This window comes from Vitis vinifera, chromosome 18, assembly GCF_030704535.1.
Source record: "Vitis vinifera cultivar Pinot Noir 40024 chromosome 18, ASM3070453v1".
In the NCBI taxonomy this organism is placed as follows: Eukaryota; Viridiplantae; Streptophyta; class Magnoliopsida; order Vitales; family Vitaceae; genus Vitis; species Vitis vinifera.
The window spans coordinates 32,985,443-33,224,590 of NC_081822.1; the positions used below are offsets into that span (position 1 = coordinate 32,985,443).

At 33.4% G+C, this 239,148-nt stretch overlaps 14 protein-coding genes, 2 long non-coding RNA genes and 1 pseudogene across 26 annotated transcripts; 10 read left to right on the top strand and 7 right to left on the bottom strand.

Moving 5' to 3' along the window:
• The first annotated feature begins 46,346 nt into the window (after window positions 1–46,346).
• LOC100251718 (disease resistance protein RPV1) lies at window positions 46,347–51,858 on the top strand. Of its 7 annotated transcripts, XM_059734362.1 has the most exons (8): window positions 46,452–46,665; window positions 46,847–46,983; window positions 47,065–47,196; window positions 47,384–47,904; window positions 48,143–49,229; window positions 49,387–49,710; window positions 49,795–50,679; window positions 50,859–51,655. In XM_059734362.1, the coding sequence occupies exons 4-8, from the start codon at window positions 47,435–47,437 to the stop codon at window positions 51,567–51,569; spliced, it is 3,477 nt and encodes a 1,158-aa protein (XP_059590345.1). In that variant the 5' UTR covers window positions 46,452–46,665; window positions 46,847–46,983; window positions 47,065–47,196; window positions 47,384–47,434; the 3' UTR covers window positions 51,570–51,655. The 7 variants fall into 7 exon arrangements, with proteins under 7 accessions (XP_010646555.1, XP_019073758.1, XP_059590345.1 ...); XM_010648253.3 differs by lacking the exon at window positions 46,452–46,665 and adding an exon at window positions 46,347–46,445 and having other exon boundaries at window positions 46,847–47,196; XM_019218213.2 differs by having other exon boundaries at window positions 46,446–46,532; window positions 46,847–47,196.
• A 4,749-nt stretch (window positions 51,859–56,607) lies between these two features.
• Window positions 56,608–57,159, bottom strand: LOC104878226 (probable pectate lyase 1). The gene is made up of 2 exons (XM_010648257.1): window positions 56,980–57,159; window positions 56,608–56,925 (listed from the first exon to the last, which is right to left on the bottom strand). Exons 1-2 carry the CDS (start codon window positions 57,157–57,159, stop codon window positions 56,608–56,610), a joined length of 498 nt encoding a protein of 165 aa, XP_010646559.1.
• Window positions 57,160–80,397: 23,238 nt separating this feature from the next.
• On the top strand, window positions 80,398–83,870 carry LOC100248210 (probable disease resistance protein At4g19530). 2 transcript variants are annotated; one of them, XM_059734365.1, is made up of 4 exons: window positions 80,398–81,397; window positions 81,554–81,877; window positions 81,964–82,852; window positions 83,032–83,870. In XM_059734365.1, the coding sequence occupies exons 3-4, from the start codon at window positions 82,583–82,585 to the stop codon at window positions 83,614–83,616; spliced, it is 855 nt and encodes a 284-aa protein (XP_059590348.1). In that variant the 5' UTR covers window positions 80,398–81,397; window positions 81,554–81,877; window positions 81,964–82,582; the 3' UTR covers window positions 83,617–83,870. Both variants share the same exon structure in this region; 1 of them encodes a protein (XP_059590348.1).
• Window positions 83,871–93,512: 9,642 nt separating this feature from the next.
• LOC109122057 (uncharacterized) lies at window positions 93,513–94,695 on the top strand. The gene is made up of 2 exons (XR_002029498.2): window positions 93,513–93,748; window positions 93,992–94,695. It is a non-coding gene; the product is annotated as an uncharacterized LOC109122057 (long non-coding RNA).
• A 3,967-nt stretch (window positions 94,696–98,662) lies between these two features.
• On the bottom strand, window positions 98,663–102,622 carry LOC132253169 (disease resistance-like protein DSC1). Its single transcript, XM_059734590.1, has 4 exons — window positions 102,524–102,622; window positions 102,043–102,357; window positions 101,083–101,934; window positions 98,663–99,193 (listed from the first exon to the last, which is right to left on the bottom strand). Exons 1-4 carry the CDS (start codon window positions 102,620–102,622, stop codon window positions 98,663–98,665), a joined length of 1,797 nt encoding a protein of 598 aa, XP_059590573.1.
• Window positions 102,623–106,105: 3,483 nt separating this feature from the next.
• Window positions 106,106–106,480, bottom strand: LOC104878225 (disease resistance protein RPV1-like). The gene has a single exon (XM_019218212.2). It carries the CDS (start codon window positions 106,478–106,480, stop codon window positions 106,106–106,108), a length of 375 nt encoding a protein of 124 aa, XP_019073757.2.
• An 18,786-nt stretch (window positions 106,481–125,266) lies between these two features.
• On the top strand, window positions 125,267–130,013 carry LOC100251637 (disease resistance protein RUN1-like; annotated as a pseudogene).
• A 136-nt stretch (window positions 130,014–130,149) lies between these two features.
• LOC109122058 (uncharacterized) lies at window positions 130,150–131,715 on the top strand. The gene is made up of 3 exons (XR_002029499.1): window positions 130,150–130,862; window positions 131,076–131,230; window positions 131,664–131,715. It is a non-coding gene; the product is annotated as an uncharacterized LOC109122058 (long non-coding RNA).
• A 3,643-nt stretch (window positions 131,716–135,358) lies between these two features.
• On the top strand, window positions 135,359–141,313 carry LOC100853815 (disease resistance protein RUN1). 3 transcript variants are annotated; one of them, XM_059734361.1, is made up of 7 exons: window positions 135,359–136,151; window positions 136,247–136,356; window positions 136,551–137,098; window positions 137,292–138,363; window positions 138,510–138,803; window positions 138,934–140,172; window positions 140,488–141,313. In XM_059734361.1, the coding sequence occupies exons 3-7, from the start codon at window positions 136,587–136,589 to the stop codon at window positions 141,223–141,225; spliced, it is 3,855 nt and encodes a 1,284-aa protein (XP_059590344.1). In that variant the 5' UTR covers window positions 135,359–136,151; window positions 136,247–136,356; window positions 136,551–136,586; the 3' UTR covers window positions 141,226–141,313. The 3 variants fall into 3 exon arrangements, with proteins under 3 accessions (XP_059590344.1, XP_019073762.1, XP_059590343.1); XM_019218217.1 differs by having other exon boundaries at window positions 135,359–136,356; XM_059734360.1 differs by having other exon boundaries at window positions 136,247–137,098.
• Window positions 141,314–144,018: 2,705 nt separating this feature from the next.
• Window positions 144,019–158,296, top strand: LOC109122056 (disease resistance protein RPV1-like). Of its 2 annotated transcripts, XM_019218210.2 has the most exons (6): window positions 144,019–144,629; window positions 152,066–153,182; window positions 153,332–153,658; window positions 153,748–155,919; window positions 156,756–156,897; window positions 158,090–158,296. In XM_019218210.2, exons 1-4 carry the CDS (start codon window positions 144,133–144,135, stop codon window positions 155,770–155,772), a joined length of 3,966 nt encoding a protein of 1,321 aa, XP_019073755.1. In that variant the 5' UTR covers window positions 144,019–144,132; the 3' UTR covers window positions 155,773–155,919; window positions 156,756–156,897; window positions 158,090–158,296. The 2 variants fall into 2 exon arrangements, with proteins under 2 accessions (XP_019073755.1, XP_019073754.1); XM_019218209.2 differs by having other exon boundaries at window positions 156,756–158,296.
• A 1,560-nt stretch (window positions 158,297–159,856) lies between these two features.
• Window positions 159,857–171,584, bottom strand: LOC100261855 (glucuronoxylan 4-O-methyltransferase 2). The gene is made up of 3 exons (XM_059735033.1): window positions 171,078–171,584; window positions 170,558–170,743; window positions 159,857–160,085 (listed from the first exon to the last, which is right to left on the bottom strand). Exons 1-3 carry the CDS (start codon window positions 171,582–171,584, stop codon window positions 159,858–159,860), a joined length of 921 nt encoding a protein of 306 aa, XP_059591016.1. The 3' UTR covers window position 159,857.
• An 8,082-nt stretch (window positions 171,585–179,666) lies between these two features.
• Window positions 179,667–181,764, bottom strand: LOC100255018 (glucuronoxylan 4-O-methyltransferase 3). The gene is made up of 2 exons (XM_002279729.4): window positions 180,924–181,764; window positions 179,667–180,593 (listed from the first exon to the last, which is right to left on the bottom strand). The coding sequence occupies exons 1-2, from the start codon at window positions 181,431–181,433 to the stop codon at window positions 180,201–180,203; spliced, it is 903 nt and encodes a 300-aa protein (XP_002279765.1). The 5' UTR covers window positions 181,434–181,764; the 3' UTR covers window positions 179,667–180,200.
• A 5,832-nt stretch (window positions 181,765–187,596) lies between these two features.
• On the top strand, window positions 187,597–188,430 carry LOC132253170 (protein FAR1-RELATED SEQUENCE 5-like). The gene has a single exon (XM_059734591.1). The coding sequence runs from the start codon at window positions 187,597–187,599 to the stop codon at window positions 188,428–188,430; it is 834 nt and encodes a 277-aa protein (XP_059590574.1).
• On the top strand, window positions 188,427–189,180 carry LOC104879678 (protein FAR-RED IMPAIRED RESPONSE 1-like). The gene is made up of 2 exons (XM_010653374.2): window positions 188,427–189,098; window positions 189,157–189,180. Exons 1-2 carry the CDS (start codon window positions 188,427–188,429, stop codon window positions 189,178–189,180), a joined length of 696 nt encoding a protein of 231 aa, XP_010651676.2.
• A 24,106-nt stretch (window positions 189,181–213,286) lies between these two features.
• On the bottom strand, window positions 213,287–214,120 carry LOC132253171 (protein FAR1-RELATED SEQUENCE 5-like). Its single transcript, XM_059734592.1, has one exon. The coding sequence runs from the start codon at window positions 214,118–214,120 to the stop codon at window positions 213,287–213,289; it is 834 nt and encodes a 277-aa protein (XP_059590575.1).
• A 2,762-nt stretch (window positions 214,121–216,882) lies between these two features.
• Window positions 216,883–222,414, top strand: LOC100267045 (uncharacterized). The gene is made up of 10 exons (XM_002277086.4): window positions 216,883–217,266; window positions 218,210–218,384; window positions 218,492–218,650; window positions 219,699–219,792; window positions 220,446–220,516; window positions 220,986–221,037; window positions 221,423–221,471; window positions 221,553–221,690; window positions 221,823–221,942; window positions 222,041–222,414. The coding sequence occupies exons 1-10, from the start codon at window positions 216,998–217,000 to the stop codon at window positions 222,180–222,182; spliced, it is 1,269 nt and encodes a 422-aa protein (XP_002277122.2). The 5' UTR covers window positions 216,883–216,997; the 3' UTR covers window positions 222,183–222,414.
• A 206-nt stretch (window positions 222,415–222,620) lies between these two features.
• LOC100244724 (uncharacterized) lies at window positions 222,621–229,347 on the bottom strand. Its single transcript, XM_002277063.5, has 10 exons — window positions 228,982–229,347; window positions 227,604–227,642; window positions 227,233–227,359; window positions 226,786–226,847; window positions 225,739–225,806; window positions 225,404–225,453; window positions 224,542–224,611; window positions 224,311–224,434; window positions 223,404–223,520; window positions 222,621–223,035 (listed from the first exon to the last, which is right to left on the bottom strand). Exons 1-10 carry the CDS (start codon window positions 229,285–229,287, stop codon window positions 222,937–222,939), a joined length of 1,062 nt encoding a protein of 353 aa, XP_002277099.1. The 5' UTR covers window positions 229,288–229,347; the 3' UTR covers window positions 222,621–222,936.
• Window positions 229,348–239,148: the final 9,801 nt, after the last annotated feature.

Consider the following 239,148-nt stretch of genomic DNA (forward strand, 5'->3'; position numbering starts at 1 on the left):
TCCCATAAGTCATTCAACTCATCTATCAATGGTTGTAAGTATATGTCAATGTCATTCCCAGGTGCAGTTGGACTAGGAATAAGTAGTGACAACATGAAGAATGTTTGTTTCATACACATCCAAGGTGGTAAGTTATATGGAATAAGAACTACAGGCCACATGCTGTATGAAATTGACATATTCCCAAAAGGATTGAACCCATCACTTGCTAAACCGAGCCTAACATTTCGAGGTTCTAGTGCAAATGAAGGGTGTACGTTATCGAAGTTTTTCCAAGCCAAAGAGTCCACTGGATGCCTCATCATCTCACCTTCCATGCGACCATCAACATGCCATTTCATGTGAGAAGCTGTCTTAGATGACATATATAACCTTTGAAGTCTTGGTTTTAAAGGAAAATAACGCAAGACCTTAGCAGGAATTTTCTTTTTCTTTGCTGAATTAGTGAACTCATCTGTAGAATGCTCATCACTTGATTTCCATCTAGAGACACCACAAACGACACACTCATTTGCATTTGCATACTCTTTTGAATACAACATGCAATCTGAGGGGCATGCATCAATCTTGATATAATGAAGGCCAAGGTCACGAAGTATTTTTTTTGCTTCATAATAGTTGCTTGGCAATGTCTCACCCTCAGGAAATGCATCCTTCAACAATTCAAGCAACATTGTAAAGGACTTATTGCTCCATCCATTAAGACACTTCATATGAAATAATCTTATGATAAAAAACAACTTTGTGAATTTTTTACACCTTGGATATAGTTCCTGCTCTGCTTCTCTTAACAAATTATAAAATTTGTTTGCATCCTCATTTGGTTTTTCAAACTCCTCATGCACATGTCGACTTCTTTCAGATTCCTCATTTGGCATTGGCATTCCAAATGCATCATTTAACATTTCTTGCATCTCATCATGCATATCAGACTCATTAGTGCTAGTATTTGTAGGTTCGCAAAACTCAAATTCCCCATGCATCAACCATCGCACATAATTTCTAGCTATCCCATTGTCCAACAAATGGTCATACATGATTTCTCGCTTCTGCATAAGACAATTATTGCAACGAATGCAAGGACATGGGAGCATTTCTTTTCCAAGTGCACTGCTAAAGGCAAAGTCTAAGAACTCCAAAACTCCTTTATAGTATTCACTACTTACTCTTGACTTCTGCATCCAACTCTTATCTATTGGCATTTTTCTCGTACTTCCGCAAATTAAACCCTTCAATCACATAACAATGAATCTTCATATCAACTTATAATGAATGTGATATGTTTTTTATCATCTCAAATTCTTATATTTGGTAGTGGTTCCTATCCCATTTAGAAATACATAATCCCTATGAATCAATCACTAACATGCTTAGTTTCATTTTGATAAAATTTCGGCAGCATTTCCCCATAGTTCTCCAAGTACACGAATTGGCTAAGGTATAAACATACCTTCTCCAAATATGCACCCAGAGAACAAGGGGAATCACTGTCAAAACTTATCAATATGCTAAAGCATAGGCGTGTGATTTCATAGATATTATGTATTTCCAAACTGTCCAAACGGACAATTCAAGCATCATTTGCAGACAATTCTACCAATCATATACAAAACACATAGGTTGAAAACTTGAATATGACCACAATAAATAATCATATCCACAATTCTACAACTTATCTGTTTTTAGTATATGATAAAAGAGACATTTGTCAAGCAAGGATACTTGAACGGGATTTCTAGGGATTTCTAAAATGAAAATGAGTAAATGATAAAATTAATGACAAATAATATTAGAAAAGAAATAGATAAAAACACACAATGAGACTAACACATTCGATAATTTATAGAAATGAATAACTAGTATTTCTATTGCATAAAATCAACGAGGGTTAGTTCACAGATAACAATAATAAAATATAAAATCATAGATAAGGTCTCACAATAGATGCAACTTTATACAAGTGCCAAGGATTAAAGATTGAGTGATAGGGTGGAAGATTATAAGGTTTATGAGATTCTTACATCAATTGGAATAAGATCTAGGAGATGTTTTTACTTTCATTATTGATAGATTTAGTAGTCTTGGGATCTAGAGAACATGCACCCTTGATCCTATTCCTAATACCATGGACAAGGTGTGAACAAGTTAAGGAAGAGTTTGAATTAGAAAAATATCAATCTAAGAAGATTAGGGTTGGCGTGTGTTGAAAGTACGAGCAACTTGTTGAAACTTGAACTTGTATATTATTATTATTATTATTATTTTATTTAAAATGTAAAAAATATGAAAAGGATAATAAAGGAATTTTAACCTTTTCTTTTTATAATTGTACTATGCTAATAAATTTATCATTCTTTTATAATTATTAAAATATTTTAGAATATTGAAACTTGAGGTTAGAGTTGTCATTTATATTAAACTAGTAACGAATAATATAATTGATAGTTTTGAGACATTTAACTTTAAAATTTTTATTCTATAATATGACTTATATTTTATTAATTTGAAATAAATATTTTATTTATCAAAAGTTCTATTATATACATTTTGTTTGATAACCCTTGAAAACTAACAAGTACTTATTGGAGCCCCTATTGCCTATTAGCTTAACACGGGTTGAAACTTCTCGATTCAACTTCATATTAGGCTTAGAATAGATTGGACCTTTTCGATTCGACCTTATATTAGGTTTAGAATAGGTTGGACATATGAATCAATAGATTTGACACAGATTAACCTTCAGACCCATTCAACCCATCCGAGTTATAACCATAGCTTAAAAAAAAAAAAAAAAAAAAAAAAAAAAAGAGGAATTGATTTGAGTGGCCTATTTTTCAAAAGCTTTTATTTTTTGTTGATGGGCATGGGCCCACCAAGATTTTCTAAACAAAAAGTTTATTTGCAACGTTCCACTTTAAGTTAATAAGTTAACATTGAAATTAAGATATATAATTTCTTCTCATATAGATGTAGTTACATTTAATATAATTTTATATATATCCAATTTTTCATTTCTTAAGAAAAATAATAGGACTATTTTGGAATATTTTTTAAAACAATTCTAAAAAAAAAATTAGAATAATTTAAAAAAAATAATATTTTAAATAAAAATTTATTTTTTATATTTATTAAAAATAACTTTTATCTATAATATTTTATCTTCAATATTCTAATATCTATAATATTAGAAACAAAGTTTTAAAAAATTTGTTTTTCTTAATTAAAAAAAGCGATTTAAGATACTTTTTCGATAAATCTAATGACAAAAGATAATTTGTACGTACCCCAAAAGCACTTCCCCGAGCTTAGGAGAAGATAAGGATAAGAAAAGAGGAGTAAGCATGTTATTATTGAAAGTGTTTTTTTAAAATAAATTTTTAGTATTATCTAAGAGTAAAACTAATGGTGATTAGAAAATAAAAAATAAAAAATAAAAAAGAAAGAAAGAAATAATCATAACAATGGATGCAATCAATTGAGAATCTAAGACAATTCATAATTCATACTTTTTACGGTTGTACTTAGGAGAAGAATCACAAGATTAACTATTGCAATATTATAACTCTAATATCAAGTTGCACTCCAAGAGAGAATTTAATATCAAGGCTTCTCATTTATAATTTCCCACAACATAACAAAATTCCCCTATTTTTACTGGAAGATAAATAAGGATTTCACATAATTCGACATTATCTCTAAAAAAATAAAAATAATGGCTAAAACAACGTAAATGATTAATTAAATCACAATATATGCAATATTATATTTGAAAAAGGAGATTAAGATTTTTTTAAAAAAAAATTATAGGCTTTATTTTAAATAATTGTCTTTTACAAAATTAAGATAAATAGTAATAATAATAAGAGATATTGATAAGTTTTTAAAAAAATTAACAAATAAGGATTAAAAAATAAAGAACTTGTTATAGTACAAACCTATCACATTTTAAGATACATATTGGAAATATAAATTATATTATATAATTATTATTTTCAATATGAAAAATATCTTAGTTACTATGATTTATCATAATAGGAAAGTGAAATATTATTGAAGGTAAAGATACCCGAAAAATCCTATCTCATTATCAACCCTATTCCCAATATTCTCCATCTATTCATTGTATTTTTAATTATTTCTTAAAATACCATAAAAAAATATTTTAGGCACTTTAAATTTATTTTTAAAATTTTATTTTGTTTCAGATATATATATATATATATATTATAATACGTTGATTCTTGGAATAAAAAAACACTAGTTTCAGCACAAAATTCTTCCAATGTGATTTTAAAAATTGAAGAACTTTTTTTCTTTTTGAAGAATAAAAACTGATTTTAACCCCCTTCCAAAATGAAAGCTAATGGTAGGCAATTGCAATAATCACACAAGTTCACAACATTCCTTAATTGATGCCCAGAAATTGCACTTTCAGATGAAAATTAGACTAGATTTTTAACCTCAATTCTGTTCTGGAAAAACAATTCCTCAACAAGAAACCCTATGTCACGCCCCAAGACCCACTCCAAGGGCGTGACGGTCATTTCACACCTCAAACCCGAAGGCTTAAAGTATAATCTGACCCAAACAGTCATATTGTAACTGGATGTTACCAATTACCAAATACCTGCTCAGAGTAGCGGAAACAAAATCTAAAATCCTCAAAATTCAATTTCCAAATAACTTCCAAATACCAAATGATCCAAAATAACATAACTAATAGTTAAACAAAAATCCAACATAAAATCCTAAGTCAAATCCTAATGATGACCATTCCTCAGCCTAGCCATCACTCCTCACCCGAACTAAGAGTACCTGAAAAAATTTCAACAATTGGGGATGAGCTCACAGCCCAATAAGGAATATTAATGCAGTTCATGGATCAAATATTTTCATTTCAAATAGGATATATCATTTTTTTTTTCTCATCAAATATCAGAGTTTCAAAAATACCAATATATTCAAAATTCAACCAACCAATTTCATATCAAATTCAAACACTTTCACATAAGATTCAATCAAATCCATTCAATTTTTCATTACTCTGGTTATCAAATATCAAATGCCCAGTTATGTGGGACTTTTCAAATGGGTGGCTAGCCTCAAATTGTTCCTGGTGGACGGAACCAAACACTACTAGTACTAGTAACCTCTAACCAAACCCCTAGAGGCTGGGGTCCAAATCAATTACATTCCCACCATGAAATGTAAAGGTCAACTATTATATCCCGTTGACAGGGCCGAATAGTCAACTATTATATCCCGTTGACAAGGGCCAAATAAACCAGAGTGATGTTTTTGTTCAAGTATTCAAATTTACACAACATAATATCTCCATATTTTGTGTCATAAATAAAACAAAATATTCCAACATAACATTTAGTGCAAAACAATTTGATCCAGCATGGTAACAAAATATCATTTTCTTTTCCACAATTCAAAATAACATATAAAATAATTTAATTTTATAAATATTGCATTAACTTCCCTTACCTCAAAAGAAGTCCTTGAAAGCTTGGGAGAAAAATAATTCTGAAAAAAATATAATCTACTCTTCACCTAATATAACATAAGAGAAACAATTATTACTATTTGTTTATAATTTAACTAATCTATTCCTTATTTAAATAAAACTAATAAATTCCCAATTTGTTTCTAATAACACATTACCAATTTAATTAAATTATAACTTTATTTCATTATAAAATTCTATATATATATATATATATATATATTGCTAAATCTCTTATTCTATTTATTACAAAAATACCATTATTACTATCATCTTATTTATTAATCTTTATTTTTTATTATCCAATTCAATAGCTACCTAACCATTACTCATTCTCGGGTACACACCAAAAAACAAGTTTTTTTTTTTTTTTTTTGCCTAATGATGATTCATTATATATATATATATATATATATATATATATATATATATATATATATATGAAAGCCTCCATAGCCCTCTGTCACGCCCCACTTACTTTTTTTTTCTTTTTTTCTTTTTTTCCTTCCTTCTTCCTTCCAGTGTGCACACGCGTCTCTTCTTTTCTTATTATTATTATTTTTTTTTTTATTAACTTTTTCTAATCTCTTCCACCACAAATAACAATATATTTATTTACTCTTTTTTTTTTTTTAAATTAACCCTAATCTAAAATCAAAACCTTCCAAGGAACCCTTTTTTTTTTTTTTTTTCATCTAATAAAACTTAAGATCTCCTAAATTCCAATACTAAAATCAAAATCTTAGATTTTCACTGTTTGATATTAAAACAAATAAAAAAATAATCTAACCCTAATCTAGATTTGGGGTTTTCCAAAAAATATATCTAATGTGTTTGAAATTAATCAATGAATCTAAAATATTAAACTAGGGGTTACAATCTTACCTATAGAGATCTGTTCTTCAACCCTGAAATCTGACTCCAACCTTACGTTCTCTGGAATTCTGCGAACAGGAACTCTATTCAGAAAAGAAGGGAAATAATAAAATTTCTAATTTATACCTAGGGTATTTATTCGTAAAATTACACTTTTACCCCTCTTCCACTTTATTAAATTAATTAATTAACTAATTAAATTATTAATAACAATTTCCTAAATTACCCTTAAAAGAAAATGCTTGGGCGTTACACCCTAGCTGAAGAAAAAAAAGCTCAATTTACCAACCATTTAACCGAACCCTCAAAGATAACGACAGAGCAGGAATTCCTCGAGAGGTAAGTGAAATACCTGGAGTTTCCTAACAGCAACGTCCTCGGAATTTCGCTATTTGAGTGTGTTTGGGGAAGTATTTGGGACCTTCTAATATAATTTGAGAATTTAAAAGAAAAAACAAACAAATAATTTGAGAGAACCCTTGAAACAGGAAACAACCTTTTCATGAATTGAAAATAGAAAAGATTAATAAAGTATAAATTTCATGGGAAGATGGCTCCAGTTCACGCTAAAACTGAACAAACACAAGTAATTTCTAGATCTAAAAAACTCGAAGACATAAAATAAGGAAATATCGAGATCTTACCCAAAAATCAAATCAAGGCAATAATCGATCCCCAAACTTCTGTAGCTTCAGTGAGTGATACTCAGTTGTAGAACCCTACCGGAGAAAGAAAAAAGGCCCCATTTGTTGATTGGGGGAAAGATGGGGAGAAGTTGTCTTGAAAGGCTTTAAAGGAAGGTGGTGTTTCCGCAGTCTGCTGGTATCATAACTCATCACCTTATGTGAGCTTTTTCATTTCTCTGTTGAAAACGTGCGAGTCCGAAGGCCCCATTTGACATCCGTTTCCTTTAAAAAAGGCATTTTGGAAAATAAATAATAATAATAATAAATCTCACATCTGATCTACTTATGATGCAAGGGTGACTTATCTTAAATTCTTGTTCAGTAGGATGTATATATATATATACATATAACTGTGATTATCGGAAAATACTAAGAAAAAAAAATATTTTAAAAAATAATTTTCTTATGTTTTGATTGTGCTATAAAAAATATTAAAAAAAATCAAATATAATTAAAACTACTTAAAAAATTATATATTTTAAAATTATTTAATATGAGTTAAAATAAATAAAAATAATTTATTGGATTTTAATCTATTTTTTATTTTAATTTTTTTCTTTATATCTTCACTCAGAATTTCTTGGAACCAAATATAAATGAAGAAACCTTTAAAAAAATAATAAAAAATAAAAAATTTACCCCTTGAGAATTTGAATTTTTAAAAAGTAAAAATTGTTTTTTATTAAATGTTATTGAAAAAAAATAAAACATTTACTCTTTATATTAATATTTTATGTTATTTTTATAGAAAATTTAGTCTTATTTAATTATTTATAGTGTTTATTATTATTTTTAATCACGAGAGATAATATGATATAATAAAATATTTTAAATTATAAATAATAGCTAATCAAACTTCTATAAACTACTCATATTTTATTTTAGGTTTTGATGATTATGACATTATTTCTATTTGGTTATTTTTGGAATATATAGTTTGAATATATGTATTATTAGAGATTAAAATTTTGTTGCTTCAAATAAAGTTTTATATATAATAGAAAATATATGCTAGAAAATTCAGCAACATCTCTTCATGCAATGAGAATTTTAATTAAAATATTAAAATAAAATAAAATAAAACTCAAGACCTTAATTGCGGCCAAGCAATGTCCACTCATAGATTAAGTAGCAGCCAAGGAAAAGTGGCATCAAAAGGAATTAAAAAAATTTCTCAAGATCTTAAATTGTGGCCAAGCATAAACTGTCCACATCAGAGATTAAAAACGACTTTTAATAAAGCTATATATATATATAATTTTTAATAATACAATTATTAAAAATATATATTATAAAATTAATTAATTTTATTTATTAAATTTAATTTATAAATAATATACTAAATTTAATATAAGATAAACATTATTTTTTAAATAACACTAGAAAATATAGATATCAAGAAAGGTAAATTTTATACAATAATTTGATTATTATAAATATATATTATAAAATTAATTAATTTTATTTACTAAATTTAATTTATAAATAATATACTAAATTTAATATAAGATAAATAATATTTATATATTATGTTTTTCTTTCACTTTGGAATTAAAAAAAAAAAACTATTATCAATTTTATATGAAAATTGAGTTTAAATTTTAAAGTTAAAAATATAAAAATAAAACATTAACTTTTGGCTAAATAACACTAGAAAATATAGATATCAAGAAAGAGTTGGAAATACAATAAAAGTCAATATTTTATTTTTAAAAGTTTTTTGTCTTATTTATATTTAATTTTTTTTTTAATTGTATTTAACTTTTAAAATTTCTCATTTTATTGTTGATGTTTTTATTCAATTTTATTAAAGGAAAGATGAATGTATTTATATAAAACACTATATAAAATCATTATTAATTAAAAATTTTAAAAATTAGTATTTATGACTTGAGCATCTTAATGAATTTTTTTCAAAATGATTTATATATAATATTATATAAGGAAAAATTAGTAATATATTGATTTATAAAATACTTTTATCAAATTAAAATAATAAATTAATTTTTTGATAATTTTATTTAATATTATCAAGTAAAATGATATTTTTTAAAAATGTATATATTTTAAAATATTTTTAAATAGATAAGGATAAAACTGATTTATAAGATTTTTTATTTTTTATTTTTTATTTTTTCAAATTAGTGAATCAAAATCCCCTTGTTTTTTTCGGATATAAATCATATTTAAAAAAGAATCACGTTCTTCAAAGTAATTAATGGGCACTGGAACCTAATCGCCACCATAATTAGAATTTGGCTTTCCACTGCCTCGTCATTCCCAAGATTCGCTTTCACATGATGGGAAAAAAAAAATCATTAAATCTATTTATTACAAAAATAATGCGAGTTGGGCGGCCACATGACATTGAAAAATGCGACAAAAAAGAACGTTGACCAACGTATCATATGGCAAAAACAAAGAAGTATATATAGATATATATTTTTAACTTTAAAAAAAATTTAAACTCAATTTTCATATAAAATTGATAATAGTTTTTTTTTTAATTCCAAAGTGAAAGAAAAAAATAATATATAAATATTATTTATCTTATATTAAATTTAGTATATTATTTATAAATTAAATTTAGTAAATAAAATTAATTAATTTTATAATATATATTTATAATAATCGAATTATTGTATAAATAGAATAAAGAATGAAAAAAAAAAATTTTAAGGTTTTTTTTTTTTTTAAGTGAGAATTTCTCACTTTTTTTTTGTTGTGAAAATCGTCTGTTGAAGAGACGATTTCTCACTTACAAATTTCTTCTCTCTCCTCGTTGGACAAAACTACATAGATTTGAAATTATTTTTTTTACCACGATAATTTAGGCATTATTTTTAAAAACTGTCATACTCTTATAAAAAATCTGGTAATTGATGAAGGGTCGGAGTTAAGGGCTATGCTACAATTTGCTTGAAGGGATTAAAGTTAGAGGGTAGAGGTGGCCGAAGTTTACCTAGATTGGAAAATGAAGCAAATAATAATAATAATAATAATAATATTTATTTTGGCATTGGGTCGTTCGGTTCACCAAAACATGGCAATTTTATTTAAAATTTAATGGGAAAGAAATGGGCCACGGGGGGATTCACTCAATAAACAATATTATCCTCTACATTTCCAATCAAAAAGTTAGGTCAAATGCAGCTAAGTAGAGATTAGGCCCCTCCTCCTCCCCCACCTTCTCAGACTAAGTTAATATTTTGGCTTTGGTTTTTTAAAGCTAAACTCATAGACTTGTGGAGTAAATGTCACTTGCATTTAAATTTTTTATCAAATAATATCAAATTGAACCATCATATTTTTAAATTAATATATATATTAAACTTTATTTTACTTTTCATTAAAGCATTAATCATAACAAGGAAATTAAATAATTTTAACTAAGGAAAAATTAATAAGAACTATTATTATTACTATTAATAATAATTTCTATGATATATCTATATATCTATATATATATATATGTATATATTATCTAAAAAATTATAATAGGTAACCCAAAAATGGTTTAAAATAAATAATAGACTTTGGTCACGATTGTGTGAACCCCGTGACCATAGGTTCAAAATATTTCTCTATGTATTTGGTCACGGTCAATGTGAAATTTGTGACTATAAGTTCCCATACAGTCACGGTTAATCAATAGCGTGACTAAAATTCACAAAAATATATATATAGTGACGGTTTCACAAAAAACCGTGACTAAAACATCATTTGTTACACTTTTGGTCACGAATGATAAAATTACCGTGACTACAAGTATTGGCGCCAAAATTTCCCTCCCTAAATTTACAAATAGTCACGGATTCAAATAAATCCGTCACTAAAATACCCTCTCATCAATTCTTTTGGTGACGGTTCATAAAATCTCCGTGACTAAACATGTTTTTTTTTTTCCACCATCCTTGATTAACACATATAGTCACAATTTTACTCTGGCCGTGACAAAATAATATCTTTGGTCACGAAATTTGTGGCCGTGACTTAAAATTCGTCATTAAAAACCTATTTTTTTGTAGTGTATATATATATATATATTATGGTAACTCCGTCTTAACATACTTTATTTCTAATTTGAGCTTTATGATTAAATCTCGATAATTAAGAATTCATTTGGCAAGAAGTGCTATTAATCAGAAAAGTGTTTTTGAAAAACAATAAAAAGTGTGTTTGCTAGCATTTTTATTTGAAATATTTTTAGTGAAAATGTTTTTAAGAAAATCACTTATTAAGTATTTCTCTAAGAAAACACTACAAATAATTTTTCAACATTGTAAATGATTTTTCAGATTTTTAAAAGTGTTTCTTAAAATTTGTTAAACGTCTAATTTTTTCTAAAGGGTAAAAAGTAACATGTTTGTTTTTCTTTACTTTTTAATATTTAATAAAAATAAAATATTAAAAAAAAACAAATAGCCTAATACTTAACACTATTAAGCATTAAAGTTCTATTCAAAATTAAGAAGAAAAAAAACACTACCTAAGTGTTTTACAAAATTTTGGAAACACTTTTAAAATTTTGAAAAATCACTTAGTGGTTTTTTTTAAAAAAAAAATCATTTTATATTTTTAAAAATACTTTGAAAGTATTTCTACTAAAAATACTGCAAATAAAAATACTATTATATACACTATAAATAAAAGTAAAGGAAAATATGACTTAGTTATCTTTAAGTGAAATTAAATATAATAAATATGATATGGAACGAAGAAATGGAATTTAGAATATGCAAAATGTTAAAATTATTTTTTAAGTAATGACAATTGTTCTTCAATTTCATATGAAAAAATAAGAGTGTCAAATTTTAGTACAAGACTCCAATACTAAATACTAAATAGAATACTATGTTTTTATTATTTAAAATTGGGCCTAAATATGTATTAAAAAAAAAAAAAATCAAACAAACATCATCTAGAGGTTCAATCCCCAACCAGCCCTGAGTTGCAGTAAAGTTAGAAATGGGACAGCTTGTGCTACCTATCCTATTCATTGGTCTTCACGGCATCTTTATAGAAATGCTTAAAAAATCTAGAAGAAAGAATAGATTAATCTTTATAATGTTAATTTTCATTTGACTAGTCTAAAACGCGTAAACCATTCCCTGCTCAGATCCGTTAAAAAATCTACAAGAAAGAATAGATTAATCTTTAAAAGTCCTTCTCTTTGACACCCCAATTTCTCCATTAGAGTTCACATTAATTACTTTTCTGCCTTCAAATTGGCTTAGGGGTTGGATCTGGATCTGTTAAACATCCACTTCTGCTTCCAAATTGCCTGCTGCTTCTTTTTCCTCTTCTTCTTCTTTAATGGCTGCCACTTCTTCAATGGCTGCAAAGACTGCTGCTGCTGCTGTTTCTTCTTTCACGGCTCCTTCTTCTTCTTCTTCTGATTGGAAGTATGGTGTGTTTCTGAGTTTTAGGGGGGAGGATACTCGCAATAATTTTACCGGCCATCTCTATAAGGCGTTGGACCAAAAGGGAATCGACACCTTTATGGACGATAAGAAGCTTAGAACAGGTGAAGAGATATCTCCCACACTTGTTACAGCAATCCGAAGATCAAGGTGCTCCATCATTGTTCTGTCAGAAAATTATGCATCCTCCAAGTGTTGTCTAGAAGAACTTGTGGAGATACTGGAGTGCAGAAGAACCAAAAACCAGAGGGTGGTGCCCATTTTCTATAACGTGGATCCATCACATGTTCGGTACCAAACTGGAAGTTTTGGAGAAGCCTTGTCTAAGCATGAAAAGAACTTGAAGATCAAGGAGAAGGTGCTGACGTGGAGGAAGGCTCTAACTCAAGTTGCTAACTTATCTGGTTTGCATTCCTTGAATAAGTAATTCTCTAAAACTAAACTATTTTTTCATTGATTGTTTTTATTATTCATTTGACGTTTTGATCATCCCGACCTTAAACAATCAGAAAAAGGGAAATTAAAAAAAAAAAAAAAAAAAGTAAAAAAAAGACAAAAGTAATTGCTGAAATAAGCTAGCTAGCTTTAAATAAAAGAAATATGTTGGATGGGTTTTTGCCTCTATCTAATCATTCAAATTCATGATGAAATCTGCCCATACCTTAATGGTCTTTTCCTTCCTCCTTTCTGCTTTTCATGATTGGAATGATGCCTAGGACCTAGTGGAAAATCGCAATGTGTCAAATTGTCTTTGGTTCGCCCAATATGTACAACTCTTGTTAAATGTATTAAAAAGAAAAAAGAAAAAAACATTAAGCCAAGTAGTAAGGTTTGGGCATCCCAAAAGAAGACAATAAATAAGAGTAAAATTAATAGAAAATATAATTTTAAGTTATATTAATGTTTGTAGAGCAACTTCTAGGAGGGATTTCCTAGATTCAAAGAGTTGTTTTCTGTTTGAACCTTATAGTCCATTTAATCAAATTATATCATATCATATCATGCTCAAGATAAATAAAAACTAGGTTTTAGATACAATATAGTTAAGTTGGTTATTTTATAACATTTACTCTCAACAAAGTACATTATTTATTTTTGTGTGAGAAATCTAATCAATTATATCTTAACCATCATAGCATACTTGATCGATCATGTTTTTTGTTTTCCTTCCAAAGTTGCAATAAATATGACTAAGTATCCACGTGTTTCCTCCGAAGTTGTCAAATTTACTACTTTTTAAACCATGTATGTGTTACCAAACTTACCATTATTCCTTTTCCAAATTCAAAATTGCAGGCCTGAGGCTCAACTTATTGAGGAAATTGTGGTAGACATTTCCAAAGATTTAAAATGTGTTCCTTCAAAAGATACCCAGTTTCTAGTAGGAGTGGATTCTTGCATAAGGGAACTAGAATCACTATTGTGTCTTGAGAGATGTTCTCATGGTAGGGATTTGGGGTATGGGTGGTCTAGGTAAGACTACCCTTGCTAGAGCTATTTATGAAAAAAATTCCGAAAAATTTCAAGGTTGTTGCTTTCTTGCCAATGTAGCAGATTTGAGAGTAAGAAAAGGTGAAGATCATTTAAAAAAGCGACTTCTTTCAAGCATATTGAAGGATAAAAATATTGATGTGACAACCACTTCGTTGAAGGCAAGATTACACTCCAAAAAGGTCCTTATTGTTCTTGATGATGTGAACCACCGATCAATATTAGAAATTTTAGCGAGAGAGCCTAATTGGTTTGGTCCACAAAGTAGAATCATTATAACAACTAGGGATAAACATTTGCTAGACACATATGGTGTGAAAGTTGTATATGAGGTCCAGAAATTATAAGATGAGAAAGCTATTGAGCTCTTCAACCATTATGCCTTCAGAAATGATTACCCTTCAGGAGATGTTATGGAGCTTATTGACCATGTCATTGCTTATGCTCAAGGCCTTCCATTGGCTCTTGAAGTTTTAGGTTCTTCTTTATGTAAGAAAAGCAAAGATGAATGGGTGTGTGCATTGAATAAACTCAAAAAAAAATCCCTAATAAGGAAATTCAGAAAGTGCTTCAAATAAGTTTTGATGAGTTAGATGATGACCAGAAAAATCTATTTCTAGATACTGCATTTTTTTTGGAGGGTTGGACTAAAGAATTTGCCATGGATATACTAAATAGTTGTGGCTATTTCCCCATTAGTGGAATAAGAACTCTCATTGACAAGTCACTCATAAGTATTATTGATGATGAAGAGCTATGTATGCATGATTTACTTATAGAAATGGGTAAGGAAATTGTTCGCCAAACTTTTCCTGACGAGCCTGGCAAACGCAGCAGATTATGCATGCAAGAAGATATCTGTTATGTATTAGAAAACCTTATGGTGAGGATCAAATATAGGAACTTATTTTTCATAAAAAAAAATTAAGCTTCAAAAATATCATTTTCATTTAACCATTTGTACATGTATATAGTTTTAATGAATGTTTTTTTTTTTTTCTTGCATGCTCTTGTGTAGGGAACCAAGAAAGTTGAAGTTATAGGCCTCAACTTGTCTGGCATAAAGGAAATACGATTTACCACTGCAGCCTTTGCCAAGATGACTAAACTTAGACTTCTTAGAATTGATGACACTCAAATGCAATGTGAAGTACACATTCCTCATGACTTTAAATTTCATTTTGATGAGCTGAGGTGTCTTGTTTGGTGCCATTATCCTCTGAAATTATTGTCATCTGATTTTGAGTGTAAGAATCTTGTGTGCCTCAGCATGCCTAATAGCCACCTTACTCAGCTATGGGAAGGAAATAAGGTATGGTTGATTTACTCTCTTTTTTTTAGGGGGTGGGGGAGAGGGAATAATATGTTATGTATATAATCAAGTGCAATTATTTATAATCACTTGTCTTTTGTTACAGGTTTTTGAAAACTTAAAATATATGGATCTTAGTCACTCTCAATACCTGACGGAAACTCCAGATTTCTCAAGGGTCACCAATCTTAAGATGTTGATTCTGGATGGTTGTACACAGTTGTGTAAAATTCACCCGTCCCTTGGAGATTTGGACAAACTCGCTCGCTTGAGTTTGAAAAACTGCATAAACCTTGAGCATTTTCCAAGCATCGGTCAGTTGGTATCCCTTGAAGATCTCATTCTCTCTGGTTGCTCAAAGCTAGAGAAGTTTCCGGATATCTTTCAGCACATGCCCTGCTTATGGAAGCTCTGTTTAGATGGAACTGCTACAACAGAACTCCCTTCCTCAATTGGTTATGCCACTGAGCTTGTTAGATTGGGTTTAAAAAATTGCAGAAAGCTCCGGAGTCTTCCAAGCAGCATTGGTAAATTGACACTTCTTGAGACCCTTTCTCTTTCTGGCTGCTCGGATCTTGGAAAATGTGAAGTGAACTCAGGGAACTTAGACGCATTGCCAAGGACTTTGGATCAACTTTGTAGTCTTTGGAGGCTTGAGCTGCAAAATTGCAGGAGCCTACGAGCATTGCCAGCGCTTCCATCAAGCTTGGAAATTATAAATGCAAGTAATTGCGAATCACTGGAAGACATCTCCCCTCAAGCAGTTTTCTCACAATTTAGAAGTTGTATGTTTGGAAATTGCTTGAAACTAACCAAGTTTCAAAGTAGGATGGAGCGTGATTTACAGAGTATGGCAGCCCCTGTTGACCACGAGATACAACCTTCCACTTTTGAGGAAGTAAGTTCTCTATGGCTCCAACTTGAATATATATATAAAAATAAATAAATAAACAAGAATGTTTGTTACTAGTTTTTCATATTTTCAAGAAAAATGTTTGTTTACTTTTGTGGTCATCCATATAAAAAGATAATGATAAAAGTGATGATAAATTTGAATGATCATCATGGTTACCAAAAACAGTAGGGTATATGGGATCTCTCTTAGAATCATCATGGTTTCTGTCGTGCAGCAAAACCCAGAAGTTCCTGTCCTATTCAGCACTGTTTTTCCTGGAAGTGGAATACCGGATTGGTTCGAGCATCGTAGCGAAGGGCATGAAATAAATATACAGGTATCTCAAAATTGGTATACTAGTAACTTTCTGGGTTTTGCTCTTTCTGCTGTTGTAGCGCCCGAGAAAGAGCCCCTTACAAGTGGTTGGAAAACCTACTGTGACTTGGGATGCGGTGCTCCTAATTCGAAATTGAAATCCAATGGCATATTTTCCTTCTCCATCGTTGATGATTCCACTGAACTTCTTGAACATATAACAATTGGGTCAGATCATTGGTGGCTGGCCTATGTACCATCATTTATCGGCTTCGCTCCTGAGAAATGGAGTTGCATTAAGTTTTCATTTCGTACAGACAGGGAGTCCTGCATTGTGAAGTGTTGCGGAGTTTGTCCTGTGTACACTAAAAGTAACAGTGATGACGAGTCTAAGAGTGATGGGGATTATTCCTACCGTGATGACGAGTCTAATAGTGATGGGGATTATTCCTACAGTGATGACGAGTATAAGAGTGATACGTATTATTCCTACAGTGATAACGAGTCTAATAGTGATGGGAATTATTCCTACAGTGATGACGAGTATAAGAGTGATACGTATTATTCCTAAGGTGATGAGGGGAAGACCTTGATGATCTCCATGAATGGAGATTAGAAGACAAAACAATCGGGAGAAGCCCCAAAGAAGCCCAAAGAAGAGGCAGTGTCCAGGAAAATGTGAATGATTCAGTGTTGCAGGAAGCCTTGATGACGCAGAACCCATAGGGATTGGATACTCTTGTACCAACGCACATGCCTGCGCCATGATCAGGAGAAGCCTTCATGAGGTCCTTGAAGATATGCAATGTTGAGTTGAATTGATTTTTCCTTTGTAATATGTTGAAGCTATCCTTGTAAAACATGGGCTAAGGCTAAATGGGCCGAGTCTTATTGTTTTAAATGGGTTTTAGGGTTAGGGTTTGTAAACTCTATAAATAGGTGGCTTGGGAAAACATATGGAAGTAAGAAGGTGCATGAGCCGTCTTTCAATAGTGAAATAGAATTGCTCGCTCTCTGCCCGTGGACGTAGATCACTTTGATCGAACCACGTAAATCTTATGTTTGTTCTTGTGTGATTGTTTTCTTCCATTATTCCGCGATTCTATTGTTTGCTTGCTTAACAAGTGGTATCAGAGCCCACAAACACCTGGGTTTAGATCTGCAGAAGGAAGATGTCTTCACAGAAATTCGAAGTTGAGAAGTTCAATGGGTCGAATGATTTCACCTTGTGGAAGCTGAAGATGAAGGCGCTTCTGGTTCAGCAGAAGTGTGCACAAGCAATAGAAGGGGAAGAAAAATTACCTGTAGGATTGACAGCAGCAGAGAATGAGGAAGTTGTGTCTAGGGCACATAGTGCGATTCTATTGAGTCTAGCAGATGAAGTTCTGAGGGAAGTAGCTGATGAAACTACTGCAGTTGGCTTGTGGAGGAAGCTTGAAAGCAAGTACCAGAAAAAGTCACTGACCAACAGGCTTTATCAGAAAAGGCGATTGCATACTTTGAAGATGTCAGAAGGTATGCAGGTAAGAGATCACCTTGACAACTTTAACAGAATTATTTTAGACTTGAATGGAGTTGGTGTTAAAGTTGAGGAAGAGGATCAAGCCATGATTTTGTTATGTTCTTTGCCTAGCTCTTATGAAAATTTTGTAGATACTATGATGTATGGTAGGGATAGTATCTCGATAAATGATGTTAAGGATGCTCTACAGTCTAAAGAATTGCAGAAATTAGTTTCTGGTTCTGGGGAAGGCAGTGTGGAGACTGGGTTAACTGTGAGTAGGGGCAGGAGCATGGAACGAAATGGTGGAGGACGTAGTAAGTCGCGTCCTAAATCGAAGGCTGCAATGAGATGCTTTCACTGTAAAGAGAAAGGGCACTTTAGAAAGAACTGTCCACAAAGGCAGAAGGGAATTGGTCAGGGGTCGAATGGAAATGCGCAGGTTGTAGTAGCTCAGAAAGATTCTGAAAAACAGGATAGTTCTGACGAGGGAGAAGGAGGAGATGTTTTAACTGTTAGTACATCTAGCTCTGCAGAATCATGGATCTTGGATACTGGTGCTTCGTATCACATGGCTTATTCACGAGATCTGTTCACTACTTTTAAAGAGTGGAACGGAAGTGTAAAGTTGGGAGATGATGGGGAGCTGGGTGTCAAAGGCAGTGGTTCTGTGCAGATTAAAATGTATGACGGGTTGGTTAGGACATTGAATGCTTGGTATGTTCCTGGACTGCGAAAGAATTTGATCTCTGTGGGTACACTGGATAAAAATGGGTACACATTCTCTGGGAGTGGTGGAGTTCTTAGGGTGTCAAAAGGAGCTCTTGTGGTGATGAAAGGCAGATTACAGCATGGGATTTACACATTGATGGGAAGTTCGGTGTTGGGAACGGCGGCTGTGTCAAGCTCCATGGCTATTGATTCTGTAGAGAAGAAAGATAATTGTACTGAGTTGTGGCATCGAAGATTGGGACACATGAGTGAGAAAGGGCTCTCTATCTTGAGTAAGCAAGGGCTATTAAGTGGTGTTGAGACCGAGAAGCTGAAATTCTGTGAAACTTGTGTTATGGGTAAACAGCGTAGGGTGAAGTTCAGTATGGGTAGTCACACTACTAATGGAGTTCTTGAGTATATTCACTCTGATTTATGGGGTCCTTCTCCGGTGGAGTCTCATAGTGGATGCAGGTACTATGTTACTTTTATTGATGACTTCTCTAGAAAGGTGTGGGTGTACTTTCTGAAAGCAAAGGATGAAGTGTTTGGGAAGTTCAAGGAGTGGAAGACTATGGTGGAGAAACGGACTGGAAAAGTAGTCAAGACACTCAGAACAGATAATGGGTTGGAATTCTGTAACAAGGATTTCGACGAGTTCTGCAGAAAAGAAGGTATAGTGAGGCACCGCACTGTACGACATACGCCACAGCAAAATGGAGTTGCAGAACGGATGAACCAAACACTTGTACAGCGTGCTAGATGCATGAGGATAGACGCTGGGTTGTCGAAAAAGTTCTGGGCTGAAGCAGTTAACACTGCTGCTTATCTGGTAAATAGATCGCCATCGATTGCAATTGATTTTAAGACTCCTCAAGAGGTATGGTCCGGTAAACCCTCTAATTATTCTGGCTTGAAAATATTTGGTTGTCCTGCATATGCTCATGTTAGTGATGGCAAGCTGGAGCCTAGGGCAATGAAATGCATATTTCTAGGGTATGCGACTGGGGTGAAAGGTTATCGTCTGTGGTGTACTGAAGATAGAACCCCAAAATTTATTATTAGCAGAGATGTGACCTTTGATGAATCTGCTATGTTTGGCCAGAGGAAGGAGTTTGGTGATCTTGCAGGTACTAGTAAAACTGATCTGGGTGCTAACCAGAAGGTGGAGTTTGAGGTCGATGCTCCAATGGAAAATGGTGTAGATGACACATCTGAAGAACAACCCGTGATCGACCAGAATGATTCACAGAGTATAGCAGCACTTAGACCAAGAAGGGAAATCCGGGGACCTATGAGGTATGTGGATTGTGTTAGTGCTAACATCACTAATCCTGTTGCTTTTGCTTTAGTAGTGGCTGAAGAGATAGGAAGGGAGGAACCAAGGTCGTATAAGGAGGCGATGGAAAGTAAAGACTCGAAAAAGTGGCTAAGTTCCATGGATGACGAGATGGCATCATTGAGAAAGAATCAAACTTGGGAGCTTGTGCCTTTGCCTGAAGGAGTGAAACCTGTTGATTGTAAATGGCTTTTCAAAATAAAGGATGGGATTTCAGAGGATGAACCACCTAAGTACAAATCAAGGCTTGTGGCGAAGGGTTTTTCACAAAAGGAGGGGATTGACTACAATGAAGTGTTCTCACCTGTTGTGAAGCATAAATCTATTCGGGTCCTCTTAGCGATGCTAAGAATCGAGTTGAAATTAACAAACTGAAACAGTTGTTGAGTAGTGAGTTTGAGATGAAAGATTTGGGTGCAGCTAAGAAAATCTTGGGGATGGAGATTTGGAGAGACAGAGATGCAGGCTTGTTGTATGTCTCACAGCAAAAATACATTGAGAAGTTAATGCAGGCTTTCCATATGGATCACTCTAAACCGGTGAGTACTCCATTGGCTCAACATTTTAAATTTGATCATAGTACATTGCCTAGCACTGATGAGGAGGTGGAGTACATGAAGAGTGTGCCTTACTCTAGTGTGGTTGGTAGTTTAATGTATGCTATGGTGTGCACTAGACCAGATCTTGCTTTTGCTGTTAGTGTTGTAAGCAGATTCATGAGTAATCCTGGTAAAGCTCACTGGGAAGCCGTCAAGTGGATTATGCGATATTTGAAGGGTTCAAGTAGTGTATGCTTGGTGTATGGGAATGGTGATGTATCTAGTGGATTGGTTGGGTTTACTGATTCTGATCATGGAGGAGATCTCATGAAGAGAAGATCATTGACCTGTTATATTTTCACTCTGTTTGGGTGTGCTATTAGCTGGAGAGCTTCTTTGCAGCCAACAGTTGCTTTGTCTACAACTGAAGCGGAATACATGTCCTTGACAGAAGGGGTGAAAGAAGGTATGTGGTTAAATGGTTTTCTTGGCAGCTTGGGTTTGAATTTGTCTAAGCCGGTTATCTATTGTGATAGTCAAAGTGCTTTGTGTTTGGCAAAGAATCCTGTTTATCATGAGAGGACAAAACATATTGATGTTAGGTTGAACTTTATTCGTGATGTGATCGAAGAAAAGTTATTCTCCATTGAGAAGGTTGCCACGGAAGTTAATCCTGCAGATATGTTGACTAAGCCAATTACTACTGAAAAGTTCAAGCATAGCTTGGACTTGGTGAATGTTTGCAAAGTTTGAGCTTGAGGCCCTTCGGGGCGTAGCAGATGAGTAGTTCTATATTCTGAATTGAAAGAAGAAAGAAAACTCAATTCAAGGTGGAGAATTGTTGAGTTGAATTGATTTTTCCTTTGTAATATGTTGAAGCTATCCTTGTAAAACATGGGCTAAGGCTAAATGGGCCGAGTCTTATTGTTTTAAATGGGTTTTAGGGTTAGGGTTTGTAAACTCTATAAATAGGTGGCTTGGGAAAACATATGGAAGTAAGAAGGTGCATGAGCCGTCTTTCAATAGTGAAATAGAATTGCTCGCTCTTTGCCCGTGGACGTAGATCACTTTGATCGAACCACGTAAATCTTATGTTTGTTCTTGTGTGATTGTTTTCTTCCATTATTCCGCGATTCTATTGTTTGCTTGCTTAACATGCAACAATCAGAATCACAAGAAATTGGATGCTTTCTTACTGACTCACGTCGTTGGGACCAAGAAAGCTTTGAGAGGCAGCCAAACCCCTCTTATAGGAACATATTATTTGTATAACACTTACTTTCAAAGTGAAAACGTGTCTTCCGGCAATTGGTGATATATTTGCCTTTCCTCCAATACCGGTGAGTGAGATTAAGCTCAAATTCCTTCATTTCTAATCCAAGGAGCAACCATTCATCATGGTTTCATCTTTAGTTTTATTTAAGAGAGTTTCTTAAAATGCTAAAAACAATATTTGAAGGCCAAATACAACTTTTACACATTTTAATTATCTTCATCTTGATTATTATTAACAAATAAATAACAAAATTAATTTTTAAATATTAAATTGTTGTTAAAAAAATAATGAGATTATGATATTAATTAAGAAATTTGAAAATGTATACATAGCACAATTTAATTGGTGATGTCTACTTAATATATTACAGCTGCCTATCGGACCCAAAAGAAAATTGCTGTAACAGGTGAAACTAGAAAAAATAAAAACCGTTATTGGCCCCATGATTTTTTTTAGTGTTGTCTTGATCTCACGGGGGTCAATTGCTTCGTCTACAAATTCAGAGCATCGGAGTAGAGAACAGAAATGTCTCGCTTCCGAGAGTTGAGGACTCAGATCTGATAAACACTTTATCTTCATCCCATCACATTATGAGATGAGGGGGCCTTTCAGATGAAGGTGATTGTAATGATGGTTTCAAGCATCTTTTTGACCCACAAATATTGGCTGTATCGGTTGTTAATTGAAGAAGTGTAATGATTCACAATTGTTTTGTGCCACCTAATCATTTTCAAATTCATATTGTGGGTAATTGCATTTATGTGTGTGTTTTTAAAATTTTAATTTTAATAATTTAAGATTCTTTAATTTGAATTTAGTGAATTTATTAACCACCCTTTATTATATATATAAGATTATATTTGATAGAGTTGGATTACATTTTAAAAAAAAAAAAAAAAACCATACTCATTTCAAATATAAAAATATTGGTTTTGACGGATATATTTATAATTTAATCAGGATATGAAGGAAAATATTAATAGGTATTTTGATATAAAATATGGATAACGTAAAAAATTAATAAAAAGTTATAAAATATTAAAAAAAACTCTAAAAATATATAATAAGTAATAATAAATATTTTGAAGTCATTTTTTTTAAGAAAAAATTGTTATATATAGAATTTGTTATATTTAATAATAATATCCTTTGTATCAATAAAAAAATATAAATTTTTTAAGAGTTTATTTATTATTAAATTGTATTATAAATTAATTTATAATAATAATATTATGATAATATGTCTAATTTTAAAATATATTTAATATTAAAATTATGATTCATTTTAATTCAAATGTATTCAATGATATAAAATGAATGATGATATATGTATATATATTTTTTAATATTTACTAAATTATAAATTATATAATAAAAAGTTAAATTATACTCGAATTATTGACTTAAAACTTAATATTTAATTATTACTTTAAATATTAAGATTGTTTGATAAAATTAACTTAAAATTTATTTTAAATCATCAAATTGACATATTTATTCTCATAAATTATAATTAGGGTAAAAGAGGTTAAGTAACAATGGAGGTCATGAAGCATCAAATGAAATTATGAAAGTAATTAGGACAAATGTGGATAAAAAGGTAAAATGAAGATGTGAACTTGAGAAGAAGTTAATTGTTTTTAATTATTATTTAAAATTATTTTTTACTTTAAGTCATACTATTAATTTATTTTACCAAATATACTTAATTTACTTAATAACTTAGATTAATTTATTAAGTTATTTTAAATTATTAAGTTGATTTATTAAATGTCCACTAAATCTTTTACTTTTATATTCAAATAAAATATATATCTAAAAATTAAATTTTAATACTAAAATACATAAGTCTATCAACTTTTATTTTTTAAAATATGATATTTTAACACCCTTAATTATTGATCATTAATTAATTTTTACATTAACACACCTTTATGTACTAAAAATGATTAAAAATAAATATTGAATAATTTTAACCTTAAAAAGGTACAATGACAATAGTACAATTATAATCAAACCTTAACACTATATGTGTGATTTAGTGTGAAATCAAGTACATATTGTATATCTATGACTCATATGACATCATTAGGGTGTCCTATGTTTTCTTTAATTAGAAAAATCATAATTTATGTTTTAACAAATATTTACAAGGAGAATGATAGGATGAACCCTAATGATTTTTTTTAAAAATAAAAATATTTATAATATGAAATATATCATAAGGATAATGAAATATCGAGATTTGAGGGGAGACAAAGTGGTATGAGAAAATAGTGGGGAAAAACAATAGCACATGTCTTTAAGTTCACTTCTAATGCTCCACAGTAGTTCCTTGGTCGCCCATTACTACTCATACCGCTTATCTTTTTTCTAAGCCACTTTAGGGACTTTGGTTGAGGGGTTTATCTGACTCCACATTATGACCTTGGCTGGCCTTCAAGTTTAGACTAGGCTTCACTTAGGTGCACATTACGTTAGACTTAGTTGGATCCACCTAGTCTCACCCTAGGCCCACTTAGGTACACCTAGCCCACTTAGGTCCACCTTGACCCACTTAGGTCCACCTTGACCCACTTAGATTCACCTAAGCTCACTTAGGTCCACTTTCACCCACTTAGACTCACCTAAGCTCATTTAGGCACATCTAGGCCCACTTTGGTTCACTAGGTCCAATTAGGCATCCTGGCCCACCTATGTTACCTTTTAGATAATTCCTATATAACTAGCATAGTTTGCATGATTTGTATTTCTTAACACTTGCATGAACTTGATTTCTTATTCATTTATCTATCTATTTGTTTAGTTATTTATTTATTATATTTGTTTAGCTATTTGTTTACTTTTATCTATTTATTTGTTTTTAGAAAATTGCATGTGATCAATTATCTTATCTCTTTTTATGATTATTATTATTATTATTATTATTAAATGTTTTAACTAATTATATGTACGTTAATAAATTTTTTAGTAAGTGATTTTGTATTTTTTTATTTTATTTGGTTATTTTCTTAAAGTGCTTTTAATATATTTTTTGGTAAGTTAAGTTTTTTTTAATATATATATATTTGTTTATGTCAATTTGATAAGTTATTATTATTATTATTATTATTACCTTTAAAAAGGTTTGTTAATGTTTTTTTATTTTTTATTTTTTTTTTTATTTTTGGAATTATGATGTATATAAAATAGAAAACCACTTTCCATAAAAGTTAAAATACCACTTTCCAATTAAAACATCACTTTCCGTTACAAAAGAAAGGAATTTTCTATATAAAAATCAAAATACAAGCCTCCAAAAGGAGAAAGATAAGAATAACACGTCGCCGTATCGAAGAGGGAGTCAACTTCAAGCCGTTAACTGAATTATAAGTTGTTAACGGTAGCTTCAGCAGGGGGTTTTCTTTTTAAGGTTTAACCCCACGTGTCTTCATCTCCAACCCATCATCCATGGAAACTCATCGAAGCCACACAATAACCAGCTCTTGATACTGATCATCACCGCCATTAGCATTCTCTGTAATTCATCGCGATCATGACGCACTGGCTGGATTTTGAAGGAGCATTCTGGGGGCTTTCGGACGTGAAGATTCAGCCTATTTTGAGATATTCAGAACAAGTTTTAAAGGGCGAGGAGGATTGAGCACAGAAAGTCTTTTGGATCAGAGAAACAACCCACTTTTTTTGTGTCCTCGGAAGTAACACTCCACATTTTTTTTAATCAAAGAAACATTCCAATTTTTTTATCTCTTTGGGGAGTAGCAGTCCATATTTTTTTTAAATCAAGAAAACAGCCAGATTTTGATCTCTTTGGGGACCACTTTTTTTAATCAAGGAAAATCAGCATGCACTACTAAGGATCATTAGCACGCAAACTGCCATCAACTCCATTGAAGAATCAATACATTCCATTGAAGAAATACACGCGGCCAAGTTGGAAAAATGCCCAAACATCCGCAAGGACACACCAAACACTTTCCAAACACTGGACACACCAAAAAAGGAATGGATCTCCACGCATTCTCTGAGGGAATCACACGTTACTAATGGGGGACTTTTCCACATTTTTAAAAAAGGAAAGACACAGTCCACTTTCCCTAATCCGAGATGCGGGCTGCATCTTTGAGAGAGTGTCCAATGTGAGTCACATGTATGCACTTTCCATATATCCACGTGCATTAAAAAAAGAAACAGAATATTCCATATAAATGTGGGTTGTCATATAAATAAGAAGAGAGAGATCCGAACAGAGAGGGATTTTTTCTTGGGGGCAGAGAAAGGGACATAGGGGTGGAGAGAATATATTTTTTTCTTTAGCAGAGAGATCCAGACAAAGAGAGATTTTTCAGAGGGGAAGGGACTTTTTCTTTTGGAGAGGATCAACACACAAAGGAGATTTTTTTAGAGATCCGGACACAAGGAAATTTTCTTTTGAGATGACGCGTGAAGAACTTTGAGGATCCGACACATAGCCATAAAAAAGAGGGGAGCAGCCCACAAAATCTCTACAAACAACAGTTTATAGGTAAGTGTACGTTTTCAAATTTATTTTTGATTTCGTTTTGATCCATCCTTTTAGTCTTGAGTGTTTTAATGATTTTAGTTCTTTGATTTAATTAATCCTATATAATAAATTTCTTGTTTTAATTTCAATTTAGTTTTTAATTTATTTTTCTTTTTTAGTTTGGATGTGTTTGTGGTTTTAATCCTTTAGTTTAATTTATCCCATTAGATAAAGTTCCCTTTTTTTAATTCCAATTCGATTTAGTTTTAATTTATCTTTATGTTTAGATTTATTTGTAGTTTTCTTTAATTTAATCATTTCTATTATAAAAGTCTTTATTTTTAATTTTGATTTAGTTCAATTTTAATATATCTTTTATGTTTAGATGTGTTTGTGATATTAATTCGTTAGTTTAAGTATTTCTATTAGAAAAGTTTTTGTTTTTAATTTTGATTTAGTTCACTTTTAATATACCTTTTATATTTAGTGTTTGTTGTTTTAATTCGTTAGTTTAATTGTTCATATTAGAAAAGTTCTTATTTTTAATTTCAATTTAGTTCAATTTTAATCTATCCTATATGTTTAGATGTGTTTGTGATTTTAATTCGTTAGTTTAATTATTCTTATTAGAAAAGCTCTTGTTCTTATTTTTTATTTAATTCAATTTTAATCTATCTTCTATGTTTAGTTTAATTAATCATGAAGACAAAGTTTGTATTTTAATTCTGAATTAGTTTAGTTTTAATCTATCTTTTAGTCTAAATGTGTTAGTGACTTTTATTCCTTAGTTTAAGTAATTTATAAAGTAAAGTTTATTTTTTTAAAATTCCGGATTAACTTAATTTTAGCTTATGATTTAATTTAAATGTGTTAGTGACTTTTATTCCTTAGTTTAAGTAATCTGTGAAGTAAAGTTTATTTTTTAAAATGAGTTTTGATTTTGTTTTGTCCCATCTTTTTAGTTGATGTATTTTTATAATCTTAGTTTAGTTTATTAGATTAATTAATTTTATTGATAAAATTTATGCTTCTGATCTTGTTTTAGTTTAATTGTAATTTATTTGTTTGGTTTGCATTTTTTTTATATAATCTTAGTTCATTAATTTAACCAATTCTACTGATAAAGTTCATGTTTTTAACATTGTTTTAGTTTTGTTTTAATTTATCTATTTAGTTTAGGTTTTTTTTTTTTCTTTTTAGAATTTTAGTTTATCAATTTGGTTGATCCATGTAATTAATCTCATGTCTTTTAAAATTGTTTATCCTTGTTTTGATTCATGTTATCTAGTTTAAGTGGCTTTAGAATTCTAGTTTATTAGTTTAATTGATCCTATGTGATTGAATTCATGTTTCCAAATATTAATCTTTTTTTGTTTACTTCATCTTTTGAGTACATGAGTTTTTAGGACTTGAGTCGTTTAAGTTGATTGGTTTCATGTCATTTTCATATTCTGAACTTGTTAATTTTATTTCTTGGTTGATCCACTTTTAGTTTGTATGTTTTTCAAAGCTTTAAATAACTTGTTTAATTGATCTTAAGTTGTATTATTTCTATCTTAAATATATAAATTTTTCATTCTTGGATTGATCATAATTTAGTTCATATGTTTCTCAAAAATTTTAGTTAATTAGCTTAATTGATCTTATGTTAATTTTTTATTATTCTTCTGTGTTCGACTCCCCATTTTTAATTCTTGATTAATATCTTCTAATTTTATTTGATCTAAAGTCATTTAGTTTATTGCTTTGATAGTTTTTTTTTTTTTTTTTATGAAGTTTAATTTTTAGAGGTCATTGGAAAATCATGAAGATTGGCATCTACCCTCACCTTTATTAGTCTTGTTGATTACTGAGAAAATTTTACTTTGTAATTTTGTTTTATTTTGGGTTACCTATATTTGATCTTTGCGAATTGTTTGTTTGTGAATAATGTCTTTCCCTTTAAAATAAAATACTTTTCTCAAAATGTTCCTTATAAAAACCTATTTTAAAAATTCATTTAGAGACCTTAGAATCAAAAACCCCATTTTCTTAAAATAATATTCAACCATTTTTTGATCGGTTTGCACTTTCTCGGTTTTTAATGAAAATTTTGGTTTTAAATCAGACACGAATCAAAGCTTGTGGTCCCACATAAATGGGATAATTCTGGGCTAAATTCGTGTATATCAATTGGGGAATTGGTGAAACCTTTACATAAAAAAAATAAATAAAAAATAAAATCTCTTTAAAAATTCTTTTTTTTACTACCACCTTTGCTACTTATTGAAATCAGGTTTATCTTTTTTTTAAGAATTCTATACAAGACGTGTGATGATTGGTAATTTAGTGTACTTCGATTATTTTTTGTTATATTAATTAGATGTGCATGTTAGGATTTTTTGCTCTATTATTTATTATCTAACCTCTCCCTGTCCTACGGAAGCATGCTATGAGTTATATATGCTATCCAGGTACGTTCCCTAATACCCACTTTCTTAATCCTATGAATATGATTGTCATTGCGTACTATACTCATACTTGTTATCCTGTTTGATTGTCTTGATATATATTTGATGCTTGTTTGATTATCTTTGAAAAAAACACATGTTGTGTGATGTATCTCTATACTAACTTTTATGTTTCATGGTAGCGCTTGAGAAGCCGTTCTGGTACGCACTTTGACTCTCTCCTATGATCAGTCTTTCTTGCTTGACATGTTATTTTTTTTTTTAAATCACCTAGTCTACTTAGGTATCTATAATTAATCAATTAATTGCCACATTTTCCTCAACTTAGTCAGTAGAGACCTTTATAGGGCTTAGAGGGGTGCTACCTTTTAGAGGTACCTTCCCAATAGGTAACCTGATCCCCGAACCTAGACTTGGGTTTTTCAAAGACATGTTTTTCCCAAAAATTATGGAGTCACATTTTAGGGTTTTTTTTCTTGTTTTATTTTCTCTTTAAAATAAAAATAAAATAAGTGGCGACTCCAATTTTTTAAAAAAATTAATTTTTCACCAAATAAAAAAGTGAGTCTCACTGATTGAGTGGGGACGCACGTGAAAAATGCGAGTCCACACCTATGTTTTTTTTAATTAGAAAAATCATAATTTATGTTTTAACAAATATTTACAAGGAGAATGATAGGCTGGAACCCTAATGATTTTTTTAAAATATAAAAATATTTATAATATGAAATATATCATAAGGATAATGAAATATCTAGATTTGAGGGGAGACAAAGCGGTATGAGAAAATAGTGGGGAAAAACAAATAATAGTTATCTCTGTTTAGAGACCTCTTGGAGAAAAAGCTTTTAGGAAGCTTAAACGAAGTGGATCTTAGTTCTTTTCTTTCTTTATTGTTTATAAGTGGACCTTTAAACCCCTTATTTAGATGCCCAAGATTGTTCAACTAATGAGAGGTGTTATTAGCTAGATGGCATGGGTAGTGGTGACATGTGTTTCCCTCCTCTCAAGCTGGTCGAAACAAGGTCTTGACAAGCCTCTAAAAAAATCCATCAAACCTAAGACCTCAACATGTTTTAAGAACTCGGTGGGAAGGCTAAGTTGACTATTGAGGCACATCGGGTTCATATAAAACTTTCCCAACCTTGCTCCCGATTTGGACAAGCATAATAATATCAAGGTGTCATGCCTTAAGTGAGACATTTTTAAGGGATTGTAAAGGTTAAATGGAGAGGTCATAGAGTGATATGTACTTGAACAAGCTACCCATGCCTTTCATGAAATGAGTGGGAATGTGTATTGACAACACCTTATGGAGAAGTGAGTCATCATCAATTTTGCATGAGGGATCATGTTGACATTACCTTTTAGGGATCTAAGTTGATCAACCTTATGAGACCACGTCTATGAACTTAAAAGGACCAACTCTTCCTCCTCGTGCAAGTGAAAGAGTATTGTCTCACTTAATAAGTGTCTTCCAAATAAGAAGGCGATGGTGCACTCTCTTCACATTTATGTATCATGTAACAATCCACTTCCTCTTACATAAATATTATCCACTTTCTCTCATGTAAATAATATTTACTTTAAATCAATGAGTGCTCACAACTTTAAAACTCATACATAGTTAAGAAGAGTCTGCCAAAAATATAATATAAGGAACTTTTTCCCTTATCTGATGTGGAATATTCTAATAAACCCTCTCTCATCCCCAATATGCAAACACAATGTTTTCATCTTGTCTCACAAAAACAAGATTGCAAGACCAAACAAATAAATACCTATTGCAAAGTTGGATAGATAAAATTTCATAAATAAAATCTTACATGGAGTCTAAGGATCAACTTTGATGTCATCTGTAATCAACTAATCTTTTGTATACCTATTGCATTGTCTTCACCTGTATTTCCATGCTTTACCCTAATACACTCTTTTGTTCATCCTTCCTTATTGTAAATCTCTCAACTTCCTGGTAAAGAATTATCGCTTGTTCGTTAGCACAAGTTTATAGTCGTGTTATGAAAAGCTTAAGATGACCCAAAACTTTGGAGGATTTGAACTCAAATGGAGTCTGATTTTGATGTGACAGGTGAGAATTGTAAGTGGAGATCGTCAGAGCTTGCTTCAACATGGTGTGATATTGTATGAGTTGCCACATATATGAAGGTTTGATGTATGTTTTCCTCATGTTTGTATTTCTACTTATACTGTGTATGCATACTGAACTCATCAATGTATAAATGTTGAACTCTTTATGTTTTAACAGAGACTTTGGTAATAGTTTGGGTGGTTCTAATCTTTAATAGGTCTGTTTTATTTTTTTATTTTTTTATTGTTCTACGATTAGTCACTCTATATACATCTTTTGTCCTTGTACTTTTACTTTTACTTGACTGCAAACAAGGCCTTAAGTCGCATTGGACCATGGCCCCTGAAATTGGGCCTTCTAATATGTTTATTGGGCCTGGATTGTTGGGCCGTGAGAAAGGTTCTTGGCCTTCTGGACTTGGTTATCAAGGCCTTAAGATGCACAGGAAAAACCACTATGTTGGAAACTTATTGAAAACTTACAAGAAATTACTCTCTCTCTCTCTCTCTCTCTCTCTCTCTCTCTAACATAAAATAATTTTCATATACTTTTAACACAAAAATAAAGAAACAAGGTCAACCCTATTTACACATCAATAAAAACAAACATTTCATTCTAAGGTTTGTATTTTGTCTTCGTCTTCCTTTTTTTTTTCCTTTAAAGAAAAATCAGATAATTAAATCTAAGCGACTGCAACATATTAGATGGAGCAAAGCTTAGTAATCTATGAATATAGATTTTGTGAAGAGAGATATGAATATAGATTTATTTGTGGGAGTGTAAAATAAATTTATGAATAAAATCAGAGAGCAATTTATGAGTGAAATTTAGATTAGTGGGCAGAATAGGAGATGCGAGTTTTCAATATATCTCTCAATATCCTCGTCATTTCATTCTACAGCAAGGCATAGAGTGACCAGTCCCTGCACTCAAGAGCTGTTGTTGCTGGGAGTAAAATATCATATTGGATTAGTCATCAGAGCTCAGGGCGTGAAGCAGAATTAGAGCTACCTCCAAATTGGTTTAATACCATCTTCCTAGGATTTTCTATGGGTGCTGTCGCCAGTCTTGTGGATCTGCCCAGTGCCAAACCTGCCCATTGTCTCTTTTTGCCAATTATGAAGTCTACCTTGTTCTATTCCACACCCTCTCATGTTTCTTTCTCCCAAACTGCCTCACATTTTGCACGAAGATGAAGTCAGATCATATGTGGCTGCTTCATGTAACATATATCCGCCGTATCAATATGCATTAAGTGAATCACATTAAGGCTTCCTTTGAGTTTATGATGATGAGCAATTATGCAATTAAGAGATGTGGAGTTGCTCCGGCGTACAGGAATGAAGAGGAGTGTGACAACTATCGAAGGATGATCCAATTCAACTCCAACTTTCCTCCTCGTCCTCATAGTTCAACTTCTGTACTTGAAAAAATTGAAGAGGGGGAACCCAATGCAAGTGGCTGCTCTAGTTATGGCTCTGAATCATTGAATACCACTCATCATGACACTGCCTATGAAAGGGAATGCACTACTGATATTGGAACATAGCCAGGGATTCAGAGAATGCACATATGCCATGATAGAGGTGAAGGCAAAATCTTTCAAGAATGACATTCCCTTCTTGGTTTCCATATTGGATCCCACCATTTCTTGGTATTTCACACTTTATTTTTGATTGGAGGTTAGGTATGAATTGAAAAATCCCTCATCATTTCCTGGTGTGTCTGCAAAAGAGATGAAGGAGATGAAGCATAGGAAAGTAGAGCTCTTGCAATGGAAAATAGTCTTGCGAGGTCTAACTGTCGAAATGATGATTTTGTTTTTTTGCTTCATTCTGGAAATAGGAAAACCAGGATCTACAGCAATAATGAGATCCATCATTTCCTTAAATGGGAATAAGTTGGAGTGAGACTCTCTACTTTTTGGTAAGTTGTGTTTTTTATCATAAATTTCTTACTGCATACCATTTACCACCTCTGCCTTGTAGCTACCATAGTGAATGATGATGTGTGGGCATCAAGTACATCATTTGGTGGCCCAACACCATACTCAAATACTAAGTATAACTAATGGGGATATGTACCATGAATGTCAATTTTTGTTCATCCATATTCTTTTGGTTGTGCTCTGAAGGATTTGAACTCAATTGGAATCTGCATTTGGTGTGACAGGAGGAGTAGCTGCCAGAAGTTCGGAAGGGCTAAACCTATAGTCTGTACATTGGCTATAATCTTCAATTGTTTAGTTAAAAAGTTCCTAGCGTGCATATTGTATGGCTTGATTACTAACAAATACCCTGATATATAATGATATCTGCATACACCCTATGAATACTTGTATACTTGTAGTGCACATTAAATTCATCAATTTAATATTGTCATTCCAATACTTTTGACCTCTTCAGCAGTCCATCTCACCCTTGTGAAAGTGTCCTCTTTGAAGATCTAAGCCAATGATGTCAATGCCATGATGCAGCTTGTTTTCATATTGTCGAAGTTCCTACAGAGGAAAGGACTACAGGTGTGGCTGGCACATTCTGCATCTTGTCTAGAAAGGGGCCCTGAAATGATTTACACAACTGCAATGCTTGAGATGTAGCCAAGCTTCAGGTTTCTTTATTCTGGTCATGATTCAAGCCCCAACACACATCCAAAGGACCCATTGACACTCACAAATGCATTCAAGAATGGCATTGCCTTCCTGGGCCTTGTTCATCTATACCATTGGTTTCTGTTTTGAATCTGACCGCATCTTCTTACTTAGGATGTGACTTCTGTTTCCTATGTATCACTTAGGCTTAGCATGCACTAATAATTGAAAATTTTTCTTAGTATCAATTATGTTACTAATTTTGTATGATAAACATACTACTTTATTATGTATGTTTTTTGGATGGTCTATTGATTAAGGAATTACGATGGCATATTCCATATGAATTTCTCCACATAGATGAGGTAAAGATAGCTTAGAGTAGAAGGCCAATTACATAAAAGCCTGTTAGTTCATAAGTGCTCTCTAGATTGATATGTGCAGCAAATATTTGGTTTGTTCGTTTAGTATACACCAGCAGTGGCAATGATAACAATACAATAATGATCCAATTCAACTCTACTTTTGAGAATTCGAGTGGCCCACATGAAGATTTACATCAGAATCTGAGAAGTCCAAGAATAGGGAGCACAAGCGGCATTGGGCCATGAGGCATAGAACATTGGGTCTAAGACCTCAGATATTGGGCTTGGAAATTGAAAATTTGAGGTATGAGGAATGAGGATTGCGTCTGGGGCTTTAGGCTTTGGAAATTGAGCAATGGGCTTGATTGACTACCTAGATCAAAACCTTATTAATGGGTCTGATGTCGTTGAACTTTGTAGGATGGGCTTGAGCTTTAGTGGACTTCGAACCTCAATCTTAGGCTTGGGTCGTCAGATTTGTCCTAGTATTGGACTTCTGTAACATTGGGCATCGGACCTTCAGCCTTGATCTTTGGACCTGAAACTTGTTGCTTTCAGATGCTTTGAATTTGGAGTTGAGCTTGGAGATTCAGTTCTAAGCAATGGTTTGATGGAAAAGGTTATTGGTTCAGGTATCATTATTCAGATTGTATTATTATTCAGATTGATGGTTAAATCACGGTCAAACTAATAATGTCATAAATATATTTTTTATATATAATTAAAATTTTAAAAAAACTAAAAATAAAATATTCAAATTTCAATTATAATAAATAAAACAACAAAATTTTCAAAAAATTAAAATTTCAATATGCAATAAATAAACGAGAATAATAAATTTTATCATTTTAATCAACAAAAATTATACATCGAACAAAAATTAAATCATTAAATATTAAATATGAAATGTAAAAATATTAAATATTAAAGTAGAAAAATAAAAACTGAAAAGTTACGGTCACAGCCACCAAAATCGTCAATGGCGACCAGTGAGTCCAGCAGAACCAGCACTGGCGGCGACTGGCTGGCAGTGGCAGCCTGGGTTGTGGGGCTGGCAGTGGCAACTTGTTCTGTGGGGAGGGACGGTGGGTAGGGTTTGCAGCAGTTGGGGGAGGGGGGGGTCCTCAGCAGCGATGGCAAGCGGGTCTAGTGGAACCAGCACCAGCGGCGACTGGGTGGAGAGCTGGCAGTGGTAGCCTGGGCTGTGGGAAGGGACGACGGGTAGGGTTTGCAACAGCTGGGGCGGGGGAAAGAAAAAGAAAGCTTTTATAGTTATTAAAACGAAGTCGTTTCGTGGCCAAAAGCATCAAAACGACGTCATTTTGATGAGAGGGGAAAGAAAAAATGGGTTGAACCGTGCAATCCAGAGGGAATTGGCTAGCTCGTCCAGTTTGCTGGTCCGATCGCTGATTCACCCAATTCGATGCCGATCCAACCCTTCGACGGCTCAACCTATCGAACCAAATCGAACCATGACCGACTGGTCCGATCCAATTTTTAAAACCATGGTTGGAATGGCCACTTCATTGGCTCACGAATTTTTACATTAGGGGTTGACAGTTAACTAACCCTTTTAACATTTGGAACTGGACTGCAATTTTGAGCATTGAACCTTGTGACGGACCTTGTAACATTTAATATTGGGCCTTGACCCTTTTGTATTGGGCCTAAGGCCCATTGTATTACCCTTGACCTTATATATTGGACCAATGGGCGACAAAGTTTGATATAATTTGCTAATATGTCTTGAACCCCCAATATACTTTTTGTGACTTTAGGTTGAGTATATTTGTATTTGATTCAAATTCATATCAATTTGTATAAATAAATTAATAAATAAATTGTTTTTGGGTTAATATGCATAACACAAATTTGATCTAAATTGACCTATTTATATATTTATTAACCTAATTATAACTTTAAACTATTAAACTTATATTTGACTTATTTTAAATTTGCTTTCAAATAAATAAGTCAATTAGTCATAAATATGTGAGTTGAGAGATTAATCCTATAGATTTATATAAGATTTAATTTAATCTGATCATTAAATAAAATGACTTGATTATTAAATAGGTAAAATGGCATCGTTCAACAATTAAGTCGTATTTAAGTTTATATTTTAAACTAAATTATTATTCATGTCATATTTGGATTGACATATTTAGTGGAATGTCTTAATAACACAAATATTACCCATTAATATTATCATCCCAAATTGGACTAGTAGCTTCAATGATTAGGATTTAGTTTGAGAAAAAGTTTGTGGGGGAAAATGAAAAAAAAAATGGAACAAAGTAAGATTAAAAAAAAGTTGGACTTCAATTTTTTTTCCTTCAATTTCTACAAACGTGTAGTGATAACCTTCACTACTACTAGACATTTTTTTCCTTAATTATAATTTATGAGGATAAATATATTAATTTAATGATTTAAATTAAATTTTAAGTTAATTGTATCAAATAATCTTAATACTTAAAGCAAGAATTAAGTATAAGGTTAAAATCAACGATTTAAATATAATTTAATTTAAAATTAATTTAAGTAATTAAGTAATAAGTATTAAATTTTATCAAACACCCTCTTAACTTGGTAAGAAGATTCTTACACTTAAAACTTGATTTTGAACAACAGATAGATAAATGATAACCACAAGTTCTTGATTGATATATTGGGAATTTTGACAAATTTTGATGAGCTTATAATTTATGCACAAATATTACTTCCATTAAATCTTCATCATCTAATAAAATAAGTCTATGGGTTGTTTGGTAAAACTTAATGATTATTACTTAATGATTTAATATTTTAAATTAAATTATATTTAAGTTGTTTACTTAAAACTTATTACTTAATTTCTAGGTTGTTTCATCAAATTAATGTATTTATCCTTATAAATTAAAATTAGGGTAAAGAAAGTTAAATAATAATGAAAGTCATAGAATAATAAAGGAGATCATGAAAACAATTATGACAAACAAAGATAAAAAAGTAAAATAAAAATGTGGACTTAAAAATAAGTTAATTATTTTTATTTATCATTTAAAATTATTTTTAACTTTAACTCATATCATTAAGTTATTAAGTTACTTTTAAGTTATTAACTTGATTTACCAAATATCCTTAGCAAATCACAACCGTGCACATCATTTATTAAAAGGGAAAAGAAAAAGGAAAATCTTTATGAAGCTTCCTCTCTGCGTGAAGGTTTGTATTATCGCATAGGATCCTCCAACTAATAGAGTCATCTTCTTGTCCCACAAACCGTGTGGGGTACGTAGAAAGTAGCAGAGAAAAAGTAATTAATGATCTAATTTATAAAAGATAAATCTTTTCAAGGGAATATAATTCTTTCAAAGAGATAAAGGAAAAGTGAGTCAGAGCGATTTTAATACATAAATTAATAGTGAACAAAAAAGCAATTCCAAAGGATGAGCTATCCTTATTTCTACCAACCCCACTATAATGTAATTCCAAAGGAAATGACAATTGCTAGCTAGCCCTAAAAATGCAAAATAATTGAGAATGCTGACAACTATGTTGGCCCCCACAAAGATGCTTGTGATTATTTAAGTTCAAAAAATTTCTTATCATGAAAAAGAGACCGTTGAAATGGGATCTATCATAAGCTCGATTCACACAACAACTTCAAGAAATCAAATCCATCTTAAATTCAATGAATGGGAACTATCAAAAGCTCTTGTAATAGTTAAAATAGCTTCTATAAAAAAATGAAAAAAAAAAATCACTTCTTCATATGAAATTTTATTTACTTTGATGTCCTTCTCCTTAATATTCATTTTGGTGGAATTTCTTTTCTAATGTGTTCTCATACTGAGACCCTATTCACAAAAGTTCTTGTGCCAAAGTATGGTAATTGTAATTGGTAAATATTTTCAATTAGTCATACGTGAAAGCATTTTTCTTAATTTGTTTAATGCCTTGGATCTTCTCAATGATACAAAGACTTTCCGCGTGAGAGTGATAATAGGTTATCAATATTAAATACCAAATACAAAGACTCTGCGGAGAATATAAAATGTTTATTTTCATATATATGTTTGAAGCATTTGTTCAAAGATTCTTGAGACTTTTTAATATGATAATGCTTAATTTCAATTAGTCATTTGTTAAAGCAAATTTCTTAATTTGTTTAATGCCTTGGATATTTTCAATGATACAAAGATTTTTCAAGTGAGAATAGGTAAGCAATATTAAATACAAAATGCAAAGACTTTGTGAATGATACAAAATGGTTATTTTTATATAATTTTTTTGAAGCTTTTGTTCAAAGATGCTTAGAATTTTTTAATATAATAATGTTTTTATATATACATAGAATCGTATTCAAATCTTTGTGGCTTATGAGAAACATCAGTCCTTTTTCAAATATATTCCAAGCTTCATGAACTCACTTAACAACTTTTAAATACAACAATCTGGTTTAAATAAATAAACAAATAAAATTAGTCTTTTTAAATCTCTAATTTAGTGGATGTTTAATAAACCAACTTAATAATTTAAAGTGACTTAATAATTTAATATAAGTTATTAAATAAATTAAATATATTTGGTAAGATAACTTAATGGTATGACTTAAAAAAAAAAACAATTTCAAGTAATAAGTAAAAATAATTAACTTATTCTTAAGTCTTCATATTTATTTTACATTTTTTATCATTATTTGTCATAGTTACTTTCATGATTTCTTTTGTTACTTCACAACCTCCATTATTATTCAACCTCTTTTACCTTAGTTATAATTTATGATGATAGATATGTCAATTTGACGATTTATCATAAAATTTAAGTTAATTTTATGAAACGACCTTAAAGTATAGCAAAATTAATTTATTCTAAATCAATAAATTAACGTATTTATCTTCATAAAATATAATTAGAGTGAAGAAAGTCGAGTAATAGTGGAAGTCGTAGAATAGTAAAGGAGATCATGAAAGTAACTAGGATAAATAAAGATAAAAAGGTAAAATAAAAATGTGAATTTGAAAATAAGTTAATTGTTTTTATCTATTGTTTAAAGTTGTTTTTTACTTTAATTCGTACTATGAAACTATTTTACTAAATAAGTTTAATTTATTTAATAACTTAAATTAAATTATTAACTCATTTTAAATTATTAATTTGATTTATCAAACACCCATTAATATTAATGATACAACTAATCACATCATTTACTAAAAAAGAAAAGACAAAAAGAAAAATCATTATGAAGTTTCCTCCGGGCTTTCAGAAATTAAGAGATCAAGGTTTGTATTCTCCCATAGGATCCTCCAACTATTGTATGCATCGTTGAGTGGCTAGAGGAGGCTAAAAAAAGTCATCTTCTTGTCCCACAAACAGTGTGGGGTACGTGAAAAGAATATCAAACATATCCTCTAGAGGCTTTTTGGTAGATTCGGTTCATTTGTTTCATATGATAATTAATTAAGCATTATTAACATTGATAATTTTAATTATTCTTCATCAACAAGTGCTTGGAAGGAGAAGAAAAGGAAAACAATTGGTTGGGCAGGGAAAGGAATTAAGGCAATAACTTCGTGGATGCATCCTTGAAGTAAACTATTTTCACCATGATTTTTATGAGATTTGGTGGACATCTTGCTCACATGAATACCCGTTACTGTTAGAAAAATATGGAAAAAAGAGTCCAAGTCCAAGTCATTTATATAATATTTTATGATTCCATCTCTTGTAATTTACTTTATCTTATAACGTGCTTTTAGTAGATGTCCAAGTCCTTTAAATATTCCTAATTATTTTCGAACAACAAGTGCTTGGAAAGAGAGCATGTTGGGTGTCAAATGAAAAGCAACAACTTCATGGATGCATCCTTGAAGTAAAAGTAAACTATTTTCACCATTAGTTTTATGAGGTTTGGTGAAAAACCTGCTCACATGAATACTAACTAGTGCTGGAAAAATATGGAAAAAAAAAGTCCAAGTCTATGTTTTCGGTACAGATCACTTCGTTATTTTGAGATGCCTAGTGGAGTAAAACAAAAGGATGTTTTAAGACTAAATGGTAGAAGTCTTAGGTGGTGTTTGTTTTTTGTCTGAATAGAAAAAGCTAAAATATTTGGCTTTTTCTATTCAGTTAAAAGTAACCTGTTGACATCATCTAACATAACTAAAGTGAACTTGTTATCAATAGGTTCAGTTTAGTTATGTTGGATGAGATCAACATGTTATTTTTAGTTGAATAAAAAATGACAAATATTTTGGCTTTTTCTATTCAGCCAAAAAACAAACACCACCTTAGATGTAAATAGTAAAAAGTGGGGAGACATGCCATTATTTTAAGATTTCAATTTTGGTATTGGTTTTATTTTTTTCTCATGGTATAAAAAGATAGCATATTAATTGTTTTTATAAATACTTTTAAATAAAATATTTAGAGAGGACTTTCCTTATTAACTTCTTTATGAATTTAGGTCTATGATTTAAGAGGAGCTTATTTGTTCTAAAGCTTATAACCTCACATTTAGGGGGAGTAATTAATATGCTCTTTAGAGTTAATTTGTATCATGGATTAAGTGTGTTCTCTTCCAAATTTTATGACCTTGTATTTAGGGGGAGAAATTTTATAAAGGTTCTAAAATCTTAATTCATGGCCTTGGAAAACTAACAAACTATCTTGATTTTTCAGTATACTTTCTTCATTATTATTTTTTCATAATTTCTGATTTTTTTATGGAGATTTGAGAAGTACTTAGGCATGATTTAATTGTTATGTTTTTATTATTAGAATTATTTTAATTAATCCATAGAATGATTTTGATGAGTAAAGACTATTTAAATATTTCATGATTTGTTTTTTATATCTCTCAAAATTCTTAAATAATGAGGATTTATTTATTCTTGTCTTCAAATTGAAATTTGTCTAATTAATTTTTTAATCATCCCTTAATACTTAAAAGAAAATATTAAAATTATTGTGAAAGTGAAAAAGCTATCTTTGGACACGAAAAGCATTAATGACGTCGATAATTTTGATTATTTTCCAACAAGTGCTAGGAAGGAGAAGGAAAGGAGAGTAGGTTGACCAAGAAAACGAATTAAGGCAATATCTTCGTGGATGCATCACTGAAGTAAACTATTTTCACCATTATTTTTAAGAGGTTTGGTAAACAACTTGCTCACATAAATACTAGTTAGTGTTAGAAAAATATGAAGAAAAAAAAAGTCCAAATCCAAGTCTAAGTCATTTATATAATTTTTTGTGTTCCATTTCTTGTAATTTACTTTATTTTATAACACGCTTTTAATAGATGTTGAAGTCCTCTATATATTCTCAATTATTTTCCAACAGCAAGTGCTTGGAAATAGAGCAGGTTGGGCATTAGAAGATAGGCAACAACTTCATGGATGCATCCTAGAATTAAGCTATTTTCACCATTATTTTTATGAGGCTTAGTGGACAACTTGCTCACATGAAAACTAGCTAATGTTATAAAAATATGGGAAAAAAAAGGTTCAAATCTAAAGTTCAAGTTATTTATATAATTTTTAGTGGGTTCCATATCTTGTAATTTACTTTATCTTATATCACGCTATTAGTAGAAAGTCCTCTATATATTCTCAATTATTTTCTAAGAGCAAGTGCTTGGAAAGAGAGCAAGTTGGGTGTTAGAAGAAAGACAACTTCATAGATGCATCCTTGAAGTAAGCTATTTTCATCATTATTTTTATGAGGTTGGGCGTACACCTTAGTCACATGAATACTAGTATTGGAAAATTTTAGAAAAGAAGTACAAGTCTAAGTCAATTACATAGTTTTTGGTGGGTTCTATCTCTTGTAATTTACTTTCTTTTATCCTACGACACATTTGTAATACCAACTTTTAGCAAAAGTCTAAGTGGTATTTATTTTTCTGAATTAATATTGAATGCAATTTGTTTCAAACTTTAGATAATTTATGTTTTTTACTTTTTAAAATAACCAAATACAATTTTAACATGACTCTCACCTTATTAATATTTAATAAAAATAAAATAATATAAAATAAATAATTTAATACTTAATACTATTAAATTGTTATGGACCTCGTATTTTGCTCGATGAGTTCCCACTCGATGACAAAACTCGTTTTTTATTTTATTTGGTGAAAATTTGATTTTTAGAAAAAGATTCGGAATCACCACTTATTTTTGTTTTATTATTTTTTTGAAGGAAAAAACAAAATAAGAAAGAAAACCCTAAGTGCGACTTCTGAAGGAAAAATAGGTCTGTGAAAAATCAAGTCCAGGTCTGGGGGTCAGGTTACTTATTGGGAAGGTACGGTGGTGAGCCGTAACACCCCTCTAAGCCCGTATACATACGGCCTCTATTAAACGAATTAAGGGAATTGTGACAATTAATTAATTAATTAATTATAGGTACCAAAAAAAATAATCAATATACAAGTCATGATGGAAATCAATATACATAAAAACAATGATGAAATCTAATTACAAAAATATACAAAATAAATAATGAGAGAATTATGCAAAACGATTTATTGAATTAAATAAATAAAAGATATTAAAAAAAAGTTTTAAAGAAATTTCAAAGGATTTTATTAAAAATGATTTTGAATTAGTGATTTCAATTTATTTACTTACAAAAAGAATCAATCTATTTTCTCAATTTCATTTGTATTCAATTTAAAAAAAAAAAAAGTTATTTACACTTTGTATCAAAAGAACTTATTACGAAATTTTAATTTGGGCACAAAAATTATTTTTACTTGCTTTTACTAGAAAATAGTGAATTTTTACAATTTTATTTACAAAAGTATTTAGATTCATTTTCATTTAAAAAAGTGATTTTTACAAATCATTTAAAATGACTAACTTTATTTTCAAAAAAAATTTTAATTAAAAAGAAAAACAAAGATTTAAATTCTTTATTTCTGAAAAACACTTTTAATCCCATTTTAATTAAGGAAAAAGAATTCATTTGAAAAAATATTTTTAGACAATTTTACTAAAAATTAATTTTTGAAACAACTTTACTTACAAAACAATTTTTGGACAATTTTCATTAAACAAAATTTTTTTTAACAATGTCATTAAAAACAATTTTTTGAATTCTATTAAAAACAATTTTTTTGGATTTTTCTAAATGCATTTTTCTGAATTTTTATAAATAATAAAAAAAACTTTCTTTTATTAAAAATAATATTTTATATTGCACTTATTTAGGGCAAGGAGATCGAGGAAGCTTGAAGATGCCAATGATGGGTATGACCGAGTGGTGGGTAGGAACAATGTGGCTTACGACTAGTTTGATGTTGTGATAAAGGAGTTTTGGGTGCTGAGGCTAAAGCAAGAGCAACATGGAATTGATTTCGGAGTCTTTCAATTGGTGTGAGAGAGGAAGAAGAAGTGGCATTGATCTTGGAGATAAGGTTTTAAGTGGTGCATTAGAGAAAGAAGAAGTGACTGTCAAAATTAGGGCAAATGTGAAGAATGAAGTACATAAATACTAGGAATTTTTTTGGCATTTTACTAGTAGTTGAAGGATAATTTTGTAAATTTATATTCGGGGTGGGGTTGGGTGAGGTGAGTTGGGACAACCCGATTCTAGTTTTTAAAATATCCCCAAACCTAACCTATATCTGATTTTTATATTTCATACTCATCCCAATAAAGGCGAGGTGAAATAGATTACCCGAATAACTTGTCATCCCTAACTAATGGTATGATATTATCAAATAATGTGAATTTAATGATACTGTATCATGATGTAGATTTATTAATATAATATAATATAAATTTAATGATCAAACTTATTCATTGCCAATGTTTCAAATAAATTGTTTAGTATATATTCAAGTGATGACAAAAACCTACTTAGAATGAGTTCTTGCATAAAAGAAGTGGAATCCTTGCTTTGTATTGAGTCATTTGATGTTCACAAAGTAGGAATTTGGGGGCATGGCTGGCACTGGTAAAATGACACTTCCTAATGCTGTTTATAATTAAGTCTCTCATCAATTTGAAAGCTCTGCCTTTCTTCAAAATGTTGGAGAAGATTTCAAAAAACAAGGTTGAATTGGCTTACAACGGAAACTTCTTTCTTTACTAGTGGATGATGGAAATTTAAATATGAAAGGGTGCAAGATGAGGCTTTGCTCCAAAAAGGTCCTTATTGTGCTTGATGATGTGAAAGATCAAGCAATGTTAGGATACTTAAAAATCAAGGTTCATTTGGGCACAGAAGTAGAATCATTGTAACAAGTAAGGATAAAAATTTGTTAACTTCACATTTAGTGAACTATTATGAGATCAAGAAATTAAATCATGATAAAGCCATGGAGATCCTTAAACATTATTCTTCAAAACATAAACATCTAGAAGATGATCTTATGGAGCTATCAAGAAGAGTAATTGCTTATGCTCAAAACCTTCCATTAGCTCTCAAAATCTTAGGCTCTTCTTTATTTGGTATGAAGAAACCTGAGTGCAAAAGTTACTTGGACAAGCTAAAAGGCACTCATGTTCCAGAAATCAATCAAGTACTTCGAATAAGTTATGATGAACTAGACAATAAAGTGAAAAACATGTTTTTGGATATTGCATGTTTTTTTAAGGGAGAGGATAAAGATTATTTAACAAAAATACTTGAGGGGTCTGGCTTCTTCCCTGCTTGTGGAATAAGAACTCTTCTTGACAAATCTTTCATAACTATTTCTAATAACAAGCTCCAAATTAATGCAAGATTTAATACATTCTATGGGTATGGAAGTTGTTCGCCAAAACTTTGCTTATTGGGCTAAATCTGTAATACAAATGAAAGATTTAATACAAAGCTCCAAATCTTTCATAACTTGCTTCATGTGTTTAGCGATGGCATAGCATGAGTTAGGCTTCCTAATTTGTTTATTGGGCTACAATAGTGGTTCTTGGCCTTCTGGACTTGGTTATTAAGGCCTTAAGGTGCACCGGAAATATCACTATGTTGGAAATTTATTGAAAACTTACAAGAAAGCTTGAACTTTCGAAAAATAATAATAATAATAATGAAAATTGATTGTCATAATGTTTCTGTGTTCCTTGTGATAAGCCTCTCCCTGTTTTCTTTGTATGGTTGAACTGCTTCATAACGCTGTAACTGCTACAGGAAACTCAAACAGAAAAAGAAGTTGCTGAGATTTTACACACCCCATGAAGAATGCCATCAGTTCATTATTACTATTATTTTCATTTCATCTATGGCTAGTCTTCTATGCAGAAGGCAGGCCCAATTCTTTACACATACACACCAAAAAGGTCAAAAAATCAGAAAAAAAAAAATAGAAAAGAAAAGATCCATTTCAGATATTAAAGCACATACACACCAAAAAGGTCAAAAAATCAGAAAAAAAAAAAATAGAAAAGAAAAGATCCATTTCAGATATTAAAGCACTTCAAGATTATATAAGGCACCTCCAAGCTCAACAACCCAATCAAGTAGGTAGTATTGTTTAATATATTAAAAAATAAAAAATAAAATATTTTAAATTAATAAATTATAAAATTTTATATTTTATTTGTATGTTATATAATTTTATTATTTTAAGATTATTAATTTAGTAGTAAATAAAATATTCATTTATTTTATTATATTTATCAATTTTATGTTTATTGAAATAATAGTAGATTCTTAAGATTAAATATAAATAATTTATTATTAAAGTATATATTTTTAATTTCAATAATAAGTTATAATTTAATAGTTTTTAATTAAATTTGAAAGTTAAAAAAAAATAATTAATTGAAACCTCAATTGTTAATGCGACTTAAGAATATACTATTATTTTGATAAAGATAAAGATAAATTTATCATAATACAAATAAATTAATATCTTAAAAAATAACAAATTAAATATCTTAAATTAATAAATTATACAATTTTATATCTTATATAAATTTATTATTTTAATATTATTAATTTATTAATAAATAAAATATTCATTTATAATATATTTTTTTATTAATTATGATTGTTGAAGTAATACTATATTATTAATATTAAATATAAATAAATTATTATTAAAGTATACATTTTTAATTTTAATAATATATTATAATTTAATAGTTTTTAATTAAATTTTAAAGTAAAAAAAAAAAATTAACTGAAATCTTAATTGATAATTAAGGTTTTAATTAAAAATGAAACCTCAATTGATAATTGCTATTTTAGTTAAAAAACTAAAGCCTTATTTGGTAAACGAAGTTTCAATTTAAAAATAAAGCCTCGTTGCAGCTTTGATTAAAATTTTTTTAAAAAATATATATATTTTTATGAGATGATTTTTACATATTAGATGATTTTTACGTATTATCCGAAAAGGTTAATTTGAATATAAATTTGATGAAGTGGTGGGATATATATATATATATATATTATTAATTATTATTATTATTATTATTATTATTTTTATAAATGGAGGCATTTTGACCCCTGGACTTAGTCCAAAACGTGAAAACCACGCTTTGACTCAGATCCAGCTGGTTTTTCTTTTAACACCACTACTTTTCTCCATTGGAGTTCACTTTACTTTTCTGCTTTCAAATTGGCTTAGAAGGTAGATCCGGATGTACTTCTGCTTCCAAATTGCCTGCTGCTTCTTTTTCCTCTTCTTCTTCTTTAACGGCTGCTGCGTCTTCAATTGGTTATTCTTCTTCTTGTTGTTATTCTTCAATTGGTTCTTCTTCTTCTTCTTCTTGTGATTGGACAATCATCTTCCCCTAGCTTAGATTTCTCCAGCATCTGGATTCTTGGTGTCGTCTTAAAGCCTGAAAAGTGTATTCTTGCTTTTTTCATTCTTTTGGTTTTCCTATTTTTGTTTACAATTAAGCAAATTTATCCCCGTTGTTCAGTTTGATTTGTTAATTCAAAGAATTGACGTTATTTGTCATGAAGTTTTCATCTGTGGTGTTTGGAATTGAATGATCAGTTGAAGCACTTTCTTTTTTCTCTGCACAGGTTAATAGAGAAATCAGAACTCAAATCTCATCTCAGCAAGTCCAAACCTCTCAGTTATTCAAGTGAACAATCATCTTCCCCTAGCTTTGATTTCTTCAGCATCTGGATTCTTGGCGTCATCTTAAAGTCTTGAAAGTGTATTCTTGCTTTTTTTTCATTTTTCTGGTTGGTGTTGGGAATTGAGTAGATCAGTTGAAGCATTTTTTCCATCCGTGCAGGTTAATAGAGAAATCAGAACTTAAATCCCATCTCAGCAAGTCCAAATCTCTCAGTTATTCAAGTGGACAATCTTTCCCTAGCTTTGATTTCTTCAGCATCTGGATTCTTGGTGTCATCTTAAAGCTTGAAAAGTGTGTTCTTGATTTTTTCATTTTTTTGGTTTTCTTATTTTTCTTCACAATTAAACAAATTTATCCTCATTGTTCAGTTTGTTATGTTAATTCAAAGAATTAACGTTATTTGTCATGAAGTTTTCATCTGTAGTGTTTGGAATTAAATAGATCGGTTGAAGCACTTTTTTTTTCCTTCTCCCTACAGGATAATCGAGAAATCAGAACTCAAATCCCAGAATTCATCTCTACTGCTCTAATGGCCACTTCTTATTCTCAGTGGAAATATGATGTGTTCCTGAGTTTCAGAGGAGAAGACACCCGCAATAATTTTACTGCCCATCTCTATGATGCCTTACACTGTAAAGGAATCAATGCTTTCATTGATGCTGACAAGCTTAGGATAGGTGAAATCATATCTCCGGCACTTCTCTCAGCAATCGAAGGGTCAAGGTTTTCCATCGTAGTTTTATCAGAAAACTATGCATCTTCAAGGTGGTGTTTGGAGGAGCTCGTAAAGATACTAGAATGCAAGAAAACCAAGGGACAGGTGGTGCTGCCCATTTTCTATCAGGTAGATCCTTCGGATGTACGGAAACAAAAAGGGAGTTATGGAAAAGCCTTTGCTAAACATGAAGAGAATATGAAGGAGAATATGGAGAAAGTGCATATTTGGAGGGAAGCCCTATCTGAAGTTGGGAATATATCCGGCCGGGATTCACGGAATAAGTAATTTTCTAGAGCTTGTTTCATTTGTTATTTTGGGAGTCCTAAATTATTCTTGCCAATGCATTCATTAAATATAAGGACAAAACCATGAAAAACTTATGAGTATCTTCAAAAAAAAAAAAAATCAGCTAAAATGAATAACATCAAACATCATCCTATTTACTCTTTTTTTTTTTTTATTGTCTTAATTTTCACGGGTTAGTGAACTTACTGCATGCTTATGATTCAAATATGGCAGGGATGAGAGTGTTCTTATCAAGGAAATTGTGTCCATGCTCTTGAATGAATTGCTTAGTACGCCCTCGAGTGATGCTGAGGACCAACTGGTTGGAATAGGTTCCCAAATACGAGAAATGGAATTACTATTATGTACAGAATCAACTGATGTTCGCATGGTGGGAATTTGGGGCATGGGTGGCATTGGTAAGACAACCCTTGCACAAGCTATTTACAATCAAGTTTCTAGTCAATTTGAAGGTTGCTCCTATCTCGAAGATGCTGGAGAAGATTTGAGAAAACGAGGTTTAATAGGTTTACAAGAGAAGCTTCTTTCTCAAATTCTAGGACATGAAAATATAAAGTTAAATGGGCCAATTTCTCTAAAGGCAAGGCTTTGCTCCCGAGAGGTCTTTATTGTTCTTGACAATGTATATGACCAAGATATACTTGAATGCTTAGTTGGAAGCCATGATTGGTTTGGACAAGGAAGTAGAATCATTATCACAACTAGGGATAAGCGTTTATTAATGTCACATGGAGTGAGGGTGGTCTATGAGGTTAAGAAATTAGTTCATACTGAAGCTATTGAGTTTCTTGGACGCTATGCCTCAAAACAACAAATTGTTATTGATGAATTTATGGAGCTTTCCAACAGTATAATAACATATGCTCAAGGGCTTCCATTAGTTCTTAAAGTCCTAGGCTCTTTTTTATTTAGCATGAGCAAACATGAATGGAGAAGTGAGTTAGACAAACTAAAAGATACTCCTCATGGTAGAATTCAAGAAGTGCTTCGAATAAGTTATGATGGGTTGGATGACAAAGAGAAAAACATATTTTTGGATATCGCGTGTTTTTTCAAAGGTGAAGATAAAGATCATGTGATAAAAATATTAGATGGTTGTGGCTTCTTCGCAGTTTGCGGAATAAGAGGTCTCATTGATAAGTCTCTTATAACTATTTCCAACAATGACAAAATAGTGATGCATGATTTACTCCAAGAAATGGGTAGGAAAATCATTCGCCAAACAAGCCCTAAAGAGCCTGGCAAACGCAGCAGATTATGGATTTACAAAGATGCCTATCATGTATTAAGTAAAAATACGGTGAGAACCTAATTCATCAATTACTTTTTTGTAACAAAGATTTAGTTTGAAAAATACAACATATTAATTTTGTTTAAGTAACTATGTGTTTATATAATTCTAGAAAAATCCTTTATCTTGCATGTTTTTCACTAATCCTTTTTTACTTATTTACTAGGGAACACAAGAAGTTGAAGGCATATTTTTCAACTTGTCTGATATAGAAGAGATACACTTTACAACCAAGGCCTTTGCTGGGATGGATAAGCTTAGATTGCTCAAATTCTATGACTATAGCCCCTCGACAAACTCAGAATGTACTAGTAAAAGGAAATGTAAAGTGCATATTCCTCGGGATTTTAAATTTCATTACAATGAATTGAGGTATCTACATTTACATGGATATCCTTTGGAGCAGTTGCCGCATGATTTTAGCCCCAAGAATCTTGTTGACCTCAGCCTGTCTTGTAGTGATGTTAAACAACTTTGGAAAGGAATCAAGGTATGATTATAATTTATTCATTTTTTTAATAATTTGCAATATCAGTGGAAGCTAATTTTTCTAGCTACTTGTCATTCATTTCAGGTTCTTGACAAGTTAAAATTCATGGATCTCAGTCACTCCAAATATCTTGTAGAGACCCCAAATTTCTCAGGGATCAGCAATCTTGAGAAGTTAGACCTCACAGGGTGTACGTATTTGCGTGAAGTTCATCCAACCCTTGGAGTTTTGGGCAAGCTTAGTTTCTTGAGTTTGAGAGACTGCAAAATGCTGAAGAATATTCCAAACAGCATTTGTAAGCTGAAATCTCTGGAAACTTTTATTTTTTCTGGTTGCTCAAAAGTTGAAAATTTTCCGGAGAACTTTGGGAACTTAGAACAGTTGAAGGAGCTATATGCAGATGAAACTGCTATAAGTGCACTACCCTCCTCTATTTGTCACTTGAGAATCCTTCAAGTATTATCCTTTAATGGATGTAAAGGACCACCATCTGCCTCATGGTTAACGTTGTTGCCAAGAAAAAGTTCAAATTCCGGCAAATTTCTATTGTCTCCGTTGTCAGGTTTGGGCTCTCTAAAAGAACTGAATTTGAGAGACTGTAATATATCAGAAGGAGCAGACCTGAGTCACCTTGCAATCTTATCTTCGCTGGAATATTTGGATTTAAGTGGGAATAACTTTATTAGCCTTCCTTCAAGCATGAGTCAACTTTCTCAGCTTGTAAGCCTTAAGTTGCAAAATTGCAGAAGGCTTCAAGCATTGTCGGAGCTTCCATCAAGCATAAAGGAGATAGATGCACATAATTGCATGTCATTAGAAACAATCTCAAACCGGTCACTCTTCCCGTCTCTTAGACATGTCTCTTTTGGTGAATGTTTGAAAATTAAAACCTATCAAAACAACATTGGGTCCATGTTGCAGGCTCTGGCAACTTTTCTTCAAACTCACAAGAGGTCTAGATATGCTCGGGTGAGTTCATTCTCTATCTCTGATATCATTATTTTCATTATGCAGTAATATCATACAGTTGAAATTGATGAAAAATGAGTACCACGTGGCTCCACTGTTATACTATCAAGAAATCTGAAGTTTATTTATTGAAAACAATTAGAGAAGAGTTTCAACATCATCATGATTCTCATGTACAGGATAACCCAGAGAGTGTGACCATTGAATTCAGCACTGTTGTTCCTGGAAGTGAAATACCAGATTGGTTCAGCTATCAGAGCTCTGGGAATGTAGTAAATATAGAGCTACCTCCAAATTGGTTTAATAGCAACTTCCTGGGTTTTGCACTTTCTGCTGTCTTTGGTTTCGATCCCCTGCCCGATTACAACCCTAATCATAAAGTTTTTTGCTTATTTTGTATATTCAGTTTCCAAAATTCCGCTGCTTCTTACCGTGATAATGTCTTCCATTATAATTCTGGGCCTGCATTAATCGAGTCAGATCACCTTTGGCTGGGGTATGCACCAGTTGTCAGTTCCTTCAAGTGGCATGAAGTGAATCACTTTAAGGCTGCATTTCAAATCTACGGCAGGCACTTTGTGGTTAAGAGGTGTGGGATTCACCTAGTATACAGCAGTGAAGATGTGAGTGACAACAACCCAACAATGATCCAATACATCTCTCCACCTCCTCCTCCCCGTTCAACTCTCCTTATTGAAGACATTGATGAGGAGGGACCCAGTGGAAGTCCCTGCAGTAATGAGGATTTGTTCATCTGTCATGAAGCCAAACCGGAGGAGAGAAAAACTCTTGTGAGGAAACTGTTGGAATGCTTTTGTAGTATTTGGATTGATTTGCTTCATTCTAGGAATGGTAGTACTAGCATGGACAACAATTATGAGATACCATAGTTTCCTAAAATGGGAATAAGTCAGAATGAAGATGAGATTTGCAATGGTTGGAGCTAATCATTTAAGAAAGACATACCTTTCACTCATTTCTTCAGATGCTGCTATGTTTATTTCATCAGCGAGCACTATAAATTTCTCAATTTCTCTGTAAGTTGTCCTTCTTTCCAGTTACAACTTTTGGTCAGTGGTTCAAAAATCTAACTGTTTGAGTTTGTAAAAGCTTTTGGGGTTTCTACTCAGGACTAGAGGAGAGCCCATCCCCCAATTGATTGAAACATACCTTCAACTACCTTTGGCTTGCATTCATTATAGTGAATGATGCAATGGACATCAAAGAAACTATCAAAATACTAAGTATAACCAACCAGATATGCGTTTTGGATATCGAGTTGGATATCAAAATACTCTTTGATAAGTCTCTGAAGGATTTAAACTCAAATGAAGTCTGTCTGCTTTTGCTGTGGCAGATGATATATACCATAAATTCAGTTCAATCAATGAAGCATACTAGTTTGGATTTGCAATTAGATAGAGTCATAGTATGAGATAATTCAGGCTGAGCTTTGTTTGACCTTGGATTGAGTCGAGTTTGGTTAAAGATATTAGCTTGAACTGTATGGCATGGCATGAGTTCCCCACATGAAAGCCTAATGTACAAATGACGTTTGCCTTATATGCATACCCATATAATTTATTGCATTTGGACATCATAATGTGGTTTTATTATTATTTTCTATTTCTTAATTGCAATTTTAAATAGGTGGTGCAAAAATTTGAACCCTTCATTGTAGAAGACTGGTGAAATTATGTATTTGTAATTTTAAACAGTAATGTATAAATTTGGTATCAGGAGGAATACTACAGAATTTTTCCTTCTCCAAAATTACTCATGCATTTCTAGAGCCATTTCCCTGTAATGTTAGAGTGAAATTGATTTGGGTCTTAATGCTGTTTTTGCAGAAATTGGAGACAACATGCATCATGCATCTACAACACATGTTTGGATTGATCTCAAAGAGCTTTTTGCCCAGAGAAATGTCTCCATAGCACTTGCTCCATTTCAACGTTCATGCATAATAGCTTGCCTATCTCGACTTATATAGTAAGTTGAGATCTTATTGATGTAACTTCCTGTTTTCTAATGCAAAATAAAATAGGAATTACCCTAAGAATTCCCTTAGGGGGTGTTTGGTACACGGGAATAGGGAGTGGGAATAGACATCTCATTCATTTTCTCCCTTATTCCTATGTTTGGATAAATGTTAAGAAGACAGAAATGAAATAAAAAATTATTCCGGCAGAAATCAAATCCAACTTATGAGTCGGATTTGCATTCATTAAAAGTAGGTGGTATTCTGATTCATTAAACCTATTTGATAATATAAAAAAACTTAAATTATTATTTTACCCTCTTATCTTATTCTTCAAACCCGATGTTTATATTCTTTGCAAAGGTAGAGATCCATTCATTATCCACTTCTTATCTTCTTTGCAAAGTTAGAGACCCACTCATCATCCAATTCTTTGCAACAAGTGATTCTTTCAAATTGAATCAATTAAACCTTCCACGATATTTAAAAAAAAAAAATCAATTTCTAATTATTTAAAATTTTGATAAAAAAAACGAATATTTAAAATTTTTTAAGGTTATGGATTTTATCGGATATGATACTTGTTGAAAATTAGAATAAATTTGAATTCTTTTATTTCCTCTTTTGAAAATAGGAAAAACATTTATTAGCTTTGAGAATTTAAATATTATAATAAATAATTTTTTTTTGAAAAATATAATTTTATAACTACTTAAGCATGACAAATTATTCAAATTTTTAATAAAAATAATAATTGAATATTTGTGCATTAAGGTTATACGATTTTTTATGGTTAATTTTTTATTTATTGAGTATATATATATTTTTTAGTCTTATTATTTAATAACAAAAAACCTCTCAAATTTTATTTTTTTAAAATAAAAGTAAAAATAAAAAAATATTTTAAATTATATGTAAGGATATTATTGTAAATTTATTTCTTTTTCATTTTCATTCCTATTATTATCAAACATTGGAATGGAAACAAATAATCATTCCAATATTGCATTCCTAAGTTCATCCAAATGCTAGAAATGGAATCATCAAATTCATTCCATTCCACTAAGAAATAGGAAAGGAAACAAAATATTATTTTCATTCCCTATTCCGACGTACCAAACACCCCCTTAGTGCTTCACAGTGAATTGCCAAGGGAACTCTTTCACTTGGGTTTTGGGTTTGGTCAAGGTGATGGTCAAGTTGACCTGATGTTCAGTGGAGTTTCCCGACCCAAGCCCAATCCAACTCTAGTTTTTCTAAACTTATGTTGAAATCACGTTAGTTCATGTTAGTTAATACATATGTTCAAGTTGGATAGCTTGAGTGGGTTGTGTTGTTCATGTTTGGAATTCACCTAACGTGGACCAAATAATGGGCTTACTTATATTGGAAATGCTCAAACATGATATCAAATATTTATGACATTGATCATATCTTTGTTGAAGTTGCTATACCTAATAACCAGACTAAAATAATTTTAATTTAGGTTAGTTAAACTTCTTTAAATTTCACAATATTTTACTTCCTTTTTGGATATCAAGGAAATAAAGCTTTGAGGACGGGCATATCCTGGAACACGAAAAAGATAAGCTCTTAGTAGTCTTCTTTGTCTTCATCCCATCACATTATGAGGTGAGGGGGCCTGACAGATGGGGGTGGGTGTTATGATGGTTTCGACCATCTTTCGACTCACAAATATTGGCTATATCGGTTGTTTATCAAAGCGTAATGATTCATAATTGATATGTGTCACCTAATCATTTTCAAATTCACCTTGTGGGTAATTGCTTTTATGTGTGTGTTTTTAACATTTCATATTTAATCATTTAAGATACTTTAATTTTAATTTAGTGAATTTATTGACCATCCTTTATTATCATTTTTTTAAATATTAAAATTGTATTTGATAGAGTTGAATCATAAATTTTTTTTCATAAATGTTAAATTTTCATATAACTACTCATACCTAATAATGAAAATATCAGTTTTGATGGATATATCCATAACTTGGTTTTATGGATATATTAAAAAATATTAGATGAATATTTTGACACAAAATATGGATGATGTAAAAATGAATCAAAACTCATAAAAATAATAAAAAAATTTTAAAATATTATATAAGAAGTAATAATAAATATTTTGAAGTTATATATATATTATATTTAATTATAATATCCTCATTTTATATATGTATATTTATTATTAAGTTGTACTATTGTGGACCCCGCATTTTGTCTCATGCGTTTCCCACCCGATGGCGAGCTCGATTTTTATTTGAAAAAATGATTTTATTTATTAGAAAATGACTCGAAGTCGCCATTTTGTGGATCCCACATTTCGACTCATGCGCTTCCACTCGATGGCGAGCTCGATTTTTATTTGAAAAATGACTTATTTTTTATTTTTTAGTAAAATGACTTGGAGTCGTCACTTATTTTTAAAGGGTAAACAAAATAAGAAAGAAAACCCTAAGTGCGATTCCTTATTTTGGAAAAGGTGGTATGTGAAAAACTGGATCGGGTTCGAGGGTCAGGTTACTTATCAGGAAGGTACGGTAGAGACCTTAGCACCCCTCTAAGTCCCTAAAGTCGAGTCTCTACTAATGAGATAAAACAATCATGGTATCTAATAATGAATCAATAAATACCCGAATCGATCATGCATATATGAGAATCAGAACATGCGTAGAGAATGACAGGAATGGGAGCGGATGCGTACTTGGGTAACGAGCCACAATGCGCTATCAAAAAATGGGGTTAATGCACAATTGATGAGCATAAAATGTAGCACCCATGTCACTAAACCGAGCAATAAATCATCACAAGTCACAATTCAATCAAATGGATTTTCAAAGGAAACATCCAATAATGTTGGGCCCCCACCAAAGCCCGTTTTATTTTAGCATGAATTAATTTCGTAAATTCCATTAATTGGAATTACGGAATTGAATCTATGCTTATTTTAAAACATTTTAAAATCATGGAAGTTGTGAAAAATGTATGTCGATCATGGAATTGAATCTATGCTTATTGGAAAACGGATTTTCAGGAAACCTAAAAAAAATGCTAGGGACGAAGAATGGAAGAGTTAAAATTATTTTTAAACAAACTAAAATCTAAGGAATTATTTGAAGAATGAGGTTTAGAAAAAATATTATTCAAATTAAAGATGGTGAAATGGGACATGTCACGTGGGTCAAAGGGTGGTTGCAGCTGCATCTTTCCTGAGTCACCCCCTTGTCGACTTAGCAAACTCTCTCATCTGATGTGAAATTACCATTGAAGTCATAGTCTTCTCAAAGACTTCACAGGATCTGTTACACCTCTATAAGAATTTCCCAATGCTGGTGGTCAATGTGGATTTGGGAATAGCACCAATAACTGCTTCTTTCTTCTCCCTGCTCTTGAAGATGATGACAGTTGGTATGCTTCTAATCCCGTACCGTGTTGCAATAGAAGGGCTCTCATCAGTGTTCACTTTGTAGCATTTGAGCTTCCCAATGCATTGCTTTGCCAGTTCATTGATTATCGGGTGGATCATGCGGCAGGGACCGCACCATGGAGCTCAGAATTCAACTAGAATGGGGTGTCAGCATCAAGAACAATTGACTGCCAGGTTGCATCAGTCACAGCAGATACTTCAACAGCAATCTCCTGAGCCTCGCACACGACTCCTCCAACACAGCGACCTACTCTCGAACTCCGACCTGCCGCAACCATAGAACGAGAGGCTCGACTCGGCTGGATCTTCAAACCTGAGAACTCCGGCAAGTGTGATGTTTGAAGTTTTTCCTCCCACTGTTGGAGGTTTAGAGAGTTGAGAATGGAACGCTTGCTAGACTCGATCTCCCAACCATGGATATGTAATCCATGCCATCCATCCGTCAACATTTCCGCTCCGGTAGCCTTCAGATCCTTCTCGTCAACCTCCACCTCCATCTTCGATCACTGCTTGATTATGGTCTTGAAGCTGTTGACGATGAGCTCGTGTTTGAGTTTGATGAGCATGCTGGTGGAGAAGGTAATACACAGGGGTTGAGTCTGGATCACAGCGTGCTGGAAAGTGCCCAGGGTGGGGTTGATGGGGTCCTCGTCGAAGGAGTCGATGACCACATAGAACTGACCGCCTTTGCCGCTCATAGCGTCTTGGCCGAACCCAATGCCGCAGTTGGTGAGGCGCAGCTGGTTGTTTTGCCAGTTGGGGTCGCACCGCCAGCAGTCGTCAACGGGGTTACCGGTGAGACACGACAACCCGTCGCTTTCCTGTATAGGGAGCACTTATCTTCCCGATAAGGATGCATTGAGTCTCCTTTGAACTTCGTCAACAACAACTTCAGGGTTAGGGTGCTGATGGGGGAAAGGGATATCGAGGTTGAGAGTGGCTCTGATAAGAGAGGAGAGAGACCAGAGAAGGCATAATGGCAAAATGCAGGTATTAGGAAGCATCCTTGGCACAACGACAATGGCGACAGGTATATGATTACTATTGAAATACATTCTTGGAAATTCCTTGCTCCCTCGGGCAGAAGTGAGAAAACAGATGCTCACCCAGGACAAGTACCAGAAACAGGGGAAAGATCTAAAACAGAGCACCAATGGTAGAAACGAAAAGGAACTCATACAAGCCACATTCCATATTTTTATCAATGGGCCTTGATGAGGGTGAGTGAAGTAGAAGGCATCCCATGGAAAATGAAGGCAAAACAGAACTCCCACATGATGTACAAGAAAACTAAACAAGAGTTGTGCTGCTTTCGAATCATCTCAAAGAAAATGAAAGAGATAGCAACCAAACATGAACCATAAAAACTAAACACAAGTCAAGCCATCCACATAAAATATCGAGAAAAGAGACTATTTACCAACAAAGAAAAATAAAAGATTAATGGCAGTCATACCTTTACCTTATTCTCCCTCAAGCTGCCTGCAACTCTCAGCTAAAAGATCTCTCCTCCAAAGTCTCTCTGAAACCCAGCGAAAACCACCCCTCCTCCTTCTCTCCGCTCCCCATTTCTTACTTCTCCTCCAAGCTCAACAATCACCTCCCAAAATATCTCCTTACCTAAACGTCCCCAAACGCACCTCTTTCTTTGCTCGAATATCCTCCCTGCAGGTAACAGAATGCGCTTTTCCACAACGGCTTTTGCAGATTCCCTCCTTTACAGGCGTCTCATTCTCATTGGCTCATTCAATAGCACTAGCTGAATCTATAGCAGCCTCTCTTGAGGCAGCACGTGGCTCTTGAAAGAGCCTTCCACTTGGCAAAGAAAATTGTTAGCCCAAGGGTTCTCCTAATCGGGTTTTGATGATAACAAACCATGGTTAAGTGACTAATTTGTTTAATGGTTAAGAATCTTAGGCATAAACTTGAAAATTCATCAAATGACCAAATGGATACAAGATCGAGACATTTGGAAGACTTGTGATCATAGGAAACTAATATAAAATGAATGCATGAGTGCACTTAGGATTTTCACACATTTCTTGCAACTTAGAAAACTCGGTTTATTCTTTAAAACTTTGATTTCATTAAAACTCAAGTTTTTAACTAATGTACCTTAAGCAAAATGTTTTATAATTGGCTTAATAATTCACCTAAAGATCTTGCCTAAGTGTTAGAAAAGAAAGAAATTAAAAAAATAGGTTTTCGGGGCTAAAAAGGCTCAATCGGTCGAGATTATGGCCAACTGGCTCAATCGGTTGAGGAACCGGTCGACCGGTTGTGCTCGTCCGGTCGAGGACCGATCGAGGAAGGCCAAAAAGTTTCTCTCTCCCAATAGCCTTCTCTTCCCGGTCGAGGGGATTCTCTTCCCGATCGAGGTTCGGTTGAGGATCGGTCGAGGCAACGGTAACCTGTCATGTATTAAATACTCCAACGGCTGGTGAACCGGTCGACCCCTAACTCGACCGGACGAGGTTACCTTTTGCTATTTTTGAATCCCGAGCTTAGAAACCTATAAATTGAGAGCTCCACTTCATTTATTGATAAGAGAACACTTGCATTCAATAAACTACCTACGTATTCTTGATAAAAAAAACTCTCATTTCTTTCATAGTGCATTAAATCACCACTTGCATATCCTTCAGTGCACTTTTGTGTCATCCTAGCTTTGTCTTGTATTTGAGCTATCCTTAAGTTAGGTTGAGGGATTATTTCTTGTAAAAATCTGAGTGTTAAAATGTTCAAGAGGTTTGAATCTTGAAGAGATTGTATAAGAGCCCATTGGAGCCGGAATCCAAGTGTAAGAAGATTGGAAGCTTGGTCGAAGCTTCAAGTTAGTGGAACCCTCACTCGGTTAGGAGATTGAGGAGAGTGGACGCAGGTAAAGAAGTGTCGGACCACTATAAACCCGAGTTTGAATTCTCTAAACTTTATCTCTTTATCTTGCTTATATTGTGTTTGAATTTATTGTGATTTTAAAAACCCAATTCACCCCCCCCCCCCCCTTCTTTTGGGTGTTTTTCTTAACCAAGCATAACCTTTGTTTTCTCAATTGGTATCAGAGCTAGACCTCTTTTTTTTTTTAAAGACTTAATCATCTAAGAGGAAATGACTATTCTATCAAGCTCATCCCAAGCTGAAATTTTTTCAAAACATAGAGCTCCATTCTTTACGGGAACCGACTATTCCTATTGGAAAACTAGAATGACTTGGTATTTGCAATCTACTGATTTAGATGTATGGGATGTCATTGAAGATGGCCCAAATTTTCCCACTAAACTAGTTGATGGATTTTTGGTTCCAAAACCTAACCAAGAATGGAATGAGCTTGATAGAAGAAACTTTCAATTAAATGCTAAAGTCGTTTTTACTTTGCAATGTGCTATGGATAGAAATGAATACAATAGAATATGTCAATGCAAATCAGCTAAAGAAATTTGGAGGTTGCTTGAAATAACTCATGAAGGAACTAATCAAGTGAAAGAGTTAAAAATTAATTTACTTGTTCATAACTATGAATTGTTTTCAATGAAAGAAAATGAGACTATTGTTGAGATGATTACTAGGTTCACCGACATTGTCAATGGTCTTGAAGCTTTGGAAAAAACCTACAAGGAATCCGAGAAGGTGATGAAGATATTGAAGTCTCTCCTATCAAAGTGGAATACCAAGGCCACTGCAATTCAAGAAGCAAAAGATTTGACTAAACTACCTATGGAAGAGCTCATAAGGTCATCAATGACATATGAGATCAATTTGACAAAGAAGCTACAAGAGGGTGAAGACAAAAAGAAGAAGAGCATAGCCCTCAAAGCTACAACCAAGGAAGAATAAGATGTTGAAAAAGAAAAACCAAGTGATGAAGATGATGATTTGACCCTCATCACAAGAAAGCTCAACAAATACATGAGAGGTGAAAGGTTTAGAGGAAGGAAGTTCACCTCTAGAAGAGATCCTTCTAAAAAGGAATCTTCATCCCATGGTGATAAGGAGAAATAGGAAGAGAAAAGAGATTTAATATGCTTCAAGTGCAAAAATTTGGGACACATTTAAATATGATTGTCCTCTCTACAAGAGTGAAGCCAAGAGAAGAATGAAGAAGGCAATGATGGCCACTTGGAGTGAAAGTGAAGAATCCTCCGAAGAAGAAAAGGAGAAGGAAGTGGCAAACATGTGCTTCATGGCAATAGATGATCTTGATGAGGGATCAAAGAATGATAAGTGGTTCTTGGATAGTGGATGCTCAAGACACATGACTGGGGATAAATCTAAGTTTGCTTTCCTTACAAAGAGAAAGAGAGGATACGTTACCTTTGGAGACAATTCAAAAGGGAGGATCATTGGTCAAGGTAACATTGGTAATGACACATCCTCTCATATTGAAAGTGTTTTATTAGTGGATGGTTTAAAACATAATCTTTTGAGCATAAGTCAACTTTGTGACAAAGGATTTAAAGTGATTTTTGAAGCATCTCATTGCATTATCAAAGATATTCAAAATGATAAAACCATCTTCATGGACCATAGATGTGATAATGTTTATGTAATAAATATTTCAAAATATGATGGCCATGATAGATGCTTTTCAAGCATGCATGATCAAAGTTGGTCGTGGCATAGGAGGTTGGGACATGTTAACATGGACCTTATTTCCCAACTCAACAAAGATGAACTTGTTAGAGGCCTTCCCAAAATAAATTTTCAAAAAGACAAAGTTTGTGAAGCTTGTCAAATGGGAAAGCAAATCAAAAACTCTTTTAAAAACAAAAATTTCATTTCAACAACTAGGCCTCTTGAATTGTTGCATATGGATTTATTTAGTCCCTCTAGGACACCAAGCCTTGGAGGAAAATCTTATGCTTTTGTTATTGTGGATGACTTCTCTATATACACTTGGGTCTTATTTTTAAGCCAAAAGAATGAAGCCTTTTATGAGTTTTCAAAGTTTTGCAACAAGGTTCAAAATGAAAAAGGTTTTACAATTACTTATATAAGAAGTGATCATGGGAGAGAATTTGAAAATATTGATTTTGAAGACTATTGCGATGAGCATGGTATTAACCACAATTTTTCAGCTCCTAGAACTCCTCAACAAAAGGGGGTAGATGAAAGGAAAAATAGAACTCTTCAAGAAATGGCTAGAACCATACTAAATGAAAACAATTTACCAAAATACTTTTGGGCCGAAGCGGTTAACACTTTTTGTTATGTTTTAAATAGAATTTTATATATTAAGGCCTATTCTTAAGAAAACTCCCTATGAGCTTTGGAAAAACAAAAAACCCAACATTACTATTTCAAAGTCTTTGGGTGCAAATGCTTTATATTAAACACTAAAGACAATCTTGGAAAATTTGATGCAAAATCGGATATTGGAATTTTTCTTAGTTACTCAACTTCAAATAAAGCCTTTAGAGTTTTTAACAAAAAAAACCATGGTTGTTGAGGAGTCCATCCATGTTATTTTTTATGAATCTAACAATTCTCTCCAAGAAAGAGAGAGCTTTGATGATGATTTAGGCTTGGAGACCTCCATGGGAAAATTACAAATTGAAGATAGAAGGCAACAAGAAGAAGTTGTAGAGGATCCCAAGAAAGAAGAATCACCTTTGGCACTACCTTCTCCTTAACAAGTGCAAGGTGAATCAAGCCAAGACCTCCCTAAAGATTGGAAGTTTGTCATCAACCACCCACAAGATCAAATTATAGGTAATCTATCTAGTAGGGTAAGAACTAGATCATCTCTTAGAAATATTTGCAATAATCTTGCTTTTATATCTCAAATTGAACCTAAAAATATAAAAGATGCTCTAGTTGATGAAAATTGGATGATTGCTATGCAAGAAGAATTAAACCAATTTGAAAGAAGTGAAGTATGGGAATTAGTGCCAAGACCTCAAAATCAAAGTGTTATTGGAACTAGATGGGTCTTTAGAAATAAAATGGATGAAAATGGCATAATTGTAAGGAATAAAGCAAGATTGGTAGCCCAAGGTTTTAATCAAGAAGAAGGGATAGATTATGAAGAAACCTTTGCTCTCGTAGCTAGATTGGAAGCCATTAGGATGCTACTTGCCTTTGCATGTTTTAAAGACTTTGTTTTATATCAAATGGATGTGAAAAGTGCTTTCTTAAATGGCTTTATAAATGAAGAGGTATATGTTGAACAACCACTCGGTTTTCAAAGTTTTAACTTTCCTAATCATGTTTTTAAACTTAAAAAGGCACTTTATGGTTTGAAACAAGCACCTAGAGCATGGTATGAAAGATTGAGTAAATTTCTTTTGAAAAAGGGTTTTAAAATGGGAAAAATTGACACAACTCTTTTCATAAAAACCAAAGAAAATGACATGCTCTTAGTGCAAATATACGTTGATGATATCATTTTTGGAGCTACTAATGTCTCTCTTTGTGAGGAATTTTATAAATGCATGCATAGTGAGTTCGAAATGAGCATGATGGGAGAACTTAACTTCTTCCTTGGACTTCAAATCAAGCAACTAAAGGAAGGAAACTTCATCAATCAAGCAAAGTATATAAGAGATCTCCTCAAAAGGTTCAATATGGAGGAAGCCAGAACAATGAAGACTCCAATGAGTTCATCCATCAAGCTTGACATGGATGAGAAAGGAAAGTCTGTCAACTCAACTATGTATAGAGGCATGATAGGTTCTTTGCTATATTTGACCGCTAGTAGACCTGGCATCATGTATAGTGTATGCTTGTGTGCTAGATTTCAATCTTGTCCTAAAGAATCTCATTTAAGTGTTGTAAAATGTATTCTTAGATATTAAAAAGGGACAATGGACATAGGCCTATGGTATCCTAAGGGTGATAACTTTGAATTAATTGGATACTCGGATGCCGATTTTGCCGGTTGTAAAGTTGAGAGGAAAAGCACTAGTGGCACTTGTCATTTCCTAGGACACTCACTTGTTTCATGGCATAGTAAGAAGCAAAATTCGGTAGCTTTGTCTCCGGCGAAAGCCGAATACATAGCAACCGGTTTATGTTGTGCACAAATCCTTTGGATGAAACAAACACTTAGTGATTTCAATTTGATTTTTGAGCATGTTCCTATTAAATGTGATAACACTAATGCCATAAACATTTCAAAAAATCCGGTGCAACACTCTAGGACTAAGCATATAGAGATTAGACACCATTTCTTAGAGACCATGCACAAAAGGGTGACATTACACTTGAATTTGTAAGCACAAAAGATCAACTTGCCGATATTTTTACAAAACCCCTAAGTGAAAAGCAATTTGTTGATATTAGAAGACAACTAGGGGTGATTTCTTTATGATCAAATGATTGCTTGATTGAATATACCTTATGATTGCATGAATTTCATATCATAAGCATCATATAGAAATCATCTTAGGAAAGAGGTCAAATTTTGACCAAAAATCAAAATTCCCGTGGCATTGGACATAAAAAATTAGGGATTTCAACTGAAAAGGGGAGAGGGAGGATCACGAGACAAGAAAATGCAAAAAATTTGGCCCGTTGACCATTGACCAAGCGGTCGACCGGTTGAGGAACCGGTCGACTGGTTCGTAGGGGCTAGGAATTTAAAGAGCCCCTCCGCGCGTTATTTCTCTCACTGTTCTCCTTTACTCCTTGAAAACCCTTCACATACCTGCTTTCAGAGACCATTTTGGGTTGGATTTTGGACTGATTGAAGGTTGTGGAATTGATTTTGGGACATTTTGAGGCTAGGGTTTTGATTTGAAACCCAGGGTTTCAATTTTTGGGGGTGATTTCTCTCTGACCGCGCGCCTCAAGCTTGGATTCAGCCTCATCTCCATGCACATAGGGCTTCGGGTTGGTGTTTGCTATCTCTTGTTTGATTTCATTCTCCTTTTGGACTTTTCCTTCTCCCTATTCCGTTCGTTGGATGGCTCCTAGGCGAGAAACGGGCACCTCCAAGGCTCAAGGCAAGCGCCCTGCTAAGCCATCTCAACCTGAGCAGACGGAGGCTCGTCGAAAGGCAAGGTATGATACGACACTCTTCAGTTCTGTCAAAGACTATCAGCGGTACAAGCAAAAGTTCGCCCCAGAGGAAAGTCGTCACAGGGAGAAGTATCAATTTCTCCCAACTTTAGCATTTTGGGTTTGAGGGACTCTTCGGTTGGATGGGATGGCTGCCAGTCGTGACGATTTCCGAGTCGATCTTCCCGACTCTAGTACGGGCTTTTTATTCACGAGCGACCTATGGGCTTGGAAGACCAGTCTTGTCCACAGTTAGAGGAGTTGAGATCAGATTGAGCCCTAAGAGTATCTGCCGCATTCTCGACATTCCTTTAGTTGGACTCCGAGTGTATGAGGCCAAGGCGTGGCCCACTGTGCCGGGATTCAAGCCTAGAGAGGTTGTTCAGAGGTTGTGTGGACTCGCAGATGCCCAGGGGATGGGCAAACCATCAGCACACAGCCTGACCGTGCCTAGCTGAGTCCTTCATCACATGATTTGCCCCATCTTATTGCCACGAGAGGACATTGAGACGAGGTTTCCTACCTTGAGGCATTTATTGTGGACTGGATCCTCACCGGGAGACAGATTCACGTTGGATATCTGATGATGATGCATATGATATCCTGCGTTGAGAACACGACACAAGTATTCCCCTATGACTGCTTCCTTACCCGAGTATTCAAAGATGCCGGGGTCGACTTAAGTAGAGAGATGGACTTCGAGGCCCCCACTAGCTATGACATGTACGATGAGCAGTCCTTGAGGCGAATGAAGTTCGAGAAAGCACCCGATGGCTCCTGGATTAGGAGAGTTGAGAGACAGGCTCAGGGTCAGGGACAGATGCATCTTGGAGCAGAGAAGAAGGCCGAGATCAGAGAGATGGAGGACGGGTTAGACCCTTAGAGGGATTTTGAGTAGAGAAGGCCCGCGTTTTACATTCCACCTCCACCTCAGTCAGAGGGCATTCATGTTGAGGCCACTTTTTCAGAGCATATGATGACTGAGCCATCTTACACAACAGGACCATCATCTCAACCATAATTAACCTAGTTTCCTCACACAGAGCTACCATCTTAGGCTTCTCACACTCCTGATCATGCGCCTTGGATGAATGTCTCTGCTCAGATAAGCTCCCTTGGGACTCGTATGAAGGAGTTTGCTTTAGTCTATGAAACTCGTTTCTACTCTATGGAGGAGCACATGGATTAGTATCAGACTGGAGTCACTTCTCGATTTGATCACTTCCAGCAGAGATTTGAGCGCATAGAGAGTGTATGGATCAGTAGCAGGCTACATTCGAGCATTTCCAGCAGAGCATTGATCGCATTGAGAGTTGTCAGGCGAGTCAGCATGAGGAGATGATGGCTTACCTCCGCTCTGTGTTTCCTCCTCCACCCCTTCAGCCTTGAGATTATCTAGAGTTCCCCATCCGTTTCTTTTTTATGTTGCCAAAGGGGGAGAAATATATAGGATCTAGGAGATCCTCATGCATGTCATTGTTATCATTGTCATATCTATCTTGTTTAGTATATGTTTTCATGTACATGTGAGGTTAGCATATATATATATATGAAATGATATTTTCATGATCCATTGCTTCCTATTCAAATTTTCGTGTTTTCCATTGTTTTCTATTAAAAATTATTTGATTGATCCATGATTGGTTTGAGGGGTAGATTTTTTTTTCTCCTAGATAACCAAGGTTTGTCATCATAAAAAAGGGGGAGATTGTTAGCCCAAGGGTTCTCCTAATCGGGTTTTGATGATAACAAACCATGGTTAAGTGACTAATTTGTTTAATGGTTAAGAATCTCATGCATAAACTCGAAAATTCATCAAATGACCAAATGGATACAAGATCAAGACATTTAGAAGACTTGTGATCATAGGAAACTAATGTAAGATGAATGCATGAGTGCACTTAGGATTTTCACACGTTTCATGCAATTTAGAAAACTCGGTTTATTCTTTAAAACTTCGATTTCATTAAAACCTAAGTTTTTAACTAATGTACCTTAGGCAAAATGTTTTATAATTGGCTTAATAATTCACCTAAAGACCTTGCCTAAGTGTTAGAAAAGAAAGGAATTATAGGTTTTCGGGGCCAAAAAGGTTCAACCGGTCGAGGTTATGGCCAACCGACTCAATCGGTTGAGGAACTGGTCAATCGGTTGTGCTCGTCCGGTCAAGGACCGGTCGAGGGAGGTCAAAAAGTTTCTCTCTCTCCCAATAGCCTTCTCTTCCCAGTCGAGGGGATTCTCTTCTTGGTCAAGGTCCGGTCGAGGCAACGGTAACTTGTCATGCATTAAATGCTCTAATGGCTAGTGAACCAGTTGACCCCTAGCTCGATTGGACGAGATTACCTTTTGCTGTTTTTGAATCCTGAGCTTAGAAACCTATAAATTGAGAACTCCACTTCATTTATTGATAAGAGAACACTTGCATTCAATGGTCTACCTACCTGTTCTTGATAAAAAAAAAGCTCTCATTTCTTTCAAAGTGCATTAAATCACCATTTGCATATCCTTTAATGCACTCTTGTGTCATCCTAGCTTTGTCTTGTATTTGAGTTATCCTTAAGCTAGGTTGAAGGATTATTTCTTGTAAAAATCTGAGTGTTAAAGCCTTCAAGAGGTTTGAATCTTGAAGAGATTGTGTAAGAGCCCATTGGAGCCGGAAACCAAGTGTAAGAAGATTGGAAGCTTGGTTGAAGTTTCAAGTTAGTGGAATCCCCACTCGGTTAGGAGATTGAGGAGAGTGGACGTAGGCAAGGAAGTGTCGAACCACTATAAACCCGAGTTTGAATTCTCTAAACTCTATCTCTTTATCTTGCTTATATTGTGTTTGAATTTGTTGTGATTGAAAAGATTTTAAAAACCCAATTCACACCCCCCCTCCCCCCTTCCTCCTTTGGGTGTTTTTCTTAACTAAGCATAGCTTTTATTTTTCTCAAACTGCAGAAAAAATTAAAACGAGCCCCAAACGAGGGTCTACAACTATATATTATTCTACAATAATATTATGATAATATGTTTAATATTAAAATTATCGTTCATTTTAAGTCAAATGTATTTAATTATATACAATAAATGATAGTATATGTATAATTTTTTTAATATTTTAATATTTTTATATTTAATAAATATACAAATTATATAAAATGACTTATTAAAAAAATTATGTTTTTATATATTTGGTAGTAAATAAAATCAAATTTAAAAATAGAATAATTAAAATTAATTTATTTAATAAAATATTCTTTTCATATTTTGTTTTTAGGACAAATGTGAATATTTTATATATATGTTTTTTTCATGCGTACATAAAACCAAGCACCCAAATTGTTCGGTGGTCAGTGAAGGTTTGACCAATAGTAGCTGCTGTTTGACTGAGTCACAGCCCGTCGTTGACCAAATTGATATAATCAGGAAATTCCCAAAAAATAAGCGAAAAATGGGGGGAAAAAATCAGTAATTGCCGAAAAATAGTCAAAATATCCGGAAAGTTGCCAGATTTGATACTTCTCCACCATGCGTATGATAACTGAAATCTAATATTTCAACGAAATATCATCGATATATCATGATTTTGCTCATTCTAAATAACAATTATAAAATGAGTTTATAAAAAAAGGGAGAATTATGTTTTGGGGTAGATGGACCCTTAAATTAACAAAAAGTCCATGTAACTCTTCAAATTGAGCCCAAGACCCAATAAAAGTATGAAAATTAAGTTGAAGGATATCATCCTTCAGTATTTCCAAAAATGCCATTTGTTGATTTTGAGAAAAAAATTAATATTTTTTAAAAATACTTTTATTTAATTTAATATTTTAAAAAAATACTTTTATGTAATTTAATATTTTTTAAAATATTTTTATTTAATTTAATATTTTTTAAAAATAAATTTATTTAATTTAATATTTAAAAAAAATATTTAATTTAATATTTTTTTAAATACTTTAATTTAATTTAATATTTTTGAAAAAAAAATTATTTAATTTAATATTTTTGAAAAAAAAATTATTTAATTTAATATTTTTGAAAACTACTTTTATTTAATTTAGTATTTTTGAAAAAAAAAATTATTAAAAAAAATTATTTAACTTAATTTTATAAAATATTTTATATGTGTTCTTAAAGGGTATATTTATCCATTACTATTTCATATCCTCCAACTCAATTTGAAGAATTATATGGAACTTTCGTTAATTTGGGGGTCCATCTACCCCAAAAGATAATTCTCCTATAAAAAAATAAGTTAATTAAATTACTTAAATCACTAAATTCCAACCAAGAACTGTTTTAATAGGAAACTATTTTTAAAAGAAAATTTTAAAAAATCAATAAAAATAATAATAAATATTTAATATAAATTATTTATGTGGACTGAAATGAAGGAAAGTGAGACATAATTAAGAAGGCAAAGGACCCATATATAAAAGTGAGAAAATATTGGTCTCCCATCCCATTTAATGTATTTTTTGGCCTATGTACCGACAAAGGTTGGCAAATTAATTGGGTTGAGGGAAGTTGCATTAAAAAATCTCTAGATTTGTTCACTTAAATATTTCGAATAATAGTAATAATCAGATCATGTAAATGTGCTTTAAAGGGACTGAAATTTAAATAAAAATTCATATAAAAGTGTCGTTAAGACTTTATTTTTTATAAAAATTTAAGGAAGTGTTTGATAGAACTTAATACTTATTACTTATTACTCATGAAGTCTCTAAGCGACTCGTTCTCCTGCAACTTGATGTTCTGCAAGGTGCTTATATTCTACTTATGATGAGTCGAACATAAGTAATGGCCCACAAAGGCTTCCGATACACCTCGGAAAGTATTCACGGAATTCTATGGAAGATGGTGGAACCAAGAAAGAGCTTGGCCGTGTAGGTTCGTCGGAAAGACCTTGCACAACAGTGCATCATTTCCTATATCGAGGGTCATGAGCTGTCTGAAGTGCATGATGTGATCGAACGGATCGCTTGTTTCGTCGTATGTCGTGAATTTTGGCACTATGAACCCCTTAGATGGCTCATAGTTAATAATATGAGGGTCGAGCGGTATAGAGAGCATGTGATCCAACCGCCGGCTAATAGAGCCGGGCGGAGCTCGGGTCGCCAGGGCCCTAGCTTGTTGCTGCCTTAATGGTTGAGAGGGTCGTTCTGGCATAGATATTGCGGTTGAGGGACCTAAACGAGCCTTTAGGGTTCCTGATAAGCAGGGTTGCCCCTCCACGCTTGGTGCTTGAGGTCCCAATCGGGCTTGCATCACATCTGACAAACGCGGCCTTCTGACACGCCTCATCTTCATGATGTTCAGGTAGAGTCGGCGCTTTCGTCTAGCTACGTTTGGTGAGTTGGGGAAAGCTCCTCCTCAAACCGTGTCATGTAGCTGCCAGAGGAGAACTCCGTGTTCCTGGGGAAAGATTCCTCATCGGTCCGTCTTGAGGCTATTTGTTGGCTTTGAGGGTGACGACTTTGAAAGGGGCCTGATGCTGACATTTGTGCCTGCAACTCTTCATTCTCTTGTTTGAGTCGCTTCATTTGGAGGAGCAGAGAGTGCATCTGCCGATCACTCATTCGTTGGTGACTTTCCATATTCTCACGCTAGGTGAGGTAGTCTACACTACCCATGGCTGATGATCGGCTTCTGGAGGGTGTTGACATCCTTTGCCGTTCCCACAGACACGCCAATGTTAGTGTCTTTGTCCTAACTAGAGTTAGGCGGACACTTCCCTTGTTCGTGCTTCTTGAGGAGTCTGTCTAGCTTCACTAGAGTCAGACGGAGTTTTTCCCTGCACAAAAGGATGTTCGGACAGGTGGTCCAGGCATGCCCTCTCCGAAGCTTAAGTTAGACAATGATAACTCTAAATATTTTTGGGAGAGAACGAGCGTATGTGCATGCGTGTGTACCTTGTTCATACTTTTTGAGGGGTTTATATAGAGCTGATGACACCGTTCTTATCTTGTAATGATGATTACATTGACTGTCAAGCCGTTATTGTGGCGCGGACTGTTGGGCAATCATATCAAGTAAGGGTGGCTGATTGGTGTCATCTACTGACTGTCGTGCCGAAATCTTGGACTATGTAGCTCAGACGTCAGGCGGCTAGTCCGACGCTCAGACATTAAGAGGCTAGTTTGGCGCTTAGACGTCAAGCGGCTAGTTCGGCGCTTAGACATCAGTCGTCTAGAATGGCGCATGTCAAAAATCCTAAGAACTTGACTGGATGGATTTGCCCGCTTGATAGGTTCAACCAGCTTGGTCAGTCCCTTTTGTCTGGCATTGTCTGAAAGGTCATTCGGCTTGGTCTGTCCATCTATCTGGTATTATGGAAGAAGGAAAGCTTCTCACTTCTGGTGCTAAACGGAGCTCATCTTGGTCCAGACGAAGTGATCCCAGACGGGTTATGTGTATGCTCTGGATGGCCAAAGGGTCTTGAGTCCGGGTAGGACACATGGAGGGAAGTCCCCATAGGCGTTACACATTAAAATTGCAATAAATCATAATCATAAGGATAAGAGTAACATTACAAATTCCTTTCTATAAAATCCATCGGACAACTCGAAGAAAGGTATGTACCCTAACCCATACCAAAACTCTGCCAAAAATACTCCCCAAAGCTAATTTAGCCAATTGAGGACTTTGCCCAAACAAAAATCTAGACACTTTTTTGTAGGTTCATCTAGCAAGGAAGTGGAAGAAACTACTTAGAGGAGAAATTGTTGGTTGAGCACCAACACAACCTATACGAGATTTTTTTAAATAAAAATGAGGTAATTTTAAAAATATAACAATTAAAAAAATATTTTTCAATTCTACTACACTTCGAATGAATTTTATTGAAAAGACAACTTTAGTTGAACTTTAAAGTTGTTCTTTTAAAGCATCTTTGAAGTGCATCTACAATCATTCTATAGAGTATTCTTGACGTTGTCTCCCATGTCACGTCCCTTTCTTAGACCGAAAATCTTAAATACAACCATAGAATTAATCAAGTTTAATGGACATAGAAACTATAAAACTCATTCACAGCTCTACAATTTCCCTCTTGTCCATTTCTCACTTGCACTCTCAAACAAAAACTTGAGGACAAAGGAATCGATCTCTGCAGGCCATTCACCCTCTGTCATATCTGAACAATAATATTTTTATGAATTACATTTGAAATAAAAATCTTAGCCACTAAAAATAGATCTTCAAATGTTATGTCCTTCTCTTTCTTATTACCCGTATATATATATATATAATATAAGAATTCTGTGATGAAAACTAGTTAGATACCTTGTGTATTTAAAAATTATTTTTTAATTAAAGAAGTAAAAAAAATTCACTTCCTCAAATTTTAAAAAGATTTTTTAAGAACAAAAAACAAATTTTTGAGTTTCCTATAGGAGTTCTTATATTCTATGTAGAAGGTTTTAATTTAAAAAAAAAATGCATTCAAACGCCATGTTAATTACTTGATCATTATGACCACTATAATAGTATTTTTTTTCCCCAATATTTCAAATTTAAAACATAAGAGTAAAAGAAAAAAAGGCGGTTTTGTTTTTTTTTTTAATCTATCCTAAAAATTCAATTTTATGCTGATAAAAAATATATATGCATGTGATATAATAAACTAAGAATTTTAGAACCACTTACGATTTACCATTTGTTTCATCCTCTTTCTATGATCATATTTGGGAATAAGAGTTTTATATAAATTGGGAATTGTCTCCTAATTAAGATGATATTAGTTATAAAGAAAATTAAGAATCAAAGTATTAACAAAAATATTAGGAAGAATAATATTAACATCAAATATTATTAAGAATTCCCATTATCGTTTGTCTCCATCTGATGAATGATAGCGGAATAAAAATAGTAAAGTAACTTTATTCCATATTGAGAGTGGAGTTCCATGTGACCATTTCCTGCCATGAGGAAGTCGTGGTCTAGGGGTCGTCCTCATTAATACCTAAGCGTCAAAGTCCTTTTGAAACTGTATCTGCGTACCATAATCATATAGAATGTCTTTCTTTCCGGAAATGAATAGCCCTTAGCTTCTGCCTTCAAAGTTGGGTTAGTGATCCCACTCGCTCTTTCTCTTATAGAGATGTTAGCTTGTTGATTGATGAACCAAGAGTTTATGCCAACAATTCCTTCGATTTGTTTCATTTGCTTCTTATGGTTTACTCTCTTGCTTCAGTTAACAATACTGGATTGACAACCTTTGACTATCTTGTCTCGTTCTTTCCCATATTTGAATTACTGAAGCTACTTCAAATAAGGGATACGTACAAAAAGGAATTCAATGAAGCAATGGGCGGGGTAGATGCAACTCTTCCAGATGGCTATTGTGTTGCTTGGGCCAAGGTAATCATTCATAGTGTGTCATGTCTCACTGGCCCTAGTCAATAGGGGATAAGTTGTTGACCCTCATTACCTTGGTAGGGATAGTGATGTAGAGTAACCCTAGTAGGTAAGGATGTTATTAGCCTTTGGTATACCATTTATTAGAAAATGTTCTATCCACTAGCAAAAGAAACAATTAAGGCTAACTACCTAGTACAAGTCCCATTATTTGGGCATAATTTGATTAATAGTTGACGTAAAATGTTTGTTTATGTAATTATTTTAAATATGAACTAATTATGCAAAATGTGTAATGTTGTTTTATCTTTAAAATGAAAGTGTTCAATTTTTCAATGAAATGAATTTAATTATTGAATTAAATGAATTTAATTGCTAGTTGATTTTTGTAAAAAAAGAAAAAAAGAAAAAAAGATATCCCTAGGATTTAATTTTGTACTATCTTTGATTTTTTTTTTATTGAACTATATTTTTCCTTATTGAGTTGGAGAGCTCACTATGTTCTATTATTCCACATTTTAAGTACAAGTGACATTAGTGAGGAAAGCTTTAGATTTGATTATTTAAGATTTTTTACTTAAGATTAAATTCAGTATTGATTTCTAAAACTTGTTTATGTGTTTAGGATAATGCTTGAATTTATTGTTTGGATATTTTATTTAGTTTTGGATTTGAGATTTATAATTTTTTTAATTATTCTCTATTATTTTTTCAATCAATTAGAGGTAGCTAGCAGCTAGCTACATATTGGATTTGTTAATCAAGGTCATTCTAGTGTTAGACTCTCGGGTTTAACATTTGAAATGACCAGAGTGAACTTAGCCTTTAGGTTTAGCGTTTCATGACCGTATTGTTAGTTCTATTTGGCACAAGAAGCTAAAAAAGGCAACCCTACCAAGCGCATGTGGATGTGTGAACACTATAACCATCTATGAATGAAATATATCTTACTACCAACATGAGCATATAGAATGAATAAGGAACAATAAAAATAGATGAAAAAGAAAAAAAAAATGAAGTAATGCATGGAAAAAAAATAGAGAAAAAAAAAGAAACTCAAAAGGAAAAGATAATATAAAAAGCATGAGGGCAAATATTAAAGAGTTAAAAATTTTCTTCAGAAGAAAAAAGTTGAAATCATATATTCACAAAATTTCGACAAATAATGAGAAGGCATTGAAAGAGTTCTCTCGGCATCATTTAGCACATCTTAAATTTTGAAAGAAAAATGCTAAACTTACCATTGTTTTGAAAAACCTTTTTGCGTAGAAGGATTAAGTCATCTCTAGAACTGTGACTATTATTAACATCATTTTATTTTTTACCAATTATTCAATCATAATAATAATAATAAAAAATTGTTTTAATTTAATTTATAATATTAGTAATGATGATGATGAATTTGACTAATATCTACTCACCATGCCCATTGCAAAGCAAATATCCAGTAAAGTACATAGTATTACATACATTAAGCTACCCACTATTGAGGCATAGAGTACTACTAACATGTGTTCTTTCTCCTCAAGTTTCTCAGGATAATGATCTTGGGAAATAGGAATTCCATGCCTGAAGAATAGTAAACCCTTCTTGGAATCCTATATCACATATTTGACGAAAAGTTTTCTATGTAAGTGGTTTGAGACAATGCTAATTTCCTATTCTTGTGGTCTCTTAGGACCTTAATCCTAAGAATATATTGTGCTTCTCCTATATTCTCATTTGGAAATACATAGGCAACCAAATTTTGACTAATGACAACAACCCTACATCATTACCAATAAATAGAATGTCATCTATGTATAAGATCATAAAAATCACCATGCTTCCTTGCACTTTCTTCAATGCACAAGGTTCATCCTTGTTTTGATCAAAGTCAAAAGTCTTTACTGATTAATTGAAATGTTTGTTCATGAGCGAGATTTTTGCTTTAATCCATAAATGGATTTTGCAACTTGCATACCATATGCTCCTGGCCTTTTGCTATGAATCCATTTGTTTGCATCATATAGATGCTCAAATCAAGATTGCCATTTAAAAATGCACTTTATACATCTATTTGTCATATCTTGTAATGGAGATGTGCCATATTGAATAAGAGTATTCTGATGGACTTGAGCATGGCTATTGGCGAGACGATTTCCTCATAGTTGAAACTAAGTTTTTGACCATGCCCCTTCACTACAAGCTTAGCATTATAAGTCTCCACCTTTCCATCTACTCCTTCTTCCTCTTATAGGTCCACTGTCACTCTCTGGGTTTTATCCCTTTAGGTGCTTCTACAAGCTCTTGGACATGGTTAGAGTATATAGATTCTAACTCTGTCACCATAGCTCTTTGTCAAAGATGTGTATCCATATCTCTCATTGCTTCATCATAATTTGTGAGATCAATCTTATGTTCATTTAGAATGGCCTCAAAAGACTCTTCCAAATACATGAATTAGTCTCGTTGTATGACAAGTTTCCTACAATGATTAGGCACCAGTGCACTAGAATGGGAATGTTGGTACTAGATCCATAGTTTTTTATGTTGTTGTGGGAGTATGATCTAGTGATCTCAAATCGACCTCACTCCTTGTCTTATTACTCAACATATAGTCATTTTCCAAATATCTAGAATTTGTATTGACAAACAACTTCTAGCTTATTTGACTATAAAAGTAATAACCCCTTGTTCCCTTTAGATAACCTACAAATTAACAAATTTCTAATCTTGGTTCCAACCAAGGATGAAAATATCGGTAATCACGGATATATCGGTACTTCGATTTTATGGATATATCGGATATATCGGAGATATATTGGCGGATATTCTGGAAAAAAATATCGGTAGGCTTAAAATTGTTAAAAATTCATAGAAATGCAAGAAAAACCTCATAATAATATAATTAGAAGTATAATAGACATTTTAAAGTTGTTTTATTGAAAAATTTGATATACATATGATATAATTTGCGATATTAGATGTAATTATATCATGTCGATCTATAAGAAATGTTAATTTCGTAATTGTTCTCATTATAAAGTCACATAAAATACTTCATTTCATTAAATAACAATAATTTGTACACATTACATTGCAATGTCCCTTTAGTACCAAAATGAGGATCGATGTGGTTCAATAGGATTGATAGATGAAGGAACCCCGGCTTACTGTTGGAGACAATATTGGTACCAACTCAATGAGCCTCTATAATATTGGTTATAAATTCTAACATGCCATACATATATTTCTTGAGTCCTGCCTACTGCCTCTACATGGATAGGATACACTAAATCCTTCTTCCATCTGATATGGAATTTGGTATGGTATTTGTCTGGAAGGGGAATAACGTGACATACTATGCTCTTCATCTGTTGAACTTGAAGGTTGACCATAACTCATCACATGAGGAGGGTAGACGTTAGCCTCATTCGAGGAGTCACTAAATTGAGTCCCTATACTCATAGATTCAAAACTCCCTGAAAGTAACTCCTCGTTATATGGTTCCATCATTCATTCTCTTCCTCTATAAGGCTTCCCAATAGCTCCTATGCCTGGACCAGCTCTTCTAGAGCCATGGTCTTCATCCTGTGTGCAGTGTGTGAAATCATTTTCACAAGTAAATTGGCTGATTGGATATTGACTATGTCGACGTTCATCAATATCTCCTTCCCCATTATCACGTCCATCATCAGTTCCACCTCTTGAACCATCGTAACCAGAAGCAGAAGTACATGCAGCACTAGGTCTACTACTATGGCCAGCACTTGTGGAGTCAATCTCTTGGTGGGAATGCAATGCCACATGAAATGAATCATCAGTATCTTTGCTAAAACTTTTAGAGTGAACTTCTTCGAACAACACACGTTCAACATTAACTCCAAATTCTCGAGCATGAGCGGCAATTCGTGGATCAGGATTTCCAACTTCGTCATCCAAGTGTATAGGCCTAACCCACTGGAACAACTGATTATCTTCTTTTTCACCCACCTCGGCTGAAATGTCAAGAAGATCAAGGTAATCTTTTTCAGCAACTCAATCATTTTCTGCCTCCATATCGCGTAACTTTAGCCTCATATTATAGTAACAAAAAACTAATTGCTCCAATCGAGGGTAAGCCAAACGATTTCGTTGCTTTGTGTGGATGAGAGCAAACGTGGTCCGATTTCTCTCACATGCAGAAGATGACACAGTTTGTGAGAGAACTTTGATGGCTAACTTTCTCAATGTAGGTATTTGATTCCCATACATAAACCACCATTCAGCTGCAACGAATTTGATAATCATATAAATACTTATGTGGTGAATTTACAATAATAATAATAATCAATTTTTTCCTATAAAGACTCACCAGGCACCATGGTTGACCTTGATGCAATTGCCGCTCGATCACCAAATCCTTTTTTTGCATCTCGAAAAAGTACAAGCTATGTATTCAACATTTAATTTGTTAGTAAATGTTCAAATAAATTGATGAATGAAATTATTGTTTTATTGACAAAAATAACAATTTTTTATTCACCTCATTTCCAAATTGACCAAGCGATTCAATAGTTGGATCTAATTTTGCAAAAACATCATGGACAACTTGAAATAGTTCCGGATCACTACCAACGATCTTGTATTATTTTGAACATCCAATCTCCAGCTCCTTGACGAATAAGGTTCTCTTTCATCACGTGCATAAGCTCGTACACAAATGGCATTGTGGGAACAACTTCAGAATCCATAAGTCAAAGCACCACGTATAATGGCTCATATAATGAAACTATATTTGTCAATCTGTCCCAATACGTATGGTCAAACAATAATTGCTCCAATTCTCGTCCAAGTTTTGTTCGACTGAGTTTGTGTTGTGCCCATTCATCACTCATAAACAATTTTTTCAAATCAACCCTTTTTTTGAGAAGACTGTCAAGAGCAATATAATTGGTAGCAAACCTTGTAGCTCCTAGTCGAACAATGTCTCCACCACAATACTTTCTCATTTGTGCTAGTAACCAACCATGATTGTAAATGAAGTTAGTTATCTTGCGAGCATTGTTTATCACATCGATAACACTGGGTCTTTTACCGATGTCTTCAAAGATTAAGTCGATGCAGTGCGCCGCACACGGAGTCCAATATAAGTTATACTTCTTCATCAATTGTTTCCCTGCTTTCATGAATGCCGACCCATTATCTGTGACAATTTGGACCACATTTTCCTTACCGACTTCTTTGATAATAGTCTTCAAAAGCTCATATATATACTTGTGGTCTTTGATATAGTTCGATGCATCGACTGACTTAAGGAACACTGTGGTCCCTTTAGAATAAACCATGAAATTAATAATACTTAATTTCGTGGGCCCTGTCCATCCATCTGACATTATTGTGCACCCATATGTCTTCCATTTTTCCCTTTGTTGGTTCACATAAGCTTCCATTTCTTTGTACTCCATTTCCAAGTATTTGTTCTTTATTTCATATGGAGATGGAGGTCGATTCCCATTCCTGCACTTCATATGTAAAACATGTCACAAAATACTATACTTACTAAAAGTATAACACAATATAACATTTGATAAATTAGTAATTACCTGCTTGTTGTGCACCAATAATCATATTCTTTAAGTGATGAGACTTTGCTTTTGTGGGTGCAACACTCTCATAAATGAAGAATTTGCTGATTAAGCATCCCATCGTTTCTTTAATTGCACCACCCTTGAATATATCTTTGATATTTTTTTGTCTTGCTGCAAAAGACTTGTAAAGCGAAGGGGCAATAGGGGGTGAATGATGCGAATGTCGCATACTCTGTGATTTTCGCATTGTCGACGGTATACCAGTAGAAGACTCTCCCGATTTGCGTTTTCTTCCTACAATATTCTCATGTTGTTCACGTTCCCAATTAGATGCTTTCGAGGCATGAACTGCAGATCGATATGCATCTCGCTCATTTGGGTGCATATCTGTCGGATACATATACTCATCTTCATCCTCAGCATCTTCATCATCATCATCTTCGTTTACTAAATGTGTATGATGCGTCCCCATTGTGCCATGTAATTGACTACGAATGTCTTCAATGTCAGCATTTTTCTTTGCTTTTGCTTTTTGTTTGTCATGCACCAACAATCGTATCTCTTCTTTCACTTCGGGCGGCACTCTTGGACACTTTTTGGTGTTGTTATGCGGGTCCTTATGTGTTAAATGAGACTTGAATCGTGTGATGCCTCCACTTTTCATTACCAACCCACAGAAATTACAAATTGTTCCATTTCGGTTACCCTCAATTGGTGAACAATACTTCCAAGCCGAATCTCGCCCTGGCACGACAGAACCACCTTCACTAGCCATGCTAAATCTATTGCAAGAAAAATACACTTAAATCTAAATCTATGTTAATTAAACTAATTAACTAATTTAGCTAAGTTAATGTTTTAAATGTAAATATAATTCTATTCTATGATAAATTTACTAAATATAGAAATTAATCATAATTGAATATGAAAATAAATCGCGATAAAAAAAAATTGAGCATATTTAATATTCCATATATAGTAGTTCATGTTAATTTAACTAATTAAATAAATTACCTAAGTTAATTTTTTAAATCTAAATGTAATTCTATGATAAATTTACTAAATATTGAAATTAATCATAATTGAATATGAAAATAAATCGCGATAAAAAAAATTGAGCATATTTAATATTCCATATATAGTAGTTCATGTTAATTTAATTAATTAAATAATTTAGCTAAGTTAATTTTTTAAATCTAAATGTAATTTTATGATAAATTTACTAAATGTTGAAATTAATCATAATTGAATATGAAAATAAATCGCGATAATATAAAAAATTGAGCATATTTAATATTCCATATATAGTAGTTCATGTTAATTTAACTAATTAAATAATTTAGCTAAGTTAATTTTTTAAATCTAAATGTAATTTTATGACAAATTTACTAAATATTGAAATTAATCATAATTGAATATGAAAATAAATCGCGATAATATAAAAAATTGAGCATATTTAATATTCCATATATAGTAGTTCATGTTAATTTAACTAATTAAATAATTTAGCTAAGTTAATTTTTTAAATCTAAATGTAATTTTATGACAAATTTACTAAATGTTGAAATTAATCATAATTGAATATGAAAATATATCACGATAATATAAAAAATTGAGCATATTTAATATTCCATATATAGTAGTTCATGTTAATTTAACTAATTAAATAATTTAGCTAAGTTAATTTTTTAAATCTAAATGTAATTTTATGACAAATTTACTAAATATTGAAATTAATCATAATTGAATATGAAAATAAATCGCGATAAAAAAAATTGAGCATATTTAATATTCCATATTTAATATTCCATAATTAATCATGTTAATTAAATTAATTACATAATTTACTATGTTAATTAAATTAATTAAATAATTTAGCTAAGTTAACTAGTTTAATGTAATTCTAAATGTGAATCTAATTCACAAATAATCATCTAAAATAAATATATCATAACCTAAATTAATTCAATAAAAATATACAAATTAATTACAATTGAATGTAAACATACTAATTAATTAAAAATACATGAATTAATTATTGCAAACAAAATTAATTATAATTTCAAATAAACATACCTTAAAATGATTGAATAATTGAGCAACCTTGGAAAAAATTGGAGTAATAAGAGAGCAAATGAAAAATCAAAGCAAAAATAGATGAAATTGATGCAAAATTGGCTATTTATAGATGAAATTTGGGCCAAAATAGTCGTTGGAACCTTAAGTTACCATTCAAAATTAATTTTGGCCGTTGGATCACAATTTGGAAGCAATCTGGCCGTTGGATCTCTTTGTTAATGTTGGGATTCAAATCTGGCCATCGGATCACAATTTGGAAGCAATCTGGCCGTTGGATCTCTTTGTTAACATTGGGATTCAAATCTGGGCGTTGGACCAACTGGTTGGAATAGGTTCCCAAATACGAGAAATGGAATTACTATTATGTACAGAATCAACTGATGTTCGCATGGTGGGAATTTGGGGCATGGGTGGCATTGGTAAGACAACCCTTGCACAAGCTATTTACGATCGAGTTTCTAGTCAATTTGAAGGTTGCTCCTATCTTGAAGATGTTGGAGAAGATTTGAGAAAATGAGGTTTAATAGGTTTACAAGAGAAGCTTCTTTCTCAAATTCTAGGACATGAAAATATAAAGTTAAATGGGCCAATTTCTCTAAAGGCAAGGCTTTGCTCCCTAAAGGTCTTTATTGTTCTTGACAATGTACATGATCAAAATATACTTGAATACTTAGTTGGAAGCCATGATTGGTTTGGACAAGGAAGTAGAATCATTATCACAACTAGGGATAAGCGTTTATTAATGTCACATGGAGTGAGGGTCTATGAGGTTAAGAAATTAGTTCATACTGAAGCTATTGAGTTTCTTAGACGTTATGCCTCAAAACAACAAATTGCTATTGACGAATTTATGGAGCTTTCCAACAATATAACAACATATGCTCAAGGGCTTCCATTAGTTCTTAAAGTCCTAGGCTCTTTTTTATTTAGCATGAGCAAACATGAATGGAGAAGTGAGTTAGACAAACTAAAAGATACTCCTCATGGTAGAATTCAAGAAGTGTTTCGAATAAGTTATGATGGGTTGGATGACAAAGAGAAAAACATATTTTTGGATATCGCGTGTTTTTTCAAAGGTGAAGATAAAGATCATGTGATAAAAATATTAGATGGTTGTGGCTTCTTCGCAGTTAGCGGAATAAGAGGTCTCATTGATAAGTCTCTTATAACTATTTCCAACAATGACAAAATAGTGATGCATGATTCACTCCAAGAAATGGGTTGGGAAATCATTCGCCAAACAAGCCCTAAAGAGCCTGGCAAATGCAGCAGATTATGGATTTACGAAGATGCCTATCATGTATTAAGTAAAAATACGGTGAGAACCTAATTCATCAATTACTTTTTTGTAACAAAGATTTAGATTGAAAAATACAGCATATTAATTTTGTTTAAGTAACTATATATTTATATAATTCTAGAAAAATCCTTTATCTTGCATGTTTTTCACTAATCCTTTTTACTTGTTTATTAGGGAACACAAGAAGTTGAAGGCATATTTTTAAACTTGTCTGGTATAGAAGAGATACACTTTACAACAAAGGCCTTTGCTGGGATGGATAAGCTTAGATTGCTCAAATTCTATGACTATATCCCCTCGACAAACTCAGAATGTACTAGTAAAAGGAAATGTAAAGTGCATATTCCTCGGGATTTTAAATTTGATTACAATGAATTGAGGCATCTACATTTACATGGATATCCTTTGAAGCTGTTGCCGCATGATTTTAGCCCCAAGAATCTTGTTGACCTCAGCCTGCCTTGTAGTTATGTTAAACAACTTTGGAAAGGAATCAAGGTATGATTATAATTTATTCATTTTTTTTTAATAATTTGCAATATCAGCGAAAGCTAATTTTTCTAGCTACTTGTCATTCATTTCAGGTTCTTGAAAAGTTAAAATTCATGGATCTCAGTCACTCCAAATATCTTGTAGAGACCCCAAATTTCTCAGGGATCAGCAATCTTGAGAAGTTAGCTCTCACAGGGTGTACGTATTTGCGTGAGGTTCATCCAACCCTTGGAGTTTTGGGCAAGCTTAGTTTCTTGAGTTTGAGAGACTGCAAAATGCTGAAGAATATTCCAAACAGCATTTGTAAGCTGAAATCTCTGGAAACTTTTATTTTTTCTGGTTGCTCAAAAGTTGAAAATTTTCCGGAGAACTTTGGGAACTTAATTAGAACAGTTGAAGGAGCTATATGCAGATGAAACTGCTATAAGTGCACTACCCTCCTCGATTTGTCTCTTGAGAAACCTTCAATTATTATCCTTTAATGGATGTAAAGGACCACCATCTGCCTCATGGTTAACGTTGTTGCCAAGAAAAAGTTCAAATTCCAGCAAATTTCTATTGTCTCCGTTGTCAGGTTTGGGCTCTCTAAAAAAACTGAATTTGAGAGACTGTAATATATCAGAAGGAGCAGACCTGAGTCACCTTGCAATCTTATCTTCGCTGGAAAATTTGGATTTAAGTGGGAATAACTTTATTAGCCTGCCTTCAAGCATGAGTCAACTTTCTCAGCTTGTAAGGCTTAAGTTGCAAAATTGCAGAAGGCTTCAAGCATTGTCGGAGCTTCCATCAAGCATAAAGGAGATAGATGCACATAATTGCATGTCATTAGAAACAATCTCAAACCAGTTGCTCTTCTCGTCTCTTAGACATGTCTCTTTTAGTGAATGTTTGAAAATTAAAACCTATCAAAACAACATTGGGTCCATGTTGCAGGCTCTGGCAACTTTTCTTCAAACTCAGAAGAGGTCTGGATATGCTCAGGTGAGTCCATTCTCTATCTCTGATATCATTATTTTCATTATGCAGTAATATCATACAGTTGAAATTGATGAAAAATGAGTACCACGTGGCTCCACTGTTATACTATCAAGAAATCTGAAGTTTATTTATTGAAAACAATTAGAGAAGAGTTTCAACATCATCATGATTCTCATGTACAGGATAACCCAGAGAGTGTGAACATTGAATTCAGCACTGTTGTTCCTGGAAGTGAAATACCAGATTGGTTCAGCTATCAGAGCTCTGGGCGTAAAGTAAATATAGAGCTACCTCCAAATTGGTTTAATAGCAACTTCCTGGGTTTTGCACTTTCTGCTGTCCTTGGTTTCGATGCCCTGCCCAGTCACGACCCTAATTTTAACGTTTTTAGCTTATTTTGTATATTCGATTTCCAAAATTCCGCTGCTTCTTACAGTGATAATGTCTTCCATCTTAATTCTGGGCCTGCATTAATCGAGTCAGATCACCTTTGGCTGGGGTATGCACCAGTTGTCAGCTCCTTCAAGTGGCATGAAGTGAATCACTTTGAGGCTGCATTTATGGCGTTCACCAACAACTTGGCCCTGGTGGTTAAGAGGTGTGGGATTCGGCTAGTATACAGCAGTGAAGATGTGAGTGACAACAACCCAACAATGATCCAATACATTTCTCCACCTCCTCCTCCCCGTTCAACTCTCCTTATTCAAGAAATTGATGAGGGGGGACCCAGTGGAAGTGCCTGCTCTAGCGAGGACTCATGCACCTAACACATTGAGAGGACCCAAGCCATGATTCCACTCAAGGGACAATCCATTCATCAATGCACTGGCTTATGGGCTTTGAGTTCAAAGAAAATTCATTTAACTTTATCTGATATTTATTTTTCCTAGTAATAACTACTTATTAGTTATATGCCATTAAGTGAAACGTACTTGAACTATCTGATAATTGCTCTAGTCTATGTGATGGATATTATCTTTGGCCATAAGCCTAAATAGATAAAGAAAATGAAATTGAGGAAGGAGAGAGTACGTGCAGGTATCGCTCTTGATGAAGAGGTGAACTTGTTTATAGTATTTTCAATTCCATGCTGAAGCATTAAATCAGTGGAATTAAGTACTTCATATATTAGAGATCAATTTGCTTATTTAGGCCAAAAGGGATTCGAGAATGATTTATAAAAGAATATTTGACAGAATTCTTTAATTTCTACCTTTTTGTTATTGCTTTAGATTCAAATTTACAGTAAGTTCATAGCAGTGGGTAGGTCAGTGTTATTTAGTAGTTTTGTAGGTTTCTTGGAATTAATTACGGGGTGCTTGGCGAAAAGATTTTATCTGATAGTTGTGTGTTCTCTTTTATCTTATTTTATTTTTATTTTGAGTTATTGTTTTTCTACCTCGAATTCCTTGTGTTGCTACATTAGGCTATGTAGTTCAAGCTTGATAATTTTGTTTCATACCTTTGAACTTCAAATCTTTCTAGATTGTGTCTTACTCTTAGTTGAAGGCCTGAGGTTATTGATTTATCAACTAAGATGACACATAGAAGTTTAGAAAGGCTAGAAAAGGCAAACTAATGGTAGGTATGGCTTGGGTTGGATCGAGTTTTTAAAACTTTACAAAATGGTTTCTTAAAAAGGGTTTAAAAATAGCTCGAGCGCTCAAGCTTTGGATCAAGTGCTCGAGCATTGGATCAAGCACTTTGAGGGTGCTCAAGCTCTACCAACTAAATCTTCCAAAATTATGGAGAATTGTCTTTGGCTTATGCACTTGAGTATGCACTAACTCCAAACACTCTTTGACTCTATATCTTTTAGCAGTAAAGGGTCTCTTCATCATTTTACTTTTTATACAGGATTCATAGACTGAAAGATCTTCTGGAATTAGTGAATGCAATATTCTAGAATTGATCAATCTTTGGATCCTAAATTAATATGACATAGGATCAAGTGTTAAAGTTGAGCTTGATTAGTGCTAGGTTCCTTTCTTCTAAGTGAGATATGATTATTCTCATTACTTGGCCAAATGGATAATGGAGATGCAAAATAAATATTATCTATTAGCATTACTAAGCATACAAACAAATCACTCAATTTATCAAAAACTTGTTTATTATTAAAAATATTGAATAATTTAGTTTATATAAAATAGAAATCAAAATTAAATTATTCCTAGACTTGGGAACATAAAGATAATCTTTGAGTTCTAGAAGATAATTATTATCTAGGATAAAGGTACATAAAAACTATTACTACCTACACCACAATCCTGACATTAAAAGCTAGCATTAGGTACATGTCCCTATTATTTTGTCTTCTCCTTAGTTGAAATCCCTATAAAGAATTACAAATATGGTAAGTGAGCCTAGAATCTATCCACCAAGAATTGGTGGAATACACCACTAAACATAATTGAACTAAAAGCTCATGATGCATACTTGGTTGTTTCTTCAGGAAAATTGAACACTCCTTTTTCCATTGGCCTTTTCATTCCACAAATGAAACACTTACCTTACCATTTGTTCTTCTTCCTCTTGGCCTTGAACTTTCCCTTTTGGTTTGTGGTTTCAATATTGTTCTTCTTCTTCTTACAAAAAGAACCTAAAGAACTCTCGACTACCATATGGATGTGCTTCTGGTACTTGAGAATCCCCTCATCCATTTGGAGTTCCCCCATTAGTCCAAGTAAGCTCATCACTAATTTATTCATAATATAGTTGAGCTTGAATTATGTGCAAGAGTTTGGCAAGGTCTCTAGGGCCATGTCATCCTAGTTTTCCCCATTAATCTTAGCTCCAACGATGTCCATCTTGTTAAAGAAACCTATTGGGAACCCCGAATTACTACGTTCCCATGCCCTGGATCGCGTAGGATGCATGCAAATCTATCATAGGCTCTTTAAATATATCACAACGGATAAACAAGTATTCAAAAAAAAAAAAATGATACCATAGAAAATATGGATAGAGAATAAAATCACATACCTTTGATCTGGATGTTCTCGGATTGATTCCAATCGATGTAGATAACTCTAAAGTCGTAATGGATCTCGTAAACACCATGATCTTTCACCTAATAACTCTTCCTTGTTTCTAGGCACTAAGATGGTAGAGATCTCAAGGGTGGAGGCTAAGGTTTTCTCTTTGGACTGAAAAGGGAGAACGACCAAACCTAGAAACCCTAATCCCTAAAGGGGTATTTATAGTCTTCTTACTAAGCTTAAGTGACTTGAACCCACTATAGGTTTGGGTCACTTCATCTAACCTAAAAAGGTTGTTAATTGATTAATTAATCATACAAGACTTAATTAATCAATTAGCCTAATCTAAATATACCACTCACTTATCTTTGTGCAACCTTGTGTAATTACCAAAATGCCTTTATGCACAAAAGTGAACTAAAAACCCATCCAACCCTCATAAACTGTGTCATTAAGGAATATGAGCTTAGAGTGGGGACCATTGAGACCCATAAGAGTATTGGATCCCTTATAATCAAGTTTTGAAATTGACTCAACATCCCACTACAGAAAGTTAACTACACTTTAGTTCCTATGTAGATTACAATGAGACACCAAGTGCTCAGGTCCGTGACCTACTATCAACTACATGCAGATTCCTTATGGACTACTATTATAATCTAACATGGTAATGCTATCACCTATCAAGATTACATCTCAAATCCTTGAGTTATAGATCATACTTATTATGTGATCAATTAACATATTCTAACTCCAAGGAGCATATGTCAATTCCACTAAAGGAATTAATGTGGCCACAAATTTCATGATCACATGTTCTTTGGATCACCTAAGATAACACACTGTCTCAATCCCATGAGATATCATGGTGCCTATATTGAGAATACTTGTTGCCACCAACCTCCATCAATAGTGACCCAATCCATAGGGATATATGACCACTTTAGGGTTTCAGCCATAGGTTAAAGCCTCTTGTTGACGTTGGCACAGACTCAATATCCTCTCAAGGTTGAGAATCTGTGTAGTATAGTAGCTTGGGGAATCATGACAATTGATAGTCTTGCGTCATGATTCACCGTAGGTCTTGTCCAATGTGCATCACATACACTAGTGCATTCACCATGGGAAACCCATCCCAATGGCCAAGATAAGACATCCCTTCAATTAGAAGGTGGTGCACTATAGTCTCTATTGGATTGCCCAAATCCATGAACCAACTATGGACAACTTATCTACTTATAAGGGACCCATGACCTGTATCTTCTGTGCAACTCCTAATACACCCAAGTCATGTACAATGTAAGAAATATGGACTGCATGCTCAAATCAATGTCAGTATACCAAAAGGGTAGCAAGGGGATAGTTAAGTCTAACTTTGTTACATCATGTCTTACTTTTAGGGGCTTAATCCTAACAAAACCAACCATACAAATCATATAATCTCTAACGAGAGTTCCTTCTAACATCTTAGCATTCATGATGGACCTAAGGGGACAATTTATTTAGTTAACTTGACTTTACCACCAAACATCTAATGCAAACAAAGGATAATATCATAACTTGTTGTCATAACCACGTCTTGATGTTGCAACTATTAGGATTGAGCCCTAAAAAGCATTACATGATATAATAGATAGAGATTCATTTATAAATTTATTTATTCATATTTCTTCGTTTATCTCTATTATCCCATATACATTAATTGGTTTCTTGAGCATATATGGCCACATTACTTACATTGTACATGACTTAGAGTTGCATAGAACATCCAAGTCATGGGGTCCTTGCAAAGTGATGAGTAGTCTACAATCAATTCATGGATTTGGGAAATCCATCTAAAATTGTGCTACACTACCTCCTAATTAGAAAGATGACTTATCTTAGTCATCAGGATAGTTTTCTCATTATGAGTGCACTACTATATGTGATGCACACTGGACAAGACCTACAATGAACCATGACATAAGGATATTGGTTCCCATGATTCACTAAGCTACTATACTATATGGACTCTCAACCTTGAGAGATATTAAGCATGTGCTAAAATCAACAAGAGTCTTTAACCTATGGGTGAAACCCTAAGATGACCATATATCCCTATGAATTGGGTCATTGTTGATGAAGGCTAATGATAATAGTTATTCTCAATAAAAACATCATGATATCTCATGGGATTGAGACAGTGTGTCACCTTGGGTGATCCAAAGGATATGTGATCTACAAGACTATGGTCATAACATTTCCTTTAGTGGAAATTTGACATATGCTTATCAGAACTAGAGCATGTTAATTGCTTAAGGATTGGAGACATAATCTTGATAGGTGATAACACTACCTTATTATATTACAAACATTAGTTCATGCGATTTATGAGAGCCAAAGCTTTCTCCCTCTTATTGCCCACCCTTTAAAGTGCCAAAATTATGGTTAGAGTTATCACGTGGAAGATCTTAGGTGTATGAGACTTTCAGATAGATACATTAGACTCTTCTTCACCATGCAAAATTGATTTTGGAATATCCAAATCATAGGTAAAGTTTTCTAAAGCATTGTTCTTCTAGATCATGTTAATACAAGTTTTATTTTTATGCTTCTGTTGCTAGGATCTAAAGTCCTAGGGAGTATTCATGCACCTAACCTGAACTTGAACTTGGGATAGGGAATAAAGAAATATAAGTTTCCCTACAATAGCACATTATCCAAAGATTCAAGTATGATACACTTAGTTTTTTGACCTGCCTTATGTCAACTATGATAAGTATCCCTCTCCTCTTACACAGATCGTTCATTAAGAGGATTTGGAGCAAATTCCTATATTACCCATTTTAGCTCCTCTAAAATAAGTATCATGTCCAAATTCCTTTTTCCAATCTACATAGTTTGATCCACTCAATTCATTAGTTATGAGAATGACATTAATCATATTATAAGACATGATATCTGTAACAAAAATAAAACCCATGCATTAATTAAAATTGAGTATCCACACAAAGCAAAAATAAATTTAGAAGAAAAATAAAGCTCTTAGGACTATCCATTTGCAAGGTATCATAAAAATCAAGCCTACAATGGGCAGGTCATGACCTTAATATTAGTTAGAGATTTTCTCAAATCATTTTTTCTACCTTAACCATGAGCGATATTTAAGGCAAGATTAACATACCTTATCTATTTACCTCTTGAACTATGCAAGTGGAACTGTGGTAGGTGATTTGTTGGGATGGTTCCTCCCACTATAGACATGTATAGTCTTATCCATATGGAATGTTCATATCCCTTGATTCTTATGACCCTATCCATGAATGGGGTAGTGATGAGCCCAAATCAACATGGCTTTGACAATGGTTGGGCTTTGGTAAGACTCTCTCCTACTTAATTTTTTGGAAATAAGAGTTTTCTCTAAATTAATGGTAATTCCTTAATGGATAAAATATTCCTTATGAAAATAATTCCAAAATGTTTATTTCTTTAAAAGGAATTAAATAATCCATTTTGGAAATTATTTTCAAAATATTTTATTTCCATTAAATTACTATTTACTTTTTAACACTATTTTGGTAACCTTCTTAATTATAAATTATCTATCATGAACTTTCCAAAATTAACTTACTTTCCCAAATTGGAATCTTGTGCAAATAAGAAAAAAAAATTATTTTATAAAGATATATTTGAAAAATTAAGAATTATTCCTTCAAGGAAAAATTTTATTTTTAAAAATCTCTAAAATTTAAGAGGATTTTAAATAAAATAAAAATAAATTTTTGAAAAGGAAAGTAAATTCTTAATCCTTTTCCAACTCATTATTTTCCTAAAATAACTTGTCTAACCATGCACATTTCAATTTAATAGGTAAACTATTTTGGAAAAATTACATGAAAATTCATTTCATAATTAAGAAATACAAAATATCCATTTTTAGGCCAAACACATGCCAAAAGCAAATATAGACATAAAAACATATAAGGAAATAAAATAAATATTTTCTCATGGCCTTTTAGGATCCTATTGCACAATTTTGGTAACTCAATTAGGATAGAATCCAAATTTACCAAAAATAAACCTACAACCAAAAATAGGGTTAGATAAAAAAAATAATAAAAAAAATGCCCTTGACCTCACATATATCTCAAATACCAATTTTACCCCTACTACTTACTTATTGTGGTCTGTATCACTAGAGTGTTGGATGGTCACTTAAGTACCCTTGGACTACTTGATGGCCGCTCGAGCGTCCATGGAGTACTAGATGGCCACTCGAGCACTACCACTTGCATCTTTGGCCAAGTGTAAAATAAATGTTGAATGCCTGGTGATGTTTTGATTGTGTAAGAAGATGCTAATTCAACATTATTGTTTCCAGAAGTAGAATACCAGATTGAATAAGTTCTCAAAGTTAGGGAAGTATAGTAGGAGAGCTACCTCCAATTTGGTTTAATTCCAAGTTCCTGGGTTGTGCTTTTTATCTTGTCATCATTCTTGAGGAACATGGCTTTCTTAGTCTTATATTCACAACTTGTACCTTAACATATTTTGAAGCTTGTCTTTGGACTCCCATCTTATATAATGAGAACCCTTCTCCACCTCGTGGTAATATAGGGATTGGGTCAACTCACGTGTGTCTATTTTATGTACCATTTCTTCTCTGCATCGATTGGCATCAAGTCACTCAAGTCATGGCCAAATTTTTTGTGAACTCCCACACAAACTCCCACTTTCATTTTTGAATTAGGAGGTGTGGGATTGGTTTAGCATATAGTGATGAAGACGTGAATCATGACAATACACTAATCATCCAATCCAATTCTAATTACTGTTGTCCTCACTGTTAGATTATTTGGCTTAGAGCAAACCATGAAATGTTGCCCTTTGCAATTATTTACTTTGGATGTAACAGATGATATGATGATGACTTGGATCACAATATCCAAGAAGAGGAGGAGGTCGGTGGAAGAAGGTCATCTAATGATTAGGGGGAGCCCATTGAAGTCTTATCTTTAAAGATAAGGATGTCATAGAATTACTTGACACCATAATCAGGAAAAGCCTCGACGAGGGTGAAGCTAGTGGAAGTAGGTGGTCTAGTCATGACTTAGTGTTGCAAACTAACAAAAATAACTAATAAAACAAGTCCATGTGTTAGGGACAAAGCCCCTGTACCCCCTAAAAATCTCATAATTTTATCTTTATCACATGTTGCATCGCGAACTTTTTAGGTCAAACCAAAAAGAATTCGAGTTACCAAACTCTTAACACTTAGAATCGGAGAATTATGATCATTACGAATTCCAAGATTGGGGGGCCCAGTGGAAGTCTTCCCTTTGAAGATGAGGATGAAATAGAATTACACAACTTCACAATCAGGAGAAGCCTTGACAGGGGTGAACCCAGTAGTGATGACTTAGAATAAGAGAATTTTGATTACTTCTACTAGGTTGAAAAGGAGCCTAGTGGAAGTCTTCTCTTTAAAGATCAGGAGGAAGTAGGATTACAAGATTTCATAGTTAGAAGAATCCTTGAGGAGGGTAAACCCAATGGAAGTAGGTGGTATAGTAATGACTTAGAAAATTCTGATCATTACAACATCTAGGTTGTGAGGGAAGCCAGTGGAAGTGTTGTTCTCTTTGAAGATGAGGACAAAATAAAATTACAAGACACCATAATTAGGAGGAGCCTTGAAGAGTGTGAACCCAATGGAAGTGGATGCTTTGATTATAAGGACTCTCACAGCTGCCGTGGATTAGTATCTGAGGAGAGAAAAGATCTCCAAATCACAACTAATCTTCCTCGGAATCCCATTTTTGCTTTTCGATTGATTTTCTTGTTGGGAACGGTTATGGGAATATTAGGCTTCTTCTTTTGGATAAAATTGATTAAGGATCTTGCATTTGCTTATTCCTTGCACTGTATCTCTTATTCAAATGGTGATGGATTTCTAAACTTCTTGGTAAGTTACACTAGACGGTAGTGCATATATTTATATGTTTTCATTATATGAATGGAATCTTAACTTCAAGTATAAATTCAAGGTTTTCTATAGTAAGAAAATTATGTTTTTGTTAAATGCATGGAACCTTAACTTCAACCATAAATGCAAGGTCTATAGTAAGAAAATTACTTGTTAATGATTAAATAAGAGAAACTCTTATTCATGTCATGGAACAATTTTCATGACAAGTGAGTTACCTTATTATGCTTTTGGTGAGCCCACGTTTCTACGAAGTGCTGAGGCAGTAAGAATTCATGACTTCTTGTGATGATTTACTCACCCATGGTTAAAGTTCTCATCTTATGCTATCAATTAGATATAATAGAATTAAGGACCTTTTTGAAGAGTAGAGATCGCCAAACTTTTTGAAGAGTAGAGATCGCCAATTTCTATATATATATGAAAGGGAAGAGAAAAGAAAGTGGAGAGCGTATGATGAAAGCTTCAAAATCAATCCTAAAGGAGACTAATGAAAATAAGTAAAAACATTCCTTATAGGTTAAATATCATACTTAATCATTGTCTTAATGTAATTAGTTAAATAATAACAATAACATCCTGATTAAATTAATTACTGAAAGTGGATTTGATAAAAACTAATCCATTAGGAACATAATTGCTCTTTAATTTTTGTTTGCAATTACCTGTGGGACACTTTGCCTTGTGGTGGTTGTGTTATTGAAGACTTTGATTATATGGTGACTAAAAAGGACTCAGCATGCTTGACAAGGACCTGGTGTAGAGGAATGAAAAGTTGAAGCAATGAAACTTGAACAAGAATCTCACCTATGGATAACACCTAGAGGGGGGTGAATAAGTGTTTTTTTAAAACAATTAGAGATGGTGTCTCACAAATACTCATAGTTCCCGTGTTCTTGTCTTATAAAATGATCTTGTTTTTCAACCTTATAAACAAACAAGCAAATCACAAGCAACAATGGATGTATCAACACTTTCCCAAACAAGTTATTCAATGTAAACCACATGCAAATGAGACAACACTCCCCAAACATAATATTTAAAAAATTGCATCAATATAAAAATTCATTTTCACATGCCCCTTATCATCAATCAACAACAACTAACATATATCTTGTTCTTTCAAAGATTCTATAGACACTTTTTAACTCATGCTTGAATTAATTCAATCACCGTAATACAATGAAAAATATCATTAGTGCATGAAATGCTAGTAGACATAAAAGATAGAGATGAACACAAGAAGCAATACTTAGAGAATTTGAAAGAATGAAAGCTTTATTACTTAAGAATGCTTTATTGTGGCTTGAAATCTTTCAAGTGTTTAATGATTTGCCAAATGAGACCATCATCCATTTAGAGGCATCATGGGAACTCTCTAAGAATTGTGATGGTTCCCCACAAATTTAGGACTCCTTGGAGATTACTGCGTACAAGCTATGTATAAATTATGCATAAGAATTTTCCAGAACCATAGTATTCCAAGGATTTTCACCAATGTGTAGACGTCTTTAGGTCATTCTAAAAGCTTCTTCCCCCTCTGAAAGCTCAAGTGAGATTATTCAAGTAGGATGTGACAATCAACTATTGATTTTTTATAAAGTCTCACTCAAAACCTTCTCTAAATAGCTCACTTTTTTAATTGAAACCCATTTTGTTGTATCTTTAAAACCCTCTGTAGACCCCCCCTAAGGCTGCGAAGCAGGGGGAAGTTTCCTTGCTTTTTTCTTTTTTATTCTCAGGCGGCTGATGAGAGGTGGGCTTGGGGCAGAGAAGTGCGGCTGATGGGAGATGCAGCAGGGAGGCTTGCGGGAGAAGCCAAAGAAAAGCTAAAAAGAAAAAGTTGGCTTGAGAAAGGAGGAACCAGTGAGAAGCCGAGGAGGAGGGGAGTACCTCTGCGTTTAGACGAGTGCTGAAAGGCGAGCACATCTGGCGCAGAGAAGAGACTTCCAGGTACGAATACTGTAGATTTCCTACCCATTTTCCCTATTATATCGCTCTTCATGCATTTTTCTAGTCGTCTTCTGGCTTGCATTTGTTACTTGGGTATATTATTGCTTTGTTTTCCTTGTCATCTTCTCCTGACATGCACTTCAAAGATAAATCTGGAAGCTCAGCGAGTGAGCCACCGAGTCCCTGGTAAACGATCCATCTTGACCATTTCTGGGTATTAAATACTCCATCTTCTCTTCTCAGTTGTGGTATGTTGCTCTGTGACCACCAACACCGCAACTCTCAAGATTGTTAGGGTTAGAAAATGGAACCTGGTAACGAAGTAAAGGATGACGCCTCTGTAGATTCTCTGACTTCAGTCCTGGAGGATGAGGGTATTTGTGAGGAGCAAATTAAAGTTAAGATGGAGGATGACATACTTCTTGCCCTCGATGCAAAAAGTGGAGATTCTTCTCTTATATCCAGAACCATGTCAAAGGAAGAAGAGATGCTGATGAAAGAATGGGTGAAGGAAGAGGATGCAAAACAAGTAGTATCTCAGGAGGCCCCCCACTTGAATGACAGCCAGTTCACTAAATTGGATGAGCTTCTAACATAGACCCAGCTGTGCTTAGAGTTTTTATTGAAAAAAAAATGGATTCCATCATATTTAATCGTGTGGAGGAGAAAGGGAGTGAAATTGTTGAAGTAAAAAAGAGGGGTCGAGGTTCAAAAAGAAAAGAGGAATATAATAATAGGAAGGCCAAGAGAGCAGTTGCAGCCATGCTAGAAAGTATCTAAGGCATTACCATTGAAAATATCTTGTGGTTGATGGTGGGGTCTAGATGTAAATTCATGATATGCACGTTGCAAGACTTTGCTTTATTTTTCTTTGGGCTGCTAGGATGTTCAAACATCATTTGAAAATTCCCACCTTGGCCACCTCTAAGTGTGGTCACTTTGGCATATGGCCCCAGTAAGCTTTTGACTTTTTATTTGTCTTCTTATTATGTTAACAATTTTCCTAACTCTAGGTTTCAAAATTCCTTTCATGATTCCATTTCTCAAATAATTTTTAAAGCTTTTATTTTAGAATAGTATTCCGGAATTCCCATTTTCGTATTTATTTATTTAATCATTATTCTTTTTGTTATTATTATTATTTTATTTATTTACTTTTAAAATTCTATTTTTAAGTAATTCTAAAATTCTGATTTTCAAATTTAATTTTTAATATAAAAAATTTCATTATTCACGTTGATTCATTTAAATATTATTTTTGTTATTATTATTATAATTTCATATTTATTTATTTCTTTCTTTTAAAAATTCAATAATTAAAGTTCAATTCTTAAAAAAATCTGACTTCTAAATTTAATTTTTAATATAAAAAATTTCACTATTCACGTTCATTCATTTAAATATTATTTTCGTTATTATTATTATAATTTCATATCTATTTATTTATTTCTTTTAAAAATTCCAATCATTAAAGTTCAAATTTTCAAAATTCCGTTTTCCAAATTTAATTTTCAATCTCAAAAATTTCACTATTCACGTTCATTCGTTTAAGTATTATTTTCGTTATTACTTCCAAATCTAATTTTCAATCTCAAAAATTTCACTATTCACGTTCATTTGTTTAACGATTATTTTCGTTATTATTATTATTCCATTCATTTACTTATTCACTTGTTCATTTATTTAAAATTTCATCCCTAAATAATTCTTTAAATTTCCAATCCCTAAGTCCAATGTCCAATTTCTAAAATTCTAATTTTCGCAATTATTTATCCAATCTTTATTATTTTCGTTATTCTATTCATTTATTTATTCATTTGTTCGTTTATTTAAAATTCCATCTCTAAATAATTCTTTAAATTTCCAATCCCTAATTTCAATTTCCAATTTCCAAAATTCTAACTTTCGCAATTATTTATCCGATCATCATTATTTCGTCATTATTATTATTCCATTCATTTATTTATTCACTCATTCATTTATTTAAAATTTCATCTTTAAATAATTCTTCAAAATTCCAATTTCCAAATTTAGGTATTTGAAATTCTAATTTTCCTATCTCCGAACTTAATTTTCAGTTTTCAATATTCCAATTCTCGTATTTTATTCAGTTACTCATTTATTATTATCATTATCATTATCATTTTATTCATTTCTAAAAATTCCGCCTTCGAATGATTTCCAAGTTTTCCAATTTTTATAATTCAATTTTCATAGTTTCTACTTCTCAAATAATTTTCAATTCTGATTTCTTTCAAATTTTAATTTCCAAAGTCCCAATTTTCATAATTTATTATTATTATTTTTTAAAAAAAAAAATCCCAATCACTCAAATAATTTTCAAAATTCCAATTTCTTTCAAATTTAATTTCTAAAATTCTCATTCTTACATTTAATTTCTAAAAATCAAATTTTTAAATAATTTCTAAAACTCCAATTTTCAAATAATCTTTAAGACTCCAATTTTCAAATAAATTTCAAAAATCCAGTTTCCCTCGAACAGTTTTAAATTTGTTTAGTGATGCATGTGATATGTTTTGTGCTCTTTATTATATACTGACCCCATTTTTATGATAGCGCATTGCTCGTTCGTGGCCTAGGTACGCATCCACTCCCATTCTGGTCATTTTCTATGCATGTTTTGATTCCCACATGTGCATGATCAATCTGAGTATTCATTGATTCCCTCATCAATTGCCATTGCTTGCTTCATTTTATTAGTAGAGACCCGACTTTAGGGGCTTAGAGGGGTGCTACGGTCTTTACCGTACCTTCCCGATAAGTAACCTGACCCCCGAACCTGATCCGGTTTTTCACAGACCACCTTTTCCAAAATAAGGAGTCACACTTAGGGTTTTTCTTTCTTATTTTGTTTACCCTTTAAAAATAAAACAAAAATAAGTGGCGACTCCAAGTCATTTTCAAATAATCAATAAAAAATCAATTTTTCAAATCAAAATCGAGCTCGCCATCGAGTGGGAAACGCATGAGCCGAAATGCGGGGTCCACACCCTCATTGGCTTTAATGTTTAGAGTTTATTCCTCACTTTTCATGCCTAGGCATTAGCCTTAGGAGCCCAATAAGAACCATCTTAGGTCAGAATGGCTCATCCAACAAGCACCTAAGGTACTCTACAAGGTACTCCTAAGCTTCAGCTTCCAAGTGACAAAGATGGGTCTAGCCAACTAAGAGCGAATCTAGGTCACAAGCTGATATTAGCACAATAAAACCATATTTCAGGGGCATTCAATGGTCAAAAGGGAGGTCCTAAGGATCTATACAACCTCAAATAAAATCATATTCATAGGACATTCCATGGTAAAAAATGGCTCAAGTCTGATAAGCACTTAGAAGAACCCTTCTCCTCAGCCTCAACTATTACACACTAGATATATATCAAAATAAAACCATACAAAAAGGTGGCCAAAAGCAGAGTTAACTTAGGATTTCCATTAAAATCTCAAACTAAGCGCTTAAAATGTACACAACATGAAAGCAATTGTAACCAAAGGATTACAAATACTGAAAATATATTTAAGATCTTGTGAACACACTTAAAAACAATAAAACAAGCTAAAAAATACATGCATTCAATAGTTCATAACATGAAGAAGAAGACCTCCCCTTGAAACACCTCAATGGTTCTTTCTTTGGCTTCCAAAATGAGTGCTTCTTAGGTTATTAATTAGTAGGTCTCGTTAAGGCATCAAAATTGAGGTAGGAAATCCTATGTCAGGTGGGAAACAGCAAATTGATGATAGACATGGTGGGTCCGTGTCATCCTCATATGTACCCTGTATGAAATTGCGACAAAGATGGCACTATACTTAGAGCCATCATCAACTGAAACTGCCTTTGTGGGAAGCATAAATGGCAGCAACATCAAGGTGGCGCATCTTGGCACTATTTTTCCCTATGGTTTGAATCTGTATAGTGTGGAATGGGGCTTGGTTGGAACCATCTTCTAGATCTCCTACAAGCCCCCTGCTCAACTTCACATGACTCGAACTAGTTTGTAGTTTTCCCCGTTCCTGAGGTTTCCAAGCATATATGCCCCAAGCTTGCAGATCATGCTCCTTAATATTCGAAGAATTACATAAAGGACATGCTACATAGGAAAAAAATGAGTAGCTGAGTTTAACTCGCTTAAGTTTGCTCAAGTATTGTCATTGCGGATGGAGCACGGTTGATACCCAAAGTTCACTTATAATCTGCTTTCAGTCTTACTGAATTCTCAATTTTCAATTTCACTCCAGAGTCTTTATTACGAGCCTAAAAACATTGAACTCTTTTGCACTTCCCTTTCTTTGCTTTATCAAACTCAAAGAAAGTTTTATAAAAGGACAATCTCAAAAAAAAATTTAAAAATAAAAAAAAATCAAGAGAATATGCAGGTTTTAAGATTAGTGAACTGCATACATACATCATCAACTATATACATTGATTAATAACATTTCATTTAATCACTAAATAATAATTTGAGCAAAATAAATATCAAGCAGTAATATTATGGGATTTTTTTTTTTCTTTTTTCCAATGGTAAAAACAAGAGTGACCACATACCGAGAAGTGGTGAGATTCAAAATGGACCCAATGGTAAAAGGTAGCAAGAAGCAAGAAGCAAGAAGCTTAGAATAGTAATGAACACCCAAACAAGAGCAACTTATACGGTTGGAACTCAAACCTTTGCTGGAACCAGGAATGCGAGTCAGTGTGAGAGTTCCTCTGGGTTCCCCCACACGAAGGCTTCTCCTGATGGTATGTTATAATACTGATTTGATCACATCTTCAAGGCCACTTCCTCTGGGTTGGGCCTCATGAAGGCTTCTGAATATGATTTTTTAACCAAGTCTCTCTCATGAAGATCATCAAGAACAATTTCAGTAGCGGTCCTTTGGTGAATGTGGTAGTCGCTACTGGTATGAGATACGGGAGGGTTTGGCTGCATGCCTTCTTGGCTCATCAAAGGCAATTCCACTGGAATAATCCCCTTCATCACTGGTACCTTTAATGTACACTGGACAAAACCCACAACTCTTCACAACGCAGCCCCCGCTTGAACTAAATGAAAACTTAATGTGACTCCATTTCTCACGACTGAAGCTGAAAAATGATGGAACATACGCCAGCCATACATGATCTGATTCAATTGGTGTACGTTGAAGTTGGTAAGTCCAGCTACCAAAGAAGGAACATATGCGATGGGAATTGGAATTGGAATTAAGATCATGGGTATCCAAGTCGCAGTACATACACCAAGCCCGGGAGTCGTGCTGCGGTGCCATAACAGCAGAAAGAGCAAAACCCAGGAAGTTGCTATTAATATACCAATCTGGAGGAACCTCTATATTTATTTCATGCCCTTGGCTATGATGCCTGAACCAATCCGGTATTTCACTACCAGGGAAAACAGTGCTGAACGGGATCGCAACGTTAGGATGCCACTGCAAAACAAAAACGAATATTGAGGATGCTGAGAACGAACCCACATCTCCTATTATTTTTGGTAGTAAAACTTCCAATTTTTAAAATTCATTTACAAATGATACAAAATTTTAATATAAATGTCCCTTTGCTGCATTGTTACTATTTCACATCTTAACCTACTCATTTTCTTCTATTATTATTATTATTATTATTATAAATACTATTATTATTACTAGTACATACAAATATTTATTTCAACATGATTATTCCTAGTAGTATTTTTGTTATTAACAATAATAATACTATAAATATTTATATTAATACTATTTTTTTACTATAGTATTAATAGTATAGTAAGCTAATACATGAAGTAAATTAATATATCATTAATAACTATAATTGTAATAGCATGATAAGGGACAAAATGATTTAAACAAAATCGTTAATAATAAAAATATAACATGATAATAATAACTATAATATAATAATGACAACAATCAATTATAATAATAATGCTAATAATAATTTTCTATGTTAAAATAATAAAGTAACAATGACATTATTTAATAGTAATATTAATTGTAATTATAATACCATTAATTTCATATTATAAGTAATAACTTTAGTAAAAATATTAAGGATTATTTGGATATATGAGTTAAAATAACTATTAAATCATAACAATGACATCTCTCTTTAATTTTGTTGAGAGATGACTCTTTTTGGATGCATTTACTATTTTCTATATTTTGTTTTCGTAACTTCATTTTAAGTGTGATCTTTAACTTTTTCTTTTTTTTTTTAGCTTTATCTTGAACTTGCTCCCTTTCTTTCTCAATTGATAACACTATGAAAAATTTATCTTATCTCATAATGCCCTACCCTATTCTGTTATCTCTCAAATAGCTCATTCTCATCCCTATTCAAGATATTCATATAAACTATTTGGAGATTATATTTTATTTATCATAAATTTAACTAAAGTTAAATTCTCATTAAAAATGTTCATTGAAATTGTATTGGATTGAATTTGGTTTACAAGAAATGTAACTACGATTAAGTTTTCATTTCATCTACAAAAATAACTTAATTATGGTAACTTAAACTACATTATAGTTAAATTTCATTTTAAAATAACTTGATTAAGATTAAGTTCTTTATTAGAAGGTTTATTTGGATTCAATACCGGATTGCAGGGCTTGGCGAAAACAGGGTTAGATAAAAGATTTGCTCATGGACAACTTTTTATCCTATCTAATCTTTAACATTATAAAAGTTCAAATGAAACCCTAAAAAAACTCCCACAAAAATAAAGAGAATAATAATAATAATAGAAAAAAAAGAATTAATGGATTAAAAGGGATAAAAAAATCCTATATTTATAAATCTAACTTCCTTAAATTTTTGTCTTGAAAAGGAATTTGATTTTAATATAAATGTCTCACAATCTATTGATTATTTATATGTTAGTTTTAAAAGAAAATATTATTTTTGTGAGAAAAATTAGGAAATTTTTGTCCTATACGGATGCTTTTTAAGGTTAAAAAGGTTAAATAAAAAAGTAGATGGTTAGATTTACAAAATATCCCTTCTAATCAAATTATTCAAAAAAAAAATATCAAATATATATAATACAAGTGAAATAGAACATAAAAGACAAAATTATAATACGGACATTTAAAAAAAAAAAATCCTTTTATTGGAATTCAAAAGTTGGGATGAAATGTGAAAGTACGTTTTGTATCGTTTGGGTCAAGTTAATACAAATTCTCCCGTTTTAAAAAATAAAAAAATTAAAGACATTCATATGGTACATAATTAGGAGAAGCAAAAATCATGAAGGCACAGCGAAAGTAGCATTTCTGCAGAAATGTGGAAATTATGATATGAAAACGAAAGAACTTACGATAGCATAAGTGTCCCTCCATGTACCTGGGACAGCATGCGATGCCACACTCTGTACATCATGCTCCATCTTACTATGACAGTTCCTCAGTTTGAAGCAATTACCAAATAGAAAACCTCCAAAACGTTTGAAAACTGACTGAGGGGAGATGAGTTCCAGTGATGTGCAGTTACTTGCATTCATACATTCTATACTTGAAGGAAGCACTGGCAGTGCTTGAAGCCTTCTGCAATTTGTCAACTCAAGCCTCTTCAGCATAGAAAGTCGTTCCAAGTTCCAAGGTAGGTGAATGATGGAGGTTCCACTAAGGTTCAGATACGTCAGTGAGGTTAAGGTGCAATGAGGACTAATGAAACGTGATCTTCTAGGCGCAGACGAAGGAGATGCATTATGATTTCTCAGGACAACACTGGAAGAATGTTGTTGTCTTATGGTGGAATCATCTGAATTGAGCTCACTTAAGCAGTCTAAATTCCCTGAGTTCTCTTGAAAATTTCCAAGTTCTGACCAGCCAGAAAAGTCTGTTATAGCAGTCCCATCTAAACAGAGTTTTGATAAATATGGCATATGCTGTGGAACTTCTTGTAACTTCTCTAGCTTTGAGCAACCCGAGAGAATAAAGGTTCGAAGGGATACCAACCAACGGATGCTTGGAAGATGCTCAAGGTTTATGCAGTTTTCCATATTCAACAAAATAAGTTTGCTCAAGTATCCAAGGGATGGGTGAACCTTACGCAAATTTGTACATCCTTTGAGAACCAAAACTTCAAGATTTGTGGCTCTCGAAAAATCGGGAGTTTTTTTTAGGTATTGGGAGTAACTGACATCCACAAATTCGAGGTGTCCAAAGACCTATAAGCCAAAAAAAAAAAAAAAAAACCCACAGAGAAGCTATAAACATTTAGATTTCATTATGAATATCACACAGTATCCCAAAAAGAGAAAGTAAATCAATCATACCTTTTGTCCTTTCCAGAGCTGAGTAAGATGGCTACGAGGCATGCAGAAGTGAACAAGATTCTCGGACTCAAAATCGGATGGCAGTGATTCACATGGGTATTCATCCCAATGTAGATACCTCAACTCATCGTAATGAAATTTGAAGTCATCAGAAATGTGCAATTTACATTGCATCTTTCCCCCGGTATCTCGAAGATTAGATCGGTAGATTTCAAGCAACCTAAGATTAGTCATCTGGGAAAAGGCTTTAGTGGTAAAGTTCATCTCCTCTAAACCAGATAGGTTGAAGAATATGCCTTCAACTTCTTGAGCTCCCTAACAACCAAGAGCAAAGAATAAGTTAAAAGAATGCAAATTTATTAAGATATATATATATATATATATATATATATATATATATATAATTGCTTAAACAAAAATGATATATACTTCCAAAGTTTAAATTTGCCTATGAAAAGGAAATTTCAAATTACATTCACACCGTTTCCCATTTCAAAATATGAGAGATATCCTTCTGTTCCCATAATCTGCTGCGCTTGCCAGGCTCTTTAGAAGTCTTGCGAACGATTTGCCAACCCATTTCTTGAAGTAAATCATGCATCTCTAATCTATTGTCCCTAGTAAGGGTTATAAGAGATTTATCAATTAGATTTTCTATTCCGCTAACCACAGTGAAGCCACAACTTTCTAATATTTTCCTTACAAAAGTTTTGCCTCTTCCTCTAAAGAAACATGCAATATCTAGAAATATATCTTTCTCATTATCTTTTAATCCACGAAAACTTATTTGAAGCACTTCTTGAATTTCCTCATTAGGGAATTTTTTCAGTTGATTCAACATATCTGTCCAATAGTCAGCATTTCTATCACACAAAGAACAACCCAAAACTTTGAGAGCCAATGGAAGACCTTGAGCATAAGATGTTATTTGATCCAAGAGCTTCATAACATCTCTTGTAGGGGTTTGTTTATAAAGGCATAATGACTAAAGAGCTGAATGGCATTATCATCCTCTAATTTTTGTACTTTATATACTACATCAACACCTTGCACAGTTAGAAGATGTTTATCCCTTGTTGTTATAATAATTCGACTTTGTGGGCCAAACCAATCATGTCCCCCTACTAATGTTTCTAACATGGATTGGTGATTCACATCATCAATAACAAGAAGGACTTTTTTAGAATGAAGTCTTGCCTTTATTGAAGTGAGTCCCATATTTATATTTTTATTCCCTAATACCTTTGAAAGAAGTTCTGCTTTTAAATTATCCATACTTGTGCTTTTTAAGCCTTCTAGAAAGCAATAACCTTCAAATTGACAGAAAAGACGCTCATAAATAACTCTGGCAAGGGTTGTCTTGCCAATGCCGCCCATACCCCAAATTCCTACCATAAGAACTTTAGTTGATTCAAGACACAATAGTGACTCCAATTTTCTTATGCAACAATTCATTCCCACTAGATTCTTCGAATCACTTGAGGATACACAATTTAAATCTTTGGAAATATCCGTGACAATTTCTTCAATAAACTGAGTCTCAGACCTGCCAGTTTGAAGAACAAATAAAAGCAGTTTGATAACCCATAAATGTTGAAACACTTGTAAGTATGGCAAGACACATGGTCTTGTTCATTACAACTTCGGAAAAGAGGAAATTAAGCATAATAAGATGATCAAGATATAATTGGTCGAATTTATCTTACGAGAATTTTTGTGTTGTGTTAAGAACAAATGTCATAAATAACCATCTTAAATCTATCATATCTAACCTAATTTTCATTTGTATACAAATATGACAAGGTGCATAACCATAACTAAATATATTAATAAACACAAAGATGTATTCATGTACCTACTAACAATCAGATTTATTAGAAAAGAAAAGGACAAAGATGAATTTTTGTTAAGAGTATTAATTAGTCACAGTTGCAAAATACTTTTCATCTTGCACAAGATGTATAAAGCACAGAAGTTCAATGAAAAGGGTTGTAGCATCCCAATTGTAAAATGGTTTACGCAATCATGTACTCCTTTTTCATTCACTTTTATTTTTTCAAATATAGAAGGCTTGTAAATTTACTCATTGGTCTTCAACTTTTTATCTCCTAAACACACCTAAAACCCTATCCTAGTTCCTATCTCCTTCCCACTCAACTTCTTCATTTAATTTTTTCCCTACTTTAGCAAAACAAAAGAAGCAAAAATGAAAGATAGAAATGAAAGGTGTAGAAGTGAAGAAAACTAAGATAAAGAAGATGAAGAGGAAGGAGAGATGAATCAGGGCTCAATAGACAAAGAAGATCATAAGCTATGAGTGTGTGTCCTCATATATAAGTATGTTGAGGAAAGAAAAAAAAAAAAAAAAAAGAAGAATAAAGGGATGGAAGGGGACTACAAATAAAAGTCTTAGAGATGACAATTTCTTGCGTTTTTCAGGTCAGACGGATATGGGAGCATAGTAATCGGGGATGGGATGGGTTTGGATTTTTTTTAAAAACCCGGATAGGGTTTGAGGCGGGGTCGGGTTTTGTAATCATTTACACCACCCCGCCCCACCCCACCCCAGATATAAAAATGCAAATTTACCCTTTATATCCTACAAAATACCAAAAAAACTCCACCTATAAATATCTTCTTCCTCTTTCATTTCTAGGGTTTATCTCAGGCAATGCAAACATCCTCTTCTCAGTTCTCATACTTTTTTTTTTTTTATTCGAACTGATTTTCCAAATTAAAAAATTTTCTAGCTTAGATTTTGAGTCGTTAGTTTCAAATCCATATTCATTTTTCTGGTAATTTTTTTTTTCATATTTATTTTCAAATATCAATCACTAAAAACTCATTGAAAACCAGAAAATAACAAAGGGAGAGTTGGAGAGTGAGCAACGAAGAGAGAGATGCCGATGGCAATGGTGCTTTGGAGGCTTTTATCATCCATCAACAAGTCAATTTGTAGCGTCTTCAATGGCGGGTCCATCTATTACATGGTTCTTTCTTTCTTATTTATCTGTTTGATGTTGAGAAAATACTAGAAAAGACAAAATACTGGAACAAATTTTGGTGGTTCTAAGCTTGTTTATTTATTTTCTTTTTCCTACATTTTTTGAGCACTAGATTTCTTTGGAAGTGCTTGTTTTGATTCTCATGATCCATTTTTTGTTTTGGCTTCATTTTCCAAACAATGGAAGCAAGACCCGACCCAACCCGAAAATACATACTTGGGACGGGTGGGACGGGATTTTAATATATGTTTGAAAACGGGAATGGTAGAACATATCCCACCCCACCCCGGGTTTGGGACAAGGATGGAAAATAATTACATATTTTGGGATGGGAATGGGATAGGGATGCCCCATCCCAAACCCACCTTATTGCCATTCTTGGGAAGTCCTTCTCTAGAAAATCGGTTCTTTCCTATTAAAGGTGCCCTTCAAACATTTAATATAACTTAAAATTGTATTTACCATTAATTTTACTAGTTTTCATTATAGTTTCATTTCAAACTATTCTTTTTTTTTTCATGTCTAAGCCTACATAGTTGTCTTAACAAACCTGAATATTTGAAATTGTATAGGTCATAATGTTTAAAAATCATTAAAGAAAAAGTCATCCTAGCTAAAATTCTTTTTATATAAGAACTTCTTAAATATTGTATACATTAGGCCACCCCAGTAACCCAACTATTTACAAACAAGTCCAAAATGGTTCTACCTGTCTAACTGAGTTCCAATAACTAGTGACTCATCTTGTCTGAGTGAATCTCAAACTTTTAATTGATGAATAATTTATGTAGGAAGAACCATGTCACTTTGCAAGCCCTAAATATCATATTGAATAAAGGTATTTAAACATATTTTTAATTTTTTTAAATCTAAAGCTAAATAATTTCAGCAATTTTCTTTTCTTCCTTTACACTGTTCAAGATCTAAGCAAGTACCTGTGCCCTTAGTGTTCCATAGAATGTCGAACGTAAGGGTTTTTCACTTAATTATTTATGATTCATAATAAACCTTTTGAGCAATATAATGATGATAATAATAAGGAGCTAAGCTTTAGAAAATTACTTATCACGAGATGAAGTGAAGCCAGATATCTTGCCAACTTGGGTGAGAGCCTTCCTCCATCCCTGCACCCTTTCCATATCATACTTCAACTTCTTTTCATGGTCTGCCTTCAGCTTCTCTTCATGGTCAGCCAAGGCTTTTCCGAAACTTCCCCTCTGGTTACCAACATCTGACGGATTCACATTGTAGAAAATTGGCACAGCCCTCCGTTCTTTGGTATTTTGGGACTGTAATATCTTCACCAGTTCATCTAGGCACCACTTTGAAGATGCATAGTTTTCTGACAAAACAATGATGGAATGTCTTGATCCTTCAATTGCTGTAACAAGTGCCGGAGTTATCAACTCACCTCTTCTAAGCTGACAATCCATAAAGGTCTCAATTCCTTTTGCACGCAAGGCCTTTCAGAGATGGTCAGTAAAAGTGTAGCGGGTATCTTCTCCTCTAAAACTAAGGAACACATCATACTTCCAGTAAGAAGAAGAAGAAGAAGAAGATGCCATAATGGGAGAAGGAAAATAGGCTAGTTTCACAGAGAGATCTAAGCTGTACGAACTCTAGTTGACAGATCTTGATGCTAAAGAAGCCAACAACTTATGGACGGATCCACTGAGGGCAGGTTGTTACGTGTGAGAGCACTCAAAAGAATTCTATATTATGATTATTGTTTTCTTAATTTATTTATTTATCAAAAATATTTGTTTAAAGATGCTGTGGATGACTTAATGCAATAATGTTTTTTTTTTATTTATTCAAAGACCATTGATAGTTGGAAATGTGTGAATGATGACTTGTCCTTATTGAACGCTGACACCAATGCTGGCCCCACAAATTCAAAAGAAATATTTTATCGTTACTTTAGAGTCGTGGCTTTCTTCCTAGAAGTTTCATAGGAATTTAATGCTTCGGTTCTTGAGACGCCCATCTAAATTGTAGTGGGTATCTTCTCCTCTAAAACTAAAGAAACACATCATACTCTCAGGAAGAATAAGAAGAAGAAGATGCCATAATGGAAGAAGGAAAATAGGCTAGGTTTAACAGAGAGATCTAAGCTGTACGAACTCTAGTTGATAGATCTTGATGCCAAAAAAGCTAACTACTTATGGAATGGTCCATTAAGGGCAGGTTGTTACATGTGAGAGCACTCAAATAATTCTATATTATGATTTTTTTTTTCTTAATTTATTTTATTTTTGAAAAATATTTGTTTAAAGATACAGTGGATGACTTAATTCAATAATGCTTTTTTTTTATTATTATTATACAACTCAAGAGGCACATACACCACCAAGTTGTTGAAGTCCTTATTCAAATATGCCTATGATTATTTAAGTTCAAATAATTTCTTATAATGGAAAAGAGATCTTTGAAATGGGATCTATCATAAGCTCGATTCACACAACTTCAAGAAATCAAATCCATCTTAAATTCAATGAATGGGAAATATCAAAAGCTCTTGTAGTTGTTAAACATAGCTTCTATACAAGAAAAAATCATTTCTTCATATGATATTTTCTTTACTTTGATGTCCCCTCCTTAATATTCATTTTGGAGGAAATTCTTTTCTAATGTGTTCTCATAGTGGTGGTTACAACAGCCGCATTAAACCAGAGACCCCTATTCACAAAAGTTCTTGTGCCTAAGTATTGTCGTTGTAATTGGTAAATATTTTAAATTAGTCATGTGTGAAAGCATTTTTCTTAATTTATTTAATGCCTTGGATCTTCTCAATGAGTAAGAGTAGGTATCAATATTAAATACAAAATATAAAGACTTTGCAAAGAATATAAAATGATTATTTTCATATATTTGTTTGAAGCGTTTGTTCAAAGATGTTTGAAATTTTTTAATATAATAATGCTTAAATTCAATTAGATAGTGTTTATTTTTTTTACTTAATTCTGAATAGAATTTTAATACTTAGTTGTGTTAAATATTAGGTTATTTATTTTTATAGTATTTTATATTAAACATTAAAAAATAAAAATAAATAAATAAAAATCAATACATTACTTTTTCTATTTAGAAAAAATCAAATATTTTGGTTTTTTGTATTTAGTAAAAAATTTATAATAAGTTATGAAAAAGTAAAAAAACAAATAACTTAAAATCTGAAAATAAATTGTTTTTAGTAAAAAGTTAAAAAAATAAAAAATCAACCTCTTAGTCATATGTTAAAGCATTTTTCTTAATTTGTTCAATGCCTTACATCTTCTCAATAATACAAAGACTTTCTTCATGAAAGTAGGTTAGCAATATTAAATACAAAATACAAAGGATTTGTGAATAATACAAAATGGTTATTTTCATATATAACAATAAGCAAAAGATTGAATCTGCGGAATTGCTGATGGTAGAGAAATATATATTCTTCTGCCGCCCAACCTGCTCTTCTTCCAAGCACTTGCTGTTGGAAAATAATTGAAATCATCGACCTTAATACTGCTTTTTTTAATACGCAAAATAACCTTTTCTTTTGAATTTTCTTTCATTGGAGATACAAAGAGATGGTGTTGTCGATGCTAACAAAGAGATTGAAGCCAATTCTTAAAGAAAACTTCCAGCCGTCTTGGAAAATACATAAATTATACAAATAGAGGAAATGCTCCACCTACAAACATGAATGCATAAATAGGAGGAAAAGCACATTAGGGTTGTGTTTAATTTACCCAATAGTATGGTATCGGATATTTATATCTTAATTGGATATAATATCCTGAGGTACTGTATCAAATTATTAGTTTATAAAGTAATAAAACAATAAAATAGAAAACATATTATTTTTCAATGTTCTACATTCGTTGAAAATAAAAATTATATTACATTTCAATATTTATTATTAAAAAAATATAAAATTTCTCTCATATTTAATATAATTTGAAAATTATTCAATAGTTTAAAATTTAATAAGTAATTTTTTTATTAATAAAAATCATAATGAAAATATTTAAAATGTTTAAATTAAAATTTATATTATTTTATTCAATCTACAAAAATATTTGGTTTATATTAAATACTACATGTATTAGTATTATTTTATAACATATTTTATAGATAGTTATTAGTTTTTTAATTAAAAGGTTAATTTTTTAATCGTTTTTTTTGTCAAATAAATGATATAAAAAAAAAAAAAAAAACCGTATATCCCATATTTCAACTTTTGATTAACATATTACATGAGAAGAGATAAAAAAAGGAATTGGATTATATATCTCTTGTCATAAGATAACTTATTACATCTCATTATTAACCAAATATGGGATAAAATATATTATCATATTAATATCCTATGTTATTTCATATTAATCCTACCAACCAAATATGAATAGAATATTTGATAAAGTTTAATAAAAAAAAACTAAAACTATTAAATTAACATATTTACCACATTGATATAGAGTAATGAGATTATAAAAAAACATCAAAGAGTAAGGCAAATGATAGTTGAAATTAAAAAGAAAATATTTATTTTAATTGATTATATTATATTATTTTCAATTTTAAGTTATAACATTAAATTATTTTATCAAACATTTTATTATGCTTAATAAATTAAACTATATTGTTAATTCCGTTTACCAAATACCCTCTAAGGCACCAAGAAATTAGTAAATTAAATTAAATTGTTAATTTAGTTTATCAAATACCCTCTAAGACGCCAAGAAATTTAACTTTGTTATTGAAAATAAATGAGATATAAGTATAAAAGAAATGAGATCTAGTTCAAAGTATAAATAAATAAAACCCTCCAATTTTTTATTAATCACCATTTTTCTATATATACAATATAAAAAAAACTTTTCAATATTATAAAAAATAACAATAAATATGTATGACATAGAAGCAAATGTTTAGTATAATAGATATGGCAACCCATGTTGACAAGGAGAGATGGAGATCGACTTATGATCAAGTAAGTTCTCATTTAGTTTCATATCGTGACTTCCATTCTACCAGACTTGTCTAATAAACAAGTTGAAGGGGGTGGACATGAATACTAACCTCAATCAAAACTTGCTGATTTTTTTACCATTTTATGTTTCGTTTGCCAGTCCACGTCAATTGGTAATTTTGTACCACTTGGATATGGATTTGGTTTTTGTTGTGCAGCAATACCCAAACATTCAGGTCCCATTCAGCACTGTTTTTCCTGGACGTACAATACCAGATTGGTTCATGCATCATAGTAAGGGGCATGAAGTAGACGTAGAAGTTGCTCCAAATTGGTATGATAGTAACTTCCTGGGTTTTGCAGTTTCTGCTGTTATAGCACCCAAGGATGGATCCATTAAAAAGGGTTGGTCTACCTACTGTGATCTAGATTCACATGATCCTGATTTAGAATTCAAATACAGTCGTGAATGTTCCTTCACTAATGCCCACACTAGCCAACTTGAAGATACAACAATTACGTTTTCATTTAGTACAAACAGGAAGTCCTGCATTGTGAAGCGTTGCGGAGTTTGTCCAGTATACATGGAAGGGGATGGCTCCAATGAGGGCTTTGGAGTGCAGACTAGTAATGACAACCACATTGATAATGGGAATCCTAGTGGAAGTGTCCTTGATGATCTCCATGAATGGGGATTAGAAGATACCACAATCAGGAGAAGCATTGCACAGGCCAGACCCAGAGAAAGTGTCCATGAAGATGTGAACAATTCAGTATCGCAAGACACCATAATCAGAAGCTTTCATGAGGCAGAACCCAGAGGAATTGGGTACTCTCCCACTAACTCACATGTCTGGTACCAAGAAAGGCCCTGGATGCCACCAAACCCTGACCACTACGTTCGTGAAAGGAATCCAGCTGGTGGAAGTGTCCTTGATGATCACCATGAAGGGATATTAGAAGACACTATAATCAGGAGGAGAAGCCTTCATCAGGCGTACAGCAGCGGAATTGGATACTCTCCCACTGACTCACACGCCTGGGACCAAGAAAGGCTTGGGAGGCAGCCAAACCACTCCATATCCAACAGTGAGACTGGTATTTGGGTTTTTATCATTATTTTTAGCTTCTTGTTTCTGGCTAACATTTTCCTTTGGTCTGGCTGAAGTAATGCTGAATATACTTCATGTGTAATGGCGCAACCCAAGTTCAGGACAATGATTTTATTTACTTACATATATTTCGCATTGTTGCCTAACTTGAGTTTTTTTCCCTCCTAATTTTTTATTTCTGACCAGTAGAAAGTTGGTTTCTAAAGCCCAAGAAGAAGCAATTGGTGAAATATGGTGGCCTCTCTCTCTCTCTTCTTTTTAATTATCTTCTTCTTGTATTACTTTTCTTCTTCACTCAAATTTCTTTTTCCACCTCTCTTTTCCATTTTCCATTTTCTTTTTTTTCGTTCCAATGATTCCAACCTTTGCTTCATCAAGACTTCCTTGCATGCTTACTTTTGAAGTTAGGATATGTATTCCCATGGTTGTATATTTTCATTTTATTTTTTATTTGAATGAGAATAAACTTAAATTCCTTCGATCATATTTAGTGGTAGCGAAAAACAGTTTTTAAATCAATGTAAACATTTTTTTGACAATTGTTTTTTGAAAATAGTTTTTAAAAACAAAGTGAAATGAAAAACTATCTTCAAAAAACAAATACTTGGATGCACTTATCTCAGACCATGTATATCTCCAACCTTCTTCAAAGGACTAACATGCTCCATGTCAAACTGGTTCCCACACCTATGGTCTCTAGCCAGCACTTATCTGCCTCTGGAAGTGTTCCCTTCTGCAACACCCAACTCAATCGAAGTACTGTTGGTGCCCTCAAATATGTCACCATTACACGTTCAGAAATCACCTATATGGTGAACCGTGTTTGACAATTTGTGCAAGCTCCTCTTACTGCTCATTGGAAGGCTGTTAAGAGAATCCTTTGTTTTATCTTTTGTAAGGCCAATATTAAACATATGGATCAATTTTGCTTTATTTCATGGACGAACACATGCTCAAGATAGGCCAAGTCATATCCACAACACTTCTTATAGGTATTCAAAAATGTTTTCATTTGGACGAGTGATTTAATTGGTTAACTTCTATCCTCTGCCCCCCCCAACTCTCCTAACATAGATAGCAGACACCAAGAAGATGGGGTTGGGTTTTCCAAAGATTCCATTCATTGGCCTCATTGATACAACAAAAAAATAATTCTTAGATTAAGTAATTAAAGTATCTTTAAAGTAAATGTAACAATTAAAAGAAAATAATTCAATCATTTTATAGAGTATTCTAGACGTTGTCACCCATGGCACGTCCCTTTCTTTGACCGAAAATCTTAAATACAACCATAGAATTAATCAAGTTTAATGGACATAGAAACTATATAACTCATTCACAGCTCTCCGATTTCCCTCTTGTCCATCTCTCACTTACACTCTGAAACAAACACTCAAGGCCAAAGGAATCGATCTCTGCAGGCCATTCACCCTCTGTCGTATCTGAACAATAATATTTTTATGAATTACATTTGAAATAAAAAATTTAGCCACTAAAATTGATCTTCAAATGTTGTGTCCTTCTCTTTCTTATTACCCGTACATATATACATACATAATATAAGAATTCTGAGATGAAAACTAGTTAGATGCCTTATGTACTTAAAAATTATTTTTTAATTAAAGAAGTAAAAAAATTTCACTTCTTCAAATTTTTAAAAGATTTTTTAAGAACAAAAAACAATTTTTTTGTTTGTCTATAAGAGTTTTCATATTCTATGTAGAAGTTTTAATTTTAAAAATTAAAAAAAATATATATAGAAAATGTATCCAAATGTCACCTTAATTACTTGATCATTATGACCACAATAATAGTAATTTTTTTTCCAATATTACAAATTTAATATATGAGAGTAAAAGAAAAGGTTCTTTTTTCTTATTTTTAAATCTATCCTGAAAATTTAATTTTATGCTTATAAAAAATATATGCATGTGATATAACAAACTAAGAATTTTAGAACCACTTATAATTTACCATTTGTTTCATCCTCTTTCTATGATCATATTTGGGAATAAGAGTTTTATATAAATTGGGAATTATCTCCTAATTAAAATGATATTAGTTATAAAGAAAAATAAGAATCAAAGTATTAACAAAAATATTAGGAAGAATAATATTAACATAGAATATTATTAAGAATTCCAAATCATAATTTTTGATAAATAGCAAATTAGAATATTATTTTTAAACTATGTTATGTTGGTGTGGATTAAGTTCTTGGAGATCAAGTGCTTTAAAAATTTGAGTGAGTTCCTTTTGGTAAAGGTTAATAATGCAGTAAGTTATTTTATAATTTTCTTTCAAAATATCTAAATTCCTTTGAGTGGATCAAGTAATATTTTCTAAAACTTATTTAGATTTATTCCTTAATTTATGAAATAAATTAAGAATATCATATGATTTGTTTGATTGTTATCAAGTAAATTTTACCTTTTAATTCATTACAATGATTTTGAAACATTTTTATTTGGCTCCAAAGACTAGTAGGGATCAATTCAATCGAGTTACTTCCCATTACTGTTTATCTCCATCCGATAAATGAATGTAGAATAAAAATAGTAAAGCTACTTTGTTCCATTTGATAGTGGAGTTCCAAGTGACCATTTCCAGCCACAAGGAAGTCATGGTCTAAGGGTCGTCCTCATCAATACTTGAGTGCTAAAGCCCTTTTGAAACCGTATCAACTAAAACATGCAAGGGTAAATCATACCCTTGCAAAAAACCTTAATCAATCATGACCATTGCTAATTGCCCTTGAAACCACCAATAGAAGTTTAAAATATTTTTTTTCATTTAAGAAAAACATTTTCTGAAGTTCCCTTTTTTTTTTTTTTTTGCAAAATAATAAAAGCTTATTTGGCCATAAAAGCTTATTTTGCAAGACCCGTGAGATGAAGATGAAAAAGGAACAAATCCAAATAATGGGTTGTTCTACTACAATTCCTTGGTTCCAACAATGTCATTATGGTTAGACATTTGATTCCTCTTATCAACGACAAGATTGAAGATCAATGCATCCTGCCTTCTCATTTCTCTCTTTCTACTTTTTGTCTTAGGTGATTGCTGTTCCCATCTTCTCTTTGCATATGGGCTTCGTTGACATATGCTATGGTGTTTGTGAATTGGGAAATGAGAAGAAAACAACTGATAATGTATTATTTTATATAAGTATAATAAGAATATTGAATCAAATCCAACCACATGATGTATTATTTATATGAAAATGGTAACATATAGATATTATGTATTATATAAATTCTAATGACATTGTATGACTTGAATAAGAACTGGTAATATATTATTTTATATGGTAATGATGTATTATTTTATATGCTAGGCAATAGGACGGGTTTAGGATAGGTCACTCATATCCCATTCCCACCCTCAATTACACAGTTATCTCCCATCCCTACCGCAAACCCATGTTAAGGCAGGTTGATGGGTTCCCATCCCCATTAACAAAAGGATTAATAATCCCATCTCCGCCCCATCTTGGAAGTGCATTAAGCCCTAACCCTAATTGGTAATGAGTGGTATCATACCTAAATGGACTTTTCTTTTACTGAAAAATAATGAGATTCTGATAATATATCAAATATGAAAAAACATTAACATCAAAATTCAAATTAACACCACAATAATCAACAATCTCAAGCCCACAATTAGCTTAAATGATTAAAAATTAATGCAAAACACAAAAAAAAAAATTAAAAAAAAAAATCATCTGAACAATTCACAAGAGAATAGAATGAGCAATGAACCAAACAAAAACATGGGTCAACATCAGCCATGGATTTGAATCCCTCTTTAGGTCAATCTTTAAACCAAGAGTTCATCAAATCCACTACTTCAAAGTAAGGATGGCAATGGGGCGGGTTTTTTCGGGTACCCACCCCGCCCCACCCCGCTCCTAATGGGACAGGGTTTAATTTTAATAAACAAGTTTGGAATGGGTATGGGATTTTTTTTTAAAACCCGGGGCGGGTTCAAGTATTGCCCCATCCCACCCCGCCCCGCCCCAATTATATATAAAATTAATTTTAAAATTTAATTTAATTTAAATTTTAAAATTAATTTAATTTAAAATTTTATTTTACTATTTTTAATCTATAGATAATAATAAAAAATTTTAATAAAATAAGTTATAAAAAATATAATAATTTTATTATTTATAAAATATATTTATTTTAATGTAATTAAAAATTTTAAAAGTAATTTAAAAAAAAAAAAGTTAAACGGGACGGGGATGGGAATTATTTTTAATAAATGGGGCGGGGTTGGGATGGGGGCGACCCATCCCCGAACATGCCCCGTTGTCATTCCTACTTCAAAGGCTTTCGCTTTCCTCTTAAGTTGCACTCTTGGACAAAGACTTCGAGGTGATGCTCTAGATGATTGCGTTGCACATATTTAGGGCAAGGAGATCAGGGAAGCTTGAAGATGGCAACAATGAGTACGATTGAGTGGTGGATATAGGAACAATGTGGCCTATGACCAGTTTGATGTTGCAATAGAGGAGTTTTGGGTGCTAAGGCTAAGGCAAGAGCAACATGGAATTGATTTCAAAGTCTTTCAGTTGGTGTGAGGGAGGAAGAATAAGTGGTATTGATCTTAAAGATAGGGTTTAAAGCAGTGTATTAGAGAAAGAAGAAGAAGAAGAAGAAGAAGCAGTTGTCGGGATTAGGGCAAATGTGAAGAGTGAAGTATATAAATATTGGGAGTTTTTTGGCATTTTACTAGTAGTTGAAAGATAATTTTGTAAATCTATATTTGAGGCGAGGCAGGTGGGTTGGGACAAAATCCATACCTATCCCAAACTTGATTAGGGTTTTTAAAATATCCTCAAACCTAATCTATACTCAATTTTTATATTTCATACTCGTCACAATAGGGCCGGGAGGAGGCAAGTTACCCGAGTAGCCCACAAAATTGTCATCCCTAACTAATGGTATGATATTATCAAATAATGTGAATTTAATGATATTGTATCATGATTTAGATTTAATAATATAATATAAATTCTATGATCAAACTTATTTAATTGTATTTATTTATTTAATAATTTTAATAATATTTTTATAATTTTTTGAACTTTTTAATTATTATATTGTGCATTTCTTTTTATATCAAGGTAAGACATGGAAATTGATGTACCTCAAAACTCTTTGAGTTAATGATCAAGATCGCAACTTTGAATAATATGTTGCACCTTGAGAATGTCCCCATCAACATATCTCTATCGAGACATCTAATCTACCTTAGAGTGTATTTCCATCATTTACAATTATATAAAAAAAAATTGAAAATGATGCAAATAATTTTAAAAATTGGTACAATTGCTTTAAATTTTAATGAAGAGTAAATCTAAAATTATTTATATTTATAAAATTAAGTTAATTAAAGAAAACACTTAGTTTTAAAATAAAATAAAATAACTTTCAAACAAGTTTTTTTGTTTTACTTATTTTATAAAACTATTTTTATTAACTCAACCAAACATGTTTTTTTAGTTTTTGATAACACATAATTATTTTTTAGAATTTAGAATCCAAATGTAATTTTGTTTCTAAAAACTATTCTCAAAAGTTGTTTTTAAAAACACATCCCAAACAGGATCTACATATCAAAGCAAAATCAAGTACTAAAAATGACTAAGTGGATTTTATCATATAACATCTTTCCATAAAACATTATGGTCATGTTTCGTTAATTGAAAATAACATGGGATAGGATAAGAGAAATGATAACATATTTTATTTCATATTTGATTGGTGATGAGATAAAATAAGTGAATAAGTTTTCACACCACTTATCTTATCTTATGTTTAATTAAACATGAGATATAATGGCTGGTTGGGACTCATTGATTGATATTTTATTGTTTTTTAGCATTGTTGTCTTCCAAGTAATACATTGGATATAAAAGGTTCATGAATAAATACTTAAAAGAGAAATTAATCAACTTATTGCAGTTTATTCTTAGTTTCCCTACTCGCAATGAATAAAATGATCTCACCCTATTTACATTTTTCTTTTACTATGCATCTTCTTGTAAGCTCCTAGACTCATTATGTGTTCATTATTCATTGTGACAGGCTTGAGACTATGCTCATTAAAGATATCGTCACCGATGTTTCAAATAAATTGTTTAGTATAAATTCAAGTGATGACAAAAACCTAGTTGGAATGAGTTCTCGCATAAAAGAAGTGGAATCCCTGCTTTTTATTGAGTCATTTGATGTTCGCATAGTAGGAATTTGGGGCATGGATGGCATTGGTAAAACGACACTTGCTCGTGCTATTTATAACCAAGTCTCTCATCAATTTGAAAGCTCTGCCTTTCTCCTAAATGTTGAAGAAGATTTCAAAAAAGAAGGTTCAATTGGCTTAGAACAAAAGCTTCTTTCTCTATTAGTGGATGATCGAAATTTAAATATAAGAGGGCACACTTCTATTAAGAGGAGGTTGCGCTCCAAAAAGGTCTTTATTATGCTTGATGATGTGAAAGATCAGGAGATACTAGGATACTTAACTGAAAATCAAGATTCATTTGGGCATGGAAGTAGAATCATTATAACGACTAAGGATAAAAATTTGTTAACTTCACATTTAGTGAACTACTATGAAATCAGAAAATTAAGTCATGAGGAAGCCATGGAGGTCCTTAGACGTCATTCTTCAAAACATAAACTTCCAGAAGATGATCTCATGGAGCTATCAAGAAGAGTAACTACTTATGCTCAAGGCCTTCCATTGGCTCTCAAAATCTTAAGCTCTTTTTTATTTGGCATGAAGAAACATGAGTGGAAAAGTTATTTAGACAAGCTAAAAGGCACTCCTAATCCAGACATCAACAAAGTACTTCGAATAAGTTATGATGAACTAGACAATAAAGTAAAGAATATGTTTATGGATATTGCATGTTTTTTTAAGGGAAAGGATAAAGATTATGTAATGGAAATACTTGAGGGTTGTGGCTTCTTCCCTGCTTGTGGAATAAGAACTCTTCTTGACAAATCTTTCATAACTATTTCTAATAACAAGCTCCAAATGCATGATTTAATACAACATATGGGTATGGAAGTTGTTCGCCAAAACTCCCCTAATGAGCCTGGAAAATGGAGCAGGTTGTGGTCGCATGAGGATGTCTCCCATGTAGTGAAAAAAAATACGGTGAGAGTGATCTGCATAAAATTTCTTTTTCATACATGTATGTGTATTGCATGCTTTTCACTTATCCTTTGACTCTTGGTTGGTAGGGAACAGAAGAAGTTGAAGGCATATTCCTTGACCTGTCAAATTTGCAAGAGATACACTTTACCTCTGAAGGCTTTACAAGGATAAACAAACTTAGGCTGCTCAAAGTCTACAAATCTCACATTTCTAAAGACTCCAAATGCACCTTCAAAAAGGAGGAATGTAAAGTGTACTTTTCTCATAACTTAAAATTTCATTCTAATGATTTGAGATATCTATATTGGTATGGATACTCTTTGAAATCATTGCCAGATAATTTTAACCCAGAGAGGCTGCTTGAATTTAACATGCCTTATAGCCACATCAAACAACTTTGGAAAGGAATTAAGGTATATATGACTAATTTATTTATGTTGTTTAGATGATATATGAAGTTGAAAATTGATTTATTTTATCCGCTTTTCTTTTATTACAGGTTCTTGAGAAATTAAAATTCATGGAACTTAGTCACTCTCAATGCCTAGTGGAAATCCCGGATTTATCAAGGGCTAGCAATCTTGAACGGTTGGTTCTCGAAGGTTGTATTCATTTGTGTGCAATTCACCCATCCCTTGGAGTTCTGAACAAACTCATTTTCTTGAGCTTAAGAGACTGTATAAACCTTAGGCATTTCCCAAACAGTATTGAGTTAAAATCTCTTCAAATTTTTATCCTTTCTGGTTGCTCAAAACTTGAGAAGTTTCCGGAGATCAGAGGGTATATGGAACATCTATCAGAGCTCTTTTTAGATGGGATAGGTATAGAAGAACTACCCTCATCAATTGAGTATGCCATTGGGCTTGTTGTATTGGATCTAACAAACTGCAAAGAGCTCAGAAGTCTTCCAAATAGTATTTGTAATTTGGAATCTCTCAAAACCCTACTGCTTTCTGATTGCTCAAAGCTTGAAAGTTTGCCACAAAACTTTGGGAAATTAAAACAGTTAAGGAAGCTTTATGCAGACCGAACTCCTATAAGAGGTTTGCCTACCTCCTTTGTTGACTTGAGAAACCTTGAAGTATTATCTTTTCATGGCTGTAAAGAACCAAACCTTTGCTTTCCCGCTTCTGCTTTGGAAAAGTTCAAATTCCCTTGATTTCTTGTTGCCTCCTTTATCAACTTTACGCTCCTTACAAGACCTAAATTTGAGTGACTGCAATATAGTGGATGGGCCACAACTAAGTGTTCTTAGCCTCATGTTGTCCTTGAAGAAGTTAAATTTAACTGGGAACAACTTTGTTAGTCTGCCCTCAAGCATCAGTCAACTTCCTCAGTTGACAGTACTTAAGTTGCTAAACTGCAGGAGGCTTCAGGCGATACCAGAGCTCCTATCAAGCATAGAAGTAATAAATGCACATAATTGCATACCATTGGAGACTATCTCAAATCAATGGCATCACACATGGCTTAGGCATGCTATATTTACCAATTGTTTCAAAATGAAGGAGTATCAAAGCAACATGGAATCTAGTTTTGGGATTGTGGTAACTAATATTCACCAATTTGGATTGAGATCCAGGTATCATCCTCAGGTTTGTTCTCTCTCTATCTGATGTCGTCATTTTGATTATATGGAAAAACAAGTATGTTGTGGCTTCACCATTCCAAGTGACAATATCCAAGGACTTCAATTTCAATTCTATTTTCAAGTTCTTTTATGATAAAACATATTTATTTATTAGTTCATAATTTAACCTTTTGTTGAGAATCTCAATCATATAGAATTTTTCTAATCTGGTTGTTACCTATTTTTTAGGGATAAATTGTATATTTTAAATTTGTTTTGTTCCTAGAAATTTGGGTGTATAGCTATAGATTTAGTTTGATTTGTTGTAACTTTTCTATAAAATGAAGCATGTTTCCCTTCCTTATTCAAATAATATACGACATTTTTTCCCTTTTTCTACATGGTATCAGAGCCAAGTTAATTGGTTATTCCCTTTCCTTTTCCTCTCATTCTTTCCAGTTATGTTCTTCTTCCCTTTTCATTTCTATTGTTATCTCTTTACAATGTCAGAAATTTCTGAATCTACTCCTTCCATTACTGTTGGTTCCAATTCCTCAAAAATTACCCACATCCAATTCTCATTCCCACTCTGTCCAGATCACCACAATCCGCCTTAATGAGAACAATTTTCTCAGATGGTCACAATATGTTCGGATGTACAATAGGGGCCGAGGCAAAATTGGTTATTTGATTGGTGACACCAAAGAACCAACGAAGATGGACCTTAGCTAAGCCACTTGGGATGCAGAAAACTCCATGATCATGGCATGGCTAGTAAATTCCATGGAGGAGGAGATTAGCTTGAATTATATGTGTTATCCCACTACCAAAACTCTTTGGGACAACATTATTCAAATTTATTCAGACCTTGGAAATCAGTCCCAAATCTATGAGTTACAACTCAAATTGGGCTATATTTGTTAAGGTGAGAATTTAGTTACCAAATATCTTAATGTCATTAAGGGTTTATGGCAGGATCATGACTTATTTAATGACTATGAGTGGAAAAATATGGATGATTGTAACTATTTTAAGAAAATGGTAGAAATTTCACGAATATTCAAATTTTTAATTGGGCTTAATGTTGAGTTTGATGAAGTTCGGGGTAAAATCATTGGTCGGCAACCTCTCCCTTCTTTAGGTGAAGTATTCTCTATAGTGTGTCATGAGGAGAGCCGGAGGAATGTTATGCATGGGAAGAAGCTCTCTAGACCTGTCGAAAACTCAGCTTTATTGGGCACTGCAACAGCGGCTTCTCGTAATCCTAATAACCAGCATCATCCGGATGATAAGCTAAGAGTTTGTGTGATCATTGTAATAAACCACGCCACACTTGTGAAACCCACTGGAAATTACATGGGAAGCCAGTTGATTGGAAGCTCGTTGAATGGAAGACTAATAAGCAAGGCAACTTTAATAGTTTCCCTGCTAAAGCACATGCTGCCAAGACACCCTCATTGAGTAAATAATAATTAGACCAACTACTACAATTGCTAAAACCTGCTCCACCGACTCCTTGTACTCCTATAACATCTCTAGCTCAATCAGGTTTGTTGATGATCATACACGCCTATGCTAGCTTTATCTAATGAACTCTAAGTTTGAGGTTGCAAAACTCTTTCAAGATTTTTATTCTATGGTTGAAAACCAATTTCAAACCAAAATAAGTATTCTTTGGAGTGACAATGGAATAGAATTTTATAATGATTGTTTAGGTGATTTTTTGCTAGAGAAAGGTATTTTACATCAATCAACTTGTAGGGACACTCCTCAACAAAATGGAATTGCAGAACGTAAAAACAGACATTTACTTGAAGTAGGTAGAGCTCTTATGTTTCATATGAATATTCCTACATACCTTTGGGGGGATGCAATTTTAACAAGTTGTTATTTTATTAATAGAATGCCTACAAGGGTTCTAAACTATGCAACACCTTTACAAACTCTTAAGAATACTTTTCCAAACACACGTCTCACGTCAGATTTACCCTTAAAAATTTTTAGATGTACAGTGTTCGTCCATGTGCCAACTCGTTTTCTATCCAAATTTGATCCAAGAATTGAAAAATGTATTTTTCTAGGTTATGCTCCTAATAAAAAAAAGGGTATAAGTGTTTTAATCCTACTACTAGGAAAATTCATGTTAGTATGGATGTCAACTTTATTGAAAATATTCCCTTTTATAACAAAACTACTCTTCGGGGGGAGAACTCTAATGAAGATTAGTTTTGGCAACAAGAACAACCAAAACTTAGTATTTTTTTTCCTGAAATAAATCAAAAAACAGATGTTTTAATTAGTGAAAAATGGAGAAATACTGATTTATCTATGCCAAATCAAATTACATCACATGGGGAGAAACTCTACAACCTATGTCCACTAAACTTCGTGTTTATACTAGGCTTCGGTTTAATTCTAATACTGAGAATAATCAAGTCAATCTTGAGCATGGTTGATCATCGATCAACTCCTAGTTCTCAAAATCCAAGTAATCTTCCTATGGACTCCACTCCTTTACCTATTTTTGATCTTGATATCCCTATTGCAATCCGAAAAGGAGTTAGGAGTTGTACCAAATATCCCATTGCCAAATATTTGTCTTAATTATCAAAGAATCTCAGGAAAATATAGAGCTTTCACTTCAAATATCTCTCACTTATTCATTCCTAGAACTATACAGGAAGCACTAGGACACTCAGAGTGGAGATCGGCAATTCAAGAGGAAATGAATGCTCTTTTGAAAAATGAAACATGGGAAATTGTTGATTTACCTAAGGAAAAGAAAACAATGGGATGTAAGTGGGTTTTCACAATCAAGTGTAAGCCCGATGGTAGCATTGAAAGATATAAGCCAAGGTTAGTAGCCAAAGGTTTCACACAAACCTATGGAATTGACTACCAAGAGACCTTTGCACCTATTGTAAAGATCAATTCCATTTGGATTTTACTTTCTCATGTAGTACATTTTAATTGGCCTTTGCACCAATTAGATGTGAAAAACGCTTTCTTAAATGGCGATTTGGAGGAAGAAGTGCTTATGGATTTACCACTAGGTTTCGAAGAAAAGCTAGAAAAAAAAGTTTGTAGATTAAAGAAGTCCTTGTATGGTTTAAGCAGTCCCTTAGGGCTTGGTTTGAAAGATTTGGAAAAGTAATCAAGCTTCAAGGATATATTCAAAGTCAAGCTAACCATACAATATTTTATAAACACTCAAGAGAAGGAAAGATTGATGTGTTGATAGTTTATGTGGATGACATTATTCTAACTGGTAATGACAATCTAGAACTTGAAAGATTGAAGAAAGCTTTAATTCGTGAATTTGAGATAAAAGATTTGGGTCCCCGAGATACTTTCTTGGTATGGAGTTTGCTAGATCTAAGAAAGGTATTTTCATTTCTCAAAGAAAATATATACTTGACTTATTAAGTGAAACGGGTTTACTTGGATGCAAGGCTACAGAAACTCCTATAGAACTGAATTTAAAACTCCAACCAGCAAGTCCAGTAGAGGTGATTGACAAAGAGAAATATCAATGCCTAGTTGGGAGACTTATTTATCTCTCTCATACTCGTCCTGATATTGCTTTTGTTGTAAGCATGGTGAGTCAATTCATGCACTCACCAAATCAGGGACACTTTGATGTAGTGTACATAATTTTAAGGTACTTAAAGGGGACTCCAAGAAAAGGACTTCTATATGAGAATCGACGACATCTCCAAGTGGATGTGTTTACTGATGCAAATTGGGCAGGAAGTGTAATTGATAGGAGATCAACTTTGGGGTATTGTACTTTTGTTGGAGGCAATCTTGTGACTTGGCGGAGTAAAAAGTAGAGCGTTGTGGCTAAAAGTAGTGCTGAAGCTGAGTTTAAAGTTGTAGCCCAATGAGTAAAAAGTAAAAAGTAGAGCGTTGTGTTTACTGTTTTTACTTATTACTTAAAGTTGTTTTTTATTTTAAATTATACTATTAAGTTATTTTACCAAATATATTTAATTTATTTAATTGCTTAAATTAAGTTATTAAATCACTTTAAATTATTAAATTAATTTACCAAACATCCACTAAATAAATTAAAATCCTTTTTGGGTTAGACCTACCACCCATGTCATATGTTTTCCCTTTTTATTTTCTTCATTTTTAATTTATTTGTTTATTTATTTCCTTTGCAAATTAGTAAACATATTTAGACGTATTATTCAATTTCATGATTGTTGTGTGGTATTGGGAATTATATAAACCAACCAAGCATTTGTATTTGCATAGATCAATTTAGAGTTGAGATCTCAAACCTAGGACTCCATCTGTAGATGGAGTAGATGCTATAGATTTTTCCTTTAAGAAAATAATGTTAACACAATTCTAGAGTCAAACATTAGGTAAAGAAATTTTGTTCATTAAAAAGATCTTGAAAAATTAGGTATCTATGCAAAATCAAATGCTAAAAGTGACTAATTGGATTTTATCAAGTAACATTTTTTCATAGAACATTATGGTCATGTTTCGTTACCCGAATATAACATAAGATAAGATATGAGAAAGGACTGCATATTCTATCCCATGTTTGGTTGGTAATAAGATAAGTGATGAAATAAATTATCATATCCCTTAGTTAACCAAACATGAGATAGCATAAATAGTGAAATATATTATTTTTTATTTTTTTGTATATGCCTTTTACATGGGATGTGTTAATCCTAAAGTAAGATATAGGATATACATATCTCATCTATCATAAATTATTGTATACATGAATTATTGTTATATATTAAATAAAATAATATAAACATTATTCATAAAATCTAAATATTTTAATCATTACTATTGTTAGACATAAGAAAATATTCATTTTTTTTAATAGAAAATATGGGAACGTAGTATAAATTTTATTTTAAATGTTGAAAAATAATATATACTTCATTATACATTTTTATCCATTTTATAAATCATACGTAAGTATAATATAACATATTATATCAGATATATTACCTTAAGATATTATGTCCATGGCATATTATATTCAAGGATATCATTTTTCATTGTAAATTATATTCTAGAATAAGTATTTCCAAATTCATAGAATATATCCTAAACATATCTTATTTTATCTCATCTTATCCTATCAACCAAAGCCTATGCTCAACTTATGAAGTTAGCTTTTGATAATGAATGGGTGAAATTGCTTAGTCTCATTTTATATAATATAGTTGACTTTAATCTATGCCAACTAACCTACTCTTGGCTCTGGCTTGGATTTCTTCACCATGTGATTTGTGTCGTATTAAAGCATCAAGAGACTATTTCTATGTAACATATTTTATTGTTCAATTTTGTTTGATAATTCAAGAAATAAGATTTTTCTTGGTTGGTTTTTTTGAATTCATCAAATTTTGGTGTTTGGAACAGGCTAATTTCGAATTGAGAGCTGAAATCTCAAAATTTTCATTCTCTGTTCTGCTCTTTCTGCTTCAACGATGGCTGCTGCTTCTTATTCTTCTCAGTGGAGTTATGATGTGTTTCTGAGTTTTAGGGGAGAAGACACCCGCAATAACTTCACTGCCCATCTCTATGACGCCTTGTGCCGGAGAGGAATCAACACTTTCATCGATGATGACAAGCTGGGAAGAGGTGAAGCCATATCTCCAGCTCTTTTTAAAGCGATTGAGAGGTCAATGTATTCTATTATTGTTTTGTCGGAAAATTATGCATCTTCTAGGTGGTGCTTGGAGGAGTTGGTGAAGATAGTAGAGTGCATGAAAAGCAAGGGACAGAGGGTTCTCCCAATTTTCTACAACGTGGATCCATCAGATGTTCGCAAACAGAGGGGTAAAATTGGAGAAGCACTGGCTAAGCATCAAGAGAACTTGGAGAATTTGGAGAGGGTTAAGGTTTGGAGGGAGGCTCTCACTCAAGTTTCAAATTTATCAGGCTGGGATTCCCGGAATAAGTAAATTTCTAAATCTCATTTTAGCTATTTATACGTGATGATATGCATGCTGAATTGCTCTGTTGATACACCCATAACATGAATCGGTCTTTATTTTGCAACCAATTATCACACTTTTCATTGACTTTGTTCATTAAGTTTATGTTTGGTTCTAGACAATTTAAGGGAAAATACAAGCGAAAAAAATAAAAAGAAACTATGTTTGGTTCTTAGAAAATTTGAGAAAAAATGTGAGGAAAAGAAAAGAGAGAAGAAAAGTGGAAGGAAAGAAAAAATGAAAGAAAATAAATTACTTTTATATAGTTCTTCAAACTCATTTTATTTTTTAACTCTTTGATATAAAAGTCAAATAATTCGAAAATATATAAATTTTTAATTAATTTTAATTATTCTATTTTCTTTGGTGTTTTTCATACGGATCAATTTTTTTTTCTATAGTACAACCTATTAAATAAATAAAAAATTCTTAACATTATTCTTTTTTCTTTTATACTTTCCAAGATCCAAATATCACCTAAGAGTTAGAATAATCTAAGAGTTAGAATTACCAAAAAAAGGTTGATGATGAGTTGGTTATGACTCATTGAATATGTAAATTATTATTATTATTATATTGTTTTTTTAGCATTGCTACTTGGTATGCTTTATTCCAAGTAATAGTTACCATATAATCGGTTTATGAATCAATACTTATAAGAATTATCTTAATGTAGTTTATTCTTAATTTCCATAGTTGCAATGAATAAAATGATCTCACCTCATTTAATTTTTTTTTTTACCATCTTTTGTGATCTACTAGACTCATATGTGTTATTTATTCACTGTGACAGGAATGAGTCAATGCTCATTAAAAAGATCATCACCAATGTTTCAAACAAATTGTTTAGAATGTATTCAAGTGATAAAGAAAACCTAGTTGGAATATTTCCTCGCATAAAAGAAGTAGAATCCCTGCTTTGTTTTGAGTCATCTGATGTTCGCATAGTAGGAATTTGGGGCATGGCTGGCATTGGTAAAACAACACTCGCTAATGCTGTTTATAAGAAAGTCTGTCATCAATTTGAAAGTTCTGCATTTGTTCAAAATGTTGGTGAAGACTTCAAAAAACAAGGTTTAATTGGCTTTCAACAAAAACTTCTTTCTTTATTAGTGGATGATGGAAAGTTGAATATAAGAGGATGCACTTCTATTAAAGCAAGGCTTTGTTCCAAAAAGGTTTTTATTGTGCTTGATGATGTGAAAGATCAGGCGGTACTAGAATACTTAACTGAAAATCAAGATTCATTTGGGCAAGGAAGTAGAATCATTGTCACGACAAATGATAAACAATTGTTAACTTCAAATTTAGTGAACTACTATGAGATCAGAAAATTAAATGATGATGAAGCCATGAAGGTCCTTTGCCATTATTCCTCAAAACATCAACTTCCATATTATGATTGTATGGAGCTCTCAAGAAGAGTAACTACTTATGCTCAAGGCCTTCCTTTAGCTCTCAAAATTTTAGGCTCATTTTTATTCGGTATGGAGAGACATGAGTGGAAAAGTTATTTGGAGAAGCTAAAAGACACTCCTAATCCAAAGATCAACCAAGTACTTCGATTAAGTTATGATGAACTAGATCATAAAGTGAAGGATATGTTTCTTGATATTGTATGTTTTTTCAAGGGAGAGGATAAAGATTATGTACAGGACATATTTGAGGGTTGTGGCTTCTTTCCTTCTTCTGGAATAAGAACTCTTCTTGACAAATCTTTCCTAACTATTTCCAATAACAAGCTCCAAATGCATGATTTAATACAACATATGGGTATGGAAGTTGTTCACGAAAAATCCCCTAAGGATCCTGGAAAATGGAGCAGGTTGTGGTCGCATAAGGATGTCTCCCATGTATTGAAAAAGAATACGGTGAGGATGATGTGCATAAAATTTCTTTTTCATATGTATATATATATATATATATATATTGCATGCTTTTCACTTATCCTTCACTCTTGGTTGGTAGGGAACGGAAGAAGTTGAAGGCATATTCCTTGACTTGTCAAATTTGCAAGAGATACACTTTACCTCGAAAGGATTTGAAAGGATGAACAAACTTAGGCTGCTCAAAGTCTACAAATCTCACATTTGCAAAGACTCTGAATGCCCTTTCAAAACGGAGCAATGTGAAGTGCACTTTTCTCAGAACTTTAAATTTCATTCTGATGATTTGAGATCCTTATATTGGCATGGATACTCTTTGAAATCATTGCCACATGATTTTAACCCAGAGAATCTAGTTGAACTTAGCATGCCTTATAACCACATCAAACGACTTTGGAAAGGAATTAAGGTATATATGATTAATTTATTTATGTTGTTTGGATAATATGTAAAGTTGAAAGTTAATTTATTTTATCCACTTTTCTTTCATCACAGGTTCTTGAGAAATTAAAATTCATGGAACTCAGTCACTCTGAATGCCTCGTGGAAATCCCTGATTTAGAAAGGGCTAGCAATCTTGAAAGGTTGGTTCTTGAAGGTTGTACTAAATTGAGTTCAGTTCACCCATCCCTTTCAGTTCTTAAGAAACTAGTTTTCTTGAGTTTAAGAGACTGTATAAAACTTATGGATTTTCCAGAGAGTATTGAGTTAGAATCTCTTCAAATCCTTATCCTTTCTGGTTGCTCAAAACTTAAGAAGTTTCCTGAGATCAAAGGGTATATGAAACGTTTATCAGAGCTCTTTTTAGATGGGACAGCTATAGAAGAACTACCCTCATCAATTGAGTATGCTACCGGGCTTGTTATATTGGATCTAACGTACAAACTGCAAAATGCTCAGAAGTATTCCAAATGGTATCTGTAATTTGAAATCTCTCGAAACCCTACTACTTTCTGATTGCTCAAAGCTTGAAAGTTTGCCACAGAATTTTGGGAAATTAAAACGGTTAAGGAAGCTTTATGCAGACCGAATTCCTATAAGAGCTTTGCCTACCTCCTTTGCTGATTTGAGAAACCTTCAAGTATTATCTTTTCATGGATGTAAAGGACTGAATTCCCCTGATTTCTTGTTGCCTCCTTCGTCAGCTTTAGGCTCCTTAAAAGACCTAAATTTGAGTGACTGCAATATAGTGGATGGGTCACAATTGAGTAGCCTTGGCCTCTTGTTGTCATTGAAGAAGTTAAATTTAAGTGGGAACAAATTTGCTAGTCTGCCTTCAAGCATCAGTCAATTTCCTCAGCTGACAGTACTTAAGTTGCTAAACTGCAGGAGGCTTGGGGCCTTACCGGAGCTTCCATTAAGCATAGAAGTAATAAATGCACATAATTGCATATCATTGGAGACAATCTCAAATCATTGTCATTACACAGGGCTTAGGCATGCTATATTTACCAATTGTTTCAAAATGGAGTATCAAAGCAACATGGAATCTAGTTTTGGGACTGTGGTAAATATTCACCAATTTGGATCGAGATCCAGCTATCCTCAGGTATGTTCTCTCTCTATATGATGTCATCATTTTGATAATATGGAAAAACATATATGTTGTGGAAAAACAATTTCTATTCTATTTTCGAGTTCTTTTAAGATAAAACATATTTATTTATTAGTTCATAATTTAACCTTTATCTATTTTTTTCTTCGAACAATCATTCATATGTTAACAATATCTCAAATCAGAAAAAAAAATAAAATAAAATAAAAATGAACAGGAAGGAAACCTTAACCTTGTAGAATTCCTGAAGTTTTGCTGTACTTTCCAAAACTGTCTTTTGCAATGAAAGGAAGTTTCCACTTCTCTTTGTTTCCTCAAAGTTTTAAAAATATTATAATTAAAATTTGAAAATCAAAATATAGCAATCAAACACATCTTGTAGAAAATTTGAAATTTTTGTTTCTGGAAAAAAAATCCATATAATGATGTAGTGCCTAAGTGAACCCTAATTTAATTTGTGGCAATCTTCTTTGATCTCAATGTCATCATGACTTTGATTGTATAGGATCATGGAAGGCCCCTTCTATTCAGGATTTTAATCCCTGGAAGTGAAATACCGGATTGGTTCAGCCATCAGAACAAGGGGTGTAAATTTAGAAAGCCACTTCCAAGTAATTGGAATAATAGTAACTTTCTGGGTTTTGCTCTTTGTGCTGTCCTTGGTCTCAAGGATCTGATCCATCAAGAGATGCATTATTTAACATATGGCATAAGTTCCCGTGGTGGAATGTATAGCCTGCCTAGAATGAGTGATTTCATCCCTCACCGTTTTGAAGATGGATTAATTAAGTCAGATCATATATGGATGGCATATGCGCCTGCACCTTTATGCAAGAGCTGGGATGACTCAGAGGCTATTACCGTTTCATTTGTGATATCTGGTTCTCGCAACACAGTGAAGAGTTGTGGGTTTCGGCTAGTATACGCTGAAGATGTTAGAGACAACAATGCAACAATGATCCAACACATCTCTCCTCCTCAACATTCAAGTGTTATCCTTGAAGAACTTGACCACTCAATTCCTGAAGATGGCAAAGCCGGGAGTAGCCTTGACCCTAGGGAACCCAGTGGAAGTGGCTGCTCCTACACAAGCTTAGAATTAGAGAATGAAGATGAGTACCACACTGCTGACGATCTCAGTAGCAGTGACTACTCGAATGAGGACTTGGAATCAAAGAGTATTGATTACTGCTACACTCATGAAGAGGACCAAGCTCTAGCAGAAGGTACTGCACGCATGCAGGAACAGTGGATGAGGGCAAATGCAGTGGCAATGACACACACACCTGCAACAGCGCACAGGAAGAAGAGAGCAAAAATCTTGAAATGAGATCCACTTTTGCTTTTGGATTGATTTTCTTCTGGGATGAAGGGAAGAAACCCATGATAGAAAAATGGATAACAAAGGAGGAAGAGCAAAGGATGATTTGAATCTCCATAAATCTTTTCTCCCACTCTTTGAATTTCAAAATATACAAATTCTCCCTTTCATAGTGAAGAACTCTCCTATTTGCTCATTTCCTGGACCGCATCTTTTATTCAAATGGGAACAGGGCATTGTGAAAGGAATCTCTCAACTTCTTAGTAAGTTACTCATTTCTTATCACAAGTTTACATCATTTTGTGGTGTATAGTTGTATTTTTTTATTATATGCATGGGACTTTAACCATATAAATTCGAAGTTACCTATTCTAACAAAATTGTGGATTGAAGATTTTGCTTGAAACTGAACCAATTGCAGCAACATTGCGATTGCTACTTTACTGAAAACTCAGCCTGTGTCAACTGAAATGCAGAATCCAATGATTATCCAATCCAGATCCCATCCTAAGAATTCAGGTGTATTCTTTGTTAATGGGGTACCCCTGTTCAATAAGTCGGAGTGAAGATGAAATTCTCATTGATTGCAGCTAACCAAACAGAGGGACAAAATCATTGAAGAATGAAACTGGTATTTCCATGCTTTACCTCAATATTCTCTTTTGTTCATTTCGTCACCACTGAGAGATTCACAACTTTTTGGTATATAATTCTCACTTGTTCGTTACCACAAGTTTACAGTAGTGCTATGAAAAACTTAAAGATGCCCCAGAATTGTTATCTATTGATTAATTATCAAGGGTAATCCAAAGCCAGTGGATTTGTTACAATTGCATTACAATATATTGTCTGAAATTATGAAAGTAATTAATGATTAATCTCGATACAAACAAGGCTATATGTCTATACTTTTCTACACAGCCAAATCATACAGCCACAGTAAATGGGAAGGTTGCTTTTCTTCGCTCTATATGGAGTATTTAACACAATCGTCTAGGGAAGCTTAAATGTTAAGACATCTGTGGAAAATCCTGTCATTAACGGTTCTTTTTCCCATTTTTTAGGTTCCTGCCAACCTGGTGCTCTCTCGAACAAGGGTTTACAAGGGTTTTCAAGTCATTCATCTCGTTCTTGTTGCATCCAAGGATGAAAATATCGGTAATTACGGATATATCGATACTTCGATTTTACAAATATATCAGATATATCGGTGGATATTTTGGAAAAAAATATCAATAAACTTAAAATTGTTAAAAACTCATGAAAATATAAGGAAAACCTCATAATAATATAATTAGAAGTATAATAGATATTTTAAAGTTATTTTATTGAAAATTTTGATATATATATATATATATATATATATAACATAATTTATCTTATTTGATAATAACATCATATGCATTGATAAAAATATGAATTTTATAAGTATATATTTATTATTAAATTACATCTAATATTATGATATTTGATTATAATATGTCTAATTTTAAAATATATATTAATATTAAAATTATGATCTATTTAATTCAATTGTATTAAATAATATAAAATAAATTATGATATATATATATAAATTTTTAATATTTAATTAATTATTAATGATATTAAAAATATTATGAAGAAAATTATATAATTTTTATATTTTTGATAATCAATTAAAAGAAAATTTTTATTTAATTATAAAATAATTATAATTAATTTGCTCTTTAAAATATTCTTTTAATATTTTCTTTATATAATGAGTTTAAATATATATAAGTTTAGTGCACAATATTTAATAAGGGTAAGTTAGCCCAAATGGTAACTAGACTGCACGTAGCGGCATTGTAACACTTTGACTTCACTGTAGCGCGTTGACCATGCGATATATCGGGAAAAATCGTCGATTTATCGCCGATCTATCACAAGATATCGCCGATTTCTCGGGATTTATCCTGAAATATCGTCGATATTTCTCCATAAAATATTGTGTTGATACCCTCCGATACACGATATTTTGACAATATAACATCAGCAACCTTTTTAGTAATATCGACCACCTCTAGAGCTGCTGCCATTTCTTTTGTGACTGCACCAACATCCCTAGCACCTCCTTCCTCATTCAGGCAGAGGAATTGATTTTTGCAGTACTAAGAAGCTCTACTGTACACAATTTTCCCCTTAATCCCGTAGGTCAGGTCTTTGAAGGCTTGGAGTTTAGGTGGGCTGGCAACGACAACATCATGGGTTTTGAGGAATAGCTTGTTGATTTGGGGCGATGAGACTATGATTGTTGGAATAAACCCAGGTCGCATAAACATGATGGGGCCATACTTCTTGGCTAGCCGGCTGAGGTTGCGGTGAGGAAGATTTCCCAGCATGTGGAGGCCACCAATAATTGGAAACTCCTGGGGACTGGGATGGTAGTTTCCGGTGGGTTGCTCATAGTTGTTGGCTCCAAGAATGACTAGAAGAAAAGTAATGGTGAAAAGATGGGAAGGGAAGGGTTTGTGGGATGTTCGTTGTAGGGAAAATTTACCTATCAAAATAAATAAATAATTACACTTTTGATTGATGAATTAGATTAGTGTATTTTATGGAGAGTTTACATTTAGATAAGAGTGATAAGTCAGAATCCATGGGCTCCTTACAATGATCTCATCTAAAATAGGTAAAATTATCTTGTTCCTTAAAGCTAATTAAACAAGCCATTTGTTCAAAGTTTTTACTCTCATCTTAGGTAAATTTGATTTTCTCATATATGTTTGTGTTATAGAAAAAAAAAAAATATATATATATATATATATATATATAAAATTAAATTTAATTATAAATTTATATATGGGAGAATTATGTTTTAGGGGTAGATGGGCCCCTAAATTAACAAAAAGTCCATGTAACTCTTCAAATTGAGCCCAAGACCCAATGAAAGTATGGAAATTGAGTTGAAGGATATCATCCTTCAATATTTCCAAAAATGCCCTTTGTTGATTTTGAGAAAAAAAAATTAATATTTTTGAAAAATACTTTTATTTAATTTAATATTTTTTTATTTAATTTAATATTTTTAAAAAATACTTTTATGTAGTTTAATATTTTTTAAAATACTTTTATTTAATTTAATATTTTTTAAAAATAAAATTTATTTAATTTAATATTTTTTTAAATACTTTCATTTAATTTAATATTTTTGAAAAAAAATATTTAATTTAATATTTTTGAAAACTACTTTTATTTAATTTAGTATTTTTGAAAAAAAATTATTTAACTTAATTTTATAAAATATTTTATATGTGTTCTTAAAGGGTATATTTGTCCGTTACTATTTCATATCCTTCAACTCAATTTGAAGAGTTATATGGACCTTTTGTTAATTTGAGGGTCCATATACCCCCAAAACATAATTCTCCCTTTATATATTTTCAAAATATATAATTTTTATATCAAAAAGTTAAAATAAGTAATAATTTATTAACTTTAAATTTATTTTTATTTTTATTTTCTTTTTCTTGTAATTTTTCTCAAGCTTTCCAAAATCAAATATAACCTTAATGAATACCAAATATTTATCTATAGTTTATATAAAACATTATATGTGTTTTTTGTTTTTTAATATAGAAATATAATACTAATCCGTATTTTGTACGTTGAAGTACATAAATTACACAAATAAATCATTATTACAATTAATTTTTTTCATCTCTCCGTATTGATTCCACTAAGAGTGATTGCATTTTTTATTATTTTTTCTGATATGGTTGCAAGTGGCTGATTTTTTATTTTTTTAATATTTATTATCTCTATTAATGATTAGGTGGCGTCTAATCCCAACTTTTTCATCTCTCTCTTTTCCTTTTTTTTTTTTTCAATTACTTTTGCTTTCTTATTTCTCATATGAGATTGGCGTTATCAAAAAGAGTTTTAGATCTAATTTTCAACAATGGTTTTTTTTTTTTAAGAAATAAAATTATGTTTGAAAATTAAATGCTAAACAATTGTTCTTGAGTTAATAAAAATAATTTTTAAGAAACAATCAAACTGAAAAACTTATTTGAAAGTTATTGATGTTGGTTTTTGTTTTTTAAAATTGAATATTTTCTTTAATTAACTTAATATTATAAGTATATAAATAATTTTCACATTCACACTTTATAAAAAAAATAAAAATGTTCTATTTTAAAATTCTTATAATTTTTTAAAAATAAATGATTATTTTATAAATATGTTCGATTTTAATAATTGAAAAATTATTCTATCAAAATATCATAAATCGATAAATATCAATAACTAGATTTTATGAAAATAAAATTAATGATATATCAAATAATAATGCATTATACTTGAAAATTTGTGATCTATTTTTTTAATAATATAAAAAATTAATTACTAATGATATATTTATGATATTTTTTTAAAGAATATTATAATTTTATTTAAAATTAAATTTTATTTTATATTTAATAATTATTAAAAGATAAAAAATTCTTAAAATAAATCAAACTAAATTATTTATAGAAATTTATTAATTTTTACTATTTTACACATGGTTTTAAAAATCGAGATTTGCCGGTAGGATTGCCGACGTTCGGGTTAATTGAGCTACAGAATGGTTGAACCGGATCGGATCGGATGAACTAAGGGTTGGATCGGCGAGTAGGATGGTTCAATCATTTTAAATTCTTTTAACCCCATCAAAACGACGTCGTTTTGATGCTTCTGGCTTCAAAACGACGCCGTTTTTCTGAGTATAAAAATTTGCTTTTCCCACCGCCACCAAACCCTCCCCTCGCGGCCGCCCCTGTCTAAGCTCCAGCGCCAGCCGCCCACTCTTGCCGCCGGCCCGCTTTACATATATCTATATATTGGGACCGAAATCAACAGCAATTCCTTTTCATTTCATTTTTTTGGTCCTCTATTTCCTTTTCTCTTTTCAGTTCTCGATCTCCTTCTCCTATTCTCTTCTCTGTTTCTCTTCCCCTCTTGTTCTCTGTTTCTCTTCCAAGATCCAAACTTTTATTCACTAAGGTTGAACTATTTCACCCTTCCAAGATCAAAACATTACTGACTGAGGCCAAAATCCAGATCTGTGGTTGTTGTAGAGATTTCAAGTTAGGGTTTCAGTTTTTGTTGTTCTTTTTATTTTTTGCATTTTTGGTCTTTTGTGTTAATGTTTATGTTTTGTTGGTTTCTGGGAAATCCTAGAATTTATGGGGGTTGGTTTTGGCTTTGAAATCCATCCGAAAAATCATATGGGGATAAAATCCGGAAATATCTGAAAAATATTGAAATGGAAATGACCAAAAAATAAAAAAATTGTCATGTCGAATTTTTGTTAGACCGATTTTCCCATTTTCTGATTTTCCCTCTCATAGTGCAAAGAATTTCCCTCCGCAATGTAAAGAAGAGATGAGAACACTCAAGAACACGGGGAACATCTTATCACTCTCTCTCTAACTTTACCTATTTCTCTTTTACATGGATACCTTTTTTTGGGAGAAGTAATTTCATTTGGAAGAAGCAAACTCACCAAGCATTTTCTGCTGCTTCTTCTTTCTACTTTCTACTTTCTGGCAAGTATCACGGCCTCCATCTTTGCTTGTATCCTTTCATGTGCTTTCCTGCTACTCACTGCATATAGGTGGAGCTTTTTCTCTTCTTGTTGCAGAAGTTCTGTTGTGAGGCTTGGCTTCAATTACATCAGCATCTGCATCGACATCATCCGTCAATGTTTTTGGTTACTGTTGCTTACCGTTCTCTTGTTCAGATTTTTCACAGGTGTATTCTTTAATTGAGCCTCACTTGCGTATTTCTTCTTTGCAATCAAGCAAATCCAGCGTTATTATTCACTTTTCATTTGATAATTCAAAGAATTAAAATTGTAATTACACGTTTTTTGCTATGTTTATTGGGTGTTGATTGGAAAAATTGGAATTATGTAATCAATTGTACCTCCTTTTTCTTTCCTACAGGATCATTTAGAATTCATCACTCATAGTACCTCGGCGATGGCTGATGCTTCTTCTTCTTCTTCTTCTTCTTCTTCTTCTTCTTCTTCTTCTTCTTCTTCTCAACACAAGTATGATGTCTTCCTCAGCTTTCGAGGAGAAGACACTCGCAATAACTTCACTGCCCATCTCTATCACGCCTTGTGCCAGAAAGGAATCTACACTTTCATCGATGATGACAAGCTTGAGAGAGGCGAAGTCATATCTTCTGCCCTTGTTGAAGCTATTGAGAACTCCATGTTTTCTATCATTGTTTTGTCAGAAAATTATGCATCCTCTAGGTGGTGTTTAGAGGAGCTTGTAAAGATACTGGAATGCAAGGAAAACAAGGGACAGACGGTTCTCCCAATTTTTTACCATGTGGATCCGGCGGATGTGCGAAAACAGAGGGGAAAATTTGGAGAAGCCTTAGCAAAACATAAAAAAAATATGGAGAATATGGAGAGGGTGAAGATTTGGAAGGATGCTCTCACTAAAGTTGCATATTTATCAGGCTGGGATTCACAGAATAAGTAACCATCTAAACCCTTTTTCACTCTAATGTTTATTTTTTATTCTAAACATTGTTAATTTGTGATTAATATTTCTATTTATATATGAGTTACAATAATTAGACCTACACATCTTCTCCTATTTTCTTTATTTTTGATATCCTCTTTATGGTTTGGTAGACTTTATCACATTTTTGTGCTTCAACTATGGCAGGAATGAGTTGCTGCTGATCAAGGAAGTGGCTGAGAATATTTGGAATAAATTGCTCAGCACATTAACAAGTGATACTGAGGATCTGGTTGGGATAGATTCTCATATTCAAGAAGTGGAAACGTTGTTATGTTTAGAGGCAGATGATGTTCGCATGGTTGGAATTTGGGGTATGGGCGGAATAGGGAAAACTACCCTTGCTAGAGCTATTTATAAAAAAATTTCTGACAAATTTGAAGATCGTTGCTTTCTTGATGATGTAGCAGATTTGGCAAGAAAAGGTCAAGATTTAAAGAAGCTACTTCTTTCAAATGTATTGAGGGATAAAAATATTGATGTGACAGCCCCTTCGTTGAAGGCAAGATTACACTTCAAAAAGGTCCTTATTGTTATTGATAATGTGAACAACCGAGAAATATTAGAAAATTTAGTGGGAGGGCCTAATTGGTTTGGTCCAAAAAGTAGAATCATTATAACGACTAGGGATACACATTTGTTGGCCGCATATGGTGTGAATGATGTATATGAGGTCCAGAAATTACAGGATGAAAAAGCTACTAAGCTCTTCAACCATTATGCCTTCAGAAATGACACCCCTTCAAGAGATGTTATAGAGCTTATTGATCATGTCATTGCTTACGCTCAAGGCCTTCCACTGGCTCTTAAAGTTTTAGGTTCTTCTTTATGTAAGAAAAGCAAAGATGAATGGTTGTGTGAATTGAATAAACTACAAAAAATCCCTAATATGGAAATTCAAAACGTGCTTCAAACAAGTTTTGATGAGTTAGATTATTATCAGCAAAATTTATTTCTAGATATTGCATTTGTTTTTTGGGGGGAGTTGAAAGATTTTGTAATAGATATACTAAATAGTTGTGGCTTTTTCCCCATTAGTGGAATAAGAACTCTCATTGACAAGTCACTCATAAGTTATATTGATGATCAGCTGCATATCCATGATTTACTTATAGAAATGGGTAAGGAAATTGTTCGCCAAACATTTCCTGAAGAGCCTGGCAAACGCAGCAGATTATGGATGCAACAAGATATCTGTCATGTATTAGAAAACCTTACGGTGAGGATTAAATACATGAACTTATTTTTCATAAAAAGTTTTAAGCTTCAAAAATATCATTTTCATTTAACCATTTGTGCATGTACATAGTTTTAGTGAATGTTTTTGTTCTTTTTTTTATAAATTTTTTGCATGCTTTTCTGTAGGGAACTGAAAAGGTTGAAGTTATAGACCTTGATTTGCACGGCTTAAAGGAAATACGATTTACCACTGCAGCCTTTGCCAAGATGACTAAACTTAGAGTGCTTCAAATTGATGCTGCTCAAATGCAATGTGAAGTACACATTTCTGATGACTTTAAATTTCATTATGATGAGCTGAGGTATCTTTTTTGGGACTATTATCCTCTGAAATTATTGCCATCTGATTTTAAGTCTAAGAATCTTGTGTGTCTCCGCATGCCTAATAGCCACCTTACTCAGCTATGGGAAGGAAATAAGGTATGGTTGATTTACTTGTATTTTTTCTTTCTTTTCTCAATTCTTTTTTTAAGGGGGTGGGGGAGAGGGAATAATATGTTATGTACATAATTAAGTGCAATTATTTATAATCACTTGTCTTTTGTTACAGGTTTTTGAAAGCTTAAAATATATGGATCTTAGTGACTCTAAATACCTTACGGAAACTCCAGATTTCTCAAGGGTCACCAATCTTGAATGCTTGATTCTGGATGGTTGTACACAGTTGTGTAAAATTCACCTGTCCCTTGGAACCTTGGACAAACTCACTCTCTTGAGTTTGGAAAACTGCATAAACCTTAAGCATTTTCCAGGCATCTGTCAGTTGGTATCCCTCAAAACTCTCATTCTCTCTGGTTGCCCAAAGCTAGAGAAATTTCCTGATATAGCACAGCACATGCCATGCTTATCCAAGCTCTATTTAGATGGGACTGCTATAACAGAACTCCCCTCCTCAATCGCTTATGCCACTGAGCTTGTTCTATTGGATTTAAAAAATTGCAGAAAGCTCTGGAGTCTTCCAAGCAGCATTTGTCAATTGACACTTCTTAAGACCCTTTCTCTTTCTGGCTGCTCAGATCTTGGAAAATGTGAAGTGAACTCGGGGAACTTAGATGCTTTGCCAAGGACCTTGGATAAACTTTGTAATCTTTGGAGGCTTGAGCTGCAAAATTGCAGGAGCCTACGAGCATTGCCAGCGCTTCCATCAAGCTTGGCCATTATAAATGCAAGAAATTGCGAATCACTGGAAGATGCAGGAGCCTTCAGTCAGTTGGTATCCGTCAAAACTCTCATTCTCTCTGGTTGCCCAAAGTTAGAGAAGTTTCCTGATATAGCACAGCACATGCCATGCTTATCCAAGCTCTATTTAGATGGGACTGCTATAACAGAACTCCCCTCCTCAATCTCTTATGCCACTGAGCTTGTTCTATTGGATTTAAAAAATTGCAGAAAGCTTTGGAGTCTTCCAAGCAGCATTTGTCAATTGACACTTCTTGAGACCCTTTCTCTTTCTGGCTGCTCAGATCTTGGAAAATGTGAAGTGAACTCAGGGAACTTAGATGCTTTGCCAAGGACATTGGATCAACTTCGTAATCTTTGGAGGCTTGAGCTGCAAAATTGCAAGAGCCTACGAGCATTGCCAGTGCTTCCATCAAGCTTGGAATTTATAAATGCAAGTAATTGCGAATCCCTGGAAGATATCTCCCCTCAATCAGTTTTCTCACAATTGAGAAGGTCTATGTTTGGAAATTGCTTCAAACTAACCAAGTTTCAAAGTAGGATGGAGCGTGATTTACAGAGTATGGCAGCCCATGTTGACCAAAAGAAATGGAGGTCCACTTTTGAGGAAGTAAGTTCTCTATGGCTGCAACTTGAATATATATATATATATATATATATATATATAAATAAGATTAATGTTTATTACTAGTTTTTCATATTTTCAAGAAAAATGTTTTACTGGTACCGACATACAATTTTATCGAGGCCTTGTACTTGATTGTTTTTTTGTGGTTATCCATATAAAAAGAAAATGATAAATTTGAATGAAATCATCAGAGTGCAATTTTTTAATAAATTTTAAAAATTAAATTGATGTTTTATTACCAAAAACAGTAGGGTATATGGGATCTCTCTTACAATCATCATGGTTTCTGTCCTGCAGCAAAGCCCAGTAGTTCATGTCCTATTCAGCACTGTTTTTCCTGGAAGTGGAATACCGGATTGGTTTGCGCATCGTAGCGAAGGGCATGAAATAAATATACAGGTATCTCAAAATTGGTATTCTAGTTACTTTCTGGGTTTTGCTTTTTCTGCTGTTGTAGCGCCCGAGAAAGAGCCCCTTACAAGTGGTTGGATAACCTACTGTGACTTGCGATGCGGTGCTTTTAATTCGGAATTGAAATCCAATGGCATATTTTCCTTCTCCTTCGTTGATGATTGGACTGAACAACTTGAACATATAACAATTGCGTCAGATCATATGTGGCTGGCCTATGTACCATCATTTCTCGGCTTCTCTCCTGAGAAATGGAGTTGCATTAAGTTTTCATTTCGTACGGACAAGGAGTCCTGCATTGTGAAGCGTTGCGGAGTTTGTCCTGTGTACATTAGAAGTAGCACCCTTGATGACGCAGAAAGTACCAACGCACATGCCTACGACCTAGAATGGTTTGAGAGGCAGCCAAACCCTTCCATATCCAACATTAAGATTCGTTCTTTGGTTTTCATCGCTATTCTTAGCTTCTTGCTTCTTGTTCGCATTTTTTATTGGGCTCCATGTCAGATCCCACCACTTGTCGATGCTCTATTTTGGATCCCACCACTTGTCGATGCTCTATTTTGGATCTCAACACTTCTGGGAGGCGTGGTACTCTTGCTTTTTATCCTATATAGCTTATAGGAACATATTATTTGTACATTATATATATATACACTTATTTTCAAAGTGAAAACATGTCTTCCATTGGTTATATATTTGCCTTTCCTCCTATACTCGAGTGAGATTGAGCTCAAGTTCCTTCATTTCTAATCCAACGAGCCACCATTTATAATGGTTTCATCTTTTAGTTTTATTTAAGAGAGTTTCTTAAAATGCCAAAAACAATATTTGAAGGGGAAATACAATTTTGAAGAATGGATAAAAGTCTTAATAATAGGTCTCAAATAAATCCAATGGAAAACATCTCTAACAGTTTGATGCTTTGAAGAATTGATTTATAGTCGGCTTGACAGTGCTTTTGGAAAACACTTTTAGTATTAAAAAATGATTTTTTTAGAGAAAAATAAGGTATTTAACAAAATTCAGATATCATTTTTAAATTTTTTTTAAAAAAATTGCTTTTTAGTTGAAGTATTTAGGAGTGTTTTTATTTGAAGTATTTTCTCAAAAAGTGTCTTTAAATAATCATCTATCAAGTATTTATTTAGGAAACGTTATAAATGATTTTTTAACTTTTAAAGGCACTGTCAAACGGTGTCTTGCTTACAAATCTATCTTTTCTTCACAACTATACTTGATAAATATTTATATACAAATGCATTTGAATTTTACTACAGTTCAAACTTTATATCTTACTTTAATTCAAATTAATAGTAGACTTCTATTCTAATCCAAACCCTATATTCTATTCTAATTCAAACTAATAATAATCAATGGAGCCCTGGTAACCTTTTATCTAAACATAAGTCAAGTCAACTCAGTCTTAATTGGGCTAAAAATTTTAGAACACAACATACAACTTTTTAGATTGAGTTTAGATTTGAGTTGGGCTAAAACCTTAGAAGACATTTAAAGCTACTTTTCTTCCTTACTGTCTTATATTATTTTATTTTGATTTTTACTATGTTGTTTAAAAACATTTTCTTATTTTTATTTTAACCTTGCCAAATTGAATTCTCTTAACCATTGATTCCCCCATTTGCCTTTTTATCTTAAGAAAAAATTATGACAAAAGAAAAAAAAAAAGGGAATATATGAAAAAATCCAACAAAAATGAAAAATATAGTCATACAATATTCATAATGATTTGGATTGTTAGAACCATCTTTGATAAAGGCCTTATTAGTAAAATCCAAAATAAAACGTAAATTAAGGAAAAAGAGTACACTGTATTAACATTTTTATCATTACAATCCCAATCATGTAAGCACAATTATGCTTTCTTCAATAGTTTAGGATGACAATTGATCTCTAAAATGTTGCATACCAAGATTAAAGATGATCTTCTTTAACTCGGTAGTTTGTATTAGCCTTTATGAATGCCTCTACTAGATTACCATTTAATCTTATATGTTGAAAATTGATTTCACTGTTCTTCTACACCTCATGTATATAAAAGAATTTTGATAAACCTTCTTTTGATCTATGTAATGTATGTGATCTTATTTTCATATAACATTGTTTGATTTTCTTTGATGGAAGATAGTCCACATCATTCTTTAATATGATGAATTACATATCTCAATAAGACATATTTACAACTTGTTTTGTAAATTATAAATATTTTGAAGTGATTTAAAGAAGAAACAACTATGATTTGTTTCATTAATCACCAAGATATTAGAGTATTATCACAAGTATACACATCTTAATTGTTTGAGAACAGAGCACTTTAAAGATCTAAAAGATATCTAACATTTATATATATATATATATATCCGAGCAATTTGATTTTGATCTTTTTTTAAAAAAATAAAAAAAAATCATATTAATTGTTCTATGAAGGTACCATAATGCATGTTTAACTCTATTCTAACATTTTTGAATGGACACAAAACTATATTTTGTGTACAAATTGACAAGAAATGATATATTCAATCATATACAATTTGCTCAACATATTAATTACACTAAGATATGATACTTATGGACAATGTATTCCTTCATTGGCTTCCTCACAATATAATAAATTTTAATAATAATTTTAAGAAACAACACTTGAAAGACTATTTTCAAACCTACATCAATTGTGTACCATGGCAATAGCATCACACAAACAAAACTTCACACCTAAAGATATGATTTCAAGCTTAAAAATTATTCATTAACGCTAATAATCTTTTGTGGCATAAAATCCCATCTTTTCTAAATGTGTTTTGCCATAGCTGATTTTGGCAATTTTTTTAATTGTTATAAATTAAGGTGTCATGTATTTTAAAAACATTTTCTATTGTATCTTATTTTTAAAAATAACAGGAAAAGGAAAATACGAAGATAGAAGTGGTACCTATAAAAATCCAAATCTAGACTATTTAGAGTTCATTTGACAGTAATCCTAAAAAACGTTTCTAGTTTGTTTTACTACTTGAAAAATATTTTTTTTTTTGAAATGTTTCATAAAATTACTATTAAATAGATTTTTAAAGTGCGTTTAAACGTTTTTAGTCTTTCTAACACTTGAATAATATAAAATTTTCAAGTATTAAAAATGTTAAAAGCGCTTTCTAAAATTACTGTCAAATGGACTCTCAATATGGATCTAAATTGCTAAAAAAAAAAAAAAAAGATTATGATATAAATTAAGAAATTTGAAAATGTATTCATAGCACAATTGAATTGGTGATCTACTAAAATATTACAGCTGTCTATCGGACCCAAAAGAAAATTGCTGTAACGGGTGAAAATAGAAAAAAAAAACCGTTATTTGGTCCCATGAATTTTTTTAGTGTTGATCTCACGGGGTCAATGGCTTCGTCTACAAATTCAGAGCATCGGAGTAGAGAATTGAGATGTCTCCCTTCTGAGAGTTGAGAACTCAGATCTGATAAACACTTTTCACCTTTCAGCCTTAACCCTCTGCCTTCACAAATGGCTTCTTCTTCTTCATCTTCGTCTTCTTCTTCTTCTTCTTCTTCTTCTTCTCAGAAGAGCTACGAAGTCTTTCTCAGTTTCAGAGGAGAAGACACTCGCCATGGCTTCACTGCTCACCTCTACGACGCCTTACGCCGTAGAGGAATCAACACATTCATCGATGACGCGGATCTCAAGAGGGGCCGAGTCATATCTCCAGCACTTGTCCAAGCTATTGAAAACTCCATGTTTTCCATCGTCGTTTTGTCAGAAAACTATGCTTCTTCCAGGTGGTGTTTGGAGGAGCTTGTTAAGATATTGGAGTGCATGAACGCTGGGAGCTTAACTGTTTTCCCCATCTTCTACAAGGTGGATCCCTCAGATGTACGGAAACAGAAAGGGAGTTTTGGAGAAGCTTTTGTTGAGCATGAGAAGAATTCCAATGAGAGGGTCAAGACTTGGAGGGAGGCTCTCACTCAAGTTGCCAATTTATCCGGTTGGGATTCAAGGAATAGGTATGCTTTTTTTTAATTATTTCATTTGCTGTTCTTTAATTCCAATTCCTAGTTCTCTGTTTCTGATATGTGAAATGATAGTTACTAGTTATTAAACATTGAGGGATTGAGGGAGTGGGTTTGAAGGATTGAGATTGGACTGTAGCGAAAGAAAGGGTGGATTCGGGAGATTGAGAGTGAAGGTTGAGAAAGAAAATTAGGGTTTGTGAGATTGGGAGTGAATGTTGTGAAAGAAAATGTGGGTTTGTCAGATTGAGAAAGGATGAAGACGATTTCTCCATATTTTACTTGCTTTTCAACTACATCACATGTTTTGGAGTTGCAATTGCAATTGATTTACTCATAAATTGGAATTTAAGATCAGTACTTCGAGTGCTTAAGACTTCAGCATTTTTCATTTGTAAGTGAAATGACTTGAATGCTTAGGAGTTAATTTTGAGTATGGAGAGAACTAAGTTTGATTGAAAAAAAAAGGAAAAAAGAGAGATTCCGGGATTGTTAGAGGGTGTTGGGTAAAGCTTAATACTTATTAGTTAATGACTTAAATTAACTTTAAGGTAAATTATTCTTAATTTGTTAACTTAAAACTTATTACTTAATTTTTACTTTCAAGTATTAAGTTTGTTTGATAAAGTTAACTTAAAATTTATTCTAAATCATCAAATTGACATATTTACCCTCACTAAGTTTAACCAATACTTTGACTAATTTGAACTAATAAATTTATTTGTTAAATATGGATTGATAATATAATTAAAAAAATGTGGACTATAAAGGATGAGTTGTGAATGTAGAGTCATGGTTATGTAATACTCAAACTTAAAATTGGCACATAAGGTAGAAGAAATTTGAGATTAAGGATAAGTAAACTATTTTGACTTCATACTTAAAATTATTTTTTACTTTAATTTATGATATTAAGTTATTTTGCCAAGCATGCTTAATTTACTTGATGACTTAAATTAAGTTATTAAATCATATTAAGTCATTAAGTTAATTTGCCAAACACTCTCTTACTGGATTGTTTAAGAATTTTAAAGAAAAGAAAAATGAGATGAGGTGCCTAATCCATCATTCATTGTTGAGGAAAGAAGAGACCTGCTTGGTCTTGTATTGCTCAGGCTTGTGATTTTGCTAGTTCTAGGTTTCTCAAAGTAGAATTGGACCTTATTAAGGGGCTTTAGGCTAAGAAGGGGCTTTAGGCTAAGACTCAAACCATGGTTAGAAGAAAATTGGGGCCAAACCTTTTGAACCCCTAAATAGGTTAAATCTACAATAGACAAGTCAAAACAACCATTTTTGGCTCCAAATAGAAAATAATTTGATTTTAATAATGGAAGGAACGATAGCAATAGAAGTAATGTCAGTGACATACATAATAATAAAATGAATTTTATGTATTGGTCAACTTTAGGAATTAGTGGTTCACCCAACTGCATTGCAACTGTACAAGTACATCTTAAAAATATAAGAGAATCAAGCAATTACAAAAGCCTGAACATAAGATTATCTCTCCCAAATGTTTGAGGGAATCCAAATAGGAAAAAGTTGACTTTCTCCATTGCTGTTGCCACCAAGCAAAAAATTTGAGTAGACCATCTTGTACAAGTTAACTCCAAAGGCTCCAATCCTTTAGATATCCTTCTATTTCTGTCTTTTTGAATACATCTTTAGGTTAACCTATTTATAGCCTAAATAGTAGAAGATAGTAGGTTTTTGTATAGGTTCCTATTTTCATTCTCTTGATGGTCTATATTGTATACTTTCAATTTCTATTGTATACTTCCAAGGTACATGGGTGCACCCCCCATCTATGCTAGGCAATGATTATGTTAGATAGTGAACAACTTTTCAATAACAAAAATTAGGGATTCTCCATTTTCTCTCTTTTCACATGGTATCAGAGCCTAGGGAGAAAAACCTAATTATTTCCGGTCTATCCGTGCATCAATTCTAGGAAACCTTTTAGTGACCGTGTTTCATTCCGGTCACCTTTCCCATCTCCTAAAGCTTTCTGATCAACCATATCGCCATCAGGAAACTCTCACCGCCGTTAGAAAACCCTCATCGCCGGCGACTTTTACGGCGAATTTTCCCGGCGAAGTTTTTTCCGACACCGACCATACCATCAGGTGCGCAAGGAGGAGATCTTCAAGTTTTGTCAAAGCACCGGAGGGAGATTCTCATCCACGCGCCGATCACACGTGTTTCTTCTCCAGCGGCCTGAACCTCACGCCGGCGCGTGAGGGTGCGTGGAGCACTTTCCGGCCACCTGCTTCCACCTCCAACATCGCTTGACGCCGTCTAGCCACTCCTCATCTGTGTTTGTCCCTTCCGAGCCCTGCAAGTGCATTTTTTAGGGTTTTTTGTCTCCGCTGGCCCTTTAAACAACCTTTCCGACGACCTCCGGTGACTTCCTCTCCACCCCGAGCCCTGCACGTGTCTTAAGAAGTGTTCTTCTACCCTTCCAGTAGTGACACATTTGTTTTTCTTTACTATTTGGTCTCTCACAGCCACGGATCCTCGGTTTTTCTTCTTTCAGCCGCGATCTGAAGCCGTATTAGGGATCTCTTCGATCCAAACATATTTCGTTCTCCAGATAAGTGGATATGGCTACTAAAAGTTCTATTTTTTCCTCAGTCATATCTGGATCTCCTATGATTACTTCGAAGAAATTGGTTGACAGTGAAAATTATTTGTCCTAGTCTGCCTCTGTGGAGCTTTGGTTTATAGGTCAAGGTTATGAGGATCACCTTGTTACGCAGGAGGCGGATATCCCTGAGGTTGATAGAGTACAATGGAGGAAGATAGATGCACAGTTATGTAGTATGTTATGGCAATTAGTTGATCCTAAGATTCTGCTTCATCTTTGGGCTTACAAAACATGTTTTAAATTTTGGAATTAGGCGAAAGGGCTATACACGAATGACATCCAACGTCTTTATAAGGTGGCTTCTTTTATTGTCAATGTCAGACAACAAGATATGAATTTATCTACTTATATTGGCCAAATTGTCTCTCTTAAGGAGGAATTCTTGACCGTGATGCCTTTTACTACTGATGTTGGGGATCAACGAACACAGATTGACAAGTTCTTCATGGTTCTTACGCTTATTGGCCTCCGTCCAGATCTTGAGACCATCTGCGATCAGATTCTTGGCAGTTCCTCCGTTCCATCCTTGGATGATGTGTTTGCTCGCCTCCTCTGTATCTTCTCCACTCAGACTTTGCCATTTGATAACACTTCAGATTCTTCTGTGTTAGTTTCTCAAACTAACTCTCGAGGAGGACGTAGTGGTAATCGAGGTAGAGGCCAATGTCCTCATTGCACCTATTGCAATAAACTTGGCCACACTCGTGATCGGTGTTATCAGTTACATGGGCGGCCTCCCCGCACTGCCCACGTGGCCCAGTCATCTGATCCTCAGTCGCCTCAGCCTCCCAGTTCCTCCACATCTCAGGGTACTTCCCTCACTGATAGTGAGTATGATGACTATCTCCGCTATCAGGCCACCAAGTCAGCTTCTGTTGCTTCTGTTGCCCAGACTGGTAATGCTTTTGCTTGTCTTACCCACACATCTTCTGTTGGACCTTGGATTCTAGATTCTGACATTTCTGATCACATATTTGGTAATAAGGATCTTTTCTCTTCTATTACTACTACCTCTGCCTTACCTACTGTTACTTTAGCTAATGGTTCCCAAACTATGGCTAAAGGTTTTGGTTTAGCTCATCCTCTCCCTTCCTTACCTCTCCATTCTGTCTTTTATGCCCCTAAGTGTCCTTTTAATCTTATTTCCATCAACAAAATAACTCGCACTTTTAACTATTCTATCACTTTCTCTGATAAATTTGTGACCTTGCAAGACCGGAGTACGGGGAAGACGATTGGCATAGGACGTGAGTCTCAAGGCCTCTATCACCTCACCTCGCCCTCAACTCCTGCAATTTGCATTTCCACTGATACTCTCCTCCTCATCCACAGTCGCCTGGGCCACCCTAGTCTATCCAAGTTCCAGAAAATAGTCCCTCGTTTTTCATCTTTGTCGTCGCTTGCATGTGAGTCCTGTCAGCTTGGGAAATATACTCGTGTCTCATTCCCAAAGCGTTTGAATAATCGGGCAAAGTCTCCTTTTGAACTTGTCCACACTGATATTTGGGGTCCTTGTCGGACCGCGTCTACTTTAAGATTTTAGTATTTTGTCACTTTCATTGATGACTATTCTCGATGTACTTAGTTATTTTTAATGAAAAATCAAGCTGAGTTATTCTCTATTTTCCAGAAATTTTATGCTGAAATCCAAACCTAGTTCAATATTTCTATTCGTGTGTTGCGCAGTGACAATGCCAGGGAATATTTTTCTGCACCATTTACTTCATTTATGTCCCAACATGGGATCCTTCATCAGTCTTCTTGTGTTCATACTCTTCAACAAAATAGGGTAGTTGAACGTAAGAACCGACATCTTATTGAGACAACTCGTACTCTCCTTCTCCATAGTAATGTTCCTTTTCATTTTTGGGGAGACGCTGTTCTTACAGCATGTTATTTGATTAATTGTATGCCCTCATCTGTATTACACGATCAGATTCCGCATTCCCTTCTTTTCCCTGACCAACCACTTTATTTCCTTCCTCCTCGTGTTTTTGGTTGTACTTGCTTTGTTCATATTCTCACTCCTGGACAGGACAAACTTTCTGCCAAAGCCACAAAATGCATCTTCTTGGGATATTCCAGACTTCAAAAGGGTTATCGTTGTTATTCATCTAAGACTCATCGCTACTTTCTCTCCGCTGATGTCACTTTCTTTGAGGACTCACCATTCTTCTCCACCTCTAAGTCTCTTCCTGTTTCTGACGTCTTACTCCTTCCCATTATCTCCCCACCTGATGCAGTGCCTTCTCGCCCACTTCAGGTTTATCATTGCCGTCATCGTGTCACTGTTCCTCCTTCTTTGGCCGAGGTACCTGCTGACTCACTTCCTATCTCTTCGGCTTCTCCTGCCCCGGCTCTGCCTCCTTCTGCTGACTTACCCATTGCTCTTTGGAAAGGCAATCGATCTACTCGTAATTCTCATCCCATTTATAATTTTTTGAGTTATCATCGATTATCTTCACCCTATTCTGCATTTGTTTATGCTATATCTTCTGTTTCTCTTCCCAAGAACACCCTGAGGCTCTTTCCCATCCAGGCTGGCGACAGGCAATGGTAGATGAAATGACTGCTTTACACTCCAATGGCACTTGGGATCTTGTTGTTTTACTCTCTGGTAAATCTACAGTTGGTTGTCGTTGGGTCTACACAGTTAAAGTTGACCTTAATGGTCAAGTTGATCGCCTTAAGGCCCACTTAGTTGCTAAAGGCTATACTCAGGTTTATGGTTCTGATTATGGTGACACTTTCTCTCCTGTTGCCAAGATAGCTTTTGTTCGTCTATTGCTCTCCATGACTGCTATGCGTTCTTGGTCTCTTTATCAGTTAGATATTAAAAATGTTTTCCTTCATGGGGATCTTGTTGAGGAAGTTTATATGGAGCAACCACCTGGTTTTGTTGCTCAGGGGGAGTCTGGTTTAGTGTGCAGGTTATGCCGTTCTCTATATGGCTTGAAACAATCTCCTCGAGTATGGTTTAGTCGTTTTAGTTCTGTTGTTCAGGAGTTTGGCATGTTCCGCAATACAGCAGACCATTCCGTTTTCTATCATCATAACTCTTCGGGGCAGTGTATTTATCTGGTAGTTTATGTGGACGACATCGTCATTATAGGCAGTGATCAGAATGGTATTCAAAAACTAAAACAACACCTTTTCACCCATTTTCAGACTAATGACTTGGGGAAACTCAAGTATTTCTTAGGGATTGAAATAGCTCAATCCAGTTCCAACGTGGTTCTTTCCCAAAGGAAGTATGCTTTAGACATCTTGGAAGAAACCGGTATGTTAGACTGTAAACCGGTAGACACTCCTATGAATCCAAATGTCAAACTTATACCAGGACAAGGGGAGCCTTTAGGAGATCCTGGGAGATATCGGCGACTTGTAGGTAAACTGAACTACCTCACCATTACTCGTCCAGACGTTTCTTTTCCTGTAAGTGTTGTTAGTCAATTCCTACAGTCACCATGTGATAGCCATTAGGATGCTGTAATCTGCATTCTTCGATATATCAAAAGCACACCAGGCCAAGGTGTGTTGTACGAGAACAGAGGTCATACCCAGGTTGTTGGTTACACAGATGCAGATTAGGCTGGCTCACCCACAGATAGACGTTCCACTTCCGGGTATTGTGTTTTTATTGGAGGTAACCTAATCTCCTGGAAGAGTAAGAAACAAGATGTAGTGGTCAGATCTAGTGCTGAAGCCGAGTATCAAGTTATGGCTCCGGTAACATGTGAACTCATATGGCTGAAACATCTTCTTTGGGAGTTGAGATTTGGAAAGGATGAACAGATGAAGCTCATCTGTGACAACCAAGCCGCTTTGTATATTGCATCCAATCCAGTCTTCCATGAAAGGACCAAACACATTGAAGTTGACTATCACTTCATTAGAGAGAAGATCGCATCAGGATGTGTGATGACTAATTTTGTCAATTCAAATGATCAACTAGCAGATATTTTTACTAAATCTCTCAGAGATCCTAGAATTAAATACATTTGTAACAAACTTGGTGCATATAACATATATGCTCTAGCTTGAGGGGGAGTGTTAGATAGTGAACAGTTTTTCAATAACAAAAATTAGGGATTTTCCCTTTTCTCTCTTTTCACAGATTAGTATATCTCTATAGATATTTTTGTTTTTATAGGTAAATAGGAGAATAGATGAAAGAACTAGCAAAAGGCATAGCCGAGTACACACATAGTATACAAAAAAGGCCTAAAGGCTAGCTAGAGAAAGAAGGGGCAAAACTAATAAAACCACCCAAACAACAAACAAAATTAGTATATCTCTATTTGCCTATCTGAAAATAAATAAAGAAAGAAAAAAGAAAGAAAAAACCCTTCCGGATCCTCCCATGCAAGATACCAATAAGCTACCATGCCAACCTACGAAAACATCTTTAATCACTCCAGGAACAACGCATTTGGTTTCAGCTATCAGGGGGTGAGTGTCTCTTTTCTGTACATCTTGGGTCATTATTTTAGCGTCTCTTCATAATGCAATACTTTTCTTTACTTATCAAAAAACTTCAAGAACAACCCATTTGCCCTAAACAAAGGAAAGAAAAAAAAAATGAAGACCATAATTTGCTATTCCACTCATAATGGATGGGGATTTAGTTAGCCAACTCTTCTCTTTGTTTTTAAACTAAGACCTGAAGGTCAGTTTTCCTACCCTTCATGAAACTACATAACACTATTTTTATTTAGTATTATTTTTGTCTTCAATTTTGGCTCATCCAACTTACTACAAGTTTGTTCTTCCAATATTGCAGGCACGAACCTTCGCTTATTAAGGACGTTGTCAGTGATGTTTTTAATAGATTGCTTGTCATATCCTCAAGTGATGCAGGGGACTTAGTTGGAATAGATTCCCATATTAGGAAAATGGAATCGTTGTTATCCATTGGGTCAAATGATGTTCGCATTATAGGAATTTGGGGCATGGGTGGAATAGGTAAGACAACTATTGCTAGATCTGTGTATGAGCAAATCTCAAAACAATTTGAAGCTTGCTGCTTTCTTAGCAATGTTAGAGAAGATTCAGAAAAACGCGGTTTAGTTAAATTACAAGAAGAACTTCTTTCTCGGTTATTGGAGGAAGGGAAAATAAGCATAAGCACTGTCGATATTGGGCTTGCTTTTATAAAGACAAGGCTGCGCTTTAAAAGGGTTCTTATTGTTCTTGATGATGCTCATAATCTACAACAACTAGAATACTTAGCTGGAAAGCATGATTGGTTTGGTCCAGGAAGTCGAATCATTATAACAACAAGAGACGTGCATTTGCTTAATAAAGTTGGAGTCAATGGAGTATATGAAGTTGCGCATCTAAATAACAATGATGCTGTTGCACTCTTTAGTCGACATGCCTTTGAAGAGGACCATCCCACAGAAGATTATATGGAGCTCTCCAATTATGCAGTTTCTTATGCAAAGGGTCTTCCATTAGCTCTCAAAGTTTTAGGATCTTTTCTATTCAGCAAGAGCAAACTTGAGTGGAAAAGTCAATTGGATAAGCTGCAAATTAATCCTCATATGGATATTGAAAGTGTGCTTCGAGTTAGTTTTGATGGACTTGATGATACAGAGCAAGATATTTTCTTGGATGTCGCTTGTTTCTTCAAAGGGGAGGACAAAGATTATGTGATAAAAATACTAGACAGCTGTGGTTTCTACCCCAGCATCGGAATAAGAGTTCTTATTGATAAGTCGCTCATAACGGTTGTACACAACAAGCTGTGGATGCATGATTTGCTTCAAGAAATGGGTTGGGATATTGTTCGTAAAACATCCCATAAAAATCCTAGCAAACGTCGTAGGCTAGATCCTGGAAAGCACAGCAGGTTGTGGCTTCAAGAGGATGTTTATGATGTATTGACAGAAAAAACGGTGAGAACCAAATTCATGGTTTTTTTATTTTTTTTCCTGTGCAAGGCATAGTTGAAAATTTATTATGGTATAGTATCATTCTCTTTACCTATATAACCTTAATGAGGTTTTATACATTTTTCTAACTTCCCCAATCTCTTGCTTATTAGGGGACAGAAAATATCGAAGGCATATTCCTGAATTTGTATGGACTGAAAGAGATACATTATACTACAGAGGCCTTTGCTGAGATGAAGAAACTTAGATTGCTCAAAGTCTACAATTCTCACAACTCTGGAGACTTTGAATATGCTTCTAGAAATGAAAACTACAAAAGGCCCTTTTCTCAAGATTTTGAATTTCCTTCTAATAAGCTGAGATATCTGTATTGGCATAGATACCCCTTGAAATCTTTGCCATCTAATTTTCATCCGAAGAATCTTGTTGAACTCAACTTGTGTTGTTGCTATGTTGAAGAACTTTGGAAAGGAGTCAAGGTATTCTTATTCTTAGTTTTATATATGCTGCTTTTCTTGGATTGATTATGATGGATTTATTCATTCTAGCTATTTTCTTTCTAATGCAGCATATGGAGAAGTTAGAATGCATCGATCTCAGTCATTCTCAATACCTTGTCAGAACCCCAGATTTTTCTGGCATCCCAAATCTTGAAAGACTAATTTTTGAAGGTTGTACAGATTTGCGTGAAGTTCATCAATCTCTTGGAGTTCTGAGCAAACTCATTTTCTTGAATTTGAAAGACTGCAAAAACCTTCAATGTTTTCCAAGTAGCATTGAGCTGGAATCTCTTAAAGTTCTCATTCTCTCTGGCTGCTCAAAACTTGATAAGTTTCCAGAGATCCTAGGATATCTGCCAAATTTGTTGGAGCTCCATTTAAATGGAACTGCTATAACTGAACTACCCTCCTCAATTGGATATGCCACTCAACTTGTTTCATTGGATATGGAGGACTGCAAAAGGTTCAAGAGCCTTCCATGTTGCATCTACAAGCTGAAATCCTTGAAAATTCTTAAGCTCTCTGGCTGTGCAAAATTTGAGAGTTTTCCAGAAATCCTTGAGAATATGGAAGGTTTGAGGGAACTTTTCTTAGATGGAACAGCAATAAAGGAGCTACCCCTGTCAGTCGAACATCTAAATGGACTTGTTTTATTAAATCTGAGAAACTGTGAAAGGCTTATTACTCTTCCAAGCAGCATTTGTAATTTGAAATCACTCAGTACTCTTACTCTCTCTGGCTGCTCGCAACTTGAAAAATTGCCTGAGAACCTGGGGAACTTGGAATGCCTGGTGGAACTTGTAGCAGATGGAAGTGCTGTAATACAACCACCTTCCTCCATTGTTCTTTTGAGGAACCTTAAAGTATTATCCTTTCAAGGATGTAATGGATCACCATCTAGTCGCTGGAATTCACGGTTCTGGTCCATGTTGTGTTTGAGAAGAATTTCAGATTCTACTGGTTTTCGGTTGCCTTCTTTGTCAGGTTTGTGCTCCTTGAAACAATTAAATCTAAGTGACTGCAATATAAAGGAAGGAGCACTCCCCAATGATCTTGGCGGCTACTTATCCTCATTGGAGTATTTAAATTTAAAAGGAAATGATTTTGTTACCCTCCCCACAGGCATCAGCAAACTTTGTAATCTGAAGGCCCTCTACTTGGGGTGCTGCAAGAGGCTTCAAGAACTTCCAATGCTTCCACCAAATATAAACAGGATCAATGCACAAAATTGCACATCTCTGGAAACACTTTCAGGTTTATCAGCACCATGTTGGCTTGCATTTACTAATTCCTTCAGACAAAACTGGGGTCAAGAAACTTACCTTGCTGAAGTTTCAAGGATCCCTAAATTTAATACGTATCTGCCCGGGAATGGAATTCCAGAGTGGTTCAGGAATCAGTGTATGGGGGATTCAATAATGGTACAACTTCCTTCTCATTGGTATAATGACAACTTCTTGGGATTTGCTATGTGCATTGTTTTTGCACTCAAGGAGCCAAACCAGTGCAGCCGCGGTGCAATGTTGTGTGAGTTGGAATCCAGTGATCTTGATCCCAGTAATCTTGGTTGCTTCTTGGATCACATCGTTTGGGAAGGCCACAGTGATGGAGATGGTTTTGTTGAGTCAGACCACCTCTGGCTGGGTTATCATCCCAATTTTCCCATTAAGAAAGATGATATGGATTGGCCCAATAAATTGAGTCACATCAAGGCTTCATTTGTTATCGCTGGCATACCCCATGAGGTAAAATGGTGTGGCTTTCGCCTAGTCTACATGGAAGATCTGAACGACGACAATTCAAAAATAACCAAGTACAGCCCTCTTCCGAAGAAATCAAGTGTGGTGCTTCAAGATTTAGATGAATCTGCCACAAAAGATACCATAATCCATGATGAATACTACAACAGTGGGGGGGGACCCAGTGGAAGTCCCTGCAGTAATGAGGATTTGCTCACCTGTCATGCAGCCAAACCGGAGGAGAGCAAAACTCTTATGAGAAAACTGTCGGAATGCTTTTGCAGTATTTGGATTGATTTGCTTCATTCTAGGAATGGTAGTACTAGCATGGACAACAATTATGAGATACCATAGTTTCCTAAAATGGGAATAAGTCAGAATGAAGATGACATTTGCAATGGTTGGAGCTAATCATTTAAGAAAGACATGCCTTTCACTCATTTCTAAAGATGCTGCTATGTTTATTTCATCAGCGAGCACCATAAATTTCTCAATTTCTCTGTAAGTTGTCCTTCTTTCCAATCACAACTTTTGGTCAGTGGTTCAAAAATCTAACTGTTTGAGTTTGTAAAAGCTTTTGGGGTTTTTGGGGTTTCTACTCAGGACTAGAGGAGAGCCCATCCCTCAATTGATTGAAACATACCTTCAACTACCTTTGGCTTGCATTCATTATAGTGAATGATGCAATGGACATCAAAGAAACTATCAAAATACTAAGTATAACCAACCAGATATGTGTTTTGGATGTCGAGTTGGATATTAAAATACTCTTTGATAAGTCTCTGAAGGATTTAAACTCAAATGATGTCTGTCTGCTTTTGCTGTGGCAGATGGGATATATACCATAAGTTCAGTTCAATCGATGAAGTTGGATTTGCAATTAGATAGTCATAGTACGAAATAATTCAGGCTAAGCTTTGTTTGACCTTGGATTGAGTCGAGTTTGGTTAAAGATATTAGCTTGAACTCTATGGCAGCCATGAGTTCCCCACATAAAAGCCTAATGTACAAATGACGTTTGCCTTGTATGCATACCTATATAATTTATTGCATTTGGACATCGTAATGTGGTTTTATTATTATTTTCTATTTCTTAATTGCAATTTTAAATAGGTAGTGCAAAAATTTGAACCCTTCATTGTAGAAGACTCTGGTGAAATTATGTATTTGTAATTTTAAACAGATAATGTATAAATTTGGTATCAGGAGGAATACTACAGAATTTTTCCTTCCACAAAATTACAGAATTTCAAGTGGTAGTTACTCATGCATTTCTAGAGCCATTTCCCTGTAATGTTAGAGTGAAATTGATATGGGTCTTAATGCTGTTTTTGCAGAAATTGGTGACAACATGCATCATGCATCTACAACACATGTTTGGATTGATCTCAAGGAGCTTTTTGCCCAGAGAAATGTCCCCATAGCACTTGCTCCATTTCAACCGTCATGCAGAATAACTTGCCTAGCTCCAGTTATATAGTAAGTTGAGATCTTATTGATGTAAATTCATGTTTTCTAATGCAAAATCAAATAGGAATTACCCTAAGAAGAGGTGGTGTTAAATTGGGTGATAAAATTTGTCGTGAAAATAAGCAAATATAACGAAGTACGCAATTCCAAGCAAAAGTAAGAAAAATATGAAGAGAACTATTTGATCGGTTCCCTTAGTGCTTCACAGTGAATTACCTAGGGAACTCTTTCACTGGGTTTTGGGTTTGGTCAAGGTGATAGTCAAGTTGAGCTCAACTCAAATATTATGCTCATTTGCCCAAATTCCAACTTAACCTGATGTTCGGCCAAGGTATCCAACCCAAGCCCAATCCAACTCTAGTTTGTCTAAACTTATGTTAAAATCAGGTTAGCTCATGTTAGTAAATATATGTTCAAGTTGGATAGTTTGAGTGGGTTGTGTTGGTCATAAAATTTGGTCCAATCAGGTTAGGTTAAGCCTAAAAACAAGTAATTGAATTTTATACCTATTTAAGTAGCATTGATGTAGCAAGTTTAAACTTCTTGGTGAAATTCCTTGAAGCATTCCAAATGACACAACTACTACGAATTCAAATCCCTATGTTTCAAGACTCTTATGAACTATTGCACAAGATCTAATATGTTGTAAGGAATCTTAAATTTAATCCCTTTATGTTACATTTGGTTGGTAAGATAGGGTAAGAATAGAGTAGGATTACATATCCTAAGTTATCATTTACAACAGGATATGCATAACTTAAAATTTTATTTGCATTAGATATGATATCTAAAGGTACACATTCTCCACTGATTTCGGGATAGGAAGCTAAAAATGCTCGATTGATTAAGAAAGTAAAACCGAAAGTAAACAAGTGTGACCAAGTGGGTGTGGTCCACCTATCTCTTGACTACTTTATTAGGAACAAAACTTATTTAAATCTGAAAGTACTTTATTAAAAATCATTCCACAATTTATCATTTAGTAAATAATTTTTTATTTCTTTATTAAAAGCACTCATGATTAAAATATCTAAATTATAAATAAAATATATTATAAAGGAAATGCTCAAACATGATATCAAATATGTATGACATTGATCATATCTTTGTTGAAGTTGCTATACCTAAATAATTTTAGTTTAGGTTAGTTAAACTTCTTTAAATTTCACCATATTTTACTTCTTCCTTTTTGGATATTAAGGAAATAAAGCTTTGAGGACGGGCATATTTCTGGAACACCAAAAAGATAAGCTCTTAGTCCTCTTTCTTTGTCTTCATCCCATCACGTTGTGAGATGAGGGGCTTTTCAGATGGGCGTGATTGTAATGAATAATGATGGTTTCATCCATCCTTTGACCCACAAATATTGGTTGTATCGGTTGTTTATCAAAGTGTAAGGATTCACTATTGTTGTGTGTCACCTAATCATTTTCAAATTCACATTGTGGGTAATTGCTTTTATTGGTGTGTTTTTAAAATTTCATAGTTGATCGTTTAAGATACTTTAGTTTGAATTTAGGGAATTAATGGACCACCCTTTATTATTATTATTTTAAAAAAAATATTAAGATTATATTTGATAAAGCTGAATCATAAATTTTAAAATTAAGGATAAAAATATCGAGTTTTAACGGATATATCTATAACATGATTTTACAAATATATTGAAAAACATCGATATATATTTTAATACAAAATAATAAACAAAATTCATAAAAAAATATTAGAAATTTTTTTTAAAAAGTTATATAAAAAGTAATAATAAATATTTTGAAATGTTTTTTTAAAAAATTGATATATATAAGTTTTTAATATTTATTTATTTTATATTTAATAAATATATAAATTATATAAAAAAAATTATGTTTTTATGTTTTTGGTAATGGATTAAATCAAATTTAAAAATAAAATAATTAAAATTAAATCAAAACTTGAATATAAATGTTTTTGTGCGCATATATACCAAAGGGTCTAACTTGTTCCCATGGTTACTCAAGATTTGACCATACTCGACCAAATCGGGAATAAAATCAGTAATTATCGAAAAATAGTAGAAAAATCCAAGAAAGTTACCAGATTAATATTTCTCCACCATATATCGTTTTGAAGTATCTTTGATATGTCACGATTTTGCTTATATTAAGTAACAATTACAAAATAAGTTTATAAAGCAAATAAGTTAATTAAATTACTTAAATCATTAAATTCCAACCAAAATAAATATATTTTATAAATAATTAAAATATTATATTTTTTATAACTTATCTTTTTGAAAAGTATTAAAATATTATTATTATTATTATTATTATTATTATTATTATATTTTAAAAATAGGAAAATAAAAATTAAATTAATTGATTTGGCCACACAATTTAATACCCAATACCGAAATTTTGAGTACTGGTAAGTTTTAAGTTAAAATCAGATGACTTATTAGATACTAAATTGGTTTCAATTGGCAAGTTGACATATACAAACCCAAGAACGCAATATTGATTGATGAAATTATGATATTTACAAGTGCTGCAAGGGAACCCTTCAAAGGAAGGGAAAAAGGGAGGAAAAAAATTACAATAAAACAAGGAAGAATTATAGTAATAAAGAAGGTCTAAACCCCATATTTTGATCCTCCAAATCTCAAGAAAGGGCCCAAGAAGGTGAAAATGCGTTAAAAATGCATATGTTGGGAAGCAATTTTTACCTCTTTAATTTTATCTCATTTATTGATAAGAAACCTTCTTCAGATTCTCTTCAGGCTATTTCCTCTTCTCTTCTTCTTTTTAAGACTTTGGGAAAAATTTCCCGGCATAAGGAAGAAAAAGAACCTAAGAGAGTATTGAATAAGTAGTCTATGTAGGGTTTTCCACAAAACTCAATGCATGAATGCTTGTAATTTGGTAAAAACTTGCATACCATATCATTGAATTTGTTGAAAAAGCAACTTTCAAACGGGCAGTCGTCCTCATTTTTCAGGGGCAAAAGGATCTTCTGGATCGAGTCCTATGGCTTGGAATGGTAAAACGCCCAATCCTGCCTTCTTGTTCCCTAAAGTAGCCCTCACACAAAAATGCCTTGGAAAACTTGTCCTCCACCACCCTATTCACATTATGCACAAACACATCAGTCTCACCATCTTCCCTATTCCTACCCATCAACCCTGCAGTGTAGATGGCACCCATCCTTGTAGGGACCCCTCCCTCCGAGACACGTGGCACGCATCTCACAGTGACACATGACATGCATTATCAGCCGGATCGTCATCACCCGGATTTCCCTAAAGATATACATGATGCGCTTCTCCTATCCGGACTGCCTCAAAAAAGTACAAGTGGCGTTTCAGCTTCTCTTATCCGGACCGCGTCAAGGGAGATCAAACGACACTTGTAAACATAGCATCCGGACGGATTTACAATATACATCCGGATAATCAACATATGTCATCCGGATCATTGACTAAAGTAAAGCGAGTCTTACACGCTATCACAACAATTAGCCATGGCCCACGTCCCATCACTTGCAGAATGAAAAGACGGGATGAGGTGACAACAAGTCACTTCCCACGATCATTCAACATGATCACCTCCCACGATCTCTGACAGCAGCATCACCTACCACGGTTTCTGACAGCCGCCCGTAGGGTGGCGATGACCATGCTGCCACCTCATGTCATCATAACAACATAAAATATCTCCTCACCATTAATGAGAGGAACAGTGTCCCTGACACTATATATATAAACCTTCACACGAAGAGGAAGGTAATCTCAAAATACCTAGTAAAAGGCCAACTGATTTATATCTCCCTCTCTTAACCATGGCTAACAACATCATCGGAGGGTGCGTCCGGACACCCTGTCCGGATGCCTTTTGCAGGTATAACGACTGAATCAAGAACCTTTGAAGGTTGAGATCACGCATCCATCCATTTGGCAACCACGTGGAACCCCAGGAACGTGAGGCATCAACCTTGGCGCCGTCTGTGGGAAATTTTTCATTTTGATTCAGTCACTTACAAAGATGGCCACACCTTCCCGAAGCCAATCATCTGGTAGAGAGGTGGAAGATAATCTTGAATGTCGTCTAGCCATCGAAAGGAGACAGTTGGCAAGCGAACGACAACTAAAAGCTCTCCTCCAGGAGACGGAAAGATTGAAAGAAGAAAACGTTGTATTGCGCATCCAGGCTTCTACATCAGGGCCTCCTCGACGTCAGCATTCAAGGGGCCAAGTAGCAAACTCAAGGCCTCAACAAGAACCGGAATCAATATATCCTGGGACAACAGGAGCTATCCCAGGAGCAGGCAACGTAAGGCCTCATGTGCCAGACACGCCTATGCCTCGAGCACCTCGTGAGGAAAGCTCAGACTCTACTCACTTTTCAGCAAAGAGACAACGTGATAAAAAGTCCCAGTTGTCAAATTCGATGCGCGCAAGACTAGGCCCACAAGAGCCTGGGAGATCAAGGCCACCAGTGGTCACAACCTGGGCACCACGCCCTGACCCTGTGGTCACCCCTATGGTGCAGAACGTGCACCCGCATCGTGACCCCATGGTCACCCCCGCGATGCGGAACGTTCACTCGCACCTAGCGGAAAAACCGACTGGGAAAAACCTCCCAAACAAGCCACCCGTTGGCTCCATCAGCAAAAGGCTGGATGACATGCTCTCCACGTCCTTCTGCTCTCATATCATTCATTACGAGCCCCCAAGGGGATTCCTCGTGCCAAAATTTTTCACATACGATGGAACCAATGATCCCTTCGATCACATCATGCATTATCGACAGCTCATGACGCTCGATATTGGCAACGATGCACTACTATGCAAAGTATTTCCCGCCAGCCTACAAGGACAGGCCCTCTCATGGTTTCATCGCCTACCTCCCAACTCTGTTGGCAATTTCAAGGACCTGTCCGAAGCTTTCGTGGGACAATACTTGTGCTCCGCTCGACACAAGCAAAATATCAGCACCCTGCAGAACATAAAAATGCAAGATAACGAACCCTTGAGGGAATTCGTGAAGCGGTTTGGCCAAGTCGTGCTTCAAGTAGAGGCTTGTAGTATGGATGCTGTCCTACAGATCTTCAAACAAAGCATCTGTCCAGGCACTCCATTTTTCGAATCACTGGCTAAAAAACCTCCTACAACAATGGATGACTTATTCAGGCGTGCTAACAAATATTCAATGCTCGAAGATGACGTACGTGCAGCCACCCAGCAAGTTTTGGTTGCCGGACGGCCATCTAGAAGTAATGCGGAGAGAAATACTAAACCTCCAGATCAGCCAAAGCCGTCTGACCGAAGGCAGGAAGGGCCAAGTCGCCCGGAAATGCCGCCTCTCACACCTCTTTCCATATCATATGAGAAACTTCTCCCAATGATCCAGGGCTTGTCCGACTTCAAATGACCTAGACCCATCGGAACGGACCCATCCACAAGAGATCGTAGTAAGAGATGTGCCTTCCACAAGGATCATGGCCATACAACAGAGACATGCCGGGCTCTCCAGTATCTGGTCGAGAGGCTCATAAAGGCAGGGCATTTGAAGCAATACCTCCGCTCAGATACTGAAGGAAGAATCACTTCTCAACATCACAATCCTGGAGTCCCTAGGGCCTCAGCCGCCCCCAAGGCCGTTATAAACTATATTAACGGAGGTCCATCTGACGAGGAGTACGACTCTAGGCGAAAGAGACAAAAATTGTTGCGGGCCGCATCAATACGCGAACGCATCAATTCCATCCGGCCTGGGCTAACTGGAGGGGGCCCTCGCCCCATAGATGGGACAATCATTTTCCCACCAGTGGATCCCACCCGGACACTACAACCACATCGCGACGCCCTCATCTTGTCCCTGGAAATTGGGGACTTCGATGTGCGGCGTATCTTGGTTGACCCAGCCAGTTCCGCCGATCTTGTGCAAGCATCGGTCGTTGGCCACATGGGACACAGTCTCACAGGCCTCGAAAACCCTGGACGAATCCTATCCGGGTTCAACGGGTCTTCAACTACATCCTTGGGAGACATTGTACTGCCGGTCCAAGCAGGCCCAGTCACTCTCAACGTACAGTTTTCAGTAGTTCAGGAGTTATCACCCTTCAATGTCATTTTGGGGCGCATATGGCTCGTCTACATGAAAGCTATCCCCTCTACATACCATCAAATGGTGAGTTTTCTCACCAACGATGGCCAAATCGACCTATATGGCAGTCAATTAGCCGCTCGCCAATGCTATCAGATAGCACGCGAAGCAAGGGCCAACCAGGAGGATGCATCTCCCCCTGAACCCAGCCATACAAATGACCAATAGCAATTATTGGGTCCGGCGGACAAAGATCCCCCGGCAGCAGATCCCTTACAAACAATCCAAATTTCGGAGGAAAACACCCACCTCACGAACATCAGTTCCCTCATGACAACCGAAGAAACTCAGAGCATGCAAAATATCCTCAGACGAAACCATGACATCTTCGCATGGGCACATTCTGATATGAGGGGAATTCATCCCTCTGTTGCATCTCACAGGCTTAACATCTTTCCAGCTGCCAGACCCGTCCAGCAGAAGATTAGACGTTTCCACCCGGATAGACAAGAAGTTATCCGGAATGAGATTGACAAATTGCTAGAAGCTGGATTCATCAGAGAAGTATCTTATCCGGACTGGCTGGCAAACGTAGTGGTGGTACCCAAAAAAGAAGGAAAATGGCGAGTTTGTGTAGATTACACCAATCTCAACAATGCATGCCCAAAAGACAGTTTTCCCTTGCCGCGAATAGATCAAATTGTGGATTCCACTTCCGGGCAAGGAATGCTCTATTTTTTGGATGCCTTCTCCGGATATCACCAGATTCCCATGTCCCCGGATGACGAAGAAAAGACAGCATTCATAACGCCACACGGCCTCTATTGCTATAAAGTCATGCCATTCGGACTCAAAAACGCCGGCGCCACTTATCAAAGATTGATGACTAAAATCTTCAAACCTCTGATAGGCCACACGATTGAGGTATATATTGATGATATCGTGGTTAAAAGCAAAACCCGAGAGCAGCATGTCCTCCACTTACAAGAAGTTTTTCACCTCTTACGAAAGTATGGCATGAAGCTAAACCCTTCTAAATGCGCCTTTGGTGTAAGTGCTGGCAAATTTCTGGGATTTATGGTCAGCCAAAGGGGCATAGAAGTCAGCCCGGATCAAGTCAAGGCAGTCATGGAAACACCCCCTCCCAGGAACAAGAAGGAGTTGCAACGCCTCACAGGCAAGCTCGTTGCATTAGGGCGTTTCATAGCCCGCTTCACTGATGAATTGCGACCCTTCTTCTTGGCAATACGAAAAGCTGGAGCGCACGGATGGACGGACAGTTGCCAAAACGCTTTCGAAAAGATTAAGCATTGTCTTACGCAACCACCCATCTTGAGCAGCCCCATTCCAAAAGAGAAATTGTATATGTATCTGGCGGTATCAGAATGGTCAATCAGCGCCGTTCTATTCTGTTGCCCCTCACCCAAGGAGCAGAAACCTATCTATTACGTCAGCAGGGCATTGGCGGACGTAGAAACCAGATACTCAAAGATGGAGCTAACAGCCTTAGCCCTTCGAAGCGCTGCCCAGAAGCTCCGCCCTTATTTCCAAGCTCATCCAGTGATTGTACTAACTAACCAGCCCCTTCGCAGCATTCTGCACAAGCCAGATTTAACCGGGAGAATGCTACAATGGGCCATCGAGCTAAGCGAGTTTGGAATCGAATTCCAACCCAGATTGTCCATGAAAGGCCAAGTAATGGCTGACTTCGTGCTAGAATATTCCCGAAGACCCAGCCAACACCACGAATCAAGTAAACAAGTATGGTGGACTCTACGAGTTGACGGAGCCTCACGCTCATCAGGCTCTGGAGTTGGGCTCCTACTACAGTCCCCAACTGGGGAACATTTGGAGCAAGCCATCCGGCTGGGATTCTCTGCCTCTAACAATGAAGCAGAATATGAGGCTATCTTGTCTGGATTAGATCTCGCCCTCGCTCTATCCGTCTCTAGACTCCGGATCTACAGCGACTCACAACTCGTGGTAAAGCACGTCCAGGAGGAATATGAGGCTAAGGACGCACGCATGGCACGATACTTAGCTAAAGTAAGAAGCACCTTGCAGCAATTCACCGAATGGACAATCGAAAAAATCAAGCGAGCTGACAACAGGCGCGCGGACGCCTTGGCCGGCATAGCTGCCTCCCTCCCTATCAAAGAAGTCATTCTATTGCCTATACATGTGCAACCCAACCCCTCTGTCGCAGAAATTTCCACCTGTAATACCATTGAGGCACCTCAAGCGAACGACCAAGAATGGACGGACAATATTACAGAATATATCCGGACAGGAACTCTACCCGGAGATCCCAAACAGGCACACAAAATCCGGGTGCAAGCTGCCCGTTTCACCCTGATTGGGGGGCACCTGTACAAGCGATCCTTCACAGGACCTTACCTTCGATGCCTAGGGCATTCAGAGGCCCAGTATGTGTTAGCTGAGTTGCATGAGGGAATATGCGGGAATCATTCGGGAGGACAATCTCTGGCACATAGAGCTCATTCGCAAGGATACTATTGGCCAACAATGAAGCAGAACGCGGCAGCTTATGTCAAAAAATGCGATAAATGTCAAAGGCATGCTCCCATTCCGCATATGCCATCAGCAACGTTGAAATCAATTTCAGGCCCATGGCCTTTTGCGCAGTGGGGCATGGATATAGTGGGACCCCTCCCAGCGGCGCCTGCTCAAAAAAAGTTCCTCCTTGTTGCCACTGATTACTTTAGTAAATGGGTGGAGGCTGAAGCATATGCTAGTATCAAAGACAAAGATGTCACCAAGTTCGTATGGAAAAACATTGTTTGCCGTTTTGGAATCCCCCAAACCATCATAGCTGACAATGGTCCACAATTTGACAGCATCGCATTCAGGAATTTCTGTTCGGAGCTGAACATCTGGAATTCATACTCCACACCGCGATATCCTCAAAGCAATGGGCAAGCAGAAGCTACAAACAAGACCCTAATCACTGCCTTAAAGAAAAGGCTTGAACAAGCCAAAGGGAAGTGGGTGGAGGAGCTGCCCGGCGTCCTATGGGCCTACCGAACCACACCCGGGCGACCAACAGGAAATACTCCTTTCGCCCTCGCATACGGAATGGATGCAGTCATTCCTACTGAAATAGGTCTCCCTACTATCCGGACTGACGCAGCAAAGCAGAATGATGCAAACATGGAATTAGGAAGAAATTTGGATTGGACGGATGAAGTAAGAGAAAGTGCAGCCATCCGGATGGCAGACTATCAACAGAGAGCATCCGCTCACTACAATCGCAAAGTAAAGCCCAGAAGCTTCAAAAATGGTACGCTAGTCCTTAGAAAAGTTTTTGAAAACACTGCTGAAATGGGCACAGGCAAGTTCCAAGCTAACTGGGAAGGACCCTATATAGTGTCTAAAGCAAGTGAAAGTGGAGCCTATCATTTACAAAAGTTAGACGGAACTCCATTACTTAGACCATGGAACGTTTCCAATTTAAAACAGTACTATCAATGAAAAAGCAAGACAAGTACAAATGGGAAAAGAATTGTTTTATTGATATATGTTAGTATATGTACAAAGAGGTCTCCGGACCACAAAAAATACAGAAAGAAGATTACAGAAGGAATTGCAAAAAGAAAAGCTATCAGGGAGCGGGCTTGTCATGAAGTTTCTTCTCTTCACCCGGAGGAATTGAAGGGACGTCTCGCTTTATGTCATTCTTCTTCATACAGCAGCGATAGCCAAAGATGAAGGTATCATCCACTTGCTTTTGATAGTCCGCTTCAAGCTCCTCCCTCTCTGCAGCAAACTCCCGCTCTAGCTCCTCTTTTTGCGCTGTTAAGCGCAACTGCAAATCTTCTTTCTGCTTCTTTTCAATAGAAGCCTCTGTCCGGAGTTGCCTCACCTCCGCCTTCAACCGGGCCACCTCATCCTCTGACTCACACAGACGGGTGAATGATGATTCCTCCCAGCTCTTAACCTCAGCCAAATCCGCCCGGAGGGCTTCGTTGTCCTCTCGAGAGATGGATAAGCTGGCTTCAACCTCCTCCAGCCTCAGGCGCAATTGGTTTTCACTTTCTTTATGCCGAGAGGCGAAGATCTTCATATAATCAGTGGTCCGCAGCAGGTCAGAAAAGAGATCGTGTTGTTGGGCCATGCCGCGGAGACCACTCACCAGCTGACACACAAACAAGTAAAGCCAAGTTATAAATCATACCACAACAACACAAAAGAATAAAAAAAACACATAAAAACAGTTTACCGTTTCCACCATCTCGAACATCTTGGCTGAGGGCAGGATGTCAGGTGAGCCGGGTGGTATATGTTTCAGCTTATCTTCTAACTCCGCGTAGCTAAAAGAGCTAGCAGAGGAGCAAGCTGCGTCATTAACAAGTTCCCCCCCGGATGAAGCAGCAGAAGGTGACTTTTGTTCCAGGTGTGAGGCCTCAACATTTGCGGCCGGATGGGTCTTCTCGGGTGCGGCCTCATCCGGGACCATCACCGGGACGGCTGGAATCTCAGTTGCCATCTCCACTTCGCTCCCCTCCGGATGAGCGCCATGGGCGGATGAGCAACTAACTTCGATCTCTTGCTGACGATCTTGAAGCCGCCCGAGGAGTCCGGACCTTAGATTGCGTGCCGAACGCGGCCTCTTTGAAGGTGGCCCCTTCACCAGAACAAGAGCCAGACGGTCCGGATCGTCGGAGGGTTGACTTTGGCTTTTTGCCCCTGCTTCTTCCATCAGGGTCGCACAAACGGCCTCAGCTGCATCGGCATCCGGATTAGGAGAGGCCGGATGATTGATGGACGCAGCTTCCTCAGCCAAATTAGCCAGACGGGCAACCGCTGCCAAGGAGGTACTTGAGTGGTTCAGCCCCGCGAAGTGTCCGGATCCGCTTGAGATAGAATGAGGAGCGGGGTTCATAGGCTCCTCTATTATTACCTCCGCCTCATGGGTAATTGGCGGAAGAGCAAATTCTTGGGGAGGAGTGGACTCCTTCACTCCCTTCCCATTCTTCACCAGCTCCTTCTTTTTCGCTGGAGCTATATTTGGAGGAGAGTCTGCGCCGCGTTTCTGTTCGGGAGCCTTTCGAAGGGTCCCTTTGTTTTTCTTCTTCTCCCGATTGTCCAGGAGCGCTCGGCGTTTTTCAGCGTCAGCCTCTTTAAACGCCTGGTAAATCGGGAGATCCTTCACAGTATAATGCTCCCCAGGCACCACCTCCTTTGGCATTTTCCTGGGGAAAATGTTGACAACATACTCTTGGGACTCCCGGACGACCGCCATCAGGTTCTGCGCAGTGAGCAGCGTCTTGTAGTGCCTCTCCTTGGCGTCTATCTCAAATAGATTACTGAGACAGGCAAAAGACGCCTTTTCCACCCAGTCCACAAGGTGGCCCCTTTTTTCCGGACCTACATTGACAGCAACAAAGGATAAGAATTCCATCCGGGAAGATCAACAAAAGACAACAAAGTAAAATCCGGACAAAAGTCGCAAAGCAAACCTACCCGGAATCTCTAAGGAATAGTTCGGGGAGAAGGGCCTCCCCGGATGCTTCGACCCCGCCCATGCACCCCGGACCATCACGTATCCCTTCGCCCCTCCCTTCGTCGAGTCTGGCAGTTCCGTCACCAATTGAAGGGAGGGCAAGTGCGCGGACATGCTGAAGATGTCAGTTTTTGCCTTCTTCAGCGAATAGACGAAGAACACCTCCAGCAGCGTGAGGTCGAGGTTGTACAGCATGTTTATGATGCTGCATCCCATCAGCACCCGGATGATATTGGGATGGATGAAGGCGGGTGGAATCTTGGTGAAATGGAGGAATTCCTTGAACAACGCCGGCAGAGGAAACCGGAGCCCAGCGTTGAAGTGTTCCTTGGAGAAGATGACGGTATCTTGTTCAGCTTTCTCAGTAGATACGACATCCTCCCCATTCAAAAATTCCACAATTACGCCATTTGGAATGCAGAATCGATCTCTAAACTCCTTTACGCTCAGTTTGTCTGTAGACTTCTCATAAGCGTCGCCAACTCGGGCAGATGAAGCAGCTTTCTTCTTTGAAGACATTTTTAGGCCGAAGATTGAACCGAAACCTACATACAAGAAGTGCAACAGTCAAACACAGCCAACCAACCCCACAAACCCTAAACAAATAACAACACTCAGAAAACCTCGCACCACCAATGTACCCATTCCAAAATCCTTGACTCTACCCCAACAAGAAACCCCCAACCCACAAAAAATACAGGGGGGCAACGGGAACCCTTAAAAAACCCCCAGAGCCCCAACAAATGCCAACATTCAACAAACAGTCGTAAGCAACTTACCCAAACAATACCCAAACAAATCAGAAACCAAGACCAATGAACCAACAAGCGCAACAAAAGGAACGACAAAAGCAAAGATGAACGTACCAAATAAAGCTCTGAGGAAGAAAGATTGCTGTCGCGATACAAAATCACCGGCACAAAAGAACTTTCGAAATTTTCTCTCAGAGAAACAAGGAAAGCACAGGAGGAAGAAGAAGTAACAACAAAAGACTCTCAGACGAATGCAGTAGGGAAAAGCAAAAAGAAGGCACAGTACGCTATTTATAGGGAGACAGCCCCTCGGAAAGCCAAACGCCCAACAAACGCCATCATTAAAATGACATGCTGCCTGGGAATACCCAGAGTCGGCGGCTCGTCATAAATGCATTTTTTGGGCTCCCGCACCCCCACTCACCACGTGGCCCAACCAAACAAAAGGTCGACTCCGGTTTCAAAACCAATTATTTTTTAACCCGCCCATTCTTGCTCGGGCAAAATAGGCAAGTTAAAAAAGGGGGCATTGTAGGGACCCCTCCCTCCGAGACACGTGGCACGCATCTCACAGTGACACATGGCAAGCATTATCAGCCGGATCGTCATCACCCGGATTTCCCTAAAGATATACATGATGCGCTTCTCCTATCCGGACTGCCTCAAGAAAGTACAAGCGGCGTTTCAGCTTCTCTTATCCGGACCGCGTCAAGGGAGATCAAACGACACTTGTAAACATAGCATCCGGACGGATTTACAATATACATCCGGATAATCAACATATGCCATCCGGATCATTGACTAAAGTAAAGCGAGTCTTACACGCTATCACAACAATTAGCCATGGCCCACGTCCCATCACCTGCAGAATGAAAAGACGGGATGAGGTGACAACAAGTCACTTCCCACGATCATTCAACATGATCACCTCTCACGATCTCTGATAGCAGCATCACCTACCACGGTTTCTGACAGCCGCCCGTAGGGTGGCGATGACCATGCTGCCACCTCATGTCATCATAACAACATAAAATATCTCCTCACCATTAATGAGAGGAACAGTGTCCCTGGCACTATATATATAAACCTTCACACGAAGAGGAAGGTAATCTCAAAATACCTAGTAAAAGGCCAACTGATTTATATCTCCCTCTCTTAACCATGGCTAACAACATCATCGGAGGGTGCGTCCGGACACCCTGTCCGGATGCCTTTTGCAGGTATAACGACTGAATCAAGAACCTTTGAAGGTTGAGATCACGCATCCATCCATTTGGCAACCACGTGGAACCCCAGGAACGTGAGGCATCAACAATCCTCCCTGGTGCCTCATCATGATACCCAGTTGGTGCATCCACCATTATCAAATCCCACTCCACATCATACACCTCATTTGGAAACCCCTTCAATGAAAGTTTATACTTGGAAAATCTTGGGTCAGCCACAACCTTGCAGTCCTCTCCCATGCCAACCTCCAACAGCTCATCAGCTTCGTGAACCTGTTGCAATAATCCTCCAATATAAGTGAGCTTTACAATAACCATGCTCTCTCTCTCTCTCTCTCCCTCCTTCTGGATTTGTAAAAGATTGAACAAATACTCTATAACCAATATTAAGTTTAATATAAAGTAGTGATTATTAAGAATTACTCCAACAGGAGACCTCCATATAAGCAAAGCTCATACCATAATGAATTAATCATGATCAAACTTTGTATTTGGAATAAAGGGTATTTGTATATTCTTAGTAACTTGTTTAATTTTTTGAAGAAGTTGAATTAAGAATTAAGTGATCTAGTTTCCTATCTGTAGATCTTGTTAAATCTTGTAGTACCTTGGTGTCGTAGACTACATAATAGGATTCCACGCTGGGGAACTTCTGCTTGATTCGCTCCATCCAGGACTTGTCTTCTTCGAGGAAGACGGTGCGGCCACCATGGTTGAGTGCAGTCCACATGAGGCTGTCATGGCCTAAGCCAAAGACCAGGAAGTTGCAGGGTGCCTTCTTTTGAAGAACTCTTGAAGTCACTGAGATTTCGTTGAAGGTTTGTTGTGGGGTGACATTGAGGGTTGCATAGTGGACAAGAGCTTGGGCTAGGGAGGGTGGGGTTTTGGTGCAAGTTGGTGTGAAAAGTAGAGATGGACAAGCTGGGGATAGTAGTTGCTCTTCTGTAGCTGGACATGTTGAGCTTGATACATGAGTTTCTAAGATGGGTGATGGATGATTTTCTCGGAAAGGTGTGAAGTTTGATTTGAATACCAAGAGGAAGAAGAGAAGACACAGAAAACAGATGAGGATGAGCTTAAGGTTGATGGAGTTTTGGGTCTCCGATGGTCTCATTTTTCCTTTTGGATTTAGAGAAAGAGAGACAAGGGAGAAGGGGGAATATCTAAGATTTGTGTTTGCGTCTAATTAGGTACAATGGGTGGGACAATTTGGTTTGGATGAACGACGTTAAATAAAAAATAAAAAAAAAATGTAAGGATCATGGTTTAATTATCAATTATATTTACTCCTCTTTATTGAACTATTTATTCTTGAATTATTAGTTCATCAATATTTATTATTCCACTTTTCAGGATGAAGTGACATCAATAAATGCTAGACACAATGAGTGGGATAGTCTAATTTGGATGTACATGGTTGAATAAAAAAGAAAGAACCATGATTTAATCATTAACTATATTTACTCCTCCTTGTTAAACTATTTTTCCTTGAATTATTGAACTCACCATTCTTTATTATCCCACTCTTCAAGATGACATGACATCAATATATGCTAGGCGAAGTGGGTGGAACCATATGCTTTAGACGTATGAGGCTGAATAAAAATTATAAGGACCATGGTTTAATCATCAACTATTTTTACTCCTTATTAAACTATTTATCCTTGAATTATTAACTCACCACTCTTTATTATTCCACTTTTCAAGATGAAGTGACATCAATAAATGCTAAGCATAGTAGGTGGGATAGTTTGATTTGGATGTACGAGATTGAATAAAAATGAGAAGGACCATTTAATCGGACCATTTAATCATCAACTATATTTACTCCTCATTATACTATTTTTTCTTGAATTATTGAACTCACAATTCTTCATTATTTCACTCTTTAGGATAAAGTGGCATGGGTGAGAGAGATTGGGATAGGAAAGGGCTTCTTTTAGAAGCAACTTTAGAGTTGTTTATAGGATTCTTGACTTAGTTACTCTTTTCAGTTATAATTTTTTTAGAATTTATGTTTAAGTATTTAGAAGAATCTTTAAATTTATTATTTATTTAAATTTGTTTTAATATTGGTTTCGGTTTGATTTGTGAAATAACTATGATGTCCTCAATCTTTAGGTTTGTGGTGTTACATGCACTCTCTTGGCATTTACTACAAGGAGGTGCCCACTAAGGTGAAGGTTAATACTTACCTATGTCAAGCATGCTTTCTTATCTAATACAAGATGCATTAGTGCTAACATGTAGCAATGCAAGGCATGTGTCATATAACAATTTGCTTTCTCTCATATAAAATATTATTCACTTCGGATGCTCCCATATAGATATTATTATTCGGTTTGGATCAATGCGTCCTGACAACTTTAAAATGCACATATGGTTAAGAAAAGTTTACTACATATTCAGTATACAAAACTTCTTCCCTTATTTGATCTAATCAACCCTCCTCCCACCCCCTGTATATAAACACAATATCTTAGTCGTGTCTTATAAAAATAATAATGTGACATCAAACAAACAAACACCTATTACAAAGTTGAACAAATAAATCTCATAGATAAACTTACATCAAATCCATGGATTAGTTTCGATATCATTTGTAATAAGTTAATCCTTCCTATATAGATTTTATTCGTTCTAATTAGTTTCATAGCTTTAAAATATGTTTATATGATTAAGAGTTCGTTATACATATAATGTCAAATTTTCTTCCCTTATTCGATGTGAGATATTACATAAAATGTTTAATAAAGATAACATTCTTGTAGACAACGATAAAACTATCGGTTTTTATGAAAATATTGGTACTTGAATTTTACAGAAATATCAAAATATATAAAGAATTATCAATAAAAATTTTGATAAAAAATATTAATAAGATAAAAATTGATCAAAACTAGTAACAATATTGAAAACAAAAAAAGGTAAAGTGAGACGAAATAAACATACAACAACACCTCTTTGCCACACATTGGGCCAGGGTTCTAATCTTATAGGTTTTTATTTTTAGACGAAAAAATGCATGCAAGAATGACGTGGCACCTTGGGAGACGGCGAAGGATGAGGGTCTATTTAAGTGAAGGCATGAACCTTGAGAGTTGGGAGAAGCCGGGATCTCAGTCGTTGGATTTGGATGAAATCATAAGCCATGGAGAAAAAATAAAATAAAAATTAGTGGATTAAAATATCGGAATAAATCACGAAAAATATTCGTGATAAATCGTGAAAATTTATCTTAAATTCAGTCCAATATGATAAAAATGGACTGAATTATTAAAATATTTGCATAAATTAAACGATAGTCAATAAAATTTTGAATTAAAGTGCAAATTAGACTAATAGTAACAATAAGAGGGTATATCAGATTTAATATGATTTAATATGATTTAATAATTTAATTTAAATCATTAAATATATTAAATATATTTAATAAGATAATTTAATATTATAATTTAAATTTATTTTTAACTTTAAATATTAAATCAAAATAGTTATGTTATTCATAATATTATATTCTTTTTGTTTCATTTGCTCACATTAAGAAAAGAATATTTAAGAATTATTATTCCACATCTATAATTCATTTCTTATAATAAATATTTTATAATTATATATATTACTTTAAATATGAATATTTAATAAATAAATTTATTGTTTTCCATTAATGAAAATAACTATGAATTAAAGTCATTAACTACAAATAAATGTTAGTTAAAATTAATAAAAATAAATGTGTTAATCGGATAATTTAGAATAAATTTTAAGTTAATTTTACTAAACAAATTTAATATTTAAAATAAAAAAATAAATAATAAATTTTAGATTAACAAAATTTATAAGAATAATTTAACTTAAATTTAAATTTAGTAAAAAATATAAAGTTTTATCAAATACCCACTAAAATTGGGTAGGAATATATTTATGCTTTTATTATTATTATTATTTTCACTGATATTTCGGAACCACGCGCTAGTCAACATAGCCACGCGCCAGTCAACGCTAAAATAGTGTGTACCTGAACCTGAGACAACAACTCAGCCCTTGTGTATGTATGCGCACAAAATCAACATAGTCAAATCCACCATAAAACAAAAATATTAAAAGAAATATTTTAATAAATAATTTTCTAATTATTTTGTTTTAATTTCATTTAATTAATTACTAAAATTATAACCATCATTATAATTTTTTAATGTCTTTTTTATATTATTTATATTATAATTAAATATAAAAATATAAATATTAAAAAAATTATATGTGTATCATTATTTATTTTATATTATTAAATATAATTGAATTAAATAATTTATACTTTTAATATTAAATATATCATCATTTATCTTATTAATCCTATTTTAAAAATTTGCAATACTTTACTTTTAATTTCTTTTATATTTATCTTGTTAATTTTATTCGATTTTGAGTGTTTTTATTTTAAAATATTTAAAATATAAATTTATTCAAAAATTGATAAAATATTTTTAAAAAAATGAATCAAGTTCTAATATTTTATAAATTAAAATTACTTTGATAAGATAAATTATTAAAATAATTTTAATTATTTGAATAAATTAATATCAATGGCAAAACGTTGTCATCATAAATTTGTAATAAAATTTTAGAAATTAAATTTCAAATAAAGAATTTTATATAAATCTAAGAAATTATTTAATTTTTATTTAAAATGAAATAAAACATATTTTAATAGATTTGTTTTAAAATTTTAAAATAAATAAATATGAATATATTAAAGAAATTTAAAATAATTTTTTCTAAAAAAATTTATAAATATTATCGTTCGTTATACTTAAATTGATTACACTTATAAAATAACTTTAACATATGTATTTTTATTTATTTTATTATTAAAAAAATCAAATTATAGAACATAAAATTTGTCTTAATTTTATTTTTACATTAATTTTAACCTTAATTTTATCTTTAGATTTTAGATCCAGATTATATATGCATTTTTTATCCACTCACTATTTAATTTTAATTTTTATTATTTTATATATTATTTTATTTTATTATTTTTCATTATTATTTTATTTTTATTTTTATTTTTATTTTTTATTTTATTTATTTTTATTTTTTATTTCTTTTCTCCCTCCTCTATCTTACTATTTTCTTCTTATTCTCCACTTTCTCTCTCCTCTCTCTCCCCCAACCACCCCAACATACATTTTCTCTTTCCTCTCATACCTTCCCCATCCCCGATACCACCCCCCATCTCATCTCTTTTTGTTTTTTTTTTTTTTTTAAAATTTTTTTTCATTTATTATTATTATTATTTTCTTCCCTCCTCTATCCATACCCATTTTCTCTCCGTCTGCCACCCTCATGGCCAGCCATTGCTGACCAGTCATTGTCTGGCTAATAATCCGGTCATCCATAGTTCTAAGAGTAAATTTTCTTTTTTTTATTTATTATTATTATTATTATTATTATTATTTTGCCCAAAAATTGATTTGGACTTTGACTTATTGATGATTGATTATTTATTTGAGCTTATTGGATTAGGCTTAAGACATTATTTCCTTTCGTCATGAGTATTATTAATATGAGCTTGTTAATTAATATGAATTTTAGGCTCATAACGTGAGTAAAATTCATTGAATGACTTGAATATTTGATATGAGATTGACTAATTTAAACTATTTAATTTGAATATGGGACAATTGTGCTGTATATGAAATTAAGCTTGGAGATATTAAATTTAGGTTTAGTAAAATTTATTTTAATTTATCCAATTTTAGGTTTAGATGATTGTGGTTGTATTTTAGCTATTAATTTGAATATTTTGGGATAAAACCTATAGTAATTTGGTTTCATTTTAATTGATGAAATAAAATTTATTTTAATTTATCCAATTTTAGGTTTAGATGATTGTGGTTGTATTTTGGTTATTAATTTGAATATTTTGGGATAAGACTTATAGTAATTTGACTTCATTTTAATTGATGAAATTTGTTGGACTAATTTGAAATTTGAATTTGGGTTTGAATATCTATTATGAATTTTAGACATTTTTAGATATTTATATTTGGATTATTTTTGTTTTTGCATGGGTCCATTATGTAATTCTATTGGTTGAGTACAAATTTATGATATGTGGAGTACATAATTTCATGGAAGAAAGTGAGATTTGAAAAGCAAAGTTGTAGGAAGACATTGAACTTATTGCAAACTTGTTTGAGTATATATTTGATTTCTCACTTTTATTTGGTTTTATTTCTATTGGTTTCTATAAATATTTATTTGTGTATATTTACTTGTTATGTACAAAATTGAATATCAAACAAATAAGAAATTTTGTCTAAGAGGAATAATTCAGTAAATATATTTTAATAAAATAATAATTTTAAAATATTCTTATTAATAAAAGAAAGTTTTTTTATTAATAAAAATTCAGAAAAATGCTTTAAAAAAATCCAAAAAAAAATTGTTTTAAATAGAATTTGAAAAATTGTTTTTGATAAAATTGTCCAAAATTTTATTTGTTTAATAAAAATTGTTTTGTAAATAAAGTTGTCCCAAAAATAATTTTTAATTAAATTTTTTTTTGCAAATAAAATTATATTGTTTTTAATAATTTGTATAAGTGATTTTTCTTAAATGAAAACAAATTGAAATACTTTTGTAAATAAAGTTGTAAAAATTTATTCTTTTCTAGAAAAAGCAAGTAACAATAATTTTTGTGTCCAAATTGAAATTTTGTAATAAATTATTTTGATATAATAAGTGCAAATAAATTTTAAAAAAAATAAATACAAATGAAATTGAATCAAGTCATTAGTTGAAAATAAATTGAAACATCTTTTTTGTAAATAAATAACTTAAAATCATTAATTCAAAATCATTTTTTAATAAAATTTTTTGAAAACTATTTTTTGTAATATTTTTTTTATTTAGTTCAATAAATCATTTTGCATAATTCTCTTATTATTTATTTTGTATATTCTTATAATTAAATTTCATGATTATTTTTATGTATATTGATTTTCACCATTACTTGTACATATTCATTTACATGATTATTTTTTTTGGTATCTATAATTAATTAATTAATTAATTATCAGTAGAGATCGTATGTATACAGGCTTAGAGAGGTGCGACAGTTCACTATCATACATTCTCAATAAGTAACCTGATCCCGAATCCAAACTCAATTTTTCACAAACTTATTTTTCCTTCAGGTGTCACACTTAGGTGGTGTTTGTTTTTTTACTTAATTCTAAATAGAACCTTAATACTTAATAGTATTAAATATTAGGTTGTTTGTTTTTGTAGTATTTTATTTCTATTAAGTATTAAAAAATAAAAAAAACTATTATGTTATTTTTTCTATTTAGAAAAAGCCACATATTTTGGCTTTTTCTATTTAGTAAAAAGTTTATAATAAGTCATGAAAAAGTAAAAAAACAAACAACCTAAATTCTAAAACTAAATGGTTTTCAGCAAAAAGCCAAAAAAACAAACACCACCTTAGGGTTTTTCTTTCTTATTTTGTTTTTCCCTTAAAAAATAAAACAAAAATAAGTGGCGACTCTAAGGGCCTGTTTGGTTGATGTTTTCAAAAACCATTTTCTGTTATTAGGAACAAAAAAACCACTGAAAACTAGTTTGGTAGAGGAGTATTAAGTTGTTTTTTGAGTTCTCCATGTTTTCAAATACCTTGATCTAAAATCAAGATGTTTTTGTTGTTTTTTACACTATTCAAAGAACAAGAAAAAATGGGATATTCTCCGTGTTTTTGCCCTAATCTTTTCTTTTTCATGGCTGGTTTTCGCCTCCACGGATTTTTTCTCTCTTCAGTTCAAACGGATGTGTTGCTCTGGTGCAGAGCAATTGTTTTCCATTGGAACTTGCATGAACTTTTCCCTTTTTTTTTTTTTTTTTTTGCATTTTGTTCTCTCTCAGACACCTCTTTTATTTTTCCTTTTATGGGTATGAAACATGAAAGATTATCCCTATTACGATCCGAGAGAACACAACAACTCCTCATCATTTCTTTTTCCACATAATCAATAACAGAAACCTCAAAATTCTCCCTCCCTCAATTTTTTCAACAACCAAACAATATCATACCTAAAAAAATATTGAAGAAAAAAACAACTGGAACAAAAAAAACAAAAAAAAAAAAAGAGTAAATCAAACAACCAATTTTTTTGTGTGAGAATTCAGAAATTCTGGAAACTTCACTCATTGATTCCATTTATTTTTGTGTTTTTCTCTTTGGAGTTGAATTTCTTTAGATTTTAAAGATAAAGAGGTTGTAGTTGTAGGACTATGAGAGTACATGGAGTGTTGGGATAGAAAGTAGAGAGAATTGCTCAATCGATATTTTTGTTAAAATATTCATCGCTCATCGCTATTTTACTATATTTTTTATATATTTGTAAAATTAAAATACTAATATATACTTATTTACTGATATTTTAAATCATGGTTTTTTGTAAGTAAAAAAATACCAATTTTTTTAATGATATTCTTCTCTTTTCTTTTTTGGAGAGATAGTAATGTTGTTAGTTTAATTAAAGATAATAAATACTTGATTCTAAAATATTTTAAAGAAAATTTTAGAAATTAAAAAATATTGTATTCCTTTAATTTTTTTAAAAAATGCTAAAAATTTTAAAAACAAGTGAACCAAACATCATTTCTAAAATTATTTTCAAAATTTTAAATAAAAGGAAAAAAATTTAAAAGGACCAAACATGCCCCAAATTTGGATCCTCATTAGGGTTTTTCAATGGAGGTATAATCATGAACTCCCATTTCGCAGAGAACTTTCCTAAACCACCTTTAAACACAAATCTCTCCACTAATAAACTTTTGAATTAAAGTGCACCTTGGAGACTTCAAAATCATGATGATGGTGGGTGGTTAGTCTTATTGTTGAAAGTGCTGTTTCTTGAAACTCCAAAAAGTTGGTTTGGTAGTGAAAAGAACAGTAACAAATAAAATAAGAAATAGCAGATACAAGTAATTGCAACAGATCTGTGAAACTACCATGGCTAACAGTGATTTTGGTGGTAAAACACAAATTTTTAGGTTGAAATTTGAGATGACCCATGTTGATTTGATCCTACAATTTAATACCCAATACTCAAATTTTCTCTGCTGATAAGTTTTAAGTTAAAATCAGATCACTTATTAGATACTAAATTGGTTTCAATTGGCAATTAAGTTGATACAAACTCAAGAATTCAGTGCATTGATAATGAAATTATGATACTTACAAGTGCTGCAAGGTAACCCTCCAAAGGAAGGGAAAAAGGGTGGGAAAAAATCACAATAAAACAAGGAAAAATCATTTAAAGAATAATAATAAAAAAGGGTCTAAACCCCATACTTTGGCCCTCCAAATTAATCTCAAGAAAGGGCACAAGAAGGGGAATTAATAAAATGCCTATAAAAGGCATATGTTGGGAAGCAACTTTCACCTCTTTAATTTTGTCTCATTTATTGGTAAGAAACCTTCTTCACATTCTCTTTAATAAGTTTTTCCTCTTCTCTTCTCCTTTTCAAGACTTGGGAAAAAAATTCCCCCTTCAAGAAAACATAAGAAAAAGAACCTAAGAGAGACTATTGAATAAGTAGTCTAAACAGGGTTTTCCACAAAACTCAATGCATGAATGCTTGTAATTTGGTAAAAACTTGCATACCATGTCATTGAATTTGTTGAAAAAGCAACTTTCAAACCGGAAGTGGTCCTCATTTTTCATGGGCAAAAGGATCTTCCGGATCGAGTCCTATGGCTTGGAATGGTAAAATGCCTAATCCTGCCTTCTTGTTCCCTAAAGTAGCCCTCACACAAAAATGCCTTGGAAAACTTGTCCTCCACCACCCTATCCACATCATGCACAAACACATCAGTCTCACCATCTTCCCTATTCCTAGCCATCAGCCCTGCAGTGTAGATGGCACTCATCCTCCCTGGTGCCTCATCATGATACCCAGTTGGTGCATCCACCATTATCAAGTCCCATTCCACATCATACACCTCATTTGGAAACCCCTTCAATGAAAGTTTACACTTGGAAAATCTTGGGTCAACAACAACCTTGCAGTCCTCTCCCATGCCAACCTCCATCAGCTCATCTGCTTGGTGAACCTGTTGCAATAATCCGCCAATATAAGTGAGCTTTACAATAACCATGCTCTCTCTGTGGATTTATAAAAATAGATTGAACACATACTTAAATATAAAGTAGTGATCATTAAGAATTACTTCAACTTGAGACCTCCATTTAAGCAAAGCTCATACCATAATGGATCAATAATGACCAAACTTTCTATTTGGAATAAAGGGTATTTGTTCCTATTAATCTATGACCAGCTAGAGCTAGAATTCTTAGTAACTTGTTTAATTTTTTGAAGAAGTTGAATTAAGAATGAAGTGATCTAGTTTCCTATATGTAGATCTTGTTAAATTTTATAGTACCTTGCTGTCGTAGACTACATGATAGGATTCCAAGCTGGGGAGCTTCTGCTTGATTTGCTCGATCCAGGACTTGTCTTCTTCGAGGAAGATGGTGCGGCCACCATGGTTGAGCGCAGTCCACATGAGGCTGTCATGGCCTAGGCCAAAGACCAGGAAGTTGCAGGGTGCCTTCTTTTGAAGAACTCTCAAGGACACCGAGATTTCATTGAAGGTTTGTTGTGGGGTGATGTTGAGGGTTGCATAGTGGACAAGAGCTTGGGCTAGGGAGGGTGGGGTTTTGGTGCAAGTTGGTGTGAGGGGTAGAGATGGACAATCTCGTGATGGTGGTTGTTCTTCTGCAGCTGGAGTACTGGTTGAGTTTGATACATGAGTTTCTAAGATGGGTGATGGATGATTTTCTTGGAAAGGTGTGAAGTTTGATTTGAATACCAAAAGGAAGAGGAGAAGACAGAGAAAACAGACGAGGATGAGCTTAAGGTTGATAGAGGTTTGAGGCTTCGATGGCCTCATTTTTCTTCTGAATTTTGAGAGAGAGAGAGAGAGAGAGAGAATGGGGAATAGGGTTCTGAGATTTGTGTTGGGGTCTGAACCAAAAGATATATGTTAGGCTCAGTGGGGGGGACAGTCTGATTTGGGTGTATGAGGCTGAAACAAAAAGATAAGGACCATGGGGCTGACCAAGGAGAGAAATCCTATTCTGATCAGTCTCTGGGGTGACTCATTAATAACGGCTACCAAAGGATTTGTGCCCTCTAAGGCTAAACTAATTTAAGAAGTGTTGCTAATTCTCGGATACTCGTGGTCATTTCCCACATTCATTGAGCCTCTCCTGGTTTTAATTCAATTAAGTAGCCATATATATTATTGATCATTATATCATCTGCTTATTCAAAAAAGATCACAATTTTATACAATATTAAATATATTTGCTTCTGCATAGAGTGTTACCCAAGAAGGGATTGCTTGAGGGGAAAGGGAGAGGGGGGGTCATAATTGATTGGTTTTGGTTTTTTCTATCATTTTTTGGTCTTTTCTTAAAGGAGAAGAAGCAAAGAAGACGAGAGACTTGACATGGACAAGGGACCTAAGGGGCTTTTGGTGGAGCAAATGTGTTGGTAGGTGGATCTGACGATGGGTGTGGTTGAATTATTGTACTCACTTCTCCATAATCTTCTGCGGGAGATGAGGTGTTGGTGGCCGATTAGGTTGGCTATGTAAAGATATGTGAAATGCTCACATAGAGATATTGCCATTGGCCAATTAATGCCTTGAAAGCAATTGATGTGCTGCCTATAGGATTTACTTTAGTTGAATAATGTTGTATTACCCATTAAAAAAAAATAGTAGTTGGGAAGTTGAAAAGGTGAATATTAGGGTTGGTTTTTATTTTTATTTTCTAATGTGAGTGGTTGTGACAAAAAAAATATATATGTTTTTTTGGGTAATACTAATCACACTTGGACAAGGCAATATTTACATACGTTAGTTTGGATCAATGTTAAATTAATGGCTTGAAAGCAATTAGTGTGCTGTCTAGGGTTAGTTTGGGGTCATGCTATCATACCTAGGCATGATAATTAATTAGGAGATATGTTAATTATTGGATCAAGATTCAACTGCCACATACCTAAGATCATATGATGAATTGGACCTTTTTTTTTTTTTTAATATTTTATCCCTAACTCGGATTTCAATGCATGTAAGATACCCACCTATGATTTTTCATTATAGCATGCATTATTCCTCCAAAATTTCTTAATATAAAGTTTTTTACTTTTCCTATGTGGGCTCATATATTCAATTCTTTGCCTAGGATATATAACTCTTCCATTTTATCATGTATGATTTTTTGGGCAGATGTGTGTATACATCTAGATATTGAGTTTTATTATTTATTTTATCCTAAGGTTAGAAGATTTTTGGGCATATAATAATAAATACTTGAAATAACCCCAAAATAAATAAAACTTTTAAATTAGATGCAGAAGGGTTTCAAGGTTCTAATCATTTAAGTAAGTCGATTTAATTAGCTTAAGATTTTGTTTGAATCCACACTAAAAGGAAAATTCCAAAATAAATAAATAAATAAATTTGAACAAAAAGGTAATTTGAACCGTATTGGGTGAATAAGCTCAAAATTTTAACATATTGTTTGCTATGACAATATGAAGCTTTAATTTAATTGTTTTGACTTACTATATATTGTTGGTTCATTATTTAACAATTTAAACTTTAGAATTTAAGCTTTTTAACCATGCCAACTTATTACACATTTAAAATTTATAGCTCAATGATTTAGATTTTATAATTAAAGTTTTTATGTTGATTTATTAAGAAAATTAGTTTTTTATACCATCGATAATGACTTACTTCTTCACACTTTATTTTTAATATTTCATCTCACAAACATATTGTGCCATGGTAAAAACAGTTAAGGAAAAGATAGTGGATAGTATATTATGAATTGCACATTGGGCTAGGGGAATGAAGTGTCAAAGTTTTGCATGCCTAAGGAAGTTAGTTTGTGGTGGATTTAGGAAGTAAAAAAAACTCCAATAAAAATTGGGATTTGACTTAAATTTCTTGTTTTCGTGTTATTTTTGCAACGAATAATAGAAATGAAAACCTATTATAGACTCCAAAATTTATTCCAATTTTATTTTTACATTAATTTTGAGTTTAATTTTGTTATTAAATTTTAAATCCTGATTACATATGATATTTTTTATTCATTCACAATCTAATTATTAGTTTGTATTATTTTGTATTATATTATTATTATTATTCTTATTATTTTTTCTTTTTCTTTCCTCTCTTCTCTCTTCTTTTTCTTCCTACCTTTTCCGACGACCCCACCCACTTTTTCTCTCTCATGCCCATACCCCCACGTGGGACCCATATCCTCTCTTCTCTTCCCTCTTCTGTCTCTCCTCTTTTTCCTTTATTTTTTTATTTTTTTATTTTTTATTTTTGGCTTTTTCCTTCCCTATTGGCAGCTCTCTTTGGGGCTCCACCTCACTCACAGGAGACTGAAGGAGAAAAAAAAAAAAACATTAGAGCCTGGACTTTTTTTTCGGCTTATTTCTTTCCCTCATTTTCCCTCCCTTTCTCTCCATCCAAACACCCTTATTTTGTTTCCTTCTTATTTTCTTTTCTTTCATTTCTTTTATTATTATTATTATTATTATTATTATTATTATTATTATTATTATTATTATCCACCCTCACGACCATTGTCAACCACCGTCCCCACTACTGGCTAGCAATTTGATTTGGATTGTGGGCATGTTTGTGGACTTCAATTTGGAGTTATTTATTAATTTGGATTCATGGATATTGTGTTTTTGGAATGTTTGATCGGGTTTATTGTTAGTATATGTATGTATTATTGTTATTCATGGATTTTAGGCTTGCATTTTTAAACTTGATATTGATTTGTGCTCATTTATTTTGGATTATGAGATATTAAATTTGGACGTAATTGAATTTATTTATTTTTTTGTGATATTTTGGGTTTGGGTAATTGTGTTGTATTTTGGTGATTAACTTGGAAAACTTGGACTAGGGCGGTTGACATGAAGGATATTTTTATTGGGTTATATTTATTAATTTGGGTCTTATTGGCAAAAATTTATTGGACCAATTTAATGTTTGAATTGGGGCTTGAATAATTATTTTAGACTCTACATATTTTTTTATATTTACATTTGGACTATTTTTGTTTTTACATAAGCTCATTCTGCAATTATGTTGGCTAGGTACGGATTTATAACACGTGGAGTATGGAATTTCATGGAAGAAAGTGAGACTTGAAAAACTATAAATGAAGCATTGAACTTATTGTAAGTTTGTTTGGGTACACGTTTTATCTTCCACTTCTATTTAGTTTTATTTTTATTGGTTTCTGTAAGTATTTGTTTGTATATATTTACTTGTGTATAAAATTGAATATCGAATAAATTAGAAATTTTGTTTAAATAAGAGAAACGACTCAACAAACACGTTTTAATAAAATAATAGTTTAGAAAATATTATTTTTAATAAAAGAAAGTTTTTTTATTAATAAAAATTAAAAAAAATGCATTTAGAAAAAAAAATTGTTTTGAATATAATTGTCCAAAAATTGTTTTGTAAATAAAATTATCCCAAAAATTAATTTTAAATTAAAAATTCTTTCGCAAATAAAGTTATATTTTTTTTAATAATTTGTATAAGTCATTTTTCTTAGATGAAAACAAATTGAAATAATTTTGTAAATAAAATTGTAAAAATTCATTATTTTCTAGTAAAAGCAAGTAAAATAATTTTTGTATCCAAATTAAAATTATGTAATAATTTCTTTTGATACAATAAGTGTAAATAACTTTTTTGAAAATTGAATACAAATGAAATTGAGAAAATAAATTGACTCTTTTTTGTAAATAAATAAATTGAAATTATTAATTCAAAATCATTTTTAATAAAATCCTTTAAAATTTCTTGAAAACTATTTTTTTAATATCTTATTTTATTTAGTTCAATAAATCATTTTGTATAATTTTCTTGTTATTTATTTTGTATATTCTTGTAATTAGATTTCATCATTATTTTTATATATATTGTTTTTCATCATGACTTGTACATACTCATTTGCATGATTATTTTTCTTGGTATCCATAATTAATTAATTAATTGTCATAATTCCCTTAATTCGTTTAATAGAAGTCGTACGTATACGGGGTTGTGGTACGACTTATCATTGTATCTTCCCAATAGATAACCTGACCCTCGGATCCAGATTCTATTTTTGTAGACATGTCTTTTCCAAATAAAAAATCACACCGAACTTTCTTCCTTATTTTATTTTCTATTTAAAAAAATTAAAATAAATGGCGATTCTAAAAATATGAAAAGCAAATATTGTCATTCGAGTAGGGGACACACATAAAAAATGCGAGTCCACACCTATATCTTTTGCTGACAAGTGATACAGTAAGAAAGCTTTCATGAAGGCTTATGGACCAATGATCCATCTAATTAGTAGTCAAGAAATGTGGTCCAAAACTTGAATGGCGCCATTGCAAATCCTACATGGGTTGTTCTATGGTACCCCACTCTTCATTTTGGGGGTACCTACCCACATTTGACCCCAATAAAAATATGACATGTGTAAAGTACATATCATTAAAAAATTTATAAAATAAAAAAAAAAAAAAAACAAAAAAAAAAAAAAAAAAAAAAAAAAAAAAAAAAAAAAAAAAAAAAAAAAAAAAAAATAAAAAAAAAAAAAAAAAAAAAAAAAAAAATAATTTCTTATTTAATGCATTACCTAACTCTATCTAAAAAAAAAAAATCTTACCTACTACTCTTATACTCTCATTATTCATATATATATAAAAAAAAAGATAGTAATTTAATATGAAAATTAAATAATTTCAACTACCAAATTACAAAATATGTAAGATGTATTTTGATGAATCAAATTTCAAGATCAAGTTCAAAACTTTTTTAGAGAGAAAATTTAAAATTTGTATTATATGAAGAAGATGAAGGATTTCAAGTGATTACAAGTGTCAAAGGTAATATTTGATATTTTTTTATCCAAATATAATTGTTGTAGGAAGAAATGTGATGTTAAATAACGATTCTAGAATTTTTTATGAGTTTATTATAAAATTTTGTTATCAAATTGTTATTAATATTTTTATATAATTTTTTTTTTGTTCATAGATTAAATTTGAAGATGAAGCTTTATATGTCTTGAAGGATGTCAAGTGATTACAAGTGTTAAAAGATAACATTTGATTTTTTTTTTCCATTTACATATAACTATTGTAGGTAGAAATGTCATGTTAAATGACATTTAAATATGTAATGATTTATAATATCTAGATTTTTTAATTTTTTTCTGAGTTATTTTTAATCAAATTGAGAGCATTTAGTAATTTGTTATGAAATTGTCACCAATATTTTGTAAGAGAGGGTACAAATTTTCTAAGGAATGGTACAAACTTTCTAAGCGTGGGTACGAACTTTCTAAGGAAGGGTACAAACTTTCTAAGGGAGGGTACGAACCTTCTAAGAGAGGGTACGAAGGAGGGTACGGACTTTCTAAGGGAGGGTACGGACTTTCTAAGGGAGGGTACGAACTTTCTAAGGGAGGGTACGAACTTTCTAAGGGAGGGTACGAACTTTCTAAGGGAGGGTACGAACTTTCTAAGGGAGGGTACGAACTTTCTAAGAGAGGGTACGAACTTTCTAAGGGAGGTTTTGAACTTTCTAAGGGAGGGTTTCTAAGAGAGGGTACGAACTTTCTAAGGGAGGGTACGAAATTTCTAAGGGAGGGTACGAACTTTCTAAGGGTGGGTACGAAATTTCTAAGGGAGCGTACGAAATTTCTAAGGGAGGGTACGAACTTTCTAAGGGAGGGTACGAACTTTCTAAGGGAGGGTACGAACTTTCTAAGAGAGGGTACGAACTAGATAATGTAATTTTCTAACTACTCTATCTTTTATATTTCAGTTTCTTCATAGATACGATGGACAAAGGCAAATGAAAGGAATTTATCATTGATTTGAACGATGAAGACTTTGATTACCAATATGATAGCATTGTTAAAAGTGAGTCTGATGAAGAGGCCATTCTAGTTTCGGACAAGATTTTTAATGACTTAACTGTTGAAGATGTATGAAAGATGGAGTTTAGCTCAGTAGAGGAGGGAGAAGAATTTTATAATTTATTTGCTAAAGTTACCGGATTCAGTGTTAGAAAGGATGATGTGAAACGAGATAAAAATCAAAATATAGTATCTCGTAAGTGGGTTTGTTCGAAAGAAGGATATCGACATAGAGTGTGTTTAGAGAACGAAAATCGAAAACGAGAACCTAAGGCAGTAACTCGAGTTGGTTGTGAGGCAACATTTCGGATTGGGTTTAACAAACAAATGAACAAGTTGGTTGTGAAAGAGTTTATGGCTGATCATAATCATCCTTTGGTGGAACAAAAAAATGTCCAATTCCTTCGATCCCATAGGGTCATTAAAAATGCAGATAAAGCTCAATTGAATGCAATGCGAGGTGTTGGCATGGGAACTAGCCAAATTAGGGATTACATGGTGCAACAATCAGGTGGATATAACAATGTTGGCTTCACAAAAAAAGATCTATATAACCATGTTGATGCTGATCGTAGAGTTCATCTAAGAGATGGTGATGCAGAGGGTGCTTTGGCTTATTTGTGTGGAAAGTCTGAAATGGATCCATCATTTTATTACAAGTACAATGTTGATGAAGACAACCATCTAGCAAACCTGTTTTGGGCAGATTCTACTAGTAAATTGGATTACAGTTGTTTTGGAGATGTGTTAGCATTTGATACAACTTATCGGACTAATGCTTATAAAAAACCGTTGGTCATACTAGTTGGCATTAACCAACACCATCAAACTATAGTGTTTGGATGTGCATTATTGGTAGATGAGAGTGTTAGCACTTATACTTGGGTCTTGGAGACTTTTTTGACGCAATGAATAACAAGAAGCCTCTTTCTGTTATTACTGATGGGGATAAAGCAATGCGTAAAGCCATCAAGAGGATATTTCCAAACTCTTGTCATCGATTATGTGCTTGGCATATTCAACGCAATGCATTCACTAATGTCCATGTCAAAGATTTTACTAATCATTTTTCTAAGTGCATGTTCATGGAAGGCATCGTTGAAGAATTTGAATGTGCATGGAATGACATGTTGGAAATGTTTAATCTTCATGGACATAAGTGGGTGACAGATATATATGCTAAGCGTTCTAGATGGGCAGAGGCTTATTTAAGGGGGCATTTCTTTGCTGGTATGAAAAGCACACAAAGGTGTGAGAGCATGAATGCATACTTGAATCGTTTCCTTAAAACTCGTTTGAAGCTGTTTGAGTTTGTCAAACATTTTGATAGAGCACTCTCACGTATTCGTCATAATGAGGCAAAGGCAGAGTTTGAGACACACCATTCTTCAGCTGTTCTAACAACCAAACTCTATGCACTTGAGAAATATGCAGGGACTGTTTTCACAAGGCAATCTTTTCTAAAATTTAGGGATGAGATGAAGAATGCAGAATTGTTTTTCCCTGTCAGTACAGAAAATCATGGACGTTATCGTGTCCATACATTGACCAAGTTTAGAAGCCCTGACAAGATTTGGAAAGTATGTTATGGTAATAGTGATCGGTCTATGAAATGTACTTGTATGATGTTTGAGTCAGTTGGTTTTCCATGTCCCCACATGATTGTTGTAATGAAGATAGAACACCTTGAAGAAATACCTGAGACTTGTATTATGAAAAGGTGGTCTAAGTTAGCAAAGGAAACGGTCCAAGTTCATCATGACAATGAAAGTCAAAGTGATGCGACTAACATCATACGATATGGTGCACTCAGCTCTATGTGCTCACGGATGTCTTATTTCGCATCTCAATCGGAAAAAGCTTTTAAAGAGGCTAGATGTGAAATACAAAGACTCACTTGTCAAATGGAACAACTTTGTAAAAATTCAGTGGAAGAAAGTGAACGAGAAGATTTGAAAGCTACAAAACACCATGTTCGAGATCCTATCATTGTGAAGACGAAAGGTAATCCGGGTAACTTAAAAGACAAATTTAAGAAACCAAGGCATTGTGGGAAATGTAAGAAAGTAGGACGCACTGTTCGAAAATGCCCAGAGTTCGTCAACACTCACAATGCATTTATCAACATTGAAGATTCAATTGAAGATATGGTATGTTCAAACACACATTCACTAAATTCATTAATTATTCACTTTATAGTTATTTTTATTTGGTTAAATTGGTTGAAATAAACAATTGAATTCTTTATATTAATACAGGGGGACATGCCTTCATTACTAAATCACAACATGGAAGGTGGATCAAGACACGGGACAAATGAATTTTCTCAAAATGTAAGTTTAACATTTTTTAAGTAATTTTTATTATGATGTGAAAAATATTACTTATTAGAGTAATTGAAAAATTAAATCATATTACAGACAACACTTGGCACATTTCAGAATGGTCCAGAAACAAACTTAAATGATTCATGGCTCGGGTTACATCCACCAAATTACTTCACAAACCAAGTAAGAGTCATAGAATAAATTATTTACACCACATATCATATATCTATATATTGATAGAAGTTCCTTAACATTTAGTATTTAATCATATGGATTTTCTTTCAAAATATTATGTATAACTGTAAATATTTTCAATGTAGGTCACCATGAACCACTTTACATCCGGAATTTCGGGAGCAAGTTCTACATATCATAACCAATGAGTTGTACTACAATGCAAAAAATTATGTACAAAAAAAAAAATCAACTCTTGATTGTATTCTATACTCTTCTTCTCTTTATTTTTGCATGATTCTGAACTTTATCTAATATTATAGCTTTCTCACTATTTTCATCATCAAGAAGTAATTCGATTGCCAATTTGTGTCTTATAGCTGTAGAGTCCCAATGGGAAGGGGTTGAACTTGAGTCCATGAAATCGGATCTTCGCATATGATTAATGACATGGACTCCACAATCCCACCTAACAAATAAAATGAGTAAACATTTATCTAGTTAGTACATAGAAATATTATCTTGAACACATTATATTTGAAGAAACAATTATGCTTGCTTACCAATTGGCTTGCACATCTACCCATGTAGGTCTTTCAATGGGAACACTTGATAAATTCTTTAGATGCCCATTGAGATTAAAAAAATGTGCACACTCTTCAACCTAATATTCATATCGTTATATCTTTTAGCAAAATAAAACATGCTATTTAACAACTAACATTAAAAAGTAATAAAATTCATTAAAATATAAGACATACCACAGTTCTCACAGATGAAGTTCGCATGTCATCCCTTTCCATTGATGGTAATGAATCCAATATATGAATATTATGTTGATGAAGATTTATAACACACAAATACCAATGATCCGGACATGTATCGTGCATCGGGATGTATATCTAAACAAAACACACATTTTAGCATTGATAATTATTTACAACTATGCTATGAATCCAACTTCAAATATGTACCTTATTGCAATCATTCATTTCATCCATGTGTTTGATAATATGTGTGAACATCTTGGGAGCAGTTGCCAATTTTCTACCACCATGTAAGATTATTTGCTATGCAAAAAAAAAAAAAAACATATATATATCACAATATTTATTAGGTTTATTTTTTTTCTTTAATAAGAAATATAATGGATGAACATACCGCAAATGTGGTGGGTAAGTAGCATCTGGTAGACCGTATTCCTTTGAATTTGTTCTCAAAACTATTAAGTTTGCATGCAAATACATTTATGATCTAAAAATGAAACACAAAAAAGTTAACAATGTTAATTATGTAATAGAATTAATAAGAATTGGGTTTATCCTTCTATTACTCACCACATCGAGTAATTCTTGTCTAGGCCTTAAAGTCAAGAAGTCTGCTCGACTTGCATGCTCATATTGAAAATTAACAAGAAGTTCACTGCAAAATATAAGATATTTAATAAGTATAACTTTTAAAACATGACATACATAAAGTATAGTCAAAATAATTGGTTTACACACCTTTTGTCCAATGAAACATCAAACACATAAGCAACAACTAGAGACTCAAGTGTACTCAAGGAATGTGAATCCTCCACGTTCGGCAAAATGGACATGGGGATTATCTATATTGAAAACATCTCTAACAAACATTAGTTATCGTTCACTATATTATTAAGTATTTAAAAAATACTACATCAATGAAGTAACATATCACCTCTAATACCTTTTGTGATCCAACAACTATGCTTGGGAATCTCTTAGGCTTTGGGATCTTATTGGATTGATGAATATAGGGTGACACCTTGAATTTACTAGGCTTGCGTTCCATTGTTGATCGTGTTTTCTTCAATTGACGTGGGAGCACCACCAATGAACTTAGTTGTTCTTCTTGTTTTTCAACATATGGAACATCAACATTAACCTATCATGTATTTGAACATTAGTATATATATATATATATATATATATATATATATATATATATATATATATATATATATATATATATATATATATATATATATATATAGAACTTTGTAAAAAACTAGGTCTTCATAATATGCAAATACCTTTTCATCGTGACATTGATTGTTGACAATGGGAAAAACATGTAACTCCATGTCACCACATGAGTCATTCTCACTCAATCTCTCTTCTACGACAACATTGCTCATAGGAAAAAACAAACGTTTCAATTCCATATATTTTTCTTCAAATTCTCTAAAAGTCGATTCTTTACAACTTTCATTCATATTAGAAACATTTGTTTGTAGCACAAATTTTTTCAACTTCTCAAAAGCTTCCTCCATACCCATCAAACTTTTTTCTTCAACCTAGTAACAAATAAAAATTTCCAATATCATGAAAAAAAAAGTTTGAGATGAATAAACTAATGTATATAAATATAGTATGAAAAAGTACCTTATGCCCTTCTTCTTGTTGTTCATGAACTTTTGCATCTTGTTTATCACCATCTTCTACATTTCTCATATCATTATCTTTATGATCACTTGTTCTCTCATCTTTCTCAACCACCTTCATTTTTTCATCATTTTCATTTTCCGCACCATTATTTTGCTCTATATCCACACTTTGCCCAATTTTTATAATCCATATCGTGACCTATAATTTATCCATAAACTTTATTATAATTGCAACATCACATAAACAAATAAGTTTTTCAGTTAGTAAATGTATATTACCTTTGGATCATCATAACCTCCAAGTGTTTTGATTTTACGTTTCATCCTAGAAACCTCATCATCTCCCCATTCATTTATACGAGGGCTATATGCATTAAAACGTAAGTTCATACCCTTCTTTGTGGAAATGTGGTCTAGGTAGAAAATCTGCAAGAAATAAATTCCAAAATAATTATAGAGTTGAATATATCACAAATCTATTATTGTTAAAAATATCATAATATATCAACTTTGTTAAAAGTGTATTACCATTAGAAAAAATAAACATCTAGAAATCCCACTGCTTCGTTTCTTGGATTTAAAGTCGTTTATGCCTCGTACAAGGAAGAAGAATACTATTTGAGCCCAATTTATCTTCTTTATTGATGCGGTGTCTTGAAGGAGATGGAGGAAGGAAGGCTTGACACTAACTTTCATCGTTGGACATAACAAGGCACCCAAAACAAATAATACAAAACGAATTTTAAATTCATCCCCACATTTCTTTTCTTGTCATATTTGGTTTTCTAACATCAACAATGACAATTTTCCCTTCCCATCACAATACATGTTGTATAAATCATTCCGTTTACTTGTGCATATCTCTATATCTACCTCCACTCCCTTAGCCTTCAAGCCCAAAATTAACTCAACATCCATTGGGGATAATTTAATGGAAGTGTTATGCACACTTAATGTGCATGAAAGAGTGTCAAAATTCTCTACCAACCAATGACATAAACTATGATCAAGTTTAGTACATCGCAATCCTAAAATACCTCCAAACCCTATTTCTTGTATAACGGCCTTTTGATTAGGTTGCAAGTGTTGAAGTAGTTTATACACCCGATCGGGCGAACAACGCGTGTGAAGATATGACTGGAAGTCATAAATATACATAAGCATATATATTTTAAATTGAAAGAAAATATTATCATAATTTAAAAACATAAATTTTGAATTTCTTACCTTTGATGCATTTTTTGAGTTTCGACCCTTTTGTTTTATATATTCATGAGGGCATTTTTTAGACTTCTCTAAGAATTCTTTTTTTTTTTCTCCATTTGAAAGGGATTGCCACTTTTTCCCAATCTCTTTTCGCAACTGTAATATTAAATTAGTTAGTTATCATATAGAGTATAAAAGTTGACTAAAAAACATATTATGCAAATATTCATTTCTTTTCTTACATCATTATTTATTATCAATTCCTTGTTATCTTTTTTTCTTGCGAGTACTTGTTCTTGACTGCAAAAAACATCACATAAAAATGATTATATTTTCAACATATGAATAAATATCCAAAATGAATTAACTATATATGTATATATATTCTTACAAATAATAAAGCCATGAACCCATAGGAAGTTTTGGGTTTGAAGGGAGATCATTCTCCTCAAATGATTGTTTGCTCCTGTTTAAAACACAACATTATGAATGTAATTTACAACTAATTAAAACTATGTACTATATTCAAATAATTAAGTGACAAATATAAAATCTTACATATTTGGCTTTCTAAGTCAAGATGCAGTAAGACTGCTCAAAATAAGATAAACTCTTCTTATATTAAGCAACTGTGTAGCCTGCAACATAGTGAGCATACCGATAAGAATTAAGTTTTGAATTTGACAACAATGAGTTTGAAAATATTTGTAACAAAATGGAGTTTTTTTCTAAAAATATTAATCATTATTTAATCATTAGATCGATGAGTTAAACTAATTAAAATAAATTTAAATTATCAAATAAAAATAATTTATTTACTTTAAATCTTTTTATTTTATTTTATCTTATCTTTTTAACATAGCATAGCAAAAAGGCATTTTTTAAAATTATATCAATTAATTTATAATTTTTTTAAATATAATAATGTCCAAATGTTTTAAGCTCTTTTATCATTCTTTTCATCTCCTTAGGATCTTGTTTCATTGTATGGTTTAGTCGCATTTTGTAATTTCCAAATTTCATTACAAGTCCTCTAAGCTTCGTAGCTGAAAGTCCACCATACTTTTCTTTTAACGCTTCCCACATTTCATGAGAAGTTTGATATACCTCATACTCAATCATAAGATCATCTTGCATACAACTTAACAACGTTATGCGAGCTAAAGAATTTTTTTGTGAGAGATGCCACATCAATATAGGGAAATTTCCAAAAAAAAATCGATAAAAATACCAAAATTTTACTGATATTTTTGAATCGGTCAAAATATCATGTTTGTGCGTGGCCTGGACTGGTAGGAAATATCGGGAAATTTTCCAAAAACTCGATAAAAATATAGTCTTTCTCAGAAATATTGCCGGAAATTTTTGACATTTCAATCACTACCATATAACATAAGACGAGTGAAACACCTGTTCTGGGAGAGTAGGTAGAGTTGCCTGCAGGGGGAGATTGGTTTCGGATCCGCCAAAGCCCACCTGATTCTTTTCTTGCTGATTTCTCATCTCTCTGATTTCTCCTTCAAAATCCCCACTCAGCTCACTCTCCCTGTAAATATTCATTTCACCCGAAAATTCCATCTCCACACCCTCAAATTTCTGAAGCTTAACTCTCTAAAATCCGGGAAAGTTGTAATGCCCATCAAACTAATAGCTCACCTCTCCAAAAATAGGCGTCAAGTGTAATACCCATCAGATAAATTTTTGTCTTTAGACAAGATTAAGCAAGATAGAAGCGGGAAATCAGGTGACTAGCAACTTGCTGTTATTTTTTTATATATTTTTAAAATTTTTTAAAATACATAAACCAATTGGACTGTCCAGATTGAACCATTTTCATCCAATAGTCAAAATTGTTTTTTGGGTAGGTACCGAAGTGGTACTGTAGAATTTTATTCTCTTTGTCTCACCTTTTTAGGTCTTTAAGGTTGCTTTTTGTATGTAGGATGGAAAATTCTACAGTACCACTTCGGTACCTACCCAAAAAACAATTTTGACCATTGGATGAAAATGGTTCAATCTGGACAGTCCAATTGGTTTATGTATTTTAAAAAAATTTAAAAATATATAAAAAAAATAACAGCAAGTTGCCGATCACCTAATTTCCCACTTCTATCTTGCTTAATCTTGTCTAAAGACAAAAATTTATCTGATGGGTATTACACTTGATGCCTATTTTTGGAGAGGTAAGCTATTAGTTTGATGGGCATTACAACTTTCCCGAATTTTAGAGAGTTAAGCTTCAGAAATTTGAGGGTGTGGAGATGGAATTTTTGGGTGAAATGAATATTTACAGAGAGAGTGAGCTGAGTGGGGATTTTGAAGGAGAAATCAGAGAGAGGAGAAATCAGCAAGAAAAGAATCAGGCGAGCTTTGGCGGATCCGAAACCAATCCCCCCCTGCAAGCAACTCTACCTACTCTCCCAGAACAGGTGCTTCACTCATCTTATGTTATATGGTAGTGATTGAAATGTCAAAAATTTCCGGCAATATTTATGAGAAAGACTATTTTTACCGAGTTTTTGGAAAATTTCCCGATATTTCCTACCAGTCCAGGCCACGCACAAACATGATATTTTGACCGATTCAAAAATATCAGTAAAATTTTGGTATTTTTATCGATTTTTTTTTTGGAAATTTCCCTATATTTCCTACCGGTCCAAGCCGCGCACAAGGATACAAAATCTGTCCAATTTTTTTTAAAAAAAACAAAAGATACTATTTGGTAATCTGGTCATGATTTACAGGCAAAGGTTGTGTTTTTCAACCTGGCTAAAAAATCGTGGATTTAGGGTTCATGAAATTTAAATCGAATGGCACAAAAGCAAAAAGACCCCTCAAACAGATCCAAAAATGGGGGATGGATTTTGTTGAGAATCAAATGGGTATTGAAAAAAAAATGATAACATGATTAGATTAGTACTTGCGAGGATTGAGAGTGGCCGGAGCTGGAGCCTTTTTAGGGATTCTTGGTCTGGAGGCTTTTAGGGATTCTTGGTCTGGAGGCTTTTTAGGGATTCTCGGTCTGGAGGGAGAAAAGGCCTTCTTTGACGCCCCAGCCCCGAGTGTGAGAGGCAGTTAAAATAGGGCATTTTAGGAATTTCTCTTTGTATATAAATAATTAATAATTATCCATTTATATTTTGATTAAATCACTACCATTAGTAATTATCCATTTATATTTTGTTTAAATCATTACCAATAGTAATTATCCATTTATATTTTGATTAAATCTTTACCATTGAACTTTCGAATTTTATTACTGATATTTTATGAATTAAAATTAATTTGATAAGATAAATTATTAATAATTTTAATTATTTAAATACATTAATGTTAATAGAAAAAATTGTTATCACATATTTTTAATAAAATTTTAGAAATTAAATATCAAATAAAATATTTTATATAAATTAATTTTATTTTTCATTTAAAATATAATAAAATTCTAGACTTTTGAGTGTAAGAAATAATAATACAACATGGATTTGAACCTAAATCTCAAATAAAATATTTTATATAAATTGAACTTTCGAATTTTATTACCGATATTTTATGAATTAAAATTAAATTGATAAGATAAATTATTAATAATTTTAATTATTTAAATACATTAATGTTAATATAAAAAATTGTTATCACATATTTTTAATAAAATTTTAGAAATTAAATATCAAATAAAATATTTTATATAAATTAATTTTATTTTTCATTTAAAATATAATAAAATTCTAGACTTTTGAGTGTTAGAAATAATAATGCAACATGGATTTGAACCTAAATCTCAAATAAAATATTTTATATAAATTAATTTTATTTTTCATTTAAAATGTAATAAAATTCTAGACTTTTGAACCTTTTAGTGTTAGAAATAATAATGTAACATGGATTTGAACCTAAATCTCAAACAAAATATTTTATATAAATTAATTTTATTTTTCATTTAAAATGTAATAAAATTTTAGACTTTTGAACCTTTTAGTGTTAGAAATAATAATGCAACATGGATTCGAACCTATATCTCAAAATAAAGTACCTTGATATGATATAAAATACCATTTATTAGTGTTATATTGTTTATTTGAAATTATGAATGTTGACTTGTGTATAAAATAATAATAAAAATTTGAGGGACAATAAAAGACATTTTGTTTTTATAATTGTGTGTTTCTAATTAAAATTTCATTTGTTCAAATATTTAATTAAAGTATGAGTATATGTTACTCATTAAAATTAAATTAAATTCTTTTGGTCAGGTGCAAAATGGTACAATTGAGGAGAACTAGGAAAGTACTAAGGGGTAGTAGACCTTGGCGGCGTTTGGATACAATCTTGAACTACAAGAAGGACCCTAGCCATTCTACAAATGAACATGTGGATCATGTGGCTAATATGTTCAAACGTTTCGAAGAGGAATATATCTTAGAGTCAAACCGTAAAATGCATATTCTACAAATGTCATTAACAGAACCTGAGAAAAAAGTTCTTGAAAATATATGGGAATCCATTCAAGAAGGGCCTCATGGTTTCACAAATAGGTCTTTTGATGACCTAGTAGCTATTTTCAAGGAACACTGGGAAACATGCTTCGTGAAGAATGCCATCATACGAACAACAGTGCTTTCTATTTCTCCTAACTTGCGAAATGCAAGATTTTCAAATTCTAGTAGGCATAAAAATCTTAGAGGGTTATGGTTATTGAAAACAACTTCTAGAGTTATAGAAGACACTGTGTATAATCCTAACATTGTTTCTTTTAGTTTTAAGGGAGAAGATTAGTTTTCCTTATATTTATTACATTTTTTTTATGTTTTGTACATAACATGTAAATAATTTGATATGCAAGACATGACATGTATATTTATCTTGTTGATGTGGCATCTCTCACAAAAAAATTCTTTAGCTCGCATAACGTTGTTAAGTTGTATGCAAGATGATCTTATGATTGAGTATGAGGTATATCAAACTTCTCATGAAATGTGGGAAGCGTTAAAAGAAAAGTATGGTGGACTTTCAGCTACGAAGCTTAGAGGACTTGTAATGAAATTTGGAAATTACAAAATGCGACTAAACCATACAATGAAACAAGATCCTAAGGAGATGAAAAGAATGATAAAAGAGCTTAAAACATTTGGACATTATTATATTTAAAAAAATTATAAATTAATTGATATAATTTTAAAAAATGCCTTTTTGCTATGCTATGTTAAAAAGATAAGATAAAATAAAATAAAAAGATTTAAAGTAAATAAATTATTTTTATTTGATAATTTAAATTTATTTTAATTAGTTTAACTCATCGATCTAATGATTAAATAATGATTAATATTTTTAGAAAAAAACTCCATTTTGTTACAAATATTTTCAAACTCATTGTTGTCAAATTCAAAACTTAATTCTTATCGGTATGCTCACTATGTTGCAGGCTACACAGTTGCTTAATATAAGAAGAGTTTATCTTATTTTGAGCAGTCTTACTGCATCTTGACTTAGAAAGCCAAATATGTAAGATTTTATATTTGTCACTTAATTATTTGAATATAGTACATAGTTTTAATTAGTTGTAAATTACATTCATAATGTTGTGTTTTAAACAGGAGCAAACAATCATTTGAGGAGAATGATCTCCCTTCAAACCCAAAACTTCCTATGGGTTCATGGCTTTATTATTTGTAAGAATATATATACATATATAGTTAATTCATTTTGGATATTTATTCATATGTTGAAAATATAATCATTTTTATGTGATGTTTTTTGCAGTCAAGAACAAGTACTCGCAAGAAAAAAAGATAACAAGGAATTGATAATAAATAATGATGTAAGAAAAGAAATGAATATTTGCATAATATGTTTTTTAGTCAACTTTTATACTCTATATGATAACTAACTAATTTAATATTACAGTTGCGAAAAGAGATTGGGAAAAAGTGGCAATCCCTTTCAAATGGAGAAAAAAAAAAAGAATTCTTAGAGAAGTCTAAAAAATGCCCTCATGAATATATAAAACAAAAGGGTCGAAACTCAAAAAATGCATCAAAGGTAAGAAATTCAAAATTTATGTTTTTAAATTATGATAATATTTTCTTTCAATTTAAAATATATATGCTTATGTATATTTATGACTTCCAGTCATATCTTCACACGCGTTGTTCGCCCGATCGGGTGTATAAACTACTTCAACACTTGCAACCTAATCAAAAGGCCGTTATACAAGAAATAGGGTTTGGAGGTATTTTAGGATTGCGATGTACTAAACTTGATCATAGTTTATGTCATTGGTTGGTAGAGAATTTTGACACTCTTTCATGCACATTAAGTGTGCATAACACTTCCATTAAATTATCCCCAATGGATGTTGAGTTAATTTTGGGCTTGAAGGCTAAGGGAGTGGAGGTAGATATAGAGATATGCACAAGTAAACGGAATGATTTATACAACATGTATTGTGATGGGAAGGGAAAATTGTCATTGTTGATGTTAGAAAACCAAATATGACAAGAAAAGAAATGTGGGGATGAATTTAAAATTCGTTTTGTATTATTTGTTTTGGGTGCCTTGTTATGTCCAACGATGAAAGTTAGTGTCAAGCCTTCCTTCCTCCATCTCCTTCAAGACACCGCATCAATAAAGAAGATAAATTGGGCTCAAATAGTATTCTTCTTCCTTGTACGAGGCATAAACGACTTTAAATCCAAGAAACGAAGCAGTGGGATTTCTAGATGTTTATTTTTTCTAATGGTAATACACTTTTAACAAAGTTGATATATTATGATATTTTTAACAATAATAGATTTGTGATATATTCAACTCTATAATTATTTTGGAATTTATTTCTTGCAGATTTTCTACCTAGACCACATTTCCACAAAGAAGGGTATGAACTTACGTTTTAATGCATATAGCCCTCGTATAAATGAATGGGGAGATGATGAGGTTTCTAGGATGAAACGTAAAATCAAAACACTTGGAGGTTATGATGATCCAAAGGTAATATACATTTACTAACTGAAAAACTTATTTGTTTATGTGATGTTGCAATTATAATAAAGTTTATGGATAAATTATAGGTCACGATATGGATTATAAAAATTGGGCAAAGTGTGGATATAGAGCAAAATAATGGTGCGGAAAATGAAAATGATGAAAAAATGAAGGTGGTTGAGAAAGATGAGAGAACAAGTGATCATAAAGATAATGATATGAGAAATGTAGAAGATGGTGATAAACAAGATGCAAAAGTTCATGAACAACAAGAAGAAGGGCATAAGGTACTTTTTCATACTATATTTATATACATTAGTTTATTCATCTCAAACTTTTTTTTCATGATATTGGAAATTTTTATTTGTTACTAGGTTGAAGAAAAAAGTTTGATGGGTATGGAGGAAGCTTTTGAGAAGTTGAAAAAATTTGTGCTACAAACAAATGTTTCTAATATGAATGAAAGTTGTAAAGAATCGACTTTTAGAGAATTTGAAGAAAAATATATGGAATTGAAACGTTTGTTTTTTCCTATGAGCAATGTTGTCGTAGAAGAGAGATTGAGTGAGAATGACTCATGTGGTGACATGGAGTTACATGTTTCTCCCATTGTCAACAATCAATGTCACGATGAAAAGGTATTTGCATATTATGAAGACCTAGTTTTTTACAAAGTTCTATATATACATACATATATATATATACTAATGTTCAAATACATGATAGGTTAATGTTGATGTTCCATATGTTGAAAAACAAGAAGAACAACTAAGTTCATTGGTGGTGCTCCCACGTCAATTGAAGAAAACACGATCAACAATGGAACGCAAGCCTAGTAAATTTAAGGTGTCACCCTATATTCATCAATCCAATAAGATCCCAAAGCCTAAGAGATTCCCAAGCATAGTTGTTGGATCACAAAAGGTATTAGAGGTAATATGTTACTTCATTGATGTAGTATTTTCTAAATACTTAATAATATAGTGAACGATAACTAATGTTTGTTAGAGATGTTTTCAATATAGATAATCCCCATGTCCATTTTGCCGAACGTGGAGGATTCACATTCCTTGAGTACACTTGAGTCTCTAGTTGTTGCTTATGTGTTTGATGTTTCATTGGACAAAAGGTGTGTAAACCAATTATTTTGACTATACTTTATGTATGTCATGTTTTAAAAGTTATACTTATTAAATATCTTATATTTTGCAGTGAACTTCTTGTTAATTTTCAATATGAGCATGCAAGTCGAGCAGACTTCTTGACTTTAGGGCCTAGACAAGAATTACTCGATGTGGTGAGTAATAGAAGGATAAACCCAATTCTTATTAATTCTATTACATAATTAACATTGTTAACTTTTTTGTGTTTCATTTTTAGATCATAAATGTATTTGCATGCAAACTTAATAGTTTTGAGAACAAATTCAAAGGAATACGGTCTACCAGATGCTACTTACCCACCACATTTGCGGTATGTTCATCCATTATATTTCTTATTAAAGAAAAAAAATAAACCTAATAAATATTGTGATATATATATGTTTTTTTTTTTTTTTTTGCATAGCAAATAATCTTACATGGTGGTAGAAAATTGGCAACTGCTCCCAAGATGTTCACACATATTATCAAACACATGGATGAAATGAATGATTGCAATAAGGTACATATTTGAAGTTGGATTCATAGCATAGTTGTAAATAATTATCAATGCTAAAATGTGTGTTTTGTTTAGATATACATCCCGATGCACGATACATGTCCGGATCATTGGTATTTGTGTGTTATAAATCTTCATCAACATAATATTCATATATTGGATTCATTACCATCAATGGAAAGGGATGACATGCGAACTTCATCTGTGAGAACTGTGGTATGTCTTATATTTTAATGAATTTTATTACTTTTTAATGTTAGTTGTTAAATAGCATGTTTTATTTTGCTAAAAGATATAACGATATGAATATTAGGTTGAAGAGTGTGCACATTTTTTTAATCTCAATGGGCATCTAAAGAATTTATCAAGTGTTCCCATTGAAAGACCTACATGGGTAGATGTGCAAGCCAATTGGTAAGCAAGCATAATTGTTTCTTCAAATATAATGTGTTCAACATAATATTTCTATGTACTAACTAGATAAATGTTTACTCATTTTATTTGTTAGGTGGGATTGTGGAGTCCATGTCATTAATCATATGCGAAGATCCGATTTCATGGACTCAAGTTCAACCCCTTCCCATTGGGACTCTACAGCTATAAGACACAAATTGGCAATCGAATTACTTCTTGATGATGAAAATAGTGAGAAAGCTATAATATTAGATAAAGTTCAGAATCATGCAAAAATAAAGAGAAGAAGAGTATAGAATACAATCAAGAGTTGATTTTTTTTTTTTTGTACATAATTTTTTGCATTGTAGTACAACTCATTGGTTATGATATGTAGAACTTGCTCCCGAAATTCCGGATGTAAAGTGGTTCATGGTGACCTACATTGAAAATATTTACAGTTATACATAATATTTTGAAAGAAAATCCATATGATTAAATACTAAATGTTAAGGAACTTCTGTCAATATATAGATATATGATATGTGGTGTAAATAATTTATTCTATGACTCTTACTTGGTTTGTGAAGTAATTTGGTGGATGTAACCCGAGCCATGAATCATTTAAGTTTGTTTCTGGACCATTCTGAAATGTGCCAAGTGTTGTCTGTAATATGATTTAATTTTTCAATTACTCTAATAAGTAATATTTTTCACATCATAATAAAAATTACTTAAAAAATGTTAAACTTACATTTTGAGAAAATTCATTTGTCCCGTGTCTTGATCCACCTTCCATGTTGTGATTTAGTAATGAAGGCATGTCCCCCTGTATTAATATAAAGAATTCAATTGTTTATTTCAACCAATTTAACCAAATAAAAATAACTATAAAGTGAATAATTAATGAATTTAGTGAATGTGTGTTTGAACATACCATATCTTCAATTGAATCTTCAATGTTGATAAATGCATTGTGAGTGTTGACGAACTCTGGGCATTTTCGAACAGTGCGTCCTACTTTCTTACATTTCCCACAATGCCTTGGTTTCTTAAATTTGTCTTTTAAGTTACCCGGATTACCTTTCGTCTTCACAATGATAGGATCTCGAACATGGTGTTTTGTAGCTTTCAAATCTTCTCGTTCACTTTCTTCCACTGAATTTTTACAAAGTTCTTCCATTTGACAAGTGAGTCTTTGTATTTCACATCTAGCCTCTTTAAAAGCTTTTTCCGATTGAGATGCGAAATAAGACATCCGTGAGCACATAGAGCTGAGTGCACCATATCGTATGATGTTAGTCGCATCACTTTGACTTTCATTGTCATGATGAACTTGGACCGTTTCCTTTGCTAACTTAGACCACCTTTTCATAATACAAGTCTCAGGTATTTCTTCAAGGTGTTCTATCTTCATTACAACAATCATGTGGGGACATGGAAAACCAACTGACTCAAACATCATACAAGTACATTTCATAGACCGATCACTATTACCATAACATACTTTCCAAATCTTGTCAGGCCTTCTAAACTTGGTCAATGTATGGACACGATAACCTCCATGATTTTCTGTACTGACAGGGAAAAACAATTCTGCATTCTTCATCTCATCCCTAAATTTTAGAAAAGATTGCCTTGTGAAAACAGTCCCTGCATATTTCTCAAGTGCATAGAGTTTGGTTGTTAGAACAGCTGAAGAATGGTGTGTCTCAAACTCTGCCTTTGCCTCATTATGACGAATACGTGAGAGTTGATTACTACTCAAAAAGTGCTATTTGATAGCTTGTAATTAACTCTTTTAAACACTTTTGAGTAGTAGTTATTGCCTTTTAACCCAATTAACATGTTAAGGACCCTTGCAATCAATTCTAATCAAATTGTGTTAAGTTTTGGTGTTTTTGTTAGTAATTTGATCACCAAAACAATCCAAGATTGAGGAGAGTTATTTGGAATCCATGGCAAAGCTTTTGGAAGCTCAAATTTATGAAGAACCAAGCTTTGGAGCTCCATAGCCCTTTGCCAAAGTCGTTCAAAGTATGCAAGGAGAGAAGCAAGGAGAAAAGGAGAAACAAAGTGAAGAAAACAGAGGACAAGCAGCTGCAGTCTTCATGCGTACTTTTGGAGCACTTCCCGAAGTCCATTTTCTACATTCTATATACCATTTCAAAGTTCAGGAAGTCAAGAATCCAATGCTTCAAACGGTGCGCGATTCGGAGTTGAAACGAAGAAGTTACAGCCATTGAAAGCAGATCACTCCAAAGTGTTGCGAAATCAGCCTTTTGTTGCGAGAATTTCGCAGCCTTTTTGTACAGTGCTATGGAATTCCTCCTGAAGCTACCCGATACATGCCGCAAGCTGGAAGTTGAGAACCTCAAGGTGGAAGCCAACTTCGCAGCCCTACGAGGATAGCTTGTTGCTGCGAAGTGATTTCGCAGCCCTCTTGAGTGTCTGCGAAATCTCGCAGACACCATTTTCTCCTGCGAAATGGTTCCTGAAGCTTCCCGATACTTTTGCACCGACTCTTTTAGATCTTTTCTTCAGATATTTTTGGTATAATTTCCATTTTCTCCTTGTATTCAACCACTCATGTAATTCCTTAACTAGGAAGTGTCCAAGGAAGGGTAAATTACCTTCCTATATAAACTCTCTTGCATCCACTGTAAAAAAACGCTCGGAGAAGTATGTAATATAGATATATCATATATAGAATCAGAGAACAGAGCACTTGCTCTGTTTTTCATATATATTCTTGTCTTCTCTTTCATTTTCATTTTCTAGCCAACCAAACTCTGAGGATTTTTCCACAGAGGATGAGAGGCTAGGCTCTTTGTCTCTTGGAGTGAGGAAAGCCGGGTAAGTTTCCACATGCATAATTTGGAAGTTTTGTTGTTTTAGTTTTTAATGAAGAGAAAGTGTGACCCGTTAGTGATTTCTATGTTTTTAGTTAACTTAAAACACCTTAGAGTCACCTGGGCCAACACTTGGTAAGGCAAGTGATTTCCATCCATGGAGATTCACTAGTTTATCTCTTGCGAGCCTTTGGGAGGTGACTTGAAGGTAGGATTTTCTAGAATAGCCAACACTTGGTAAGCTTTTGGACTCCAAGGAGACATCCATTAGTTATCTCTTGCGAGCTTTTGACGGGTAATCCAAGGTTAAAGATCACCTTGAATGGCAAGTGCTAGGTGAGAGGTATGAGCCATTGCAAAGTGCATCAGTGAGAGGGATTTAGTGTTTGAACCCATTAATGGGAAGCATCTGTACAACACCGGTTGGAGAAGGAACTATATGTTAATTCTCTAATGCGAGGAAAATAAACAAGTGACCGGAACTCCCTTTTTGTATGAGGAATTTGAGCCTAGTGATCTAAACTCCAAGAAACACTTTTCTTTGTAGTTAAAATCAGTTACTATTTTTAGTTAGCTTAAAGCCAAACGTTTTTCATTCAAACATCTTTATATTTTCTTTTAAAGCTAACCTTGAAATGAAAAGGCACCAATTCAACTTTGAATTAATATCATTTGTGAAGTGAAAACCCATCCCAGTGAACGATCCTAGAGCCACTATGCTATAGTAGCTTTGTCTTTGCTATCCTAGTATATGGTGTAATAGGTTATAAATTTTGTTGATTACTCCCTCAATCAAGGAGCACCAGCTGGACACGAATCAGCTGAGACACCAATTGGGCACGAATCAAATGGCGCCGTTGCCGGGGATCGAACCCCGAATCAGATGGTGCCATTGCCACTGCCGCTGCTAGGGACGAATCAAATGGCGCCGTTGCCGGGGATGGTGCCACTTTACAGTGATATCACCTTTCTAGAGTACTTGTGATCTTCATCACAAGTTTGGTGACTTTTCTTTTTCCTTTAACTAACTCTTTTTATTTCTTTATTGTTCATGTTTTAGTATACCTTTTCTTTAGTTTTTAGTTTACCTTAATTTTCTTTCTTTGAATTGTTTTTCTTTTGTTTTCTTTTGTGTTCTCTGTTCTTAATTCACAAATTGCTAGTTGTGCATGCCATATTGAATACGAGATAGCAGAGGAAGCCATGAACTTCATGAGTTATGTGGCTGAAGTCTCAAGAGAATGGGGTGAACCAAATGCTAGAGATATGGGAAGAATGACGTCTCAACCTAAAGCTAAGGGTGAGATGTATATTTTGAATGATGGTATGAACATGAAGGCAGAAATTGCAGCTATGGAAAGGAGATTGGAAGAGCTAGAAATGACAAATATGCAACCAGTGCAAGCCATCTCTCAAACACCATTGCAAGCTATGCCTTGTGCCATTTGTCTATCATATGAGCACTTGGTGGATGAGTGTCCTACCATTCCAGCCAAGAGGGAAATGTTTGGTGATTGCAACACCTACAATTCCAATTGGAGGGACCATCCAAATTTCTCTTGGAAACCACAGCCACCTCAGTATCAGCAACCTGCTCAAGCACCACAGCAAGCCTCAAACCTTGAACAAGCTATGGTGAATCTTTGCAAGGTCGTGGGAGATTTTGTGGGAAAGCAAGAAGCCACCAATGCTCGAGTGGATCAAAGAATGGACAGAGTGGATCAAAGAATTGATAGAGTGGAGAGTACTTTGAATAAAAGGATGGATGAAATGCAAAATGATCTATCTCAGAAGTTAGATATTCTCCAAAATTCAATCTCAAGGCTTTCCAACCTCAAAACAATGCAAGAGAAAGAAAACTCTCCTTCTCAACCTTATCAAAATTCCATGAGTATCCATGAAATGGAGGCTCAAGAGGGAGAATCTTCAATGGTGAAGGAAATTGAAGAAGTGATCACTCTGAGGAGTGGTAAAGAGGTTGATCTGCCCACATGCAAGCTAGAGCATAAGGTAGATAGTGAAACAGAGAAAGAAAATAGGGAGGAAATCAAAGGAAAGAAAAAGGGGAAAAGTACAGAGAAAGATGACTATATAGATGAAGAACCACAGAGGATAGTCATCAAGAAAGAATTGATGAAGAAACACATGCCTCCACCTTTTCTCCAAGCTTTGTATGGCAAAATCATACAGAGAAAGCCCCAAGTGAGAGATGCAAGCTTCATATGGGATCCGGGCAAGCTAAATCAGGATCAAATTTTTTGATGGACTTAGTCTTTTTAAAGACTAGCTAGTCCATATCCTTTTGTTTTGTTTTTTTAGTTGTTTTAATTTTGATTTCAATGCTTTAATTTTGATTTCAATGCTTTAATTCTGTTTGTTTTGATGTAATATAGGTTTTTGGATGATCAAAATCAAGAGGAATTGCAAAGAAATTGAAGAAAAAAAAATCGGAGCAAAATTGGAGTCAAACGGAGCGAAAACAGGGGAGAAACAGGGGAAAAACATGGGTCTGCGAGATTTCGCAGCCTCTGCGAAATCGGCATTTTGTTGCCAAAACATTTCGCAACACTGTAGAAGTCTCTGCGAGGGCATTTCGCAGCTGCGAAAGCAATTTTGGCACACGAGTGCCACTTCGCAGCACAGGAGCATCCATTTCGCAGCTGCGAAACGCATTGCGAAGTGAAAAAGGCTGATTTCGCAACAAAAGTCCCATTCCGCAAAGGATTTCGCGGCTGCGAAGCCGGTTTTGGCACACGAGTGCCATTTCGCAGCACAGTGACCCTCATTTCGCAGCTGCGAAACTGCTGCGAAATGGCTGCGAAGTCCCAAAATGTGAAAAATCCCAATTTCATAGCCGCACCCCATTTCGGCAATTGTTGGACACATTTCGATCACTTCCCGAAGTTCAAATTATGCATGCAATATCTCGTTGGAAAGCTTGGGAAGTCACGAGTCCACAGCTTCAAACAGTGCTCGATTTCGATTTGAAACGGAAAAGTTATGGCCGTTTGAAGATGACTGTGCAAACCATGAACGGAAATGTCGCACCTCAATTTTGCTACTGTTGGACACATTTTTGAAGCACTTCCTGGAGCTCAAATTATGCATATGATATCTCGTTTCAAAGATTGGGAAGTCAGGAGTCCATAGCTTCAAACGGTACTTGATTTGGATTTGAAATGAAGAAGTTATGGTCGTTTGAAGACAAGCGCGCAAAGCTGAACGGGAATTTCGCAGCCGAGACGCCATTTGAAAGGGTGTTTCGCAGCTGCGAAACCACTTTTTGGCACACGAGTGCCATTTGCAGCACAATTCCCCTCATTTTGAAGCTGTGATACACCTGCGAAATCACTTTTGAGCTTTGAAATGGCTATGAAATGATCTCCAAGCTTCGATATGGCTGCGAAATCACCTATGAGCTGCGAAAATGCTCCAAGCTTCAAAAATGGTCTGTGAACATGCCACTTTTCTGCGAAATGATCTCCAAGCTTTGAAATGGTTGCGAAATCACCTCCAAGCTTAGAAATGGCCTTCAAATTACAAAATTGACTTGCGAAATGGAGGGTGATTTGCAAAAACATTTTGCAAAGCCAAGAGAAGTTGCTAAAATGCCAATAGAGCCCTGCAACCATGCATATGAAGAGGAGAGCCTCACACACCTTGGGATCACACACACTAAGCCTCTCATTCCATTTCTGACCTCCTTAAACCATCAAATCTCATAGCTCCAACTGAGAGCTCCAGTTGAGGAGACTATGCCACCTAAGGAGACTACCAGAACAGAGGCCAAAGTCCTGATCCAACCCACTCAAGAGGCCATCACAGACACATCAGCTCCACAGGACCTTACCATTACTTGATCATCTCTTTATTTTTTGGTCTTTACATATTATATTAGTATACATAGCTCCTTGTTTTGATGTCTTATATTCTAGAATTGGATGTATTACTGATGATACATCATACATAGACATCATTTTTGTTTAAACTTGGCATTTTTCTATTTCTTCTACTCACTAACTCTTATGTTTTTTTTTTGAAACATGTGGTTTCTCCTATATGACTTAGACTCCATGTTACTCATGAGGTACCACTTCCTCCCTATTTTTTAATCGCTTTTGTCACATTGAGGACAATGTTCAGCTCGGTTGGGGGGAGAGTTGAGGAAGTAAGTATTGTTAAGAATGCTAAGTTATTTTGGTAATTTAGTTGTTTTTTGCTTAATTTAAAATTTTTTAAGTTTTTTTTTCTCTACTCTCCATGGTTATTAAGGAAAAATTTTCAAAATGAAATGGGAGAAATTGAATTTTTGTCTTTTTACTTGACTTAGATTTTGTATTATGCTTATTAAAGTTGATGAATTGTTGAAACTTCTATTGAAGTCAACCTTAGTTCTTCCACTTTAAGCTATCCACACACTGTGCACAATAGGTTCCGAGTATAAGATGAAAAACTATTTCCCTCTTGACTTAGGAAAATTTTAGACTTGGTACCTTTGACCTTATTTAATAGTGTTGGGACACCTTATAAAAGGCCAATGAGTCTTTGAAGAGAAAAAAAAAAAAGAAAGAAAAAATGTTTGCTTGCCTTGAAACCCGAGCAAGGTCTGAGGGGTATACGGTGAAAATCTTTAAAACCTGGTGCCCTAAGCCTTCATTGGTTGGGAGTCACCGACCTCAATGCTCGTTACAAGGGTGAATAGGTGGAGTTTAGCATGTTGTAGGTGCTTGGGTATTAAAAATTCATTCTCAAAAGTCCGGGGTAAAATCCGAGGAGTTAGTGGTTGAAAGATCCTTAAAGCTTGATGCCCTAAACCTTAATTGGTTGGGAGTCATCGATGGACCCCCGTTACATGGACAATTTAGAAAAGAATACCTTTAAGCCTTGTACTCCTACAATGAAAAAAATTGTGAAAAAAAAGAGGTGCGTTCTTAGCCTATTGGAGGTTGATCAGTTTGCTAAGCTTTGAAAAAGAACTAGGTTGGGGGGAGAGATTAGTTCAACATACTATATTCGGAAACTAATAAATAACACTTAGATTTTTGTGGAAGAGTAAGGTTTGACCATTTGGGAGTGGAAACTCTTTTAAAGCTTAAATTTGCATAATGCCTTCTCTTTAAGAATTGTGATTAGACAAGTTATTTGATAACTCTTGTTGAAGTTTGAGTTTTATTTCTTTAATGTTCCATGTGAGAGTTAGATCATCATGCCACTTGAAAATTGTTTTTTGATCAGCATGATGTTGTAAATTATAGTAATGTTTATTTTTATTTTTCTCTCCTTCATTGCTAAGGGACTAGCAATATGTCGGTTGGGGGGAGTGATTACTACTCAAAAAGTGCTATTTGATAGCTTGTAATTAACTCTTTTAAACACTTTTGAGTAGTAGTTATTGCCTTTTAACCCAATTAACATGTTAAGGACCCTTGCAATCAATTCTAATCAAATTGTGTTAAGTTTTGGTGTTTTTGTTAGTAATTTGATCACCAAAACAATCCAAGATTGAGGAGAGTTATTTGGAATCCATGGCAAAGCTTTTGGAAGCTCAAATTTATGAAGAACCAAGCTTTGGAGCTCCATAGCCCTTTGCCAAAGTCGTTCAAAGTATGCAAGGAGAGAAGCAAGGAGAAAAGGAGAAACAAAGTGAAGAAAACAGAGGACAAGCAGCTGCAGTCTTCATGCGTACTTTTGGAGCACTTCCCGAAGTCCATTTTCTACATTCTATATACCATTTCAAAGTTCAGGAAGTCAAGAATCCAATGCTTCAAACGGTGCGCGATTCGGAGTTGAAACGAAGAAGTTACAGCCATTGAAAGCAGATCACTCCAAAGTGTTGCGAAATCAGCCTTTTGTTGCGAGAATTTCGCAGCCTTTTTGTACAGTGCTATGGAATTCCTCCTGAAGCTACCCGATACATGCCGCAAGCTGGAAGTTGAGAACCTCAAGGTGGAAGCCAACTTCGCAGCCCTACGAGGATAGCTTGTTGCTGCGAAGTGATTTCGCAGCCCTCTTGAGTGTCTGCGAAATCTCGCAGACACCATTTTCTCCTGCGAAATGGTTCCTGAAGCTTCCCGATACTTTTGCACCGACTCTTTTAGATCTTTTCTTCAGATATTTTTGGTATAATTTCCATTTTCTCCTTGTATTCAACCACTCATGTAATTCCTTAACTAGGAAGTGTCCAAGGAAGGGTAAATTACCTTCCTATATAAACTCTCTTGCATCCACTGTAAAAAAACGCTCGGAGAAGTATGTAATATAGATATATCATATATAGAATCAGAGAACAGAGCACTTGCTCTGTTTTTCATATATATTCTTGTCTTCTCTTTCATTTTCATTTTCTAGCCAACCAAACTCTGAGGATTTTTCCACAGAGGATGAGAGGCTAGGCTCTTTGTCTCTTGGAGTGAGGAAAGCCGGGTAAGTTTCCACATGCATAATTTGGAAGTTTTGTTGTTTTAGTTTTTAATGAAGAGAAAGTGTGACCCGTTAGTGATTTCTATGTTTTTAGTTAACTTAAAACACCTTAGAGTCACCTGGGCCAACACTTGGTAAGGCAAGTGATTTCCATCCATGGAGATTCACTAGTTTATCTCTTGCGAGCCTTTGGGAGGTGACTTGAAGGTAGGATTTTCTAGAATAGCCAACACTTGGTAAGCTTTTGGACTCCAAGGAGACATCCATTAGTTATCTCTTGCGAGCTTTTGACGGGTAATCCAAGGTTAAAGATCACCTTGAATGGCAAGTGCTAGGTGAGAGGTATGAGCCATTGCAAAGTGCATCAGTGAGAGGGATTTAGTGTTTGAACCCATTAATGGGAAGCATCTGTACAACACCGGTTGGAGAAGGAACTATATGTTAATTCTCTAATGCGAGGAAAATAAACAAGTGACCGGAACTCCCTTTTTGTATGAGGAATTTGAGCCTAGTGATCTAAACTCCAAGAAACACTTTTCTTTGTAGTTAAAATCAGTTACTATTTTTAGTTAGCTTAAAGCCAAACGTTTTTCATTCAAACATCTTTATATTTTCTTTTAAAGCTAACCTTGAAATGAAAAGGCACCAATTCAACTTTGAATTAATATCATTTGTGAAGTGAAAACCCATCCCAGTGAACGATCCTAGAGCCACTATGCTATAGTAGCTTTGTCTTTGCTATCCTAGTATATGGTGTAATAGGTTATAAATTTTGTTGATTACTCCCTCAATCAAGGAGCACCAGCTGGACACGAATCAGCTGAGACACCAATTGGGCACGAATCAAATGGCGCCGTTGCCGGGGATCGAACCCCGAATCAGATGGTGCCATTGCCACTGCCGCTGCTAAGGACGAATCAAGAGTGCTCTATCAAAATGTTTGACAAACTCAAACAGCTTCAAACGAGTTTTAAGGAAACGATTCAAGTATGCATTCATGCTCTCACACCTTTGTGTGCTTTTCATACCAGCAAAGAAATGCCCCCTTAAATAAGCCTCTGCCCATCTAGAACGCTTAGCATATATATCTGTCACCCACTTATGTCCATGAAGATTAAACATTTCCAACATGTCATTCCATGCACATTCAAATTCTTCAACGATGCCTTCCATGAACATGCACTTAGAAAAATGATTAGTAAAATCTTTGACATGGACATTAGTGAATGCATTGCGTTGAATATGCCAAGCACATAATCGATGACAAGAGTTTGGAAATATCCTCTTGATGGCTTTACGCATTGCTTTATCCCCATCAGTAATAACAGAAAGAGGCTTCTTGTTATTCATTGCGTCAAAAAAGTCTCCAAGACCCAAGTATAAGTGCTAACACTCTCATCTACCAATAATGCACATCCAAACACTATAGTTTGATGGTGTTGGTTAATGCCAACTAGTATGACCAACGGTTTTTTATAAGCATTAGTCCGATAAGTTGTATCAAATGCTAACACATCTCCAAAACAACTGTAATCCAATTTACTAGTAGAATCTGCCCAAAACAGGTTTGCTAGATGGTTGTCTTCATCAACATTGTACTTGTAATAAAATGATGGATCCATTTCAGACTTTCCACACAAATAAGCCAAAGCACCCTCTGCATCACCATCTCTTAGATGAACTCTACGATCAGCATCAACATGGTTATATAGATCTTTTTTTGTGAAGCCAACATTGTTATATCCACCTGATTGTTGCACCATGTAATCCCTAATTTGGCTAGTTCCCATGCCAACACCTCGCATTGCATTCAATTGAGCTTTATCTGCATTTTTAATGACCCTATGGGATCGAAGGAATTGGACATTTTTTTGTTCCACCAAAGGATGATTATGATCAGCCATAAACTCTTTCACAACCAACTTGTTCATTTGTTTGTTAAATCCAATCCGAAATGTTGCCTCACAACCAACTCGAGTTACTGCCTTAGGTTCTCGTTTTCGATTTTCGTTCTCTAAACACACTCTATGTCGATATCCTTCTTTCGAACAAACCCACTTACGAGATACTATATTTTGATTTTTATCTCGTTTCACATCATCCTTTCTAACACTGAATCCGGTAACTTTAGCAAATAAATTATAAAATTCTTCTCCCTCCTCTACTGAGCTAAACTCCATCTTTCATACATCTTCAACAGTTAAATCATTAAAAATCTTGTCCGAAACTAGAATGGCCTCTTCATCAGACTCACTTTTAACAATGCTATCATATTGGTAATCAAAGTCTTCATCGTTCAAATCAATGATAAATTCCTTTCCTTTGCCTTTGTCCATCGTATCTATGAAGAAACTGAAATATAAAATATAGAGTAGTTAGAAAATTACATTATCTAGTTCGTACCCTCTCTTAGAAAGTTCGTACCCTCCCTTAGAAAGTTCGTACCCTCCCTTAGAAATTTCGTACCCACCCTTAGAAAGTTCGTACCCTCCCTTAGAAATTTCGTACCCTCTCTTAGAAACCCTCCCTTAGAAAGTTCAAAACCTCCCTTCGAAAGTTCATACCCTCTCTTAGAAAGTTCGTACCCTCCCTTAGAAAGTCCGTACCCTCCCTTAGAAAGTCCGTACCCTCCCTTAGAAAGTCCGTACCCTCCCTTAGAAAGTCCGTACCCTCCCTTAGAAAGTCCGTACACTCCCTTAGAAAGTTCGTACCCTCTCTTAGAAAGTTCGTACCCTCTCTTACAAAATATTGATGACAATTTTATAACAAATTACTAAATGCTCTCAATTTGATTAAAAATAACTCAGAAAAAAATTAAAAAATCTAAATATTATAAATCATTACATATTTAAATGTCATTTAACATGACATTTCTACCTACAATAGTTATATGTAAATGGAAAAAAAAAAAAAAATCAAATGTTACCTTTTAACACTTGTAATTACTTGACACCCTTCAAGACATATAAAGCTTCATCTTCAAATTTAATTTATGAACAAAAAAAAAATTATATAAAAATATTAATAACAATTTGATAACAAAATTTTATAATAAACTCATAAAAAATTCTAAAATCGTTATTTAACATCACATTTCTTCCAACAACAATTATATTTGGATAAAAAATATCAAATATTACCTTTGACACTTGTAATCACTTGAAATCCTTCATCTTCTTCATATAATACAAATTTTAAATTTTCTCTCTCAAAAAGTTTTGAACTTGATCTTGAAATTTGATTCATCAAAATACATCTTATATATTTTGTAATTTGGTAGTTGAAATTATTTAATTTTCATATTAAATCACTATCTTTTTTTTATATATATGAATAATGAGAGTATAAGAGTAGTAGGTAAGATTTTCTTTTTTTAAATAGAGTTAGGTAATGCATTAAATAACAAATTATATTTGATATTTAATAATAAATTATAAAAAATTGTAATATTTAGATATATATGAAATGCATGTGATTATTTCTCACCAACAAGTCATCTTTACTTGTTTGATAAGTTTTTATAAATTTTTTAATGATATGTACTTTATACATGTCATATTTTTATTGGGTCAAATGTGGGTAGGTACCCCAAAATGAAGAGTGGGTACCATAGAACAACCCTTCATTTATTAACCAATTCATGCAATGCCATCATTTAGTTTTGCATAATAATTATAAAAGTGTGTTTGAAAGTAATTTTAGAAAGTGTTTTTAATCCTTTTAATACTTAAAAGATAAAAAGTTTTAAATGTTACAGTCCGTTTGGTAATAATTTAAAAAAATGTTTTTAATATTTTTAATACTTGAAATTTTTTATCATGTTAAAAATGGTAGAAACGTTTTCTAAAATTACTCTTATATGAGTTTTTAGAGTGCATTTGATAGTGATTTTAGAAAGTGTTTCCAGTCTTTTTAATACTTAAAAGTTTTTATCTTTCAAGTATAAAAAATAAAATAAAAATAAAATAAAATAAACCAAAAACACTTTATAAAATTACTACCAAACACAATCTTACAAAATATAGAAACACTTCCTAAAATCACTATCAAACATACTCTAAATATTACCAATATCATAAAAGACAATACAAATGCAATAATAAATTGACTTTGACAAAATTGCATATGAACTTTAGAGGTTGATCTTCTCTTCCAACTACGAAAAGGAATCATCATCATCAACTATCTGACTTCAATAAGGCACTCACAACTCAAAGGAATTGCAACCTTTCGTTGAACATGTGTAAAAAAATCCATCTCAACTTCCCTGGGATTGACAAACCTTGACAATAGCTTTCTTTCGACAAAATACTTTTGATTTTTTTATCTAATGCCAGATGAGGATGTAGCAAATGACAAGCACGATGCTTCTTAAACAACAAAAACAAAAAATTAGACAAATCATTAAAAATCATAACCTTAATTTTACAAAATAGAGAAACTCCATTTCAATTTCACTACCTCTGTTCCAAAATCTTAGGATAATCTTTATAAGTTTCAAGAACTACCTTCGTGAGCCATGGTTATATATGCATGTGGTGCGTCTTTGAAAAAAAAAAAATGGTTACATTTGGTTTGATTCCTAGAAAATACTAATGAAAGAAAAAAAAAATAAAAAAAATAATTTTTTCATATTTAGTTATTTATGAAAAATACAAAAATAAAATTAAATATAATTAAAACAAGTAAAAAATTTATGCATTTTAAATTATTTAATATTTATAGTGATGCGTTAAAATAAGTAAAATAAGTTTGAAGTAGTATACAAAAAATAGTTTATTGATTTTAAATTTATTTTTAATTTTCTCACTTTTTTTCTTCTTCTATTTTTCTTCTCTAATTTTTTTCATTTGTATTTTCCTTTAAATTTTCTAATAACCAAATATACCCTTTAAGATTTAAACTAAAAATAAAGAAGGCTATTAATCATAATGGAAATCATGTACTATAATTCTAAATTAATCGAAAAAAACATTAAATAATTATGTTATCAATCATATAGAAAGCAGCGCAAACATATGAATCGTCTATAGAAGGTTGAAAGGAAACCTCAGCTCATGTCCTCAGCACCTGATACATCGATATTGACAAGCCTGAATATCCAACACGGAACAGACCTCCACGAAATGAAGTTTGCAGTGACAGCATGGAGCAAAGGAAGAGCAAGAGTCGGGGTACTCCAGTTGGCCAACTGCCCACAACCAATGGAGACACCGGCGCTCCTCCTTTCCACCAGAAAGGGCCTGCCCGTTTTCATCTCACCCGACCTCCTTCCCTCTCTTCCTTCTCCTGACTCCCATCTCCTCCAGATGAGCCCTCTCCACTTGTATGTATTCACCTCTCTGCCTTTGTTATTGTTTGGTAAAATTAACTGGGGTTTTGGGTTATGTGTCTTTTATGCACTCGAGGTGTTTGTGGTTTTGCTTCTATGGGGATATGGTTTGTTGTTCTGTGTTTTCTTGTGTTGGACCCAGTTCTGATTGTTGGGTACATCGTAGACATGAGCATGTGGGTTTTACGACTTCTTTTCTTGCCTGCTCATGCAGCAGGTTGCGATTGAACGTGAAAAAAAGTAAACTTTATATTAGTTCCCTTTCCGTGTAATGAATTGGCCGTATTTATAGCATTTTCCTATGTCATACATGGGCTCGAAGCATTTGAGGCATTGTGTGATTTTGCTTTTGTGGAACATGGTTAGTTATTTAATTGTTTGTTGTGTTGCACCCAGTTAAGATGGTTGGATGCACATGGGTTCCTGGGTTATTGGCTTATATGTGTGTGTACTTAAGGTGTTTGTGATTTTACTTCTGTGGGACACGGTTAGTTGCTAACCGTTTGCTGTGTTGGACCATGGTAAGATTGCTAATTACACATTGGGTATGGGGGATTTTGGCTTACATGCACTCCATATATGCGCTTCAGGTGTTTGTGTTGCTCATCTTTGGCTCACTGAAATGCTATCTATTTGATAGTGTCTGTATTTCTCAAGTTTATGGGGGTTAAGGTCGGTTTGATGCAATTATCTTTTACTGTTAAATGGGGTTTTGGCTTGAGGATGCCTTCCTGCCTTCTTTGTTCTTTTGCAAGTCGATAAGTCTTTGTCACATACCTCTCCTTAATGCAGACATGAGACTTCAGTTTCTAATGAAAATAAACAATAGCAAGTGAAGATTTAAGGGGGAAATCACAATGCTTCATTCGTTACATGTAGAAATTTTATTATTTGATTGTTTACTTAATCACTTGTTCAATATTATTTAATTCTGTAGCTTAGATGGCATTTCATCAAAAACAATATCAAATATTGGAGGATTGCACCAGATGCTTGGTTTGCATGAATATGGATTTGCTGCCGTCCCAAGGGATTCTATTGTATGTCTTCCTGAATGTGATAGCACTAACAAGATCGGAGCATCCTTTGAGACTCCAAGTGGGCGCCGCTTGGTAATTCTCACGGCCTGCTTCTTGTTTACGTTGACTTCTCTTAATAATTTTAATTCTCTGAATTATTTATTTTTTGCTTTTTTAAAAAAAATTTGTGCACCTTACAGATAAAACCTGTAGAGTACATGGAAATGATTTCTTCCATGAAACCAAGCTTATGGGCCACTCTGGCTGATGAAGTGCCTGCATGGGTCTCTGCGAAGAGGAACAAGGCATCAGTGGATCGAACTTTGAGATGGCTTGATGAATGCATTACATTAAGCCCAGTAAGTGCTGTTCATCTTTTTTTTTTTCTCTGATGTTGATGAGTATTAGTATTTGAAATCCATATCCTAAGTTGGGACTCACCATGTCAAACAATCTTTCTGTGAATATATAACAACAACTGTTAGGTTTTTTAAATGAACATGATTTATATTTGATGATGAATACGTCCAGTGGTTAAAAATTCTATTAGGATGGCAATTGTGAGCATTGTTTTAGAAATTAGACCAGACCAGTAGATCATACTCTGAAAACTGCAAACCGATTGCAGATGCAAAACTATTTTACATGTGAAATGTCCAAAACCAGTTTGGACACTTGCATATATACACATACACACATACAAAAGATCCACTCGGACTGCATCAAGGACAACTAGAAAATAGATTAACAAGAGAGAAACAAGGCTCATTATCCACTAATGCAACTCCAAGTACAGGTGAAAAAATGTATATGATCTGAAACAACAAAAAACACCATGACCCATAACTCCCAAGCAGCTGGGCAATGAATCAGAAGATGGGCCCCTGATTGTGCCGCCTAATTGTATGAGCAACAGCACCAATTAGCCATGTGCCAGTTGTACAGCTCTCAAGTTTTTATGATCTGAGGTCAGAAATTTTTCCAAACTAGCAAAAGAAATCCACTTTTGGCAGTGCAGCTAATTTCCAAATCTCTTTAGCTGAAAAGCAGCCTCCTAATATGCTGATAACATAACACAAAAAGATTTGACATAAAAAATAAAAAAAAACCCTCCATTTGATTCATTCCATGTCAACCCATCTTCCCTTTTGCAACAATGTTGATTTCTTCCACAAATTCTCCCTCCATCTCTACGTCCCAATCCTGACTATACCACACAAACCTTGGATCCTTGAAAGCAACAGCCTGTGAATGCGATAGGTGCCTACCAGCTGCATTCTCACATTGGTTTCAACTTAAAAAAAAGGAATGCCGTGTTGAATAGGACATTTGTCTAGTGATTATTCTATCATGTGAACTTAGTGTTTTGTGTTTTAAAAATGGATGTCTACTGATCATGAAATATAGGCAGGAGGAGCTGTTTTTGGGGCCATTGTTGGAGGGGCTAATGTAGAAGAGCGCCAACGTTGTGCCCAAGAAGTTGCAGGGCGAAATGTATCCGGTTTGTAAAGCTATTCTTCATTCTATAGATGTCTTGCCTGTCTAGTTACATTTCTGCTTCAGTTTTCACAACAATATTCTGATTGTCATATTATCATAGAATTGCAACCACCCATTAATAGGGGTCACTGGTCATTGATAGTTAGCAGGGGGTTCCTAGATGTGATCAAAACAGGGCATCAAATCTGCACAACATTCTCTCTTATTATTTTTGTCCCCTGTGCTATATTTGATAAGGAAATGAATGGACAAAGAAAGCTGTGATTTAGCTGCTAACATATGTTGAATGGAAAAAGGAAGTTGTGATTTTGTTTCATCTTATACTCTTTCCCCTTTCACAGTTTAACTCTCATTGTGCAAATCCCTAGCACAGGCACCGGCAAATCTAATTAAAGAAGATAAAAAAAAGGAATACTGAGTAGTAGGAGAGATGCATCTTCTATTTTTTGTGTATTTTTCTTTACCCAAATGGTTAAATCTGATGATTATCATTTAGATTGTATTCTTATTCATTGTTCTTGTTTAGATCCACTGGTTTTCATATGCTGTCTTTTGCTGTAACAGAATCAACTTCAAGGTTAAATTTTTTCTTTTTTTCTTTTTTGTTTTGTTAATTTGAGTAGTTTGTAAGACAATATGGAATGTTTTCTGCAGGTTATTGGATTGGAGGCTTTGGGCTTGGAGAGAGCATGGATGAGCGTCCTGCTCTCCTTAATGCCGTTGCTGTAAGAATGACTTCTTACACTGGAAACCATTGTTCTTTCCCATGATTCTGGTGATAAGTTCTTGTGAAAACAGAAGCATTTTTATTGTGCAAGCAGCACATTTGAAGTATAATATAACAACTTAGGAAAATGTTAATCAAACTATTGATTCTCCACTCGTATCAGACATTATAAAATCCCACAGGAAGTTCCCCAGTGTAGGAGCTTTATAGAAAGTGGTTCCTTTAACACCTTGTAATGTCAAAATGATTGCTGTCCTGGAGGGTAGTCTAGCATTGTTTCAGATGAGATAAAAGAGCTGAATTAATCCCCAAAAGCTTGTTATACAGTTAGTTTTGCTCAATTTTGACTCTTCTAGATCACCATTAGTCATATATTTCTATTTAATTTAGTTAGTGGTTTTATCTGCCCCTGCGAACAGAGAATTTTTGTTTTTCTTGAATTTTTTTTTTTCCAATTTAATGTTCAGGATATCTTACCAGTAGAAAGACCACGCCAGATCTGTGGGCTGGAACTTCCAGGTATATGTTTACCCTTGTTACTCTACTTGGTACTGTTTTTTTTTTCTTTTTTTTTTTTAGATTATTGGGAAGCACTTTATGCTCACATCAACATATCCATCAATCATCATAACTTAAAAGCACAATTGTTTTGCATGGCATGTCCTGCATGCATGGGTAATAAGCAAGCTGCAACATTAGTTTGGTACTAATTGTAAAATTGAGGCTTGCGATCAATTCATAATGTTAGATGTTGACTCGGTTTTTGTGAATTTCAAGTCTTCTCAAATTGCCACTCTAATCATAGATAGCCTCAGTTATCTACAATCCTTGATCATTTTTCGACGAAATATATAGAAATGGCTACGTAGTAGTTAGCAAATGAAATTGTTTTTTCATCTCACAGAGGAGGTCTTGCAGGGGGTTGCTGCAGGCATCGATCTATTTGACTCCACGTATGTAGCTCAGCCCAGCATATTGTCTTCTAAGTTTCTCTCTGGTCTCTTTTGTCAAACAACTTGGTAGTGTTTCTACAGGTATATTTACCATCTTACACTTGGAGGATTTGCACTTACCTTTCCTTTGGAAAGCATTCAGAGACATGAATTTGATTCTCGGCTGAGCGACGTAGGAAGTGACCACACCAAGATTAATCTGAGAGCAACAATTTACAGGTTTTCACTTAGATCTATTTCTGTGTCGGAAACTTGGTTAGGAAGTTTGCATTTGGGCTTGGCCTCTTAGTTATCAATGTATAGGATTCTTATTAAAATAGCTATCGGAATGATGTTGATTGTTTTTAACAGGAAAGACACAGCACCAATTGTTGACAACTGTAACTGCTATACCTGTCAGAATCATACAAGAGCATACATTAACCATCTGCTTAATGTTCATGAAATGCTGGCTCAGATTCTACTAGAGATGTAAGAATTTTCATTTCACTATTATTATTCTCGTTATTGGATATGAAGGCGTTATTACTATGTTTACAGCTAAAATGAGCTTTCCCTTACTGTTGTAGACATAACACTCATCATTATCTGGGTTTCTTCCGTTCGATAAGAACTGCAATCAAGGAAGACAATTTTGAGCAATTTCGACAGACGTTCATTGACAGTAGGCGTGAACATCTAAATATGACTGCAGTATGTGCATCAGCATAGTATACGATCTTCAAAAGATGCTTATCATTGGTGAGAGTTGCATTCTTGTTTGTGCGATATGACCGTTCCAGTTCTAATAGCTTGCCCTGGTTTGCTTTGTTGCATTTGAAAGTAGAGGATAAGAGAGACAGGATGAAGGACTCTCCTAATTTAAACCAATAACTTGGGATGTCAGCTTAATTTGTTGGATTTCTTAGACTCTATTGAGAATGCATTTTTCTTACATTCTCTCCTTTTTGCTTTTCCTTTGGTATGTGGCCTTGCCTTTCTCCATTTTCTGTTTGCATCAAATTTTACTCCATGATTCCAAAAATCACCAACTGGCATTCAGAAGCTAATGGGGTGTCTGATATCCAAATACCCTAAAATGAAATTCAGCAAGTTGGCAATTCTAATAATATATATAGTGCAATGTAACATAATCAGATGAAGAAAATATAGTAAAAAGATGAATGCATTCATTAGACTAAAGCTGTACATATCACAGTATTAACTGTCTCTTAGATGACCAATTTCTGTAGTATGACAGACAAAAATGTGATTCCTGGACTATATAAAAACTCAAATGGAAAAATAATAAGGTCCTACTAACAAATCCAAAGAAAAAGGATAATCACACCCATCACTCGATACTTAACTAGGATTTTCCATAACTACATTCTGATGACTTGGTATGACAGCATATGCACAGAGCTGAAGGTATAGCTCCATTGGTGTTACTGGGTGATAGAGCATTTAATGGCTGATATTGAAGCTACACAGTGACCATAGCGTATGTCTGAAACAAATAAGACAAGATCTTCTTGTAGTCACCAATTTGCATACCAGTGTTGGGGTCGATGATGAAAGGGACCTGCAAAACAAAATAAAGACTCTAGGGCTTAAGGTCCCTGATAGAGATGCATGCAAGCAGGCAAAATGCTCCTAAGTTAGTGGGAGATGACAATATCTCTCCTCCTTTTCCTTTGTTATTTTTCTCCTATTTTTAGTCTGTATGATGCTAGGTTTGGCCTTGGCAAGCCTGCACAAGGTCTTCATTTGATTGCAGCAAGAGGGCAGAACCACCCTGTTGGTGGCAGTGCAGTTATTGTTTGAAGCTGGTATGCGGAAAACCGACAATTTTTAACTTTTTCAGAAAGAGGAATTGATTTGGGTTAATGGAAACTCGTCATAATATGTCAGAAGGTTAAGGATAGTTTAAAACATTATCCAAAGGCTAACCTCTTTCGACCCAGATGCCTCAATAAGTAGCTTTGTTCTTGGGGAGCCTTCTCCCACATTTTGAAGTATGTAAGGAAGCTCCAACTCACAGAGTGCCTCACGCACAATCCTTGCATACTGGACAGAAACAGAAACTGTGTTAGAAAAGAGAGAAAAACAAACATATTACACATAAAAAGAAAATTAAACAAAACTATCCTCAACATAAATGTAACAGTGAAAAATAGTTTGAAAATCCAATGGAAACCAAGGTTCAAATACACCCCATATAAGCTTCCTACACCAGTTCTAACTCTTCTCTCCGTTTACATTGTGCCAAAGGCCAAACTTGTGACCTGTAATGGACACAACAGTTGCTTATCAGCATCATTCATACATGAGATTGGATGTTAATATGCATCCTTCCTATTCAGGCTGCTGCTTTGACTAACTGGGGCCACAGCTTCTCATCAGCCATATTAACTTTTCAAAAGCTCCTGAGTGCCATTGTATTGAATCTTTCATGGTCTGTAAGCTCCTGGTCTGGGTGTTGGATATGCCCAGGTTTCTCATTAAGTTCTCTCATTACGCAGGCACATTAGGGCCTTTGGGTGCTTTGGAAAGAAAGGAATTCACACCCTTTTGAGGGAGACTTTCAGGTATTCATGCGGAGGCTAATCAAAATTCAAACATTCCCTCTTAGGTTAGGCTCTACTAGCATCCCAATTTAGAGGAACTGGAAAAGGGTTATTTTATGATGAGAGGATCATGCTTGGTTGGTTGTTTGGTTTTTGTTGTCATTTTTCCATTTCACTTAAGGAAATTTTTTCTTTCTTTTCTTTAAAAGTTTTTTCTTTTACAGAAGAAAGTAAGAATATACAAGAAAAATGATATCTGAGAATTAAGGGAGCGGATAAATAGTCTTTACCAGATTGTTTTCATATGAGAAAAGTTCCAGCTTTTTGGCTGGTGGGTCTAGTCTGGCCTTTTCCCATAGTGTCATTCCTCTACCTGCTCGAAGAATAGTTGGCATCCATCCTGTGAACAATGTGCTTCATAGTACAAGATCATTCAATTAGAGGAAAAATAAAAGTGCTAACAAAAGAAAACAAAAAACTAAAATAAACTAAAATAAAATGGAAGTGCATAAGCACAATACCTTTCCAAAAGCCCAGTTGAGGGACTTTTTCCTTTACCATATTGCTGAAATAGGTACTTCACAATTTCACCTATTAAAAAACAGAAACGAGGCAAGTCATAGAACATTTAACATTTGATGAGTTCAAACTATATTCCTAATGTAGTTGTAAAGTGAAAGTCTACATGACAACTTGTCATCATCCCAGCGATATCCAGAACATTGTTTTTAGATGGTTGCCCAGGTCCTATCCACAATTCCACTCTATCTTAAGACCATATCTTCCTCTATTTGTATTTAAATCACCTTTCTGTTACTTCTGTAATGTATGCTACGGTCATATCCTTGTTCTCATATTACCTTCCATCTAAGCTAGTGTCTACCCATCCATCTTAACTGCCTTCCTTAAAGCAAACTTATAGCACTTCAAGAACAACCATTATGCATCTTAAGCTATAAACTAAAAGTATCGTATCATGTTTTAATTTATAACAAAATTATTTGAAAACAAGAGCTAATTAGATTGACATGAACACTTAAATTTATGGTATTCAATCACATTGTAACGTATGGATGGACAGCTTAACTGGTTAGGGTTCTTGTCAAAAGGAAGAACGGCCAAATGAAGGAAAACACAGACAAAAAGATATCTAAAACCTATCTGATGATGATGTGTCATGGCTTCTGTCATCTAACCTGATATTCCCCATTGTTAATCACTATTCTAGTTTAGTATTCATCCCTGCCATCTCCAATTGCAGTAGGCTTAAACACAAGAACGAGAGAAGATCATATCTATAGGAAACCATAGCCAAAAAAATGAAGAAAAGAAAGAAAAAACAAGAGGCCATCCATCCATGTAAGATAGAGCTTCATCACTTACCACTTTCATACATTGAGATACCAGTGTTTGGGTCAATAAGGAAAGGGAACCTGCATGAGAACTTTGTTAGCGTACAGGAAGCTTAAAAAAGGAAAATAAATTTTTGTGAATTTTCAATTACATGGAAAGGAACGCTAGCTTCAGATTGATCCCAATACAGATGAATGTCATAATCTCTCAAGATCATTATCTAAACCACGGGTCCCAACTCTTAACATTTATGATAACCTGAATGGAAAACAAATGATCTTCATACTGAGAATCAATCTGACTCAAGTCAATCCTCAGTCACTTATCATGGAAATGAAACAATAGCTGGGGAAATATTTACGTACTGCTCTTTGCCACCAAATCTTCTAACCATTTCCCTGTGTCTTACAGAACCTTTTGGACAAGGATAGACCTGTAGATACCTCAAATTTACACTGGTAAGATAATATTAAGAAATGTGAACTATAACGAAGCAATACTAGAAAAATCAGTTACCAAAAAACCAAATTCTACGGATGCCCCAAGTACATTCAAGGCACTTTGTCTAATTCTTTTTCTTTTCTTTTTTTTTTCCTCCATTCCTTCAATTAATTTATCTGATGTTAAATAGGGGGCAAGACTTAGAACACATTAGGTATACCATATCCACTCAGAAAATACGATAGATGATATAAAAATTATCCATGTCTGCATCCTTTATTACCAGATAATGGGTATCTAATCCCATAATCTAATCTCTTTCATTTCCATTTAAAAGAACACAAAGGATAATTTTCCAGACAATATGCACTTAGCTTCTACTCTATTTTGTCAAATTTCCAAGATTCATATTCGCGTCAGTTTAACTAAGGATTATGTTGGCTCTGAACCTATCATAACTTCCTTCCTCAAGGCTTAGGAGCAGCTTTGTGAAAAAGAAAAGGCCGAGTGTGAGATAAGAGGAACCTAGTTCAATGTATATGCTTATTTATGAACAGCATATAATTGGGAAAATGCAAAAATCAGTTTCCTTGCTTAAACCATTCTTAGGCAGGGAAACTTTTTGAATGCATCAAAGGAAACTAGTTACCCATACCCATTCATTGCAGAGCCAAACTAGTGGGAAACATTCCAACTTTTGTGAGGATGTTTAAAGTTATCTTTTTATAATTTTCCTTCTCTCCATCCAAACTACTAAGCTGGAATCAAATCCTCAACTTTCAGCTTATTACAGAATCATATTCTGAGTTTCATGGGGAATGAATGAAATGCCTTCTTGATAGTAACAAATTCAAATCCTAGAAAGTCCATGTGGAGTATAGTTCCCTAGAAAACAGAGGATATAGATTATTGATGAAAATAACAGTCAATGATAATCAAAATAAATCATGTCTATAGAAGTCATTGCTCACCTCTACAGAAAGATCAAGCTCAGTTATGGCCTCTCGAACTCTCCTGCAAAAGGGGCATGCCTCTGTTGACCAGCAATAAAACATCTAACTCAGAAAAGTAGCAATCCCTCTATGTAATAACAATGAGTAGCTGTATTGAATGGTGCAAGAGTTTAGTAGAAAATGTCCAAGGGTTATCTGTCTCAGACCGAAAAAAAAAAAAAATCCCATTCTGGAGGAATTTCTATATACCCTATATCCAAGCTCATATCAGATGTTCTATATATCGCTCCTTCAGGGACGTAGACATTCAAATGGTATAAAGGATGTGTAAAATATTCTAAATCATTTGTACCTGGGGAAAAATAAAGATCAAGGAAAAATGCACTTTTCCTTGTGTTATAAGCATATCTTGAAAAGAAGTTTTCACAGGCACTTTTCCATCTTTATGATCAGGAAGAAACTTACCGAATTCAAAAAGCTGCAAACGCGTTGGGGGATCTACAGTGGTGGCCTCTTCGCTTTGTGAACTGTCTGATAGTGATCTTGATCCCCATGGAAATCTAGACAAGGTGGACAAGGAAGAGGTTGCTACCTGTCATTGGAAGGAGGAATACAAGCATCAGGAAGAGCTAGAAATGAAATGATAATTAGAAAGGAACAACGAAAAAACTGAAGACGATGAAGGAAGAAAAGTTTAAAAGTTTCATTTTGTTTTCAAAAATTTTATAAGATAAGTAAAAGCGGAATCATTGAGTACAAAGCAATGACGATGAATGAACAAAGACAGAACAACCAGCGATTAAAGGCACTAACACAAAACTCTAGAGAGAGCATACCTCCAAAAGGTAGTTCCGCTCTTGAGAAGGATCTCCTGCCTGCAAGAAACAAGACAAACACATTGGTAAAGAGATTACTTCCAAATTACATGTTGTGTTCCCTAGTCTAAATTAGCAGGGGTCATATGTTTTAAAGCAAATTGCAGTGAAAAAGAGAGACAGAAAAGAAAAATTTATAAAAAGACTATCTCCAATTAGGGTTTTTGTAACAACCATCACCCTTTCGTGTCAAAATGCATCCCTCTTGTAGATTCATCATCCTCGTTATACCCAATAGGATCATGAGACCACTCAAATAGACATCTCTTATGCGACTAGACAAATTGAGCTCCGGATCGAGTCAATGCTGAGCTCTAATACCATTTATAATAGTACACTCTCATATGTAAATATTTTTCGCTCTTAATCTAATGGGCTTTTACAGTTTTTAAAATGCATGTATATAGTTAAAAGGAACTTACTATATATATACTAGTATTAAGAACTTCTTCCATTATATATCCCACGTTGGAGGAAAGGAACTTCTTCCATGGTTAGAAATTCCTGAAAATGTACACATATACTATGGAATTCTCCTAACTATGTAATAGGCTCAAAGCTGAAAATATATACATGAAATGGAGCGGGTTGGGTCGTTATAGATTTTATCCCAACTAAGCATCCATATAGGGCATACTAATCTCAAAACAAGGTTATCTCTTATAGGGTATTTGGTAAAATTTAATGACTTAAGTTAACTTAAATAATTCTTAAGTTATTAGACTTAAAACTTATTGTTTATTTTTTACTTTAAGTGATAAGGTTATTTGATAAAATTAACTTAAAATTTATTATAAATTTTTAAATTAACGTATCTGCCTTCATTAATTTTAAATAATATTTATATTGTTTTACTAGTCTTAATTAATAAATTTATTTGTTAGACATCCATATTTAAAGCATTACAAATACACAAAACAACTAAGAAAATATTTGTTATAAAATATGAATCGTGAATGTAAAATCATAGTTGTAAAATTTACTAAACATAAATAAATAAGGCAAAAAATATTTGAGATTAAAAATAAGTTAACTATTTTGAATTAATACTTAAAAATTATTTTTAATTTTAAGTCATGTTTAATCTATTTCATTAAGCATAAGTCATATTAAGTTATGTAGTTAGTCTACTACAAAAAGCACATGGTAGTGCAATTAAGACTAAGGTGAAGAAATAGCTATGAGATTTGGAAAAAAAAAAAAAAAGAAGCATAAAAAATAACACCCAATACTCCATTTTCTTTTGTATACTTCAGTTTTCTCAGGAACCAAACAGAAACAGCAACAACAGATTAAAGAAGCAATCAAACAGGAAAGGAAAAGGGGTGAAGAGTCTCACAGAGAAGAGCTTGAGCAAGGGACAGAGAACAGACAAGAAACTGGTGGATGGGGTGGTGCCAGTGCCACCACTGGAAACTGCATCTTCTTCCTGAGAAAATCCGGGGTCTGCATCTGGGTCAGCAGATTTTGCCCGGAATCTATTTCCTTGAGAAACCCAGTTCCCATTTCCCAACAATCTTGGAGAAAATGGTGAGAATTTGGAAGTGGAAACTGAAAAGGGAGAGACTGGAAATGAGAATTGGGTATTTGAGGAAAACTTCTGAGGTGGGTTTGTGAAGGATGATGATTGAGATAACATGGCCATAGCTGGAGTGGGCTTTTCTCCCTTTCAAGCTCCCCAAATTTATGAAAATATTAAAAAGGCAATATACAAATAATTCATTAATTTACATATTTTTTTATTAATTAAAATTCATTATACATAAATTATAATTTATTTTAGACAAATTAATATAAACTATTAATAAGAACTTTTAGGGTTTATCTAATCCTATTTCAAACCTTACCAAAAATTATTTTTAATAATTATTTTGAAGAATATTTTTCAAACAAACCCTTATATTTAAAAATTAATTATGTTTTTTATTTACAAAATTAATCTCATTTTGTGTTTTAATAAGTAAACAAACAAATAATCCTCAGGAGTAGCTCAGTTAGTCCGATCTTGGGTTTGCTCCCTAATAGTCACTAATTCGAATCCCCTTAAGGCTATTGGAGATTTACCTAATTTGTTAACTTCATGTCTCAATCGATTTTATAAAAATAAATAAATAAATAAACAAACAAACAAATAACAAAACAAAATGAAAGGTTCATCCGCATCCTCCCTTCTTATTATATCCAAGCTGGAGCCTGGCCCAAGCACAAAGCTCTTGGGCCTTTAAGTCTGGGACTACTTTTTTCCTCTGAGCCCTAGGTTCATTGAAGCCCAAGCAGACCTTCTCCCAGGGAGGAGAGCCCAAGTCAGCTAACTAGGTACCACACATCAAATCCGTTAATTCAATCTCATTGAGGAAAGTATGAATGTAATCAGTATAAGAAATATATGATTAAAGGTATGAAAAATTAATTAAGGTTACGATTCAAAATACAAAGAAAGGTAGAAAAAAGTAACGACAATACGAGGAATGTAGCTAAAAATACTCACGAAATATGATATCAGAATACAAAACATATGATCAAGATATGATAAGGAAAATATGGTATTTTCATTTCTCAGACGATAAATGTGTATGAGTTTTTTAAATAGAATTCAATTATTGAAGATATTATCAAATATCGAATGATTCAAATTCCAATTTTCATTGTACATAAAGCCTTTTCTAAAGCTAAATAAGACTGTTCATGACCCCTTTTACCACTCACAACATAGCTTAAAGAAGGAAAATAATAGCATAAAATTGAAATAATGAAAAGGAAAAACATCCAATGCCCATTAACAAGTGAATAAATGCTGCTCCCCTAGTGTAAAAAAAAGTGCTTTTAATCATGAGTAGAGCATCTCTCCTTTGTTTTTGTAAAGTGATGCCTTCAGTCTTATCTTTTACCCTATATTCCAACTTTTTATCAGTTTATCCCTAATTATTGGATTTATATAAAAGGAGTTCAAGTAATTGAAGTTATTAAGTAATTTTATTTTATTTTTATTGTTTTAGTGGGTGGTTGGTAAATCAATTTTATAACTTAAAGTGGCTAAATAACTTAATTTAAGTCTTTAAGTAAATTAAGAATATTTAATAAAATAATTTAATAATAATTAAAGTCAATAATAATTTTAAGTAATAAGTAAAAACAATTAATTTATTTTTAAGTTCTTATCATCATTTTATCTTTTTATTTTCATTTATCATAATTATTTTTACAATTTCCTTTGTTACTTCACAACCTCCACTATAACTCGATCTCTCTTATACTAGTTAGAATTTATAAAGCTAAATACATCAATATGATGATTTAGAGTAAGTTATAAATTAATTTTATCAAACAATCTTAACACTTCAAGTAATAAGTAATAAGTTTTAAGTTAACAATTTAAGTATAATTTAACTTAAAATCAATTTAAGTTATTTAAAAAATAAATATTAAGTTTTATCAAATACCCACTTAGATTTAAACTTTTTTTTGTTCATTTATTTGTCTAATTATTGGGTTCACATGTGCAAGGAGGTTCCTTGTTGTTTAAGTAATTAATAAGTGTTTTAAACTTTTAATATATTAATACTTTAAATGATGTTTGATTCTTAAAAAAATAAAGGCAAATATTTTATAAAATAAAATAAATAAATAAATAAAAGACAAAAATGGAAGAAAAGAAAAGAAGAAAAATGAAAAATAAATTTAAAGTTAATAAATTGTTTTTAAATTCATTTTATTTACTTTTTCTTGCCAATATATAAATTAAAAAATTTAAAAACATGTAAATTTCTAATTAATTTTAATTATATTTTATTTTATCATGTTTCTAAATATAAACCCAACTAAATTATTTTCCTCAACATTTTTTTCTTTTCCTTAATACTTTCCCAAAATTAATATATTATTAAAGAATTGGTTCCTAAAAATTTTGGATTTGAACTTTTTGACCATTTATTTGTCTAATTATTAAATTCACACATGGATGGAATTTCTAACAATTTATGCTACCAAGTATTTTAATATAATATTAGTCATAAGTTCCTAAAGCTATGTTTAGTTCCCATCAAATTTGAGAAAAAAATACGAAAAGAAAATAGAGAGCTACGATAGAAGAAAAGATTAAATAAATTATTTTACATACTTTTTCAAACTCATCTTACTTATTTCCATCTATTATATGAAGATTTAATAATTTAAAGATATATACATTTTTGTTGAATTTTATTTATATATATATATATATTGTATTTTTTATGGCGAAACCAAACATAAGAAAACCATTTTCTTTTAATTTTTTTTTTCTTTTCTTAGTACTTTCCAGGAACAAACATAACTTAAAAGTTACAATATAAACCATTTTGTCTATCATTTCTCAATTATTGAATCAAGCACATGGAAGAAAATTCTAATAATTTAAGCTTCAATTACTTTAGTAGCATAGAACTTTTATTTTTACAATTTAAGCTATGATGTAGTTTAATCTATCTTGATTCCTAAAATTTTCCAACCCAAATATAAAATCCATTTATACCCTAATCAGTGAATCCATACAAGGGAAATGAAATTTAAACCTATACTCCATATAGAGTTTCATTTTTACATTTAGTGGTCAAAGAGTTGCTTTTCAGGAAAAATATAACCACCATGCAAATAAGCCATGTTAAAAAGTGTAAAGTCCATGGTTCAAAGTATTATCAAAATATTGTTAAAAATTGCATTTGATCTCCAAACTTTGTTTCCATCTTTGTTGCATTTGACCTTCATTACTTAATTTTGTGAAAAGTCAATATTTATAAAATTTAGGTTTGAATAAATTACTATTTTTTAGATTGACTAAGATCGGGAACTTACCAGTGAGGTATATAGGACTTTGTAAATATATGTCTATACATAGGATTTTAAAAGCGAGAAGAAAGTGAGTGATTGGTAGAGTGACAAAAGGAAAAAGAAAAAGGCAAATGGTGTATAAGGTTTCCAATAACAAGAAGATGGAAGAGCTTGAGTGTGTATTTCTAAATTTTTTTAATAAATTCAATCTCCCTCTCTTGTGAAACTAGGTTCATTAATCTTTCGTCTTTTTTATTTCACATTTTACATTTTCTTTTATTGCATCTATGTGTTACAATTTGTTCAATAGTGGAATTAGAGCCATGATGCGAAGATTAAAGAAAAATCATTTTGAAAATGATATTTGACATAAAATATGATATTGAGTATTTGCATGAAAAGAATAATTTTTGTATCTAACAAAGTACTGTCAAAGACATTTTGCGACATCAAGAACATTTCAGAGTATTACAAGATAAGAAATCATAGAGCATGGATGGTGAAGATTGGAAAGAGCAATAAGCACTATCCATTCAAGTTTGGTTCTTGAAATAAATTATAATATTTTGAATGAGTAATCTTCTTTTGAATTATGAGGAAAATTAGACAAAATATATATGTTGAAATATCCGATAAATAGATTATATTTGAAAAAGTAATCATATGAGTTGAAGATGGATGAAGAAACTAATATTAAGGATCATATAAATAAATTTTTTGAGTGCATAACTCAATTATTAAGTGTAGAGGTCAAGATTGATGAGCACGATCAAATTATTATTTTAATGATATCCTTATCGAATTCATATGAGACATTGGTGACTACATTTTAGTTGAAAAGACAACAATAACTAAGGATAATGTGTTAACTGCTCTTTTGGAAACAAAAAAATTAAGCAACCAAGTAGTTCATCTCATATTGAATAAGTTCTTGTGTTGAAGTCTAAATAATATTATGGTAAGAGTAAATTGCAAAGAAAATATTATGATAGGAGAGATGATCATTCTCAATCACACTCTTGAAAGGATGTGGAGTGTTACTATTGCCACACAAAAATGACATATTAGGAAGAGATACTATGAGGGATTAAGCACTTAGAAGTAAATAAAAAACTTGAGAGACTTTAGATTCTGCTAATGTTATTGATGAAAAGTTTAATGTTTTTTCTATTATAGCTTATGAAAATTTTTGAATCTTGGATTTTGGATGTTCTCTTCATATATTCCCGTGTAAAGAGTGGTACAACGCTTACAAGGCATGCAATGCTAACACCATTCTAATGCATAATGATTCTAGCTCTAAAGCCATTGGAATTAGTACCATGAAAGTGAAAATGTCTAATCATGTCATGAGGATATCGACTGATGTTAAACATGTTTCTAAATTGAGGAAGAGTTTAATTTCTTTGAAGGATCTAAACACTCTAGGCTATGATTTTTTTACAAAGGACAATATTATAAACATTAATTGAGGTATTTTGGTAAGAGAGAATTACCCTTAAGGGTAGGCTAGGGAAAAATATGACCGATGAGGGTGGGTAAATTTGATAATTATTGTGAAGGGTAGGGTAAAATTATGATAATTCCTCCAAAGGTTTTATTTTGTTTAAATGCCAAGACTACCCTTAATAAGTGAAAAGCAACAACAAAGAAAAAAAAGTTTTCTTTAACCTACCTGTAGTTTGTCGGTGTTGTAGAAGAAAAAAAGGAAAAATGAAAAAAGTCCAGCACTTCAGGTCATTATTTGAAACTGTTTACACAAAGCTTGTTTTTTTGTGTGAATCTAGCAAGAAATCCTTTAAAAGTAAGTTTTTTTTTTTAAATGCAAAAAAAAAAACATCAGTTTATGGAAAAAATAAATAAATAATTTAAAAATCGGATTGAAGGAACGAAAAGTTAATAATTTTAACAATGTAGCTGTAAGATATTAGATCTGAAATATTGAAGGAGGTTTTGAGAAAGAAATTACATTTTTTGTGTAAAATGTTATTTAAATTTATTATTTTGAATTTTTTTATATTATTTTGGTCATATTGAAGATGTGTTTTTATTTTTAATTTATTTTCTGGGTGGGTTGTTTGATATGATTATTATTGATTTCCATTAAAAAGGTTTGCACTTTAGTTTTGTTGTTAAGATTTTTTGACATGGTTGCAGAAAAAATGTTCTCAATTGTTTCATACTTGTTTGAGACCACTTTGTTTGTATATTTATGAACATATTTGGATTTTCATTGAAAACTGAAATCCCCTTTGCACGAGACTACTTTATCTTTTATTATGATTTTGTTAGAGAGTTAAGATCACTATATTTTTGTTATGACTTTATTACCTTTTTGTATAATTATATTTTGGTATGATGAGTTGAATGTCTAGTAGTTTGAAGGTTGTGTAAAAGAACCATTACTTCAGTTATAAAGTATAAGTACAATACAAATGCAATATAGTTACAATGAAAAACATTAACATTACGATATATTACAATATACCAAAATGACAAAATATTGAATTGTTTTTCATTGAACTGATATTTTTAGGCTATCATGTTGTATTCCTATCATAAAGCATCCTTGCAAGCCAAAATTATAAAAAGACAATAAAAATACACTATTGTAATTTCAATACATGAAGTTGTTGATGATAATCCAATGATGGATAAAAAAAATCTACAAAATTAATTTTTTTTATATATAAAAATGTAGAGGTATAATAAAAATGCACTATAATTACAATAAATACAATAACATTACAATAAGGTAAAATTTTGAAAATTTCAAATTTCTTATGAAATTGGGCAATTTTGGGTTCTTTGGCATATCCCTAACATGTCTAATATACAACAAATATTTTTATTTATTATATAAAATATGTCTCAATTGATTATAATTTTTATTTATTTATTTTGTATTTGTTGTAAAATTTTTCTTGATTGTAATATTGTGAAATAGATTGATTTGATTGTCGGTGAAAGAAGACGTACTTCTGAATTAGTAAATGGACTTGGAAAATTCCATTTATGGCTACCTTCATGAAGGATGGGAGATTGTACCTAAGGAGGATAAACAAATACAATACAAGGGTGGGCAACAAAAAGGCATGTACATTGGACAAGGGATGTCATATGCTGATTTTGTTTCAAAGGCATGTGAACGGCTGGATATTAATTCAAATGGATATACATTTCATTACATCCTTGAGTTTGATCCATCTGCACGTCAACAGTTGGATGATGATGAGGACATGCATATGATGTTATCCCATAGTTATGATTATGCTCGTATTTATGTATTAAAACGGACTCGAAGAGTAGAAGTTGAATGAGGTATAGTCAATGTGCAAAATGATTATTGGTAAGTGATATATCTTGTATTAGTTGTCATTAATTCCATGATGCAAGGTGCTTATAATATTAATTAACTGAGTTCGCTATAAAATGCAATCATAATAGTACGGAGGAGACACACAATTCAGTTGCATCATGTCAAGCAAACAATGAGTCTAATTTAGGACTTTCTTAAGGCTTCATGTCCAGATGTGCAGAAATTGAAGTTAGGTCACATGATTTAAGTCCTTGTCCTTAACCTATTATTGGAAGTGGGCATAGTTTTCCTAATGCGGATGAATTTAGAAATGCATTATATACGATGTCATTAGTTGGTAGATTTCAATATAGATTCAAAAAGAACTCTCCAAAACGAATATATGTGTGTTGTTTAGTGGATGGGTGCCCTTGGAGAATAACTGCTAATTTAGTAGGCACAACCAAAATTTTGAAAGTTAACATCTTCATTGATGTACATAATCATTGTGCAGATGTTGAGTATTCAAGCCAACCTTCAATGCGGGAAATGAGAAGTGCTCGTGTCATAGAGCAAGTAATAAGGACAACCCCTCAGTATTTGCCATGTCAAATTTGCAAAGATTTCAGAAGTCGGTATGGTGTTTCATTGAGCTATAAGGAAGTTTGGATATACAAAGAAATGGCAAAGGAGAGAATATATGGTCTTCCAAAAAACTCATATATGTTGTTGCCATGGTTATGTCAGAGATTGGTAGACATTAATCCAGGGACGATTGTTGAATGTACTAGACAAGATGGGCCTTTTTGGCAATTGTTCATTGCACATTCTTTTTCAATTCAAGGGTTTTTAATGGGTTGTCAACCTATTATTGCAATTGACTCAACTCATTTGAGTGGACTGTATAGGGGCTCCTTATTTTCTGCAACAACTTATGATGTTGATGATGGCATGTTCCCAATTGCATTTGGTGTTATAAGTTCAGAAAACTATGAGGATTGGCTATGGTTTTTGCAGAAATTGAAGGGCATACTTCAAGATAAAGAGGTAGTCATAATATCAGATAGGCATCAAGCAATCCTTCGTAGTGTTTCTCAACTTTTTGGAGTAGAAAATCATGTATATTGTTATCGTCATGTGAAAGAGAATTTTAGTAGCTATGTGACGAAACATAGTATGAAGGGAAAAAAATGTAAAGTGGATGCATTGTTGCTACTTGATAGTGTTGTGTATGCTAGGTTGGATGATGATTATGTTGTAGCCATGGAAAAATTAAAGACATATAACAATGACCTAGCGAAGTGGGTTGAAGAGAACAGTCCACAACATTAGGCAATGTCAAAGTTTTCTAAAAAATGATGGGATGAGATGACAAGTAATCTTGCTAAATCATTCAATGCTTGGCTGAAGGAGGAACGTCATTACACAATTTTCAACTTAGTAATGACACATATGGATAAGTTTGCTCATCTAACATGTGATCATATGGGTACTACAGAAAATTGGAAAGCTCCAATTGGCCCAAAGACAGAGGAAAAGTTGTTGGAAAACATTATAAAGAGTGGGTCATTTCCTGTGCATCCCTATGTTGGTGGTGTGTTTAAGGTATTCAATATGAAAGTATATGTAGACGTGAATTTGAGATAGCATACATGTATTTGTAAGGCTTGGCAAATGGTCGGAATACCTTGTGAGCATGCATGTGTAGCAATACGCCAGATGAAACAAGGATGTTTATGAATATGTTGACTCATATTTCAAGTTTCCAATGCAAGAGTTGATATATTCTGGACACTTCAATTCAATTTCAAATCACAATATGCCTACAATTGATACTGATGGATGTTTCGTGATGCTTAAAGTCGCTTATATCCTTCACTTAAACCTCCATGCTCAAAACAACCACCTGGAAGGCCTCGACACCGTCGAATAAAGTCTCAATTTAGTTCAAAAAGGCTTACCTTCTGTTCGCGATGTCAAGTTGCAGGCCATAATCAAGCTTCATGCAAAAATCCATTACCTGTTCCATGATTCTAGTGTTATGCTTGTATGGTGGCATGCTACTTTTTATCTTATTTTGATTGTGATGATATGTGTGGTTTATGAAATTAGAATCTGTAAGAATTTGTTTTGGAACTTACTTATTTACTTGATTGTCATGACAAAGATGTTTGTATTACATATGTCACTATTTTAGACTTATGATCTTATCATTGTTTAGGGTGGTTTGTAACCATGTTTTTAATGTTATTTTGAAGATCATTATTGACTTTGTACATGTTCATTACATTTGTTTAACTTGTTTTCCATTGAAATACAGGTTACATCATGACATCTTCAAGTGCTTCATTTAGAAATATAAGAGGTAATACTAGAAATGGTGAATATCTACTTTATCATAACTATATGTGTAAATGTTCACCAAGACAGAGGGCAACTGTTAGAATTTCTGAATCAAAGGATAACCCAAATAGGTTATATTATTGTTGTCAATATGCAAATACTAGAGATGACTATCATTTCTTTAAATGGGCATTCCCGGAAGGATTTGGTGATAGCAACACCTACCAAGAACCAGAAGAGGTTGTTCAAAGAAGAATGTATGGCGTGGATGAAGATTTTAAACATATTTTAACAAGAATTGAGTTCATGCAGAAAGTAATTTTAGTAGGACTACTTTTTTTTTTTTGTTCCATGTTTGAAAATTGCTTAATCATACACTTACTTCATGTCTATTATGTTTTGGATTATATATGTAATGCTTAATTGCATTGTACTTTGATGTATTTGTATTTGGAGTTATTTGTAATAGGTTATTTATCTCCATTATGTGGACTTGTGTTAGATTTTTAATTATAATAGTTCACAGTTTTGCTTACATTTTTAATTACATTTAAAACATAAATTCACTAACATTACGATAAAAAAAACAGTAATCGTATGATAAATTACAACATAAACTAACAATGCGATCTTTTGACTAAATAAAGTCCAATTTCTTAGGTTGATTACCACTTTGTTATATATAATGGTTCAATAATTTTTTTTATTTTTTTTGTAACCTCAAATTAGAAATGTCTTCTTAGCTTTGATAATGAGCTTTTGTATTTTTTTTTTTAAAAAAATTGCAACAATCTGAAAACATTATAGAATAGAGTTATTCATAAACTTATTTTCCTGTAGAAATAAATTATACAAATATGTCAAATTAATTTTTTAATTTATTAAATTAAAATCCATTTCTTATTTTTCTATTTTTTTAATAATTTTTTTCGTTGAAATGAACTCATAATGGTAGCTTTTACCATGCAAAACTAGAGTGTAAAACCTTTTGTCATTTAGTTCTAAAGACTTTGAAATACTTGAAATTACTCTCTTACAGGTTTCTTGAAAAGGTAATATGTT

Excerpts from the sequence above, each read along its gene's own strand:
- LOC100251718 (XM_010648253.3), top strand. The coding sequence starts at position 47,435 with ATGGCCACTTCTTATTCTCAGTGGAAATATGATGTGTTCCTGAGTTTC. Across the intron at positions 47,905-48,142 it reads GGCCGGGATTCACGGAATAA|GGATGAGAGTGTTCTTATCA; the intron begins GTAATTTTCTAG and ends CAAATATGGCAG. Across the intron at positions 50,680-50,858 it reads AGAGGTCTAGATATGCTCGG|GATAACCCAGAGAGTGTGAC; the intron begins GTGAGTTCATTC and ends TCTCATGTACAG.
- LOC104878226 (XM_010648257.1), bottom strand. The coding sequence starts at position 57,159 with ATGTATTTCAATAGTAATCATATACCTGTCGCCATTGTCGTTGTGCCA. Across the intron at positions 56,926-56,979 it reads CTGAAGTTGTTGTTGACGAA|GAAAGCGACGGGTTGTCGTG; the intron begins GTTCAAAGGAGA and ends CTCCCTATACAG.
- LOC100248210 (XM_059734365.1), top strand. The coding sequence starts at position 82,583 with ATGAGTCAACTTTCTCAGCTTGTAAGGCTTAAGTTGCAAAATTGCAGA. Across the intron at positions 82,853-83,031 it reads AGAGGTCTGGATATGCTCAG|GATAACCCAGAGAGTGTGAA; the intron begins GTGAGTCCATTC and ends TCTCATGTACAG.
- LOC132253169 (XM_059734590.1), bottom strand. The coding sequence starts at position 102,622 with ATGGGTTGGCAAATCGTTCGCAAGACTTCTAAAGAGCCTGGCAAGCGC. Across the intron at positions 102,358-102,523 it reads ATATTTTGAAATGGGAAACG|GGAGCTCAAGAAGTTGAAGG; the intron begins GTGTGAATGTAA and ends CTTGGTTGTTAG. Across the intron at positions 101,935-102,042 it reads AGCTCTGGAAAGGACAAAAG|GTCTTTGGACACCTCGAATT; the intron begins GTATGATTGATT and ends TTTGGCTTATAG.
- LOC104878225 (XM_019218212.2), bottom strand. The coding sequence starts at position 106,480 with ATGGATTGTCAGCTTAGAAGAGGTGAGTTGATAACTCCGGCACTTGTT.
- LOC100853815 (XM_019218217.1), top strand. The coding sequence starts at position 136,587 with ATGGCTGATGCTTCTTCTTCTTCTTCTTCTTCTTCTTCTTCTTCTTCT. Across the intron at positions 138,804-138,933 it reads AGCTATGGGAAGGAAATAAG|GTTTTTGAAAGCTTAAAATA; the intron begins GTATGGTTGATT and ends CTTTTGTTACAG. Across the intron at positions 140,173-140,487 it reads GGAGGTCCACTTTTGAGGAA|CAAAGCCCAGTAGTTCATGT; the intron begins GTAAGTTCTCTA and ends TCTGTCCTGCAG.
- LOC109122056 (XM_019218209.2), top strand. The coding sequence starts at position 144,133 with ATGGCTTCTTCTTCTTCATCTTCGTCTTCTTCTTCTTCTTCTTCTTCT. Across the intron at positions 153,183-153,331 it reads ATGTATTGACAGAAAAAACG|GGGACAGAAAATATCGAAGG; the intron begins GTGAGAACCAAA and ends CTTGCTTATTAG. Across the intron at positions 153,659-153,747 it reads AACTTTGGAAAGGAGTCAAG|CATATGGAGAAGTTAGAATG; the intron begins GTATTCTTATTC and ends TTTCTAATGCAG.
- LOC100261855 (XM_059735033.1), bottom strand. The coding sequence starts at position 171,584 with ATGAGACCATCGGAGACCCAAAACTCCATCAACCTTAAGCTCATCCTC. Across the intron at positions 170,744-171,077 it reads ATGTAGTCTACGACACCAAG|GTTCACGAAGCTGATGAGCT; the intron begins GTACTACAAGAT and ends TTATTGCAACAG. Across the intron at positions 160,086-170,557 it reads ATGAGGCACCAGGGAGGATT|GGAGGGGTCCCTACAAGGAT; the intron begins GTTGATGCCTCA and ends CGTGTCTCGGAG.
- LOC100255018 (XM_002279729.4), bottom strand. The coding sequence starts at position 181,433 with ATGAGGCCATCGAAGCCTCAAACCTCTATCAACCTTAAGCTCATCCTC. Across the intron at positions 180,594-180,923 it reads ATGTAGTCTACGACAGCAAG|GTTCACCAAGCAGATGAGCT; the intron begins GTACTATAAAAT and ends TTATTGCAACAG.
- LOC132253170 (XM_059734591.1), top strand. The coding sequence starts at position 187,597 with ATGGAGTTTAGCTCAGTAGAGGAGGGAGAAGAATTTTATAATTTATTT.
- LOC104879678 (XM_010653374.2), top strand. The coding sequence starts at position 188,427 with ATGAATAACAAGAAGCCTCTTTCTGTTATTACTGATGGGGATAAAGCA. Across the intron at positions 189,099-189,156 it reads GCCCTGACAAGATTTGGAAA|TTGGTTTTCCATGTCCCCAC; the intron begins GTATGTTATGGT and ends TGTTTGAGTCAG.
- LOC132253171 (XM_059734592.1), bottom strand. The coding sequence starts at position 214,120 with ATGGAGTTTAGCTCAGTAGAGGAGGGAGAAGAATTTTATAATTTATTT.
- LOC100267045 (XM_002277086.4), top strand. The coding sequence starts at position 216,998 with ATGTCCTCAGCACCTGATACATCGATATTGACAAGCCTGAATATCCAA. Across the intron at positions 217,267-218,209 it reads CAGATGAGCCCTCTCCACTT|CTTAGATGGCATTTCATCAA; the intron begins GTATGTATTCAC and ends TTAATTCTGTAG. Across the intron at positions 220,517-220,985 it reads CTCTCCTTAATGCCGTTGCT|GATATCTTACCAGTAGAAAG; the intron begins GTAAGAATGACT and ends TTTAATGTTCAG.
- LOC100244724 (XM_002277063.5), bottom strand. The coding sequence starts at position 229,287 with ATGGCCATGTTATCTCAATCATCATCCTTCACAAACCCACCTCAGAAG. Across the intron at positions 225,454-225,738 it reads AGATTTGGTGGCAAAGAGCA|GTTCCCTTTCCTTATTGACC; the intron begins GTACGTAAATAT and ends GTTCTCATGCAG. Across the intron at positions 223,521-224,310 it reads TCTCATATGAAAACAATCTG|TATGCAAGGATTGTGCGTGA; the intron begins GTAAAGACTATT and ends GTTTCTGTCCAG.